General features: G+C 44.7%; 8 protein-coding genes across 9 annotated transcripts; 2 read left to right on the plus strand and 6 right to left on the minus strand.

Annotated features, from left to right (window-relative positions):
- Positions 1-27,156: 27,156 nt before the first annotated feature.
- asmt (acetylserotonin O-methyltransferase) lies at positions 27,157-40,316 on the minus strand. The gene is made up of 8 exons (XM_018743678.2): positions 40,242-40,316; positions 39,723-39,897; positions 39,176-39,305; positions 38,314-38,382; positions 37,009-37,127; positions 31,943-32,083; positions 30,111-30,233; positions 27,157-27,368 (listed from the first exon to the last, which is right to left on the minus strand). Exons 1-8 carry the CDS (start codon positions 40,311-40,313, stop codon positions 27,157-27,159), a joined length of 1,041 nt encoding a protein of 346 aa, XP_018599194.2. The 5' UTR covers positions 40,314-40,316.
- A 1,365-nt stretch (positions 40,317-41,681) lies between these two features.
- On the minus strand, positions 41,682-47,748 carry akap17a (A kinase (PRKA) anchor protein 17A). Its single transcript, XM_018743072.2, has 5 exons — positions 47,590-47,748; positions 46,359-47,139; positions 44,280-44,428; positions 43,826-44,066; positions 41,682-43,531 (listed from the first exon to the last, which is right to left on the minus strand). The coding sequence occupies exons 2-5, from the start codon at positions 47,115-47,117 to the stop codon at positions 42,608-42,610; spliced, it is 2,073 nt and encodes a 690-aa protein (XP_018598588.2). The 5' UTR covers positions 47,118-47,139; positions 47,590-47,748; the 3' UTR covers positions 41,682-42,607.
- A 5,040-nt stretch (positions 47,749-52,788) lies between these two features.
- On the minus strand, positions 52,789-55,443 carry sowahca (sosondowah ankyrin repeat domain family Ca). The gene has a single exon (XM_018746060.2). The coding sequence runs from the start codon at positions 55,217-55,219 to the stop codon at positions 53,195-53,197; it is 2,025 nt and encodes a 674-aa protein (XP_018601576.1). The 5' UTR covers positions 55,220-55,443; the 3' UTR covers positions 52,789-53,194.
- A 405-nt stretch (positions 55,444-55,848) lies between these two features.
- Positions 55,849-69,241, plus strand: septin10 (septin 10). 2 transcript variants are annotated; one of them, XM_029256906.1, is made up of 10 exons: positions 55,849-55,985; positions 58,845-58,959; positions 59,484-59,679; positions 60,047-60,233; positions 64,141-64,302; positions 64,458-64,554; positions 64,740-64,908; positions 67,308-67,440; positions 67,851-68,035; positions 68,325-69,241. In XM_029256906.1, exons 1-10 carry the CDS (start codon positions 55,956-55,958, stop codon positions 68,338-68,340), a joined length of 1,290 nt encoding a protein of 429 aa, XP_029112739.1. In that variant the 5' UTR covers positions 55,849-55,955; the 3' UTR covers positions 68,341-69,241. The 2 variants fall into 2 exon arrangements, with proteins under 2 accessions (XP_029112739.1, XP_018601563.2); XM_018746047.2 differs by having other exon boundaries at positions 55,850-55,985; positions 58,842-58,959.
- Positions 69,242-75,065: 5,824 nt separating this feature from the next.
- On the minus strand, positions 75,066-176,719 carry LOC108928485 (E3 ubiquitin-protein ligase SH3RF3-like). The gene is made up of 10 exons (XM_029257103.1): positions 175,749-176,719; positions 106,312-106,587; positions 103,604-103,699; positions 96,591-96,938; positions 93,607-93,713; positions 91,963-92,133; positions 88,391-88,680; positions 83,341-83,651; positions 79,267-79,631; positions 75,066-76,106 (listed from the first exon to the last, which is right to left on the minus strand). The coding sequence occupies exons 1-10, from the start codon at positions 176,124-176,126 to the stop codon at positions 75,938-75,940; spliced, it is 2,511 nt and encodes an 836-aa protein (XP_029112936.1). The 5' UTR covers positions 176,127-176,719; the 3' UTR covers positions 75,066-75,937.
- A 6,577-nt stretch (positions 176,720-183,296) lies between these two features.
- edar (ectodysplasin A receptor) lies at positions 183,297-216,173 on the plus strand. The gene is made up of 12 exons (XM_018743635.2): positions 183,297-183,529; positions 196,068-196,141; positions 198,125-198,247; positions 202,140-202,321; positions 206,592-206,677; positions 210,815-210,898; positions 211,453-211,578; positions 211,702-211,776; positions 213,172-213,238; positions 214,402-214,594; positions 214,730-214,790; positions 215,749-216,173. The coding sequence occupies exons 2-12, from the start codon at positions 196,091-196,093 to the stop codon at positions 216,081-216,083; spliced, it is 1,383 nt and encodes a 460-aa protein (XP_018599151.1). The 5' UTR covers positions 183,297-183,529; positions 196,068-196,090; the 3' UTR covers positions 216,084-216,173.
- A 4,738-nt stretch (positions 216,174-220,911) lies between these two features.
- ccdc138 (coiled-coil domain containing 138) lies at positions 220,912-236,658 on the minus strand. Its single transcript, XM_018743344.2, has 16 exons — positions 236,578-236,658; positions 236,057-236,126; positions 235,731-235,872; positions 235,550-235,656; positions 234,625-234,803; positions 234,239-234,397; positions 232,544-232,663; positions 232,172-232,249; positions 231,417-231,530; positions 231,132-231,305; positions 230,307-230,423; positions 229,086-229,269; positions 226,014-226,190; positions 223,731-223,869; positions 223,090-223,278; positions 220,912-221,100 (listed from the first exon to the last, which is right to left on the minus strand). Exons 1-15 carry the CDS (start codon positions 236,656-236,658, stop codon positions 223,116-223,118), a joined length of 2,004 nt encoding a protein of 667 aa, XP_018598860.2. The 3' UTR covers positions 220,912-221,100; positions 223,090-223,115.
- Positions 236,659-236,991: 333 nt separating this feature from the next.
- Positions 236,992-254,247, minus strand: LOC108930017 (ranBP2-like and GRIP domain-containing protein 4). Its single transcript, XM_018745005.2, has 28 exons — positions 254,048-254,247; positions 253,634-253,701; positions 253,423-253,534; positions 252,365-252,517; positions 251,993-252,223; positions 251,230-251,372; positions 250,455-250,650; positions 249,831-250,131; positions 249,519-249,700; positions 249,154-249,335; positions 248,679-248,802; positions 248,170-248,331; positions 247,887-248,024; positions 247,659-247,790; positions 247,163-247,348; positions 246,970-247,053; positions 246,654-246,795; positions 246,470-246,564; positions 242,024-246,323; positions 240,110-240,322; positions 239,892-239,978; positions 239,621-239,814; positions 239,265-239,460; positions 238,980-239,069; positions 238,710-238,870; positions 238,153-238,426; positions 237,587-237,921; positions 236,992-237,461 (listed from the first exon to the last, which is right to left on the minus strand). Exons 1-28 carry the CDS (start codon positions 254,117-254,119, stop codon positions 237,156-237,158), a joined length of 8,859 nt encoding a protein of 2,952 aa, XP_018600521.2. The 5' UTR covers positions 254,120-254,247; the 3' UTR covers positions 236,992-237,155.
- Between the last annotated feature and the right edge of the window lie 1,104 nt (positions 254,248-255,351).

The raw sequence follows: 255,351 nt of genomic DNA on the forward strand, positions 1-255,351 counted from the left end.
GGGGGGGATGCAGCACTCTCTCCAGCAGACCAGCAGAGTTTTCAATCTGAGACCTTCTGAAAATAAAAAAGAGCTTAATTTTAAGCGTATTCTCACTTCCACACTTTCTGACGTTCAGACTTTTTAAATTGGTTGTGAAGGATTTGGGGTTTGAAGGATTTCTAGCAACTGCAATAAGAAATTCTGTTAAATAATGTCAGGTTTGATGCATGTGCTGACTGTATCAGTACTGAAGAGAGAGGTTTCCAGCTCTCAGATGGACCTCCATAGCAAGTCCAAACTCCCATGCCTACTCAACATGACACAGAAAGGGGCTTCTGGCATTTTGGACTCACCAAGGGAGTGGTACAGTTTTGGATAAACAATTTCCCCTCATGCCATCTGACTGTAAAGAGGTAATGGAGAAGACCTTGGCCCTAATGGAATGGTGCAATAAAGATGGTTGACATGAATACAGGTTCGACCACTGTGAACGTGGTGTAATAGCTGTAAGACCTTCTCAGCATAAACAGCAGACTCCTCAAGGCTGTCTCTTTGGGTGATGCTATGCTTTGGGTGATACTCCGCTGAAATCCTAAATATTTCCATTATTTCGGTGTGATGCTGTGATTTTGAAGTCCATGTGCATCGTGTGACATAAGAGTTCTGATCCTAAAATTATGTCTATTCCTTGTGTCAAACTGCAAAAATCGTTGCAAAAACCTAATTTATTGTTAAATAGCTTTAAGGTTGCATTTTATTTCCTTTACAGTTGAGCTTTGATTTATATGATTTTTCATCCGTTGAGATTTGTGAGACAAAGCTGAATTTTCTGTCAGAGTGTGTATTACGATCGAATTCGTGACGTTAAATGACCACCTGTTTGGTCATCGAAAGAGGTGGTAAATTCATAGTTTACATTGTACAAGTTCTCCTTGGCAGGTGTTTCCCTGTGTTTTCGAATTTCAGTGTTGGAATTAATGTTTTATAGGCCCTGTTCTCTGTATGTGCAGTGCTACAATTGACAGTTTCTGCTCTGTGAAGACACTTTTGAGCGGTTTAAGCTAAATGCATGCACAGACATGTCATAGTAAACTGTGTGCATTCCTCTCTGTGTTTTTTCTTTTTTATTTATTCATTTTTATGTATTTATTCATTTTTTGCATTTTAGGGGTCACAGTGCCACATTTCGATTCCGGAAAATCGTCCGTACGATTGGAAGCCCGTGTTGATTTACATTAGTGTTTCCCAAAGGTGTGACACCAAGCGTTAAAAACAGGTCACATGTGTGCTGATCATTTTGAAGAGGAAAAAATGGAAGTGGTGAAAGCCCAGAAAAAGCAGGCTTATTTGAAGTATTTCCTTAAAAGCAAAGCTTCAAACCTCCGGTGTTCCTTGTGAAATGCAAAACCATAGTCACTGTGAATAAGAAATTCTGCTTCAGTGAAACCTCTCCTTGCATTAAGTGAATATTTGAATTTTGTTATTAAGTACTCTTCCAACATTAACATGCTTCAGGTAGCAGTAATGGCCACTCGATCAGCACGATGTGCTGTAAGGGGCATCGTTATGGAAAAAGGTGAAAATAAAGTACTCAGCTAGCCATTTCCTGGAGACTCTGGTGTCTGTAGCTACATTCTTCTGATTCCATTGTCACTCTAAAATCTAAAAACACCATTTGTGTGTCTGTCTCTCAAATACAAACGAATGGCAAGATGAATAAGCACGTCGAAAATTACCCATCAGCAATGTCGGAGGCAGTTTGAACATTCTTCCATGACTGCTAGCTGGGAGTTGATTGAATATGATAATACTTTCAGGTAAGATAAGTACATATGTTGAATGTTCGTTCTGCGTCCAAATTATATTTCATATTAGGGACCTGCAGTTGGTGGTAAATTCAAATATCTGTATGTCAAATACAACTGAATCACAAGATGAAAAAGGACATTGAAAAAGTGCCCATTAGTGATGCTGGGAGGGGGTTCCAAACCTTTTTCCATTACTGCTTGGAAGTTGAAAAAATATGATTCCTGGAAAATAAACTCACAACTGCACATTTAGTGCTCTATTCAAGTTATGTTTCATATTAACTATTTACACCTTGTGATAAATTCCACCAAAAGTCTATACTGTCGGCAAATGCTAAGGAAACAAAATTATGCATAAATAATGCGTCCCCTAGGGGGTGCGGTGGCGCAGTGGGTTGGACCACAGTCCTGCTCTCCGGTGGGTCTGGGGTTCGAGTCCCGCTTGGGGTGCCTTGCGGCGGACTGGCGTCCCGTCCTGGGTGTGTCCCCTCCCCCTCCAGCCTTACGCCCTGAGTTGCCGGGTTAGGCTCCGGTTCCCCGTGACCCCGTATGGGACAAGCGGTTCTGAAAATGTGTGTGTGTGTAATGCGTCCCCAAACAAAACTCTAGGCAAAGCTGGTTATATTCCCATTGGACACCTTCCTGCATCCATTTGCATGTATGAAGAAATAATAGGATTTAACAAAACTAGAAGCGCCCGTGTTATGTATCATTATGTGATTACCCTAAAGAGTTTGAAAGCTTTTTGTTAACTCTCATCCTTTGCAATTATATGAATAATGCAGTTATCCCCTGCAATTCCTTTAGACAAGATTTAAATTACCCCAAATAAAGTACTGAAATAAATATCCTAGTAGAACCACCAAAAATAAAACTGTGGGTAAAAGAAATGTATTTTGCTTAAATGATTTATAAATTAATTCCAAGGTAGGACATAAGAAGAGGAATTTTAAAGCTTGTGTTTTATTTTCTCTTTGAAGGAAATGACCTCTTTATGCAGGTTTGTTAAGAACTAATGATTGGTTTTATGCAGTCTCAAAAGTAAAAAATAAATAGAAATTGTTTGTGGAGCATTACAATTTATGCAGTCTTGTTTGGCCCAGAACTGAAACTGCTGCGCTATACTGAGTTCAGATTTACTTGTTCAGACTTGGTTGGTAATAATACCACATCACAGTTTATATTTCCAGCCCAAATACAGATGTATTCATACTGGTGGGAAATTACTGGTTGTTTTAATAATAATGTGCTACAGCACTGTCACATCTGTGGAACCCATTCCTATTTGCATCCGAATTATCTTTGTTGTGATATTTGTTTAAAGTGTCATAATATTTACTCAAATAAAATTATTTATTTATGAAAATCATATTTAAGAAGGGAGTTAGTGTGATAGCAATCTTTAATATCTGCTCTTCTTTTGTCACTTTTTTTCATGGCTTGTTTGGATCAGCACAATAAGACTCTATATTCTCTATGTGGAAAAGGAATAGAAAGAATGACCAAGAGTCCACGTGTCTTTACAAATGGTGGCGTTTAGACACATTTGAACAAATGTTATAATAGTGTGGTAAAAAGGCAAAGCGTCTGTCGTTGTCAAGTACCGTGCTGTGTGTGGCCTCCGACCTAGTGAACAAATATAAGGTTCTAAGAAAATCCACGATGAGGTAATTAAGGAGTAAGAGGTGAGCACTTAAACGGCGATGAAAAAGGTGTGAGAGATTTTTCTGCTTTTACCACAGCTGACTGCAGCTACCAAGAAGAAAGCTTCTGAGCTTTCTAGAATCTTCTGGCTGCAAATGGACGAAACAATGAGAAGGTCTGGGGGAGAATTAGGAAAACCAGTAATGTGATGAAGAGAATGTTGCAGTTATAATGTGCATGATGGATCAGAATGAGATTATATAGAGAAATGCCCAATGTTTACTTTGCTGTAGCTCTTGATCCTACATTTTTAAATGTATAATTGCAATACATTGAGTTATTATATTGGGTCCTCAACCTACAAACACAATAGGGACAGGAAGTCTGTCCATAACTCAATTTGTTCATAAATCCAACCACAACATCACGATCAGCAAAAGCTTAATAATGCAGACCTCCGTCGATTTACTGAATTTTTAGGTTCTGTAAAAACCTCAGAAAAAGCTACAGCAAATTAAACATTTTCTACAGAACTTTTTTTATTTATTCTATTTTCATTAACCATTCATCCTGTGCCAGTCGAGTTCCAGAATCTATCCTAGAAATTCAGTGAATGAAGCAGTGTACAGAATGGGATGGACTCCACTCCTCTGCAGGATGCTGTTTCATTGTTGTTTATTATGTTAATCTGAAAACTTCATTAGCGCTATTTTAAAATACATCTGATGATGATCATCATATCAGCATGAGAAACTTTGGTTAGCATCTGGAGACTTATATTTATTCATTTAGCAGACACTTTTTTCCAAAGCGACTTCCAATTAACTCTATCTAGTGTTATCAGCCCACACACCTTATTCACCAAGGTAACTTACACTGCAAGATGCACTACTTACACTGGATCACTCATCTATCAACCACTGAAACACACTTTCTGTTTTCACTCACACAACGGGTGATTTTGGAGTCACCAGTCCACCTGAACCACATGTCCTTAGCCAATGGGAGGAAACCCACAACCCACAGAGGAGGAGAACATGAAAAGTCCATACAGATTGAGCAGGGATCAAACCCTAACCCTCTCACATCACCCAGGCACTGTGAGACAGCAGCACTTCTCACTGAGTCACCTGCTCTTTCGATTCCCTTTGTTATCTATGCAATCACATAAAGTGTAATAACAGAGATGTACATTAATTAATTTGCTGGGTACATTCTGGAAACGTTACAGCTATGATAATTTTAAAATGTGCCACATTAAAATGAACGCTAAATTAAAATTAAAAACAATGCAAATAAAAATACTTTGTTTTCACAAGTACTATTCAGGGACAGTTGTACACTGATTTATCCTATAAAAATGTACAATATTTGTCATCTTGTTAATGGTGTGACCTTTGAACATTGTGGAAGCAAGATTAATTATTCCAATTCCACATTTTTTCTCTTTTTGAGTGCATTGTACTGCCAGCTAATGGGTGGGTGTTGAGACACAGGTTGTGTTCACTCCACAAGTGAAAAATATTTGAAAATAGATTAGCAAAAAATATGTTAATATTATTATTATTATTTGAATGGCATTGTGTTTCATCACATAATATTTTTGTGAAAATTGCAGCAGTGCAGGCTATAACTAGGTGCTGATTAGTGCTACAATTTTAAGCATCAATGCTCAGTTCTTGGACTGAATGGAACAAATGAAATGACAGTCAAACTGCTTTTATGATCATTCATTCATAAGTGCTTAATTATATAACAGACTGTATAGCTCAGTTCAGATGTAACTGACATTGGACTACTGAAGTATTACCTCTGATAGGCTTGTCAGTCTGACTTCCAAAATGAAAAAGGTCATTCTCATTCAACAAAAAAAAAAAAAAAAAGAATTCAACAATATTTTTGGAAAAAAAAAAACATCCTGGTGGATTCTGTGTCCTGCTAGAAAATCATAAAATATGTAATATTGCTTAAGAAGGTCTAGGCTTACTTTTCAAATTCACAAAACTGCAGGCATGGATGCATATTTCATTTTATGCTTGACATCTCCCTAATATGCAATCAACAGTCCGCTTGAAGTGAATAAAAGGCAACATTTGCTCCAAAGTTCATTCATGAATTCATAATTCCATGTTATATATTCTTTGGAGATCAAAGCAACCTCATTAAAAGCAATCATCACAAATGGATGGAAGATATTTTTTCAAAAGGGTGTCTTAATGGGGAATGACCGGGAAGAGACTTGTCAGGAAAACCTCCACAAAGGGGCCATAGGGATCATTGTCCAGGTCCCAGTGCCCACCCACTTGCCCCTCTCCCATAATCCTCAGGGTTTGTGTTGCTCAGACCTAGTGTGTAATTATTCATCAACATGAAGGTCTTCTGCACAACTGGGTTTTGACTGGATCAGGTTAACATTCCGCTTCAAGCGCATCACGGCCAAATCTCCAGCCACAGTAATTTTTCAAAACACCCATGAATTTAAAGTTCTGCCTCAAGCACAATGGGACCAGGTCTACAGTCAAACGTGGGTTCCAAGACCAACACGAGGTTAAATTTCTGCCTCAAGCACAATGGCTCCAGGTCTACAGTCAGAGTTGGGTTCTAAAACTACTGTGAGGTTAAAGTTCTCTAACAAGCACAATGGGACCAAATGTCCAGTGGACATCAGGTTCCAAAGTAACCATGAAACTGTAGGTCTGCCTCAAGCACTCTGTGACTAAGTCAAACTAGGGCAGGTCAGTATTCAGGTTCATTATATTTACATTACTGGCCTGTAATAATGTATTCAAAGGGAACAAATTAGTATTTTCCACTGTGTCCTGTGCATCGCAGGTGAAAGTGGCTGCGCTGTTTTTCATCATAATGATGCCCTGCAGGAGGAAGGTCCTCCCTGGCTGTGACGGATGGCGTGTCAGTTTGCTTATTTGGAGGCCTCCCTGCTTGCCATCCTGGCCAGCACATGGTTATTCACTTCGGCGAACACGTGCTGCACTTCCCAGCAGCTCCCTCTGTCCAGCTCTCTGATGAACACCAGAGAGAAATTATACTTCAGTTGCATCATATTCGGTGAACTGAGAAATCACAGGAATGCAATAAATATCCTAAACAGATATGTGGGCTTGGGAAAAGATAGTATTGTGCCTTATACATCCCGGCATTTCTCAGATTGCTGCTCAATACTGCTTTTTCTTACAAATACAAAATAACTGTGGAGCATCTGGTTCATTTCCTGGAGGTTTAGAACCTGCTGCCTTAAGCTACCAGTCCCGCATGTCATGGCATTAATTCCCTATTAGCTAAATGTGAAGAGCTGTGGCCTGCCCTGGTTTATCTGAATAACAAGCCCTCAGAGGGATCAGTCACTATTTTTCACAGCTGCCAAAAGGCTTAGGGAGACAAGACAGCTTCGGATAGGTCTACTGCTTTCATATGAAACCAAATACTAAGGAACAAGCTATTAAATTTCGAGCCAGCAGAAAAATAATTCTTCCAAAATACAGACTTCTTCCATGTATACAGTATATATGCGTGTGTGTGTGTGTGTGTGTGTGTGTGTATATACATACAAATATAAAATGTATAAAGGTATCAAATATGTTATATTATATATATATAATTTTATTAATTAATTATATATACAGCATATCAATAAATAATTATATTAACGCTAAATGGGTTAAATAAAACAAATTAATATGGAACAGATTATACAGACTATAAAAACAGAATAGCAGAGAGTCCTTCAATTTTTCCTCTGTTTGAAACTGGAAGAGTGCACTATACATGGCGTGGTACTTTTAACTGTGTAAGTAGCAATTACAGGGTGATTCTGTTTCAGAAACATCTCCAAAAGTGCATTTCTCTCAAGTACAAGGATCTACAATCCCTGCACATTTTCTTCTAGGCCTCAAACTGTCCCTTGTGTGCCAACACCACTGAGAGTAAAAGTGAACTGTTTTACCTCACCCACTTGGTCCTGGGGCTGTGAGTGATTCATAAATGGGAGCAATCCATACGTGTCATGTCGCATAAACGCACGGGTCGACGTGGCTTCCTCGAGCAAGTCATCAGCTCGATAATGGAAAACGTCCGCTATGAAAATGAAGTCTTAGAGGAAGAAATGTTTACAGGCTTGTCGCACAGAATATAAATGGAAAGATCCCTGTTAGCATTTTGACTGTTGGAGCAAAAGTTAACGTTACAACAAAAAGGGGGAACAGAATTTCTCAAGGGTACAACCACAGTTCCCCTCTTCCTCCCCTGAGCCAGCTTCACCCCTTTCTTAAACTGCTTTCCCTGCTTTAAACTGCTGCTTTCACCCTATGGCTTTGTAGTGAGATTTTCTACTGCCTTACTGTTTTAAGAATCCCATTCCACACATTTACATTTATTCATTTCGCAAACGCTTTTCTCAGAAGTGATGAACATCTCATACAAAATATTATCATATGAGCAAAACTGTGAAATACAGATGGATGGATGGATGGATGGATGGATGGATGCATGAAAGCTGGGGAAGCTTTGGAGCATCATGGAAAACCTCTTGAAGGTAGAATTTCATTTGCGATCTACAATATTGCAAATATCTGCAATGTTGACAGACCGAGTTACCGCAGAATAATTAATTTTCTCTGTAATTAAATTCTAGACTCTGGAATGAATCTGTAATACAACTTTGTTTCAAGAAGAGATGAAAGATGAAATTCAGCACATAGGGATATCTACTATAATATCAATAGACTTGGAAATCTACAACGTAAGTAAGTTATTATATAGTGGCAGGTACTAGCCTACACTGCACTTCATGTCCTGGGACTGAGGGCCATGTGAGGAAGGCCAATAGATGCTTATTGACACTCTTTAGAAGCAGAATCTTGTTTTGATGTCTTTTTTTTCTTTTTTTTTGGAGAAGAATGGGTAATGATTGGTTATTTTAAGAGCTGGGCTTTTTTAAGCATTTCTTTGTATGTAATCTAAGTTTGATTTTTCAGTAATTTTTTATTATCCAATAGGGCTTATGGTTTTATTGTCTTGGGCCAACTGGTAAATTTACGGTGCACATTTGATTTATTAATAGCCATAACCCTCACAACTTGTTTCTCCTTGGATAAGTAACACCCCCGAGTGTCACAAATATATTTTTATCCGTTACTTTTCAATAAATAGGTATTTAATTGTCAATTAAGAAATGGTTCTGGTAGCAAAGCTTATACCAAGATATTTTTTGAGGTTCATAAACTCCTTTGTGAAATCTCAAGGCTTTCAGTCTGGGCTATGGACCTTATCTATGTTATCAAAAAACTATGGGACTTTTCTGCTCTGTCTCCACTGGCACATTTTTAAAAATAAATATCCACAACGAATAAGTGGGAAAATGAGGGGAAAAATCTGTAGACTGAGAGCTAATAAGAGCAGAGCAGAAAAAGTAGACATAATTTCCTGTTCCTGCAGCATGGAAAGAAGATGAATGGATTGAATTACAAATAACGAACAGATTAATAACTCTCCTTTAGTTTGGTATAAAACCACTCCAAAAAGCCACACATTTAAATTATAAAATTTTCGTTATTTGGTCATAAAAACCTGAAACACTTCACAAAAAAAGTCATGATTCTGTTTCATGGCATGCAAAAAAAGAGTAAAGGCTAATGAGTAAATCCATGGTGCAGCCATAGATTTTGATAAATAGTATAAGTGTACATTATTACATACATACATTATATACTAAATTACATATTCCAGACTCGGCATGAAAGTGCACTTCAAGTAAAAAGCTTTTAGCTGACCATTTATCGACAGGGACAACCCAAGTGAACAGCTCTGAAAGTAGCCTCTACTTTTAAACCTTGAGAAGCACCCATCCATCGTCAACAACCGCTTGTCCCGAGTGGGGTCACAGTGAGCCGGAGCCTTACCCGGCAACACAGGACACAAGGCTGGAGGGGGAGGGGACACACCCAGGACGGGACGCCAGTCCCTCGCAGGGCATCCCAAGCAAGGCTCAAACACTAGACCTGCCGCACAGCAGGCACCAGCTGAACCCATCGTGCCATAACTTCCCCCGCCCCTATGCCCCCCCTCCCTGAGAAACAGAAAACTGTTTATTTAAAAAACAGCATAAAACATGTATATTTATAATGGACTGGATTTTTACTCACACTGAAAGCCCTGTCAAGGAATGTGACATTTTCCACCATAAATAAACTCAGTACAGCAGAAAAGAACCCACTAAGGCCAAAATGATTTATTACCAAGCATTAATACGTTTAAGCATCCCCTCAGGCCTTGTTTGGGGGATGTAATACGTATCCAATTATCAGACTGCAGTTAACCCCCATGACTGAAACGAAACCTGTGCGAGTGCACGGATCCAATACCTCGGCAATGTGAATCGATGCACCTTGACTGTTCCAAGAGTCGTGAAAGTGCTCCCACCAGCTCCCGATCCCACTTATCTGCAGAACCTGACACTAGAAGCACGAGTATTGGGGAGCTCGGTAAGTTAAGTTTAGTGCTATCGACCCCTCTCCCCCTCACATTGCCGCTAACCTGCTGTATGCTGCAGATAAGAGTTGATCCAACCGCAGCTCGACTCAGTAATCACAGCATGTCAAGCCTTGCTGGGGAACAGAACTAAAATCTCTGCCAGCCCCCGAGGAAGGCGGAATAAGAAACAAGACTATATAAGACGCTTATGAGCAGAATTGCATTTTTGCAGCGGAAGCAATTGTCTAGGGAGGGTTAGGGCGGGAGGGAGAAAGAGTTGCACGTGGGCCGCAGTTATCGCAACGTGCACATAATAATTCCGAACCAAACAAAATTCCATCCAGAGCAATTGTAGACTGTGAAAGGATAAACGTCCTGCACAAGGCTGCGTACAAAGACGGAACCGCACCTCTCCGCGACCGAAACTGCTGTCGCAAAATCCTGCTTCCCCGTTTCCAGTTTGATGATGTTAGAATTAGATCCACATCAATAACATCCAACCATCGTCAACAGCCGCTTGTCCCGAGCAGGGCTGCAGCAAGCCGGAGCCTAACCCGGCAACACAGGGCACAAGGCTGGAGGGGGAGATGACGCACCCAGGACTGGACCCCAGGCCATCGCAAGGCACCCCAAGCAGGGCTCGAACCCCAGACCCACCACAGAACAGGCACTGGTCAAACCCACCGCTCACATCAACAACAGAAAAGTCTAAACATACAATACTGACTGAAGGGGGGCCTTCTGAATTCTTTCAAGAAACTGAACGTTACACCAAGATACAATGGTATAAAATATTTCTTAAGTCAACTTTATTGTGTCTTCCACAATATGTTTAGAACAAACATCGGAGTGAAATCGCATTTCTCGTGGACCACAGTGTGACACAGAGGACAACAGGCACAACATATACTATTACTACTACAGTACAATTCACAATAACTAACTACTAAACTAAAAACACTATGGAATGAAGTGCAGTGGTGTGGGCGGTACAATAAATAGAGAAGTAAACATATTTCAAAGTGGTAATAAGTAAGTAAGGGATTGTAGGTAGCCTGGGTCATCAAAATCGCAATGATGCAAAATAATGGATATAAAGTAGAAAAAAATACACATTTGAGAAGGAAAAAAAGGCAGGAACAGTATTTCTTTTTTGGATATTCAAAAATAGGACTCTGTGACCATCGTCGCAAATTTATTTATCCCTTTTTCTTTAGAGTTGTCCTGTTTACCTGAATTTGCATTCTTTTAGTGTATTTAAAATCACTCTATATTGCCTTTCTGTTCTCCTGCAAATAAAAAAAGCGTAAGGGACAAATCCGCTCATTGTGTCTGTGAAAGTGTGTTGTCAAACGCACTGGTCCACGGTCCTAAGTGCAGGGACTGTACACTAGGAGCACTAATGGATTCGTTCTGCAGATTTGAGCGCGGTTTTGTGAACAAATGTAGCGTCTGCGGGAAAAAGATGGTGTGACACAAGTAAACACAACTTAATCTGTGACACTTAAGCTTTCTGCTAGTAAGCAGGCTGTGGAAAATGGAAATATTGCCCAGCTGCTGCAGGGCTTGCTACAGTTTATGTATACGTGTATGTGTGTGTGTGTGTGTGTGTGTGTGTGTGTGTGTGTGTGTGTGTATATATATATATATATATATGTATATATGTGTATATATACAGTATATATAGTGAGTGAAGCCTATATAGATGGTCATTATTCTTGCGTTGAACACCTAAAGAAAATACTAAAAAATATAGAAATAAACGTAATACTTGAACTTCTAAAATGAATAAATAATTATGATTTACACACCCATTTATGCTTACCTGCTTGGTTTAACCAAAGCAACTTGGGGCTTCGCTTATTTTTGCACCTGCACTATTTCCTTTTTTCTACGACACACATGATTTAAAGCAACAGTGGAATTAGTCATTATACTCCTGCTTTGTCATACGAAAAAGTCTGAATTTATACTGTATACACCAAATTTTGCATGCAACAAAGGTCTATTCTACAGCGTTCTTTCACACCAGGGTGAAAATGCACATTCCTCATTCCATTCCATATTTGAAATCCTTGCCAGTCTTATTTTTCAATGGGAGCACAACTGCAACTGTCACAAACAATAAGGTGTTTATGCCAAAGGTCTACTTGTTAATTTTAGCTCGGTGAGGATCCAGCTGCCAGCCTAGATGAGCAGCAGACCGGCGTGTCACAGAGGCCAGGCCGACCTGAGGGACGACATTAGCCACCCATTAGAAACTGACGCAAGTGCAGCCGTCAGCCTGATGAATATAGATCGGTGGCTCTGTGAAGAGCGTAGGTAACCCCGGCCTTGCACTGCGAGAGCTTATCTTCTCCCAGGGGACTCGCTGGAACGCTAAATTATTCAACTTTGCTCACTATCTAGACGGAGATCGCTATGCCTCCAGTGCATTTCGCCACGCATAAAGTTCACCTGTTATGTATAATGTGGTACTTGTGGAGGATAGATCGCAATCTGCCAGATGTTAAAGGTCAATGCAGGATGCATGGGTTTGCGTTGCGGGATTGCTGGCATTTCAGTAAATATTGTCCGAAATTTTAATTGGCCCAATTTGACTGCAGTATAATGGCAGCATATATCTGAAGACATTGCACAATGTTTGCAAATAAAGGGCAGGATTTTATGGCTCGTAGTGAATATAGACGGTACTGTCTGGAGGAGAGGAAAGGAAAGGTAGGACGGTGAGGTGTGCAGGATGCGCTGTCCTTAAATAAAAAGCATGAAGGCCATGTCAGTTAATGTAAACTGAAAGCAGCAGTGGTTTTGTTCATTGTGCAGCTTTTCTCCAAGTTTTTTTTTTTTTTTTCGGCACTTGAACTTGAAGAAGGTTTTGCTTGGTCACATACTGAATTGAAGAAACAGGGGGTTTGAACACATTATTTAATAAATAAGTTCTGCAGAAAACCGGTCTTCCAAGAAGAACAGATTACAAAAAAGGAAATGTTTGAACTTTACCAACAATGTGGTTTTGCATTAAGTCGTAACATTAGAGTTAGACTTACAGGAAGTAACAAGTTCACTTGATTTCATTAACAGGGCTACTTGTAAAAGTGTATTAGCAGGCAGTTTGAGTTACGCATTGCATTTTGAAGACACAGCCTTAACTAAAGGAAACAGTTCTTTGGTACCAATATTTGTCATTGGTACATTTTACATTTACATTTACATTTACATTTATTTATTTAGCAGACGTTTTTGTCCATAGCGACTTCCAATGAACTCTACGTAGCTATGTAGTAGTATGTATTTGCAAGGCAAATATTTCGCATCCAAGCCGTGTTCTCAGGAGAAGAGTTCTTTAGTCCACTATGCCCAATGTTATAAGCAAAAAACACTTACAAAAAAGCTTGATTAAGCATCATTAACTCACTTACGGTGGTTGAAAAGCTGTGAATTGCAGATGTTTTTTTTTTCTGTTTAAGAAAGGAAAACACTTAGGTTAATGTCCTTGATGTCAACTTTCAGTGGTTTGCTGGGAGTTATTGGGTTTGACTGAGAGCAAGAGTGGCTTTCTGTGCAATTGCTGGCAACTGAATTACAGTAGGAATTCTGAATTTAATCATCTGCATGGAATGAAATGTGAATTGCTTGGTCGGCTCCAATCAGTAGTTCTGACCTACAGCCGGCACCACTGTATTCGATAGGTCTCCATCCATATGCATGGAGCACAGTTCTGGATAACTTAATTAGTCGTCTCATAATTACTGACCAAAAATTTTCTTGTGCTCCTGCATTTTTTTGGGAAAAAAAAAAAACAAATACATGAAAAGGAACAACTGCCTTATTAAACAAATTATAGTGTGAATTTTGACAATGAATGCTCCGAAGAGTGTTTCACATCTTGAAGCATTATTTTCTCATTAGAGCTGATATTTCAAATGAGGTGAAACCTTACAGATGAGCATTGCACAGTCAGATCACAAAATCCCACTATTTGGTAATTAGGATTAAATGAACTCATCGAAATGCTCATCATTTCTTTTAAATACTAGACAAAAAATGCATGTGCTGTTCATAATTAAAAAACATATCAAGTGACCTTTGTAAATGACCCCACAGCCTTTTAGTGGTGTCACCAGAGGGACTTTGGGAGCTCATGAATATTAAGTGATGAATAACTTGTTTATTAGGCTCAATCCAGGTCTCGTAGTTACAACAATTGTATGACTCCTACCCAACACATATTAATATGACAACAGTATTTTTAGTCCTTGATCTGTCCCTTGGCAACAACGATAAAGAGCATGTGCAAGCCATCCAGCCTTTTTAAATATTCAGGCGGCGAAGAGTGAGTGACATTCCCACGTTTGCGGATACATAATACATTTCAGTGTTTTCTTAAGCGGGTCGTCTGTTTATACTGTAACGGCCCTTTCGAAGTCAAGGTCAGGTCTTCTACAGGTTGTGACTAGTATGACAATGAGATGAGATCAATGAACATCTTCCATCCTAATCTGAGCAGCAATGGCACAATCTAGAGGAACTGCTCAGGAAATAATCACTGCTTTGCTGCAGAATGCAACGAATACTGCAGAAAAAGACAAAAAGTATATGGCACACACTCTATCGAGTGAGTAGTTTTTCTTCGCCCCCGAGATCCCCAGGGGAACTAGAGTGCTTTTCAAAGAAAGGCAGGTAAAACAGTCATAAGGAACTGAGATGGGTGCCCTGTCAAAGCCGAATCCATTTGCCCTGCCGCGGGCTACCTCCAGTCACAAGCACCAGAATAATTCAGAGAGGGAAATGTTGAGCTGCAGATGTCATCTTTTATACTGCTCTCCAGCAAAGGAGACATGGAGATGGGAGGAGATCGGAGGAGATGGGAGGAGGAGGGGGAGAAGTATCATTGCACGATCTCTGTCGATAAAGGTTCTGGACAATCTAGTCATGACCCATAGAAAAAAAAGCCCTCCATCTGTTCTGTTACCTTCTGCATTGCCTGTTCCAAGTCTTCTGAGTCAGGCCTGAATAATAAAATAGCATTTCCAGTGGTTCACAGGGATCCAACGCAGCAGGTGGATGACTTCAGTTTCTGGAAATCTTTTCCAGCTTCAGTAAAGAGAGACAAGAAGGTAGAATAAACAAACTACTCTCTTCAATTCACGTGTATAAGAACAGACAACGTAGTCAGTATTTCACATTAAAAAGAATTTACCAAAATTTATGTTATATTTGTGCAGCAGCTTTTATACTCTTAATCTGAAAATAGGCTCTTAGTAATAATAAGAGAGAGAAACTAATTCACAATGACTGAAGGTGTCCAAGAAGTCAGGACAGTGTGCTTTGTACAGCCAAATTCTTTTGAGAAGACGGCCAAATTATTCTAATATTCCATCCTTTTATCATCAACAGCTGCTTGTTCCGAGCGGGGTCACGGCCTTACCCGGTAACACAGGGCGCAAGGCCAATGGGGGAGGGGACACACCCAGGACAGGATGCCAGTCCATTGCAGGGCACCCCAAGCAGGGGTGAGCCCCAGACCCGCCACACAGCGGGCACCAGCTGAACCTGCCACACCACGACACCCCCACACCCCCACGCCCCCCCATTCAAATATTATTTGAATGTATGTATTTCCATAATTCATGCAGTTAGCAGCATAGCTCATTTAGATAAGGAAAGCTGGTAATAAACACAAAATTAACAGATAAGGAAAATAATATTAAATATTTTTCCTCATTTTGTATTGCGAAAAAACACTGAGAACTTAGACATATTTCACATATTTGCCCCTTCACTGGTACAATGATTTTTACAAGTTAGAAATATATTAGAAATACATTTTTTAATGCAGTTTAATTAAGCCAGTTCTGGGTTCAAAGAGACTGTATTAAAAGTATTATGTACGCAAAATGCCTGAGCTGCAGTCTATTGTTTGGAAATTTACAAAATATACAAAAAAATTGTTATTCGGGAGTTTATATATTGCAGTCAGGCACATTGTGCAAATTTTATTTTACCAGCAGATGAGCTTTCAGAAAAAATACTTAAAGGTAATGAGAACAGACTTTACATTATTTCCCTGTTTTCAGTTACATGTTATGCACTGAGACTTTCTGAATATTATGACTCACTTAAAATTCGAGATTGATGCAGGGAAGCTTCCTGAAAGCTTTGATCTTACATTTATATGTCTTCCTCTGAGGCTTTGGGAAAATCAAAGTTTATTTTTATCTTTTTCCATTCTCACGTTTTCTTCTTTTCATTCACAATCATGTTTATACAAACAACAGGAATTCTTAGATGAACGTATTTCTGTCGCTGTAGCGCAGCGACTTGTGCGCAAACGGTCACAATAAGAGCACAGCACATCAAAGCAGTGCGGCGTACATAAATGGGCAAAAGTAATTACAGCATGTAAGGTTCATAAGGAAATAAATACACTGAGGAATGATCAGTGTCTATCACAGCGCTCCAAAATGCAATAACCCCCATAACACACACCTCAGCACCAGATGACTCAGGTTTCATATGTGCATGTTTACATCCCTAGTGTTGTCAGATAAGTCCACGAGAGCAAAAGTGCCATGGTTCTAAATAAACTACCCCTTGCAAATTTTCAACATTCTCAGTGCTTTTGTTATTTTATTCCAAACTGGCTGCAAAATAAGAAATATGCTGCATATCATGGCACACGCCACTTTTAACATTGCTTTAAAAGCAGGGGGTGGGTGCACATCTGACAGATCACAGCTCATGAAAGCTGCTCAGATACACATAAGGTTGAATCTTCCCCATCACCTCAACGCCTAGAAATATATTTTAAATTCTTTTCCCAAACAGATTTTCCACAAGGGAGGAAATTGGAGGCTGAAAATTGCAATCTTACACACAAAAGGGTAAACGCACTTTATTGTGTTGCGGTACCTTTTTTCATTCCATCTCCCTGGGACTTTTTTCTGAGATGTTATTTCGCTTCCGAAAAATCTGCCCGGCTGCTCTTTGCATAACTTTACACATGTGTGTTTAACCTTGAAAACCGCAGAAAGCGACAACAAATATTATTCACTCGTACAGTGCCCACGTATGCCGCTGTGGTCTGAATGTGAGGAATCCCACGCAGCTCTCTTCCAGTCTTCTGAATAATTAATGTTTCTGAAGTACAAATCATCGGAGTACCTATGAACTATTTCGTTGTTCATCAAATGCAGCATTAAAACATGAAGCGTTTGTACCATTTTTTACCTATTTATTCAGACATTTTTGTTGATACAGTGTCAGTGATGAGTAGGGGGTGTGGTGGCGCAGTGGGTTGGACCACAGTCCTGCTGTCCGGTGGGTCTGGGGTTCAAGTCCCGCTTGGGGTGCCTTGCGACGGCCTGGCATCCCGTCCTGGGTGTGTCCCCTAGCCCTACGCCCTGTGTTGCTGGGTAGGCTCCGGTTCCCCGCGACCCCGTCTGGGACAAGCGGTTCTGAAAGTGTGTGTGTCAGTAATGCAATATCCAATTTTTGTATTTGCATCGTTTCAATGGTGAGTCCAGTTCTCTGGCCACTACACCATCTGATAGCTCACGTCATTTCATTTTGCCTAAAGAGGTTAAATTTTCTGGGTTTTTTTTTTTTTAATTTTAAAATGTTTTTATATGTTTTGCACATAAACTCTCACTTCCAGTTCTTGGTTGCAATGTGGTGGAATTGCCTTCCTCCGTCACTCAGGACTCCTGAATCCTTCCTAACATTCAAGAAGAGTCTCAAAACACATCTCTTGCGGACCCACTGATCTCCTAACCGCTCCATAAACCTTCCCTGCATTATCTGTAAAAAATGTTCCCTAGAAATCCAATATATAGCTAATTCCATATATTCTATATTGTAAATATAATTCTGCATACAGCTATACAGCAAAAACAGTGGTATTACACTAACTGACTGTACAACATGAATTTTGTGTTTTGGTAAGGTAGTGGTTAGAGCTGCTGCCTTTGGACCCAAAATTTGCACATTCAAATCCAACCTCACACTGCGATACCCTTCAGCAAGGTACTTACCCTAAATTTCCCAGCTGTACAAGTGGGTAAATAACTATAAGTAGCTTAATGCTGTAAGTCACTTTGAAGAAAAGTGTATCTGCCTTTCCATCACTCCATCTGCTGGTGAAATTAACTTCTGATTTGGATGTAGCATCTGATAAATTAATAAATGTAAATAGACCCAAGTACGATATGTTATTCTCTTCATCATACAGCTGGCCCCAGTGGATGCATAAGCAGCACTTCAGCCTTGCAGGCAACGTAACCAGAATGCTAATATCAAAGGTGGTTTTTACATAAAAATGATTTACTTGCATTTTAGATGGATCCTGTGATGATGAAACCCCATACATTTCCAACGGGGCAGCTTGTGGTGCAGTGGTTAAGGAATTATGCTTATAACCTGATATTTACCATTTCAAGTGCAAAGACAGGCCCTGCTGTATAACCCTTGAACTGTTTCAGGAAATATTCAGCTGTACTAATGGGTAAAATAAGGACATTTGGATCAAATAAATAAGTAAACCAATAAGAAAATAAATAACAATATTCATTGAAAGCAAAAGTTTTCTATACCGTTGTATTTTTTTCCTCTTAGAAAAATATTAACATTAAAAAAATGTCAGGGGATGTAACATCAACAGACTCTCTGTAACTAAGAGTTTGGTAATAAAACCAAAATATAAGAAGTTCAGCTTCTAGGCATGGAATTGACATAATATTTAATGCAAACTCTGCTTTCCACATAGCCTCATTTATTTATGTCACAGAGGATTAATGTCAGAAAATTCAGCTTGGTTGCACACGAAAAACATACCATACGACTAGTAATATGTAAGAAATAAATAATCTGACCCTTAAAACATTGTCAGGTTTTTTTAAAAGAGACTAATATAACTTTACATCACGGATTTTTAATCTGTGGTCCAGATGTCCTCGGGGGGGGGGGTTCTGGGGATGTATTTCAGGGGGGCTTCAGCAGAGACTTGCGTTGAAAAATAACACTAGCTAAAGAAGTTTAAAATGAAATATTACCCATGCTACCTTGGATAGAATTCTGTATGAAGGTAATCTGTTTTCAGTGCAATATTTTCAAATTGCCCTATGCACACGTTCATATGAGGGGTCTTTAGCTTAAATCAGGTTCTTTTCCTTGAAAAGGTTATAAACCTATGATCTCTATTTTCACTCTTTGATGTAGCAACCGGTGTCACAACTAGACAGTTTCAATTGGGGTAAAAGGGTGTTTTACCTGCTGGTAGTGTAGTGGTTAGAGCTGCTGCCTTTGAACTCAAAGGACACAGGTTCAAATCCCCCCTCTGGCTGTGCTGTACTTGCCCTAAACTACTCCAGTGAAATTACCTAGCTGTATAAATGGGTAAGTAGCTGTAAATTTCTTAACATTTTAAGTCACTTTGGAGAAAAGCATGAGACAAACATAATGTTGACAAATCACTGTTCTAGAGCAGCTAAACTGCAGTCTGATAAGATCCAGAAGGGAACCCGTCATGCAAATTATTACCCATATAACTAAGAGCGATGCTATTGCTCTGGGCCGTGGACCAAGATGTCACATACGACTGCTTATCCCATTCCCTCTGAATAGTCCTCATGCTAAAAAATAAAAACAAAATCAACATTAATTTTAGCACTTTGAGGCAGTGCCAGCAGCCAGCCATTCTGCAATGCATTGTGCCAAGCACCCCACGGCGAACATGAAAAGGCGCGAGTCGCTCACGTGTGCCAGGAGGTGAGCCGGAGGCTGAAAGCTGGTCCGTCCCACCATCGTTGGTCAGGCCAGGGAGCACGATGCACGTGTTGAAAAGAAGAGCGGCAGTGACATTAAACGGAGGCAGTGAGCCAGGGGCATGGCTGGGAGCGCTCACTGTGGCTAGCGCTCAGGCTAGCGTGCATGCGTTTAATCTTTTGCACCAACGCTGAGTGAAGGCAGCCCCCTCTTTTACAAGATTTATTAGGTCAGGAGAAGAAACCAGGCTACAATTTCTATTTGTCAGTCCAAGTACTTCCAGTGCATGAAATTTCCCATCCAGAGAGTGGTCAGCAGTTAAGGATAGCAAGGCTGAGGGTCAACGAACGGCACAGTGGTGTTTAAATCAGGGGTCTTGGACCATGATCCACATTCCGCACATCCCGCGGTCAATCTGGCCTGTAAGAGGTACCGTGGCCAACTGACCTTCAGCCAACTGCACAAAGCCCACAATTAAAAGCACTGCTTCCCTGCAGGTAAATGTTCTGCTGTTGTCAAGCCCCATTGTGAAGTGTTATTCAGAGAGCGGGAGAAAGAGGGTAAAAACAATGTGCTTTGTGCTCTGCTGTGTTCTGTTCCCTTTTGTTCCGCTCCTTTTGCTGTGAGTGCATCAATTCTCAGCCGTTGGAGCCAGACAAATATTAAACCAACCAATTCTACCGTACCCTACAAATGCTGTTATTATGTAGGAATAGTTCTTTTTTCAGATTGTACTGTATTTTCTGAAATTTGCATTATTATTTTTAACTTAATGCTGTTTGGGGAAACCATTCAGCTGGACCAGACAGATTTCCTGTGGTAGCCTTGTGGAAAATATTGCGCAGAAGGACCCAATAAACTTTACGCAAAACTTGTGAATTTTTGAAAGGCTCCGAAGAATGTGAGGGTGTGCTAAATATATTAGGCCCAGGTATTATTTTACGTTTCCAATGAAACAGGAAGTTTACTGAGTCATGGTTGATTTAAAAAAAAAAAAAAGTTCACTTTAAGATTTTCTCTGCAAAATATGCAGCTTTTTGGCAATTTCTTCAATGAGTAATTAGCAAAAAAAAAACACATTGATCAATTTTTTTTATTAAACGTATACTGTACATCCTAAACAAAAAACAAATATATTGGAAATTTTACATTCCCTCTTTGTGGCACTACTCTGTGTTTATATTTTGATGTGTACACTTGAAGTGAGACATCTTAAACTGTGCATATTTAGGCATTTAAGTCATGTTTATAATAATGTCTATAAACATAAGAGTAGAACATCCCTCATTTAAATTAGTCATGAAAGAAATACTATTTAAAGAGCCGAGTTAAAGAGATTACAAGTTCATGCTTAATCTTAATCAACAAAGTTTGCCCTCTTTCTCATTAAAATCTAATGCTTCGTAATTAGGGCGATGACTAAATTGTGTTTTAGTGTAAGTGTAGAGAGTACAAAGATGAAGTGTGTGGTTCTCGTCTCTCTCCAGAGTCCTGCAGGACCAGCATTCACTGAGCAGATGTTTAGGAAATGAACATAGCAATTATTTTCTTCTTCAGCATCTTCCCAAAGTCTAGGAAGAAAAGTAGACGTCTGGGAGTCCCTGAGCCAAGGGTGATAAAAATATAAGAATGAAGCCATCAATTGCGAACAATGTTAAGAAAAGCATGGAACACATCTGGTCACACATGGATTTTAACAGCCCTCTGCTGAGAAACTGTTACAAAACCAAAGCAACAAGCCTACTGTCAATGAAGTGGCCGTAAAATAATAATAATAATAATAATAATAATAATAATAATAATAATAATAATAATAATAATAAGAATAATAATAATAATATCATCATCACCATCGTCGTTTTTGTTGTCTATTTGTGATACTTACAGTATTTCTTCCGTTTGTACTTTGAACTGCTAGATGTGTATATTGAAATAAGTTGGGGTCCATGCACTGCTCAGGAGCTCTACAGCAGCAACACGCCGTAGGACTTGAACCACCATGGTCCAGATTTTTACTGTTTATACAAATAGATAGAGACATTTGTCAAGCTTATTATATTATTTTTAGGTTTTGCTCCAAAGCTCTTGAGGAATCAGTTTGATAATGTAAAACTGCTTCTTGACAAGTCAAATTTGAAGTCAAATAGCTTGATGTAAGCTCAGTAGAATGAAAGCGATTGTCACGAAACACACTCAGAAGGCGAAAAAAGTGAACGGAGAAGTCTTTGTTCTGCAACCGGAATGGTGTGTAGGAAAGATATAAGCACACCGGTGCGGTACGATATGAATACCGTATAGGCCGAAGGCTTTCCGAAAGGTCAGTAACCACCAAGAGTCATTTCAAAAAGGCAAACACGTATTTGTTTGTTCTTGCAGGTGTAAACAGAAGCACCAATGAAAGCAACATTCCCGTCATACACATTATATAGCGAAGCACTAACAGGCAGTCCTCAAAATTTTTAAATTTAAAAAGGACCCTCTCTGCTTTGTGCAGGAAAATTGTGAACTTGCCTGTTTTTCAGACATGTCACATTCTGTGTTAGTATATTTTTTCTGCTCTAAGCATTTTTTACTACCTTTTGGCTCTATTTCATTCCACACAGGCCTGGGTAGTCATGTAAAGTACATTGCTATGAGGTACTGACCTGCTTATGAAAATGCAGAAGCAATGAGTCCAAGAACTTGTCACTGATGCCAGGAATGCCGAAAGCCACATTTCAACATCTAATGCAATAAATCCAACAGTTATGTGTTGAAAAAATTACGCAGACTGTTTGAAAATTATAGCAAGAAATAAAAACTGAAAAAGCCCGAAGATATTTCACATTATTCTTAAAGTTAAAAAACTGGACACACAGGTCAGAGTGTGTTGCCAAGTAGAATCGGTAGCACAGTATGACGTGTTGGAACCTATTAATTAAATGGGTTAATTGTTAGGTAATTAGATTGCGAACATGCAAGTTCAAGTTATTTTTATTGTCATTCCTCTATACAGCTTGAGTATCTATGGCTTTTTGAAACTTTGGCTAACAGCAGCTGCCAAAATACAACAAGAAACCCATTGAGGCTTTCAATGACCCTGCATTGTTTATTCATGAAATGTTCAACAGAGAACTAAACGCAGACACCACTGTTGATTGTATTCAGTCTCAGGCAATGTCTAGAGATTAAATCTACAGATCCACAGTGGGAGGTCTGATCCCATCGATAATTGATTTAAGTTTGAAGACTGTCTCACTGTCTGAATCCGATACCAGGCCCCCACCGGCCCTGGTTTTCTGTCACGTTAAGGAGTGCCGCAGGGGCTTCTGGGAAAGCATTTGTTTCGATGTTTCTCCGATCCAAGCTAGATCGTTGCAGATGGAACGTGTTTGGTTTGAACGGCTGAGTCAATAGAAAGGTAAGTGAGAGTGCGTTAAAAGTAATACCTACCCTACAATATGAATAACGATGAGGCATCCTGCAGGTCTCTGGAATGTCTTTACCATGGCAATGAACCTTTGCTCTGAGCAAATTTAAATAATTCCACCAAGATCACTTGGCAAAATAACTAAATGGCATGTAATTGTGTTTTTAATTGCCTGTTGGTCAAATGTAAATGATCTCAAGACATTTGCCCTGGGAGCTTTGAATCTGATTAGCTGCTCATTTCGTTTAGATTTCATTTGAATATTAAGGGGTGATGATCAGTAATGGTTAAGGATTTTACCTTGTTATGAAACCGAATAATTTTAAACGGTGGAAACGCACCAAGACAGGATGGATGTGAAGTCTCCGTGCCGAGCAATTTGCATATTATAAAAGATTGTTATCTGCAGAATTGCCTTAGGTAGCCGGCTTCTTTTCCTGGAGCTTTAAAGCTTATCGCTAAGCGTTCCCGACAAAAGACATGATAATGAAAAGAACAAAGAACATAACAACCACGTGAAGGATGGTATAGCTTACGGTGGTGAATTACAAAAAAACCAACACACATTTTCCCCTACAAGAGTTCCGATACAAACACAAAGAGCAAATATTATTACAGAGGCAAACAGGGTGTGTGTGTGTATGGGTGGGTGGGTTGTTCCACTTATTTCATATTTTAGGAAGAGATGTCATAAAAAGAAAAGAAAAAAAATGCTGTACAGGGCAAACTGGGCTAAGAAACTACTGGAACCTTTCCCTAGTGAAATGGTGCTGTATTGTTGTGCTCCCAAGCAAAGGAAAATTAAAGGACGTCAGACTGGGCCCTCTGAGGGTAATTTGGTGATAAATGACGCCGTCATATTGCCTTTAATTTAAGTGAGGAATCCGGGGGCTCTGGGGTAAAAGAGTTCCGGGCACCATATTTGCTGAGAAACATTCGCATCTTGACTCGAGCCAGGATCCCTGTGGGAAACAAGCACAAAAGCGTAGGCGGGTTTGAGGGCCATCAGAGGCGAGGAAAACAAGCCTGCATCTTTTGTAGCTGAAAGCGACGGCCATCACTCTCTGTAGGCACTCTGGGATATTCGTGCTTCCCCGTGAAAACCTCACGGCCGTCCATCGCAAAGCAACATTTACCCAACTTCCTTTTGCGCTCTACTCCCCCAGGCAGCCTGACAGACATGTCTCACCTGGCAGCCATTCTGGGAGAAGTCTGTTTTTAAAAGCAGTGGAATCAGATCCACTGAGAATAGCGAGTGAATCAGCGTTTATGGAGATGTGGAGAAGAAAGGACAGCTAACCCTCGTCTAGTCCTGACCAAGAGTAAAGCAACAGATAAATCAAACCCACACACACACACACACACACACACACACACACACACACACACACACACACACACACACACACAACAGATGTAACACAGTCGAAACACAGGTTTCAGGTGAATTTGTGTCTCCAAACTCTCCATTGCTTGTGTGTGTGTCTGCATGCATGTGTGCGATTGCTATGTGACGGACTGATGTCCCGTCCATTCCTCCCCTGTCTTATGCTTTCAGGATAGACTCAAGACTACTGCGAATTGAACGATCGTTTACTGACAATGGGCGGATGGTACTTCAGAGTGTGTTGTTCAACTGCTTAACTTCTTTATTGATAAATCTCAGCTTTTCACTGGGCAGCACATCTTTGTTTACTATTAAGTCTGAATTATAGAGTCCAACTCTCTAAAGCTTCAGATGAAGACATAACAGGGCTATCAGCATTTTTGATTAACAATTCTTACATTTTCAGCTTGCAAGTGAATATCGTTCAGTTAGCGATACTTAATTTTAAACTGCAAAAGTAGCAAATGCACAAACATGCACAACTAGTAACAATTATGAAACGAGATTGCACTTGGTTTTATTTTTATTTTCAGTATGTCGAATTCTAATTCTATTGTTCAGAGTCTAAGTGGAGAGAATGTGTTCCACTGATGTATGGATGAGTGACCCAGCGTAAGTAGTGTATCTAGCAGTGTAAATCACCGCGGTGAATAAGGTGTGTGGGCTCATAACCCTACATAGAGTTCATTGGAAGTTGCTTTGGAAAAAAGTGTCTGCTAGATAAATAAATGTAAATGTAACTGCATTGTGTGGTCCACCTTAACTTCTGCAAAATTCTAAAAGAGAGGAAACTTTTCATCAATACCATGAAATTTTGAGCATTCTGCTGTGATATTTAAGAATCACTTACACTGCTGCTACAAAACATAAAGTCTGTCTTCGTGCTATGAGTTGTCCAGTCCTGTTGTGAATCGAGCTGTGTGACAGACCACTTTGTGCTTTGCAGTTGTTTCCCAGCTGGAGTTATGAGTCACCTGCTGTGACAATCGCAAGTCCACTCAAGTCGTCAACATTGATGGATGCAGTGAACCTCAGACATGGCATTTTCATGGACAGTATGGAGGCTCCATCCTGGCATTGGCTGATCGGGGGCTCAAAATGAGAGGCAAGTGTACATGTGTATCCATAATCCGTCCCAGTCCTGTTTGCCTGTTTGTTCTTGTACAGCGTGGTAGCAGAGTTCCTGCACTAACATGACAGAATGCTAACCGAACATGTGTCCCAAGTGTGAATCACACCCCAGTGCTGCGGCACGGCTGACGCACAACCTAGGCTTCCTCTCAAGATGCTAAAACGGCTATAAGGAGCCAGTGTAAATCCCATCAGAGTTGACCGTTTCCACATGAAAGAGCAAAAGGTTAGATAAATCATGAGCGTTTACTGAATCCCCACATAACCTCACAACTGCCCCACAGCCAGAATCTAATATTTATGCTTTTTGATTTTTTTTTTTGTTCCTACCCCATGGTTTTCTCACATTGCATTATTTATTTGCTTAGCAAGCATTTTTATTCCAAGCCACTTACCTAATTAAAGATTTTGCTTCATTTCAGGTCAAGTACCTTTCTTAAAGGTAGCAAAAAATTAGTAAATAAATATTGGTCTTAAACCCACAATTTTCCATAACAAATCCATTTTCCTGACCACTCAACCACCTGCTACCCTTACTGTGTTACCTTAACAGAGTCACTCCCCGTTACTCGGCAATGACAATTGGAAGAACTTTGGCTCATATTTCATGAAAGGCTGTTCGTTAGAGGTAATGCCTTCCCATAAAGAGCATTTTCCCTAACAATGTCCTGATCGCTTGACCATCTGCAACATCCGACAGCTGCAGCTGTGGGCCTTAGAGATATCATCCAGCAGGGTCACATAGGGTACCTGGGGATGAATACCTGTGAGGTTACATTAAAACCATGCAGAATATACCAGGAGCCCATATGAGACAAAATTATAATGTCCAGACCTGCATCTTCTCACACACACACACACACACAAAAAAATTATATTGTGTCTAAGTCAGACGTATTGGAAAACAAGCAGGAATCACAAAACCTTTACATTATACAAAGAATCTGTAGATGTAAAGTGTAGGGATTTTGGAACAGATGTAGGAAATTAAATTATATTAGATGTTGAAGCCACATAAATTAGATGTGAGAACATGGTGAAAACAAGATCTAAGACTGGCCATAATGTGATGCTGCTGAGCTCTTTTCAGATTGATTGCAACCACAGTAGTGTCCTACATTGGCAAGTCTTACCACTTATTCACTGTACTACATGCACTTTTTTTTTTTTTTTTTTTTTTTTTTTTTTTTACATAAGCTACTTTATGATAGAGCAAGTGACTTCATTTAAAAAGAAACTGAGCTTATGCAAATTCTCAGAAATCTTCATATAAAGCCATTTGGGGGCAGATTTACTGGAGACATCGTATAGGTTCTTGTGCCACAGTCCACTTGCCCTGTCATAGGGGTCCCAGTGAGCTGCTGTGTGATCCCTGTTCTAGAAAGAGTAATAACCCCCACTACAGGAAAGGTAAGACTGTCCAAATTAGCCTCACACCACATCCAACAAATGCAGAGTATTTACTGAAAAGATCACATTACACATGACCTTGAAAGAAAGGCATTAAGATGTGTCACCAGAATTGGAACACATTCAACCGAGCCCGTCTACTTCCTGGCCAGAATTGCATCGTAGATCTTTCCGGTCCTCTGAACCTCAACGTTAGCAAACCCGGCGGTGGTGAGAAGGGCTGAGTACTCTGACGCCTTTCTCTCCCTGCCCTCTGTCTGCACCAGCATGTTGAGGGAGTAGAGCTGGGCTGTCAGGGGCCCGCTGTTGTCCTCATTCAGGAGAGCTTCCACAAGCAGCACTCCACCACCTGGGTCACAGAAACAAGCATGCAGACATAAGGAGCAGTTAGGCTGCGCGTGGACTCTCCAAGGGCTCCACACATCAGCCCCTGCCACAGCTCTTCCAGGGCTCTCAAAAGCCATTAGGAACAAACCATATACCCACCTGGGCAACTTCACCTTGAGGACTGAACCCCCAGGGTGGTCAAAGACTGAGTGAAGCCTCTCCAACCTTCAAGGAGTAGCTTGACCCAGCCAAGTGATCAATAGAACAGAAATTATTTCCTATTGATTTTCCTACTGATTCACAGCAAACTACATTTTTGTCATGGATATCACTGCATATTAAACCAAATCAACACACATGACTGTAAAGCACGGATGAACTTTTCATCAAGCAAAGCGCCAATAATCTGTCCTACAAGATCACTGGAGTGTGTGTGTGTGTGTATATATGTTTAGCTCAGCACTGACCACAGGCCTGGGGCTCTATTATTGTACATTCAGACAGAGCTGTGCAAGCCCCAGCTCACACAGCAGACAGTAGCCCAGGCAGCCAAGGTTTGTGGTACCCGTGTGTGATCTGACTTGCTAGTAGAACCTGTGAGAAGAAGACATTAATGGGTCCAGCTGCAGGAGAGGAGGTTTCCAATCTCAAGGCTGAATGACCCGACACTGCCTAGGAAAAAATAAATCACCACCACACGCCGCTGACACTCAACCCACCCCTCCATTTCTTAGACAGGGGTTGAGGGGTCAAGGACACCCCAGTCCCAGTAACTGGAACGGTATAATCAACTACGGTGACTTTGCCCATTGTAGAATCACAGTTCTGCCGCAGATTACATTCAAAGCTTAAACGCAACACCCAGACAGGACCATGTGTTTTGTCTTCTCTATGCAACATGACTTTCAGTCCCATTATTAGAGACATCCTGCCATTCAAGTGATTTGTGCATATTGGAAGTGAGTCAAAGCCACAAAACATGAGGGAAATGTAAAGCTCAGAATCCACACACCCATGGTTATGCCCGCTCAGTGCAATATTAACATGTATAGACAGAGGAATACGAAGGCAGAAGAAATTTAATTCCCTTATGTTGTCAAGGGACTCTGCAGGGCTAACAAGAAATCACAGCCTGGAAAGGGGGTGGGGGGGGTGGTGGCAGGAAAGAGATCAGTCTAATTTGTCCTGTTTGCATCTTCCTTTTAGAGTCTGATTAACAGCCCTTTCGTCCAATTTAAATTTGTAGCAGGCAGTGATTTACTGCAGACGGCACAGCCCTCGGTTGAATGATTTATCACAACTTTTAGGACACAAAGGTTGGAGAAGAGACCTACTCTGTGGGCAAGATAACTGCCCTACGTTGTACCATTTTTGTCTTTTAATGTCAACACTGCGAAAGTTGTCATAGCAGCTTCTGGGGGGGAACAAGGTTAAGGGGACATCAAAATTCTTACTGATCCAGGATGTTTGCATCACAGCACAGGTTACTTTGGGTGGATCTGGGATCTCTGCAGCTTAGGCTTTTTCAAACATTTAACAACATTTTCCAAAACAGAAGCTCTAAGGCATGTTTTTTTTTTTTCCTTCTTCTTCTGAGGGGTGGGGGGATAGGGTCACATTTTCATGTCCAGGACTGAAACGGCCCAGGCAGCTGCGATACCAGTGAGTGGAGGCAGACAGACAGCTTTCATCAGTGTTGGGTCATGAACGCACGGACAATCTTTCATGTATAACAGCAGCAGCCAGGAAGGAAGGATCATGACACCAGTGTGCAGTACCAGCAAAAAGTTTGAGTATGCCTGAAGGTTCAACGTTTTTACCTCCACCATCCTTCACATCCATAGTAGGTAACTCTTTCACAACTTTGCACCATTTGGGTTGTTATCTTGCCAAAGAATGAAGCTCAACCAGCCATAACCCTGATGAGAGTGCTTCTGAAGTGTGTCCCTGTAGTCATGCTGGTTGAGATGTCCATGGACCAAGAGCTCCAACTGTGTTACCAGCAAAGAAGCTCCAGACCATGATGTTCTCAAATTCTCACCAGCTGGACCCAAAATATTTCTTTTTTTTTTTTTTAAAAAAAAAAAAAAAAAAAATCTGTAGACCAACTTCTAGTCCTCCAGAGCCCAGCTTTTTTTTGGGGGGTCCACGCATATCTGGTTTAAGGCAAGTGCACTCCGCGTGAACTGGTACTGTGCACAAGCCAATGTTAACAGAAAAAGATGCAAATTCAGTACTTTAAAGGAATATGTTTAGCCTCGAGTCAGATATATTCGCTGAGAATTCTGTATCTCATCCACAAATTTCCAGTGGAATTGCTGCTGGCACCTTATTAGAACAGTGGGATGAGGACACACATCTGCCCAGGTCTCTGAGCTCACCACTGGCTGCCAAGTCAGACACCTGCAAGTTGTTCTTTGCCAGCAGAAAGCCGTTATTTGTGTATAAATGCCACCGGATCACTGCGCCGCACAGGGCTGCGGGTGGAGAGGGGCCAGCAACCCTCTGTTTGGAGCATGGTTACGTCACCCGATGAAGCCACTAGAGCGAGAACAAACAGTTGGCTCACACCACCCATGGTTGGTGCACGTGCCCATGACCACCTCTCCCAAATTGATATGACTGTCACGCATTGAAGGAAAGGCTTAAAAACAGGGTATTTGGCTACATGTACACCGTGTAAGAGGATAACATGCAAAAGAAGCCACTCGTGCTGCATGTGATCCATTTCTTGTTCAGCAGAGGATGTCCAAGCGGAGGGTACCTGGTTTGCAGGACTGGTGCACCCTGGACAGCAGCTCCACGCAGCATTCATCCGTCCAGTCGTGCAGGATTCGTGCCAGGATGTAGAGGTCGGCCTCAGGCAGCAAGTCTTTGAAGAAGTCCCCTGTGCAAACATGCCACAGGGAAGTCCACTGTTAATCCTGGAGATTTGGGTAACTCACCCACAGCTGTGCGGCGGAGCCTCTTGCTTCTCGTGGAGGAGCGCAGCATCTGTCTCACCACCTGAGTTCTTCTCAGCGGCGCACCCAGCAGCTCGAAGATGCTTCAGAATCTGGAGAGTTAAAAAGCTTGCGCATGTAACCAGAAACCCCAAGTTATACTCTCAACCAGAATTATAACCACATATCCATTAAGCCACTGCAATAATGTACAAGTTAGGGTTAGTCTGAAATGGTGCTTCATTTGCATTTATTTTTATTCCCCACCCTTATCCAAATCTTTTATTCCAAGCAATTTACAATTTTAATCTACTTACAATAATTTACCCAATTATACCACTGCATTTTTTTTTTAAATCAAGTATCTTTATAAGGCTTTGCACATAAAAACATGAGGGATCTGCTTAATTCATTCATAAGACTGATGCAAAAATGCCCATAAATGCAATCGCAGCTGCTTTGAGAAATGTTTGAGTTTCATTAACGCTGCCGGGGGGCGCAGTGGCACAGTGGGTTTGACTGGGTCCTGCTCTCCGATGGGTCCGGGATTTGAGTCCCACTTGGGGGTGCCTTGCGACGGACTGGCGTCCCGTCCTGGGTGTGTCCCCTCCCCCTCCAGCCTTACGCCCTGTGTTGCCGGGTTAGGCTCCGGCTCCCCGTGACCCCATATGGGACAATCGGTTTCAGACTATGTGTGTGTGTGTGTGTGTGTGTGTGTAATGCTGCTGGCCCCCACCCCAGGAAGACTTACGAAAAAGGGCCCAAGCAACCAGAGCCAAACCAATAATGCAACCAGAGACACCTCAACTTCGGTGACCCTAGATGAGTCCAAGACATAAAATGTTCTGGATCAAACCCACACTATGAACCACATGTCATTAGCTGGGTATGTTTGTTTCGTTTGCCTTTGATTTCAGTTTGTTGTTCCGTTGCATCTCTTCACAGAAGCAGAACCTTTGATTAGATTTGGGCTGCGTAACCAGAGGATGTCAGACAAGATGCAGTCGAAGCGCTGCTGGATGTCGGGGCTTAGATTAAGCGATAACTTGCGCGAGGACTGTTTGTCGAACGTGACAAGCGGCAGTCTTGCCGCATGATTCCCACCTCCTGGGGGTAGAACGAAGCAGAGCAGCAGGGTATTTGAATTAAGGCGACTGTTCGCAGCCCTGAAACCCTACAAAGCGAGACCTAGTCAATCACGAAACCCCGATCGCACGTTGTGTGTAAAGAACATGTCTCCAATCCACCAAACTGTCATGAGCATCACACCAGGGACATATCACATCTGCACAGAGTATGTCATCCTCCTACAAAAGAAGCGTTATAGCCTCCGAATACATTTTCCGCACAATTTTCTCAAAAGCAACTTAACGTTAAGCTACGTACAATTATTGTCCCTTTTATTAAAGTGAGTAATTTTTTAAATTTAATATACACTGGAGCAATTAAAGGTAAGTACCTTAACCAAGGGTGCTACAGTAGGAGGTGGGATTTGAACAAGCAACTGTCAATTACAAAGGTGACAGATCTAACTACTATGCCATCAGGCTGCCCCTACCAATAACAGCATTACTAGCAGCACCAGCACCACCTTTAGGACCATATGGAACCCAGTGATGTCCTAAATTCCCGTTGGGTGGAAAGGAGGTTATACCTTCGTGAAAGAAGATCCGCTCATCTGTCGGTGATACGAAGTGTTCCCGACACGTGCTCACCACTTTGGGGAGATCAAAAATGGTCACGCTGGACTGGGGGTAGGCACGTACACACTGCTTCGCCAGGGCACCGCTGCACCCTGCCGAGAGGAGAAACCAGATCCAAGGGATACGACATGGGCAGGAGGTGCAGCCAGATATCGAAGGGCAAGGCTTGATGGACTGCGGGAGGAAGCCGATGTTCATATGGGCTTCTTCCCACAGTCCAGACATTTTTCCAGGTAAACTGATGCCTCTGTGTGTGTGGTTGCCGTGCAATGGACTGGCATCCCAACCAGTGTATGGCCGGTCTAGTGGTCAACATTTTGGGAATGGACTCTGGACCACCTTGAGCGAGCTTTTAAGCAGCGGTTATTGCTATGGAGTGGATGAGTAAGTTGCGTGTGCAGATGAGCGGAGTATTTTACCATCTTTGGTCACGGATTCTGTTTCCACACTTACTGGCAACTAACCCTGAATTGGCTTTAGTATTTTTATTTGGCCACCCCTTTAAAGAAGGCAACAGTCTGTTTAGGCACAAAGCACTGTGAGAAGGTCCAAAGACTACCCACTGTGCACCTCACCATGCTTGGGGAACCTCTGACCCTGTGTTACACAAACTGAAGACATGACGGTCAAGGCGGGGGAAAAAAAAAGTCCAACTATACAAAATAAAAGCCACTATTACATACTGCCATTTCTTTTTGGTGTCCAAGATTTCAGTTCATTTGCAATTTTGGTATCTCTTCATCAAAACTGTCTGATTTTGTTGTTTCTACAGCATAACTAAGAATTGACAGGAAAGGAGCAGGTTACCTGGATGGTTCTTTAATTTGCTCCATTACAATGGCTTACATATTCAGACAGTATTCTTACAGTATCAGTTCAGGGTTAACACCCTGATCAAGGGTAAGACAGCAGGAGTGAGATTTGGGCTTGTAGCCATTACTTAAAATGACAGCCCTAACCACTATGCCACCTACTGGCTACACAATAACTGGCCATAACCAGCTGGAAGGTAAATCAAGCACACAGACTAGACATTTGAATTTTGGTTGTTATAGTCTACTAGTCCTAATAAATTTAAAATATATATATATATAGAGAGAGAGAGAGAGAGATGCAATGTCATTTCAGACTAGTGTCATTTCCAGAGATCTCTCTGTCCTTTAAAAGCTAGATTTTGCTAAACATCTCCTAGGAAATATTCCTTCCAGCCAACAGCCCATCCACGCACAATTCCTTTCTCTCATTTGATCGCTCGAAATACGGGGCTGCTCCCCGCTGAGGGAGAAAAAAGGCTGTACTGGCAAGATGCTGGAGCTCAACAGGGAAGATGATGTGGATGAAGGATGATCTCTGGAGCATGCTCAGCACATACACGAGAAGCCTGGAAAGCCGGCACGGCATCTACGCAACACCCATGACGAGCACCTGGAATCCTCAGACACCCGCCGCCAGCTAGTTGACACAATGAGGTCCATGTGGGCACAGCCCCCCCCACCCCAGGGTTGCCACCTCGAGTTTGGAAAATAAGGGGCACCCTAGTAAAGCAGCTGAGGGAGACAGAGCATCAGGAGAAAGGAGTTTTCCGAACATGCCCCAAGATTAACTCAACAGCCTTTTATTATTATCCATAAAATGTGATTTAAAAATAAAATTGAGTTTGCAGAAAAAAAGCGGGAAAGAGAAGTATAGTTTTAACATCAGTATAGTTTTTAGTTTCATGGGAGCTCTCAGGCTGGAGGGGCTCAGTCCTCCATCAATACGGTGAGATCTAAACGGCCACCTTCACTCTAAGCTTCTTCCTGACCTGGACTTCTGACTTCTGCTGCAGCATCAGCATGGTCTCCTCCTGTTAAGGGAGAGCTCTTTCCCTTTTTGGAGTAACAGAAAGGTAACTTGCCTCCTTGCCCAGCATGGTCCTCGCAAAACCATCCTACAGAAGGCTCGAGCTGCCAGCTCGTAATCCCCGTCGATGTCCCTGCTTGGCCTCTCAGCTTAGCAGCTGCTCCCTGCAGCGGGGGCAGCAGAGACAGAAGGGAAAGAGCTCGACACTCATCTCGGGTCCCAGGGCTGCCCTGTCTGTAGCTGCACTTGCTCTCCATTACCTCTCTCAGGAGAAGGGCCACGGCTCTATTAATATCATTCCACTGCTTAGCCAACCCGCTTTCTCAAAAGCAGCTTATATTCCTATCAAGTTATTCAGCTGGATGCTTTACTGGAGAAATGTGGCAGAGTTCCCCCCAGACTCGATCCTGCAACCTCCGAGCCTCCCACCTTATTAAATAGGGTGAAGCGTAAAAGCTCTCCAGTTGAGCTAAATTAACTATGATTGAACTGACACCTTTGTCCAGAGCAGTTTACAGGGTTAGATGTATACTAAGCTACAGTGATTTACTCACCTTTTACAGCTTTAGTTTTACCTTCATCAAGGGTATTACGGCAGGGACTGGGAAACATAACCAGGTTCTTCAATTGGAAAACCTGCCACTGCCTTTTGTGGCGAGATTAATTCCTAAACTGTGAATGAGTAATGGGTTTTTAGGTCACTAGGTGAGCAATCGACCTTTCAACTCCCGCTGTACGATTTCAGCTGCCACTCCAGTTTGACAGGGTGAGAAAATTCCCATCTTTAGGGAGTTTTAAAGGAAGAAAAATGGGCCAAAGTAACCGAACCGCAAAGGACTACTGAAGCTGCCAGTGAGCCATCCTTACTACGTCGGGGGGGGGGTCTCTTTCCAAAAATGTCACTGCAGAGCTGTTCAGCTCCTGGTACTACTCATCCCCATTTGCAGCGTCTAGAGTTCGCAATGCATCGGCCCAGCTCTCCATACTGCAGCATGGGGGAGTAGTCCAGCCTTGGCACCAGCCACAAAGACCCCCCACCAGCGCATCCAGCCAGGGGTCCACCTTGGCAGAACGAGCAACCGTCTGGTCCGAGACCGCATACTCGCATGGCGACGGAGATGGAGGCTCAGCGCGGAGGTCGGAGCATGATGGAACAGCTCCACCTAGTGCTCTCGGACCACTGGAGTTCTCATCCAGCAAGCAGGAGGTGGGAGATGTAAGAATAGCAGGTTGAGCCTGGTTCTAACACTCCTCAGGGAGCAGAGCAGAGTCAGAATAAGGCTGAGTTGGAAAGGCTACAGTTTAGGGACAGTTACTGGCAAGGTGATGCTCTTACAATGAGTATCTATAGTTGCTTACCCATTTATCAATCTGAGTAATTCTTACTGGAGCTATTTAGAGTAAGTACCTCGCTCAAGGGTACAACAGCTGGAGGTGAGAATCAAACCCATGACCTTTCAGTCCAAAGACAGCAGATCTAAGCACTACACTACCAGCTGTTCCATAGTAAAAATGTGAGTATATTACATGTTGAGCTCATGGGTTGAACTCAGCATATGAGTTGAAGAACAAAACTTCAGGCCAAGTTAAGATTTGTCTCCATTGCGTTAGATCATAATCTCAACCCTCCAGCTGAATTTTACATCATTTTCTGAGATGTAGGCATACAGAACACATGACCTTAAATGAAAATTATAAAATCTCCCACAAACGCATCTCTCTAAATGAAAACCAAAAACTGATTTCAGTGTATAGTAGCTCATCTGTAAATTTTAATAAATCCTGCAAATTTTTTTGAGACAATAGCCTTTTCCCACAGGTGCATCTACGCTCCTTGGTTGTAGAATTTTAGTTAGGTTCCATTACTGAAAGTCCATACAGCTGCTGCTCTGCCCACAAGACAGGGTAAAGGCATAGTGTGGACTACGGTTTTTGTTCATCTTTAATTCCTTCATGTTTTCCATTTAATCACATTTAAACACTGATTCTTACTCAAGAAGCACGTCTGCAACTGTGTCTCTTTCTCCTAATGTAATGTACACATTGTATTTTCTATGAGATGTTGCCTTGGAGAAAAGTGTCTGCCCAATGAATACATGTAAATGCAATTATATTTGGGGGGCGCGGTGGCGCAGCGGGTTCGGCCGGGTCCTGAGTCCCGCTTGGAGTGTCTTGCGATGGAGTGGCATGCCGTGCTGGGTGTGTCCCCTCCCCCTCCAGCTTTGTGCCCTGTGTTGCTGGGTTAGGCTCCGGTTCGCCGTGACCCCGCTTGGGATAAGTGGTTTCAGACTGTGTGCGTGCGTAAACACTGCAGTGTTCTGTCTGTTTTCATCATCCTGGTGAAGAGCCTACAGACAGATGGTCGCTACCGACACCCCGCCCAAAACAGCAAGACGCTTCACCTGCCCGATCACACTGTGACGCACAGGTTCCGCTCGTATGGTCCCCCGTCTGAAGGTCTGCCCACCGTGGCGTCACACCACTGCAGTCCCTCCCATCCTACAGCATGACAGTCTTCAAAAGTGACTCGATGTCAAAAGGTACAAACACTTACTCCACCGATCAATATACACTCAGGAAATTGAAAGGACAGCCAAGATCTGACAGCGTTCTGCTGATATCCAGCACCGTTATACATTGTGAACAAAGGTTCTGAATTTGGTGGTGTAATTAAACTGGGCCATTTTATCTGCCGTCTTGTTCTGGGATTTGTTTGATACCATTTGTGTGCACAGCTTCAAAAACGTCTCTTAGCAGAGCTGAACTTGTCAAGCCAGTACAGCTGGTTTAAGGTATTTCGTTCATGTGCTCTTTGGGAGCGACCACTTGTGCAGTACAGAGATACCGTGGTCCAGAGCCTATCCTGGAAGCATAGGATGTGAGGCAGGGGATACTGTGCACCAGTCCATCACAGGGCAATCATACACATTCTTTAACACACAAAGGCAGGTTGGAGTCACCAGTTCACTTGAAAAATGCCTTCCAATTGTGGGAGGAAACCAGAGCACCTAGAGAAAATCCACATAATGCAATGAAGGCAACACAGACTGAATTAGATAAACTGGTTTAAAATATGGCAATTCGGATTAATGCTGATTTTATCTTCATGAAGTTGTGTTAATTTGCTCTTAGGTGCATTGAACAAGGAGGAAGGATCACTGCAAGTGCTACTCACCACCAAGGTCATATATGGTTTTGAAGGGCGAAAGGTCAAAGGCAGTCATTACATCTCGGCCACAGACGTTCCAGGTTGAGTTCATCAGCTGCATGAATTTGATCATCTCATCGTCAGACCTAAGAGACAACCAACATTAAGCCCCAGAAAATTATAATTCCGTCAGTCCCCTATCGGGCAACTCCTACAAAACTACAAATCAAAGTGCTGAAGTTTGAAAGCAGAACCTCAAAACTCTCCAGCAAACAAAGTGTGACTATGCCTCTCTAGACTTTTGACTCTGCTGACATGTACAGGAGCTATGCCTTCACACCTGTAGTTGCTCCTGGAGAAATGAGTGAAGCATGCTGGGTAAATACAGTAAGCGATTTACAGAAGAGGGTAACGCATCCCCTCATCTCCCAAACACGTTGAACCCAGCTATACATCTTTACACACCCTGGAACCCACCATATGTCAAGCTTTGCTGTAAAGAAGTCTACAGTTTTTCAGGATACGTTGCCTTCTGGAGTCCATCATTAGTCCACGATGCCTGGCAGTAAGGCCGAGACCCCCCATGGAGTGACTGCGCTGCTCCAGCTAATTGAAAGCCCTGCCAAACTCCCCCCGGCAACAAAGACCTGCTCGGTGTCTTATTCTAGCCTTTCAAAGCTTTTATTAATCTATCTGTGGCTAAACGTCCAGCTAATGAGAAAGGCCGTCGACCGCTAAGCCCAGCTGAAGGACAGAGTAATCACCCCGAAAGACGACCTTGCGACCCACGCAGGAGTACTGAGGGTTTGATCGGTCCACCTGCACTTCCAAAGTCTGCCTTCAGTGCACAATTCCAAAACTTCCCCACTTACAGAGTTTAACATTTCACTCTATTTTTGATGAACTGTGGCATTATTAACTTATTATTTACTTTTGTTACATTCATTTATTACCCTCTTCAGAGCTCCACTGTTACAGGTCAAGTCTGTTTACTGGGACTGGATGCAGGAGGCCTTGGAGCTCCTTTGTGCAGGGCATGAAAACACATTTTACGAGGTATAAAGATGCGCAGGCAGATGTGTCTGATAGGTAACACCTGATGAGATTATGAATAACTCCCATAAGTCATTTCAAAACTTTATTGCACCTCACTGAGACTCTAAAGAACCACTGACTTGGAATATTTCTCAGAGTCAGAATAAAGATCTCCCAAAAGGAGGATGAAATAAATACACATCCAGAGTGGGCAACATACCAAAGCAGCAAATCGTTTCAGATGGTGACTGTGGTGGCCAGAGCTGTGTTGGTATTACCTTTCCAAAGGGTGCTGACCTGTAAAGAGCTTCAAAAAGGTCTTCGGAGGGAAGGCCAAAGGCTTTCTCATACTGGTTCTTGCCTTCTCTAGAAAGAAGGCGGGAGGGAAAAGAGGTAGGCACCATACTACGTGGACTGGGCTGTTATTCTTCTGTACGTTCATCTGAGAAAGTTACCGTTTGCTCATAAAGTTTACATTACATTTATTCATTTAGCTGACGCTTTCCTCCAAAGCAACTTACAATGTTAAGGTTACAGTTATTTACCCATTTATAGAGCTGGGTAATTTTACTGGAGCAATTTTAGGGTAAGTACCTTGTTCAAGGGTACTACAGCCAGAGGTGGGGATGGAACCTGCAACCTTTGGATCCAAAGGCAGTAGCGCTAACCACTAGGGTACCAGCCATCCCAATTTAAATGTACACTGTACACTCCAGGCCAAAACATGTTTTATAGCTCCAGCAAAGCAACCTTTCATATTTCATGTGAACCATGCAGCCAATACTGTAGCTGTAGCATGCATACCAAATATGGATAAAATTAAGCAGATCGTCATGAGTATTCAATACACACACTCTGTATTGCAGCATTAGCAGGTCGTACATTACATATTTAGCTAATGCCTTCATCCAAAGTGACTTTTTTATTAAGTGTTATTTATTACTGATTTGCCCAACTAAATGGTTGAATAATTTTTACTGCACTGATTCAGGGTAAAACACCTTCACCAGGAGTCCCACAACAGGTGCAGGATTCCATCCCAGAAGCCTTGATTGGAAGGAAGGTGCTCTAAGCACTGCTATATGTATCACCCTTTATGAATTATGAAATTAATTCCTTCGTATTAGCGAGTCACCATCGCTGTTCAGGTGTGACTCACCTGACAGCATCGGTGAGGTAATTCCAGCACAGGTACACAGTCTTGGAGTAGTACTCCACCGAGTGGAACAGGCTCCGCGGACTGGATCTGCTCAGGTACATCCTGGACATGTCCGTGTTGCTGTAAAGGACTACGGCGGAGAAGAAAATTCACATTTAAGTGGATGTTTTCGGCACCGAAGGCACTTTTGTATCTTTCACTGCGACACCCGCCGATCCGTCTTAATTCTGCAGACACCTTTAATCCAGTCACGCCTCACCGAGGACACACAATGAGGACTTGTTTTAAAAAAATGGACCCGGCGAGATAAGCTGGACAATTAAAAAGCAGGTTCTTACAGAACACGGCTTTCCGGGCCTGTTCTAGGCAGCGATCCACCGAGCACACGGCCTTTTAATTATTACTTATTTCTGCAAAGCTCACGTGGAGCCGGAAGAGAGGTCAATGGCACCAGGATTCGTCGCCATGGGCGCTGATGCAACACGTCAAGGTATCAGTCAGTCGGGTTCGGTTTTAATCGCCATGTGAACGCGGGGGGGATTCGCACCCTCTCCGCCAGCGGCCTGAGTCCCCAGCAGCTCCAGACCGGCACAGGCCGACAGCAGGCGCTCCATCCCATCCACATCGGTCCCCAGCCCTGCTGCGACCTGGGCAGCCGACATGGGGCGCTCTGATGCCAGGAGGAAGTCAAACACGCCCAGCTCGCAGGCGGCAAACAGGGTCTGCGGGAGAAAGGTCACCCAACGGGGAGCCGGACTGACATGCAACAGGATTTTAATATGCTTCGCTATTAAAGTCATCATGGGTTGTTTATTTTATTTCTTTAAACACATGGTGCACACGCACCCAGGAAATGACTTTTTGGCTACTGCTGGATAGTATTGCAGCACAAGTGATGATGTGTTTAGCATTAAGACTAGATTACTACAAGCAGTCATGTAAATTCAGTGTAACCCACACCTTCTTCTGGTCTCCAGTCAGTGTATAGTTAAATGAATTACATTTCAATGGCTGGGATGAAATGAAACACACAGCACAAAACTACATTAAAAGGTGTGTGTATTACCTTGGACACCAAGAAGCCTTCCATGTACTCCAGGATTTTTTTGGGGTATTCCACCTCCCCCGCAGAGCTCATCTTAGCGACTCCTATCTTGAGACGGGGCAACGCCGGGCGTAGCTGCAAAATGCGGCCACCCGCAAGGCCGTGTTTTAACAGACGCTCTGCAGGTCCAACAGCAAAAAGAGGCCCTAAGAAGATTACGGGGATTACAGTCGTGGAGGTGGGTCACACACACTGAGGGGTGTTTGTGCCTTTCCCAGTGTCCCCAACAAAATCAAGAGGGGTTTTCTGTACACAACACTAGGGAAAGTGCCCTCTCTTTAATCTCTTCACATATAACATTTAAAATATGTATTCAAACCTAGGGAAGTCACCCTAAAGTTTATCAGATACTACAGTTTTAATTCCCATGAAAGTGCTAAACCATTAAGGAGATGATAATAAAGGTGACTTTCAGTACCTTGTAGGCTCACATTCCTCACAGTGTTCTTTCACTGCCTTTTCTCCATTATTGACACAGTGCAGCAAACATATTGCCATGTGGTCACATCTCATCAGAATGACCTTGAAGATAATTCACTTTAGCCCTGATGAGGGGTTGTGGTGAAGAGATGGTCAAAAGGTAATAAATGGTACCTCCGATGAGAAGATGTAGCCAAACAACAATCCAATTTAGCTCTGATGGGGGTTGTGGTCAAGAGGTAATTAAGTTTACCTCTGATGAGAGGTTGTGTTCATTTGTTAAAAGTGGCACTGACACTAGGAAACAAGCTTATTTTCTCTGCATGGTACTGAAGGCCTCTTTCTGTTAACTTATCCATACATGTACCTTTGAAGTGCTGGAAGAAACATATTGTATTTAACCAAAATTACTTGTTCCAGGAGTTTAGAGCCATATTTTATATGCACTTAATTTACATGCCATGTGGAGATTACATTCTTACTACAGACCCCAAGGGACAGATACCAGAGCTTACTTTGGTGGAAACAGTGGTTGTATAAATGGACTTCAATGGCTTAATATTGAAAAACAAAACTGGTGTTTTATTAAAATATTAAATACTATAAGGTAATAAAAAAATGTATTCAGATAACTTGTCTTTTAGGTAACCTGCCAATTAGTCTTTATGACATCAAATTCTAACCAGTTTCTTTCATTCATTCATTCATGTTCTAAAAACTAGAATATTTTCAATATCCCAAAACACAGTGCTGTAATTTCAAAATAGCCCCTGTAAGCAACATTTATCTGGTGGGAAAAAGTAATTTTCCTGGGATTCAGTGAGAGAATAATTTATTTCACTAAGCAGACGGTCACTTTTTATTAATTTATATTCCAAAACCTGTATCTCACTTCACGAACACTGAGATTATTTTAATTAAAAATAAACCAAGGGTGACTTACAGACAACACCTGAAATGTCCTTAGACTGTGGGTGGAAACAGAAGCATCTGAAGGAGAACACTGTGAGAGCATGCAAGTCAAGCAGGATTTGAACCCTCAACCCAGAATCTGTCAGGCACCAGTGCAACCCGATAAATTAATGGACAGTTCTTGCTATGGTTAGTCAAATAGGAACCTAATTTTTATTATTAATCAGGAAAACAGAACATGCATTTAAGGCTCATACTTCAACACTGTGACAGAAAGATCCAAAATGAATTCAATAAACATTATGGGCGAAGCAAAAAAGATGTCGGATCAATTCCCTTAGGTCCTCCTGGAAGGGAATGCCCAGGGCAACACAACAGGCAGGTTCACACTGATGTAACACGGTTGGCTTCCTGTACAAAGCGGTCTGAGGTATGTTATTAATGACATCATGTTGACATGGAGACTTTGGCTTTGTTACAGGACAGTCCATCAAAGATTATATTCAAAACCAGGGAGGAGGGGTGCCCTGCATCCAAATCAGTGTCAACAGCTCTATTTGAATAGAAATCTAAACTTGTCTTCTACAAGGTATTTTCTGAAAATTAGAAATAATTGCAGATTCTACAAAGCAGAAAATAATTATGTCCTGAGCAAAGTGTCTGACCTACAACATGCCGTAGGAACACAGTCTGGAACATTACTTTTAAAAATAACTTTTTTCTGTAAATGGCAATATTTCCCTTTAAAGTTTCTTGAGAACAATAATTGGGGAGAAAAATTATTGCATTACTTAAATCAATATGTAGACCTAATGTTCTTAGAAAACTGAGGGGGGGGAAGAGTGAAAGCGTGTTGAACACGCTTGTGCGATGAAGCCACTTTCTTTGTTCACAGAGCCATAAGCCTTGTGTGTCCCAGCCGCCGCAGGAGGCAGAGACAGTGAGGCGCCGCATCGAAAGCAGCAGGTCTGTGAAGCTGAGTCCATGTTCTCCTGTTAGCTGCGGTGTCGGTGGCGGTCGCGTTTTCCCCGCCCCCGGCTCATGCTACGGCTGTTCCGGTATCTCCGTTCCCTCTCCTGGCTGTACCTTCTCCCGTCAGAGCTGGATGACCGACTCCGCCCCCTTCCCCTGTGGCTGCTGGACGATCTGCCTCGGCTGCGATAACGCTTACGTTCGTGGCTGTGCTGCCGCCTCCCACGGCTGCGGTCTCTTCTTCCCCAGCTGCGATCCCTTCTGCTTCGACTGCGGTCCTTTCTGTCCCGGCTGCGCTCCCTTCTTCTGCGACAGTCGTCATCACTGCGCTCCCGCCTCCGGTGGCGTTCATCTTCCCGACTCAGTTCGCGTTCACTCAGGCTGCGTTCTCTTCTGTCCTGGCTGCACTCTCTGTCATACGGACTAGAACCTCGTCGTCTCTGAGCGCTGCTGCCATGCCAGTGGCGACCATGCTGAGAAGGAGAGCGTCCCCTGGAAAGACTTCGCTCTGGCTCCTTCTCCAAGTGTCTGGAAGCAGAGCTGACATGCTTACCAGAGAGCGCAGAAGACTTGTTCTCTCCAGCTTTGCAAGTGAGACCATTCACTTGTACTTGAGTTTCACTGCTGTAGACCTCTAAAGGAAGAGAGGCCTTCACCAGGTCAGGGACCTCAGCAAGCCCTGGCTCCACGTCTTGGCTCCCCGGAGCAGTAGTCTTCTTGAGGAGGTTGCTGAGCAGCCTCTCACGCAGCTCCCTCTCCTTGCGCTGAAGTTCCAAGGCACGGGCCTTCTCCTCCTCTACGCGTCGCAGCTCAGCCTCTTGCAGCCGACGACGCTCTTCCAGCTGTTGGAGCCTCGCAATCTCTGCCTCCTTCTTGCGAGCAAGCTCTGCCTCCTTCTTGCGAGCAAGCTCCGCCTGCTCCTTCTCCTGCTGCTGCTGTTTAAGGGCCTGTCAAAAGGTAAACAAAGGTAGACACAATGGGAATCAACTCATGCTAATGCTGCAGACTGTTTATGGTTCAGAAATGTGAGAACTAGCACTGTGAATTGTATCAAAGACCAACAAGCACAATAACATCTCTATCTAGAAATTCTAGAATTAGCATGAACCTTTTTTTGCTGAATCTCAAGAGGTTAGGATCAGAACACCACCAACTATGCAAAAGGACTCATCAACTTTGAGTAACTCTTGTTCTCACACAGCTGGGTGCTCCACTGCTTAACTGAAAAGCAGTGCTCTCACCTTGGCCCTGCTCAGCAGCTCTGCGATGAGGCGGATAGACTCCAGGTTGCGCTGTGTCAGCAGCAGCTTCCGCTCCTCCATGGCAATCTTCAAATGCAGCTTCTTTTGCTCCTCCACCTGTTGCTTCTTGGCTTTTTTCTGTGTCCTCTTCTCCTCGCGCTCGCGGTTCCTTTGCTCTCGCTTGCGTTGCTTCTCCTCACGTTTGCGCTCTCTCTCCTCCTCTTCCTGCTCACGCTGCTTCCTGCAAATAAATACACGCTACTGGAAGAATGCCCATGACCTCATGAATCCTCACATGAAGACTGAGCAACTTCAGGATAACTGAATACAAGTGGCTGCTTTCAACAACCATCCACGCAGGACATTTCTGAAAGTGGCTTGAGTATCAGTTCAAGACATAGATGCTACAGTGTGCACAAGTAACAACCACTAAACTCCACATCACCATGGCTACCTCTCCTCCTCCTTGCGCCGCTCCTCCTCCAGCTTCTCCCTGCGCTTCTGCTCCTCTCTCTGCCTCTCCAGCTCCTGCAGCTTCTGCCTCTCCAGCTGCCTCTTCTTAAGGGAAGCATCGCTCAGGTGCTTGGTAGTGTCAAAGGTCACCTAGAGAGAAAGCAATGGACAGATTTTTTCTTTTCTTGGGTGGGGGTCAGTAAATTAGGAATACCAATATTGGAATCTTAAGTACTAATGACTATTTCACCCCACAAACAGAAAGGATACAGTGATACAGATAGAAAAAGCTGAACTACGGGGAACACAGGAAGCAATTCCAATATTCATCCATACATTGTTTCACCTGTCACCAGAAGAAAACTTTACACGCCCAGGTGGAGAAGGGGTTATTTAACATCTCAATTTTTATTTCATTATCGTGCATATCTGAAAAAGGACAAATCCCTCCTACTTGAGCCCATTCCAGCTAACTGCAAGAAGGTTATTAGCATTGTAAGAGCTCAGCGCTTGTCCTCATCCCCTCCACACCCTGGCTGAGACTCCACTCCCCCTGGATTACAAAACACGTGGAAGAATTACTGAAAGCTTCTTGAAATTCAATTTGCAATGTTGGCTTGTTTTATTAAAAGCCTATGAAGAAACTGAAATGCTGTCAGAAAGGCATCCATCTCATTAGCTCTTCGGAACCGAGAGGATCCCCGTGTGCTTCAGCAGTCTTAAGTTACAGGACTAATCAGCTATAAAACAGCAACCAGTGACATGTGCTTAGATGGTGAATGAAGATTTTTACTAGGCTTCCATTGCCATTCACCAGAAGACACCACCAGTGGCAACTATCTATAGAACTACTGGGACACATATTTTCCCCACATATACATACATTTTTTTTTTATTTTCATGTTAAATCTCTCTATATACGTAAATATATTTTAACATATACAATAACATGTAAGGTGCCCATGACAAGTACACTGCTATGTTAGAAATATGTTACAAATTGTGAACTAAGAAAATTTTCCCATTATTTAATTAGAAATAATTTCATTACATTTTCTTCACTTATTTTTGTTAAAAACATGTTTGTTGTGGAGCAAGAGCAACCTGCATTTCCACATCCAGCTGTTAATTTGCAGTAAAACACAACCAAAGATACTTGGGCTGTGGTTGCCTTACATGTCCGATGCTTATGAGTGTTGATCAATAAAAAGATGAGTGTTGCGTTGGTGGTTTGAATCTATTAACAAGTAGTGCTGAATTGAACTCTGCGAGAAAAGGTATTTTTATTTAGTAATTTCCAATTACTTATATATAAAATATATAATGTTTCAGCAATATTATAATATCCATCCAATGTCAACAACCACTTGTCCCGAGCGGGGTTGTGGAGAGCTGGAGCCTTACCCGTCAAGGGTACAAGGCCGAAGGGAGAAGGGACACACGACACCAGTCTATCGCAAGGCACCCCAAGCAGCGCTCGAACCCCAGGCCCACTAGACAGTGGACACTGGCTGAACCCGTCGCACCATCAAGCCCCCCCATTATAGTAAGAAGTCACTGTCACAATCATTAACTATCAAGTCAGGGTCTTGGTTGTCTGAAGCTCATGCCAGAAGCACAGGATAGTAGGCCAGCCAGGGTACAGCCAGGAGGAAGACACGCACACACTTACTCACACATTCATTAACACTGACTCATTTTAGCTGATACTTTTCTGCAGAACGACTTATGCTGTTAAGCTATCTACAATTATTTACCCATTTATACAGCTGGGAAATTTTTAGCAATTCAGGATAAATACCTTGCTCAAAGACACTGTGGGAGGAAACCAGAGAACACCTACGTGAACACAGAGAACATACAAACGCCATATGGACAGGGTTCAAAGCTACACCTATACAGCGGTGGCCCTGTGAAACACTACCCTCATGCCCACAGTCAGGAGCAACTGTATAACAAAAGGAGAGACTAACAGTTTAAATTCCTCTTGACTCACTTTGAAGCCTGTTGTGTGACTGGAAACAAGACAAACTAACACATGAGAGGCTTTCTCCCGACATCACACACAAAAACAACAAACCTTAATGTTACAGGCCAGGGCCTTCCCATCTTCCCCCTTGTACATCAGCTTCATGCCTCTCAGAGCATCCATGGCCTTGACAAACCCTGCATACTCCTCGTACTGCACATACGCCTCAAAGTTCAGGTGACCCCCAAACGTAAAAGTGTGGAAGTTCTTGTCCATCATCTCCTCACGGTAGGGATCCAGCATGGGTATATCCACATTGCGGATCTTGCCAAAACCCTCAAACACGGCTCGAAGGACATCTTCGGACGGCCTGTCTGCAGAGGACTCCTTCTTGGTGAACCACTTGCAGGGCAGCCCTTCCAGGTGGATGGTGTCTGGCCGCTCGCCGGGAAGCGTTTCATTCATGTCCTTCACATCTCGGAAGAAGGAGTCCCAGTCGTGACGGGTGGGGAAGTCCGTCTTGGTCTCGGCAGCACGGATCTTCAGGATGTCCGTGAAGCCGCTAAGCTTGATGCTCTTACCGTCCAGCTTGGCCAAAAAAGTTTTAACCATGCCCTTGTTCTCCACCTCACCCTCAAAGCGGATGAACTCCATGGTGCTCCTGGAAATGCGCAGGGCGGAGAACTGGTCCGGGTGCACCATGGCCTTCAAGCGCTCCATCACCTCCCAGTTGGAGATGGACTTGCCTGGCTGCTTCAGCTGCGGCAGGGCCACACTTACCATCATCTTGGCAATGGGTTTTAGGTGAAGGCCATGTACTGGACACAGTTTCACCGCCTCCGTTGTGTCGTGAACTATAGTCGTCGTCATGACAACAACACAAACGTGACCTCTAGGGGAAAGGGCAGGGGGGAAGGGAAATAAACCTGAAATAAGTATTAAATAGTAACAAACAGTAATTTATAATAAGCATATATGCAACGCAACAGCTTGAAAGCATTACTTTCACTTGAAAATATCGCAACGAATGACTGATTTTTTTACGACAAAACAAACAATCATGCACCACAAATTTATTTATAAAATTGGCATGATTAATCGTTTATTAGTTGCATAGGTAACTAACGTTAATCCTTTGTTGCTGAGAAAACAAATTATGCAATTACAAGTCAGCCACGAAACTGTTGTTACAGAGAAGTGGAAGAAGTGGGGGCAGTCACAGTCAGACTCACTCTGCACCAACCACGACGAGAGAGGGCCAAACTCACAGGAAAATTAGTTAATATTGCGAAATACACAGCTTTGCCCGCTACTGTAAAACACATACAGCGCACACACAAACCTTTATATTAAACTGTCCGGGGTTAAAACGTTCCCGTTCCTCGCATGACTTCTAACAGCTAATAGCTAACGCGTAGCCTGTCGTTACTATTGAATGAAACGGAGGAAGGAAGTTGTTACTGCTTACTTCCGGTTACACCGGAACATACCGTCGATATTATGGATTCACTTACTCCCTCGTTTTAGTTGTTTGCCACCTTCCGGTGGAAAGAAGTAATACGTTTTGTCGCGGAGGAGCAATTTCGGTGACGTGGTGATGTGATAATGTTCTTTATAGAAAATCCTCTAAAATTATTAATTGTATTGAGACAAAAAAAATGACGCACGGTTTTGCTTGCGTTTTGAATGGCAACCGAAAGTTTTGTAATCATCTGCGGGAAACGTTCTTTGTCCATGTTCCAGAGCGCGCGCGCGTGTGTGTGTGTGTGTGTGCGCGTGTGCGTGTGCGTGCGCGCGTGTAACGAAGTGCGGAGCCCTTGTCGGTTTTAGTCAACGGCCCGAAAGACACAGCTCACGAAATGCTATTTTTCATATAATTATGCTTTACCGAATTAGTCATCACAGCCACCAACACAGTTTAGCAGTTTTCGGTGGCTGTGAAGTACAACCTTCACCTTGTCTTTATTTTGTGTAACTTTGTGTCACTTGTTTTCATTTTCGTATATCTCCGCAATATGGGACTGCTCTTCTTTTCCTAATTTATGCTGTTTCATTTTGCATGCTGGGTATTTGCATCGCACGGTAAACTACTGAGCCCTCCGAAGTGTGACTCGTTTGCATATTAAACTGTCACTTTGTGTCCTTGTTCAAATTGCTGAAACTTTAATCATCTCCTAGTTTTGTTGCTTAGTCAACAGGAAGAATGTTCTAGATGAAATGAATAAAAACAACAACCATGAGGCTGAAGCTCAGCACCTTCTTCCCAATCCCTAAACAAGTAGGTGGCGTAGTGGTCGGAGGTTCAAATCCCACTTCCTGCTGCAGTGCCTGAAACTGATACAGTAAAGAATACCTAGCTGTAGAAATGGGTAAATCAGTGTAAGGTGCATTTAAGAAAAGCGTCAGGTCAACAAAATTTAAAAGTACAGTGTATAGTTCCTGCTGTACGCTTTCACTATACTTCAATCTTGGTTTATACTTCATTTAGTTAAGTGACCAATGATGTATTCTTCATTTAGTTTAAATGTCATTATGCTTTGTGTTCCCCAAAGTAGTGAAATTGTCACTTTTGGTTTGTTGAAAATATCTCCATAAATTCATTCTGGCTGCTCGTATACATCTCGCGGAGGAAGAAAAGAGGGAGGGACATGAACTTAAACATAATTTTTACATTTTTTGTTGCCTTTTATCAAACTATAATGTATATGGAAAAAAAACAAAGGGCTGCTACTGATACAAATAGCTAATGATGTTTGCAAATGTCAAAAGTGAATGGAAGACACAGCAAAATCGTATCCAATAGGAAACTGTATTTATTTGAATGAGATTAACAGGAGTAAGAATAATTATGCTGTTTCAGGCTTCCATAATAAAATTGGTGGTCTGGGTGAGTGTTCCTCCTTCCACTCAGGGGTCCATGGAGAGAATATGCTAGAGTCAGAACCAACCCCCACCACACACACACAAAAAAAAAAAAAAAAATCGCTCCGGCTCACTTGACAGGCCTCTCTGTTTCAATTTGACTTCCTTTCCCTGGGAGGAAGAAAAGTCAGTGGGACCCCTAGAAACACCCGTCAGGTCCTCATTGTGTCCTGGTAACGGCACTGTTTTCTGTTGATCTAATATGAATTGCAAATCACCGCTGGAAGGCTGATATGTAGTCTAATAAGATGGAAATTAATCATCAGACAGGAACTGGTCTCTGTACAAGATTTCAGACCTTTCAAAACCATGTAAGTGTATTTCTTTCAAAGAGCATTTGGTGTATTACATTTGTTCATTTAGCAGATGCTTTTCTGCCAAACAACTTAGAATGTCAAGCTATTTACCATGATTTACTCATTTATACAGCCAGGTAATATTTAGTGGTGTAATTTGGGGTAAGTACTTTCCTTAATGGAGTTCGAACCCGAGTCCTCACAGTCCAAGAGTGGTGACACTAACACTTTAAACCTCTCAAGTCCAGGTGTACTGTGATGTGTACCACATTTCTTCATGTATCTTTAGACCACTCTGCATTCTTATATGCTCTGTATTTCATAATACATAAGTCCTGATTTTTTAAAAATAACCTGACAGTCACTTGCAATATTTATATTTATTTATGTGATGCTTTTCTCCAAAGCAATTTAGAATGTAAAGCTACTTACAAAGATTTACTCACTTATACAGCTACATAATTTTACTGGGGCAAATCAGGGTTAGTACCTTAATCAAGGGTACTACATCAGAAGGTGGGATTCAAACCTACAATGTTGGGATTCAAAGGCATCAGCTGTAACCACTATGCTACCTGCTGCTCCCCGGTAGCCCCATTATGCATGCTAAATAATAACCATACAGTTCTTTACATTAAATATGTACATTTGGCACTGCCTGTGTTGAAGGTGGGGGGTGTGGTGGCACAGCAGGTTTAGCAAGGGCCTACTTTCCGGTGGGTCTGGTGCTCAAGTTGTGCTTGGGGTGCCTTGTGATGGACTGGTGTCCCGTCCTGGGTGTGTTCCCTCCCCCTCCAGCTTTGCGCCCTCTGTGTTGCCGGTTTAGGCTCCGGCTTGGTGCGACCCCTCTTGGGACAAGCGGCTTCAGAAAGTGTGCGTGTTTAAGTGAAGGACACTGATAATACTACCTAGTTGTTATGACAACCAAGAGAGGGTAAAAAAAACCTCTTCAATCCCTGAGACGAGAATAACAAGGAAACTGATAACAAAGGAGCTCAAAACACTGCGGGACATTTGTCGAGATTTATTCTTCCAGTGAAGGTCTGTTCATCTCTGGTATTCAACTGTCTGGAAATTTCCAGTGCATCACGATGAGCATGATTACGCAAGAGGCGTGGGGATCCAGTGCTGTCGGTGCACAGTAAGGTACTTCATGTACTTAGGAAATTCCTGCCCACATATGCAATTAATAGAAAAATGACAGTTGGTACGTTCAGCATAAATATACGTGATTATTACTATTACAGGTTCATTCGTTTGTGACGTCCTTCACGACTCCTTCTAACACAACAATGCATGAGTTCACGAGACCTACGAATTTAAACTTGGATTTTAGCTTAATCGTTATTGTAAGATAATAAAACCACCGTTGGCACACGTAACACATTTTAAACCAACAAAGTACTCCAATTAAAGGAACAAAATACAACCCAGCTGCTTACAAGCATCTGAGAAACCAGACTCCACAGATTTTCCACATTCTATAGTTTAGTTACAGTTTAGTGAACACTCTGTGTATTGAAAAACACGAACATGTCAAAAAAAAAACAATCTGACCCAGTACACAGTTAGCACATTAATTACATTAAACAGTACAGAGCAGGGTTGAAAAAAGTGTGAACCCTTTCATGAGGTAAAGTTCCCAGTGTAACAATTACAGTAAATATACAGCATGGTAACAAAAACAGTACAGTTACCACTATTACATAGAAGGCGATGCAGCTGAACATAGAAATATTCAAATTAAGTAGTTCAGAGTATATTATATGAAAAATGCTAACATTACGTAGTGTTTCGCTTATGTGAGTGAGAACATGCATCTTTGAGCACTTTTCTCCAAATGAACACGTTCCGGAAATTCTGTAAACCATAGTTCATACATTCATCAGATATTCAGTCTGCATACTTCCGGAATAAAAAATAACATAACTTTTCTGTAACAAATGAGCAAATATTACAGATTCGGGATGTAAATACATACAGTATATAAAAAAGGCATTAAGGGTCACGTTTAAAATATTTCATGTTAAAAAACAGAGATCGGTGAACCCCTTGAAGCCCTTGACTACTTAATAGTATCACATAATGGACAAATAAGTTAATATTAAAAGCTTCACTTCATGCAGGGGGGGCGCAGTGGTGCAGTGGGTTGGACCGGGTCCTGCTCTCTGGTGGGTCTGGGGTTCGAGTCCCACTTGGGGTGCCTTGCGATGGACTGGCGTCCCGTCCTGGGTGTGTCCCCTCCCCCTCCAACCTTATACCCTGAGTTGCTGGGTTAGGCTCTGGTTCCCCATGACCCCATATGGGACAAGTGGTTCAGAAAGTGTGTGTAAAAGCTTCATTCTGTTGGTGTGTATCTTCATACATGCACTGTTGACAATGATGTTACAGTATGAGGATCAGCAGCTGTGAAAAATCATATAAAAGGTAAATTAATCAATAGACTGAGCAAAAAAAAATCAAACAATGAGTAATAAAATTTAAAAAAAGAAACAGTCATGCTCCGGCAGTTTTATGGGTGGCTTTTTGCTTTCAACGTCCCCTCTTCAAGGTAGATTTAAATCTCGCCCCGTCAGGTATGTGAAGGCGTAGCCTCTAGGAAAGGTTTCTCTCTTTGGCTCGGTCTACGACGTACTCGTTCACACAGATCCCTGCATGGAATGTAAACATATCTCATGGATCCACGACTCACAAACACAGGTAAACACAGCTTTCATACCGGCCCAGCGCACTGGACTCCAGCTCACCGGATCATGAGGGTCCTTGTGCCATTTGAAAAGAAAAGTTAGCATTTCGCATTTTTCAAAAGCATTTTAAGTACATACTACATTCAAGCAGAGGGCATAGCTGCATTTCTCACTGAGCTTCGGCAGTTTATAAAAACAAGTGTATAGCCATATGCTATAATACTACTTTTTTTTTTTTTTTTTAAATCATGCACGTATACAATACTTTTAATTGCAAAAAAAAAAAAACGCATGGCAGATTTGGTTATACACCGTGATGCTGTAAAACGCCGTGAAAAGGTAAAGCTGTACAATAAAAAATACTGGCATACCAGCTGTTTCATTACACCGAAATATAAGAAGAGGATTAGATTTATATATAACATTCACATTTATTATTTAGCTGATGCTTCTCTCCAAAGCGACTACCAATGTTAATTTAGCTGAAATTATTTACCCATTTATACAGCTGGGTAACTTTACTGGAGCAATTTAGGGTTAAGTACCTTTGTCAAGGGTACTACAACCTAAGGTGAAATTCAAACCTGCAATCTTTGGGTCCAAAGGCAGCAGCTCTAACCACTACACTGCCAGCTGCCACATATTATAGATACATACATAGTCAATGTGCTACAGAATTGTGCCTCAAGGCAGCTCACATCGGTAACCACAGGACCAGCACAGTGAACGCGGTAGTAAAACTACCTGTACGGTACATTCTCATTCAAACGGACAGAAAACTTTTTATGCCCCCAGAACAAGAGCCGGACCAGCGTGGCTTCAAAGTATAAATTTGGACAGAAGTAAGCCGCAGGCTGTCCCAAATGGGTCGGTATACAGGCGGCGTTACGCACTTTTCCAAACAAATCTCAGCTGTCAGTGAATAAAACCCCACCATTCCCCTTAGACATGCACAGGGAAGACGGATCGACTTATGTTTTTGGAAAAACGCGCGAGTTACCGCCCAGCGGGTATTTTGAGGGACAAAGGAACGCTGTTGCGCTCAACCAAAAAGATTCGATTTCGGTCTTGATTTCACTGCATTCTGTGGCGCTCCATCTCCTCCCTCGGCCTCCCTGAACGAAGTGCTGTGGACAATTTTGGACCGGACTCGGATCTTGCGCAGCCTCGGTTTGATTATGTTCATGGCGGCTTTCCTGTTTCCCGGTTTTGGCTTCGTCATGCTCTCGCCGTCTGACACGTCCTCCTCAGGATGATTGAACAAATTGAGAGGCATCAGACCGGAGGCTCGATGTTTTGACGGTGTCCAGTGGCCGGCTCCGGCTTCGGCGCTTTCCAAGCAGGGGTCGCTCCGTCGCCTCATTAGGTCCCATAGGTCTCCAGGTACCCGACACGTTAGATAGTGACTGGCTGTCTTTCCACTGTAGTCCCTGGCTTCTACATCAGCATCATATTCTTCGATCAGCAGTCTGACCACCTCCAGGTGGTTGTGCATGGCAGCCAGGTGCAAAGGGGTGTAGCCGACACCGGATCGGACATTGATATTCACCGGCACGGAATTCTGTTTGGCAAAGTTCACCAAAGGAGCCAAGAGCTCATGTTTACCCAGCTTGGCAGCCCAGTGAAGGCAGGTGAAACCGGTCACAAAATCCTTCTTCGTGACCAAGTTAGGTTCACGCAAGAGCAGCCGATGGAGGTTCTCCCACTCTCCATCAGAGGAGCACATCATCCATTCGTGCTCCAGGGGGTCCAGTGCCACTGACCCGCCGTAGTCCTCAACAGGTGGCAGCGTCAGAGCGGCATCGCCCTCGCTCTTTGCGGCGCAACAGTTGTTCTTCAGCACCATGCTGCGCCTCACCTGGGGCGAGCTGTTCATCATGAGCTGAATGAAGTTCTTCCGGCTGCTTCTTGGCGTGTTGGTGTCGCTCCCGCACAGGCTGACCGAGTCGACCTGTCCTTCATCCGAACCGTCTGCCGACGCGTTGCTAGAGAACAAGCCGCGCTGCGACCCTTTGGAGGATCGCCGTTTGTGAATCACCTGCATCGGCGGTGCTCCTCGGTCGTCTTTGCCCGCTTTGGCCTTGGGTTCAGTCTCCTCAGGTGGTGCTCGACCGTGACCCTGGAGATCAACCTCTTCCTCCTTTTGATTTGGAGTTAAAGACATTTTATCCCGCCTTTGAAACCGTTCGCATTCCTGGTTTAACCGTCCACTTTCAGGTAGGTCGAAGACGGTCTCAGCAGCTTCCACGGGCAAAGGTGATGCCTCAATTACAGTGATCCTTGGAATGCGAAGCCCTTGAGAACTGTTGCTACTCAAGCAGATATTTTTATTTCCATCTGGGACGACTCCCTTCACCTTGCTGCTATGTATGTTACCCATTTCTAGGGAATTACTTTCGAGAGAGACACGAATCTGAAAAGCTGTCGCGGTGCCACCTTTCTCTGGAGCTTCCTTCCAGAGCTGCCTTTCCAAAACACCTCCAGTGGCGTGAGACGCGCCTCCCGCGCCTCCCACGCCTCCCCCCTCCTCAGTCCTGTAACCTGAGCCGGGGGAAGGCGGCATTTCTGGTTCTGCAGCACCTTCCGCAGCATTTTCCGGGCACCTGGCATCTCCAGCGGGGTTTGCGGAGACGGTGGTGGCCGAAGACAGGTTCCGATTCAAGGAATCTTCTTGGGTGAACTCGGCAGGCTGCAATGGGAGAATAAGGCTGGGTGCACGCGCCCCTCCATCTGCTGCGCGCACAGTTGGACCTTCGCTCAGATGTGGAGCAGGTAGGGCTCCCGAACCCAGCGCATTGCCATTGCAGTCTCCGTCGGCGTTCTCCTCGACGCGCCTCGCACATCCAACGTATCTCTTCCTCAAGCACAGCACCTTCGCCCCGTTTTCGCGATGCATCGCGGCCACGTTGTCCACATATGTCCTCAGCCTCTCCTTGGCAAAGGCTCTCTGGACGGGATCGCTCGGCAAGAGCGCCTTAAAATGGTCCATGAGCTCCACGTTCTTGGCGCGCCCGCCCCGCGCCCCGAGGAAGCGCAGCACCGCTTCTTGGCTGCATTCAGACGCCATTGGATCTCAATTTAGTGGCCGATCGAGAGGGAAAAAAAGGAACCAGGGAGCAAAAGATTTTAACATCGACACAGAAACGCGGAATTCGGCGAATTTTGACGGACAGCGGGAGACGGTGTTCCGAACGCTCTCATCCTTTCATCGCGTCCAGTCGGCGGTACCCAGTAAAAAGCACATGCGCAGTACCTACGTCTCACCGCTAGATGTCGGTGCAGCACAAGGAAAAAGGTCTCCGCCGAAACGTGTGTAAGTGTGCCTAAAGTCAACTAAAACAATAACAACACGCTGACTTCTGAAACGCCGCGTTGTCTGTGTGCAGGTTTCACGCTTTTGCGTAAATTCTAAGCCGTTTTAAAGTAACTTATAAAAGTCCAAACGCCCAGTTTGAGTTTCTCAGCGGGAGTAGAAAAACCCGATATGAAATGGATCATACCAATTTGAATGAGGGGGGACACACATAAATAAAATGTACAAAATTAAATATTCTATAAAACTGGTGGAGAAACGAGAATGATTTTAAATTAAAATAATCTTTAGTAAATCACATGGCACGCTGCTGCTTAACAGTTTCAGTGGGTTTTCGGTTATTTACCTAGCTTTGTGGACGTGCTCCCCCCACTACTATATGGCGCCCCGCTCGGATTCCTCAGCTGTAGATCCGCGGGACCGCCCGATCGCGTCTGTACCTCAGCTTCACTCCCAGATAACGGACTGCGCGTCTTTGCTCGTCTGTGTCATGGCCTCCTCCGACGTTGCTCGCCAGCTGGTACGTGTTTTTATTGTACACACTCGTTGCCTCATGCTTTGCCCGGGAGTTTCTCTTCACTCTTGTTCGGCGCCGCCGCGCTGTGACCCGTGTGTCAGACTGAGACTCGTTTTCCCAACACAGAACAGAAGTGGCACTCGAGAAGTGAAGTGTCGGTTAGGTCTTAGGACAGCAAACGATTTTGCTCTCCAAAATGTGGGGGAAGATGAGCATAATAATTGTAAACGTTCGTGTGGGCAGCCCCCAAGTTCACACTGTGTCAAATACTTTAAAGAAATGTAAGTGTTTAAGTACAGTATGTGCAGAGGGGTGTCGCCGCTAGGGGCGCTGCTGAGCGCTGTGCGCTCCGTGTTCCCATATAGGGCAGTCAGCTGTAGCTGGGGCTGCGCATCACTACAGTACAGTACGGTATAATACTCTGTATGCACAAACTCCTATGCATTAATAACCTCTGTGCATGCACCAATACTTTTCTACATAATACAAGAGTACTAGTGGGGCGTGGTGGAGCAGCGGGTTTGGCCTGTGCCTGCTCTCTGGTGGGTCTGGGGTTCGAGTCCCGCTTAGGGTGCCCTGCGACGGACTGGCACCCCGTCCTGGGTGTGTCCCGTCCCCTCCAGCCTTGCGCCCTCTGTTGCTGGGTTAGGCTCTGGCTTGCCGCGACCCAGTTGGGGACAAGCAGTTTCAGACTGCGTGTGTACGTATACAGGAGAACTGTTTGGGACAGCACGTGCCAGAGTGGTTAGAGCGGTGATCTTGCAGTCAGAAGGTTCCCAGTTCAAATCTCACCTTTGATGATTGATCAGGGTAGTTGCCCTGAACTGATACAGTAAGAGTACTCTGCTGTGTAAATAGGCAAATCACAGTGAAGGTGATTGTCAAATTTTGTAGGCAGCCTTAGACAGAGGTGGCACTTCAGTAGGAAAGACAGGACAACAACCTGTCCCTCAGTGTCAGCACAGCTAAGGAGCTGGTGATTGACTTCAGGAAACAGGATACGGTTCATGCACCCATCTACATCGGAGGGGACGTTGTAGAGAGGGTCAACAGCTTCGGATTCACGGGGGTTACCCCCACTGCCAAACTCGCGTGGACTGAGCACACAGCATCCATCGTCAAAAAGGCCCATCAACATCTTCGCTTCCTCGGGCGTCTGAAGAAAGCCAGGAGGTCCATTACAATCCTCACCACTTTCTACAGGTGTGCTGTGGAGTCTGTCCTCATGGGGCGTATCACATCCTGGTGTGGCAGCTTCTTCACACAGGACAAGAAAGCCCTACAGAGGGTGGTTAAAACAGCTCAGAAAATCATCGGCACACAGCTACCAGCAGTACAGGACATCTACACCACACGCTGCCTTAGAAAGACAACGCGAATCATGGAAGATCAGTCACCTGCATGGGCACTTTTCTCTTTTCTGCCCTCTGGAAAGCGGCATAGGACTACAGGTGGTCCCCGATTTCCGATGGTTCGACTTGCGATTCTTCTCGACTTTACGATGGTGAGCTGGCAACGGACATTCAGTAGAAACCGTGCTTCGAATTTTGAATTTTTCCTCGGCAAGCAATACGCGGAGCGATACTCTCTCGCGATGCTGGGCAACAACAGCAATCCGCATCTCCCAGTCTGTCGCGCAGAGGTGCGTATTAGGTGTATTAAGTGAATTTTCGACTTACATTTATTCATTTAGCAGACGCTTTTCTCCAAAGCGACGTACATCTCATAGAAAATACAATTTGTGCATGACTTACAATATTTTTGACTTATGATGGGTTTCGGGGAACGTAACCCCATCGTAAATCGGGGACCACTTGTATTCGAACCCGCGCTGCTAGGTTCAGGAACAGCTTTTACCCCGATGCTGTAAGAATGTTCAGCATCCACACACATTTTCTGAACCACTTGTCCCGTTCAGAGTCGCAGGGAGCCAGAGCCTAACCTGGCAACGCAGGGCGTAAGGCTGGAGGGGAGGGGACACACCCAGGATGGGACACCAGTCTGCCACAAGGCACCCCAAGCGGGACTTGAACCCCGGACCCACCGGAGAGCAGGACCCGGTCCAACCCACTGCGCCACCGCAACCCCCTCGTTCAGCACCCACTAATGTGCAATATCAACAACGATACTGGACTTTACACTCACTTTTTGCAACTAGAATTTGCACTGATTCCTCCAAGATCATCGCTTACATTGTCACTTTTAATTATTTTGCCTATTTATTGTTATTAGTATTATTTACGGTTTTTGTAGTACTATGTAGTATGTTTTGTTGTCTGTAGTCTGTGGAGAAGCACTCAAGAAAGAATTTCGTAGTACTTTGTACACAGTGCTTGTTCTTATGACGATAAATCTTGAACCTGAATGGTGCTGTAATTGTGTTTTTGCGCTGTTAAGCTGCTGTGTATCTGGGAAGTACTCTGCACATGTTGTAAACCTTTCTTCCATGCACTAGTACTCTGATACTCTTAATACTCAGTGGGCATCTTCATATGAAGGGATGGAAGGTGATTTATTATCAGTTAACTGTGTGTGTATATGTATATAAGATATATCACTTTCTTTTCCATTTTATTTTTGTTGCTTATTAATGTTCTGTTGGAGGTGATCATGTTGCAGCTTAGATTGTATGCTGTCTTATCTGTAATATTTGATTCTTTTGTATTTTACTCCCAAATTGTCCAAAATGAGAAATATGAATGTTTTTTTTTAAACAAGCTGCAGTGTAGAAATCTAAAGGGTATTGAGATATCAACAAGGATGGCACTGGTTCGATGAAGTGGCTTTGGTTTTTATCTGAATTAATGGAACAATTCAATAATATGTAAATGTAAATAAAGTTATGTCCTTCCCCCCCAGCAGGACAAAAATGTCCGTCCTCTGTCCCTATCCGGCCATGTTGGCTTTGACAGTTTGCCAGATCAGCTGGTCAACAAATCCACGTGTCAGGGCTTCTGTTTCAACATCCTCTGCATTGGTGAGTGTGATACTTTCGGTGCAGGAACAGGAATTTGAAGCATTTCAAAGTGGTTGGTTTTACTTTTCTGTGTCAGAAAACGAAACAGCATGGATTTTATAAAATATTGCCCCATTTTGTCCAACGTACTCCACCGTAGACCTTAATCTGTGTGTGAGACTCCACTGTAAACCATGTGTTTTATGGGAGTCAGATTGAGAATGTTGCCATCAGAGGATTTTAATCTTTACATTAATTCCTTTAGCTTTTCCTTAACGTGATGTATAAATTAGGCTTTTCACCAAACTTTTTACAGTTAATATTTATTCAGCTTGCTAATTTTTATTGGAACGTTTCCTAAGCACCGTCATGAAAGAGTTTAGAGCTGGTGCAGAGATTTGAACCCATGTCTTTGAGATGCAAGGTGATGGCTTTTACCAATGTATTACCTGCCAGTGAGCTACTCTTAAGAGGGGTGGTGTTTGCTTTTCTAAACGCAAGGATGGTGGTGACTATGAATGTGTGTATGTTGTTTTACTTCTTAGGCGAAACTGGCATTGGAAAGTCCACCCTGATGGACACGCTCTTCAACACAAACTTCGAGAACTTTGAGTCTTCCCACTTTGAGCCAAAAGTAAAGTTGAGGGCACAGACGTACGACCTGCAGGAGAGCAACGTCAGGTTGAAGCTGACCATCGTCAACACGGTCGGCTTTGGGGACCAGATGAATAAGCAGGAAAGGCAAGTTCCTCCAACGTGCCATTTTCTGTAACCTCCTGAGATCAAGCCATTATTTTTTGTGCACTCTAGAGGACAATTTTTTGTAAATTTATGTTCCAAACTGTGCATGCTAAAACACTGAGTCTTAATGTGCTATATAGAGGACGTTGAATGTTTTGAAATCCTACTACATGGGAGTGAAGCTTGGACCGTTTCTTAGAAATCCTGGAAATATACCCAAGAAGTTTTTTTTGTTTGTTTTTTCCTTCGGTACAGCCAGTTCTCATTTTTTCATTGTTTTATAAGTGAAAATACAATTCACCCCACAAGTTAAAATGCTCAGTTTCAAACTGTCATGTGACCAGAGTTCTGCTGCGTTCCTGTGCAGCTACCAGCACATAGTGGACTACATCGACACCCAGTTCGAGTCCTACCTGCAGGAGGAGCTCAAGATCAAGCGCTCCCTACATAACTACCACGACTCACGCATCCACGCCTGCCTCTACTTCATCGCCCCTTCGGGCCACTCGCTAAAATCTCTGGACCTGGTAACCATGAAGAAGCTGGACAGCAAGGTGAGGGTAGCCCTGTGCGCGAGAGCATTCATCATGCTTACTTTGTAGATGCAGCAGACCTTGTTGATCTTCATGGCCACTGGAACATTCGGTCAGCTTGTCCACAGGTTGCTGCAACGTTTCTGCTGAATAGTATTGAAAGGCAGTGGCTGGGTTCCAACAGTTGGCACGTCCGCTACGTTAATGAAGGCTCAGCACTCTGCTGCTTGGCGTTCCACTGGGTTTGCTTCCATGACGCCGTTCGGAATGTGCCTCAGCGTACTGTAACAGGAGACATGCATACTGTCTGTACGCAGCGTAGGAGCTGTTATTTAGAGCTTTTACAGCTACAGTAGTACAACTGGGCGCTGTGTTCAGCGCAGTCCTCATTAACACCTACTGCTTGCGGTTTGAGGTGAAGTTTTTTTTAGGGGCAGCATAATGACGCAGCTCCTGGGTTGTGTGTTCAAAACCAGCTAGATCTGTGCGGAGTTTGCACAGTCTCTGCTCACGTGAGTTTGCTCCTAGTGCTCAGGTTTCCTCCCACAGTCTCAAGACATGTGTTTCGGTTGAATTGGTGGCTCTAAATTTCCCTTACCGCGTGTATGTGAGAGTGAGTCAGTGTGCGTGATTGCTTTATGATGAATGTCTAGTTCACTGTGTACCCTGCCTCACACATGTGTTTTCTAAGGATAGGCTCTGGACCACCACAGCCCTGCATTGGACAAGCAGTTACTGACAGACGGATGAATAGAATGAACCAGAAGTGTAATACTTAAAGTCATGACCTGAATGGTTATGATAGTGTTCAAATTACTACAGGAAGTGGAGCCAACGCTGTCTCTACATGTGATATACAGCACATTTCTCTGGCAGCTTCAGGAAGCTGATAGAGTGAAAAGTGTCAAATGTGTTTGAAATTACATTAGTCATGTGCAGTTTGGTTTTTGTGATGGATGCAAATAGGTTTGGTAACGTTTCACTGCACATCAGTAAGAAAAGGGATGAAATGATGCGCTGAACTGCGCCACAGGAGCTCTCACACGAAAGACCAAGTGGTAGATACTAACTGGGGTTTTACCAGAGCAGAATAATCACGCAGTCATGTTAACGCAGCCCCCCTGCGTAGTGAAGAGCACCACACTCTTTCCGCTGACTCAGTCATCCGCAAGGGTTCATCACTGGAAAGACTCATCCAAGGCTCTGCTGTACTCTTTCGTTTCTGGATAGGATGAGAACAAAGACGCACATGCTCTGTCTCTGGTAGGTTTTGTCAAGTAGGCGTGTAGGGTCATACGTTTTAATTTCCCATTTACTTTTTGGCAGTTAAACTGGTGTTTTAGTTCAGTTGTTTTTATGTGTTCATTTACAGGGCGATTTTCTCCAAAGTGATTTATGTTGGTAGGTTTGTACACTAAGCTACTTGCATTTATTCATTTAGCTGACTTTTTTTTTTTTTTTTTTTCCCCCCCCCAAAGCAACTTACAGTGTTAAGGTTACAATTATTTACCCATTTATGCAGCTGTGTATTTTTCCTGAAGCAATTTAGGGCAAGTACCTTGCTCAATGGTACTGTAGTTGGAGATCAAACCTCTGACCATTTGATCCAAAGGCAGCAGCTCTAACCACTACAGTACTGGCTGACCCAAGCTACTTGATTTGGTTCACCCATGTATACAGCTGGTGAATTTCTTTTTAAACGACTGACCACCACGGGGTCGCAGCAGCACAAAGACCGAAAAACTGCACTGATGATTTGCGAAAACGTCCACATGTATATAACGAGGACAGAAGGTCACAGTATTTCACAAGTCGGATCACGTGGCACCTGGAAGTTCCAGAAGGGTGTCCAGACATTGCAGAACATTCATTTGCAAATTAAATGTTAATTTTCCTAGCGGGAGAAAGTTAAATGCTTCACTCATCCAGATATTTACAGAGGAAAATTCATATGTAGATCTCACACACACACACACACACACACACACACACACACACACACGTTGTCTGAAACCGCTTATCCCAAGCGGGGTCGCGGCGAGCCGGAGCCTAACCCGGCAACACAGGGCGCAAGGCTGGAGGGGGAGGGGACACACCCAGGGCGGGACGTCAGTCCATTGCAAGGCACCCCAAGCAGGACTTGAACCCCAGACCCAGCGGAGAGCAGGACCCAGTCAAACCCACTGCGTCCTTCCATGTGTAGATCGTAAAAATAAAATACATTTCCTTGCCAAGTATGTAAGAGTAATCAGCCTACATTCCATACATTCTTCAAAATAAAATTTGGGTAGTGGTTTTTCTAGAGAACAACTTACAGTGTTAGACTGTTAACCTATTTATACAGCGGGGTGGTTTTTACTGTATCACTTCAGGGTGTGTGCTTTTGTCAGGGTGCTGCAGAGAGCTGGGATTCGAACCTGGGTCCTGCCTTTGCAAGGCGAGAGCTGTAACCATTTGGGTGTGTGCTGCGGCTGTGCTTTGCAGGGCGTGTTGGTGGCCTCCGCTCGCTGCTCTGCCTTCGATGGCAGGGCAGGTCCGGGTGCGGCTGCAAGCCCAGCCTTCACCGCTCTAAAATAGTTGCGGGTTCCACAGCGCCAGTGTAACTTGCAGCTGTTTGATTTCCTGCGGTCAAGCTCTGGAGTGCGGACGCAGCCCGCGGGGAGCCTCAGTGAGAGAGAGAGAGAGAGAGAGAGAGAGGGGGGGGGGACATTTTATAGGCCTTTGTCTGCATTCCTGCTCATGTGATAGAAATTAGGAAGTGCACTCGAACCGTTGCCCTCTTCCACAAAGCAGCTCTGTGTTTGATGTTGATGTCCATACATGGAATTGCTCTCTAGATGGGTGATGAAGGTGCCGGTCACGTGCACTGCGTCCGCACTCTGGGACCAGGAGCCAGGAACACCAGTCAGTGACACCCAAAGCCTGTTTAATCCCATCACTGAAATCATCATTTGGTTGGAAAGAGACTTTTTCCGGGCTCAGAGGGGTAATCAGGCGCTAATGAAAGGCTGAAGGACTGTGGCTCTTGAGATTAAAGCCCCATGTCTAGAATACATTTTTAATGTAGTGTACCTGTATGCGTAAACATTTTACTAACCCATTCATGCGTCCAGATGGCTTCTAGACACGTACTTTGGGTCAAGAACTACCTCTGCTCCATCTCCATAGGGGCAGTAAGTGGCGTGGTGTTTGGGCTCTCAACTTACTAGGAGTAGTACAGCTGAAGAAGGTAGTGCTGGTAGCGTGATGGTTAGAGCCACTGCCTTTGGACCAAAAGGTCACAGGTTGCAATTCCAACTGTAGTCCCCTTGAGAAAAGTTCTTATCCTAAATTACTCCAGTAAAATTACCGAGCTTCATAACTGGGTAAATAGTTGTAAGGAGCTTAACACTGTACGTCTCTTTGGGGAAAAGCATGAGTTAAATAACTAAAATGGAAATGTATTGTAAATGAATTCATACATTAAAAATTACCATGCTATGGAAATGGGTAAATCACTGAAAAGTTACTTATATAACACTGTAAGTCTGCTTGCGTAAAGCGGTCCGCTTTATAAATAAATAGAAATAATAATCTCCAGTCGAGGGGAGACTAGAAGTGTCTGAGGCTGGGAGGAAGAGAATAGCATTTCTCTTAAAATCTCAGCATTTTTTTTTCCTCAGTAAATTTATTGTGCTGAAACAGTGTAGGTTTTTCTTTTTTATGGTGTGAATTCTGACCATAAGTGCATTTTTTGCATTATTAGTATATAAAATTGGTCAAAGAATGATCTTCAAGAGAAACATTGGCTCATGTAAGAAATTCTTAACTGAAATATTAGAGAAAGTTTAACACTTCTTCCAGTTTATGTTTCATATCATTTCTTCCCTCATTTGTTCCTCATCCTTACCGCTGATTGCATTTCACATGTCCATTTTGGTCCTTTAAGGTGAACATCATTCCAGTCATTGCCAAAGCAGACACAATCTCGAAGAGCGAACTCCACAAGTTCAAGATTAAGATCATGAGTGAGCTTGTCAGCAACGGTGTCCAGATCTACCAGTTCCCCACGGACGATGAGACTGTGGCAAAGATCAACACTGCCATGAACGTGAGTTTGTCTGCTCTTGGTCCTGAGTCTTCAGCGTGTTGAACATTGTTTTAATAAGGCTGTGAGTGTGTGCACTCCTCCTGGACAATTTGGGAAAGTTATGTTTCAGAGTCACACTGCAGTGAACTTACTCACTTTGGAGTGTGTGTTTCTAGGGACATTTGCCCTTTGCTGTGGTGGGCAGCACCGAGGAGGTGAAGATTGGGAACAAAATGGTGAAGGCCCGACAGTACCCCTGGGGGGTTGTTCAGGGTAAGACTGTCGGACGCGCCTGGGTTCGAAATCGCTACCTCGGCCATCGCCGTAGGAGAACAGCAGCGGAACTGAACCCATGTGCACCATTTGCCGTAAAGGGTGCGGCGGCAGGGGTGTTGTGTGACCTGTGTGTGGGGAATACCTGTAGTAACCGGAGGAGCTGCGTGTGCCCACCTTCACAGTGGAGAACGAGAACCACTGTGACTTTGTGAAGCTGCGCGAGATGCTGATCTGCGTGAACATGGAGGACCTGCGGGAGCAGACGCACACACGCCACTATGAGCTGTACCGCCGCTGCAAGCTCGAGGAGATGGGCTTCAAAGACACGGACCCCGAGAGCAAACCTGTCAGGTGGGGACAAGCAGTGCCGAGCTGCCAAACGCACACAGACTACATTTAGCTGACACTTTTCTCCAAAGCGACTTGCAGCTTTAATGTACAGCTGGGTAATTTTACTGGAGCCACTTACGGTAAGTACCTTGCTCAGGGGTACTATAGCTGGAGGTGGGATTTGAACCTTTTGGTCAAAAGGCAGTAGCTGCACTGTGCTACTAGCTGTCAGTATACACACACACACACACACACACACACACACACACACACACACACACACAATAACCTTTTTGAGCACAAGCAAACACTACAGTTCACTTCCAACGCTGACCATATTTACTGTACATAACACTATTTACTGTACACAAAATTGATTTTGAACATTCTAGTTAATCGCTATAACCTTGGTCACAGTGGATAATTAGTGTTAAGTATTATTAATATTCCTTGATAATTAATTGCTATTCTGTTGTAAAGAAGTGGTGTGTTGGTCTGCTACACATTAAAATGTATTTATTTATTTGTACTCCTGCTTAGAGTGGTTTGTGCACTGGCTCCTTAGCTTACCAGCACAATTGGGACCATAAGTCAGTAACTCATTTTGTTTCTAAATCCAAAATCACTTAATCCAAAAAATTTTATTGATTAAAATTATTTATGGGTTGGGTTCTGTAAAAGCCTTTGTATATATGATAATTATGAAAATACTTTTATGTTAACATTTTTCATCAACTGTTAAACCGTTCAAATGGAAAGAAATATATTTTAACAAACTCCTATTCAGTGCCACCTGTTGACTGATTCATCACAGGAATGAGCAACATTTCTGATGATGTTTCTATTCTGCTCTGGCGCTTTACTGCCATCTACAGGCTGGCAGCGTAAACACAGTTCACATTCACACTGCGCGCGCCGTGCGCACACACACACACTGTCTGAAACCACTTATCCCAAGTGGGGTCACGGCGAACCGGAGCCTAACCCAGCAACACAGGGTGCAAGGCTGAAGGGGGAGGGGACACACCCCGGACAAGACGTCAGTCCATCGCAAGGCACCCCAAGCGGGACTCGAGCCCCAGACCCACCAGAGAGTGGGACCCAGCCAAACCTACTGTGCCACCGCACCCCCCAGATATAATTACATTTACATATATTCATTGGGCAGACACTTTTTTTCCAAGGTGATGTACATCTCATAGAAAGTACAATGTGTACATTACATTAGGAGAAACAGAGACATAGTTGCAGACATGTGGTTTTTAAGTAAAGTCAGTTTGTTCCTTTCCGCCAAATGCACCAATGTTCATCACACAAGTAGCTGCACAAAACTTTATCAGAATATCTACGATTCCTGATCACCTTCCTACTAATTTTTTTTTTTTAATTAAGAAGACATACAAACATTGTCCAGTTTATGTGTTTATCCTGGAAAATGTGTTCCTTCGCCTTGTAACACAAGGAGCCAGTCTGCAGACTCTGAGTGCAGATAAATGTCATTCTGATAGAATTGATGAATTAATGCTCCATTTGTTTCTTGAATGGCTGGATTTAAACACAGCGGATGTGGTGTGTTAAAGGCCCTGTCTTCGAAGGCCGGGAATGTTACTGTGGTGTCATTTACATTCCACATCTTGCTTTTCCTGGCTCCCACTGCTTTGGATCCCCTCCCCCCTAAACTTCCCTCGGAAGAGACACAAACTCTGTGGGTTGTTGACTTAACCTCTGATGGCCAGACATTCCTGAGATGTTTTACAGTGTTCAAAACAACTCTGCAGAATCCCCCGGATTACATTTCATGGATCCCATTATGGAACGAAAACTTCAGTACACAGAAGTGGATAAAATTACTTCTTTCAGTCCATTCATGCTGTGTTGTGTTTTAAAAAGTATGTCTAATATGCAAACTAGGGTTAATAACTCAAGTGTTAAATAATCAGCTGTGGTACATTCCACCCCCTGAGCCCTTGGGTCTGGTTCCATCAAGTCAGATTCTCACGCCAGACAGGGAATAGCATAGAGAGCCTGGAGATGATTTTGTTATAGTTGTGAAAATATTTTCACTTAAGTAATTTATTTAAATTACAGGCATGTGAGCTAAAATGAAAGTATAAACAAAACAGCAAAAACTTGTTGGGATTTTTATTTCAGTGAAATCCAGTATCCCAGTGAACTTCTAGGAACAGACTACGTACATTCCTACCATCTTGTTAGAAGACGAAGTACTTGATAAAAGGGTCATCGTGGTGTTTTTGGGTGGTCAGAGCTGATAAAAGTTTTTAGACAAACTGCCATGTGGGGTAAACAACAAATTTAGACTAATTTCTGTACCATGTGGGGTCATGCACTGTGTGAGTGTTGTAGAGCAGCATGGTGAGACACAGGACCAGTGTGTATGTGACCATTCCATTGCTTTTCAGTCTACAGCAAACCTACGAGGCCAAGCGTCAGGAGTTTCTGGGGGAGCTTCAGAAGAGAGAGGAGGAGATGAGGCAGATGTTTGTCCAGAGGGTGAAGGAGAAAGAGGCAGAGCTGAAGGAGGCAGAAAGAGAGGTACAGCAATCTTGGACAAATGTAAATGAATCAAGTTGTGGTTTAATGCTGTGGAGCTTAAGCTTTTTTATTATTATTATTTTTTCAATTTTTTTAAACTAAAATAAATCGTTTTGAGCTGGTTGACTTGGGAGGGTGCGGTGGCACGGTGAGTTTGGCCGGGGCTCACCGTGTGGCAGGTCTAGGGTTCGAGTCCTGTTTGAGGTGGACTGGTGTCCCATCCTGGGTGTGTCCCCTCCAGCCTTGTGCCCTATGTTGCTGGGTTAGGCTCCAATTTACTGCAGCCCTGCTTGGGACAAGCAGTTTCAAACTGTGTGTGTGTGGTTGACTTAGTTTTTCCCTCCTGGGGTTTCGGCCTCCTTGTGGTCACTTTTGGAACTTGTCGCAACTCGCTTCTGTCGGAATCTCAGTTGCAGGGAAAGTTTGAACAACTAAAGCGACTGCGCCAGGAGGAGAAGAACAAGCTGGATGAAAAGGCCAAGATGCTGGAAGACGAGATGAACGCGTTCAGCAAGAGGAAAGCTGCCGCAGAGCTGCTCCAGGCCCAGTCCTTCAGCACCAACGTCAACATTAAGAAGGACAAGGACCGCAAAAAGTGAGTGATGTGCAGAGCCGCTGCTCAGCATTTTAACAAGACACTCTGCATTGAGGATGGAAAACAATGTACTGCCTAATACAAATGAAAACGCAGCAACGAAATTAGCCAAATACGTAAAGATGCTTATTTTCTGAACCTTTGTTGCTGCTGAGAAAAATATGTAAAAAGCACTTCTTGAAGCTCTCTGAATATTTAAATTTGCGCTGAGTCCAATGTGCAAATGATTGTGTTTGCGTGGAAAAAACATTGAAATCTGTGAGACAATAATCTTTTCCTTCTCTCGTAGCTCCGGCTTCATGTGAAGAAAGAGTTGGTCGCAACCCCTCATTATATACGGAACAGTAAATACTGAAAAGCATCCCTTTATTGCATTTACCCTTCTTAATGTCACACGGACATCGTCCGTCTCTGGATGTCTTCCCATTTCATATGTCTTCTGTACAGCGGTGTTTTTTGCGTGATACTTTTCGAAGGGCACTTTCATGAGTGAAGACCTCGCATGCTGTTGTGTTTAAACAAAGAACCCAGCTGAGGTTCATCGGGTACAAGGTGAGTCTCACAGTGCACCTGGTGTTACAATTTGTGCTACATGTCCATTTCCTCATTTTAACTATTTTCATAAATTTTTGCTTCCATCATGGAGTAAGTGAGGTGGAATTGAGAAAATATTAACTTGATGAACCGTACAAATACAAATGATTTTTTTAAAAAAATGTATTTTTGTATTCCAAGCATATGTTGACCAAAGAATTTTGGATATGAAAACTGAGCAGTTGAAATGCCCTGTTTGGGAAGTGACTTCTGAGCTTACAGCACATCAGTCATGGTGCTAGGCAGCTACTGCTAGAAGGGAAGATCTGTCTTCGAACTGTTGAGATATTAATGTTATATCTGACATATTTATAAGGAATACTGCCTTGAAATCCCTTTGTGCCTTTATTTCTCTATAAAAGTATTTGCAAATGTTGGATTCATAATTAAGAAATACAGCTGCTCCAGTGGACTGTGTTATACTATGTACTGGTCACAAGTGGCCAAGCCTAAAACTATAGTAATATACACTTTGAATCCCTGTGTTTGAAGGATGCTGTTCATAAATACTTAATTTGAGTCTCATAATCATGAATGTGTTTTTGTACTTAAATATATACAGAATCATGTATTTAATCATAGTGTTTTGACCAACCAGCAAAAATAAATGTCTACCTGTATGAGGTGGTTTATACAGTACGTGTCATTCCTGATTCTTTAGAACTGAGTATGTATGAAAGTATGAGAGAAGAAACTTTAATAATTAGTTGCAGCATTTTGGTGCAGTAATGGAGGAAAAACACTAGATGGCGCCATTTGTCAACGGGACATTTTTAAAAGTTTAATATGTCACAAATTTTATATACAGTATATAAAATACTCTAACAAGAAGCACCCAGTAAAAGGTGATGATTTTTTTTTTTTTTTTTTTTTTTTTTTCTTCCTTCCTAGAGCCTAGGTCTTTCTGAATTGCAACTTAAAAGAGTTTCATGTGTTATTCAGCATTTGGTCTAGGTAAATTTTTAAAACAGATTATTATGGTTCATTGTTTCAGAAAAAAAAAAACAGTCACAGGAGCATGGGGCCACATGCAGTGAGTGACAATGGTTTGTAAAATGAGAGTTGCAGGGTTTAAACCCATTCTCACTGCTGTTGTATTTCCCTTTCTTATTCTGAATGACACTAATAAAACATTCCTAAAAATGGTTAAAAACTAAGTTACTTGGGAGGAAAAGGGAGCAGCTAAATGCATGAATGTAAGAGGAGGCGTAAAGCATTTTGTCTGAAAAGAATCGCCAAAAAGAGAAGAGGAGCCTTTGTTACAAACGGATGCTCAGCTGGTCCATAAAGCAGGGAGATATTGTCCCAAATTGGTCATAAAGAAAACACATGGAGCTCACTGACCAGTTGCAGGAAAACCTCAAGAAAATGTGCTGTTAGGGTGCAGTCGTTTCCCCCTGAATTTCCACAGCTATTCCACATGGAGGACCATGGAAATTCTTAACTACAGCATCTGACGCTGAGAAGACAACAAAGGTATTTAAACTGTACGGAAATTGCCTGTCCCCTCATGCACCATGACTCATTTAAGGAAATGAAAAATTAATTTCTACATAGCCAACATTTTTTTTTTTTTTTTTTTTTTTTTAAAGTTTTAATTTTTGTAAGTGGTAATTCTGCATTTAAGGCTCATTATTTAAAATCCCTGCGTTCTGTCAACAGAATCAGGGACACACAACAGGCAGCAGATGTAACTTCTCACCACACCTGGGGAGATGTGATTTAAAGCAGGTGAGATGTTGACTGTTTGCCCAACCATCATGCCTTATCTGCTTCCTGCAGCAGAATCAGGAAAACCTGCCAGCTTTAAAGTCTTGACGGAAAGATCAGGAAGCCTGTCAGTATGATCCGGATTGGCAGTCTGGTTCAAAGTCTCCCTTTTTAATGTTTCAGCAGATACCTGCGCCCTGTGTAAAAGCTCAGTTGACATGACAGCATCTCCGTTTATCATCTTTTCCCAATTCCTAAAAAATCGGTTCCAGTTTTCCAAAAAATGCTATGCGTTTCTGACACCACATGAAACAGCCTTGATGAAAAGTGTAGATTCACACCAATATTCCTCAGTGCTCGCCTTTCCGATGCGGAGACACTTTTTTTAATTCGGTATTTAAAATGTTGCCTCAGGTTCTAGTAAGTAATTTGTTCCACTGTTCCTAAAATAAGTTCCTGAACTCAGCTGAACTTGCACAACTTGCACACTTTCTTAGTCATTTCCTTCGGGCATAACTCAAATCTTGAGGTGATTTTGACGGCGATGAGCAGAAAGACAACAAAGAGCCTCAGCACCAAATGCAAGAAGGAAAAAACCGGGAATTCATACTTTTTAATTTCATAACTCCTAATTCTAGAAGACTTTGCCAATGAGTTATGGACTGAAAATGAATTTTCTCAATTAGAGACATAATTAAAATAATGGAGGGAATATCATAAACACTTGAGCGACCGTGGGGAAAAACGTGACAACGTTATCAGCGCAATTCATGTTTAAAATAGCTTAGTCAAGCTATTGAACTAAGTTTAATAGCCGATATAACCCCTAATAAGAAATGTAAATTACTTTTGCATTACTCTGCAATTAACTCACTCTGAACAGTTCCCACACAGCATCATGGACATGGACTTTGCAGACATGTTGGGTTAGAGGTTTTTGAACAGTGCTTCAAGTGATTTATTAACTGCCACCGGCGGCCCGCATTGTCCTTCACCCAGCAGCCTGGCCTCTCCGTGGTGGACGGACACCCAGCAGGAAGACGCGGAAATCTCAATCGATATACACTCAGGTAAACGTTGCTTATTTACGACGGTGGGGAATCGAGCTTCAGGGTGTGGCGGTTTACAAGTGAGGCCAAACATTTCCCCAGCGATGGGGAATAGATCATTACAGGGGTGACTTTCACTTGTACGACCTCATGAGTGAGAAATGAACCAAAGGCAATGGGCCAATCGCTGAAAGGAACCGTGGCAGTTTAAATATTGTCTTAGCTAAATACGTACATTGAAAAGGCATGCGCTCCATAATGTGATTGCCTCGGTCCTGAGATAGCCGGTGCTCATTACTGTTCGGATTATCTCCAGGGCTCTTGTCAGGAGCAATTCCACTCCGTGCCGCAGGGGTATCTAACAGTAGCAAAACGGGCAAGGAGCTGCACACCTGCATTCAAAACCAAACAACCTTATTGGCTGTCAAGGCTGCAGAAGTAATCACCACCATTTGCATTTAGATTGTTCGCAGCTGACAGCTTTCTCGAGTGATACTTCGCCCTCGGAGTGCAGCAAGGAAATTGGTTTGTCACATAAGGTCATGACAGAAGATTTGAAATTTCCAATTATGCTCCTAGTTCTTTTGGACAGTGGGCTGCTGTTATACAAACAGCACAGCAGGAGGGAGAGACAGAGCGAGAACAGGCTAGAGCGTTAACTCATCCACACGTCTTTTCGGGGGGGGGTTTCAAAGCTAACCATACCATGGTAAAGTAGACATCAGTTACCACCCCCGGAACTGCACCCCCATTACCACAATGATATTAGTTACACCAAGTAATGGTTTTGTAGCAAAATAAGACTGGCAAAACTTTTCGAGGCCAATACCAGCACCTATTAGAGCAAGGAGAGCAATGTGACAACTGTGGTCAACATTAACTCGAGCTGAAACACAAACCTCAGTAATATAAGCTAATGAGAATGGTATCGCATGGATGAAAAGATCAGAGGTCAAAATGAACAGCACAGGCAGAGCAGTTCAACAGACAAGTGGATTAAGTCCTACATTAATAAGATTGAGATCTACATTCTTTTGAAAGCACGTTATATGGTACCTGGAAGCACCCCCACACAAGAAGGATAGGTAACAAGACCACGAACCAGATACCTGTGGGTGCCATGTGTTATTCCGAAGCTTTTCTCTCTGTTCTTCTTGCAAAGCCAAGGAGTAGCATGTGTAGAATTATAGCAGATGTGAACATGTTGTAGTGTTTTGACTGTGAGGCAACTTACTGTGTGTAGGAGTTTGTGTGAAAGCACTTTCCAGGATGAGCTGGTGGGAACCTTAAGTTCGATTCAACATACAAGTGTTTCTATGTGTGTGTTTGGTCCTTTGGTGGAAAACTTGTGGCAATGCTGCATTCTAAATTTATTTTTTGTAAGGGAACACCATTAAAGCCAAAGGGGAATAATACAAACTTACAGTGTCCTCACCTTGTCATGTAAGAAACAAGATTTCTGCTAGCTGGCTTAACAGCATGGACCCCGAAAGGATTGATTCCATAGAGAAAGAGGGGAGTCAGTGAGACAGAGGGAAAGAGTTTTGTGTGGATTGCAAGCTCAGTCTTTGTTGTAGTGCATTTTTTTCTTTCGGCAATAACACATGGATTAAGCTGTCAAGTGGCTGTCATGACCCAGGCCTCCACTCACACACTCTCAGACCCACAGACATGGAAAGTGACAGAACCCAGCACTTTAAAACAAAGGCATTTATTGCTCAAATGCACTTGACTGAAAAACTTTGATCAATACATCACAGGTCAGTAACACAAGACAGTGTGTAAATGAATACAAGGCCAAACACCAGATCACCACCATGGACAGCAGATTCCCAAACACAGGGGCTTTGGCATCCCAGATCAAAAATGTCCCTTTTTTTTCCCCTTTCGTTGCAACGATGCAAATGCTCTATTAACAATCAAGCATGAGTTCTCATGTTGAACATACAGGTACAACCTTTATACAAAGATTTCAGAAACTCTAAACTCTCATGAACAGTTTCGAGTCTCCTGAATGCCAGAATGGTAACGTTGGAGTAACAATATTAACACAGCTGCAGGAATCCCTTGATACTGCCATCAACAAAGCGGTGACTTTGTGCTTCAATTTCTCCAGCAGACACCTCACTCGAAGTCTTGAAACCTGCTCTCGACGCCAAACCGGTAAAGAACATGTTTCTGTAACGTCTTACAGCTGATATCGGTGTTTTACCTGGTAGGAGACTGCATTGTGCAAAGAGAACAGCATCACCCAAAATCTGTGACGGTAGTATTAACTCTGGCAGAACCCGATGTACTCGGCTTTGTGACGCTGAGAATAACCCCCAGAGAAGAGCAAAGAAAAAAGCCCCAGTGCTCAGGCAAGCACCGGTAAATCTGCCCCAACCGTTCACCAGCTGCAAAGTCTTTCTGCTCTGGGTAGTGGGTGGGCCAGGGTCAGCCCCATATCCACTGATAAGACTAATGGAGAAAAATTAACAGGGTGTCTGCTAAATAAGCTCCGTACAGACAAGGCCATCGATCACAGCTGATGGTTAGTGCTTCAGGAGGGAGATTACTCCGATACGTCCATTACTCACTCAACCAAGGACGGACCACAAGAGAGCGATCTGACCTTGGACACCATCAATCAACCCTATTAGCTGTGATTCTCCAGCCTGATGCATGACAGTCTAAATCCAATCCTACATCAGTAAATATGTAGTTTTTGCAGTACTCCTCTGTCTATTTTTTTCTGACTTACTGCCTAACGCACAGGGATGTCTTGAATTGAATGACTTGTTGTAACACTTATTATGTGAAAACACTAAGAAATCCCCTGTTCTGGTGGCCACTGCGCTTTCTTAATTTCACAATGAGCAGTGCGCTGAGAGACATCAGAGTCATGTGATTGTTGGAGGGGGAGTGGGTGAAGCCATTAGACCATCTGACCCGAGGGTGAGTGCAGCTCCATGTGCTATTCTGTGGCAAGGTGACGACTGCCAGCCTTGGGCTCAGTGTTGCCTATAAAATGTGCCATATATTGAATAGCACCCTGAGTGGGTGGGTGGCTGGTTGTCGTAGAAAAGTAATTATATGCTTTTAGCACCAGCTGGTTACACGGAAAAAGGGGAAAAAACGGTTAAGATGCCACTCGCCATACCTTCCAACAATGGCTGCAATCTCTGGGAGGAACAACCGTTAAAGGAACCATCTAGAACTGAACCTGAAAAGGTGTCAAGGAATCCCACAGTGGTTTCGATTAAAACCTTAAACACATTGAAACCTGCTTTTACAACAAGCATGACGAACAAAGAGTATTCAAAAAAAACATTTTGTACAGGGACAATCACGTATAGAAAAAAACCCAGAAAGGAGTCCTACAAACAGCTCTGTTGAATAAAAATGCATCTTAATAGCAGCAACCAAAACTGATATGTACAATCAATAACAACTTTGCTCTTTTAGCTTTCTTTAGAACGAATCCGATGATGACGTGCACGTTGTCACTGTGGATGTCCAGGTCCAGAAAAGTCGTGACATTACCATCAACCAAGGATTTGACGTACAGTAAATTGTGCTTTATGGGTTACAACAGCGACTGTGTGTCAGACCGAGCTCTTGAAGGACCCCCAATCACGTCCGGACGCTCTTCGTAAACTCAAGATGCTCTTATATGCAAAGTTTAATCAGTGCTGCTGTGCTCTTCCTCCTTAGTGTCTTCTCTTACTGACACCTCCTTTTTCTGTGAATGTTTCAAAAAGATGGATGACAAGACACCGTGGACCTTCTTGTGCAAACCTGTGCTATACAACCAATGCTGATACACCCTAAGCCCATGTATTTCTGAGGTATCATGAAGTGTAGCAACATGAGCCTGTTGCCCCTAACAAGCAGGATGTCAACCGTGTCTGCCCGAGGCCTCCCATGCGGAACCCTCTATCAGTACTTGGACTGTGGGTGGTGTTGATCCCACAGGTGACCCTGCAACCCAAGCCTTGTGCCGGGAATTCATGGAGTTCACTGCAGCTGCTTCACAATAACTCAGTAGTTTTAAAAGTAAGTGACGTCTGAAGAAACTGAAGGTTTGAGGGCAGGGGTTTGCATCGCCTGGATCTGGTGTTGGCGGGTCTGAGGCTGGAAGGCACTGCTTGAGCTTGGCCGCTGCGTGAGCAGACGAGGTTCTAGTTTGGTTCTGATCAGATTCTGAAGGTGCTACCGAATCATCCCCCATCTACACTCCCAGTTCGAGCTGGATGAAGCTGGTCTTTGAGGAGATAGACAATTGTACTATCACTCTGCTGTTGTGCCATCAAGTTCCTGATGAAGATCTCTGCCAGAAGCTTCAGTAGGGGCTTACAAAATAAAAAAAACCTAAATAAGACATGAAGGGACTATGACAATACAACTGGACCTTCTCCAGTGATCTTCTCCAGTGACCTCCCAATGGACTGCTGTGTCACCTGTTTCAGAATCCTTAGTGGGTCTCATCTGGAGAGCAAAAAAAAAAAAACAAGAAAACTGCTCCGATTGCATCCTGTCCTGTGACCACAATGGAGAATGTAGCTCCTCAGAAGATCTCCACAAAGCTGCCAGGGAACAGCCCGGTGCGCCCTGTACGCTGCAACGTGCCCTTGTACCAGCCATCTTCCCGCTTTTTGTGCACAAAGACGATGTCGCCCTCCTTCAGCTCGATCTCGGCCTCGCTCTGCGGGGGGTAGGGCACTACTACGCGGTACCTGTGGAGGATATAAGACAGAGAAGACAAGCCGTGAGAGAATTCCTGGCGTCTGGAGAGAAACCCAGAGAGATAACCCCTCCTGGATACGGGGTGTCGTAAACAAGCACGGAGCTCCTGATTTAGAGCTTTCTAGAACTCTGTGGAGCTGCTCTGCGCTAGTGAAGAAAACCTGGGGTCTTTGAGTCTCACGATTTACGATCAACGTCTGCCGGGGCAGGACTCGAGAATCCCTCATTCGGCCGTTTTGGGGTCAACGCTAATATGCGTCTAAGTGAGACAGATTCCACAATCAAGCTCACCTTGAGTTAACCGCTAGTCCTGCCTCCCGACGCAGCACGTTTTTTTTTTTTTTTTTTTAGGAAAGATCCGATTGCGCAACCGACATGGATCCGATTCCTTCCAGTAAATGAGTCCCATGTGGGTCTTTTTTTTTTTTTTTGCAGTGTAGTGTTGTATATTACAAAGTCTGGTATTTCAGACCAAGGAAGTGTTGCTGTCTGCTCTGCACAGCCTCCATCGCCCCCTCACCGCTGCTCCACCCCCATCTGTTGTAGGGAGCAAGGGAATGATTCATGAATCCCAAACCACTCGGTACCTGTGTAAAATATGGTGTCCACAGCACCACTGACAGACTTGAGTACCAACACTGGCCAGATATGTGCTGCAAACATACAGTATACACGAGCCGTGGTCTTGGGGCACAAACTCTTTGCGGAATAAAGAAAAAAAACAAGGCTATATCCATGAAGTCATTTCTTTGTTGATGACCTATCCATCATTGGTTTCAACAACACTGATCAACAAACAAGTATTGCACAGTGGCTCCAGGGGTCAAAAATAAGCAAGTTACACATTTTCAAAGAAATTAAAATTGACCTGTTTAACTGCATCTTCTTTGCCGATCTTTCCGCTCATAGCAAAGTGAATGTAGGCTGTATTTACGCTCCCAGGTGACAAATTTCAGAAAAGTGCACCCAGAATTGCACTGAGGGACTGCTTTTCATCAACTCACTTCCACAGTCTTCACAAGCCATATGTGTTGTTAATTAAGATGAGGAATGCTGCACGTTTATGGAGCGAGAGTATTTTAATTTTCAGCCATTTTAAATTATTTATTTATTATAAATATATTAGACTCACACATACACACACACACACAGGGACACAGCTTGTCCCAAGCACGGGTCGCACTGAATCGGAGCCCAACCCAGCAAGGCTGGAGGAGACACACTGCAGGTGGGGCGCAAGTCCATTGCAAGGGACCCCAAGCAGGACTCAAACCCCAGACCCACCACAGAGCAGGCCCTGGCCAAAACTGCTGCACCGCTGCACCACCGCACCCCCTACAAATAAGAAAAATAAATAATTTAAATGACTGAAATATTTTTTATTTGTCATAGGGGACATGGTGGTGCAACACGTCTGGCCAGTACGTCTGGGGTTCGAGTCCTGCTTGGGGTGCCCTGCAACAGACTGGCGTCCCGCCCTGGGTGCGTCCCCTCCCCCTCCGGCCTTGCGCCCTGTGTTGCAGGGTTAGGCTCCGGTTCACCGCGACCCCGCTCGGTACAAGCGGTTGTAGACGTTGGTTGGTTATTTGTCATATAGCTATAGCCAAGATTTATACAGAACCTAACCTGTAAACAAATCGAGAGAGGCCAGCAGTTTTAGACTTTCCAGAGACTTTAGAGTTACAAACAAAACTAACTACGAACCTAACATTTGTCCTCGGATAACTGATTCATATTCACGTGCTGAGATCCAGATACAGGCATAGGTCCTCAAAGAGAACTGTGTAAAAAATGAGTGTGTATGCCCAGTAGCAGCAAGGGAATGAAGTTTAAAAGAGAAAAGCACCTGCTGATAACCAAAGAGCATACGTGGAACTGATACTAAGTCCATGTCCCTACGTGAAGAATACCTTGAGCGTGTAAGGCCGCGTTTTGTGCGGCACTCTTTCTCCAATGGATCGTTGTCCTGTTACATTTGGCACAGGGAGTCAGATCTGTGCCAAAGGAGAGAGCAGCATGTTCACCGATCTTCCCTTGAAAGGGATGTTCATTTTACCCTAGTAATTACAAACAAATGGGACCCCACCGCCGCTCTCTCGCAGCCGCCGCTACATCACCGTCGCAGCGACCGGCTGCGTTCGACCTGCTGCTCTCGCAAAGAAAAGAAAATCAATTGATGATTTTTCATCGCTGCCATAAATCATCGGGGCCTCTGCGCTGAATGAAATGAATGATTGTATCAGGATCTATAGCGGCACGGCAGGTGATGAAGGACACATAATGTACGGTCGTTTGAACGCCTTGCTCTCTTTTTGCCTGCATCAGAGAGCACATGAGTGCCGATAGAAAAAAAGCTAAAATGAAGACTTTCCCTGGTCTTGCTGTTAAAAGGCCATTAGAGAATTTAGAGCAAATGCACATCTATGGATTTTTACTGCTGTGAGTGTTCTCGTGTATTGCCATGCATTGGCTGTTCCATCGGGTTGCTATGGCGACCTGTTAAGCATTACAGCCTGCAAAGAACGCTTGGATTCCTCGCTGATGGATGCTGCTGTGTGGAAGAAAGCCCGACCTTTCCCTCAGAAAGGTCACGTGTGCGCCTTGCCTGCTGGAATGGCATGGGTGAAGCCTCTCGTCTTAAACCCGCCTCCCCCACCCCCCCACCCCCCACACACCCCATACAGGCTTGGATGAAAATATGGTAGCGCTCCGTTGGAGCGTGGCCCATTAAATCCACAGTGGACCGCACCGTGGCCACCACTAGACGCAGGGATGTGGAGTGTAAAATGTGAAGGAATACCTCGTTTTCTCAAGGGGTGCGGTGGCGCAGTGGGTTGGACCACAGTCCTGCTCTCCAGTGGGTCTGGGGTTTGCGTCCCGCTTGGGGTGCCTTGCGATGGACTGGCGTCCCGTCCTGGGTATGTCCCCTCCCCCTCCGGCCTTACGCCCTGTGTTACCGGGTTAGGCTCCGGTTCCCCGCAACCCCGTATGGGACAAGCGGTTCTGAAAATGTGTGTGTGTATCTCGTTTTCTCCTGCAGGAGTCATTCTCATGCTTTTGACACACGAAGAACACAGCTGATTTTAAGTGTCATTTTGAGGTTTGGCTGATGAAGTGTGTGTGGGACAGGGTGCAGGGAGGGGACTCTACCTCTCTCGGGAAAGGGGCTTGGGTTCTGGGCGGACAGCGAGCAGGGCAGAGGAGGGCTGCCGGGCAGGTGGCGACACCGAAAAGTTCAGGTCCAAGGAGCCGGACTTCCTATGCAGCGGCTCCAGGCCCATGGCGCCCTGCATCTCGCTCTCGATGGGGCAGGACCCGGCACGCCCGTGACCCGACGCCGGGTGAAGCTGGGCGGGACCGGCGGCACCCTGCGGCGGCGGTTCGGCGGCGGGGCAGGGGGCGACAGCCTGGGGATGCGCCTCGTGCGTCGGGGACATGGAGGGCGGCGAACGCGACTTCTTTTTGGCTGCCGCACCGGAGAGGAGTTTCAGGAGACCGCCGGCCTTCTTCTCCTTCTGCGGGCGGAGGATACAAATTAACACTTTGCGTGTCATGTCAATGCTTACAAACTCTACAAGCAGAAATACTTTTCATAAGTTTATTCCCCTCTTTTCATTACCTTCCTCCTAAATCTCACCTCTATGAGTCATCACAGAAGTTTATTCAGTGTATATAATATATATATATATATAGTTACATTTTGCTGAACTGACAAAAAAGCAGAGCCCCGAGTGAAGGTGGTTTAAACTTAAAGATTTCAGCTTTGGCTGTGGGTTTAATTGCCTTTCGAAATTAATTTCTGTTCTCGTAATTAGGAGACAGATATTCGGTGACGCTGCGGAAATTCTACAGATCGGTCAGACTGAATTGGCCACAGAGACACGCGGATCGCCATGGCAACAGAAACTGCAAAAAAAAAAAAAAAAAAAAAACCCCAAAGTGAGACGCACTCGGCCCGTGTCTCTTGGACATTCGCTATAATATTCACTTTATACCGAATATTACGAAGAACATCCATTACCCTGCAGCCAGTGATCATGCAAACGTTAATCTTATTACACTCCAGCTGCTGTTAAAACAAGCCTCAAGCTGCAAAACAAAATAAATTATTTAAACTCCCCCTGCACTATTATCTGAAATATTGCTATGTAAACTGGCAATACAAACAACAGCGATAATAGTTTCGTCGCTGTTGCATCATGTTTAGCTCTGTGGCATAAACACTTTTATTAGGTGTGCACACATGCTCTCTCGCACACACAGCTGTCATGCGATTCCCCTGTTCCTAATGGTGCGTGAGCTTGGTTTACAGCTGATGTCTCATTAACCTCCCGACCCGGGTCAATGAGAGGGGTCTCGATCAGAAGGCGGGGGTCAAGCCCCCGCGTCGGGGATTATTATTGACGGGCGGGGGGTCCTGCCGTGAGCTAATCACCGCAGAGCCTGGGAGAGCCTAGGAAGGTCTTCGGAAGGAGCGGTATCAAAGCTGGGGGACCTTCGAACCGGACCGTCGCGTCAATTCGTCTTACTCATCCTCGGTAATCGATGAAGCAGCTGGCGCTTCTCATTATTGAGTTTGAGTCGTCGAAAAGCGCCTCGCTTACACACCGGACCCATTGCGACATAACGTCCCCTGGCCAAATACTCAAAATACACAGCTGAGGTGTTGCGCTGCAGTCAGTGGGCGATACGGGAAAAGCACCGTCTGCCTTCGGTTACGTCTCCTTTTTATTCGATTTCCACTCACTATGTATGTCAAAGCTGTGGCTGCCAAATGTAATGCGTGATTTTTTTCGACAACAGCAGATGTAGAGCCCAGTAAAGCCGTAAGTATACCTGTAATTCAGTTCGGGTGGGGTGGGGTAGGGTCAGTCCTAGAGCCCAGCCATTGGAGTTTAGGCTGCTCGAAACGCCATCTCAAATTCAGGGAATGCGATGCATGTTTATGAGGCTATTAATGCAGAAATAAAACCAGCTTCTCAGGCCGTTCCAGTGTCAGGTTTGAGGGAGTCACCGGGAGAGTAGCTGCCATCCACCTCGCATCCGTTTCCTGCAGGACGGCCGGTGTTCGTGCTTGTCGGCGAGCGCCACCGGCTTTTCCCGCCGACTGGGCGTTGAGCTCCGTCCAGCTGAACCCGGTCGGGTGAAGCTGATGACGACGCGCAACACGCTCCGATATCATGTCTAACCGAACCGGAAATCGACGGCTAAACCAGATTTGGAGGAGGGAGTTTGGATCCGAAGAAAAACAATGGTTTAATTTGTTCGGGAAAATACCCTTGACCTGAAGCACCTAAAGGGGTTCGGCTGCCAGTCGTTATTTTATTTTATTTTATTTTATGTAGCAACTCAAGTGATGTAAATGTTTATTACAATTTTGTCATTACTAATTGTCGATTAATGGATAAACCTTTACGCAGCTTCTGGTGTGATGTGCATTGGTTCATATTGTGGAACGTAACAAACTAACCGTACTTTAGAATGACGCGTCTGTATCCAGGTCTCTCTTTCTGTTGATGTAATGCGCTCATTGTATTTTTCGGAGAAATCTGCGTTGCGTTGGAGAAAAACGTCTGCTAAATGAATAAATGTAAATGTATTTTATTTTATTAGTAATGGCAGCAACACTGGGTCACAGCAACCTAGCAAGATTGTGAATATATCCAACATTTGTATGGCAAAAAAATTTTTGAAGTGCAATTCAAGTTTTTTTTTCCAACAGTGGTTCTAAATTTTACATTTATTCACTTAGCAGATACTTTTCTGTAAAGTGACTTACAATGGATACTATGTAGTGTTATCAGCCCACACACCTTGTTCACCAAGGTGACTTACACTGCTACATACAAGGGGTCACTTATCCATACATCAGTGGAACACACTCTCTCTGTATGAACCTGAACAGCATGTCTTTGGAGTGTGGGAGGAAACCAGAGCAAACCCACACAGACACAGGAAGAACACGCAAACTCCATACAGACTGAGTGGGGATCAAACCCACACCCTCTTGCACCACCCAGGCACTGTGAGACAGCAGCATTACTCACTGTGCCACCACACCGCCTGTCAAACATTTCACTCCCGATATTCTCCGTTTCCCAAATAATCAGCCAACTTCTCGCCTGCTTTTGTTCCACGCACCGCAGCACACTTCTCCTCATCTGTTCTGAGCAAGCGTTGCTGTGCACTCGCGTGCTGTGAAACAGCGAAGATGATCATCAGGTATCTCTTCCAGATGAAGCTTTATACCGCAAAGAGATGCCGAACCTGAAAGTGTCGCATGTGAACAAAGAGAAGAGGCGGGAAGGATGCTGGTGCTATAGGGGCATCTCAAACTAAGCGGATGTATATGAGAAAGAGCGCGGGCGGTTACCTACTGTGGTTGAGTGTAGACAAAATAGCCACGGTCAAACCTCATGTGACGTCTTACGATGAGGGTGTTGTGCTGGGAACTCGGGCTCTTTCAATCAAATGTGTCAAACAGACAGGAGTGCAGGACCCCGCCCCCCCGAGAACAAGTTAGGCAACAACTTCACGTGGAGAAGCACCATAAACGCAACGGTGGAATGTTGTATTAGCAAACGGTGGGATGCCAGCACCAGCTCCATTGTCAGAAAGTAGAAAAATCGTATGTTAAAAAAGCTACTGACTATTCAAATTTCCCTGACAGCACCGCTTGAAATAGGAAAATGCGTGGTCCATCTAGAGGTGCATGAGCAATTACAAACATTTTTTTTTTTTTAAATTAATTACTTATTTTAAAAATTCCTCAGCCACAGCTTCTGACTGAGGGTTAACACTTCTACCTACAGCTCCTGCCTTTGGATGCAAGGGACGCAGGTTCAAATCCCACCTCCTGCTCTAGTGCCCTTGATCAAGATACTTACCTGGCTGTAAAAATAGGGGCAAACAACTGTAACATTGTTGAGCTCCTTAGGCGCAGCTAGCAATGTAGTGGATACAGCCGATGCATTTGGACCCAAAAGTCATAGGTTTGAATCCCACCTGTGAGCAAGGTGTTTACCTTAAACTGCTCCAGTAAAGCTACCCAGCTATATAAATGGTTCAACAATTGTAAGTATCTTAACAGTTTAAGCTGCTTTGGAGAAAAGCATCAGCTAAGTGAATAAATGTAAATGTGGTGCCTTTACAGAAGTGTCACACAGATGAGTAAGTGTAATCGGACTAAAGGTGCCAAGACGGAGAGAAAATCACGAGACGAACCTTTTCCGCCTTCTTCTCCTCCAGCTTGGGCAGGCTGGCGACGGCGCTCTGGGCGTGGGCCGGGGAGGGGAGCTGCAGGGGGCCACCTGAAGCCTCCCCGCCGAGTTGGGCGGCGCTGACGTTGGGTGGGGTGACCGCGGCCGCCGCGGAGGTGAGCGGGAAGGCCGGCCGGGTCACGGGTACGTGCTGGGGGGACAGCACGTAAAACGGGCCCCCGGCCGGCCCCGGACAACGCGATGGGGAGCCCTGGGGGCGCAGCGGCGAGACAACGGCGGCAGGCCTCTCCGGACTGCCCGCCGGGGGGCTGTGAGCTGTAGGGAGGGGGCGAGAACAGAGATGAGACACACACCTGTCAATCGCGGCGCCTCATCAGCCATGTATGCCGATCGCTCGGCGAGGCTTCGCTCGGCTAAATCGGCAGAAAAACGGAGAGGAACCCAGAGCCACGACAATCATCCATCCAAGCTGACAGCTCTATCAGCCTGTGCCACTCAGCGCCGGCTTGAAGCACATCGGAGGCATCGGCCGCCGTGCTGGACCCGCAGATTAGCTTAGACGGGAAACAGGAAGCGAGAGCTCAGCAGCTAAGCGGAGGCAGCCCATTTCTTCAGCATTGTTTGTTCATGAAAAGAGGTCCAGAGCGTAGCCGTAACACTCCGACTTCCGACCGACACGCGGTTCTCCTTGCTTAGCCGCACCATTAAACATCCCGACGCTAAAAAATGTAGCTGTGATCTCCAGGTACGAGTCCTCCGCGGGTCATCCGAGTGCCACGCATGACGGCGAGTCGGGGAATGTTCTGGAGAATGAGATCATGTAGACCGCAGGGTCCGTGCCGTCCAAATGGAGGCTAAATGTCAACATGCGGGATGAACCCGACCGAAGAGGGGATGAACCGCCGAGTGCCCTTGTTGAGCAGTTAGGGAAACATCGTCGGGGAACCGCTGTTCGCACCCGGCCCGGCGAACGCACATAGCCGCCGCTTCAAAGGGAGGCAAACGGCGTTGTGTGGCTGAGCCGGTCAAACACGGTCAGCTGGGTGATCGCAGCTCCGTACACAGCTTCTCCAAACAAATCCCCAAATGTGACCGTGTGTGTTCCTGTGCTGTATTCACAACGCGGTTTTTCACAGCGCTGGGGGGGGGTTCGTAACATCAGCAATTCTGTTTGTCTTGCTTTTTTTCATGCGGGCTGTCTGAGCACGGGCTGAAAAGCGTGCCCGTCCTCTCAACATCACGTCCCACGCTCTCCCGGGGAGCCGTACTTCTGCAGCCCCCACGTACACTTCTCCTCTCTATTTAGCTGTCAAACAATACGGTACTATTCCTTATTACAACACTACTTTTCTTGAATCATCCACGTAGGACCGGCATCCCAGGGTCCTGTGTGGGATCGCTGTCCAGGCTCAGGGATACAGTGTTTAACAACCCATCTGAGTTCTTCACTTTTACCCTTATTCCTATAAACCACTTCCTTCTCCAAAGTGGCTTAGTGCTTGATATCACACTGATACGGTTAATGATTTAGAATAAAATAACAAGAAATTACGAAGACGCAGCGAGGGAGCGCAAGTACGACCAGGGGTCAGTCAACCTAAACAAAGGCGTCGCTTAGCAACACTCGGGGTAACGTGGGTGTTCCATACTCAGTTCTTGACAAACACTCCAGGCCACAGCTACGTTAATTTATATTGAATTTATAGTGGCTCTGAGGAATAACAGTTATTACTCCACTGATAATGACACAGATTTTCTTGTGAGTATCCCAAAATCATACATAATCGTGCAGGTGAACTCAATGGGAAAGGCTGACAAGCTGTAACTGCATTTTGACCTTTTTCTGCCTTCATCAGTTTTTCCTCTCCTCCTTTGACTTTTTGATCAGTGAACCTATGTGTGGTATTTAAATACTGAAAAAGAGTTTTTTTTAAGCATTTTGTTTTCAAGTGTGGATCTATATATCTACTGTACATAGCTGCATAACTTTCTATAGATCTATATAGAGGTATACATTTTATACTTGCACGACTTATAGCCCACCAACACACACATACTGTCCAAAACCACATGTCCCAAGGGGGTAGGGTCATGGCTCAGCAACTCAGGGCGTAAGGCTGGAGGGGGAGAGGACACACCCAGGATGGGACGCCAGTCCATCGCAAGGCACCCCAAGCGGGACTTGAACCCCAGACCCACCAGAGAGCAGGACCCTGCCAAACCCACAGCGCCACCGCACCCCCCTAACTTATAGCCTTTATTATTGATTATTAAAAGAACTAATATTGGCATAGCTCTGAGTAAAACGAGCTGTTCCTCTTAACTTTCAGCTGCAGATGCTGGAGAAGCTGTACTGGGACACAGTGCACTAGCAACCCCTGTAACAGTTACCTCTGTATTAGTCACCTTTGCACTACAGTGACACTTAGGGGGCCTCCATGGTCTGAAACAAAGGAGACCACAGCTCTGAGGCTTACGAAAGATCCGTGAAGGCCTTACACAAGCTCTGTGAAGCCATCATAGATGGAGAAGAATGCAAGCGGCAATTACTGCCCCTGGGCGCTGACAGACCTCTCATTATTGCATTAGAGCTCATCTGAGCTGTAAAACGTTTTAAAAAAGACCCTCCAGATTGTAACTCGGACTCATTGGCAGCCATCTGCTGTTAATATATCACCCTGTATTAACTCGTCGCGCAGTGCCAGACACCGGTACGAGCACGTCGGTGTGCTGCATTGACACGGCTGGGGTGGGTCTGGGTTTCCTTCGCTCTCGAACAAAGAGGGGCCGTTTCAGCGCACGACAAACTGTGCAAGTGCACCGATGCTCTGAGCAAAAAGTACCTGTTTATTTGAAATCTGAACTTTAGGAACCACACAAAATATTCGCATGACCGCCGGTAGCGTAGTGGTTAGAGCTGCTGCCTTTGGACCCATTGGTTTGATTCCCACCTCCAGCTGTAGTACCTTTGAGCAAGGTGCTTACCATCAATTGCTCTAGAAAAGTTACCCAGCTGTATAAATAGGTAAATAATTGTGCGTAGCTTCATATTATCAACTGCTTTGGAGAAATGCATCAGTTAAATCAATGAACGTAAAGGTATGTGAGAAATGCTGCAGTAAATCGGTAGAGGAATGAGAATGAAACACATCTGCATCTTTAATCCATATACTGCACGTCTCTTTAATTATAAATGTGTCTGCAGGTGATGATTCTAGGCACCCACAAAAACTCAAGTATAATTTTATACTTAGCTATACCCTGTAAATCTGTAAATATGCGCATCTGTGTATATCTGTAAATCTGTACATATATATTTGATGTTTGATGTGTATATTCCAGAGGGGGTGCGGTGGCGCAGTGGGTTGGACCGCAGTCCTGCTGTCCGGTGGGTCTGGGGTTCAAGTCCCGCTTGGGGTGCCTTGCGACGGACTGGCGTCCCGTCCTGGGTGTGTTCCCTCCCCCTCTGGCCTTACGCCCCTGTGTTCCCGGGTAGGCTCCGGTTCCCCGTGACCCCGTATGGGACAAGCGGTTCTGAAAATGTGTGTGTGTGTGTGTGTGTATATTCCATATGCAGGTACTCATATAAAGTGCAAAAACAGCGATACTAGAGTAACCGCAGTCCGAGACTCGCGTGTCAGCAGCAGTGCCTTTCTGTTTTTCCTTTACTCCGAGTCGTACGTCACTTTTGAGAGAAGCGTCTGCCAAATAAATGACATTGTAATGTTTTCTGTGTGTAGCGATAGGATGTCATAGCATTTTTGGAGATGACAGGAGTTTTCAGTGCTCTTCGGGAGGTGATGGCAGTGTTTTTGCCATGTTCAGAGGTAACAGTTTTTTTCCCCCTCCAAGGGTAATGCCTGCGTGTTTGTTGGGGGTTTAAAGGATAACAGTGTTGTTTGGTTTTTTCAATACGGCTCTTTGAGCAGCGTGTACCCGCACCGTCTTGCCTGGGCACCGGCTGGCCCCTGTGACCCAGGTGGAAATGAAAGGCTCCAGGTGTGTTTGAGCCGCTTTGTCTCCAAGGCTGCAGCTGCAAACCCCCGCCACCCCCCTCCAGGCAGGGTTTGCCTCAAGGGCGGTCCTTCGGTTCCTGTTTACAGCCATGATCCACTCAAGGAGGGCACTGTAAGACCAACAGCTGCCCTCTTACCTCATCCAGACGACTGACTGAGATCCACGACTCTAATGGAGGCCAGGTGTGTACGGCTGGAGCAGAGGGATGGAAGGGTAGGGGCTTGAACACTAGCTGTCCAACGTGAAGTCTACGTTTAAACAGCCAGACGGCCGCTTTGTAATGTCAAAGCCACGAAAGCAGTAAGAAGGAGCAGTTATCCCTGGCCGAGCTCCAACCAGCACACCCAAACACAGGCCTGGGACAGTGCCAGGAGGCGTCAGATGTTTGCAATGCTGGTTTCACCACGCTGACATCCAGCAGCACGCCTGACCTTCAAACAGGCCCACCTGGTCTCAATGCAGCTCAACCAGGAGGCTTTCGTGCGTGTTTATCGATAGTGGCGAAAATGTGTAGCGTTTGCATGTTCTCCCCGTGTCTGCGTGGGTTTCTTTATGCTCTGGTTTCCTCCCACAGTCCAAAGACATGCTGTTCAGGTTTTCCAGTAGTGTGTGTGTGTGTGTGTGTGTGTGTGTGTGTGTGTGTGTGTGTGTGTGTGAGTGATCGAGAGAGTGTGTTCCACTGATGCATGGATGAGTGACCCAGTGTAAGTAGTGTATCTAGCAGTGTAAGTCACCGCAGTGAATAAGGTGTGTGGGCTCATAACGCTACATAGAGTTCATTGGAAGTCGCTTTGGAGAAAAGCGTCTGCTAAATAAATAAATGTAATTGTAAATGTTCATTCAAGGCTACATAGCTGTGCTTCACCAGTTTGTTACTACATGACCGATGCTTTTTGTTGGTCTGAATAGGAAGCTGTTCTTCCCAAGTCCTCCATCGTGAGTGACGGGACAGGTGGAGGGAAACAGAGACTGGAACTGAGATTGAAATCTCAGCGAGTGACATTCTCAGGTGCTCCTTCAGCATGTCGGGGACTCACCCAGCTGCAGGGCAGTGCGAGCCTGGCTCACGGTCTGCTGGCCGGCCGCACGCAGGCAGTTCTTCAGGTGCACGGCCGCTGTCGGATGCTGGGGTGGGGGAGAGGAGGAAGAGGAGGAGGGGGATGAAGAGGTAGGGGGGCTGGCCAGCGGTGCAGCGGTGGAGCGTGAGGAAGGCCCCAGAAGCGAGGGGCTGGACGGCCCCGAGGAACCCGGGGAGCCGGGCGCAGCTTTGGCGGCCTGGGCGGAGCTGGGAAGGCAAGCGCGAGGTTGTCCCACAGCAAAGGGTGCCCTGAGGATGGAATACATGGGACAGGTTAATGGAAAACTCAGACCCAACAGCGGTGGTGCAGCGAGTAGCACTGGGGTCCCACAGCACCTGGATGGTGCGATTGGACAAGGGTTTGATTTCTGCCTATGCTGTGTTGAGTTTGCATGCTCTCCCCGGGTCAGTCTGGGTTTCCTCTGGGTGCTCTGGTTTCTTCCCACAGTCCATAGACATGCATTTCAGGTTCACTGGTGACTCTGAAGTGCATGTGTGTGTGTGTGATGTTGCTCTGGTGAACATGTGTGAATGATTGTCGGAAGTTAAGAGCAGTGCATCTACTGCTGTGAGTCGCTTTGGATGAAGGTGGCAGCTAAATAATACACAGAAATCATTGTACATCACTTTGGAAAAAAGCATCTGCTAAATAAATAAGTAAAGATAAATAAGGCCGGGGGGTGCAGTGGTGGAGTGGGTTGGACCGGGTCCTGCCTGGGGTTCGAGTCCTGCTCGGGGTGCCTTGTGGCGGACTGGTGTCCCGTCCAGGGTGTGTCCCCTCCCCCTCCAGCCTTACGCCCTGTGTTGCTGGGTTAGGCTCCGGTTCTCCGCGACCCCCATATGGGACAAGCGGTTTAGACGATGTGTAGATAAGGCAGTAGAAGTTGCAATATATTTAAAGCATAGAAATTCTGCAAAAGCATGAATGTCACAGTATTTGCCCTCAGGGCTCACAGTACTTAAGGCTACATATTGACTTCTTGTCACTGCACAAAGAACCCCAGTATGCAGGTGGACTGGGTGGAGATGTAAAATATGTCTTAAAGAGACTTCAGGTTAACAGTCCCCATTGGCTAGAGCGGCGGCTTTAAAAATCCTTATCCAATTATGAGATGACAGTAATGGCTCTAATTGATAATTCAATTAAAACGGTTTTAAGGCGGTTCACACCTGAGGTGTCTCATGATGAAAAGTTCAGCGGTCCCCAATTAAACCGAGTGGAGTGGACGTCAGACCCATTGCCTCAGGAGTCCATCAGCTTTAATGTCTGGACCGGCGTCCGTAATCCAATCCGAGCCAAATGAATGGAGCAGCCCATCGATTCGTGCCCCCGCCCTAATCTAGCTCCATTTATCTCATAAAGCGTCCCCTGAAAGTGTGCTGCTACTGGGAACCGCGGCCTCTCGGTCAGCGATTGGTGCCGAAAATCTGCGGCAAGTAAAATGAAGCCCCAACAAAAAAAAAAAAAGAAAAAAAGACCAAATAAAGTAAATAAATAAAATTAAAAATAAATCACATACTTTACTGTGGTACAAAATGTCAGTTATAACTGATGTAATGAGGTCGCTGCATTGTAGGGAAGCGTTTTTACTTCGCTTGGCAGTGCCCCTTCTGAAGAGAATGAAGATGCAGGACTCCCGCCAATTAATTACTTCCTAAAAAACACACGCCTTTTCCCAGACAGCATCCAATTATTCGCGCTTCTCCGGGGTGCCCCCCCCACCACCCCGCCACCCAGCTTTCCACAGTTATGTAAGGCCCACCCTGGGGGACAGCAGCTCCCCAAAGTGAGAGGAGCTAATGTGTTTACTCACAGCTTTCCCACTCCATCTGTCCGCGCTGGTCCATGCAGGGAAATGCGTGGGGGGCACGCCATGGGTGGGGCTCTACCCGGACTCTTATTATCATATTAGAGTTTTTTTCAGCGCAGTCCCCCGTGCAAACTGGAGCGCTCGTCCTTCCCCCCAAGTGCGCTAATCCAGAAGGCGCTGTGGAATATCTAATTAATGCTCGGGGCTGTCTGGAGGGGGTCCCTTTGTCTAGGCCCTCCCTGTATAAAAAGAGCTATAACCAGGTCCGTCGAGCGCATTCAGCTTGGAGAATGGAACTGGACAGAGTGTAGGAAAAGCTGCTGTTTCACATATGCGTCTCAACATTTCCCGGACAACAACACTGAAACACTTCACAGAGATTTATATATATATATACACACACACGAGGGGGTGCAGTGGTGCAGTGGGTTAGACCGCAGTCCTGCTCTCCGGTAGGTCTGGGGTTCGAGTCCCGCTTGCGGTGCCTTGTGATGGACTGGCGTCCCGTCCTGGGTGTGTCCCCTTCCCCCTCCGGCCTTATGCCCTGTGTTGCCGGGTAGGCTCCGGTTCCCCGTGACCCCGTATGGGACAAGCGGTTCTGAAGATGTGTGTGTGTGTGTGTGTGTATACACACACACAGTATATATGTATAAATATATATACTGTATACACACCCTATATATATGTACACTCTCTATATATATATACAGTATGTATAATTTTTATAAATATACACACACATTTATATATATAAAATGGATTGCAAGCAAACAAATTAATAAATTAATAATTAAATTTATGGTTAACTATATGTATATGTATTTGCTGCCAATTAATTTTTACATTTATAAAATTGATAACCATAAATTTATATATATCTATGCATCTACAAATATATAGTAAATAACATACACGTCTGTACAGGTGTGTATGTGTGTGTGTGGATAAATAATAAAATGCCTGCAATTAAATGAACGAACAAACTACATATATATATGAATATAATGTTCATCCACTTACTGTAACGTCCATAAATCCAGTACAGGTTAGGAAGGCTTATTATACGCGATTCTCCCCAGCGAGGAAATTGCAGTTTAGAGCAATCGTTGGATTTTTAAAGTATAGCGCGAGTATTTCATTCGAATTACCGATCTGCTCGCGAGTCCCAACAAGGACCGGAGCCTCAGAGATGTGAAGGAACAAAGACTTGAGGTTTTTCCTTTCGCTACTTTGTAATCCCATTAATTCCGTATTTAGCGTTTAAGCACCTAGTGACCCGAGATCCCATCACGAGCAACCTCTGAGAACGCCTAAAAGTCATCTTTTTTCCCTTCCCTCCGACCCCCTGCTGCTGGAGGCGCGCTCCCGTATAGCTCATTGACTCGTTCTCCTTTGATGCACAGAGGTGTCCTGTCCAGATCCGTACATCGCCATTATGTTAATTACCAGCGGAGGGGCTATTATTGCAGTGCCATATATTGTAATCACCGAGTGCCGGTACAATTTCAGCCACTCTGCTCCCGCTGTTAAAGGAGGGCTTAAAAATGTTCCACCCCCGTCTTGGTGGATTTACGGCACCGCTTCGGTCCCTGCGGCGATCCAGCTTGGGGCTCATTTAAGAGTTGGTCACCCACACTCCTTCCCCTGGTTCTGAAAGGCCCTTTAATTCGACTTTGATTCCTTGTTCTCGCCGAACCCTACCTGTCCGCCCCACACGTACCTGGACACGGGGGTGACGTAGTTCCCGGGGAAGACTCCGGAGGCGCCGCTGCGCAGGGAGGTGCCCTTGAACCAGCCATCCTGGCACTTCTCAGTCACCCGGTACATCTCGCCCTTCCGCAGCTCCAGCTCGTCCGCCTTCTGGGGCTTGTAAGCGTACATGGCCAAGTATCTACGGGAAGAGACATGCTGCGGGTAGAAATCAATGGGAAGAGAGGACAGGGGGCTCGGGTTCAAGCGGTGAGGAGCGCGGGGAAGGAAGGTGCGCCAGCAAAACGAGCAGACGTGCATAGCTGAGGATGTCAGGGACTCGTGCACAGAATGTACCCTCTGACCCTAACCGGGCACTTGGATGGGCACACACGCAGTTTTACCATGGACATGAAAAACACTAAAAATACGAACTGACTGCAGGTAGTTAAAGTTCTGTTAGGCAGTATCCAAACAAAGGCAGCGGTTTTCCTTTGAAGCAACTCTACTTGCCATCTATCAATATTTATAATGTCTGGCTTTGTCTCTTCAAGTATAAATGGTCCACATTTTGTGTGAAGCAAAACACAGGGGACCACGGGAAAACTTCAGACGACATATTTCAATTGGAGAAAAATGATCGCGGATGCTCGGCGGAGGCAGATGTAAATGGCACGACGCAACGAACCCGCAGAAGGGACTGCCGAGTCATCGTAAGAGCGAGGCCGCCGCTCTGCGAGCTGCCAAAGTCAGACACGCGGCTCGTAATGACACTAGACAAATAAAATAACCCCCTTTCCTTGGCGTTTTTTTCCCCACCGAGGAACGCCCAACCCGTCTTAAAGGAGGGCAGAAAGGAATGAAGGAGACTCTCCCTGTGGCTTCTAAGGTCTTTCGGTAGCTATGGCAACGGGGAGGCATGCCGCAGCAGAGGCAGCTGCCGGGGGTCAAAGGTGGGTGTTGGTGGGGGATGTGCCCAGGCGCATTCGCAGGACAGCCCCTTAGGGAAGGCACGTTGCGGGGTGGTGGGGTGGTGGGGTGGGGATAAGGAGTGATGTTCATGCCTTCTGGCGGGGCTCTTGCACGGGGACGAGTAATGTGTGATTAAACAAGACAGGCGGTTTATTAGAAGAAGCTCAGGCCTCCCTCGCTCCATCTCTGTCTCAGATGGAACTGCTCCTTGGGGTCAGGTCCTCCATTTGTTACTGGAGTGCCGGCATATCAACAGAATAAAGCTTTAAATATTATAGCGGCATCAGGCGCAGCAGCACAGGCAACATAATAAGCTTGAGCATCATGGGAATTGGGAGAAATATAAGGCAAGATATTTATATATGTATTCACACAGTACTCTATTGATAATCTGCTGATATTTTATTGAAAGCTGTTGGAAAAAGTTAAGGGGCTCGTTATGACTGAGTGGATGTCTAATACTTCTCCTGGTATTTGCTCTAGTTTGGTCTGTGGAAGCTGCTATTAGGCCTTTGCAAAGGCTCTTGTTATAGGAGTCCTCAACACAAGCTAGATGGTAAAAAGCGCAGCGCAATGTGGTTTTTTTCTGTCCCGCCTCGCAGTGCTACAGCGCCTCCTGGACGCCGGCGCGGTGACTCGAAGAGTTTGTAGCGAGCCGCTCCACTGCGACGGCGGCATTCGCACGCCACGAGGATGCACTCACATGTTGAGAGGCAGCTGCACCTTGGCGGCAACCAGCAGCTCCCCGGTCCCCCTTGGAGGCACCACGGTCGCTATGGACGGCGTCCCAGCGACAAAGGATGAGGAGTCCTGTGGGGGGAAGGAGGGGACACGTGAGTGGGAGACCGCCGGGTCATCACGTCACAGGAACTTCACGAAAAGAGAGACTGAATTTATTCATCCATCTGTTGCGCCAAAGCAACTAACAATATTAGACTACTTAATTTTTTTACCCATTTGTACATCTGGGCTGAATGGAGCAGTTTAGGCAAAATACTTTGCTCAAGGCTAATGGGCGTGGATTCAAACCCACGTCGTCCAAGTCCAAAGGCAGTGAATTTAACCATTGTCCCTTTAGGAGTCTTGCAGAAAAACATGATGGAGAAAAAGCGAAGGAACAGAATTAATCAAAAACTCGAGTCGGGTTCGTGGAAACGTTTTCTTTTTTTCCCCGCGAGGCATCAAGTTAATAAGTTTGATGAGGAAATGAGGCGCCGCATCTTCCCAGCTCTTCTGCAGCAGTTCCCAGAGATGTAGGACATTCGTGTTTTGATTTACTTTAACTCTTCTCTCCGGTTCGTCCCGCACAGGTGCTGCCCAGGTGGACTCGTACTTTTCCCTGGTCCTGCAGTTTTTGAATTTAGCTATCTTGGATAACGACTGTTGGAAAACCCATGCGCTGAGCCAGCTGGCGACATTGATAAATATATACCGGGCATTTGCGTGAATCCTGGGGGGGGTCAGAGAAAGGAGATTGCGAAATGTAAGTTTTTTCTGCTTTCTTCGTCTGTTGCGTGCTCTGCAGTCCGGTGCAGAGACGGCGAGGCGAACGGCCCCCTTGCAGGGTCATGGGCGATGACTCTGTCCGAATGGGGAGGAGATGGTGAAACGGATCACTTGTCCCAGCAGCTTCACGAAAGCCTGCTGAGTGCGCGTGCCGCACGGATGAGAGGCTCCCGGAGAGCGGCCCTAGCAGAAAAGAGGTGCAAATCCTCATATCTCTGCAGAAACACAGAACTGTAGGAAGCTGGGACATTTCTCGGGCATAGGGCTGGAGATTACTCCTCCATTCCTAGGCTGCCCAAGAGATGGTCCCACGTGTGCTTTTAGATTACCTCCAGTTCAAAATGACCTTTCCAACTTCATTGCAAGTCTTACATTAAACTGCTGTTATGCAAATCCTTCCATAATGACCAACTCCTTCGAATTCCATTTCTTGCCAATTAAAAATGAGATCTGCCCTCATTAAAATTACTCGCTGTACATGACATTGGTAGACACTTGGCACAAACATATGAAACAGCAAGTTTTTCTACGGGAAGCATCTTCATTTGCAAGCTTTTGCGCCGGGGGCCGGCCCAGCCGCACCTAATTATTCCCGCTTTCCGCAGCGAGGGCGCTGGGGTTTTCTTCCAGACGCAGCGCAAATGCCAGGGGAATGACAGCCTTACAGTCGCACGTCTCATTACTGTGATGCTTATTCATTTAGGTCCCTGCAGAGAAACCAAGACGGAGAGAGAGAGCAAGCGAGATGGGCTTGGACACCCAGGCGGGCGTTAATGGAATCGCCGTCAATCAATAACCCGTCCGTATACAGGCAGACCACAAAGCCACGTATTCCGCTCAAGGCACGTCTGAAAGTTTAAGGTTTGGATCATAGAGAAACGGTAGCAAGGAGTTCTATATATAGATTTATTGCGGTGACACGTGCTCGTTTTCAGACTACGTGGAATGCAAATAAGTGTCTTTGCCGTTGAGCAGCTAGAAAGACTTCACGAGGAACGGAGATGATTTCATGTGATATCTGTTGCTGCGGCTAATGAAATTCCACAGTTAGCTCAGGGCAGCACTGCATCCATGATCCCTGGCTTTTAATGAAAGGCATCAGGACAATGATCCGTAGTGTGTAAAATGGCGATGAGACTGATGCATGAGGCTTTTGTAAAGGAAGGGGTGAAGATGGATTTATTTCTCATTTCTCAGATCGCCAGTCATTACATTTGACAGCTGAAGATGGACACATTTCAACACCAGCAAGAAATTAGTTGAAAGGTTACGTGGTTAGTAATGAAGATGGGACTCTGCTCACAGCCTGTCGGACCTGGTCCACATGCACTTGTTAGAGGGGCATGTGGCTCATTACAGGGGTTCAGTGAGAGTAAAAACGGCGTGTGCCACAATGTCAGCCGAAGGGTGAATCTCTTGTTCCTCCTTTCTAATCTGATCCTGGACTGCTGAAGGCCAACGTGAACAACTACGCAGAAGCTTAGAGGCTCACTGAAGTCATTCCTAACGCCACAGATGCATTACAGAAGCAGGAGCCGACCACTCTTTCTCCTACGGTACTCAAGTCTACGGACACGTCACGCTGCACTTGAGTCCTTAAGTACGCTCGGTCTGTTCAGAGCTCTTTCTTGTCGTTGAGGTCAAGGTCTTGCCGGATAGAGTCCATTCTCCAGATGAGGGGGCAAAAACACAATACATCGACCACAGGTAGTGGGAACTGGAGCACGGGAGACTTGTGGGTTCTTGCAGACACCTGTTGTCTTGTCTCCACTTGGACCTCAACTGCAGACTAATTCAACAGGTTTTCCGCGGTGCAAAGAATGTAGCGCACAGCCCTGGGCAATGCCGGTCGGCCAGTGGACAAACAAGCTGGTGCAGAACAAACAGAGTCGCTGCCCTCACAGCAAAGACTTCAATATTTAATGTGGAGAGCAGGGCAGCCAAGCAGTGAAGGCGACAGGCTTATCACACAGCTCCGGGTACTCAGATTTGCCATCAGATGTTCGCATGCGGGTGATCGGCAAGACCGGTCGGGTCTCCGCATTTACCTCTATCTAGGTTCTGCTACACCCTGCATGCGGCATGTTGTCACGGTGGGTACTTGGCTATGTCTGTCCATTCGATCACGGTTGATAACATCTACGGCTTCTAAGGACGTCTAAAAGTCAGATAAGGACCCACCTGCAAGGGGGCGCTGGAGGACAGGTGGGGGCAGTCGCCTCCAATGCGAGCAGCGGCCCGCGGGTCCGAAGAGCTGATGAGAACCGGTGCGCTGATCTCCATAGAATGGCGGTTGCTGAGCGCCTGGGCGGTGCGCTGGGTGATGCTCAGCGCTGTGAACGAGTGCCTCTTCTTGGCGTTCTTCTTGCCATCGGCACGCCGGCTGAGACCTGCACCGGGACCGTCGCTGCCATTTAGGGTGGTGCTGGGGCCCGAGGAAGGCCCGGGGGTGGACCCTGGCTCACTGCTGGGCCCAGGGGCGAGGATCGACTTGTCCATCTCCATTAGCTGCTTGGCCGTCTCATTTAACTGTGTGGGTGAGAGGTGGGGCGAGGTTCACAGTAACATGGTATATGCATTGTATTTATGCAAGTGCAATTCATTCGTAGGTTCCTAAGTGGATGCACAATTAACAGTAAAGAGGAAAACACTATTATGTGTGAGCCCCTGCCTTTAGAGGAATTGACCAGTTCCCACAATTCTGTAGGTGTAACCTGAAAATTACGTGTCACCGCTGTAATATGTCATGGAACAACTGAATAAAATATTTTCTGTAAAAAATACAGGCATTCGTGACCAAATTAATTAACTACTCCATTATTATACAAGGATACATGATTTGATGAGTAAAAGTTGATATGTGAAATAATTGCTCTGCTAACGGGGTAACTATTTAAACAGACAGCAGCTTGGCCTTGATTGTAGTAAAACACCATTATCTTAACTCACACATAGAAGTGGGAAGATAGGAATTGCTGCCCAAGACATGAACCCAAAAAAAGTGAAAATTTGTAAGCTATGCATGTAGCTTTGGTGTGCAAATAAATGTAGAGGTAAATAATGTAAATTTTTGATGCGTGTGCTATTACTGAGAATTATTCTCTCTGAAGAGCCCCCGTGAGCTTGCGCACTTGAGCTGAAAGCTGATTCCTGCTTGAAATTTGCACATGTGCCTATATAGGGGTATGCTGATGGTAGGCACCCGCACCCCCACGGTGTACGCTGCTGTCCGAGGCCCTCTCGTTGTGTTGAAGATGTAAGCGAAGAGGTGGAGGAAACGCATCCTGCAGTCAAACCCACATTCCTGTAACTGTGCCATCGATGAAGACCACCATGGTAAAGAGTGTGGAGAGAGATCTCTGAGGCAGGGTGCCATTAGTCAGCTATCACTGCATCTTCCAGCACTGGGAGAGACGTGGTTAAGAAGTGGCCCCTTGCAGATCTGAATGTGCGGCAGTGTATCATCATCATCATCATCATCATCATCATTCAAAGTTGGGTTTACTGGGAGGTTATAGAATACTGTCTCCCCACAACCATATTCCCTTCCAAAATTAAGCTGCACAAAAGCCATCCCAGGTACATTTTAATACAGTAGGAACCTTTACATTGTGGATAGTGCTGCTTCAGGTACTACACTGTAGCACTGTTAGGGTCCCTGCTCTGCCCAAGTTGGCCCACTTGTGCTTTAATGCTCCCTATGGCTCCCTGTTGGCCACCAGCTAATTGGAAATGGTTATCTTGAGACACAATGTGAAACCTACCAATTTATGGAATTCTGTCCCAAGCAGCATTCGCTATTCTGATGAGAATCTGTCACAAAAGTTGCAGAATCGCAGAACAAATTTCGGTGGGATCTCGGTGCACGTTGCTTTGCCGTGTCCTTGGGGGGCGTCTCTCCTATGCCACCTGACAGCTCATCACCTCCCACCTTAGTCAATCTTCCAGCCCCTGCTGCTGTCACCGGTGCAGCGGACAAGGTATCAGAATGTGACAGCGCATCCTGGCAAGCACGGGCGCTTGCGAGCGTCAAAGATCCATCACTGTCGATATCCTCGATGACATCGATCTCTGAAAGCGCTTGTCTCGCGGTCCGTACAAAGCCTGTCCTCCCACCGTCTCAGCATCTTCTAATCAAAGTCAACGCATGGCTTTCCTTTCCTTTCACAGGGATTTGGTGTTTGCAACAATAAAAAGTGCCAGTGAAATGCAAATAAACTGCGCTGCTGAATGATGACTCTCACATTTACGTCCGTTATCGTTTTGTATGGAAATGACGCCCAAGGGAATTGCAAATAGACCATACAGACTGAGAAGATGTCCAGACCTCTGACACAATGAATGCCTGTCCTGCAAAATTTCCATATTAATCAATGTTTTAATATTATTCAATGTATGTAAATAAGAAGTGATTGATCAATCCCTATACCCGTAGCTGTGCTCTTCCCAGTGGGGGGCATAGATGGTCGGCATCTTTTCTGAAGGTCAGAATTAGCATTAATGATACATATTTATGTTCCCAGCTCTCCTATGTTAGGACCAGATTATAACATAGAATAAACAGGGAAATAGGATATGTTAAACGGCTCCGTGTTTTTAAGCATAAAAAAATGCAAAAACTAGATAAAGGCATGGAGATTTTCTCACCGAAATAATACACGGGCTTAAATGACGTAACGGATTTAAACTAAATATTATCTACTGTATGTACATACACACACTGACTCTGCTAAGAGCTCTATATGCACATGTTCATGTGTTTTGTTTAGAAGAGTTCATATTTCACTTTTCACTTTTGATCAGATTGCAACTTTATTTTTTTAACGTAGCTATACACTGCTGCTGCCCTACTCAGGGATACTGGGACCGGGACTTGAGTACCTCATAGTTTTGTCTGATCTGACGGCTCATCTCTGGTGGCTGGACTTAAAAGGAGTACAAAGTCACTGGACTTCAGCAGTGAGAGCAATGGCCAAAAAGCCATTGTACCTTTCTGAAACTGGAATTACAGATTGCCATTGAATCACAAAAAATACAAGTCCCAAAAATAGATTTCCAAAATGTGTAAATGTACTTGATCTGATGTTTATTATGCAGTGACCATCTGTATGGTAAGCACCACGATGCAGCCTAGAGTATTTCTAAGTTGGGGGAGTGTGACATGGCAAGTACAAAAATACAAATACATTATACTTTCTCATAATAGCTGAAAAATACCTAATTCTGGCACATTCTATTGAGGACTTAGAAGAACCAAATGAGAAATGTTCATAATTCTAATCGTTATTTAATTCAGCCTGTACACCTGAACATTTTAATGTATCCCATGTGTTAAACCTCCATTGCTTTTTCATCTTGGCCAGATCTGTTGCTTGTGGGCTTGTGTTGAGGACAAATTTCCTTAGAAGGTTTTGTTTGCCTCCACTAGAACCCGTCTCCGAGCCTTTTTCAAACACAACAGCAGTTTGGGTCCAACCAACCAGAGGTACAATATCATATCCACGAAACCACCAGATGTTCAGCACTGTCGCTTTCAATAGAGTCAATAAGCCACACATTCTTCATCCATCCAGTTCTTCATCTCATTGCGTCACATCTGAGAAAACAACTCAATCATGTTCCCATTGTTTTGCATTTCTCCAGTCATTTTCCCTGCTGCATCGCCCTTCCAATACAAACAATATTTCTTGGCAACGTAACTGGAGAACAAATTAAAACAATATCAAATCTATTGCACTTTTTCGGAATGACATACTAGTTTTGTTACAACTGGCGCAATCAGTGATGTTTCAATCAAGCGAGCAAATTGAGAAATTGTGCACAAACAATACAAGGATGGCAAGATGTTCGGCAGAGCAGTCTCCAAACGCTCTCTCTCTTTTTGGAAACCGCAAGACATTAAGGTTGCTCCTGACTTCATGCTTTGAAGAAAGTGCAGTCCAATATTCTCTGCATTCCCAGAGAATTTACCCACTGGCTCAAGGTAGAGATCCACCATCATCTGGTGCCATCAAAGGACCAGACAATAAGAGGCAGCCTTAGTGGGGTAGGTTCTGGAAGAGCTTTAACTGTCCTGAAGACCAATTATAGGACCACCAAACCTACCTGAGGGCTCCACGCTCCAGTCCACAGCGCCTGACTGATTAAACCCGAATGGAAAGTTAACACTCTTTGCTGTGCAGGGAGACTCTCAATGATTTCACCCAATCACATCTAAAAATCTGTGTAATTTACCTTTATGGCACATTAACACACTACAATGAATAGATCTGGTGGAATAAAAAGAAAAAAAAAAACTTTTTTTCTGAGAATATACAGTATGTATATAAGTGATCAATTTAATGAAGGAATTAAAGTGTGTTAAACAGACTTTCAGCCCATAGGGGGCTTTTAGAAGACATTTTTAGTGCTTGTGTTGTTGGTATTTCATCAGGTTGATTGCAGCCCAGATTGGGCAGATGTGTCTTTATGGCTTTGCATTGTGCTGTATCGAGCATTTATATTCTGACAGAGGGGGGGCCTCTGCTAAACAAATAAACAAAGAGGGTAAAAACACAGTGTGGAAAACAAGGTGAGGAGGAAAAAAATATAAATCGCTTTTCCACATTGAAGAGGATGCAGAAAGTCGCACTGTGCATGACAAAGACACCGTGGTACGCTGGACTACCACTAAAACCCCCTAAAACCGTCTTCCTCTGAGCTCGCATCAGCCCAATAACTCACCTTTCATGCCCCAGGGTGATAATTACCCACCCTAGTCAGACAATGATGCTAAAGGACTAGGCCCTATAATTAACTTAGAATTATTAAACTGACATCAGTGGGGAGCAGGAGACCATGCTAAGTGTCTTTGCTCCACCTGTCTCAAGCTGGGACAAGCCGATCCCCTGACCCGCACCCATCAGAAGCCAGACACTACCCCCTCCATTACTCCCAACCCCGCTGGGAGTGATCCATTACAGCATTTCACATGGCCTACAGCCGTAGACTTCCCCGCACCAGCCGGGCTGGATGTGCTCCAGACCCCTACAAATCACTTGGTGGATGTCACAAAGTGTCCAGCAATAATGGACGAGCCTTAATTATTCATGCTTCTAGGGTTAATAAACCCCATCATCCTTCCCAGACTATCAAACACCATTTGCCCCACTTCCCCCAACATACAAGATTTCTTATTCTCTCAAAAGTGGCGACAACAGAATGTCTTTTTAGCCGGTCAATTGAAGCTATCTGTCAGTCCATTGACTCAAATATGCGATAAAATCTAAGCTTAATTGGCTTTGAACTGGTGTCGAACGCCTGGCACAATCAATTGTAATATGGCTGCATAATCCAAATTAATTGCGTGCCACTTGGTCAATCGACCGTCTTTTTAATCTTCCCATTTCGGAGACATATTAACAATGCTGTCAACTGTAGCGAAGATACATCAGTCCATTTACCGTAGACGCCGCGACCTTCGGTGCAGTCACCGCTCACGATCAAAAGGCAGTAAATTTCTGTCTCGCTTCTAATGCCGTCTTCAAATAACTTTCTTGCCTACTAGGTTTACAACATTTGTTACAAACACATGAAACATCACATTAATTCATTTAGCGAACAGTTTTCTCCAAAGCAACTTACAATATTAAGCTACTAAGAACTGTTTACCCATTTACACAGCTGGGTACTTTTACTGGAGCAGTTTCAGGTAAGTACCTTGTTCAAGGGTGTTACAACTAGAGAGGGAGTTTGAACCTGTAACCTCTGGGTCTAAAGGCAGCAGTCCTAACCACTACATTAGCAGGTGCCCTTAAAAATATGAAATTAAACATTCATATGTTTTGTTTCATTCAAGTTGTGCCAAAACGAGCTCAGTAAAACACGAGGACCGTGACAGCTCATATACCTAATTTACCATCATTACTTCAACACGCATGTTTCGTAGCTGCATGATGTCATTCCCCATTCACTTTAGGTGTGTATATATGGTAATCCCTTTGTAACATATGGGTTAGCTGAAGAAGGTTTCCCACCAAAACCCATCCATTCCAAAAAATAATACGTATTTCGGTAAGATAAGTGTGTTCTGCCATCATTACTCAAAAAACCTACACAACAAGGGGTTTTTCCAGCACCCAAACCCTTTATTCCTTAGGTTACTATGAGTTGAGGTCGTCTTTCATCTTTTTGTAGTTTAAACTGAAGCAAAGGGTAAGTACCTTGATCAAAGGTACTATAGCAAGAGATGGGAATCAAACCAGGGTGCTTTAAGTGGAGGCTAGAACAACTATGCCACCTGCCACCAGTCTACAAGCCTATTCATTAAAAAACATATTTAGCACCAACATGTGATCGATGTCCTTGACATGATACAGAGCAGAGTGACCAGCCTCGTCATCACAAATTTTCTACATAGGAGACATATTTATACAAAGCAACTAGCAAAACTTTACAAATCTATATTGCACCTTACCCAAGGTTATTGCAGAAGTAGCAGGAGTTGAGTGTGAACCAGCACCCTTCAGGGTACAACTTTGTGTCATTAACAACTCGACCACCTGCTGAGTTCTTCAGTGAGCACTGCCCACCGGAGTGGCAATCCATTGCAAACTCCAGCAGCCTCTACGTAGAGACCCATTTCTGCAAGCAGTTATTGGCAGAGTCCATTGGAGCGTGCCCTTCCCTTCACCTCCCTCCACCCCAAGCCACCTTTCATCCACAAGTGCATCCCACTGAATCAACAAATAAAATGCCTAATGCATCGCTTCACGGGCCTTGTGACAGGTTTATTGTCCATCACGGGGCACTCCAGCTGAGGCCTGCATCATTTTCTATTATGTGACGCCACTGAGTGTCCAATAAGGCCCTTGACATTCATGAACCCTCCACGCAGTACCTTTCTTCCCATTTCTCTATTACATCAAAATCAGCCCAAGTTCAGGGGATCCAATTCTGAAGTGAAAGCGGTACATATCCATCTCTGTAGATTTCACAGCACAAGCTAGGTTAGGGACTCGTGATGACATTATTCTTCCAGCTGGCTGAGCTGGATGACTGTAATAAGGTCAAGAAAAAGTTAATAGACTCTTGGGAAGAGGTACCGAAAATGAGGTAGCCAGGGATGCTCTGCTAGAGTGGATTGCCCTACAATGAAGGAGGCTAAGGGTGCTAGGTCGGTCAACTTTCCACCGAGAAGAGCGGGGAAGTCTTACCTCGACATATAGAATTGGGAAAATCCCGATCTTATCTCCCAGCATGCCCTCGGCCCAGTTCTCGTCTACTCTTCGGATCACAGTCAGAATTTCATCCTGCGGAAAACAAAAAGCCAAGAAAAAAGGTTAGCTTGGAACAGAAGCTTAGGTGAAAAAAAGTGTCTTTGTGCTGAAAAAAGTCAAATGAAATTTTATTTGGGCAGGGAGTTCAGTGTTTATAGTATTTGCGGTGGGGTGCTGTCAAATGTAGATATTCAGATGTTTCCCTTCCGAGAAGAAATCTGGGACTATGAACCAATCCACTGTTTCACGGAGCTCTGTGACACCATCCTTTGGTACAGCTGTGTGGTAAACCTTAGAATTATTTAATTAATTTACAAAGGGATATATGTAAAGGCGGCACTTGGAAATGTGCAGAAAGAGCCCAAACCACATTTGCATAAGAGAAGCCTGTTTATCGGGTACCTTAAAATGGTAATAAGCATATCACGTTTAATAACATGTCGCCTATTAATTAAATACACAAGCGCAAATAAAGGTTAATTACGATTATGCAAATGATGCTTTAATAATAACCACGCAACAGAAGACTTGTGAGCAGCTGTTGTGATATGGCGGAACAATACCATTAGATAATGGTCTGATTTGTCCTTTTTTACCCTTCATTAAGCGTTTCATTTTGTTTGGGTTATTGGCAACAGCAGTTTTGCATTCTCTTACAGAGCTGTATGCTGATGTTCTTTCAAATAATTTCCCTGGTGAAACAACTGATACTGCGCAGTGCTGTTATCTGGAGTCGCGGCACTTTAGCCTCGATCGCGCTGTAAATCACTGCGCATAATATTATCGTCCAAAATACACAGTAGATGAGAAGGATTCACAGAAGAGAAAAACATTCAGACTCCAGAAATTAATTTCAAATCTGGAGGAAAGACACATATGGACAAACCACACTGTCTTGAGCATATCATGGTTTACAAACATGACTCAGTATGAGATTACATGCAATCTGCCACTCATCTCTCTTTGGATGAAGCTACATTGTGGGCCAGCAGGTGGCAAAGTGATTCAGGTTTCGTCTTCATCCCAACCACCCCTCTCGCAGCAGAGAGCAAAGGCACCGAGGAGCACGGCAAAAACATCAGCGATAAGGACACTTTGCTGATGACGGTATTAAACTGGCCGAAGTGAGCGGGTTTTTGAGTGTCAGCTGAGGTCAGCGAGAACCTTGGGTCACTTCACTGCGTATTTAATCGGGCAAAACTGGCAGTCGGGACAACGTGACGCATTAGCAGGGAAGGCCTGTGCTCCGAAACCTTCCCTGAAGTCAGACCGAGGGCATTGGTTAACGAGGTGCCTGGGGAAAAGCGGCGCCTCTGTAAATAACACCAGCACTCCTCGCAAAATCCATCACAGGGGCGCCGTATCCACTGGGAGCCAATCACGAATCCCCGTGCTGGACCTCCTCCAGGAGGTAGGAAAAAACTAAAGCCGCACCTTTCACCAGATGATAGAGGTCCCGCCCTTTTCCCTACCAAATGGAAGACGTCTTGACAGCCAAGGGTGCGGGAATGGGGACATGGAGATGATGGTGACCTCTTTGGTGTGAGCTCAAGGAGTGTGTTGACCTGTTGGGTGAATGACTGATGTGCCCCACAAAACACACACACAAACATCCCCTGGAGCCGGTACCACCGCTACCTTTCAGAAGGGTTCAAAGGATGATGATTAGTAGCTCTTTGAAGACTTTGTGCGCTGGACTGCGGTGGCCGAGGCACCCAACATGGCAGACCCATTTAACGCTATTTGTTGTGAGTTGCAAGGTGTCATTTTCAGCCATCTGGTATAACACAAGGATCTCCATCTGATGAATTGCCTATCGAGGCCCATGAGGGTTTCCAAGGTACAAAACTACTTGCCAGCCCGAGCCCAATTACGACCTCCATGCAGAATCCTTTAAAAGCCAAAAAACAAGTCTGGACACGAATGCATCTCGAGTAGGACCAAAAGAACCGAGGACGAAAGATCGAGTGGCATTTGAAAGCTGCACGCAGTTTCTAACTGTGTAAATCTGAAATATGTTAATATGCTAAAATTTTGTTTTTTCAAACGTACAATCGAGGCAATCTCGGCCCATTGCCCTCCGATGGTGTCACATAAAACACCTCCACCCCAGTGCCAGACACATTCGTAAAAATGCATGACGATGATTCCACGTTGTTGGATAATTCCAGATGGCTGCTACATTTTTTTTTTTTGAATTAGAAAAAAAAAGTATTGGCAGGGTTTTATAGTGGCAATCTGCATTTCTTCAGCGCAGTGATTGCGATTATAAGGCTTTACAAGTTAAAGCATCATATTTAATATGGGATAAGAGATTTAAAAAATCCTAGTCATGGTCTGAATTTTTTTTTTTAAAACTGATTAGAGGCGGCGAGGGCGGAGGGGCTCTTCCAGCAGAGAAAGTGTTTCTGTGTGTAAGATGATGGGTCAAAGCTGTGTACAATAATGCCTACACGCAATTATCAAGGGATGACAGCGAGGGTGACAAAGACTGTGCCACGACGTGCGAGTTTTGCTGATTAATCGTCTCCAGCCATCAGCATGCCTGCTGTGGCCCTCTCAGCTCTCACGACGTCCACAGTGGCAGAGTTTGAAAGCGCCATTAAAACCTTGAGGCAAACAGAGCGGCAAGGCGGGTGGACCACCTTGGTGAAGGTCAAGCAGTCCTTGTCCTGATCCTTGTCCTTGACCTCGAAGTCGTAGAGGGCCTTGCCCTGGGGCGGCGGCTGCGCCAGGGGCTTGATGCACTGGATGTAGCTCGCCGGAAGGAAGCCGTGGCTGCCGTTGAGCTCCCCGTGGTACCAGTTCTCGTCCACCTTCCGCCGCAGGATGATGATGTCCCCCTTGGTGAACTTGAGGTCACCCGGCTCCTTGCCCTCATAGCTGTACAGAGCCTTCCCGCAAGGCAGCTGGGGAACATTCTAGAAACAAATGGAGCGAGAAACAGGCCATCAGTGATTTACAGATGAGGTTAGAGCACGAAAATCCACAGACAGCGCTAAAGTCAGTTCAACGACTATGGGTCTTCATACAGCGTTCTCGATTAAAAAATAAAAAAATCTCATCCTCTTGGGTTACAATGCGTTATACAACTGGATAAATTTTGGAGTTCATCTCTGGCTAGGACTCCGCACCCGTTGAAGGACAATGTAAAAGACACTATTCTCGAGGGAAGTCAATACTCTGTTAAACACTTTGCAAAGCTGTTAATTAAAGCCTCTGAAACAATGTTCTCTTCAGTGATCAGTGGCCCAGGAGCATAAAACAGCCAACTGTCCTTGTTCTTAGCTGAACTACATATGTAACACTGGGCAATACCGAATCTTCGGACCTGAGACTTGTACCTTAACTACATCAGGCTCTAGGGTAGTAGCTCGTCGACTCACTCTTACACGTCTCGCAAACCTTATGAAGATCTTTTTATTTAAAAGGTGTCCACAAAAGGACTGTAAGCCCTGAAAAATAAGCCTTGAGGGCATTTCCTCAGCGAGCAAAATGCCTTTTTGGTCGGCTTTGTGAAAGAAAATTACATCGAGGATGAAGGAATCGACGCTGACGTTTTTAAGTCCATCTCTGCTGATACTGGGAATAATTTGCTGCATGAAAGCAGCCTGTGTATTTCACAATTCACTATTATATGTAAACAAATACACACACATGCAAAGCGTTGCCTCCACACACCTCATCTGAGAACATCCAGCCTAGTTTATGATTTTCATAACTCAATTTATTTTTTTATACTTACATTGAGTCTTTGCTTTTGCAAAAAACGGTAGAAATGTGACAGCTACGTCTCAGCCTCGAAGTGGAGTTACTCTAATTTCACCCGACAAACACCTGATTGTGGATGTTCAAACTGTCCTACGGCGCAGCTCATGACCGCAATGCCGTGCAAAGCATGATTAGACCTCGACTTTGACAGCTGGATGAAGGTTCACGGTGAAGAGGATCGCCTCGCTCAGCTCTCCAGAGTGCAACATCCCTTTCATGTTGGTCATTAAGGGACCCGTCTTATGTACCTCTGTCCATCTGGCATCTGACTCCAGGTAGCAGAGCACACCTGGAGACCAACGTCTTCACAGGGTGTGGAGGGTGTGCAGGGTGTGCGGTATATGTGCATGCGTGCAATACCGCTCACCAGTATCAATGCTCGTAATGATGACCGATGACAAACAGTCATCATTACTGTTGACGGATACAACCCGAATCCCACTGCAGCAGTAATGGTCACCCAACTGCAACAGTTTGGCCTGGATTTCAGCACAAGATCATTAAGTCTGTGGAGAGACTAATCAGGCTTTATTTTTTCCCTCCCCCTCTTCACCCCTTCTTATGGGGGTAGAAAAACACACCCAGGCCAGAGGCTGTTTGTAGGGCATTAAAAATGAAAAGCTGCCTTTGGCAGAGAAAGTGGGAAAGTACCAGAGTATATGATACTTCATTACCTATTTATGACAGTCGGGAGGGAAAGGCCGAGGGAAGGGAGTGATAGAGGGGCTGTTGTGGAGGGAGATGTAGATGTTGCTGTGGTTGAAAGAGAGTAGAAAGTTTCAGAAAGGGAGGGGGGAGGGGGGAGAAGGAGAGCGGCGGCAGCATAAGGGATGACGGATTAGCAGCGGGGGAGAGCAGCACGCTCCCATCCAGCAGCTCATTACACACACATCATGGCGCTCTAATGTGGGATCCATTTGTTCAGATTACATTAGCGGCTCCAAATAGGAAGGCTGGGGATGGGGGGGGGGGTCGAGGGGACTTCCCTGTGGGCAGATGTATAGGAGTATCATGGGGGATTCCTTCAAATTGGGAAGGACGAGCGCTGGACTTCAATCTGGTCCATCTGGTAAAGTTGACTCTTGGTGGACACGGACTGGCCAAACACACCCACAGCTCTCTGAAGTTGCAGCTCTACAAAATTCATATTAACAGCTGTTTCCTAAAACACTTTCCTCAGGTCCGACAATCTGTGACTTTTGGACGCTCCAGTGCTATGGGGGTGGGATTGGCGTGTTTTATCTCAGATGCTCAGAGGATGGAATACCACTTAAAGTTCCCCTACAGCACATCTGTGCATTCAACATACAATGACAGACTTCAAAGACCAAACCCACGTGTCAACATCTGCAAGAAGTACATGGTGTACACCACTTCAAGAAGAAAGCATGCAATTTCCCCTTATTTAACCTTTCAAACAGGGTCCATCACACACAGAATGCCAACAACTGCTCATCCTCAGCAGAGTTATGGCAAACCAGAGCCTAACCCAGTAATGCAGGGCACAAACCTGAAGGGAGAGTGTACACACCCCAGGTGGGACACCAGTCTGTTGCAAGGCACCCCAAGCAGGACTTGAACCCTAGGCTTACCACCACCACCACACCAGGTCCATCATGACTTAGTCTACTGTATCACTCAGTGACCCATATGTTTGCTCATTGATGGCCACTGTTGAGAAGAACCCACCCATTCACCCATCCATCCTACATGGACAATATGACAGTTCTTTTAGCAGACAGGGCTGCGGTAACAGCATCTGATGAACTGAGGGGAGTGACAATGGGACAATGAGTTTTTAAAAATTTGGTTTGTTGATCACGTCATCCACATTTCCAGTCAAACCCTCAGCAGCAACCGTGGTACACCGAAGGTCCAGTTGGGTCATACTCATGAACTTTAAAGCCAAACTACATAAGAATATTGTTTGCTACGGTAATGAGAATCCTTAGAATTTTTGCTGATAATGGTGACAGCCATGATGATTTTGCGAAAATTTTGCTAACTTTATCTTTAAGCCCCTTAAAGACTTTCAAAATGATTAATCATTTAGCTAATAGCTCCAGTAAAATTACCCAGTTATGTAAATGGGTAAATAATTGCAAGTCTACTTGGAGTGAAGTGTCACATAAATGTAAAAAACAACTTTAAAACAATTATATATTTATAAAAATTTATTTTCATCTGTAAAAATACAAAGCTTCATGATGAAAATACTTTCGAAATGGTGCTGAGGACTAGTAGCTCGTTTGAGGCCGAGAAAAAAATCACTGCAGGTGTCATGTATCACGAGAGTGACCGAGGTGCACAAGGGTTGTCCTTCAGTACCGATGGGTCTCCTTCTGGATGTTTCTGCTCTGCTGCTGCTCTCAGATCTTCTCTAAAGATTTTAAGTATTCATTAAGGAGGCGCTACTGGGCACAGCACCGACGGCCTGGAGCGAAACCTAACCCAAGGACCATCGCCTCAAAAGAGCTGGGAGCACAGGGTCCATGAGCCCCAGGGTACGGGACATGAGCTGGATATGATCAGGGCAACAACGTGCAGAACTCAAAGTGGTCCATAGAAAGTGTGTAAGAATAAACTGAAATTAGTTGAGACCGAGAGTGGTCAACGTACTGGTCCAGGTCAGGCCGGTTGGACCAAAATGGGCTAAAGAAGGGTTACAGCCACAGAGCGCCGCACATTTACATTTACATTCATTCATTTAGCAGATGCTTTTCTCCAAAGTGACATACATCTCATAGGAGATACAATTTGTACATTACATTATGAGAAAGACACAGCTGCAGATGTGTGATTCTTAAGTACAGTTACTTTGTTTCCTTCACCATATGCAACCGGCGTTCATCGCACAAGCACAGAACGCAAACAGCAGAACACACTCCCTCTGCTACTGACACACACACTTATCTCTGCGCATCGCATTTGCATTTCACTTCAAACGCCTTCGCTTTATATTTAGAGTTATTGCTGGCTTTCATGCTCCGTGACAGAACATATCTTCAGACCCTCCGGAGACGGATTATCGGAACTTCCCCTACAACGTCCTTGACAAACAGAAATGGATTGACCTTCCACCCCCCTACCCCCTCCCCCGTTGTGATTTTATTACCATGGCCGCAAAGCCGATGACACGTGAGGCAGAGTCACGGAGGGACGGAGACACCGAGATGCTATCGCGTGTCTGCTGGGGTGTGCATTCATCACCATGTGACAAACTGCTTCCACTGAACTCTGTTTTTGGCCTCTGCTAACATTAACTGAGCAAAAGAACAACTATTTCCGACCTTAAGAAAATTCACACACACACGCGCGCACACACGCACAGAATTAAACACACTCTCAAGGCTGGTATCGACTTCTCCCGACGGCCCTGAAGGGACACTAAAAACAATCCCATTAATTCAGTATCACCAGGTTCATTAACTGTTAATACCTCTTCTGGTCCCAGGCAGGGATGCAAACCAGAAGTGTTAATTAATATTTATAATGAAAACAGGTATTATGACAAGAGCTGCGAATCAGAGGCTATCTGTTGGCGACGGTGAGAACACACACATTTGAAGGTCTGTGAAACGACTGTGGATTCAGGGTGGAGCTGAAATTCCGCACAGCACAGGTTCAAACCTCAGCAGGAGAATGCAGTTGTTGGGAATTGAGCCTACCCCCCCCCGATGTGTGTTCAGTAGCATACAGCAATAGGGGAATTATTACATCAGTTACCCACCTGGAACTGGCAATAAATTACATCATTAATTTAAATGATCAATTAATTTGTCATTGATGTCCCGACTATAGTGAACGACATGGGTAATACAGATATGAATAATATGACAATCTAGAATGAAGCTGCTTAACTACAGCAATGTCAGACAGGTATTATGTACATTATATTTATTTATGTGTCTCCTTTCCCCAAAAGTGACTTCAAATTTTAGCTTTGTACAATAAGCGGGTTTCACCGGGTCCTGCTCCCTGGTGGGTCTGGGGTTCGAGTCCCGCTTGGGGTGCCATATGACGGCCTGGCGGCCCATCCTGGGTGTGTCCCCTCCCCTTCTGGCCTTGTGCCCTGTGTTGCCAGGTTAGGCTCTGGCTTGCTGTGACCCTGCTTGGGACAAGTCATTTCAGACAGTGTGTGTGTGTGTGTGTGTGTGTGTGTGTGTGTGTGTGTGTGTGTGTGTGCGCGCGCACGCGCGCGCATTAAAACCACTGACAGGTAAAGTGAATAACATTGATTATCTCATTAGCGTGGCACCTGTCAAGGATTAGGATATAGTAGGCAGCAAGTGAACAGGCAGTTCATGAATTTCATGTGTTGGAAGCAGGAAAAATGGGTAAGCGACTTCGAAAAGGGTCAAATTGTGATGGCTAGACGACTAGGTCAGAGCATCTCCAAAACGGCAGGTCTTGTGGGGTGTTCCCAGTATGCAGTGGTTAGTATCTACCAAAAGTGGTCCAAGGAAGGACAACCGGTGAACAGGCAACAGGATCATGGGTGCCCAAGACTCATTGATGCACATGGTCCATCTGGTCTGATCCCACAGAAGAGTTACTGTAGCACAAATTGCTGAAAACCTTAATGCTGACCATGATAGAAAGGTGTCAGAACACGCAGTGCATCACAGCTTGCTGCATATGAGGCTGCGTAGCCGCAGACTGGTCAGAATGCCCATGCTGACCCCTGTCCACCGCCAAAAGCACCTACAATGGGCACGTGATCATCAGAACTGGACCATGGAGCAATGAAGGGAGGTAACCTGGTCTGATGAATCATGTTTTCCTTTAGATCATGTGGACAGCCGGGTGCGTGTATGTCATTTACCTGGGGAAGAGATGGCAGCAGGATGCACTATGGGAAGGAGGCAAGTTGGCGGCGGCAGTGTGATGCTCGGGGCCATGTTCTGCTGGGAAACCTTGGGTCCTAGCATTCATGTGGATGTTACTTTGATACGTACCACCTACCTAAAGATTGTTGCAGAGCACGTACATCTGTTCATGGCAATGGAATTCCCTGATGGCAGTGACTTCTTTCAGCAGGATAATGCGCCCTGCCACACTGCAAAAATTGTTCAGAAATGGTTTGAGGAACGTGACAAAAATTTCGAGGTGTTGACTTGACCTCCAAATTCCCCAGATCTCAATCCGATCGAGCATCTGTGGGATGTGCTGGAAAAACAAGTCCGATCCATGGAGGCCCCATCTCGCAACTTACAGGACTTAAAGGATCTGCTGCTAACGTCTTGGTGCCAGATACCACAGGACACCTTCAGAGGTCTTGTGGAGTCCATGCCTCGATGGGTCAGAGCTATTTTGGCGGCATGAGGGGGACCTACACAATATTAGGCAGGTGGTTTTAATGTTTTGACCTGATCAGCGTGTGGACACATATTCATATACATGAACATGTACAGGTGTGTGTGTGAGATTTAGGGAAGGATTGTTAAGCAGAGGCGCAGCATTAAAGTGTGTTTGTTTATACCATGAGACAAAAATCTGCACAGGCCATAACCCAGCTACAGCCCTCCAGCCGCAGCAGAGCCAGGGTGGCGGGTGCAGCTGAGCCTACTTCTGCTTTGCTGCAAATGCATCCGTAACACCCCGAGCTTAGCACGCCCCTTTGATTCCCCACTAATCTTAAAAAAGTTGACATATTAATTACCGGGCCGATTTCAATTTGCGTCGTCTGTGTAACCGTATCCGTGGAAACCTCATGCAAAGGAAAGCCTTTAATCGCAACGAAGCAGGACGTGTCACGCATTTCTTCACGGACACACGGGCAGTTCCCGGAATTTCGCATTACCGCGTTTCACGAGCATTACCAGGTCTGTCAGCTCATTATGAACGGGCATGCAGAGACAATCACATTAGCTTCAATAAACCATGCGTTTCATTTCTATGCAATTACAATTCGGCATAACAAGCCTAAATGTCTGCAAGGCAGGACAACACGACACTCAAGTTATGCCATGTTTGCATCTCTAAGGCGAAGGACTTTTGGGTCCGGCTTTGGAAATACGTAAAGTTTCCCGACCCATTGGTGACCCGTATCGAGATTCTACCTATGAATGGTTAAATCAGTTCAAGGAAATGTTCTAATACGTTAACGGTCCATATTTTTCACAGCGATCTGGAATGACAAGGACTTACAATATTAAAAAGTCATAACTGATAACTCCTTCAGAGCCTGAGGCACGAGAGGTCGACGAGACTCAAGGAGAGACGGCCATATATCTATTTCACTGATACTTCTCTCCAGAGCAACTGAAATTGTGAGGATTGCATACTAGGGTACTTACAATTATTTATACATTTATACAGCTGGGTCATCTTTTACTGCAACAGTTCAGTGTAAATCCCTACAGTGGGAGCAGGGATTCGAACCCAGGTCAAACCCTTTTACTAACACCACCCATATGGACAGGCCACAACAGTAAGGGTGTCATTGAAAACACACTTCGCTACCGCCGCCACTGCCGTAGTGGTCACCTCATGCTGGTTCTGACGACCACATTCATGGTCTCGTCTCCACCGGCGCTGGTAGCCACGTCTCACCGTAGGATGACCCCCAGGATAACCCATCCTCTCAACATGTGGTTTGAAGCTCCACTTCAGGAAGGGGCAGGGTGGAGGTGTCTATACACCTCTTCTTGCCGCACCTTTTTGGATGTGACGGGATTTATTGAGCGCAAGTGTCCCTAACGAATAGCGTCCATCATGACAAGGTTCTTCAGCTCCTCGGGGCTGGTGGAACTCAGCCAGGTAGAAGAGCACTCAGCCCAGCTCAGGAGAAGTTGCTTTTATAAGCAATGGAAATTTATACCTTAAATTCAATTTACCAGCTGTACTTCCTCAAATTAAAAAAAAAAAAAGGAAACTTTTTAGGGTTCGAAACTACGTTGTAATTTTGTCCATCTAACTTGACGGTGGTAGAGGATCCCATCTGACAACACTGTCACTTTACTAGCAGCCATCGGGAACGCATCAAGCCTATAAACCGGGGGCGGGTGTAAACGCAAAACCGTACTGAAAGCAGAGTTTATGGTAACGGAGTTTGTGGACTGAGCGAGTCGAGGATCTCCTGCGGGGAGCTGCAACGTGCCGTTCGACCCGACGGAGCGGGACAGCTGGAGAAAGACATCACACGTCATTGCACCAGCTATCAGTGGTTTTCAGGTCCACCACAAGCCTGGTTTACACCGAGGTGCAGCGGGACGTGTGTGTATTCAGGCCTCGGCGGGCTTGCAGATGGGCTGTTTTCCCATCTTAATTAAAACCATCCTACTCCAACGGTACCCATCCTCTTACATCATCTGTGTGCTCACGCGTGCAAACACACGCAAAAGGACTCTCACCCTCACACACACACACATAAACATGCTTCCCACAGACAGATTAGACTGTTAATCCTGTTTTCATAGCCTGCGATGAGGTTGTCAGTCTAAAAAGCAAAAATGTGGCTCTCGGCCACTGTCAGCAGGAGGGGTTGGGTGTTGATGGGGGTTTGGGTGGGGCTGCAACCCCCTGTATGCTTCTATGCCTCTCGTAGAATACTTTGACCCCAGCGACCTCGACCCCCCTAGTGCACATAAACGTGAACATCGGTGTTAGACGGGATCAGTTTTCAGGGAGGCATCAGCCACAAATTTCCCATAACGAACATTATTAAATCAGTATAAGTTTTACATTAATAACTGATGAAGGTACGATTTAAAAAGATTTATACTCAGGTTCGGTGAGTCCTCAGTCTCATCACACGTGGTCTTTTCGCACCGTGACACAGCCGCGATATAAACCGCACGTGCAAATGCTGGCACGTCGAAATCGTGCGATTAACAAGGCGATGAAAAAACACCACGGGACTATTACTTCTAGCGCGACGGGGTCATGCGCGTGCGTGCGTGTGGTACATATTACGTACTGTAGCTATAGCAGGAAAGGCATTTTTCATAAATAACCTGGACATGCGCAATATGTCCAGATGGCACATGTTCAGCAGCAAATACTCCTCAGGATCGCTCTGCTTCCTGAGATGCTCGGAGGAAGAGGCCCGGCGAGAGAGAGGAGGGCGGCGCTCGTTCCGCCGAGGTCCTGGCACGTCGCGAGCCGAGGGGCGGCGAGGGCCGGAGCAGCAGCAGCTGCTGGGGCTCATCTCACGGGGGGTCATTAGGTAACGGAGCAGAGTGTCGGTCGGTAGCGGCGGGACACTAAGAGTGGCGCCACGCGAAGCCGGAGAAGCAGGGTCATCAGCCGGGCCGCTCCTCGAGGCCTCGGGGTTCAGGGTTTGACCGCAGCCAGGCTGCGGCGATGTCCCACAGGCAACGACCCGTGGCCACCGCACATCTCACCCCAACTGTATAATAAAGGAGCATGGCAACTTTATTCCATTACTTCGCATTTCTTTAAACACAAGACTTTGCTCAAGGTCACAGCAGCAGGGCCTCTGCTGGTTTATGAGGCTGGTTCTGGAAGCTAGCGGCGTAATAAAACGTAGATGTTCACAACAAACACTGAGAACTTACATTTATGTATTTAGCCATTGCTTTTCTCCAAAGTCTTAGGTTTAGTTACCCATCCATTCATAGAGCTGGGTAATTTTAACTCCATCAGTTCCCTGCTCAAGGGTACTACATTTATTCACTTAGCTGATGCTCTTCTCCAAAGCGACTTACACTTTCTAACCCATTTATACAGCACGGTAATTTTACCGGAGCAATTCAGGAGACATACCTTGCTCAAGGGTACTACAGGTAGAAGTGGAAAGTGAACTTGCAACCTTCGGGTCCAAAGGTAGCAGCTCCAACCGCTATACAACCCACAGTGGGAGGCGGGACTTGAACCTGTGTCCTTCGACACCAAAGGCGGCGGTCCTAGCCATTATTGCGCTCGCCGCCGCTTTTTATATGTTACGAATGGCTTCTCAGAAGGGCCCTGGTGTTCCTGCGGGGTTCGAAGACGTTGACGTGTCTGTGTGCAAATGACCAAACCACGGAAACCCGACAACAGCCTGGTAACTCCCCTGCGTCGAGCACTTTGGGATTGTTGACACACTTTTTCAGCACCCAGGCCGTGAGGGGGGGGGGTGCGGGGGATAAATTCACACCTCTCTCCGGTTTCAATGCGGCTAGCGCCATGTGCAGGAAGGGGCCCTTCGGCGAAACATAAACAAACTTAACAGACCCTCGAAGGAACTGCAGGGCCCTCGACCCAACATGCGAGTGCATCAACACCCCATTAGCAGTGTATCGTGTGACTGCGTCAGACAGCCCGCTCAGATCGGTATCAGCAACCGCGTTAACGAAGAGTGTCGAAGCCCACCCCCACCTCCGGCAAGCCGAGCACCTGGCCAGCCAAGAAGCCCATTCGCTAAGCCTGGGAGTCGTTTACTCAAGTGTTTTACAAGAGTTCAGGCAGCACAAAAGCTCCAGTGACGCGAGGGCGGTTGGGGTAACGACAGCTCCCGATAGGGGACCACCGCTCTCAAACGTGGAAGCACAGGAATGTTGTCGGTTCGCTGCTTTTACGGACAGACCTAACAAAAGCCGCTCCTGAGGTCTGCTAAGAACACCGTTCAATACACCCAGCAGATGGCGTAGCGGTTGGCGGCTCCAACCTTATAATAAAACGACGCAGGTTCAAACGCCGACCTCTCGATTATGGTACTCACACCGAGTTGCTCTTCCAAAAGTTACCCTGCTATGTAAATGGATAAATAAATATAACTAATATAGCCACTTTGGAGAAAAGCATCAGCTACATGAGGTAATAATACAATTCGGAACACGGACACCTTTAGCGTAAAGAGAAGTGTTCGAACTTTGTCGCACGACCCGTCGAGGTGATGTTGACCGCTCTCTTGGGCACAACTGGAACGGGCACGATGTGTTAAAATATGGAGTTACAACGCAGGAGGGCAGAAAACTCGCGGCTATCCATGGTGTGCTGTTGGATCCTCTATTCTATTATTGACTCTGTGTGTGCGTGCGTGCGTGCGTGCGTGCGTGCGTGCGTGCGTGCGTGCGTGTGTGTGTGTGTGTGTGTGTGTGTGTGGTGAGCTATTGATCCAAAATGATGCAGTAACAAAACTGAACCTCTGTTCCACTTATTTCTCCTGCATCACCAAGTTTAGTGAGTGAGTGTGTTAGTTAGTTAGTTATGCAGTCTGCTTATCTATTTATACTGGAGTAATTCAGGGTAAGTACCTTGCTCAAGGGTACTACAGCAAATGGTGGGATTCAAACCTGGGTCCTTTGAGAGCGAGGCAGCAGCTCTGACCACCAAGCCACCTGCTGCCCCAGCAGCCCCTCAAAGCCAAATAGCAAACGGCACCTTAACGGCCGAAGCAGGAGGACAGAAATAAGAGGAACGTTGAGCAAAGTCTTTAGACCATCAGACCATTGAGCGGCGGGTAGAAGCTCGAGGTCACGGTCAGTAAAAATAATGTAATGTGGAGGAGAATATGAGGTCAGTTTGCTGTGGCCATTCACAAATCACAGCATCTTGTGGGTTGGTCAGTGGAGAAGTTCACTGTAAGGTCCATCGCTAAATTGCTCCAACGAAAAATTAGACAGCTGTATAAATGGGTAAATAATTGTAAGCAGCTCAACAGCGGAAGTCACTTTGGAGAAAAGCATCAACAAAAAGAATGAATGGAAATACCTGCAATGCAGGTGTACCCTGCTCTTTGTTCCCGAAAACAGGGCCGGTAACAAAAAGGCCAATAGCAGTAGCTCATTTCCCTTTACTCCTTATTATAACCGGTTCCCAGCCCATCCCAAAAACCCCAACTTAGCCACATGCAGTAAATGCAGTAAAATGCCTACATAATGGTAAAAATTACATAAAATACTTTAAATAACAATAAACTGAAATAACAACAACAACAATAATAATAATAATAATAAAAATAATAATAAAGCACTACAGTACACTGTACAATATTTAAGCTGCTGAGAAATATCATAACAACCTGGCTGGACTGTGCTGTTGGCAGCATCACAGGAAGACGTTTCGGGAGACAGAAGTGCTGAAACACGAGTTTTATTGCACCAGCGCCTCGTTACATGGCAGCACTCGCAGTGCGCGCACACACGCTCGGTCGAAAGCTCTCGAGCCGCAGAGCAACACGGGAGACATTACATTTACATTTATTCACTTGGCCGACACTTTTCTCCAAAGCAACTTACAATGAACTCTATGTAGTGTTATCAGCCCACACACCTTATTCACCAAGGTGATTTACACTGCTAGATAGACTACTTGCCACGGGTCACTCATTCATACATCAGTGGAACGCACACACACACACACTCACTCTCTCTCTCTCTCTCTTATACACTATGGGGGAATCTGAACAGCATGCACTGTGGGAGGAAACCAGAGCACCCGGAGGAAACCCACACAGACATGGGGAGAACACGTAAACTCCACACAGACTGAGCGGGGATCGAACCCACGTTCTCTCGCACCACCCAGGTGCTGTGAGGCAGCAGCGCTACTTGCTGTAGCGCATTAATCCCCCCCAACTCCTCCCAGTGGTTGCCCACCAACTGTTTACATCCACAGTGGCAGTGTTGCATTATGGGAGAGCTACCGCTCCTGTCGCCACCACTACAATATATTTAATATATTTTATGTAATTTTGAGTACGAAAATATTAGCAAACATGTTTGCATAGGCTAATTTATACGTTTTTTCAGAGACACTTTGACTAAAAGGCCTTACAGTGGGAGGAATCGGGGCGGATAGCGAAGAAGGGTATGAATGTTCAGGAGGTGTTATAGCGAAAGCGCAGTTACCTGGGGGTGGATAGCGAGGTACTGTAACATCTATGCCCTCTGTATATTATGCAATGTGCTTTGGACAGTGAGTGTCAAGTGCATAAATGCATATAGGTATATGTACATTCATAGTGCAGCAGGTAGCGTAGTGTTGAGAGCCGCTGATCTCCAATCAGACCCGGGTTCGAATACTTACTTCTTCCACAGTACTCTTGATCAAGGTACTTACCGTGATTATTTTAAGCTGTTTTAGAAAAAAAGGCATCGGCTAAATAAAGTCAATGTACTTTTGCAATCGGAGTCATAAATGAGGATAAAAACTACTAATGCCCTAAATTTACACTATCTAGCTCACGAAGAGTACTTGGCAACAATTACGAGAGCAACACACACCACCACCATCAAGAACGCCCAAAACGATTAACAGAGCTTTAATTTCCATTTTCTGCTCATAATCTCTTTGGTATGATGGATTCATTGCTAAAGCAGAGCCCAGATCTTCTGCCCAGTCTACATTTATTTATTTGGCAGATGTTTGCTCAAAAGTAACATACAGCTCAGAGTAAAGAAAAGTCCATTTCACCAAGAGACGCAGAGATGGGTGAAGACACCATTCTCAACGTACAGTAAATCGGTCCAATAGCAGTTTTCGCCAGGGTACATTACACCAGCAACTGCATAGAGAATTGATGGGGATTATTTATTTATTATAATAGATAATGTAGTGAAAGTTTATGTTGCAGCTAGGAGACCAGCTCCAAAAGACCTTTTTTTCAAATGTTGAGAGGGATACAGCAGTTCTGAGGGACAGAGAGAGCTCATTCTGAGATCCGCCGGAAAGAAGACTGTTCCGGCTTTACATTTTGCACCTCCTGTGCGTGGGACCAAGACGCAGCGGCCCGCTTGGGGTGTACGAAGCCAAAAGTCTGCATCTCGCAGCGCTTCCTTCGCGGACCCCCGTCCCTCTCACGGCCGCTCTGCGGTCAGGCCCCACTTGGGGAGAAAACGACAGTGAGAATAAGAGCCAAATAAAGCTGAATTAGAAAGCCAAATTAGAGTAATTTAGGTGAAAGGATCTAAATGAAACAAGCAGAAGGCAGCAGCCAAGTGGATTCCAGAGGCGGCCTTAATTAAAGCAGACCCTCAAAGGCCTGTTCTTCCCCTTGGCTGCAGGGCCAAACAGGATTAAACCCAGACATGGTTACAGCAGGGCCTAACTTAATCCCAAGGACTAATTAACAAGCACAATGCACATCCTCCTGTTTACACAGTCTCTTCTACCAGTCTTGAACACTTTGTACCACACATGAAACCACCTTCTCTTTGCTCTGTCATCCATTCTTATTTCGGCAGGGGCGTTCGGGAGATTACCAGTTTGCCGATTTGCAGCTGTAAAGCACACATAAATAGTAATGTATATTAAATCCGAGTAAAGTTTATTTACAAAACAAGTAAAGTTTACTTGGAAAAACTTACGCTATATGCGAATGGCACCAGGGAAGCAAACAGGCATGATGGGAAATGAAGTCTTTTGTGCTGTTGCTGGGTTATACGGGCCACGCTGCTATTTGGTGGAGTTTGATGAAATAATAAGCCGTGCCGTCATAAGTGTTTAACAGTAATTCGTTTTGATGCACACAGGTATTGGAAATGTTAACAGTGCATTATGAAATGTATTGTAGCGCACAGTGCTCTGGGTTCGGATGAGGCGAAGGAGGACTCTCGGACACCGATCATTAATTGGAACCTCGGCACACAGCGAGAGGTATAGGCGTGAACGCAAGGGGATAACGCTCTCGGTCCGAGGACCCCTTTTCCTCGAGGACCTGCACCTCAAGCCACCTTCCCAGCCTGCTTAGTTTGGTTGACCTTAGCAAGGTTAACTGATAGCGTACTGGGTACTGCTTGCTGGTTTGGATCTCACCTGCCGCTATATCACCTTTGAGTGAGGTATCCACCTGTATAAATGAGTAAATCAGTGCAAATAGCTTAACACTGCAAGTTGCTTTGGAGAAAAGCATCAGGTAAATGTAAGTAATGAGGATATTTGGTGAGTTGGGTTATTGGCTTAGCAGCTGTTATACGTTAGCCTGTGTCCTTTAGTCTTGAATTTTGCCATTTTACTTTTCTCTTACTATTATGCGTATCTACACTCGCACCGGAAATTGATCACCTTTGTAAATTATACAATAAAGCCGACCTCCCTGTTCAACCCAAACTTCCTGTTCAAGTCCTCCGCTGGCCTGAGGGATCGCTCCCCCTAAACTGTGAATTCACAGGCCCGTACCGTATCGGGAGAGGACCGTGCGCACACGGCGGGTCCGGTGATTTTTATAAGTCATACAAGCAATTTTTTAGAGGACGAAATGGCACTGCCGAGCGACTCCTCGCACCATACGTCTGTCTGAAGGAAACAGGAGAGGGGAGTGAAAAGAGTGATGGAGGAAGGGTGAGACAGTGGCTCGCGGCATGTAGCGGAGGCGCAGCCCCAGGATAAATTTACAGTCCATAATTCACTTGGTGACACAGAAGGGAACGGCGGAGCTAATTTACGTCACGGACAGGGTGGAGGGGGGATTAATCAATAGCTGAATTAATTATTTCTGAATTATAACAAAATGAATCTGCTTTTTGACTGCTGATGCTCTCCAACGTGGAGTCACCTCTTAGGGACGGGTTATTCCACCAAGGGATGCTTCTGGAGGTTTGTCGCTCATCTGGGCAGTCCAACCAGTTAGCTTGACACCCCCCCACATTTCACGCTGTGGCAACACGTAAACATATCCCGTCTCCCGCACTCCAAGCAGTTTACTGTGTCTGTGCGAGACAGGATCCCACTGCCACAAGGAACTCTGGGGAAATGACGTCTCCCTCTAGCTAGTGATTTAAAAAGGGCCTTCAGTCAAGGAGAGGCTTGGCAAGCTCAGCATAGTGCTCGGAGAACCCTGAGAACTGAACGCCCTCCAGCTTCTCCTGAATGACACCGGGTGAGGGATTTTTACTGAAATGAACGTGGCCACCAGCTGCTCCCTCCCCCCCCCCACCACCATCTCCTACAATGCACCCTAATTAGTGGTGTTTGTTTGGGTGCCGTTCCCGCGAAGCAGCCCAGGTCCACAGGAATGCAACGGCGTCGGTCCAAACGGCTGCGCCCTCTGTGGTTCTGGGACACAGCTCCCTGGGTTTTCATTATGGGTCGAAATGCTCGCCTGGCTTCCAAGGCGAAGTCCAAGCACATGAAGTAGAGAGAGAGGTTTGGGAACGGCCTGCCAGAATGGGCTGTGGGTACGGCTCAATAAATCCTCAGCAGTCTTCAGGTCTTCGCCATCCCCCTATACTTCAGCAAGCCCTTCGGTGGCGTTGGCTGTCTAAACAATGATGATGAAGATCATGAGGTGATGATGTTGTGGGACACCCCAGCGCTACCATACGGTGACGGTAGACACACTGGAAATATAGTCTCCCATGCTCCCTAGACGTGGTGACTTTCAGCCTTTGACCTCCATCCTTCTCCTCTTCCTGTCTCATCGCAACATCTTTAAAGACCCTTGGAAAACGAGTCTCTGGCCACATTTTCGGTATTAACTGAACTGGTTCTGTGTCAAGCCACATCCTGGGGAATTACAAATGTGAAACATGTGGGCTTAAGTTACGACGTCACTCCACCACCTCGTCCAGTCATCCCCCGCCTCCTCCCGCTGCACTGCTGGAATGTCAGCAGCGGCCCAGCTCCTCGCGGCCGTCTCCAAGGCGATCGCTCTCCCCCGCCATCTCCCGACTCACATGCACATCATATGCACATTATGCAAGTTAGCTCACTATTTTGTTTCGCGGGGATATCCCGGTACAAGGTCACATGCCCCAGGGTCACATCCTTGTGGGGACCTTTCCCTTAAAAAGTGTCCAAAAGGTCAACAAAACATGGTGTGTGCGCACAGAATTGTCACATAAACTTCACTGAGCCTCATTTTTTTCCCAGGTTTTCTCGGAAACTGTAGCGCACCAACTTGTTTAGCAGCTGCGAGACAATTAGATCTTGCTGTAATTACATAACACAGCACATTCTGCCCATTAAGCCTTGTATACTGTTATTATTCCAAGGACACTTCCCTGTGAAGCGGTATATTTAGCCAGAGATAAAACTGTACTCAGTTACCTTTTGATGGTGCTTTAAAATTCAGCAGCAGGTGTTACCATAGAAAAGTCGATACAAACACCAGCGAACTAGACACACATGTATTTTCCATACTATACTTTTCTATGCAACACATATTACTTGGAATAATATTATAATATTATAGAATATATTACTTGGAATCTGCCGCCAAAAGGTTAAATGAAGTCAGAACCGATTCCAAATAACAAGGACCATGTTTTGAAAAACACCTTAATTAAACCAGAGGGGGAAAAGCCCATTATTTCTTCAGTAATCAAGATTTAATAACCGTAATATCAGAGTACTGCCCTGCGCAACACTGATGAAGACATCCGACTGAAGAGTGTCACTCATCCATACATCAGTGGAACACACGCTCTCTGTCACTCACACACTATGGGTGAACCTGAACAGCATGCCTTTGGAGTGTGGGAGGAAACCAGAGCACCCAGAGGAACTCCACGAAGACAGAGGGAGAACATGCAAACTCCACACAGACTGAGCAGGGGATCAAGCCCATGTTCTCTCACACCACCCAGACACTGTGAGACAGCAGCGTTACTCGCTGTGCCACCATGCCACCCACTTTAACTTTTATATATACCAGAGGGTTCTGAGCTGCCGAGCCCTTAACTGGATTCTTGCACTAAGCTCAGTGCATCTTCAGTTTTTTCAATGCAAAAAATATCTGCCAACAATAAAGTGCTCCATTAAATTTATATGAGCAAAAAAAATTATCTGAATACCTGCCAAGTCAGGGATATGCATGCACGTACTCCTGACACGCAATGACAGGTACGGAGGATGCTCCTGCTCCAAATCTCAGAGGGGAACCATCATACTGGACACAGCCTTAGAGGAACTCAACACTCCTCTGTTCCTTCTCTCGCTGTCTTCATGTGACGCCACTCAGACTGCCTCGTCGCGACTAAATACAATCAAGAAGATTAATACTGACACTCCTGCCTCCCTCTCATCCCTCTTGAACATCTCGGAGGCCACCTTTATGAAACAAGAGTCCCGCCGCTGTGTCTGGCAGAATGGGAGCGGCCCATTTTCCCAGCATCCTCTCTTCCGCGCACCTGTCTGACGACCGCGCAAGACGCGGCTTTCAGAAATACCTGCAGCCTATCAACCCGCAAAGAAACGTACGAATTAAGGAATGAATAAACATTAAAAAAACGTTACAATCCACCGAAAGGCAGACGGAATCGCTTTCATCCCGTCGGCACACGGAGCATCGCAATGACAGCGATTAAGTTTTCTTTTTTATGAAATAGTCATGACGCTGCTGTAGACAAGTCGGCGAGCTCCTCCAGCTGCGTTCCTGATGGGTACGGAAAACAAGCATCACAGGGAATCGTGACAAGACCCCCCTCCCACCTGGTGTACTTCTGAATCCCTGGAAATCACACAGTATCCGTGGGCCTTGGACTTACACCCTTACGAGGCAGCGAGGGGGACTGTGGCGCAGGAATAAACCCATCAAACACAGCGGGAACGATTTGATGAGCCAGATGAGGTTTCGGCTTCTCCGTGCTGAATGGAGCAAACGGGTGCAGGGGGGCATTGATCGCCTCTTCTGAGCACAGTACAAGCTTGTATTTACTTTGAATCTGACATCCAGGCAAAGATGTAAAAAGATAAGAAAAAGAAAACACACATGTAACTCAACTCGCGCCCAAGAAAGAACATGTGGTTCTGCTCTGACGGATCTGCTCTCTTGGTTTCACTAAAACTGTTCCGGGTGTTAGAAGCTTAACGGCCTCCTCTCAATGCCAGGTCTGTTTCATTCCCCAACAGTTTTTGTACGGATGAGTGGGTTGTGGAAGATGGCCCTTGAGAACATGGTAAACAATGTAACAACATGCATTTTACACATTTTCATCCATCCATCCATCCATCCATCCATCCATCCATCATTAACCCCTGTTGCAGGATTGAGGTGATCCAGAGCCTATTCTGGAAGCACAGAGCATGAGGTGGAGTACACCATGGATGGGACGTCAGTCCATCACAGAGCAATCGCACACATTCACTCACACCACACACACACGAACAAAGTCTGCACAGCTGAGCTAGGTTTGAACCCACATTTCAGGCGCAGTGAAGCATCGGTGCTCATTTTACATGCTTGTATTCGAAAATATCTAGAATAGGAAAATGCGTGCCAGCAAGAACCATAGTAGTTAGGGTCGTTGCCTTGGGCTCGAAAGACCCAGATTCGAATCCCTGGTCTCAGTGCAGCAGTCTTTAACGGTCAATGTGCTTACCTTCAACAGACAGTAAAAATTATCCAGCTGTATGAATGGATAAACATTAGTCAGCTGCTTAGTATACAAACTTAATATTGTAAATCACTTTGGAGGAAAGCCCCAGCTAAATGAATAAACAATAATAAATATTCCAAAATTCCGTAGCATGTGTTTGTTCATGAAGACAAGCTGGGACAGTAATTTTTCTCATGATAAGGATTATAAAAGTGGCTCACGTTACACTTTCTCCAGGAAACGTCACAGAGATTGGCGCCATTCCTGTTAAGGACACAACGAACGCTGCGGGTGCCATTCTGATCCCAGCGCTGTTATCAAAACACTGAGATCACCAAATAAAATAAACGCTGGCTGCGGGTCGACGGAAAGCGAGGGGTGTTAATCACAGAGCCTGAAGGCAAGCCCTACAGTGTTGCCCTGACTGACATATGTGGTTTAAAAAAAAAAAAAGAAAGAAAGAAAACAATACTAGCACAATTTCTGGATGAACTTGCATTAACAGAGCGCCAGTCACATGACACTCCATCTGCCAGACGGCTTCTCTCACCGTCACCTTGGCATCTATTGATTCACACGTTTATTGATCCGTTGCGCATGAATAATGTATGCAGATGAATGAGTTCCAGGGAATCCATGGAAACACTGAAAGGTGGGCTGCGGTCCTAGCTGAGCATCAGAGGATCACCTGCCATTCGGAACCGCGCCATCAAGGATGAGCATCAGTATGTGAACCAGCTCCTCTGCTTTTTGTGGGACTCCATAGCCTTCAGTGATCGATGCGCTTTTCCATTTATTAATTGAGCTGATCTTTTCTTCAAGCAACTTTCAATGTTAAATGAGTTACAATGATTTACCCATCTATACAGCTGATTAATATACGTATTTCTTTGGTGCTTGAGCATCTTGGCCACTACAGCAGGAGGTATGAATCAAACCTGGGTCCTTTGAGAGGAAGGCAGCAGATCTGAACACCACACAACCTGCTGCCCCAAGCTGCCCCTGCCTTTCCTTCTGCACCCACAGGAATGAATGTGAACTTCTTTATCTGGACTGGAAGAAATATGGGAATAAAACTCATTTATGAATAATTTTGCAGCGAGAGCCAAACAACAAGAATTATGAAGATGCAAGGACAAGCCCAACCACAGCAAGAGTTGAGTGTGCATCAGGGGGTGGTCGGATGACCCAAAGGGCCCTAGACCTCTACGTTGGTTCATCTTGGTCCCCCTACCACCACAACCCCAGTGCAAAAGAAATATCCTCACATTTCCTGCTGCTCTCCCCGAAAAGGTGGTCCAATCCCTCGCCGACTCAGCGCACACTGGAAACACAACTGATCACATCACGTGCCCATAACCCCTCCCTCTACCTCAAGCCTCAATGTTCTTCTCATTTGGAGTCACTTTGCATTTGCTCTCCTACTTATCTCTCATCTTTGGCACGACTTGGGGCCCATTCTAAAACAGTAGAGCATAAATAAATACCAACGTGGAAATGGGTATAACAGCCTTCTGCTGTTTGAATGGGTTCCCAATAAAGCATTGTACAGTATACTTAATAATCCAACAAGAAACCCAACAAACCCTTCGATCTTACAAAGCTAGGTTCCTCTGAAGCGCTATCCACAAACAAGCACCCCTCATGCACTCCCATTCAGTACTTTGCAGATGATTTGCAATCATTCAATTTGCTTCAAGTCTCTAAGCCAAAAACCAGAAGGACGAAGCATTTCGTGTTTGTTTTTAGGTTAAATTACTGGGTCAATGTAGACATTCTAACTGGGGCTCAGTCGATAGTGTAATGTTAGCTTCTCCCCTGGCGCGCCTCCATCACTGGGCTGCTTATGTTCCCTTATGTGTACCGAAAGGCTTCTGAACACAAACACCATCAGGCAATACCAAACAGATCGTTTGGTACCCAGAGAGACATTTTTAGATGTGTTGAGCGATTGCGAAGTCTACCAGTGTCTATTTTGAGTTGTACAATATTGAGAGTACAGATGCTTCTAAACTGGGGCACTGGTCTTGCATTAAACTTGTGGTCAACATTACTGCCATCAAACTCAAACAAGACCTAAAACTCTCTTCATTCAATTTGTCCTTCTCCTCACCACAGTGGACCAGCAGACGCTAATGCATGACAGGGTGAAATGTTTAAATTATGGACTTTCTAAGAAATTCTAACGGTTATTATTTTTAATTGCATTCTCTTCACTTGGCTATTTTTGTTTGCTGCAGAGCGAATGTGACCTGCACTTCCACTTCCTACCATTAGTTGGCAGCAAGGAGCACCAAAGCGTAAGAGTCTGAAGTCTTCTTTCATTTACATTTATTCATTTAGCTGATACTTTTTTCCAAAGCAACTTACAATGTTAAGGTTACAATTATTATTAGTTACAAATTTACAACTATTTACCCATATATACAGCAGGGTAATTTCTTACTGGAGTAATTTAGGATAAGTACCTTGCTCAAGGGTACTACAGCCAGAGGTGGGGATCAAACCCGCAACTTTTGGATCCAGTAGCACTAGCATTAACCACTACACAACCAAACTATACCCCTTCATCTAATTTCCTGTGTTTAGTGCACATTTGTACATTATGATTAATAACAAGATGAATTCTGCAAACATTAAAGGAATAAACCAATTAAGAAGTAGGATTACATTTTAATTTTTGAAAACTATACATTTCTGTTTACAATGTTTTTAATAGTTTTAATTTTAATGTAGAGCTAAGTTGACAAAAATGTTGATCTAAATGTCTTAAAACTATTTTTTTTACTTATTATGGCTATATCCAAGGCATTTACAGAACTTACCCAGTGAATAAACAGAAGCAAGTCTCTATTAATATGCTTGTATTGATTGTATAGATAATAAGGCAAACTGAAACCAGCAAGATGCTGATGAATATTACAACTGTTGCTTCAAGTTAAGAAAAGAATAAAATAAACTCCCTGCAACAGACTGACCTCCATAGTAAAGTCATATCCCCTGTGTTTACTGGAAAGAGTCCCCTCTATAGAGTAGGAGGTTGATGAAAACTTAATAGTCTTCCAGCAAAATTCTAATTCATTGTGTATATCTGATTTCATTTTTTTTTTAACAGAACCTAAACTGTAAATCAAAGGTGGAAAGGATTATTGAAGCTTTATGTGTTGTCATATAGTCATAACACACAGACTTCTGGTCCAAGCTGTGTTCATAAGTCTAGGACCTGATGTCTGTATCCTAAAAGCATGAGTGCAGCTCCAATCAAGCAAAAAAGGTGATGGATTTAGTGAAGGACCAGAAGCGATACATGAATTCCACGGTATTAAGTGTCAGCAGCCGAACGAGAGCTTCAAGTTCCACAGTCATCTGTGAAGAAATGAAAAAGTTCAAACTACCCACTACATCTTCTAGAGTATAATTAAAGTACTGTCGAGGACTTTCTGGGCTGCAGTCCTTATAGTTAGTTTTGTACATTTCCCCACTCAGATACCATGTCTCCTCTGAGTGAGGGATTCTCCTATTCTTTGGGACTCTAGATGTATTCTGCAAGGGCTGCTGGAAGAAAGATTAATACATCACAGACCTTTGCAGTTCCTTTAGTTACTGCACACGCTTACATTTATTTATTTAGCAGACGTTTTTTCTCCAAAGTGACTTCCAGTGAACTCTGTGTAGTGTTATCAGTCCACACACCTTATTCACCACGGTGACTTACACTGCTAGATACACCACTTACAATGGGTCACTCGTCCATACATCACTGGAACACACTCTCTCTGTCATTCACACACTACGGGTGAACCTGAACAGGATGTCTTTGGAGTGTGGGAGGAAACCAGAGCACCCAGAGGAAACCCACACAGACACAGGGAGAACATGTAAACTCCACACAGACTGAGCAGGGGATCAAACCCATGTTCTCTCATACCACCCAGACGCTGTGAGACAGCAGCATTACTTGCTGGGCCACACTTCTGACACACTGAGGATTCAATTTAAGGATTAAGTGGGAGGTAAAGTTATGTGATTTGCTTTTAAAGACCCTTCTGATGCGTGTTTCCCGCTCACGCTCTCTTGCACAGTAATCCTCTCGTGCCACTTCATGTCACTGTGCTAAGAACAGACCGGGCCCTTGAGACCACCTCGGGTTGGGGGGTCTCCCCACCCGGTGTCTCCCTATGTCCTGGCCACAATGGGAGCCCTACCGTGGAGGTGTGCAATGGCGAAAACAGTGAGAAAAAAGTGAGATGTTGTGGGTTCGAATCCCATATCCTGTTGCTATACCCTCGAGAAAGATTGCTACCTGAACTGCTGATTAGAAAATTATTCAGCTGTACAAATGAGTAAACAATTTCAAGGATCTTAACACTGTTGCTTTGGAGAAAAAAGCCACCGACTGCCCCACTTTACATTTGTGAACAACATGTTGTATGTTGGGGGTGCGGTGGCGCAGTGGGTTGGACCGCAGTCCTGCTCTCCGGTGGGTCTGGGGTTCGAGTCCCGCTTGGGGTGCCTTGCGGCGGACTGGCGTCCCGTCCTGGGTGTGTCCCCTTCCCCCTCCGGCCTTACGCCCTGTGTTGCCGGGTAGGCTCCGGTTCCCCGTGACCCCGTAAGGGACAAGCGGTTCTGAAAATGTGTGTGTGTGTGTGTGTTGTATGTTTAAACCCCAGGGAAGGAAAACAGTTTCCTGCCATCAGACATGTCAACCATAACTGCCTCCATGCTGTTGACATCCAGTTGTTTAAATGCACAGAAGCGCAAAGAAATGATGTGATCTGGCTGGAAGTGTCTGCTGAAGAAATACTGTGTCATTAGAGGAGACTGCCTCAGGTCAAAGGCGAGAAAGCCTCCAGTGAACCTTCTCATTATGTTCCCTCACAGCCTCGCACAACACAATTTGCTCTCTTTCTCCAGCCCCAACGCGTCTCTCATCAGCCCCTGGTAAGAGTGAGAACAGCGTTACGCATGTCAACAGAGAGAGGCGTCTTTCAGCAGCGCATAGATCACATGCATACTGCCATGTGAGAAGAGGCACAGCTCCAGCGTTTTACTCACGCCACCATTCTTAACGGAACCTGGCCGAGTCGGTCCTGCTCTCTCGACAGATGTGGATTGCATATGCACATTCTTCTTGTATTTTTGGAGGAACGTTCAGCTTATCACAGAATGGATTATGTGTCTCTCCCAAGGACGGGCAAAAAAGAAAAACAGTGATATCAAAATGAATGTGTCAACTGCAATGTCCATCCATCCATTATCAGTACTCCTCTTGTCCAATGCAGGGCCATAGTGGTGCAGAACCTATCCTGGAATCTAAGGGTGTTTGGAATGGTACACCATGGATAGGATGCCAGTCCATTACAGGGCAATCACACATACAAAGGACAATTTAGAGTCGCCAATCCACCTCAAGGGCATTGTTCTGGACTGTGGGAGGAAACCAGAGCAGCCAGAGGAAACTCAAACAAAACCCAAGACGAACATTCAAACTCCACACAAACTGAGTTGGATTTCAAGCTATCCAAATGTACAGCCGAGGAGTTGTGAGGCCCTGGTGCTGGCCACCATACCACCAATGTATGAATAAGTGTATATTTACTCTATTAAGGTTACAATTACTTACCCATTTACATAGCTGGGTAATTTTTTACTAGAGCAATACAGGGTAAGTACCTTGCTAAAGAGTACTGCAGTTACAGATGAGATTTGAACCTGTGCTCTTTAGGTCAACTAGCAGCTGCACTAACCACTATACTGCCAGCTGCTCCTACTCATGAAGTTGATCCTTATCTGCAGTACAATAAAATAAAATCCAAAGGATTCCAATAAGCAAACGAATAATGCAATGCATTTACTTTACAGCTGTGTCAAACTCAGGGTATACGACAACTGTGTTAAACTGTGAAATCCATTATTGATTTCCCTTCCCAACAGACGTCCCATTAAAATTTTACATACAAACAAATCTGTCAAGTAGATATTATTTATGTAAATGGAGAGAGGACTTCAGGAAAGGTGCTCAGATGGGTGATGGAACTGGGCCTGTGAATGTTCTGCTGAGCCACACCCATACAGCTGTCAGCTGCCCGCCAAGAACCACCTATGGCAAACTCTTCTGGGGAACATCATCAAAAAAGTAACTCCGCCCTCTGATCAAAGCCTACACCTGATTGGACTAGCTTGTCTACAACAAATGACGGACATGCTAATTAGGTCTGGTGTTCGAAGATCCCTTTCACTGTGTGTAAATCAGCAAAATTCATTTCTACCCCTTTGGGGGCCTTATAGCAGTGGAGGCCGGTCAAGCGTAGAGGCCCCACCCAACCACAGAACATATCCAAACCCCAGGGACACACGGGAAATTGCCTTGGACTGAATAAGATTGGGTCCTGAATTCTTTTATAGGACCGCAATTCACCGGGCGTTGAAAGAGTCCCAAGACAGCTCGATAGACATGATAAAGCAAAGGTCAGAGGTCAACCCCTCCCAGCTGACCTCTGCACAGTGCCGGCTGGGCCTCTTAATTCAGTCTATTGTGATCGGTGGAACCGAATCCAGGACACTTCCTATCCACAAATATTCTTCTATATTCAATGAACGTGTAATCTTACCCTGATATTGCGTGAACATCACAGTTCTCAGTATTTCTATGCTTCGTTCTAACAAAAACAAGACAAACCAGAGCATACCAGCTGGTAAGCATAGTCTGTGATTTTGAATCCATTAGATATTCATGCCATCCAACCAGAATAAAAGTTTCTTTCACACATTTATACAACTTATTATGATGAAGATAGAAACAATGCCGTCTGTATGTATGTATGTAAATATTCATTGAATTTCATTAACATCTCAATTCAGTGAAGCTGTTTTGGAAAGGTAGCTCATCACAGGAACAGCGTGTCCTTCTGGGAAAAAAAGACATTTGCTTTAAAAATCTTTTACCTGACAGTGGGATCAAAGCCACCAGGAAGCCACACAGAGTGAGCAGAGACCAAAAAAAAAAAAAAAAAAAAAAAAAGCATCATTACCATGACCAGTGAACAGATCCTACTGTTTATGGACTGAAGATTATTAGGACAGTGAAAAGCAGACAAAAGAAAAGATTCTTTGAGAAATTTTATCCGTTCACATTAAATAATAACAACAATAATAATAATAATAATAATAATAATAACAGTAATAATAAAGTTAGACTCCATTTTTCGTGTATGAAGAAAGAGACCACTGTTGTTGGGGAATGTCTTTGAAGTAAATGACAATCAATTTAAAAGAGCAAAATCAGACACAACAAGTGATATTAATGACCTCTTTGTAGCCTCCATGAGACTGTAAAAGTAACAGTAAACTGTCAGTAGTACTGTCACTACCTGGTTATCAAGCAGATCCCCTCGACAAAGCGTTGCATCTTTGGGTTTGGGCTGATGGCTCTCCATACAACTCTCCTTCCTGCCCCTACTGTCAGACAACAAAGGCTACTTCTGTGTCATGAAAAGATGTGTATATGTGAAAAATGTGATTTCAGATGCATGAAAAATCAAAGATGACACAAGTTCCACTCAGAAATCTGTGAAATAAAGCATTTCTTGGAGATGTACAGAATTCTACATTTCCTGAACCTTGTAAAAATATCCAAATCAGTCTCTCTTATGAAAGTTTTGGTATTTTTTTTTTGTTCAAAAGCTTTAAGGCTGATTGTAGCCACAAACCACCCTATGGAAATGTTCTATGGAACATATTGTGCATAGAACTAGGCCCACCCTTTCCCAGAGAGGATGCCAAGCACAACGAAGGGGCCCCTTCCGACCACTTTGTGTACTGTTGGTTGGTCTCTTCCTGCGAACACATGGCCTCGTCTCACCTCGCTCCTCTGAGACGTCTGTCATCGTGCTGGATTCCTCGGCGTCGAGCTCACGCCTGACCGCACCTGGCCCGCATTCCCCTGGCTTGCCGGTGCACTACAATGTGCCAGCTGTAGTCATTCTAGAATAGATTGGTTGACGCCACAAAGGCGTCGTTGAACCCTGTCAACACAAAGCCCCTCTCGACCAGCGCCGGACCAGAACAGAAGCAGCAGAAGCTGAGGTTAAAATGATCATTGAACGGATGAGAGGAAGTCGTAGGCTTGCCAAGAAGTCCAAGACTGTTATTGTGTGTATTACCCAAAAATGCCAGAGATGTTTCCTCCCTCACAGTATTCTGGTAAAAGAGCTCTCGAGTATTTCTTCATTTAGCTGAGACTTTTCTCCAGAGCAACCTACAATGCTAAGTTCAGTTCAGTTATTTATCCATATAAACAGCTGTGAATTATTACAATTCAAGGTAAGTACCTCAATCAAGGGTACCACAACAGGAGGTGGCATTTGAATGGAGCTCCTTCAACTCCCCAGGTAGCAACTCCAACCACTACATCACCTGCTACCTCTAACATTAATGCTTTTGTAGCAGGTGTTCATCAGACACACATGTCCAGAGAAGTAGAGTTATCTGAGTAAGCAGAGTAGTTTCACTCATCCTACAATGGACAGCCAAGAGTTCCTGTGTGTGCGTTTTGCATCTGATAAGAGTGTAACGTATACACTTGCATGCTGAAATCATATATGTTGGGCTTCCAGGGCCATCAGTGTCCTCATCAGTACTGTGCTTCCACAAGTATAGAAGGGGAGGCGAGCGCTCTAGATCACAACAGCAACTGAGAAGCAAGGTAAGTCCTCTGTGAATGGCTGCCCTGAAGGTCCTGTCCTTGACAAGCTTCAGTTACCCCTATGTAGTGGGACGGGGCAGGTGTTCCATTCTTATTGGCCCTTGGGATGAAGGTGAGTGCTTCAGCGCCACAGGAGATGGCACAGCAGGCAGGTTCTGGTCGGGAGCCCCTGTCCCACTCCAACTCCCATTAGTAGCTCTCCAAACAACAGTTGGAAAACATCAACATGCAAATTCTCTGAGAGGACAAATCCACTCTTTCAGAGATCTGGGTGTTGCTGTGAGCAGGTGGTTTTGAAAAGATCTAGAAGGCAAATCACTGCCCTCTGGGATATACCAGAGTGAAAAAAACACGATCACAGAGATAAGCCAAGACCTTTCCCCTTGTTCCATGATCAATAGATCCTACGCCACTTAATCAGCCTTTCTTAACTGCAGCTGTAGTGATACTACATATGTAGCAGCTGATCTCTGAGTGGAAGAACAGTCGCGTCACCATTGAGAAAATACACCCTCCACTTAACCTCCTCATGCAGCTGAAGTTCCCGCTGATCTAGGTACATGGACTTCATCAGACTGGGCAACGTGGGATGGTGAGAACTTGACACGGGGTAATTTTCTCAGAGTTTTGTTCTCAGAATGAGACCCACTTTAACAACGAGCCTCCCAATACAGGGAATTACAGCCATTCACACAGCCATTGAGTTCAGTGGCATCTTACTGCACAGCATGATGCAATCAATCTCTGCAGGAGATGAAGGCCTGGTATCACAATGAAACAAACCTAATGGCAAATCACGCTGAGAGGCATGGAATGGCACGTTCCGAGACAATTGTACCAACAGCAGAAACAACACCAGCAGGTGACAAAGACAAGTGAGCTGTTGGGAAAGCAGTTATGGAAATTGTGAAATTGTGACCCAAAGGTTGTGGTTCAAGTTTCACGCTAAGTCAGGATGTTACCCTCAGGATCTTCCAGGGGACCGGTAACAGTTGACCTAAAATGCTTTGAAAGTCAGAAATCCAGCTTTATAAATGGGCAAAATATAAAAACCCTGCTATTCATTTAAATAATATTAATTATGCATGGCCAAGTTAAGTGCTAATTTCTCTCCAGTATTTCTGCTGGAAATCACAGTACTGTACTTCAAGCATCTGTCTTATAGAAAGACGTTGGCCCGTTTACCTCTTAGCAAACGGATGGGCCGAATGGTTCTTTCATTATGAACGGAGCCAGTCAAGGGCCATGTGACCAGCTGTTTTTCAGACAATTTATACATGCACGGCTGGCATTTATCTGCTTTAGAGCACCACATGAACATGGCGGAGTGATTAAGTCCAGCTGGAGTAGACACATTTGGTGCAGGGTTCGAGGTGCAGCTCCCCTATAACTTTTGCTTGGCAGAACACTGAGCTTAAGTGAATGTAAATTCCTCCACGATTGGGTCACAGAATGGGCGGGGAGACAGGAATAAGCACCTCCCAGAACATATATCTGTTACTGCTCTGCCTTAGGCTTCACCACTCCCGCAAGATTTGCAGCGTTTAAAACGTGTGCCATGGCTAATCAGGATAATGTAATGAATTATGCCAGCTATCACCACTGGCACGCTGCAGGGCGAGCAATTATCAGAGGGTGGTAAGCGGGTAAAGGCTGCAGGAGGTGATGAAATCTTCACAAATCAGCAAGGTGTCTCCAGAAGTGGATGCTCTGAAATCCATTTTAACTGCAGGGTAGAGTAGAAAAGAAGAAAAGTGATGGGTTTTTTGAGTCTGGGACAGACTTTAACTTTCAAGAAAGGGGGCATGAGCGCTTGATTAACTACTGTGGGGATTTGCTAAGGAATATTAAAGATAACCGGGAATGGAGAGGATTCATTTCTAATGTCCGTTTCCTGCCCGTAGGATTCGGTGGCCTTTGACTTGTCTCAGCGCTCCTCTACTGTGTTTGTTTTGAGTAAAACAGTCAAAGCCACAGCGGATGTGCATGAGAAAGAGGCAGCACTCAACTGGTGTGCTTTCCAAAAAGAGAAAAAACTTTGAATATTTTCCAGAAAAAGCAACACACTGCAACAAAATCTGGTGTTGCTACAGCCCGCAATTTGACTCCAGACAGAAAATCACACTTGGATGTTACCTGCACTACTGAAGTAATGGAAAATACTTCACGGGCAATGAAGATTCGCAGATACTGAAAATGTGTTTCATCGTGCTCTTAGACACGATGCTGGAGACGTGCTGGATCCCACAAAGGCTGCTAATTACGTGAAAATATATGCATGGACACAAAGGGGACAACCTTCTTGTACTTAAGCTGTTACTGTGACAACCACATTGATGTAGTGATACCTTCGGAGGCAGAACCTAGATTCTGAAAGCGTTGCGTACAAGGAACGTAAAAGAAAAATCAACATTTATTAATTATCTTTCCAAATACCGGAACTTTCAGAGCAGAACAGTACAGCAATAGAGTCCCATGTAGTCTTGTGACAGAAATGCATCGTCGTCACGGGAACGCACAGTAATGAGGCAGCTGCCGGGTACCACTTAGAATGAGCTGAGACTCCTCAAGTAAATGGGGCACATCATTTCTGTAGTCATCAATACCTCTTTTGATGCCAGTGCTAGTAGAGCTTTTAATGGATACGTGGGAAGGTTTACCAGGACCATGGGCTGGTCAGGAGCCAGTGTCCTTCAAAGCCTTGCATAGAGGCTCCAATTAGCTCTTTCAATCTGTCAGCACGCAATTTGGCCTAAACGCTGCTCCTGTGACAGTCCCCAAGGATTAAGGCGAGAAAAGACACGGCTGCCAAGTGGGCTTCGAAGGGTAGTTCTTCTGCAAGCACTCAGCATGCCTCCAGAGTAGAGGTTTCCGTGTAGTTTACAACTCAACGGAAGGCTTATAGGTTCCACCATCCTTGAACTGCTGTTTTAAACAGCCTACGGCTTACCTTTCTCATCTATTTAGCAGGACATTTTACCGAATCAATTTAAATGCACTTCTACAAGATACAACATCAGTGCCTTGCCTTGCTTGGAACTGGACTTATTTATTTAAATATTCAGTTTTTCAACTGCCATCACATTCCTTGTTTCAGATTTAACTAAAATCCCTATTGTTATTTACAGAAGGGGTTCACTTGCAGAAGCCAGCATCTGACTATTGTATTTCTATTTGTGGTACAGCTCTGGCAAGCAACTCAATCTCAGGTTTAATCAATGGACATTGTCCATGAAGCCTTGAATTGTGTTGATTAAACATTTAATTATTTCTTGTTAGGATGTTTAGCTCCCAGGTTGTTACGAGGAAGCCGTGATGTCATGGGACTATTCAAGGCCTGTCATCCTGAGGCCTGAGACATTCCCTGCTAAGGGAGCATGTTGGCAAGATAAAAAGCATCTTAGTCCTGTAGATAAAACATAATACAGAGAACCGCTTGGAGTGAAAATAAACCATAACCCTGCAACACTATAACTCCAAACACATCTTCATTCAAACGAGGCTTGTTTTTTTTCATGACATTTATCCATTGGAAATGAATTTATTGTGGAGTGATTTAGATTTTCATCTTTCAAGACCACAGCACTACGGTAATCCGCTGAGACACACAGGACTGAATTTATGGACCTGGCATTGTGCCAGTCAGTGTTCCGCTTCAAAGAGCAAACTCACAAATCTGCACACACATGCCTAACTCTTACAATAGGTAAATAAAAATAGATCTTTTCGAATCACATTTTGGCTGAAACTCTATAAGAATGCTTAATAGCAAACACATAATGGAAGCAGTGTGAAGCATACGAGAAGATGAAGCTAGTAATGAGTCACTCTGTATGTTGTGTGTGTGTGTGTGTGTGTGTGTAAAGCATTCAGCAGACCCCAGCACCTGCCACAGGCAAACTGCTTAAAGCTATTATTCATGCATTTCACACTCATTTCTATTAGTTCTCTCATGTCTCCAAAAACCATTCAACAATCTCAGCACACCTCAGAGTACACAAGGCGTCAATGGCAAAGACGGTAAAGATGTTATTACTCACATGTAAAATACTATTATGAACACATACTTAGTGTACGCCTTTGTCCAAGGTGGCTTGCAATGTTAAAACTTGCAAATTAAGAGACTTACAACAATTTACCCATTTATACAACAGGATGATTTATACTACAGCGATCCAGGTTAAATACTAGTCTTCCACTCGAAAGGTGACATCTCTTAACCACCATGCTACCTGTTTTCGCCTGAATATTGCATGTGTCACCATATTTTAAAGGTCCACATTTAACTCAGTCATGTTATATGACCCTTGATTCCTGGATCCCTCTCCAGATCAGGCGAACCTTGGTGACGGTAAAGAATCATCAAATTGCAGAAATGTGGCTAACGATTCACAACAAAGCATAAATGTAAAATTCAAGTCTATTAATACCTTCTAAATTGATCATTGTTAATACCATCTTAAGGCTGACACGGTGAAGTACGACAGCAGACGTGCCCTCCCGAGCTACAAAGGAGCTCCAGCACTAGAACACGATTAGTCAGTGCTTGGCTTCAATACGACCCGTCGCTCTTCGTTAGCGTGCGCGGCTTAGCAGGAACAAGAAGCTTCCCAAAAAAAAAACCCAGCAACAGGCGCTGCACTAAGGAACATCTGGAAACATTCATTTTCACCGCTCCCCGACCGCATGTTCACAGGCAGGGCTCTTGATCCCTGAGAAGAAGTCAGGAGTTCCTTTTTCTGACTCGGCATCTCCACTATCTACAGCTCGCAGACGTCTCACTAGTCCTGGGTGCACCAGAGCAAACTTGCAGTATAATGTATTTTTGTATATTTTCTCAGCCACATTGTGCATATTTTCTGGAACATTCCATGCATTCTCTTTACCATGATGAACATTGTCGATTCACTCGAAAATACAGGAAGAATGACTCAGAACCGTATATGCACTTAGCAGATGTTTTATGGAAATCTGCTTTGAGGCAAGGGAAGCATGGTAGTGCAGTGGCACGTTTGGCTGGGGCCTGCTGTGTGGTGGGTCTGGGGTTCGAGTCCTGCTTGGGGTGCCTTATGGTGGGCTGGCGTCCTGGCGTCCTGTCCGGGGTGTGTCCCCTAAAACCCTGCGTTAGGCTCCGGTTTACTGTGACCCTGTTTGGGACAAGCGGTGGTAGACATGTGTGAGCTTTGTGGCAAGTTAGGCAGTGTATGTATTACTCAAAGTAAATCATTTACTTCCCATTTCTAGGACACAACAGCAGTTTCAATAGTGGAGATCTGCCCCCAGACTTTTCAAAGACAAGCCCAGCGCCTGCTTGTAAGGACGGATATGTCAGTCCAAAACGCAGGTGGTACGTTGACGTCAAATTTATGGGTGTCTCCACTGCAGGTTTGGTATTGTACGTCCTGATCCATCATCCCGAAGAATCCCCTGGGTCAGGTGGGATCATGCATCGTAGTTGCTCCGTTTGTCATTAGGAGCAGCACGACTGGTGCACAAGTCATAGAATCTGGGTCTGCAAGATAAATGTAGGAAAGCCACGTGCGAACCCACAAACGCTGCCACAAATACGCCCGCCGATGTCCTATTTTTGAAAGCGGCCCTCGCATTCAATCACGAGCACTTCCTACACTTCGGCAGGGCTGCCACCTACACAAGCACGCATACACACACCGTACGCACAAACACACAACAAAGAAGCGTGCCATTTTGCCCTCTTCTCTAGGTAATTCGTCAGCCCGCGACTCCAGATCCGTCCTGAATGAATGCGGCTCTGAGCGTTTCGCTTCCGTGAGCTCGGCCCATGGCTTCCAGATCAGTTATCAGCGCTGACAGACCTGTGTCCTTCAGCAAGGATGAGAAACTACAACGAGGGCTTGGCTGCACCTGCAGTCTGCTGGCTGTGTCCAGTTTCAAATTAACCAACTAAATTCTGACCAACAGAAAACACAAGTCAATGCATTTCTAATTTTCAGTTAACTGTCCCAACAATTGTTGGTCTTCCTTTCTTCAGAAATGTAATATACTGCTGAGATAAAGCTATGTAGAGGCATAATAACCAAAGGTCAGAGTCAGAGTCATTTGTCATTTGCACAGTTATACTGGGTACACTGGGCACTGAAATGCGTGTGACGAAGCTCATATAGACCTGAACAGACATGAAGAAATATGTATTTAGACAAGGATGTGCTGGGATTAGAAAAGGTTTTGGAAAAACATCTCACCATTAGGCTGAAGTTGTTAACGCAGCATCTGAACATGAAGAGAATAAAGAGAAATAGGGTGAAAATGCGGTGGAAAAAAATGAAAAAAGATTTTTTTAATGGATATAGGTCAAATGTTTTATCCTAGGGGGGCGCGGTGGCGCAGTGGGTTGGACCGGGTCCTGCTCTCCAGTGGGTCTGGGGTTCGAGTCTCGCTTGGGGTGCCTTGCGACGGATTGGCGTCCCGTCCTGGGTGTGTCCCCTCCCCCTCCGGCCTTACGCCCCGTGTTGCCGGGTAGGCTCCGGTTCCCCGTGACCCCGTATGGGACAAGCGGTTCAGAAAGTGTGTGTGTGTGTGTGTGTGTTTTATCCTACTTGGGTTAACTGTGCACTATCTGTCTGCAAATTCTATTCTGAAGTCTTTTTTCAAACCTCCACGGAGAAACAGATTTGTACTTTTTATGTCATAGGCACTAAACAGTTTGGGATTTGCAAGAGGAAAGACAAGAAAAAGCAAGAAATGTGAAGGAAAGTGTTCGTTCGCTGTTAGGTCTTCCTTAGGTTTGTCTTTCTGAAAAATGCTGAAGTTTGTATGAAGCCTAGAGACTAAACAAGCTTCTGTTCTGCTGTTCCACTTGAGAGGAATAGAGATGCAGAGGCATAATCTTCCCTAATCTACTGACAGCCTGACATGAGAATATAGACTTGCACATTTAGATGGCATCTTTGTCCAAGGCTGCATACAACGTTAGATTTTAAGTACTTTAAGTATTTACCAATTTTTAAGTATCTACCTATTTGTACAGCAGGGTAAATTTTACCAGAGTGATTCCATAAGCGCCTCCATCAAGTGTACAATAGTAAGAGCTAGGGTCTGAATGCAGGTTACTTGCTTGCAGGGTGACGGCATGAACTTCTGATATCTGCTGCCCAATACGCCTAAACCTACAGAGACTAAAAAAAGAATCAAAATTATTTCAGTGCGTCTTTCTCTTTCTCAGTCGACTGGCATCCCATCAAGAGTAGGCCCTACCAGGGACAGGCTCCAGCCCACCACAACCCTACACAAGTAGGATGTCGCTTACGTTCTGCAGACTATTTAAAATGAAGGTTGAAGATTTCAGTGGTAAGACTGTGCAATCTTTCCAAATCCAACTAAGGGGCCGCGTTCGCCTATCAGGACGATGTTGGGTCTTCTTACACGTTTTGCCCCTGGGCAAACAGTTCAGTAAATGTTGTCCTTCTACTCAGACACCGCACGGTGCAAACGCATCTTACGGCTTGTGCCGCGTTGGGAGGTGATGCTCAGAACTGTTTTAAATGGTACATTTCTGAGAGACAATGGAGCCACATGCTGATTCTTTAAAACCGTATAATGAAAGACAGTCTTGTCTAATCTGCTAAATCCCCTTCCTTGGGCGAAGCAGAGGTGTGTGCATATGCCAGCATGCATGATAACCCTGGGATTACCGGGAGATGGGGAGCTGGCTTCTGCACGGGCGTGTAAAGGAGACAGTTTTTGGGTTTAACTCTGAGCTCTGTGTATCTTTGGAGAACACGCACATTTCCGAGGCAAGTGTCCATATCGTGAAGCCGCTCTGAAAAGACACGGCATCTGCACACGACATCGACTCCTGCTCGGTCTTTGTGAGCCTGCCCTGCTTCCCGCCAACAAGTGTCATCTTTCATTTCAACTCTATTTTTCACAATAAAAGCTCAACTTCTCAACGATCCAAACAGTGCGCTTTTCCAGCGTGCGTTTAGTATTTGGCAGAAGCCCTGAGCAGCTGTTCTTTTTAAGGGATGCACTTCAGGTTACAAATGTCCCTCGTGGAATGAAGAACCAACCTCAAGTTTCAAGCTTTCTTCATATCTTCATCCAGACAGAAATTTATAACCCCATTTAGGGAACAATTTTCTTCTAAATGTACATGGTGTATTTTGAGCATCCATTATATTGCAAAGCAATAACCAACAGCCTTTGGTTGTGTATAGGAGCTGACATTTACCAGCTGGCAGTAACTAAAAATGTCTGAAGTGCACATAAATCTTCTCGTCAAAACATTATATGATTTCTTAGCAAATGCCCTTGGCCAGAATTTTAACTTCAACAAAGGGGCAGCAGATGGGATAGCGTTTAGTGTTTAAGGACCAGGGTTTGAATCATCAAGCTGTATTACCCTCTATCAAGGTGTTTGTCCTGAATTGGTACAGTCAAAATTACCCGTCTATATAAATGGTTAAATCATTGTAAGTAGCTCAGCATATATTGTCACGACCCCAAGGTTGTCTAAGGATGTAGAGGAGCGTAACATAAAGGTTTTGTACCTAGTTGTGAGTTATGAATTGACAAGCCATAAGCAGCTTTGAAGAAAAGCATCGGCAAAATGAATAATTACTAATCACAGAAATTTCAGATGACTAATGTTTGAAGTAGCTGTCATGGGGCGAGGGCGGGAAACCGAGGAGTTGGTGGTGGACCCAATCGCAGTTTCTTTAGATGCGGTAACAAGCAAGGGGCAAGCGAGGATGCAAGTCGGGGACAGGCGTGGGTCATTTGAGGCACAGACATTGGTCTAGGGACGAGACAGGAATCCAAGTCGATCAGACGGAGCAGAAGATTGGGAACCAGGAAAGCAGAGAACAAGGAACGAAGGGCAAAGAACGAGGGACTGGAGGGATGCAGGAGTAGAGAGAAGCGACTCAACGAGGTTCCGCAACCAGGCACGGCTTCTTTAATGTCCTGCCGCTCTGATCGGGGCAGGTATGGTCGTTTGGCTCGAGGGCATGATGGTAACCGGACTGTTGGTCCTACTGAACATGTATGGTATTTCTCCAGGATGAAAGGAAAAAAATAAAAACGAGAAGTCCTTGAGAATAAAGTCCTGACCTCAAACTGACAGGTAACAGCCATAAAGGGTTACAACTACTCCAAGTCCTAAATGTTGGACAAGATATTTTGCAAACTGAAATATGAACATTTCTTCACTTCTTCCTGCCATTAAAATTACATGTTGCTCTCTGTTTTTATGCTAATTTGCCTTCCAAAGTACAGATGCTCACATTCGTGCGAACCAAATTCACTTTGAAATGGTAATGGTCTTGGCGAGAGTTGCCGAATGCTATTGTCATACTTAATTTGTGTTGCTACACCTCGTGTCAAACAAAGACTCTGCATACACACATTGGGGACATGTTCTCAGTGTGAAAATAATACGTGCAAAAGGTACTTCTCTCTAAGCAGTTTTTCTGTGCGTTTGTGGGGAAAAATAATTGTGCGTGTTTAGGAAAAAAGAGGAATACACTTGGGGATTCTAGAATAGAATGCAGCCCTACATAAACAAACAAGCCCTGCAGATGTACCAAAAACAAGGATTGGTTCCACATGGCAAAAACACCGGGCGTTCCATGGTAACATTACAGTTGCACGACTCCTTAGGCTGTAGATTCTATTCTCAGGGAATAAACTGCAGAAATTAAAGAACTGTGATTTATAGGTATTCCTTCTGTTGCTAAATTCGTTTCTTTGCACTGTAGACGAATTCATAGTTACGACACGTTGAACCCATAATTTGGTAATGGTAGCTGTAGCGGCCCCAACCCACGTACACAGAGATCACCGGTGTGATATATGGGTAAAATCGTACATAGGAATGCAGTAACCCTCCCACAGGACCTGTGACAGCTGCAGTTCCTTAGGCAATACATCATCTGCTGCCTATAGACAAAACATGCAACTCTTTGCTGGACTGAGAAGCAAGAGTCTGTAGCCACCTTCACCTTGTTTCACAAGCCTGGATGAAAAGTGTGGTTCGGCAATGCGGCATTGTTCAGTCTGAGCTAATCCACCCCGAACTCTACCATCCTCCGGCACTCACAGCATTCTCCATGCCGGCAATCTCCAATCAATATGGTTTTAATTAGCTTGTGCAAACATTTTATCTGCAGGCCAGGCTGCCTTGTTATCAGTAGCTAAATCAAGAAACAAAAACTGCAGCGAGACTCCAGTAGCACCGAAGTGTCCCTTAGGGTGCAGGTCTGCCCAAGTGATGTTGCACAGACCCTTATTATCCTCGGTCTAAAAGACCGAATCAAACCTGCGGATGTCAATATATGGAGCCTGGAAACTCTACGGGCACCGAGAGAAATAATGGAATTTTTTTTCTCTTGGAGTCACTTATGGAATTTAACCTAAATGCTGGTATAATTCATTATATCTAAACTGCTCATGTTGTGGTTACTTAGTTGCTACAGACCATTTGGAGACTGAAAAATAGATCGATTCCAGATGTTTCTTTTTGTTAATCAACCAACCAAACAATCATCTAGATGTCAGTCAGTGGTGTACTTTTCTTGAATTCCAACAGGGGGGTATGTTGAAAAACCACTTTTTTAAAATCAGAAGAGTGAAGAAGGACCAGGTGGGGTCACCGAGCGGCGGAAGAGACACGTGAGATGACTCTGGTTACTTCTTCACTCATCTTTGAAGTTTTCCCTCAAGTTCCGTCAGACTGCACCTCACAGGAGCTTCCTAAAGCAGTGGTTCTGATCACTTAATAAATAAAAGGGCAACAGTTGTCAGAAGCGGAGATTGTCATTTACATAATTCTGCTGTTGTCCCTCCGAAAAGCGATCGAGTGAAAACCAGGGGAAGTTTGTTCCATCTCGAATGACTTTGCACTCGAACATGGTATCTTGAGGGATTCGCGTGGCAGGGGGTTTGTCCTTACTATAGGTGTTACATTTATAAAAGTACTTTTGCATGAGCACAAGCGTTTGTTTATGCGACATGTGCTGTGGGAAAACAGAGGATCTGGCCTGTGCACAAACCCCATGCAGCCCCCATTGCAGGAGCTCCTGCCAACTGAAACCCAGTGCATTCTTTCTGAAATGAATATATTCTCTGTGAATGTTTTATTAGTCTTCTCCCCCCAAAAAATGACAACTGGGCAAACACTTCTAGAGCCAAGCTGTCGAGTTGTTTATAATGAACCTCAAATGCACAGAATAAATTTACGGAGAACTTGGTCATGGGAATAATGACTGAAATGAGCGCGGGAGGAAAAAAAGGGAGGGCAGGAGAAATTAGCATTATGTTTAAATACCAAACCACTTTGATATGTCTGCATCTGAACCCCAATTATTTTCAACTCAGACTCAATCCAAAACAAATTTTCATCAAAGGAGGCAGGAAAAAAAACAGTGAGCATATGGTGTAAAGGCTAAAGACACAGACTTGTAACCTTATGGCTCGGTTCATGGTTTCGGTCTCACTCCCACCTCTGCTGTATACGTAACTCAAAGTGTTCCAGTATATTTGTGGTCAGAAATTTGTTTGGGTCGAAGGGACAAACAGTAACATCAGCAACTTCTCTGCCATTTGTCAGGCCACCCATGCAGAGAGCTATGAAATCCATTTAGGAGACCTTGAGGGTTCTTCCCCCATGGACACGGACACCCCAGGACAAATGCATGGGCGCAAGCCGATGAAATGGTTTTGAGTCATGCCAAGCGGCCCAAGATAAAGAGGCGCGTAAAAAAGTCCTGATTATTCACTAATCTCCATATCGCAGTTGGCAACGGCGAGCTGAGTGCACATGCTAATGCGGAGGCGGATCTGCATCATTGCCATCGGCAGCCATGGGCACGTGGAGGACTGTTCCGGATACCCCGTGGATGTGAATTATTGCATCTCCAGGATGAATCCCTGAAGATGCCCACTGCGCTTGTTATCTCCTATCCGCAGGCCTGCCGTAGCACGACGCGCCAACGAGTGAGCGTGTGTGCGCGTGTTCCGGGCAGCACGGTCCATGTTGTGATCTTGCATTCGTTTCGCCTCCCATTCAGACTGCATGCAGCCCCTGAAAAGGATATGGGGGTGATTAATGGTGGGAGTTCCCGGCCGAGTCGCCGGGTCTCCTGACAGCGGGAGCTCAAAATCCCACGTCTTTGCGAAATGGGTGAATGGCTTTCTCTAAAGCGGCGTGTCCTGCCGTGCGCACAGCCGCGTAGACTCATGCACCCTCCCGCCGTCTCTGCTGCGGACAAACCCTTTAGCCTCATGGCTTAGATGCTGGCTCTAGGAAGCTTGTTCGGCTGAGCCTTGTGCTGCTGGAGAACATCTGAGCGAGCATCACTAGCAGAAGCGATGGCTCCCTGCAGCTCGCACGCACACTTGGCACGCACACGCGCGCTCACGGACAAGAACATCAGAGGTGTCGTGGACGGGAAGCTCTTGCAACGGCAGAAAGCAACTTCATGGATCATCCTCCGGCCTCAGTCCAGCTGTCAGCTGCAGTGGATAGTTTTGGCCTACATGAGGGTGGGTGGTGCCAAATCATGTTAGTGGTAAACCGCCTGGTAGATTCTGGATCTTTTGCATCACGTTGAACAGAAAAATCTCTTTGGAACCTGATCACGGATTCATTGCGGGGTTTTGTTCTCTTTCGGCACAACAACCCTTCGTTTGCAGTCGGGGAGACAATACACATGCAGGGCGAGTAATAGAGAGAGACAGAGAAAGGTGTCACTGACAAGATCGGCACAAGAAAGGATTCAGGCCCATTACATTACATCCCAGATATCGATCCTATCTCCATCCTGCTTTTGGAGCTCCGCAGGTTAGATTGCACGAGATAGACTGCTCTCCTCAGATCAAAATCACACCGTGTAAACAATCTCCATCCATTTGAACCCTGGGACACAGGCAGTTTGGCATGATTGGGCTGCCTGCAGGTGACAGGCTGTCGAAGGGGAGTAGGGTGACTCTGAGGATTGCCCCGTCACCCTGACCCTCACCCTGACTCTTCATTATGTGGATGAGCTGTTCCATCTTCACCGCTCTCATAAATCCACTCTTCCATTCTTTGTGTTCTATCCAGGCCTGATGACTGATGATAAACAATCTCAATGTCTATTCAGAAGGAAAATCGCTTGACTCGCCACAATAACAGCCCCTCCCAACAATGAGACTGTCACACACTGAACAAGTACAATTCCTCCCAACCCCCACCTATCTATGCTGATCAGAGAAAGTAGCTCAGGTCACAAAGTGGGAGCCTCTCTCTTGCCAGTTATATCCGATCACGAATCCCGCAGTGTTGGGAACCCAGAAGCAACGGAAAGGGCTGCATTTTGGTAACACATGGTAAATATTACCCTTTTCTCATAAAAGGCCTCCCTGAGCGCCAGGCATACGAAGATACTGCATGCACCTTTACGTCTTCTACATTTACATTCATTCATTTAGCAGATACTTTTCTCCAAAGTGAACTTAGAGAAAACAGAGTATTTTACCAACAGATGGAGAGATACAGCTGCAGACACGTGATTCTCCAACTACGGTCAGTTACTATAATACTTCCATTTAACCAGCATAAATTACACAGGAGGCTGCATATAGTATAGATAATGTAATATAAGTTAATGGAACAGCAAGGAGATCAAGTATAGAAGTGGGTCTGAAAGACATGTGTTTCGAGACCCTTTTTGGCTATTCAGAAGAGTTCACCTGTTCTGAGGAACAGGAGGAGATTGTTCCACCACAAGAACGTTAGAACTGAGAACCTTCAGGCTTTTCATTTTGGACAACTTTTATGGGGGACCAACAAGAGGACAGAGATGGAGGAGCGAGGCAGTCCAGCAGGCAAGTCCTATATCATTCTACTCAATTGCACTACCAATTTCACAAAATGTATGTATGAAACACCTTTACAAAACAAGACCACAAATGGTTTTAGCTCCTCATTTCGATAATCAACCGTAAGTAATGATATTTACTGGCGCAGAAGCAACAGGCCTGTTAGTTGGTATTATTTTATAATAATACCACTTTTATCTGATGCTTTTCTCCAAAGTGACAATGTTAAGTTACTTTTATTTTAGTTATTTACCAATTTATAGAGGTCAGTAATTTTTATTACGGTAAGTACCTTACTCAAGGGTACTGCAGCTGGAGGTGAGACTCAAACCTGCAACTGTTGGGTCTAAAAGCAGCAGCCCTAACCACTATGCTACCAACCACCCCAGTTAATAACATGAATGTTGCCTATTCATATATTTCTCAACTGTACTAAATCACAGCACAACCTTGCCAGGGCCAATGCGTTGTATTTCCTCAGTTCCATTCAGCCAAATGCTACTCTGGCGCGAGTACAGCAGGTAAACGCCATAAAAGTGCCGCCATCGGATGTTTGCCGGTCGCAGTGCCAGCCGGTCCCCTCATTAATTCCCCTCCGCAGCGCGGTACACCGAGCCTGACCTCTCTCGTCAATAAACGCGCATTCTGAGCGAATAATTGATTTGTTCTGGGGGGGGAATGAAAGTTAGTGATTAGAAATGGATTACCGCATAAAACGCCCTTGACGAAATCGGCTTCGGCGCAGACTGAACAAATTCTGTCGGTTCCTTTGCAAAAGGATTCTCCCTGGGAAGGTAATAATTCCATTTAAGGAGATTAATCCCTTTCCCGTCCAATAGCCCAATAAAATTATTCTGTCTCTGCGTGGCTCAAGCTATCCTTTCTACAGCAGCTGGAAGAAAAAAAGAAGAAAAAAAAAAAAAAAACACATGCATAAGCACGCCTTAAAGGTGACTGACAAAACTTTTTTGGAAGCAAAAAAAAAAAAAAATTAAATAAGAGGAAGATAATTCTGTTATGAAGAAAGGAGGGGTGGGAGGGGGAACATTTAACAATAGCCCTTTTTTTTTGCTTGAAAAACGACTAAGCCTCGTGCATTCCATCTCCGGGAGGACAAAATATGCTGAGGCTTTTTCCTGTTGGCCAGAGTGTAAAAGTGACTGCAGGCTATTTATTTTAGGATCAGGGATATGTTGGTGTGAGGTCTCCGAAACGTACAGGGCCTATTTTCGGATAGTCTGCGGTCGCGAGTCGGCCCCTGGGGCCATCCAAGCCACGGTGCCCAAGACGGAGGCGTCTCCATAGCCACCCACGTTGCCTGTCCACACACCCTGGACCCACAAAGGTGGCTGTTACTTCAGCTCTCTCTCGCAACACTGGGCTTTTCTTGGAAATCCCTCAACAGGTCGCTTGTCTCTTGAGGTACAAATTCAGAGCAGCTGTCTTTCTACTGACAACTGCAGCACTGTGGGAGGAGAGAGGGTCAGAACTCCAAAGCTGTTCTCACTAAGAAAAAGGGCAACAGGTAGTATAATGGTTAGAGGACTGCCTTAAATTCCAAGGACCTCGGTTTCAATCCCCTCCCCTGCCTTGCTACCCCTGAGCAACCTATGTACTTTAAATTACTCCATTAAAAAACTTAGCTGCATAAACAGGCAAATCTACTTATTTTGCAAACCTAACAAGGTAAGTTTCTTTGGAGAAAAGTGTAAGCTAAGTAAATTAAGAAGTAAACAAAAATTGCTGAAAAAAGAAGATAAGTGACAGACGGATAAGGGATTCGTACCCAGGTCTTTTGATTTTAAGGTGAGCCCCTAATCATTACACTACCTGTTGTCCTCCCTCTTACTGAGGACAGCTTTGAGGTTTTGACTCGGTTGCCATAAATGGGTCGCGCTGTTAATCAGCTGGTTGTATCAAGGGTGCGGGAGATTCTGAAAAACATTTCCCAGACATAGAAATCTGATGAACCTTGATTTTCAGAGACAGGTCCCACCTCTGCAGGACAAGAGCCATATCTAACACTGTGCCCCACCGCAGTGAATCAACCACACCTGAGTTTTATTGACTGAGGCGTCACGTACAACAGGGTTTCGGTCTTTACCAAACTGATTTCAGCACATTGAAGGGGACAGGGTGAGTGAAACTGTTCCTTTTTTTACCCAGACAGCCATTTCAAATGCAAAGGAGCTTGAAAAAGTCACTTCTCATTGAAGGATCTCAGCGACTTCATGAATTCCCCAGATTCCAAGAAAGGGGCTGTTTACTTTTTCACGCGTATGAGAACGTTGTGCAAAGTGCCCAGTCTTTGGAATATGGGAGAGACGTATCTACATTTCAAGGGTTGCTTCTTACTTGGAATGTGGCAAGTTTCATGAAAAGATTCAACAACTTTTAGATGAGAAACACAAACTGCAATGGCATACGCAACAAGAAGCGATTAAGAATTAAAGTGATGTCATGATGCCCAACCCAGTGATATTGATGAAAGTTGCCCTGTACCTTCTTGAACAAAATGAATGAAAATGGTGAGTAGTTTGCCTTCCGTTCTTAAAAAAACCCCATAAAATACATTAGAAACGTAGGATGTTTGAACTATAAGCTCTATACCACGTATTCGCTTGGCAAATAGACTCATTTTTCAGAAAAAAACAGGTCTGCAAATCATATTCTATGAATCGGCAAATTGCATTCTTGTTTTTGTTGATTTCCTACTCGAAAATGAACTTCAAGAACATTTGACACCAGTCAAAGAAATATATGCAACAAAATTTGACAGATTGACCGATTGTTTAACTGATCCAAATGACACATGGTCAATAACGATTAGTGGCTGGAAATATAGTGGTTAGATTGGCTACCTTTGGACCCACAGGTCTCAGGTTTGAGCCTCACCTTCAGCTGTTGTACCCTTGAACAAAGTACTTACCCTAAACTGCTCCAGTAAAATTACCCACCTGTATAAAAGGGTAAATAGTTCACCATAGGTTGCTTTGGAGAAAAGTGTCAACTAAATGACTGAACACAAATGTAACGTGGATAAATGATTACAACAATGCAATGATTTCAGTCCCGTTCTTGAAGACAAGAGCTTGCTCCAAATGAACGTGAAGAGGAAAACCTGTAGAGTGAAGGTCAAAAACAGTGTGGGGCTGGATGAGAGGGACACCGACATCCTGCTGAGCCTTAGGGACGAGCGTGTGCCTAGTGTTCCTAAACTCACTCACCGACGTTCAAGTGCACCGAACCGACCGGCTTGTGGAAATCCCTGAGCCAAAGTCAACTGCGAACCTCGCTCACTCGCGCTCCTGTTTTCACAGTCGAAAAAGGAATGTCCTGAATCGCGGGCCGTATCCGATTACAGCGTCGGAACATACGAGAGCTCCTTTCGTGAGGTCGAGGTCGAAAAACGGAGTGTATTTCTGGCGGGTTTTTGCAGGCAGAAAGGCAGCAAGAGGCCGAAAAGGGGAAAAAGAAACCTGTGATTCTTCCAGATGAGATTACAGATCTTTTTTGTTGCCCAGCTGTGCCAAAAAGACAACTGTGCTGTGTTTACAAAAATAAGGAAAAAAGTATCCCAACTACTATTTACATAAATTTCACCAGCACTGGTGCAAACAGGGGGGTGCGGTGGCGCAGTGGGTTGGACCGCAGTCCTACTCTCCGGTGGGTCTGGGGTTCAGGTCCCGCTTGGGGTGCCTTGTGACGGACTGGCGTCCCGTCCTGGGTGTGTCCCCTTCCCTCTCCGGCCTTACGCCCTGTGTTGCCGGGTAGGCTCCGGTTCCCCGTGACCCCGTAAGGGACAAGCGGTTCTGAAAATGTGTGTGTGTGGTGCAAACAGCTTTTTTTCAAAATTCTTCATTGCCAAGTACGGCGAAAGTTTGGCTCCAGCAGTTGATACCTCAAGGAGAAATTAAGAAATTTAAGAATTACTGTTACCCTTTCCCCATTTGTCTCACTGACAAAATATCTGCAAGCAGCATTTTCCAGGACATTACTAATTTGTCATTTTGCCTGATACATTTGTACCGATGGGTATTTCTGCAAGCAGCGTTTCAGGCTAAGTACCTTGTTAAAGGATAGGGAGCCAATGAGAACTGAACCAACAATGATGAGGGTACACATCCATGACCTTAACCACTGATATTCTGACATCTCAAAATTCCTTAAAATGGTGCGTGTGTGGTATTAAATATAGAGAAAATACTCGTTTTGACTCAACGAAAATGTCCTTATGTTATTAACCCTCATTTCCATTGTTGGCAGTGGGTTTCACACCCTAAATATGGCCAGGTGGCACAGAGAGAAGCTGTGCTGCTCTGATCACGGTGTCCAAAATGTGCATTGCAAACCCAGAGCTGAGAAGAACCGTCCCTGCAGACCGTCAGCTGCTGTGGATCACAAGGGACGGTCTGCGAGCGTGATCTAATTAAGTCAGCAGACGGATGGGAGAGCGAGGGCCCACTCTGGGGATGGAGGGAGTTGCAGGAAACCATTCTGACCCAACGCATGGGCACGGTGGAACAAACACGCAGCATAACACAGCACATAAATTAAAAAAGCTGTTCTATTTAATGAGAACCAATCCAATAAATTCATCCAGCCCCGGCACACGGCGCACACAGCTGGGAGAGTCCAGGTCCTCCGCAGAAGCCGCAATGAATGCTGAACAAACTCCAACTCCTCCCGCCCACCGCAGACAGTCTCAGATTGGCACGTTAAAACATAGCAAGAGCGTTGCGTTAATTAAGAAGACTGCGGGCTTCAGGCTCGCTGTGCCGGAGCTGTGGGAGCACAGCGGTGCACCGGCTTCATGCGGTGTGAAATTCTGAGAGGTGAGTATCAAGGTCCATTATTAACTTCATAGAAAAGTTGTTTGCAATGAAGATGTGACACATGTCAGGGAGATGGCACTGGGCCACCTTCAGCTGGGACAATGTGAAGGTTCTGGGCTGATCTGGCTCTTAAACAAGATGGGGGTATGGTTCTCTGGCAGGATTCACTCAACCGCCACATGGATACTGCCTACGAGTCATTGAGAGGTAAGGAGCGCGCACAGCAGAGTCTCAGCCAGGGCAGATGGGCTCAACTCAACCAGAACCCTGACAAGATCAGCAGCCAAGGGTCAAAATCAGGAGCACTGTGATCAACCAATCACAACCATCCACCAATCAGGGTCATTAAGTTAAGTCCCTCTTCCCCACTTTTACATTCATTTGTGTGAAGCTTTTCTCCAAAGCGACTTAGAATGTTAGGCTAAATACACCTACCAATTCACACAGCTGGTAAGTTTCAATGGAGCAGCTCTGGGTAAGGACCTCTATCAAGGGTACTACAGCAGGAGGTCGGATTTGATCCTACGCCATTTGGAGCCAGAAGCCACGGATCTGACCATTACGGTCCTTGCTGCCCCATATGGTTCTGTTTTACCTTCATTAGAAACAAAACACTGAAGAAGAGAGAAGCTCTTCAACCAACCAGTAAACATTTGCATCACTGTACTTAATTGTGGGAAAAAGTCATAGGGAAAAACTAAACCAAGTCCCTCCCCATGGATTTGACATTTTTGTTCTTACCATCACAGAGCACTTTAGAGAAGAGAGCCATTGTTTCTGGTTGCAGGAGTAACTACTGCATCAATTTAATCATTTAAGTACATTCTGAGTAACTGGTACCCCTGCGCTCGATTAGTGATGCTCAACGCCGCCAACTGCATCCCAAATTCACCAAGCGATCACCGCTCCCATTTCAAAGCCGTCAATATGATAACAGACTTAAATCGCTGTCATCCTGAATTTGTCCTTCCGTCTTTTGATAGAGCCATACGGCGCCTTCAAAACAAAAGTATGTTTGTCCTGCGACTCTCACATTACGACCTGCGCCGTAGCCGCAGCACAAACACCCTAAACGAACGTCCATTGCTTTCGCTGCCTCCGCAAACTGCCCTCAGAGGTGAATGCAGAGTGATAATAAATGGCGTGATGCTCCCTTTCCGTTGCTCAGGAGCAAAAGCAATATTGGAATATGAAAACAGATGCTTCCTCGAGCATCTGGAGGCAGATTTTTTTTTTTTTAAAATTGTAAAAATATTTAAAGGAGGCGTGCTGTCTTTTCAGCGAGACAGCCTGACCGCACCTCCGCTTCGCTCTTCATTCGCACTCAGCGTTATTCCTGCTTCAGCAACCAAATCATCGGTTCAGATTTAGAAGAGAGAAATGCCTTAATTGAGACTGACAGGCAAGGCTCTTCATCTGCTAAGGTCATACGTCAGGGGGGCGGCAGTTTGCCGAGAGGGTACCTTTTCATCTTGCTTTCCCTTCTCCCCAAAACACAACGCCTGTGCACCCCTCCCTCTTCCTGGGCTCTAGCGGTGAGCTGATGGAAATATCAAATCTGGGAGCCCAGGGGCGACAGCTCTACAGGAGCAGCTTCACACTCCGAAAACTAAAACGAAAAATATTTCAAACAGATACACGCACCCCTACAGTGGGCTTACATTAGGACTTCAGAGCCCACCAGGAGTGGTCTTGATGTAACTCGAGCTCTTTGGTGAGAATGAGGTGGCTTTCAGAGGATTGTAACGCACTGGCCTCCTGGCATATTGCTGGGGATGAGGACAGAAGGGGGTTCGAATGGAGTGATGGACCATCCAGCCCCCCCCCCGCCACAAGACCTCCACCTCCCCCCGACTCCCCCAGTTTGTCTGGAGGGACCGACACAGATGGGATCAGCAGATGGACCCAAGCATATTGCAACGTGCATCACCCTCTCTTCAGTCAACGTGATCATCCTGTCCCCCCGAGAACACTTTAAGAACCCATTTACAGTCACCCAGATCAAAGAAACCGTTGTGTCGATGCTCTTCCCGGCGTTATTCAAAGAATTACCCCATCAGCTTTGCGACGACCGTTGGGAAAGGTTCCCTTGGGCTTCAAAGTGGCTCCATCTTCCTTCATTACGCATTCAGCTCCACTCCTTAATGGTTCTCGGCCGCTGGTCCCAGAGCCACTCTGATCGTCTATCTAATCACCCCATTCAGGGAATCAATCAGGTGATCTTGACGTACACCCCCCGAACACACGTAGGCAAAGCAAATTTAAAGCTCTGCTATTTACTCCGTTATTTACCGCATATTTTTTACCACAAAGAATATACATATACATTGTAATAAAGGCTATGATGTTGCAGATAATATTACGACTAGTGTGTAACAAACTGCAAGTCCTGCTGCCGACTCGTGGTATGTTGTAAATAAGAGGTCCCTCCCACCTAACAGATAGCGAGACCATCTTTTACTGCTTACGGATTTAAAACCGCATGAAAAATTCAACATTTTTCATCCGAGCTGTGTTTCGCCTGACGTGATGGCACCGGCTGCGGCAGATCACGCTGCATGTTTATTATGATCTCTATGCAACTCTCAAGGCAGAGACACATGTATATAAGAAAAACAGGGAGCATAACGGTTAAAGTTGCTGCTTTTGGACTCAATAGGCTCCAGTCTGAACACCACAGCTGGTTGTAGTACCCTTCAGTATGGTACTTATACTGAATTGCCCCCAACAGTGTAACTGGGTAAATCACTGTAAGCTGATTTGGAGAACATCATCAGCTAAATGAATAAATGTACGGGACCTTAAGGATTCAGAGATACGGTGACAGGTGACAGGTGACTGGCCGAATGCTCAGGTGTTTGAGGGTACGACGACAGTTCTTTTTCCTAAATAACTGCACAGCCTCAAAGCAGCAAACGTGTTACAATTACTATCTGGACCAGCCACGTGTCTCAACTACACACGAGGAAAAAGGAATATGTGAGCGGGACCGCTGAATTCAGCAGCTACAAGCATCCCTCTGGTATCCCGGTCGATTGTATTTTTTAGCAAGCTCGGCAACAATAAATATCACATAAATCTTAAGAAAGGAAAACAAAAAAAACAATAAAAGTGAAAACGTGGTGAGTCTAAAAGAACTGTAAGCTCGTTCCGAATTAAGATGCTTGCATTTTTTTGTCTTGTCCAGATTTTCTTTGTCTTGTCCAGACACTTGTCCCTTTCTGTACAGATCTTACATACCACCCTGAGAATACAGGTTGCAGTAAAATATGGTCAAGTGCTGTCCTGAGTGGGATGGATCCAGCCCCTGGGTGAGGGCCAGGATGGGTCAAAATGGATAGCGTTCGGAATTGTCCCAGTCGGAGCAGGAATTATCCATCCATCCGTCACCAACCGCTTGTCCCGAGCGGGGTCGCGGAGAGTCGGAGCCTTACCTTACAGGGCGCAAGGCCGAAGGGGGAGCGGGCACAGCCGGAGCGGGACGCCAGTCCGTCGCTAGGCACCCCCAGGGAGGGTTCGAGCCCCAGACCTGCCACACGGCGGGCACCAGCTGAACCCGCCGTGCCACCACACCCCCAAGCAGAGATTAGGTGGGGTTAATTTCCCTTTTCATCTATGCCAACCAATACAGCCTATCAACACTATCTCTTTGGCCAAAATCATAAAGATATCATATACATATTTAGCAGGAAGATTTCCAGTGGACCTAAGAAAAGAGAACCTTGCTTTTTTAAACCTACAGGTATTTATTCTTGGACATTCACAGGAAGACATTAGACAACCCCGGGAATGAAGACTTTCTGCAGGATTGGCTCCTCCACAGTCACCCAGCTGTGACTGAACTCATGAGGCCATATGTAGCACTTGAAGATAAAGACACTCCACTCGAGTCTCGAGGACAGAACGGCAAAAATGTGACTCAGGGTTAATTGGCAAGATATTACCTGCAAATCAAACTCAAAGTTCTTCGTAGCTGTGCAAAGGTTATAATTAATATGTTTTGATAAGTGCTAGAAGTCATCTTCACATAATGAAGATGACTTCTAGATGACTTGACCTCTTCTGGCCATTCAAAACATCCTGCCTTCATCCTTGTGTAGGTTTTGCTGCAAGCAGGATGGTTCAATCACCTTTTCCTAAGCATTTGTCTCCGGGGATCTGACCTTAGAGCCTTCTCTCTGCTGTGCGGCTTGTCACACACTGAAACGGTGCACGGCGGGTCAAAGGCCAGAGTAAAACAAGAATGCACAATCAGTATGAAGACTGAAGTATTGTGCTGCAAGACTAAACTTAATTAAATCAAGTACCATTTCGCCAAAACTGCTTTTACACACCTTCACATCAAAAAAGATGACATGAGCAGAAGGGGAAATAGCTTAAATTCCCACCTGTCACTTTCTTCATATTACTTCTTATACGCCTTCTCCATTTCCTCTGACAGCATCTATTAGTCTCACCTTAGCTCAGCGCCTCCTCCGCTCCCCCAGGACTCGTCTGTGGGCTCTGGAAATGTCCGCAGCCTCAGCTACGGGAGCAAAATTGGCCGTCGCTCTGCCCTTGGTCTCATTACTTAAATAAAGGTTGCTGGGTGATTTATGGTCAGAGTAAATATGGTAGGAGCGGGGCAGGAGAGGACCTTCAGAAGCTGCTATGGGATTAGACCCCAACTTGGTGGCTATGTACAGTATTTACGACCACCAGCTGCTTGAAGACCTCGAGTCCACACCTCCTATCAGTGACTTAGACGAGTTCAGCGTAGAAGAGCTTGTAGTGTAGACGGAAGATTCCTGATCTGAATGCTACTCCTGCTCCAGCACCATTGATCAAGATGTTCATCTATAATTTTGACATCAAGAACGCTGTGCTCTGTAAAATGGGTAAATAACTGTAGCTTGCTTTGCAAAGAGGCATCAGCTAGAGAATGTAATTATGGCCCAGCCAGAATAATGATGCAAACCAGAAGCATGAGAGCACAGAGACCAACTTCGGACCCTTCAAGTAGAGATTGTGAGCAAGATCTACCAGGAAAATAGGTAAAGTGTACCGACAAGCAAACTACATAGCTAATGACCGGATGACTTTGACAACCAACGATTGCTGTTTGGCCAAAAGGATACACACAAACCAAGATCACAACACAATCTTGCGGCAAAATAAACTAATTCAACTCAACTGATACCATCAGCCATCCGCGAGTGGAAGCTTTGATGTCTCGCCCTCGGTCGTATACTAATACGTTTAATCCAAAACACGAAAGAAAGATAAATGTCGTATCAAAATGCTTTTAAGTAACACCCTTAGTAATGAGCCGCTCATTTTGAGCGGTGATAGCGTTTTCCAACCTGAGAAACTCTTGCAAAAAACAAGCAACGTTTACAGATGGGAATGAAACGTATGCATAACAGCATTTTTTTTGCGCATGCACTCAGCAGGTTGGGTTAATAAGAGCATTAAGCTTTTCGCCAATTCGGCAACTAAACCCTCCCTATAAATCTCAATTTCTCCCTTGCGCTCTGTAGACACGGTGCAGCTGACGCAGCCAACAACGTCAATGCTGTAACATCAGGGACTGAATGTTGGCCTGTGTTGCTGTTGTGTGTGATGATGCCATAATGACTCCCACCAAGCCACACCCTCGTTCTGCTGAACTTGACATCGCATGGCCGGGGTCGCAGAAGAGCAAGCTCAGGGGTCGGGCAGCAGAGTGGGGAGTCCAAGTCTAACTTCTACACATCAGTCAAAAGCACACGCTCCACCCGCTCCTACTCCATACCTCCTGCTCCGTATCTTCAGCTCCTACTCATTCTCCATACCTCGCGATTCAGCTCCATATCTCCCGCTCCTGCTCATAATCTTCCTCCTCATCCTTCTCCTACTCTGCACCTCCTGCACCCATCAGGAGAGAACCGCACCAGGTCATTCCATGCCTGAGTGAACCAAAATCATTTAATTCCACAACGTGAGCCTCAACACTGACAAGGTCTCGAGGTCACCAAGAAAACAAGGAGACCTCCAGCAGATTAATATCTCAGTGGAAAATGTGTTTTGAAAGATGTTAAATGTGTCCCCCCTTGAGGGTTTAGACATAATGAAATACACCATGAACTGAAATTTACAAAGACTTTTATTTTTATTTGAGCTTTGGGTCATTCTTCACAGATACGCCACATCAGTTTGCGTTAATTTCCTAAGAGGAAATAAGAGCAATAAATGATCAAATGCAAAAATAGTGTTTCTAAATTGGAAAAGTAAACAAATGTAAGGAGGTGAAGATGATTAGGAAATCATATCCGCCGTTATTAAAGTTTTAACCCTCTCTGTCCAGCTCATGCAGTGGACAATAAGAGGAGGTTGATGAGAAGATTAATGGACAAGAAGCCCCAAAGAAGTTAGGAGGATCTGACCCCAAGTAAGACAGGTTTTTCTTGAGGATCAGAGGATATGAGAAGCTGGAGAGAAACAATGAGACGTGTTGTTAGGAGAGAAAGTATTCTGGGCGTAATGGAATATAATCTACTCTTGAGGGGGTACATGTGGACACGTCCCATTTTATGGGTAAACTGACAAAAAAAAACATTTTGATGGGAAGCAGGACTGTGCAGCTACTTCCTGCAAGACCACAAAAGCGTGGGAGCGTGTCGCATATTTACAGAGTCGGGTTACGTAGCCCGTGACATAAACACAGACTGTTTTTGCCAACAAGCTGGGGCGAAAAGCGGAAGAAACCTACAATTTCAGTCCATTCTGTCTTGTCAGACATGCGGTAATAAAAAAGGGGAAAAAAAGGGTCAGCAACAAAAGTGTTTTTGTGAATTAGAGGCGAGAGGAATGCACAAGTAGAGTCTTTCATCTTCACGCAGGTCTGTAATCTTCTCCCGAGATGTGGCTGACTCCAGCCTCTAAATGAACCACACAGACTAAACACTTATTTATAGCGGAGGACGCTAAGCATGGGAAGGACAAGCGCACCACCGAGACCGTGGGTCATCGGGTCCTTTATGTCACAGCACAAAAAAAAGGAGAAAAGGAAAAAGTAGACAAACACCGAGAAGCGGGAGTGGAAAAGCAGAGCTGATGAAAACAAGGCATGTGGTGATGCTGCGCCATGTGACTAACAGCAGACAGCTGCGAAGTGTCAAATGTAAAACAATCAGATGTTCAAACAGGAGGCAGGTCTAATCGTTCCATCGTGTTTTTTGTTACACTGGTCCGGGCGTATAATTGCAGACAGGGTTCGTAGCCTGGGGCACAACTGCGGTGGAGGATTACGCCCAGTGGTCGATGGGGGGGCTGTTTCGCTGTTGGCATGTCCACTAAATGGTAAACTTTTCAGTTTGTATTCACAGTTTGCCATGAGGTGCCATTGGCAACAAGAGTACTAAGAGGAGACACGGAGACTCATGCTAGGACCGGTAACGGGTGCGAGGCCCGACATGCCGGATTAATTGTTGGGGCTCCTGTACACAGTAGGTATTCGTAACAAATTTTACTGGAAACATGGCATGGTGCGTCAACGGGAGTTATTTGAAATAGCCCATAAAGAGGTGTGATTAGCTAACTGGGATAAAGACCAAATTACTAGGCTGACCTGCCTCTGTTGATACTGTGATGTTACCATCCACCGGACTCATACGAACTCAGTGGGTTCCACTCACACTTACCATGTTCTGGCAGTTTCCAGGCGCAGCTCACAGAGCCAGATCAACAGCTGGGCTTTGCATTTGCTGAGTCAAATGATCGTGACTGGAAAGGACCAGGATAAAAGCAGGGTAAACTGGGCCTGTAGCTGTGTACGTGTTTGAGTGTGTGCGTGTGCGAAACGGCTCTCTCCACGTAACACCAGATCCACATACAGCAGACGTATCGTAACGCCAGGCCATTAACATCTATTGACCCTGGAGTATTGGGGAACGATCAAGAACTCCTTCTTGTATTTATAACCACAGGGCGTAGAAGATGAGACTCATCATCCTCTTCATTATTATACTGAGTATTTTTTAATTGGGTCTTCCCCATATTCACATTCAACTGATAGAGCCGACCATCCCCTGTAATGGAGCTGGAATCATTTCAATCAAACTAATCAAGTGATGGCATCTGTCCTCATCTGTTACCTTGTCTTTCATTTTCCTCCAAAATATAACTGAAATTTAACATGAATACTGCACGTGAGCTTCACGTCCACCGACTCACCAATGATTTTGAAAGCTTCCATGAAAAATAAACCTAAAGCTCTACAAATAAGGTTTTAAAAATACATAAAGAATAAATGAAGACCAATAAAGCTCAGTTGGGCTTGATATTTTTTCTAATTGAAATGAGCCCACCATAGGTGGTACCACTAAAAATAGCAGGTTCCCACCCCTCAGATGTCATGGATTTCAGTCTCACTTTAGAGCCGGTTTTATATATTCAGCTGGTTTGCCGAGAGGAGCAGTTTTTCCAGCCACGTCTGTCCCTCGCACCCTCCCCCCGCTATCTTCTCACCGGACCTCAGCAGATGTGAGAGCCTTCTTTCACCACACGGAAGAACAACAGCCATCAAATCAGAAAGACTCTTGATTATTTTCAATGGCACACTGACCTTCCTAGAACCAGAACCAGAACCTGCTGCTCCCAGTCTGAGCACCATTTCCATATGCGCCGAACCACCAACCCCAACCCTGAAAAGTCATGCTGAGACTCAAAGTTTGTGACCTTAAAACAAAACATCAGGAGCAGAACCATGAGCTTAAGTACATGAAAAATTCTGAAGGTGACAGAATGGGCTGCAGTGAAATTTCACACATCAGTTCCAATAAACCTTCTTCACGTCTGAAGAGTTCTCCTCCCCGAGGAGCTGCGCCCTCATTCCAACGGCTGGTGCAGCTAAGGTGACAACCAACACGATTCCCGCTCCCTGGGTACGACACGTTGACGCCCAGCCGCAGATAACCAGCTTGTTCTTCCCTGGCAGAGCAGCTGAAAAGACAGCAACTACATAACCTCCTACATGGTGCTGAGAGCTGCGCAACTTGTTCAACTGCAGACAAAACAACCAAACAAAATAAATAAATATTAGGAGGCACAGGAAGAAGGAGCTCACAATTAGAGCTGTAGACTAAACAGAAAGCTGATCAAAGGCGAGCCAGATGGCCAACTGTTATCAACGAAAACGGCATGCAAGTGAGCAAACAAGCGGGCAAATGGTGGGAGTGCCCAACAGGTGCACGTGGACGGCATCGCATCTCGAAGCTCTCGTTTAAATCAGCGCTCATGAGAACTGTAATGATCTCACAGGAGCAGGAAGTAGGGGAACGTCAACAAATCACGCTTGGCAATGAGCACGAGAAAAGCAGCATCCAGGATTGCTGCTCCACGTTTCTTTGCTGTTTACATGTTGACCAGATGTGAGCAGAGTTAACAAGAGTCAAGCTGCGCTGCCCTTCGAACACGAAGCAACTGCCTGGATCCACCTCCAGGAGTCTCAGGGCTCATCTCCACTCGTGGGATGATTAAAGCACCATAATTCTCAAGTCCTGGCAGCACAGGCACATAAACATGTCCCCGCTGATGGATTTTTGCTCTCGTAACAAGACATCCAAAAAATTTATCACAAAGTCCTCTTCCTTGTCTGCACTGTAAACACGGCCATAAACGTCTTTTTCAAACTGGCGATCAGCATCCGAAAGAAAGTAAACAGATAAACAGAGAGCAGCTTGTTTTCATTTTCTGTACCTCCAAGATTACTTCATCCTTCACCGCGAACATGTCCGGAACAGACACAAAAACCGGGGACGGTACAGCGTGTTACGGGATTGCAGATGGAGCCCCGAACCATCCAGAGCTTCCAAGGCTTCGCATCAGAAGACCAGAGAAAGATGGAGAAACACAGGAAACTTCTGTGCAGTCAGAAATGCCAGCGGAAAGCTGTGGGGTATAAAATTGGGAGAAAGGGTCAAGACCGATAAAAAAATAACATCCTGCCTTTCATCTCTCATTTTATAGCCCTTTTACCCTTCCTTTACAGTCATGCACTCTATTCTCTGCAGCACATCAGAAACTTCGTTCCAAAGGATGATGATCAATTTCCACCCTGTCAAGCTGCACCTGCAACATTCTGGCCGTGAATCCAAGACCTGATGCAAAGCTCATGGATAACCATGATGTGCCTATTTCCACACCATCTGCACGGAAGAAAAGCAGTGTACAGAAAGTGTGAGCAAGCTCTATGAAAGCATCCTAGCAGGCTTGCACTGAGCAGTGTGTAGCACCTACGCCATAGACCTCCTCAGGCCAATACAAGATTATCAGTTACGTGCGACCGCAAATACAGCATTTTTAAAGGATGAGTTGACTTGAGAGTCTGCAGCTCAGAAGAATTCCTTAGAGGGATTTAATAAAGAAGGTCAGATACAGAGCATCCAGCGACAAGTCCTGTCATCTCAACAAGTGCCACTATCATCATAGGGCAAGAAGCAGCTGGAGCTCGGAAAGGAGAATAAAACTACTTTTGCTTAATATATCCCGTAAAGGACACGGAGAATACCCAAAGGTCAGAATGACAGCAAGATCGCTCACATTTCAGTTTCCTGTAAAGCTCAGCAGACAATAGCAGGCATGACGGCACTTCAGAAGGTGATAGAACAGTAAGAGCAAACACTGAAAAAGAGAATCCTTCCCCCTACAATCACAAACTTCAAAAACTGAAGATTGAATTCTAGTTCTTCTACTTTAATGACACAATGGCCATGATAAACACGTAAGTGTGTGTGTTTAATAATTTTGGGATTAGAAATTGTTGAACTATGGATAAAACCTTTGTGCGGCAACCTGTGTGATGTAAATATATAACAAATCTGCATTTGCGATTGTAGAAATATGGATAAACCTTCATGCAGCAACTCATGTGATGTGTACTGGTTCATATAGTGACAAATTAACTGCAATTTAGAATCATGTGTCTGCATCCAAGTGTCTTCTTCTGTTGATGTAGTGTGCTCATCGAATTGTTCTCTGAGATGTATGTCACTTTGGAGAAAAGCGTCTGATATATGAATAAGCACACACACATTGACTGAAACCGTTCGTCCCAAGGGGGGTCGCGGCGAGCTGGAGCCGGAGACTAACCTGGCAACACAGGGCACAAGGTTGGAGGGGGAGGAGACGCACCCAGGACGGGATGCCAGTCCGTTGCAGAGCAGGCCCCGGCCAAACCCGCTGCTTCGCCGCAACCGCCAATATGAATAAATGCAAAAAGTAAATGTAAATGCAATAGCACGGCAGGTGGCATTCTGGGTTGCGGGTCCAGATCCGACCCTGTGTGGAGATGAGCGCGTCTGCACGTTTCCTCCCACAGTACAAAAATGTGTTTCAAGGGAATTGGTGACTTTTAATGGTCTAGTGCGTGTGGGGGTAAGTGAATGAGCGTGTTGCATTGACCGGCTGTATAAATGGGAGGCTGATCGCAGGGAGTAAAACAACGTACACGTAAAACCTCAGCGAAGCTACAAAGGCAAGGAAGCAGAGCGCTGGAGAGGGAGAACATTAGCAGGTGTCACGGCGACAGACATTTCCCAGTTAGTGGCGCGGCGCAGCAGGGAGCCGCTGTTCTGCGGCGGCAAGACCTCAATACCACGTTCCCCCGAGAAGATCTACTCGACTCGAAGCGGACGCTTCGTACGTAGACGAGCGCTCTTCTCTCCTGGCGGCAACTCAGACTAAACAGCGCGTGGATACTGGAGGAGGGGAGTCGGGCGGCCGAGGAGAATCCGATCTCTGCGCACCGGAGGAAATTACACACGTCCACTTTCCGCAGAGATTTCCAAGAAGAATACCAATATCCCGCGGTACATCTTCATGTTAAATGAAAGGCGAGTGGAGGCACAGGCCTTCATTGCTGCATGGACAAAAAAAAAAAAAAAAAAAAGAAAAAGATTCTCCTAGAAGCTTCGTGGATTTATTTTCCCTTTAATGGTCACAAAATCCTCATAGTTGTTTGGGAAATTTGTCCATGTCATCAACTCGATTACGACGGGTGTTTTTGTACTCGCTGCGAAGCGCAAGGACCTCCCGAACCCTAAGCCGGCAGCTCCGGGCGGAAGCCGGCAGATCGCAGGGGGCGACTCCTCGCCCCTCTGCGGGGATAATCTGTATTCTCAGTCCGCACTGTGGAAGGGCCCCGAGGGATTGCGTTTTTTCACTAAGTTCTCCATTAGTTGAGAAATGCTACAAATGAACCCTAGAAACTATGTTTTTGTTTTGTGGAAACTTTGCATGCCCTGGGAGAAGCTCAGCAATCCTTTCTTGACATCAAAGACTTATTTTAAATGCCATCTATAGACAAAAAATGGTAAAATAACAACGCAGCCCATAGGCGACCGAATGGGAATAGGAAAAAAAAAATCAATATGACATGTCGAGTTAGCTACTCTCAAACTGTTCTCTCTATAAACCCAAAATGGTACTAAAGGCTCCGTAGAAGCAGACAACCATACTCTGCTACATGCTTTTTAAAGGTAAATTCACTATTTTAGCAATGGGCAGATTTTTATTAAAATTAAAATTCCGAAGTTCGTAGAGGACAGCAGTGGAAGACGGGGCCGGTGACGACCATGGGGAACTTTGCACATTTTTTTTCTGCAAAAGCAATCAGGTTTGTTGTCTGAGCCACATAATTCTCATCAGGCTGCTCCCACTGAAGCTCTGGCACATCAAGATTGGGGGGGAATGAGCTACGGTGGAACGAAAAAAAGTGCAGCTCCAGCGATTTCTGCCCGCAGTCCCCATTAATGGCAGACTGCAGCTCTCCCAGGAGGCCACTGTCATTGTCCTGCTGTGCCCTCGTACCCTTTTCCCAGCTTCCTGTCTGGGCTGAGGTCACCAGCAGTCCTGTGACTTATATCCCTCAACAAGGATGCAGTAAGGCAGAACCAGGACTGCTCCTTCCAGCGACTTCCGTAGCTCGAGGGTCATGGCGACGACATCATCTCCACATGCCTCAGCGATCCTCCAAGCGCTTCCTTCTCACCTCACCATGGCAGCCGCCTGGCTGGGCTATCCTACCCCCTCTGGAGAAGCCATTAGTGTCCTGTTGAACCACAGGTCCATCAGTTTTTCCATCCCGACCATGGCCGTCTCTCTCCTCTGCAAAAACATCAGCGTGTCCATCGCCTTCACAGCTCCAAAGCCACGAGGGGACAGAACTCCCAACAGTTGCAACAAAAAAATCTGGAGCAATCGCCGAACACAAACTCGAGTGAACAAAATCGCGCAGGTTCACAACCGGCCTGCATTTTGATGTTTTTTGGACCCAGACACTAAGGTAGGTGAAAAACGTATCTTTTGCTAATTACAAAAAAATCCTGATTTCTGATAAATGATGGTGTCACGTCCACCAGCACGACTCAGAATTTTCCAGACTTCCCTGGCAGAACCTCATTAGCATTACAATGACAAAATGGATATTCTCAACGGAAGGACCAACCTGGACACTCGTGCAAACAGAAGGGGAGAGTAGAAACATCAGTATTATTGCGCCTCTTCATTTCTTACAAAGAAACAGAATAAGCCATTACTAAAATAGCAGGCTAGAAAAAGAAGTGGTGACTGCGCTCAAACCCTGTTAAAAGGTTTACCTTTCGATCCCGCTCCGCCAAGTATGGCCCCCCTATTTTCTTCAATATCCTTTTAAAAATCGCTTTGACTCGTCCGTTGGCCGTCTAATTGTCATTCAAAGTGAGCGCCTTTGCTCGTTCATTTCACCGCTGTGGCAAACAATGTCTTCCCCCTACATTTAAATGGCGACAATGGGGGTCAGGTGGGGGGGTTGACCTCTTAACCTCCTGGGAACAGGAGCCATGCTCAACACTGAGGCTGTTTGCTAAACAGACCTGACTCCTGGCCTGCCCTGCCCCCCAATCTCCATGGTGACAGAAACTGGGATTGAGAGCATCGCATACCCACAGCATGTACATCACATCATCAGATGGTCTCAGCACGGCCCAGAACATCTCGGAGTACTAGTGCTTTGGAGGTTCATCCTGTAGACAGTTGTCCCATTGAGGAGCCATTTAGCAGAAAGTACATCTCTTTGCTTAAAAACAAAATATAGCTTTAATCACCTGTCTTGGAAATCACAGTTTGCCCAAAAAGTACATCCAGTAACCCGGACTACTAGACGCTAAATGGAACACAGGAGGCGAGCGACATTCCCACAGTCCCATTAAGACAGACGTCGAGGCCGCAGCAAAGGAATAATGAACCGCTGCGGGCTTCCTGCTCAAATCCCGCTGGCCGTTCCAGGGGCTTATTCGTAGGACGTGCTCGCATCGTCGGCGCCGTGGCGGCCTGCGGGAAACTGACCGATGCCTGCGAGCGATCCCGTTGCCAAAGAATTCATTAGACACCTCTTCCATATTCTGATTATGAATACGATATAACACTCCCCTTCACACGATATCAAAAGATCCTTTAAAGTTCCCTCTTCGGTTGGCTGTGTGTCACGAGAGACAAAGCGCCCTTTGAACAAGACGTACTCTTTATGCTCTGCCTCAAATCAGGTCAAGCAATGGGGGCAAAGGGACCCTCAAAATTAGGCTTCGCCGCTCTAAATAAATAATGAGACGGGGTCTCTAAACCTGAAGAACAAAGCACACCAAAGACCCTGCTCCACATGCCGCAGAGGAAAAGCATCGAACCGACGTCTCTCCTGCGCTGCTGTGTTCGCCATCAAATTAACTGCAAGGGCAATAAAGTGAGCCATGGTCATGAAAAGCTTTAAAGGCATTGCATATGACATAAAGTGTGCCTTCAAACTGCTGATCTGAGCTTCATCCTAATAAACTCTTAAAGAAAAACAATCAACGGTGTCAAAACTTATTAAAAACTGGTATTGAGTGCACGCCCTCTTAATGGGTTTCGCCAACGGCGTGGATGTACGCCACATTCATTAGCTCGATAAAAAGAGATGTGAGAAACAAAGTCAACATAGTTGAATTATTTATTTTTAAACGGGCAAAAGAAAGGAACGGAACTCAGCCAAAGAACACAGACAATTACAATTGAGAGAAAATGCAAAAAAAAAAAATAAATTCGGGAAACTTCATAACCTTTTTCGCATCTCCTTAGACAATGCTACATGATTGCCCATGCTGAATACTGTAACCATTTGTTCTTGTGCTGCATTTACTTGAATCTGTGAGAATTTATCTAAATTAAACAAAAAAGGGAGATTAGCTCCATAATCCAGTCATCGCAAAGGGCTGTCGGTGTAGAAGAGGTGCCTCGCTGTCCACCGACTCTTCGCCGCTGTAAACTGACCAATAAAACGATGCCAGCAGACGGCGGAGATAATCTCCACTAAGTTTTCTGCAGGGCCACGGGAGCACTTAATAACTAATAAATCTCTAATCCTCCCTAATACCAAACAACAATGCAGTCTCTCGAGCTCCCAGTCATTGAGTTCTTCCTCTAAAAGCCTTAATGCCACGGTTCTAATTATATATCTTTGCAACGTGAATAAAAAATCTATATGCTAAGGAAACAGTTTAATCCATTTTACAAAATTAACTCTGATTTAATTAATCTAACAGTTTGAGACATGTTAATGCCGTGGTGAAAAGAAGAAGAAAAATCACATCTTATTGCATAACACCAAACATCATTCTGTTTACTTTGTTTATAGTGACCGCATCGTGATTCCTTTGTATCTTCAGCCTTCGTATTTTCTTAAACACCTTTTCTTCCTCCCTTCTAACATGAGTTACAATCTGCTGGAATAACACTGCTGACACCATTAATTTTGAGTTTGTCATTGTATCGTTTTAAACAAGCGTGTTATAGCTATTACATCACTATGACAACAGTGTCGAGGCTTATTCACTACTAAAAATACCACCCTTTTTCCTTATTCTTTTTATTTAAGTTTTTTTTTCCTTTTTTTTCCAAAGCTGCACAAATCAGACGAGACTATCAATAACACACAAGGTCTCAGAGCAGCTATTCTTCACAGAGCGCAAAGTCAACGACGCCGATGAAGGTCACTGGCAAATCCGCTGTGGCTCCTACTCCCTTTCAATCCCTCAGCGACCCTGGCAAGCGAAATAGAATAAACGTTATTGTCCCTGTTGGAGTGAGACGAACGCTCTGCAGGGAGTCTTTTGGTTCCGATTTTGGACACAATGCCAGAGCTTTCGTGGAGTGGATGAGGGTGTGTGGAAGAGCCCACCGGTCGGCTTCTCCAGGTGCGACCGAGAGTCACGCATGCTCCAAGGCGAAGGGCCAGGCCACCAAGCGATGCCGGCGGCCCTTTCTTGGCATCGAGAGGGTCCTACAAAAGTATAATGGATTTCATCGATTAGGTCTCAGGGGTGATGCATCGCCCGATGACAGGTTCCGCAGGCCACCATTCTCCAGCCGCCATCAAGCGTTCAGCACAACCTGTTTGCATTCGGGTCCTTCTGCCCTTATGCGAGGGAAACAATCGCCAGGGAAAACGTGGAAATTGGAAAAGACGTGTCGTGATGCACTAAGGGATTCATGCGAACAAGACTTGTCTTTCAGTGACTATGAATGGTGGTTATGAATCAGTGATCGGTGATGATCAACGTACATCTACATGAGCCAAAGTCTTTCTTGTCCGCACCTCCGTCGAAATCCAGAAGCAAAACTTTAGGCTCATTCACAGAATCTACCTCATTCCATTGCGCCTTTGCAGGATGTTGCCGAGGACATCGCAGCTGTGTTTCAAATGTAAAGCCTCTCTTTGCACTTCCACAGATTTATTCTAGGAAGGTGATAAGAGACAAGTCTACTGGAATGGAGTTCAAAAAGCAAAACGTCTGACTTTTTCCCCCATCTATTGTCTTCAGAAACCTCAACTCAAATTCCCTTTTTCATGAAGTTATGGAACACAGGCTGCCAACTTTTACACACTTGGCAAGGAAATGAGCTTTAATACTGTGTTGTACACCTGATGTTCTGCTCTGTATACAGTATATGTGCATGACTGAAGTGTTTAAATTTGATCTGCACGAAATTCAAAGGAATTCTGGAACGTCCCGACGCCTTTCTGGAACATATCAGACAGTGCTCTGTCATCACGCCTGTGATATATCGCAACCTCTTGACCTGGAGTCCTCACCCTATGTACGTGATGTATCCGAAATTTCCCAGTATACTGTCTACACCTGCATGTTGTTACGACCCGATGCTGTTCATAAACCAAGAAAAAAAAGGAAACGGGAATTGACTGCGGCTGTTAGTCATTCAGACCATATTTACACTGCTAACAAAAGCTCAGTAGACAAAGGCAGAAGAGTTTGTCTAAAGGCACTAGGGTGAGGACAGGTGTGTACAAACGGTTTCACTCTTCGTCATAATGGCCTTTTAGTGTAATGCTCTTTAAGTACGACAAATTTGTCCTTATTCTCCGCTTCCGCTGCCATGTGTCCTCTTAAGGCTGCATTATTGCCCGGCCCCTTGCTGTACTCGGCGTCTGCGCTATTGAATTAAACGACTACTCTTCACAGAAGACTTCACAAACCAAAGCTCTCCCAGAGTGACTATTGCAAGGCCGGAGAGGAAAAATATAAATCACTTTCCTCGCAAGACCAGGCTCATAGTTTCTCCCTTCTGTTTCCCTCCATTTAGCTACCGTTTAAAACATTATCTGCCGAAGAAACCCGTGGATGGGATCCAACAGTTGGAGAAGGTTGAGTTATAGCTTTGCCAGTTTGCACAGCGTGCTCCTCAGCGCACCGTGACTGGAACTCCTCCGGAGTGCGTGAGAAGTCCTTCACGTCTGAAAATACGAGACCTGCAGGACACAGCACCGAGGCAAGGGTGCGAGGATAGTAGATCGCGAGTTATACAGATGGGAGAAACGGTGTGATTACGGTTAATGGGGATTCTCTCCTGGCTCCAGCTCATAGCCATGTCCATCCATACATCCTTCAAAGGCAGCAAACATGCTTCACAAATACATACATTTGAGACATCTTCCCAAAAATGTTGTCCAAGCTGGAGCAGTAATAAAATGACATGCTTTGATTTGGCTTACAAAAAAAAAAAAGTTTTTTTTTTTTTTTTTTTTTTTTAGGAATTACATGTTGAAAAAAGACTGCACTTATCCCTCCCAAAACTGTGACACATAAATCCCCATGAAATGACTCGTGTGCCACTTCATTCCACGCGCCCACTTTGACCGAACTCTACCCGACTGATAGATTCTGGGGAAGTCCGGAGAATCCCTCCATTAGGGCACATCTCAAATCCAGCACCGGAATTCCTCCACCACGGTCTGCTGGCAGGGTAGTAAATGTGGTATTCAATAATCCCCTGCCCACAGAGGCCTGTCTGTGACAGAGCCCCACCGCTATCTGCTCGCTGCCCACCGATCGTGTCAAATAATCCGCTGCCAGCGTGGGATGCAACCCAGGTCCCTCTCATCTCGCACTGCTGATGGGAAAGCCGTGCAAGCAACGGCAATCCAGATCGCGGTGGAAGAAACAACCTCGGCCTTACATGTTTTACTCTGTTTTTTTACATGTGCTATTTTGCAAAGGAGCAAACCGTTCCGAAGAGACCCTTTTCCAGTCTCTCTCACCTCTGGCACACTCACTGCACCCCTGATCTTCTTTTGGATTCTGCGAAAGGAGAACCAGCAGGCTCTCTGTGGATGTCTCACATGGGGTTTCTCAGCTTGTCTGGCTACCGTGACAAACACTGCGGGACAAGTTGGCAGCGGTGGGTGCTGGGTGTGATCTCGTCTCCATTACAGGACAAGACACACGCTGTCATGGGAGAAAAAGGGAGATTACGACCGTCAAAGACTGTCTCCCTCCCGGTCTGCTGCACAGCTACGGTAAAATAATTACCTCCTAAAAATTCGAAAACAGCAGCGAGTACAAAGGTGTGTGTGCCGGACTGTCAGGGGACTGTACTGCATTTGCTGAGGACGACCTTGTGAACTTTGGGATTTTTGTACCGTCGGGGAGCAGACACTAAGGGCTACTTCTGGAAATTTCAGTCTTAGAGAGGAGGGTCTAGAACAGTGTCTTAAGGGGTCTTGTGACACTCAAAGAGAGGCGTCAGGAGTGTGTCATGCGAGCAAGCTCAGGAACAGCTGGTAGTGTAGTAGTTAGAGCTATTGCCTTTGCATCCAAAGGTCATAGGTTCAATCCCCACCTCTGGCTCCAGTACCCTTGAGCAAGGTACTTACCCTAAATTGCTCTAGTAAATTACCAAGCTAGGGGGGTGTGGTGGCGCAGTGGGTTGGACCGCAGTCCTGCTCTCCGGTGGGTCTGGGGTTCAAGTCCTGCTTGGGGTGCCTTGCGGCGGACTGGCGTCCCGTCCTGGGTGTGTCCCCTTCCCCCTCCGGCCTTACGCCCTGTGTTGCCGGGTAGGCTCCGGTTCCCCGTGACCCCGTAAGGGACAAGCGGTTCTGAAATTACCAAGCTATTCAAATGGGTAAATCATTGTAACCTTAATGTTGTAAGCTGCTTTAGAGAAAAGCATCAGTTAAATGAATAAATGTGAGGAGGGCTGAGTGGAATTTTAAGAAATGCCATGCTGCCTATAAAGGCCCAACTGTTAACAGGAAAGATGCTTCTGTCCAAGTAAAGCTGTGTGCTGAGTCCTGGTTTGGCCAATGTTCAAAATAAGGTTTATAAAGTTAAGAACTGAAAAAGAGAGACATCTTCTAACCTCAGTGTGTAGCCATACTGACTGACTTTATCAGTTTTCTTTCACTTCATAAATATTTACATTAATTTTCTATATATATTTTTACTATATACATTAATTACTATATATTTACTTTGTTATTTCACTTCAAATATATTTACTTCACTACTTCATTACATTTAAATATAATTACACTAAAATGAGACTTTCCTCTAAACAAGCCGCCTAAGTTTCATCATAGTTTCACATATTAAGTACCCATAAACTCATCAATCTCAAAACTCAAAGTTCCAAAGTTTTGCCACTGAACTTTATGTATTAGTTTAATGTATTAGTTTATAGTTATAATGCTCTTATTTTGAGTCTCACACATTTGTGACATTAACACTTTTTAATTTAAGTGTGATAACTTCATTCCAGATAAATTCCTATTTTGGATGGAGGTAATATTTTAATTTGGAGTCAGATAACATACTAAAGCGGGGTGAGATAAGTTTCAAATTTTGGAGTTCAACCAAATTGCCTCCATATCATATTTTGTTCAAAGAGAGAAGTTCTTACTGAAACCTTCCCAGCTCTCACCTTAAGTGCTGTTTCGGAGAGTCCAGGTTACAGGAACATGCTATCGCCATGCGTTCCTGTCATTCCTGAGAACATTTCATACTGTAAATATTAACGATATGATGATAATGATATACTTATTTCAAAAATATAATTTTTTTGCCAAAGAACAGCTGACTGAGCTATACCTTTTTTTAAATAAAATACTGACTTCCTGCCCTTTTAAGACTAAGGCCCATGGTCCATCCGACCATTAGGTCCTGTCATCAGCTCTAAGGCCCATCCAGGTGTGATGGAACAATTTACATTATATTATAAAACACACACACCGACTGAAACTGCTTATCCCAAGCAGGGTCATGGCAAACAAGAGCCTGGTCCTGCAACACAGGGCACAAGGCTGGAGAAGGAGGGGACACACCCAGGATGGGATGCCAGTCTGTCACAAGGCACCCCAAGCAGCGAACAGACACAGCTCAAACCTGCTGTGCCACCACACCCCCGTTATTATAAAATAATATTATTTAAACCATTTAGCTGGTCCCTTTCTCAGAGACATCATAGTGGAAAGCTATTGTTTGATAAGCTACTTATAATTAAGTATCAATTCATAAAGCTGTGTATTTTTACTTGGATAGGTACCTAGCTCAGGGGAACACCAGGAGAGCAGAGGGTCAAACCCACCTCGTTCGAGTACAAGGTGACACCTCTAACCACCACGCCCCCTTCTGTCAAAATAGGGACAGCTGGCAGCACAGTGGTTAAAGCTATTGGCTTTGGATCCAAAGATGGCAGGTTTGATCCCCACCTCTTAAGCATGGTACTTCCCCTAAAATTGCTTCAGTAAAATTACCCAGCTGTGTAAATAATTGTAACTTTAACACTGCATGTTGCTTTAGAGAAAAAAGTGTCAGCTAAATGAATAAATGTAATGTGAAATAACATTAATGACAACACAAAAAGCCCTCTACATTGCCTGAACTGGCGCTGTGCACGGTCTGCCTCTCCCAGCCTCAGCCCTGGTGGATTCGTTCACAGCCTCAGCGGCGATCTGCTACCTGGGGGGTGAGCTAGTCGCTGACCGGGTGACAAAAACAAACAGGGTCTCACAAAAGGTTAAAGCAAACAGCGAGACGGCAGCTCTCAGCCTGCTGGTAGGCAGACTCTCCAACTGCTCAGATGGCATCCCGGGAAGAATGCAGCCCAGACAGCATAGAGAACAAATTGTCCAAATGGGAAAAGAATCACCCCACCCACAATGGAAGGTAAATTAATAAAAGAGACGCTGCAGGCTGTGTGTAGCTATTACACAGTGGATATGATTCATTTCGGCATTCCCACAGGCCAAGGGGATACATTTCAGCGGCGGGGGGGACAAGTCTCGCAGTGACAACCAGGTTCCTCTTTAAAAAGTGGGTCAGCTGCTCCAGTTACACACTGGCAGGATCCCTTCACATGATGTATGGGATATGAGATAGCTGGCATGTGCGTCGCTGGTGCGTTTCATTTACACGACACACTGAACAGAAAGAGGCGACTCGGTGCCTCCTGTCGCCACCAAGCCCAAAAAGTAACTGCAGGATGTTTGAGACAATACGTTCCATCTTTAAAGAACCACAAGCCCACGATGTACGGGAATAAACCCGGCACGAGCGCAGCACGAGGAGCACGAGTACACCGTTGTGTGTCTTCACCGGCCCTCACGCAACGCACGCCGACACTCCTCTGCGTTTCAAGAAGGAACATATCGAGATGAAGAGCAAAAAGCGGGACCGAGCCCAGGTGTCTGGGTGTCACTCAAGTTAGACAGCTGGAAAAGTGTAGAAATGCAAGTCTGGCCTCTTGCATAATGTGGGAGACTTATTCTACAAGTTCATTAAGTGCACTTCAGGGGACAATGAGTGAATCGCTGGGGGGGAGGGATGGAAAGTGTCCTTCAAAAACACTTGATGAAAAATATTTGAAAGACATATTTCATGCCTGACATATTTCACTGTTCAAACCCAAGTACATCAACTTAACCGAAATCACTCTTGCCTGGGTGGCTACAGTATATACAGTACACTGCCTGGTGCTACAGTGTATCAACTCTATCAATCACCGAATATATCAATTGTATCAACTGCGTATCAGTTAGTATCAGTTCAACTACGACGTGTCCTTCTTCTGTAATGTTTATCAGTTGTTTAAAACTGTGCATCAGCTGTGTATCAATTATTAGTAAGCCGGGTATCGATTCAGCATCAGCTGTTCATCGGCTCCGTATTAACTATTAATTTTCTTTTATTTTGTGTCAGCTATTTATCAGCTGTCAATTCAGTAGCAGCTCAGCTGTTTCTGATCCGGATCGATTCTGTGCGAACTCTGTAAACACGGACAAACTGAAACTGTCACTGTGTTACACCAGCAGTGACGACTGCGCAAGAGGACACACACATCACATGACGTGTCCAGCACGAAACTGCCCGTCCACCCGTCCTGGACTGGAGACAGACACCCACCTTGACCGGAGAGCTCCGCGTCGCAGCGGGCAGCTCCCGGATCGCGGTGCCCGGGGGAGAAGCGCCGACGCCGGCTGCGCATCCCAAGGAGACCCCGGCCAGGGAGACCCCGGTGAGGGACGCTCTCCCTCCGTTCCTGGGTCTCTGCTTAATCCCGTCCAGCAAGCGGACCAGCAGGATGTTGGCGGGCAGCTCGTCCACCCCGCAGTCCACGAGGATGCGGCACTCGGGGCAGCGCAGCTCGTTCCGCGAGCTCACGATGTTCTCGAGGCAGCGGCGGCAGAAGGTGTGTTGGCAGGGCAGCACCTTGGCCGTGGTGTCCAGGCGCTCGAGGCACACGGAGCACTCGAGCAGGTCCAGCAGCGACGACTCGTCCATCGTCGCTCAGGGGCGGTGGGCGCGGGAGCGCGGGAGAGCTCGGGGCTGCGCACGGCGCGCGGCGCGACGCGGGGCATCGGAGGGAGCGCGGGGACGGGACGCGCGAGACGCGCTTCTTCGCGCCGAGCGAGCGAGCGGGCTGCCGGAGAGCTGCGCGCGCGTAGGGAGCTCACTTGAGTGAGTGAGAGAGAGAGAGAGAGAGAGAGAGAGAGAGAGAAGGGGGGGGACCCGCAGCGCCGAGAGCGTCGCGAGCGTCGCAACCCCCTCCCCTTCTCCCCCTTCAAGACGCTTCGGTTACCTGCGAAATCAGAGCGAGCGAAAGGCGTCGAGCTCCTTCCCCACGTTCTACTTCCCATTGGATTGGCCGGAATCGATGCGGCCTCGCAGAGCGCGCTCGCGCTTGGGACAATCCCGGACGACGAGACCTCTTACATAAAAACTAAGCCGTCTTCTCCCGGTCAGCGTCCGCCGTGAAGTCAAGCGCCCAACGGTGTTTGTGAAGGAGACTCGTTCGTTTGCAAGGTGCGCTGCGAAGTACGAGTCGGAAAAGTGTCTCTGAGACGTTTCGCCGTGACCACCATTCATTCCGTGGGTCCGGTAGTACAATTAGAACTTCACACTCGGGCCAGCGGGTGGCGCAGTGCTTAAGTTAAGGACAGCGAGCTGTAACTTCGTATGGCGACACTCGAATGTGGTGTCGCCACATACATAGTCACAACTTCGCTATTTATACTTATATCAAGGTGATTTACAGCGTTAACCTAATTACAATGAGTCACCCATTTATACAACTACTTCGCTCAGGTACGACTGCTAGAGATGGGACGCGAACCTGCATCCTTCGGATCCAAAAGACAGCAGTGCAAACTCCTACACCGCCAGCTGCCCCGATAATGTACCATTTTCAAACAATACATCAACAGTTAGTGATATTATAGCGCAGATGCACGCGTTTTTGGTTTAGCACCGTTCACTGCGTGGGAGTGGGTCATAAAGGAAGATCAGGGGCCGAGTGCGAGTGCGTGTGCGCGCTAGTCCGTGAACGCGCTGGAAGCGACGCCTTAGAGCACACCTCCCCCTGGCGACACCTCGCAGAAGTGGCGTGTGTTTCGAGAACGTACACGGAAACAAACACACACACACACACACGCACACAAAGAGTCTGAAGCCGCTTGTCCCAGGCGGGGGTCGCGGCGAGCCAGAATCTAACCCGGCAACCTAGGGCGCAAGGCTGGAGGGGACACACCAAGGATGGGATGCCAGTCCATCGCAAGGCACCCCAAGCAAGACTCGAACCCCAAACCCACTGTGTCACCACACCCCCCCGTTGCCCGGAACCTGATGCTTTTAATGTGTTAGGAAAAAAAAACACACTACTGTACTATACTGTGCTGTAATCAGAAGGTTTCTCAGCTGTGAACTTAGTTAAAGGAAAGGTCTCCCTAGGGGAGTGGATTTTTTATTTTTTTTTTTTAAATTTGGATTATAACAACCTGTTGTATGGAAGATTGCAGGTTTTTAAGAAGAACGCAAGAGGAGCTAACACTTGTAATGGAAAGTGGTGTGTATTTGCATTTAGAGTATATATGAATAATTAACGCGCGAGAAGTCACAATCCCTGGCACTTTAACTGTAGCTCAGCTATTCATCAATGCAATTACTCTCAATACCCCACATGTAAGGATGCTTAGAACACGCATGTGTGGCATTCTGTAGCCATCTATGTTCAGCATCTGTTCTTAGTGATCTGCAGTTTGTGGAACATGGAATGAAATGGTTCCCACTGTTCAAAAAAATTATCTCTCACACACACACACACATACATACATACAAGGGGACTGCAGCAGGAGGGGAATTTGAATCAGAGACCCTCATATCACGAGGCAACAGTCCTAACCACTGTACCATCTGCTGGCCCTTATGGCATAATGCATAATAAAATTACTATAATAAACTCAGCTTTCTTTTGCACTAATATAACCTGTTCTCTTTCCTTTTACACTGTTTATTGTGTGTAAACTCAAACCCACAGGATACTGTGCTACTTGAAAGTATGTGAACCCCCTGCGTCCCTTACTTTTACCACAAAATGGTTATTTAATAAGAAACAGTGTTTCTCACCTGACACAATAGGTGTGTAATAACCAGATCCATATGTTGCTTTGAAGGAAATCATATGTGTAGTAGAAACATGCAAGTAGTGCAGGTATAAAAATAAGTGAACCCCAAGTTGCATTGGTTAAGCCAAGTAGGTAAGAAGAATCAGGGGTGTAAATCAGAATCATTTATTCATACATTTAAGATTTAGATTTTATACATGAATAATGACCATCCCTATAGGGTTCACATACTTTCAAACCATACTGTACAGTATGTACTACCACTAGGATCTCCTGAAGGGCATTATGGTCATTAATCTGTTTTCTTTAGGTGAGCTGCATAGAGCCCTACAGTATCCAGAACAGCAGCATTTTGTTAACAACTGGATGATTATTCACATAATAGCGCTGTGGTCTTTTTTAAGGCTTAAATCTTTTCTAATGTGATGGCAAATCTATGTGGTCCTAGCATCCTCTGGAAGTCTATCCATTGTCAACAAATGCTTTTCCCAAGCAGGGTCGCAGGGAGCCAGATCCTTACCCAGCAACACAAGGCACATGGTCGAAGTGGGAGGGGACACACCCTGGACAGGATGCCAGTCCATCGCAGGGCACCCCAAGCAGGGCTCGAACCCCAGACCCACCATAGAGCAGGCACTGGCTGAACCCACCGCACCACCACACTCCCTCATCCTCTGGAAATCAAGCTATAGAATAAATGCAGTATATGTTATACTGCCATATTTAGATGTCAGTGATCAATTTCTGTTCCCATAGTGCAGTTTGGTGCAAATAGTATATAATGAGCAAGTACATAAATACATAATGAGCAGAAAAAAAAGATGCAAGTGATTTCCAAATGTTATCCATAACCCAGGAAAGACAATGCAAAGAATCTGGCCAAATGCTCACACAATAACAAAGCATTTGTTTCTAATTATTGCCTATTTGTACGATTTTTTTAACAGAGACAGTCTAAAACTAACAAACACTGAAAATATGCTGAGAGAATAAAGATGCACATCTCCTCCAGCGTCCCATGTGAGCGCAGCATGAGGACTGGATGAGCGCGAATCTGCACAGGACAGGCATCATGCATGTTTTAATGAAACTGTAGAAACCTAGAAGCATATTTTTTGGTGCTGTCCCAGAAAAAAAGGACCGTACAGAAACAAAGACAGATCTTCACACCGCAGCCGAGCTGCACGGCAAACCGTTGGAGAGCAACTGTAAGCATTATTTCAGTGTCCTTTGACAAGCCGTGCAAACAAATGTAGTGTGGGCTGGAAATGGCGTTTGATAAGGAGAGCAGAAACCCTCGAAATGTTCACTGAAACTGTCGTGCACTGACATGTATCCATCTAAAAGTTTCCATCCTCCATGCCAACTTAAAATAAACACCAGCACACATGTTGTGGCATAACAGCCGGCAACAACAGCTCCGGTGTGTCAAGGTGCCAAGATAGATTTCAGTCTGCTGGCGTCACCGGCTCAGTTCCATTCTTTTTGTTTGCGTGTTTGAGTATTTGTTTCAAAAGATAAAAGAAATATAAAAATGGCCACTTACCACTGGAACACAAATATATATAGTCGCCAATATTTAGGCATAATCGCTTGTGTTTTCGTACAGCACTCACTTGGTGCTGTTGAAAAAAAGATCCAGAATAAGGATGTGTACACACACATACACACACTTGGTGAGAACCTGTCAGAAATTACATCTGCTTTTGAAAATTTACTTGATCATAGATCTATAAATGTTTTGCATGTAATATTTATAGACAGGGCTGCAATATTCAAGGCTAAGTCATAAAGCAGCCCTACTGACACACATCTTTCTTCGGACTATTGAAACTACGAAGTCAATGTTAAAGATTAAAAAATCTATTGTTTCATATTTGTACCATTAAAGCTGTCTTTTATGGAATTTAAAAGAACTCCACCTTTCCTAAACTTAAAAAAGTTTTAAGAGAGCCTAAAAGATGCTCCTCCCAGTTTGAAAGTAATAAGAAATATGAAAGTGCCCAACAAAGCATCACACATTTCTCAAATTAAATGATGCTTTCATTAGAGTTGGATGGCTGACTTGCAGTTTCCATGGCAACCACCTCCTAGCCTCCTGCGGAGAAGAAGGCAGCAGAGGAGTGAGTAAGGCCACCCCCTGCTGAGCTCGCGTGTCATGCCCTACAGTAACTACCCAGGCTTTAATGAATCACTGCGGTGATGTCACTTGCTCCAATCAGCTGGCAAAAAATTAATTCAGCATTGTTTCCTGGCACTGCAATACAACCTGAGATGTTTGACACAAGAATCAAAGTCAGGATGCTGCCAAAGATCTCAGCTCATGTGAGACTGGAAAAGTGTTGGGCCATCATAACTAAAAGAGGGCAGTTCAAATAAATAAATGAATAGATAGATAGATAGATAGATAGATAGATAGATAGATAGATAGTTTGTAAAAAGTTACAAAGGTGAGCAGCTCCTTTTTTACAAGTAAAAATGAAAAGAGTATGTGTCCTTGTCACTGTACAAATGATATAAAATATTATTTCCAAAGCCCCTTTCATCTGGTCTCGCATGTGGATGAGAAGGAAAGAGCAGCGCAACTACCATCCACCCCAAGCCCTGAAAATCAAACATTTCTGTACGTCATAAACTGATGGGTATAAAAATTCATAGTCACCATCACGTATGTGGAAAGAATCAACGAGGGAAAACGTTTTTGGTCCACACAACACCACAGACCATGAGTTCCACTGATTTTTTTTTCTACCCCGTTAATGTGTACAACCATTTAAAGAAAAAAAAAAAAAAACTGTCTAAACTTCAAATATTATTTGGATCTGTAGACTTTCAGCTCTGTTCTAGGCCTTTTCCGAAAATACTAAAAAAGATTTTTTTTTTTTACATAATAGCAATGTTGTTCTTTCAGATCTCGGCTTCTGTGAAATGCCTATATTCTTTTATTACTTGTTTTTTTTATTACACAGGGAAAAAAAAATGTAACTTAATGATGAAAGAAGGCTGAAAAAGCTCCAAAATCCAGACGTCTAGTCAGGATGTTTTCTCCCCTCATGTACTTCAAAGAGTTCTGAAATCTGTGATCTATTATATATACTAGATATATAATATCAGATACAGATAACTATATATACCACATCCTGTTGCCATGCTGTTATTTCTGTGTTTTTACAATGAAATATGTTTCATTCCATTTAGTCATTTTGTTTATCTGAGATATTTGTCCAACGTGACTGAAAATTGTTGCATTACTACAAAGCAGAACTGCTTACAAGGTGTCAAGATGATGCCACCATCCAGGATGAAATGTTGTGTTTCTGCAACACAAGGTCAGCCAACAACTAGGCTGCACACAATCATTTAATACAGTTAAAAAAGGCCGGGACAAATGTGCCTTTTTATACTTCTGCTTTATTAATTAATCTCAGTTATATAACTATGATTAAAATTTATTCATTCTCTTTTACCAATTATGAATTATTGCCTGTTTTCTTAGGGACTTTATGGTGCATAATCAGCGTTAGAAGAGATACAACCAAAATGTTCCTTAGAGGCGAAGATGATGAGACTTAGACTCATATTTTGGGCAAATTGTCAGGAAAGAGCAATAACTTGAAAAGGACATCGTGTTTGGTAAAGTCGAGGGCCAACGGAAAAGAGGTAAACCTTCAATGCGATGGTTTAATACAATTGTCGCAGCAATGAATGCAAACGATCAGGCGGCGCAAGGTCAGAGAACATTTTGCTCTGTTACACACAGGGTCACCACAAGTCGTAAACAACTTGACGGCAACTAACTAACTAACTAATTGGTCCATGTCCTCCACTCTGAACTGTTCATAACTGCATGTATTTTGCGTACTGGTAGCTGCAAAATACTTTCAGTATTAAAGCTTTTTGTGTGCTGATTTTATTGTGGTGATCTTAGTGTGGTGTTTCTTGTGCAGTGATGTTAGTGTGTTGATTTCAGTGCAGTGATTTTACTGCAGTGATTTTAGAGTGGTGTTCTTAGTGCAGTGTTTTTAGTGTGTTGATTTCAGTACGGTGATTTTGGTGTGGTTTTTTTGTACAGTGATTTTAGTGTGTTGATTTCAGTGCAGTGATTTTAGTGTGTTGATTTCAGTATTCTGATTTTAGTGTGGTGTTCTTAGTGCAGTGTTTTTAGTGTGTTGATTTCAGTACGGTGATTTTGGTGTGGTTTTTTTGTACAGTGATTTTAGTGTGTTGATTTCAGTGCAGTGATTTCAGTGCAGTGTTTTTTTGTGCAGTGATTTTAGTATTCTGTTTTTAGTGTGGTGTTCTTAGTGCAGTGATTTTAGTGTGGTGTTTTTAGTGTATTGATTTCAGTACGGTGATTTTGGTGTGGTTTTTTTGTACAGTGATTTTAGTGTGTTGATTTCAGTGCAGTGATTTCAGTGCAGTGTTTTTTTGTGCAGTGATTTTAGTATTCTGTTTTTAGTGTGGTGTTCTTAGTGCAGTGATTTTAGTGTGTTGATTTCAGTACGGTGATTTTGGTGTGGTTTTTTTTTTTACAGTGATTTTAGTGTGTTGATTTCAGTGCAGTGATTTCAGTGCAGTGTTTTTTGTGCAGTGATTTTAGTGTGTTGATTTCAGTATTCTGATTTTAGTGTGGTGTTCTTAGTGCAGTGATTTTAGTGTGGTGTTTTTAATGTGTTGATTTCAGTGCAGTGATTTTAATGTGGGTTTTTTGTACAGTGATTTTAGTGTGTTGGTTTCAGTGCAGTGATTTTAGTGTGCTGATTTTACTGCAGTGATTTTAGTGTGTTGATTTCAGTGCAGTGATTTTAATGCGGTGATTTCAGTGTGTTGTTTTCAGTATGCTGATTAGTGCGGTGTTTTTATTGTGGTGATTTTAGCGTGCGCTTCGTGGTGCACCAGTAGATGGTGGTCTCCGCTCACAGGACTGCAGCATCTCCGCACGCGCCCACCTGAATCAGGTTCATACTTTAACGCGCATCTGGGCGGAGACGCGGGGAGGGTGACTCCGTGCCCCTGTGGCTCTGCTCTCGAGGAGGAGCCACGGCTCGCAGAGACACCATGCGCGCAGCTCCGCGGACCTCACATGTCCCGGATCGGTCTGTCCAGGGACACCAGGTTCGGGGATCCACAGCAGCACCTCCCACACGGCCGGACAGGAGCGCGAGCGCTCCGACTTCACACCGATTGTAACTGTTTCGGGAGTGTGTGGACACGTTTCTGTACCAGATTCCTTCACCGGGGGGAAGGAAAGAAAGGAAGTTCCCGGAATCGCACCCTCTCCAGGTAAGGCGTTCCTCACCTTTTTATTTATTTATCATAATTCTGGAATGTGGAAGACGTGCATGGGGCAAATTCAGATAAACCTCAACGCACCGCATGGCCAGTTGGAAACTGAAAGTACACATGAATATCCTAGAAGGTGTGTGTTTTTCCACACATTTCAGCGTTTGAAGTCATGCGAATTGATACGCGCATCTTCTTATAGCGGAGGAAGCGCGACTTGGACTCTCTCCTTACGTTCTTCAGTGCACTTACCCGTCTGTCTGTACTTTTACACCCCTCCTTCAGACCCGCATCTACCACTTACCTGGCTTTATTCATTTAACAAAGCAACTTACAATGATTTACCCATTTATACAGCTGACTGGAGTAATTTAGAGTACGTGCTTTCCTCAAGGACACGACAGCTGGCATTCGAACCTACAACTTTGAAGCCACACGCAGCAGCTCTAATCACCCCCCCTTGTGCTGCATCTGAAGGTTGTCGGTTCGCATCCCATCCTGCGGGAGTACCCCTTTATCAAGCTATTAATCCCGTGCTGAGAAACCTTGCTATATATCAGTTATTTTAAATTTGGTTAATGTTGTAGGTTGAACTGGTCAAAGTGTCTACTACTACTACTAAAAATAAATAATAATAATCTGGATCCGGTACATCCTGTGTGAGTTATATCTGATGGGATTCAGTGTCTAAGAATCCGGCTCTTATTGCGAAGTGAGCTTCTCCATGTGCTCATCATGAGGCCAGTTGTTGGTTGCTCAGCTCCAGTGGAAATCACTCATCCTGAGTGTTTTAACGCGGCGCCTCCTGGGGCTGCTCTGCTGGGGGTGGCGGAACCGCGGCGTGCACTTTCTTGCACTTTGAACTCCCTCTCGGGGGTGGGAGGGGATGAGTCCCCACTTCCACCCGTGTCCCATCCTTGGTTGGTGCGAGAGGCTCTCGGCCCCGGATCTGTGCTGGCTTTCGTTGGCGCCTATTAATTAATTGGTTAATTAACGGGTTTCTCATTGTGACGTCGCAATATTGAGACGATATCAAGTGGAACAGAGGACGCGGGACAGTTTTAATTTCTCTTCTTGTTAAACTGGATTTATGTCATGTTGGACAACATCACTTTTGAGTTTTTCCCGTCTTTAAACGAATAGTGTCACTATTTAAATTAGTTGTGGCAGAGATTAAATTCTTAATTGTTTCAGTGTTTGAATAATTAACATAGGAGCTCCATTAATCCCGAAGTGATTCAGTACCGACGGCTCGTTTTCACTTTATTGTCGGGAAAGATGAGAAGAATGAAATATTGTAAGGAGACACCTCCCACACTGCTGATTGATACATACAGTTTATATATAATTATAGTAGTTAGGGTTTATTCCCATATTCAAAAGCTTGTTATAATAAGCGCGTCAGTGAGCGGTCAGTTTGCGCAGCGGTCAAAGCCGTTACTTTGCAGAGGGGTGGTTCTAGGTTCAAATCCCACTCCTAGTGCAGTACCCTTGATCAACGGACTCACCCTGATCCCCTGGGAAAAAAAAATACTGTTTAAATGGGTGAAATATCGCGGTTTAATATACAAACCCAAGGCTCTAAGTTAAAGTTGTCTGATAAAGGAAAATGCATTTATTCTTGGGCAAACAACAAAAGTTTTTTTTTTTTTCTTTTTTGGAACTTTTATTGTAACAGCTGGTAAACTGACAAAAATTGCATGACACTCCTTTGGCTGCCTGATTTTTTTTTTTTTTTTTTTTTTTTAGAACTTTTTAATTGAGTAAGTTTTAGTTTTTACAGGCACACATCATTAGTATAAACAATTTAAACTTTTCTGTTTTAATGCTGGAATGATGGTTTGTAGTTTATGGCTTTTTTACCCAGATGTCTAGACATCTTATTTTAATCTTTATTTTAGTTGTAGCTGGAAGACATAACGGGGTTGAAGATGCTGTGAAATCCTCCCCAAAATTGTGAAAAGCTGACACTTAAAAATTAGGAAACATACTTATAAAAACACTTGGTAAGGAAAGTGTGTTGGATTTACTACCAACTTTAAACCTGTTTTTAACACAGTGTCACGGTCAGTCCTTGTGTAACGGTGTCGCACTATTAGAATATTACTTTATCCCTTTATAAAATAACATGCTGTGAATTCAGGCTAATGTAGCTCAGCTTTGACAATAATTCTGAACAAATAACAAAATTATACTACTGCTGATGCCATCCAAAGGTGTTCAATGGTAATAAAACATAAAATCACATCAACTGTCAGTTCTTCAGACAGGAAAGTTAGTTAATCTAACCATTCTTCATCGCATTCACTTTTTGAGAGGGAAAGGGAATTTTTCTCCTGTTTTCTACTGAAGCGGTACCTTCTCTTGAACTGGTTAGATAAAACACTGAAGTTTAATTTGAGCTGACAAGTGGCCCTAAGGGAATGTACCTCTCTAAGTCATTTAGCCATTGGAATTAGATTTACCCCCCTGGGTGAGGCTGCTAAATTACACACAGGCTGATGGACAGTGAGGGTCACATGGTTCCATTTTCCACCTGTCAGGATGTGTGTTGTCAAGAGTTCATGATCTCAAACCCACAATCATTCGGTGGGGGGAAAAAACAGGAGTGCTGTGCTTCTCTGAAGAAAGGGGATTCCAAGAGTCTTTTGACGGAGAATCTCTTTTCTTACATCTGAAACATTTACAAGCTGTTTCTACAGCAAAGGTTGGACTGTCGTGTGTTGGATGGAGACTGGTTAAAAAAAAAAAAAAAAACGGTTTTATGGAACTGTTCTTAAGCGGTGCTGGGGGATGGTCATGTGCTACAGCTGATTGTAAGAAACCGCTGGCTGTCAGTGGCCACACGCATAATTATAAGGGAGAAATGAGCAACAGTCCCATAAGGCGACACCGCCGCCTTCAGCGTATCACCAAGGCCGGCAGAACCGGCGATGCCATTAAAAAGCAGTTACTGTAGCGAGTCTCCGCTATTAACTCTGTCGGAGACGAAAAGGTAAAGAAAGAAGGCCGAAAGTAAACTTTGCTGGAAGCTGGAGCCACGCAGACTAACTGCGGGCTCTCGTGGGGATCAGCGCAGAGGGGCTGATGAAAGGCAGGGCCTCCGTCTAATGCGCCGCTCTTAGTCACAGAGGCAGAGAGATTAGCGACGCAGGGTGCAGTCTGAGGTGGGAGAGCCACCGCGTCTCCTTCCTTGTGGGCACCCCCGCTCTTTGTTCTCACCGTCCTTGCAGCGGAAAGCTGACGGAGACCCTGCAATTAGAGCAATCGAAACATGGGCAGGGTGCGAGCTTCTCAGCCAACTGCAGAGAGACGTACCGGACGGCCATGCAGATGCCAACACCTCTTTTCCTTCTCCACACGCTCCGCCAAAACTGCCTATGTGTTTTAGAATTTGAATATCCCAATCCTCTCATTCTCACTCTTCCCCCACAATAACAGCCTGGAACGAGAGTTTTGAAGGGACTTAAAGCACCGAGCGCTTTAAAGTTTACGGGATATCGATCCACTTGGACAATCTGCACGTGGGATAAAAGTGAACTCTCAGGGATAACTTACCTTTCGCCACATATATAATATTTTCTTTTACTCTGCAGAAAATTACATGAACATTTAGCTGTGTCACACGTGCTTTTCTACAAGGGAACACACAGCGCAGAGTAGCGTACAGACACACGATTACTGTAGCACAGTTTGTCCAAGACCACCCTTTTTTAGTTCACATTACTGGAGTAGCTGCCTATAGAACTGAGAGCCAGAGAGGAAATACAGAAGTGATGGTGACAGACATTATGAAAATTTTAGTACACATTTAACTGATGCTTTTCTCCAGCGTCACTTACAATTATTTACCCAGCTGGGGAATTTTTTTTAACTGAAGCAATTTAGGGTAAGTACATTGCTCAAGGGCACTACAGCTGAAGGGGGATTCAAACCTGCAATGTTGGGGTCCAAAGGCAGCAGCTCGAACCAGCACACTACCAGCTGCCCCTACTACATTGAAAGAGCTGTTAGGAGATCGGGAGCGAAATGGAGCGCAAAGAGCTGTGCTTCGAGAGCTTTCTCGAATGCCGGAAGGGATTCGGCAGCACAGGAGATCCTTGTTCACGTGGATTTCCTGTGTGTTGTGGTTTGAAGACAGTAGCTCACAATCAGGCTGCCGAGAAGAAGTTTTCGAAGGCGACGTGTTTACCCTCGTGATTCCTACATTCGATCCCGGCGCGGGTAGCGTCTTTCCCCGGTGCCCCCCGCAATCAGAGCGACTGACCTCGCTCATTGACCCCGTAGAAAACACAAAGATGACCCCGCCTCCGCTTCACCGTTACCACACCTCTAATCCGAAAATTCCAGCACAAATCTGGAACTCGGCGTGGCTGCATTAGAAGAGCAATTTAGCAATTTGCCTGCCAGGAGTATGACTGCACTCATGTGCCATTTTGCAGGATGGCACGTTTACCTGTATCCATCACCCAGCGGCGAGATCAACTCCCTGCTCCCAGCAGAGTGCGTCTAGCAATGTTCCACGCAGGGCTACGCTGTACGTGGCTTATGGCTGACTTTCAGGCTGTAGTTGGGACTGCTTTTGTGCCCTCGGGCGATGACACTTTGGCTCAGTCTGACACACAGCACCGCCGTTCCATTTCCCTGACCTTGTACCCTAAAGGAGGGATTAAGCAACTTTTCAGAACAGACTTCCTTTAAAAGAGTGCATTCCTTATCTGAACTCCTTACTTCTGTCGAAACAGGCAGAATTATGGATCAGACTAGAACATCTGAAAAGACGTTTTTAAAAAATTAATTGTCGTACATTTTTCTTGTTGATTAACTGCAGGAAAATTTGTCATCAAATGTATCTGCTCAAGCTAAAATCCATGATGTAATAAAAGTGACAGTAGTTGTGTGCTGCATCCAAATGATTTGGTGTGCTCGCTTATGACGGGGTGACTACATGGGCATCATAACTCATAACTCTTTGTTACTTACTCACATCTGGCCTGGGAAACACAAAGAGGGAGAGAAAGGGAAACTGGAAGACACCAGACAGCTGACGTTACCAGGATCACACTAAATTATGTTTGTTTACTTGTTTACGAAATGAAAAAAAAAATAATATAAATGGTTACAAAAGGATTTTTTTTTTGCAAAGTTTATGTTTGTAGTTATTGGGTAAAATAACCATGTTTTCTAATCTGGTTAGAGCTTATTAACAGTCAGGAGAAAGTTGGAAAGAGGTCAATAAAGCTGTATTTTAAATCTGTACGTGAAAAGGCAGAGCTGTTAGGAATACTGTATGTAGAAGATGAGAAATGTACATTTTCAATAAACTACTGAGACAGCACTTGAAGCTGTATTCCATCAGAAGGGCTGAGATCAGAGAAGACACTTTCCTAATTTCCTGCTCCGGGTGGAATAGATAACATTAAACTCTGTATGTACAGTAGTACATTAACGCTCCCACAAGTTTCTCCCGAAAGTGCACTCTGCCGTGTTTTACAGTTGTCTTCTTTTTCTCAAAAAAGACTTGAAAGAGTAAGTGTCTTCGCCAGCTTTCAAGGGGACTTTCGGAAAAAAGAAAAAGAATTTTAAACGAGGATTACGGTGACTTTGTGACTTAAAGTTGTTCTATCGTTACGAATCACCAGGGTGGAGGAGCCAGTCAAAACCGGCCAGGTTCCGTTCTGCTCAAATGTGTAAATTAGCTCTGAATCACCATTAGTGTTATATTTCAATACATTAGGGGTTAAAGTTATGGTTAGGATAGGGTTACAGTCAGGATTAGGGTTAGGGGTTAGGGTTAGGTTAGGATTAGGGTTAGGGGTTAGGTTAGGGATAGGGATAGGGTTTGGTTTAGGGTTAGGGTTAGGTTATGATTAGGATGGGGTTAGAATCAAGATTAGGGTTAGGGTTTGGGTTTAGGGTTAGGATTAGATTAGGGTTAGCGTTATGGGTTAGGGTTAATCCGAACACAACCCTAACCACCGAATAATGGTACGATAAGGGAAACTTTGAAAATATGACATGGCATCACCTCTCCTCAAATTAAATCTAGATTAAAAAACCAACTGCTTCCATTTCTCAGGCTGGTACTGAACTAGCTACACCTGGCATTCATATCTCGCGTTCAGAAATTTTGAATGAAACAAACCCGTAGTGAGGAAACTCAAATGGACAGATTTAAAGAGCCCCATTTAAAGAATAAATGATGTCTATTCATTAATCCCTCTCCAGGGAAGAGATATTTCAGGCTTGTTAATGATAAGGATAATGATACTCTGTGTATTTATCTTAGATTATGCGGTTGTTAGAAGATTAATAACCTGAGGCCGAATTTCAAACGAGGCAAGCCCCGACAGAGACCACTTAGATGGAGGTGTCAGAAGCAGACCTGCTCTTCAAACATACCGAGGTGCATTCCAGGCCCTAGAAGAGCTGGGTTCGCAGCCCAGAGAGCCACCGCTGGAAAACGATGAAAGCGGACTGGGTGTGTGTGTTCCTTTAGTCTCGTAATGAGATAGAAGCTTTGGGGCACACTCGTTTGGCTGCTTCTTTACTTCCTGTAAAACAAAAAAAAAAAAGTTTGTTTTTTTTCCTCTTCTGAAACGTAGTGCCGAGGGGTCTCCAGCAGACAGACAGTCTGCGCCGAACCGGTTGTGGTTGTTCTCCGCAATAATTCACACAATTAAATCTTATTAGACTTAAAAAGGCAGCTTTTGATGAGCAGTAACAGCTGTATTGAACAAACGCGGAGAGACGCCGCCTCTGTTCCCTTTGATTAGCTTTTACATAAGACTGCACAGTTTTGCCAAAAAGGTGTCACCGTCATCATCGCGACGGTCTCGGCCAACGCGAGTACTCGTGAGTGACCTCGTACGGTCATCACCGCACACTTATGGCTGAAACCTTCAACTTGTAAGCTCACCGGTCCGCTCAATGTGTCACCGTGATGGTTGTTAATACCTGACTGCTAACTGGTCAGTCACGCTTCAACTATCCAACCATCTGTCTATTATCAACCTCTTGTCTAATGCAGGGTCGTGGTGGTCCTGAGCCTATCTTGGAATCACTTGGCGTGAACCAGGGAGCATCATGGATGGGACACCGGCCCATCTCAGGGAAATTGAGCACACTTATTCGCTCATGTACACACACTGAGGACAATTTAGAGTTACAGGTTCACCTAAGATGCATGTCTTGGGACTGTGGGAGGAAACCAGAGCACCTGGAGAAAACCCATGCGAACACAGGGAGAGCATGCAAACGTGCGGAGGTTTGAACTGTTAATGCAAAAGCCTCGGTGTGAGCAAAACATGGAATGCTGGGTCAGCACCATCTCACTAAAGCCACTTTGTTCTCACTTTGTAGAGTAGAGGAACAGAAAGGGGTAGAGTGATTTCAGTGCAGCCCTGGTCGATGTGCAGCCCTGAGGGAACAGGCTGGAGGATCCGGAGCATAAGCATCATCGATGCTGGCGAGGTGTAGCCCACCACTGTCCTTTGTACCTGCAGCCAGGCTTTGGCGATTCTCCCACACAGAACTGGAAGAATGACAGATTTTTTTCCTATACGTCACTTCCCATGACGAAATCTTCAAACGCACGGGCAGAATTTAGAGTCGGCCTCTTTGCAGAGCGGGGTGCACTTTGTGTGGGGATTTTGAAGAGCTGAGGAAGGTTCAAACAATACGGGAAACAATGAGGCGAATGAGCCGGTGGCTCTCCGAAACCCGTCTGTTCCCGCACCCCAGGCAGTTATCCATCCGTGAGAATAGGAGGGCACGGTTTGCACAAGTTCACAATTCATTCGCACATTATTGTGCATATTGATGCCTTGTTTGTCCGAAAACGTATACATCCCCACACACACACAGTCTCAAGCCACTTGTCCTGGCAAATCAGAGCCTAAGCCAGCAACAAAGGGCATAGGGCTTGAGACACACACACACACAGGACAGGACACCAGTCCCTCACAAGGCACCCCAAGCAAGACTCGAACCCCAGACCCACCAGAGAGTGGGACCTGGCCAAACCCGCTGTGCCACCACACCTCCTTCTCCCAAAACCATATGTTCATTTTTCCTGGACATTGTTTACCGATAAAAATCAACAGCACTCAGTTTAACAAAAATGGCATTTCTCAAATTCCCAAATTCGTGACTTGGTTACAGAATTAAAAATGTTAAAAAAATCTGGATTAATCAGCTCGTGTCAAAACCAGCGTATTAAAACTGAAGCGCTGATGCCTTAGTAGCTTTACTGGGTTTTTTTCCTGAAAAGTGAACACAGTTAAAGATTATATTCCCTTAACCGCTTTCCCTCCTGTTATCCTACCTCACTTCAATAAATCCTGTGATGCAAATGCTCCCAGTCATTTGCCAGGAGGTTATCTAATTTATTCCAGTGTACATCTAGAAGGAAAGCGGTCTGACACTTCCCCTGTCAAAGGAAAGTGAATTATAAGAGCACGACTCGGAGCTATGTAGCGTACTGTCATTATCCCAAAGCGTATCATTTTTTTCATTCTGATCTTTGTGATCACGCCTCCCTTCTTCAAAACGTCAATGCAGTGACATTAAAGTAGCGTGCAGTTTGTCATATGTGGGCATTTCATTTTTAAGTCGGGACAATTTAAGATTCCGTTGATTCGGCTTTTCCTCGGGCACCTTCATAATGAACATTCGTCAGATTCATAATTTAAGATTTTTTTTCGATTTATGCAGTAATTCCAAAGAATCTCACCCCACCCCCCACACACACACACACACACACACACACAGTGTGGTGGAACACACATTTCTCCGAATAGAGAGGAAAGTAGCACACCTATTAGGAACGAGTGTGAAGCTCAGGCCCGTGGCCAGATGGCGCCTTCATGTATGACAGACTGTCTTTTTGATGTCAACAAGCATTCGGCTTCTGCTCGTCTCACTCCCTCCCCTCAGCTGAGTCAGTGCGGTTGCCACCCATGAAGCCATACCCCCCCCAAAAGAAAAAAAAAAACACCAAAACAGTCAGAGACTCCCCCTAGAGAGCCAGTCGAACCCTCATCTAGTTTGCTGTTCAACCACCAACAAGGCGTCTAATTAGACATTTGCTTGCATGAACTTGTGTTGATCCAAGGTCAATACCGTACAATTTTTTTATTATTTCCAAATTTTCCCCACTTTGATTTTTGGAACGTGGATATAGACATCGCAGAAGGCCGTCCACGGTGTATATTTATGCAATTAAATATGTATTTACAAACTTTAATGTGTGCGCACGTATGCATTTTTAAAGCTGGAATCCTGGCGCTCGCATCTTCCTTAACATGTTGGCCGTGGCAATGTTTGCTTAAAAGCCTTGAAGTGCTCTCAGTTTTTTAAGTTTTATTTGAGTGCGAAAGCGCTGGAAATCATTTTAAATATCGCCGCACCGTGGAATATTTGCCATTATTTGTGTTCTCGGAATATCGAGTTTCCAAACAAACGGCAAAATTCATCGTGCTTCCAAGTGAGCGTTAAAGAGGCCAGATGCTTCGTGCTGTTTGCTTCGGCTATTCTGGCACGTCAAGGCTGCGGACGTTGTTCTCCTCGAACCGGTTGCCTTATCCTTCATTTCAGGAGCCGTGAAATCCATCTGTTCTTATTCCACCTGAGCCCACAATGCACCTTGACACCTGCAAGGATTCACAGTGCGTCAGTCTGCAAAACGTAGACGGGCAGCCGTGCCATGTGATCGCACTGCTTCTGTGGATCATACTGATATCTCGCATCTTCTACATCTCTACATTATTTTTGTAGGAAGGGCAAAGAGTGTTTACGAACTCGTCTAAGGTATTTTCGCACTACCTGGCTACCCTAGATCGTTCCTCATGATTTGACTCATCTTAGAGTGAACCTGGATCTTAAATTAAAACTGTTGTCCTGTGGTATGTGGAGAGGAATAAAATGAACTGGGGAGCAGTCGAGGAGAAGCAGAGATTATACACCTTGATGGAGGTTGCCAGCGGTCAAAGAGAACTGGAGGCTCTCGATCTCCCATCGTTCAGCAGCACGAGTAACCGCACGCTATTGCAAAATAAGGCGGTGGGGGGGGCAATCAGGGTTGTGGAGCCTCTTTGGGACTGCGGTGTTTACTGCCTTGATGACCATTACAGTGCTGCTCCACCTCCAGGGATGGCATAGACGGGCATGCGGGTCCACGCCCAGCACCACAGAGCTCCAGACACCCAATGTTCTCTTGCTCATATTGTTGTGAAACTCAGAGTATATTAATGTGGGGGGGAAAAAAAAAAAAAAAAAACAACAGTGCCAAAAACGAACTGCAGAATTAAGACGAAATGCAGAGACCAGCTACTTCGCATCAAAGCACGACAAAATACCCCTTTTTACTTCGTTACGCACCTAACACGGGCGAGTGCGAACGGAATGCTCTAAGCGTTCATGCCGGGCTCGTCCTCAAAACATCTACTACAAAGAGGTTGAGCACAACATTTCTTGATGATGGTTTGTGAAGCGCAGCCTGTTGGGGCGCTTGCGTGAGACTCAAAAGCACGTGCCGCTACTAAACGTACGTGAAAGTATTAGCAATTAGTCTTAGTCCAAGTTGTCTTGACACCTCATCATCTCCTTTCAATTAGAGCGCTATTATTTATGCGCTAATGAAAGAAATGTGAGCACGCTGTTATTATATTTCTGGGCTCGGTCCAGCATAGGGCTGCTCTCCTGTAGGTAAAGACAGCTGCCGGGGGGGGGGGGGGGGTCGGGCGGAGCTTTAAGCCTCTCTTAGGGCCCGCGCTGCCGTAAACATCCCTAAATCTGTTGGCTTCTCTATGAGCGCATTACTTTGCCTAAACAAATAAATGTATCGAATAAATCAAAACGTCTGAACTGTTTCTGCAAACTTCATATTTTTCTTTAATTTATGCGCCCTTTTAAACATACCTGCAGTTGCTTGTGTAACAATACGGAGGTCTTTGCCAAAGAAACTGGAAGGGATGCCAAAAGTGACAAAAGTTCACGGATGTGAAACAAAAGCGATAACTGAAGTCGATCTGGAATAAACACCGCTTTTATTGTATGTAGGAGGAAAAAAAGTTGTGCTCCGTCACGTGCTTGTAATGGTGTAAAAGAAAATGTGTGTGTGTGTGTGCGGTGTGAACGTTCTTACTGGCCACTGAAGATGAAGTATACATGGTGTAATGTCTGCTAATGATGACAAACGACCTGAAGGAAGAGCTGTTGGTCTCGAACCACTTACCTCACTACATTAACATTGCACTACCCATTAACTACGTTAGGACGGTTTGTGCATTTTGGGCGATTTGACTCACAACATAATTACAGCTGGCATCACTCAAATCCTACCCCTTCCAAAGAATATGATTTTCAATTGCAAACATGTCCAGCGAGCCTCGTTTGCGTTCGTCTTGGTTTTCGGTTATTTATTTGTGAAACGGGGTGCACGGTGGCACTGCGGGTAGTGCTGGTGCCTCATCGGTGCCTCCTGGGCCTCAGCTGGTTCCTCCAGGGCTGTGGGTTCAAACATGGATTCAAATCTGGCTCAGCTGATGTGTTCTCCCCGTGTTCGCTCGGGTTTCATCCAGGTGCTCTGGTTTCCTCCCACAGTCCAAAGATATGTGGTTCAGGTGACAGACTGACATGCAGTACAACCCTAAAATGGACAAGCGGTTACTGATGACGGATGTACAGTATTTGTTTGAAAAGTGAGAGAGCTGTGATTTGTGTCTACCTTGAGGTCACATGAATATGAATATATTTTGTTGTTCAGCTGACAAGCAAAATTTTTAGCTCCTTCATTTAACCGGATCTTTTAACAAAACGGCTCAGGCGATACGTTCCTACTCGCTGTTGAAAGGTCACAGCCCTCCATGCTTCAAGCCCGTGCCCTTAGTCACTGTACTGTACCACTGTGTTTTAACAAGACAGTTTCAAGCAAGACCATCTAGCTGTGCCGGTGTAAAGTGTTCCAAGCATGCTAAATTAAATTTCCCATGAGCACCCACAGCTCAGGTGGCGTTCATAGGAAAGCTGCCATTTCTCTCTCAGCATCAGCAGAAACAGCTGTACGCCGTATTCTTTACATCGACATCAAAAGCAGATCCCGACTCCCCGTCCAAAAGCCTCTGTGGTGGCGGGCTGATGGATTGGGCCTGGAGCTGCCTAATGAACCACACTTAATTAGCACAGGAGGCTCCCCCCAGGTGAGGCATGGGGGCTCAACTGGAAACATTACATGTAAAATCGGGGTGCTGATGGGCTCTGTCATATTCTAATCTTCCCAGCCGACTCCCAGCGTGCCACGTCTGGCTGCTGCAGCAGCCACGCTCGAGCGAGACGGAGCCGCCGAACGCTGAGACGACGTGTTTATTAAAGGTGGAGAATGACAGCAATGCTCCGAGTGCCGAAGGCTGCAGGCGGGCAGCGTGTCGGGATACCGCCGCTCCTCGCCGGCGGGAAGCGGCTGGGGTGCGAGCCTCGACAAGAGAGGGGTATCCGCCTTCAGCTCAACGGTTCACTCTTCCTCTCCTCCCTTTCCCAGTGCACCCGGGGCAAGGCAAGAAGATGGCCCGGAGCGGGGACCGAAAACGCACCTGCTTCTTGTCCTGCTTGCTGGTGAGCGCAGCGCCGAATTTTACCCGCGCAGGATCGAGGGTGGATCCGCTCGCGATCTGGCAGAGTTCGAGCTAGACTTTTGGAGGGCCTTGCCAAATATTGCAAAAGAAGCATTGTTGACTACGCTTTAGTAAGAAAGTACTTTTAAATCTGTCTTCAGCCTGGCCTGTTTTTCCCTTTTTGATGACTTTACTTGGCAAAGCTCCCATTTCAATTTGGGGTCCTATAATTACACCCCTTACATTCTCTCAAGCCGTTAGATTAAGGTAAGTTCACATCATTTGTTCTACAGTTTCAGCTGGAGGACTCACTCACACATATACACACACACACAGGCTGAAGCCGCTGCTCCCAAGAGCCTAACCCAGCAACGCAGGGCATAAGGCTGGAGGGTGAGGGAACACACCGAGTACGGGACACCAGTCCGCTGCGAGGCACCCCAAGTGGGACTCGAACCCAGCCAAACCCTCTGCGCCACCGCACTCCTCCTCACACATATAGGTTACATTTATTCATTTAGCAGACGCTTTTCTCCAAAGTGACTTCCAATGAACTCTATGGAGTGTTATGAGCCCGCATACCTTATTCACCGTGGTGACTTACACTGCTAGATACACTACTTACACTGGGTCGCTCATCCGTACATCAGTGGAACACACTCTCTCTGTCACTCACACACTATGGGGGAACCTGAACAAGGAGTGTTTGGACTGTGGGAGGAAACCAGAGCAAACCCACACAGACTGAGCAGGGATTGAACTCATGCCCTCTCACATTACCCAGGCACTGTGAGACAGCAGCGCTACTCGCTGTGCCGCCATGCCGCCCTGGTTGACGTCATACGATCTAAGATGTGATATGTAGCATTTTCTTTGCAAAGACACACAATGCAGTGGTTTAAAACGAGCGAGTGTCACTTCCAGTGATGTTGAGAACATCCATTCATGCTTCTCAGTTTTTCCAGCTCTTCGGTGGGTGGCTCATCGACCCCAGATTTGGGTTCAGTTCTGATGCCTTTAGCATGTGTTGTTGTTCTTCCATAAAATTTCAAGCTGGCATAACGTCGCCATTTGTTCTCCCCGCGCTGTGCGTATCGCAGCCTTCTCAGTACGGTCAACTTCACACCAGGAAGCCCCGTTCTGGGAATTGACGTGAATCCAGTTTGTTGTTTGCGGGTTTGGCTTTTGCGACGACCCAGAGCAAAAACACACAATTTCAATTTTCAACTTCGTTCCCGATGATTCTGGTCTGAGAAGCGGCACGCGAGGGGGAAACGAGACAGGGGTCGGAACATTCTGGGTGCGGCAAGAAAGTCAAACTGATTAGTTTAGAAAGAAGGTCCCCAAATGAAAGCAAATGAGTGGGGGAGGCTGTCACGAACAATAGCCGTGAGGGCCAAGGGGCATGTGTTAGACGCCAGAGGCATCTTCTTCGCTTCCAAGGGGACTGTTGTCGAGCTTTCGGTGGAGTCTCTTCCGAAGCTCTGGGCTGTACGGCCGCTCCTCGGCCCGCACGCGGGAATGACGTCCTCGTCCCCTGCCTGTCAACGCTCCAGGCGGGGCGAAGGGGCACTGGTGCAGCCAGCTGGTCTCGCTTAAGAGAAACCTCACTGACGCACCCCACCATAAAACCAACAGTTACTAAATAAATCAATTACAGGCTCTTTAAAAGGGAGATCTACTGTCTGTTAAAATGTAGACAACTCCATAGCGCGCGCGCGCACACACGGAGCAGCGGAAGCAGCTTCCAAGACAGAATTTTTCTAGCTTAATGCTTATTTGCAAACTGCCGTTGTCGTCGCTTTTCGCCGCATTGCTGAAAAATTTGAAGGTGCGGAAGGAACGGAACGTGAAGAGATCAGAGACAAAGACTTGTAAAGCGTGCAGTGGGTTCCATCATCGTGGTTAGAGACGGCATCTTTAGAATTAGCCATCCATTAGCGTTAGCATTAGCAACCGGTCCAACTTCTTTCCTCTCAACTAGGTGTCTGCTTTGCCTCTGCTGGGGGCCGAGTACTCCAGCTGCGGAGAAAACAAGTTCTACAATCAGACCACTGGTACCTGCCAAGCCTGTCCTCAATGCCAGCCGGGCCAAGAGCCCTATATGGTAAGTTCTCGAGCGGAGGATGAAACCTGCCTGTCTTTTGTCCAGCATGGCTCTTCATGCAGACCGCCTTCTGAGATGTTTGATATGGTTTTCCTTGCTAGCAGTTAACTGTTATGACTGAAGGTTAGTTTTAATTTTTCTGATTAAATCAGATGCCCCTGACATTTGCAGCCGGATGGCATCTGTAGAGGGAAGATCTTCCGTGAGAAAACGCTAGGCAGACAATTATCTGCACGACTGGCCTCCATCCTACTGCAGCCTTTCTTCCTGTTTTCACAGACCACCCAGGTAGCACTTGCCTGGTTCACGTTGATACTTTTCAACACAAAACAGTTTGTCTGAATTTCAAGTACCAATAAGCTTAAGAGTTTTAAGCGCCGCATTCACAGGGACGGAAAAGTACAGCGTCGAAACGCTTCTGCTTTGGCACCGGCCATATGGTTCGCTGCCGCGCTTGAATAATTACACATTCTTGAGCTGGTCAAAAAATGTTTGGCTAAAATTAGTGTTAAGCGGAGATTATGAAGTAACAAACACCGACAAATCGATATGCTCAGGGCATCAGGCTGGACAGTGTGCAGGTGGAGCAGGTACATTCGCGGCTCACCGAACGAGACTCCTCGCGGGAGCTGGCTTCCCGGGCCAAGAAAAACACCCCAGCACTTTGGCGTGCTGCTGGTTCCGCAGGTGCCCACACCTGTCTGTCTCTGAGGCATCCCTGACATGCTCCAAGTGCGCTCACATTGTGAAAAGCTTGCAATACAGTGTACTACCACCCAGAGGGTCCATCTGAACCATTTGTGAACTGCACTAAAAGGTGGCTCCGTTACTAGAAATAAGTCATTTGGCTCCACTTGCTGATGACTCCTGGGTTTTTTTAAAAAAAATGTTTTAATCTGTCTGGATGCTTTTCTCCGACGTGACTTACACCGGTGCTTGAAATTACGTGAACCCAGTAGGTGGTCATTATTCTTGTATAAAATATTAAAATAAATTTATGAAAACTAGATCTTACATTTTTGAAGAAACTTATGAAATGAATAATTGATTATGATTTACACACGCGATTCTACTTACCTACATGGTTTACCCAATGCAACTTTGGCATCGCTTATTTTTGCACCTACACCATTTCCTTGTTTCTACCACTCACATGATTTCCTCTAAAGCAACATATGGAACTGGTCATTACACACCTTTTATGTGAGATGAAGAAGAGTGCTTCTCAGTAAATTGCCATTTTTTTGGTAAAACTGAGGGACACAAGAGACAAGAGATTCACATACTTTTATGCAGCACTCAATCAATGGTTAGGCTACTTACCAATATTTCCCAATATTTATACGGCTGGGTAATTTTTACTGTACCAATTCAGGGTAAGTATCTTGATCAAGGGTACTACAGCAGGAGGTGGAATCCAATCGTGGATCCATTCAGTGCAAGGTCACCCCTCTAACTACAATGCTCGCTACTGCCCGTGGTTGCACCTCCCAGTATTGTGGCTTCTGTGAATTATGACCATCACACTTTACAGGCATGTGCTTAAGGGTGTTGTTTCAATCCTCCAGGGTCATCAATATCGGTCGCAAACTGAAACCAAGCATGATCTGTGATACCCCTGTGCTCCTCAGATAACACTCACTACTATGACCAACCTCTACACAATATCCATAAACTAGAAAGCCACCTTTGAGTCTGATCTGTGTTTTACTGGATGATGCCAGAACATCAAATGCTTCCTCCAGATGAAAGCGGCAAGAAATTAGAAAGTGAGGTGTCCTCCTCAGAGCCTCTGATCCTGGGCAGGAGAGCGACTGGGACCAGCCGCAGTCCTGTGCCTCAGGCGGCCTGTGTGGCGGTGGGGTGGAAGTTCTTCACAAAGCCATAGATTCCACTTGGGTGTGAGAACATCTGTCTTTTTGGATTAGCGACTTAGCTCGACAATGACCTTCCCATGATATCCAGACTGAAGGAGCATCGTCAAGCTTTATTTTAACCAATGTAGAAGATATTCTTAAAAGGAATTCTGCTTTGTACATCTTAGAAGATACTTTTCATAACATCTGCAACCCGTAGTATCATTGCAGGCCCTGTTATCTGAAATTGTGGTAGAGACTATCCAACTTTCAAAGGATCATAGATCATAAAGCCTTAAGTAGGAGGAAAAATGAAACAATTTAATATTCTTGGAATATTTTTTATAAAATCAGAAAACACATGGTAAATAAGCCTTAGTTTTGATTTTGTTACAGATTAAAAGCCACGGCTTCAGTAGTTTGCCCATAAGGTCTTCTTGTTTTTATTGAAGTGTGTGTGTGTGTGTGTGTGTGTGTGTGTGTGTGTGTGTGTGTGTGTGTGTCAAAGGGCAGCTGCTGTATAAAGGAAACTGAGCAAACTCATATCGGAGCAAAGACTTTCAGACAAAATCGAAGACGAGGACACCTTAAGCAGCTCCAGATGTGGAGTAGTGCCATATCACCGCTCGGTTGCGTTTGAAACGGCCACTGTGACCAATCGCAGCTAATGCGATTCACCCTCTAAAGACGCACCTCACATTGACCGCCACCCAGGCTGATATTTCATGACACACCACAGAGACCCCTTTAATGCAGAGCAGAGTTCCATTTTTAGCAGCACTGTGAATTAGTATCTGTGGTAAACCTGGTAATCGTGAAGAACCACAGCAATCGAAAAGAATGCACGAAGAGAATGTTATGCGGAACGTCACTGCAAATATTTAACGGCGTGCGGAGGTTTCCTCCCATAGTCAAAAGACATCTGTTTCGGGTGAATTTGTGACTCTAAATTGCCTGAGGTGTGTGAATGTGTGAGTGGAGGGGTGTGTGTGATGGCCCTGCGGAGGACTGGTCTCCTGCCTGGAGTGTACGCTGCCTCATGCCTTGCGCCTTACGCTTCCGGAATAGGCTCTGGATCAACACTGCGCTGCACTGGATGAGTGGTTAGGGAAAAACAAAACACACACACACTATACAGTACAAGAAAATGATGAAGATTAAGAGATTAAGACAATTGCAAATACAGTTCTTATAGCAGAGCCCAACACCACTTGTTTTATAAGTTACATTTGTATCTGCTGGGACATGCTTGTCTCTTTCCCTCTGATTTAGATTTTAAAGTCTGAAAGGAAATGAATAAGAACTGATTAACTAAGTTAGTTAAAAGCCAAATTTTAATTTCTGGAAAGAATAGGGAGTTATTTTACTGCAGTTTTGCAATTTTTGCTCAGTCACTCCATTAACAACTCTACAAGTTTTCAAAATAATTATGCGGTTTAGAAATCTGGATTTAATCTGGATTGCTTTCCGGTGAATGATGAAGGCACAAATCTTGGAGGCAAAGTTGCCTTCGCAGGCCAAAACTCATTTCCCCCAGCTGTCCTCCTCCCCCCCCCCCCCCCCCCCCCATCAGCTACCATTTACAGCTGTCTCAGCATCTGGATTATCAGAACAGGTAGATAATTTTGATTGAAAGGTGTCACACTCAGTCAGGACCAACCGGGCGGGTCAGGGGAGTGATCATATTACAGTCGCGATGTAACCAGTGCGACGGGCTAAAATTCATAACAGGGGCACCCCCCAAATTATCCTTCGCTGATGATCAGGGCTCGAATATGGCCTTTGCCGGCCCAAGGCACACACTCCGACATATGCAAAAGGAGAGGCAAACGCCAATTTAATTATGTCAGTTGACATGACAAACTTTAAATGATTCTAATACTAAGCCACGTGATTAATGGCGAAGCCAAAGAACGAAACAATCATAGGAAATTCCTGGAAATTCTAAATTATGCTTTTGTAGGCTTTGTTTATAGAGCGCCTAATGGGAAATCCAGCACTGCCCATGACAACAATAGTTGCTGTCCTTTTTCCAGAACTGTGGCTACGGCATCAAAGACGGGGACTACGACTGCGTACCCTGTCCGCCCGGGAAGTTCTCCAAGGGCAAGTACGAAATCTGCCGCCGACACAAGGACTGCGACGCCCTGTACCGCGCCACCGTCCTGACGCCTGGGACTGCCGAGAGTGACGCCGAGTGTGGACCCTGCCTCCCGGGGTAAGCGACCACCTTCGGGATTACCTGCGACTATGTGCTTAGTGTCCTGGCCGCATTCCAAACGGCACAAAAACACGTCACGCATGACCGTAATACCTTAATAGCTCGTTAGGACCACATCACTCATGTAATTGAAAGTGCAACGCACACGGCATACCAAACCAGCATGGCACATGAATCTCTCAAACTATGCACACTGTTGCACTTGGAAAAACTACCCAGACCCCTCAAGGCCTTGTATGTTTATTATATATACAGTATATAAACATACAAGTAACATGCACCAACATGGGAGTACACGAATACCACCTCCGTGGAAGACTCATCAAACAATCAAACACATCCATTTGTACAAAAAGACCAAATGATGACTGAGAAAACACTCGATGTTGCGGCAGCTGGTACTTTAGCGGTTAGAGCCGCTGCCTTCGGACCCAAAGGTCGCGGCGTAAAGTGTCACCTCCAACTTCAGTACCCATGTGCAGGGTTCTTACCCTAAAAAAATTACCCAGCTGTATAAACAGGTAAATAATTTTAAGTAGCTTAACATTATAAGTCGCTTTGGAGAAAAGTGTCAGCAGGAAATGAATAAACGATAAATGAATAATCGATAAAATAATGTCAAATAACAGCCTTGGTTTTCCATTTCCGGTAACCTGTGGGAACACGGTAACTATTGTTTTGGGACACCGAGAACAGAAATACTATACAGAGGAGGTGAGCACACGTATTGCGGGAGGAGAATTAAGCATCCTTGAGCAACCTGGAAATAAAAACCCTCCCTTTTTATACCTACCAAAATTATTTACGTGAAATCCAGTAACACTGTATTTGCTTCAGCTGATATACTGGCGGTGGCACTTGTTATACTTCCACACACTTTCCAGAATAAAAGGTGCGATTACTGTTCTGTTTGTAACACCACACACACACACACACACACACACATTGGTTGAAGCTGCTGCTCCCAAGCGGGGTCGCGGTGAGCCGGAGCCTAACCCGGCAACGCAGGGCGTAGGGCTGGAGGGGGAGAGGACACACCCAGGACGGGACGCCGGTCCGTCACAAGGAACCCCAAGCGGGACTCGAACCCCAGACCCGGCCAAACCCGTTGCGCCACCACGCCCCCCGTTTGTAACGCCACTCAGTAAACAATTACCAAACCATCAGATGCTACTCGTAAAGCACACTGATCTTAACACGACTGCTCAGGGGGCTTTTTCCCAGCACCAGTGTACCCTTTAGTACCACTCTGTCACTCATTTCCCCAGAGCTTTACAGCATCATGATTGTTTTAATATGGTAATAATACTGCAAATGCTTTTGGGAAATCGGCCCCAGTGTTGCGCTCTTAAAATAAACCGGACCACTAGGACGCGATTCCTTAAGGCCGTGCCCATATTCATTCATAGTCTTTCTCTTTCGGCTCTACGGGTATGTGTTAAACGGCAGGTGGGGTGGAGTAACGCGGTACGAATGGCACGCTACCTATTGCAAGGGGTGGGTCCTGATGTTTTTATTATGTGGGAGAAAACCGTTGAAATTATCATAGATAATATAGCTACTGTAGATATAAACAGTATTAGGACTATAATAATCTCAGGCTCCATCCTAACAAATACTTGGGCCTGGGTTCCTCATGACCTCGCCTGTCAGGAATATTTACCGTGATGGAACGCAGCGCTAATATGCAGAGACTAATCAAGGCGCACGAGCGAGCGGTTGGGTTTCGAGCGATCGCTGCGATTAAACGAATCCGAATAAACTGTGGCACGGGACGGCTGCTAGATCCTCAGGGAACACCAGACAGAAAAATAAACAAAGCGGAGGCAGAGACGGTTCCGACCGCGAACGGCGCCGGGCTTGAATCGTGGCACGAGGCGTCGGGGTGGGAGCTAGAGACGAAGCGCTGATGTAACGGACCACCCTGTCAGGACCCCCGTAAGGGCCCGCGCGCCCGGCGTTTCGATCAGCGTCACAGTCTAACCCACCCAGTTTGGGCTTGAATTACCCACCAACGGTATTTTAAAGGATGGCTAAATGGCTGCAGGAGTGTATCGGGTCTCACGAGGGCTCTATAGCCCCGAAAACCTATATTAGCGGATCTGGTCTGAATTCTGCTCAACTGAAAATACACCAGCTGGCAGAAGCTTTTAAACAGAATGTGAGTGGATGTACTCGATAGTGACTCGAACCTCCCCGGAGACTCCGAGATCCCTTTGAAAGCAATACTGTTCACCACATGTAACACTGTTTTCCAGCAGTCTAATTACTTGCCTGTTTTATATATATATATATATATATATAAATGATGTATTTCTGAAACAAATTTAAGAATTAGGATGATTTGATTATTTTTTGTAAATCTAGAAATGTCTGAAACTGCAATACATGTTCAAAGTTCAAATTACAGGTAATGAAATTAGCCGCCGATAGTTTGCGCAGACGAGCCCAAACGGGAATGCTTACCGAGGGATGAAAAGCTCTCGGGCCCTTTTGAAAAGTTTATGCTCACGAAATGCGGAAACGGACACGCCGACACGCACCCGAGACCCCCGCCGTGTGTGTCGTTAGCGCTCGGTTTGCGTCGTCGGCTCTCGCCGCCCCGCGACCGAGAGCCGTCGCGCTGCCCCGGACGGCACGGTCGAGCCGGTTACCGCTCCGCGGTCCCGCGGGTATAATTTGAACTCGGTGACGAAAAGCGAGCGAAACTGAACGCCGAAGACCTCCGTGTCATCCTGCTATTTGCCGTCATCCGTCAATGCAGCGTAAATTGTTTTTATAAACGATACACCAAGACAGGCCTACAAGCTACAATCTGTGATTAAGTGGTTTTTTTGGCAACGGCAACCATGAGTGCTGAGGCGTAAAACATGCCCTTCGCGATTTCCAAGACAGCGGCTTGTCCTTCGTGTCGATGTGCCGCTTTCTGATGCCGCTGGCGGACCTGGAATGGTCACGAGGCGCGTGCGTCACGCCTTGTGGTTCAGTGTACGGCTCAGCGAGGTACAAAAAAACTGTACTCGTGTCCCATAATGTGGTCCCGACCACATCGTGAATAAAAGCAAGCAGATGGTTAGGCTGGCAGGGACTGCGGGCTCCTATGACCCTGGAACTGTGTGTTCTTCACCTGGAGGGCCCCGCTCTGGTCTGGCGGGGGGGGGCACACAGTGGGACCTCTTGTTGGATGAGCCCAGGAAGACCGGGACATTTCACCTAGCTCCCTCTCCAGACCCTGGGTGCCGTGTGGAGGGTTTTGCAAACGTATTCCTTCCTGTTCTCCTTGGCTTTCTATTTGTAGTGCAATAACTGGTGGAAAAGAGGCCCCAGGGGAGCAGGCGGAGGGGGGTTCTGCTTTGGCCTCCTCTCACCGCTCCCTACCTGCTTTGATCCGATCGTCACATCTTCACGACAGCTTGGATAGATGGCTCCTCGCTGCAGGAAGTCCTAGAAGGACGCATTGCACTGGAGGCTGGGAAGGAGCCGGCAAAGCGATCCGGCGACGTGATTAATTGCTTCGGTTTCACAGCTCAGCCTGGAGGCCTAAAAACAAAACTATGCCACGATTTTTTACAGTTTTTTTATATATCTAAAATGTCAAGCTCGAAGGCAATAACCTCTCTGCCTTGGCTGAGGCTCAACTTTTTCCTCGGCAAATGAACGCATAAAAAAATTTATTGCTGCGAATTTAGTACGTGTCACTGTATTTCTGCTGGGGTTTGCCACGGAAGTGGGGGTCAGCGTGCCGTTCGGTCAGCGCTCATTCTGAGCGGCTCATGGGCAGCTCTGCCGTCTGGGCTTTGCCGTTTTTCACCATGTAAATGTAGCCTCCTGCATCTGCACCTGGAGTTTTATTGGCCTTGGTGGTACTGGAAAAATCCCTTTCACACTATTAACACATTGAGAGGGTGAATGGTGGGTCTGAACAACTCAGCACTCAGGAAGGGCCACGAAGCAAAAAAAGGATGTAAAATCTGCGGACAAAGAGGGTTCTGTTCTGACCTGTCATTCCCATGAAGACTTACAGGTCCCAGCAACCTGGTTTAGGATGGACCCTTAGGAACCCAGGTGGTCCTAGAAGGCCAGCTGTGTATTTTCTAACAAAGCCTAACTGAATCAAAGACAGATAGATAGATAGATAGATAGATAGATAGATAGATAGATTACAAGCCAAAATTTCCAAGTAGCCAACATTAAAATGAATGCCATACTGCAGTTCTTTCATTGCATCTCTAAGATTAACCTTTGACCCCACTTTCCCTACCTACAGGTACTACATTCTGGAGAACCGACCACGGAACATCTATGGGATGGTGTGCCACTCGTGTCAGAATGCTCCAAAGAGCATCAAAGAGTGTAAGTGTCCCCACTTCCTATTCCTCTGTTTCCCGTTTTACTGCAGCCAGCTGCATTTCGCCATAATGCGTGAGAACGGCAACGGATCAGGCTGTCAGGGCAGCTCTGTATGGTCTCTCTTAGCTGACAGCCACCATCCAGCATCCCACTACGTTGGTCTCATGGCAGCGGGCCCAGGCTCCAGTCTGTTGTGCCACCCGCACTCTGCCACTAAACTGTTATATTTGCCTGAGCCAGGAAAGCGAGCGCTTGGACCTGTGCCTCCCGGAGTGGAGGGGACACAGGGAGGCTCACCCCACCCAAAATGTGAACCAGAGCCAGCCCAGTGTTGGCAGCAGGAAATGTTACCAATTGCCCAGAAGTGTCATAATTGCACCAATATCAGGTCATCAATAACCCGTAGGAGTTGTGCTGGAGGCTTCTGGAACTTGTCATCTGCAGGGCTGAGCGTGTGATGGATATTTAGGCATTCGTTTGCAGCCTTTGGCTCCAGCCCTTCGTATGACAGGTCGTCCATAACATCATTGACTTACTGATTTCACCACATACCTGAGGACGTGAGTGCATGGAACAGACCGCAGGCAAGCTGACGCAGAGCAGAGCCCAGGCTCCAGAGAGGGACGCGCCAAACTGCGACGTGACCACCCCCTCGGGATCCCTAGCCCAGCTGGCTGATTCGGGAATGGCTCCGAACAGCACTGTTGCATGAGGATGCTAACATGTCTCTGTGCATTTTCGCTAACTCATACAATGAACACAGAGTTCCTATAAAGTACACGCCATAAAGGATAGTAGCTTTGCAAAGGATGCTGGCTGATTACAGCCTAGTTTGTAGCACAGGTTAAAGTGAAAATTTGTACAGGTTAACTTGTGATCCCCATGATAACATAGCAAGAGCTTTACACTGAAAAATAAAGTTACTCAATTCAGAAACTGACATACATTTAGACACTTGTATCTAATAACTGTGCAGTCATTCATTGTTAACCCAAAGGCTCTTTGTATTGCGCCGCATCATATTACAATTCAAAACCACACGTAAACTTGATATCATTACTGTATTTGCTTTGTAGCTTTAACTTAGCAATTCATTTTGCAGTCATTCAATAGTTATTTATTCAATCCATCACTTTACCGACCGTGCATGAGAGGTGATCACACTAAGGGATACCACACACACACACACACACACACACACACTGTCTGAAACTGCTCATCCCAAGAGGGGTCGCGGTGAGCCGGAGCCTAACCCGGCAACAAAGGGCGCAAGGCTGGAAGGGGAGGGGACACACCCAGGACGGGATGCCAGTCCGTCGGAAATGGAATATAAGTGACAAAAAAAAAAAAAACCACGTACCATTTCAGAACACAGCAGAGCCAAGAGAATATTGTTTGGGAAAAGAGGTGAAAGTCTCATTGACTTGCTCATTTCATTTGTCCAGAAGAGCTAGAACTTAAGCCAGAGCCAAAGACTGACAGGTTTGAACCCAAGCCAGAACTTGAGTGAGATCTCAGGTCAGAACATAAGCAAGAACCAGAATAGAAGTGAGCGCCTCAGATAGAACCTGAGCCAGAACCAAATCTGGAACCTAATGCAGGGGCCACTTTTGTGCCACTGACCATGCATTGTGCTTAAAGATGGACAGGCTGGTTCAGAGAGAGGTTTGGGGGGTAAATTGGGTATACACAGAGAGAGACTCAGAGGGACAAAGAGAGAAACTTCTCAGGCTTAACCTGCAACTTAAGGCATGTAAATCTCAGCAAGCTCACTTCAGGAGCTGCATGGGCCATCCCTTTGCTTCTTACAAGGACTCAGATGTGTGTGTTAGATTAATCAAAGGTGTCACATGGAATAGGATCACTTTCACACACTTTGTAGAGAGAACTTACCATACAGGCCCCCAGGACCCCCTGGGCCTCCGAGGTCTCTCTACAACTAGCACTCCACCCTCTCAATGCCCCCTCAATGTCACGAAAATTAATTTGGGAAAAACAACACTCAAAACCAGCACTTATTCGCAACTTCTGTAGTATGGAAATTAATATAATAGATATTTGCTTGCCTGGTGATAATTGAATGATTAAAATAAAACCACTAAAGCTGGAAGTCTGTAAATACATGCATGCAAACACGCAGTAAACTTATATAACCTTTTCTTCAGAAAAGCTGAATTAAATCATATGAATATGGGATATTTTTAGAAAATCTTTCTTTTAAAACATTTCATAATGCAAAATACTGTAATATTAGTATTGCTTACATCACATACAGGCACTTTAATACCCAGGTAAACAGAAAATGGCACCAGCCTTGTATTTCCTTATAATAAAATTGTAGTTTAACTGAATAGATCTCGTTTTTCCCAAAGTCCTTTCATGATCTATGAATGAATGAAAACATTATTAATTGGGTGTGTAAAAATAATCCATGGTTATATAAAAACATGTTTCAGATCTCTACTATTTTTGAAGTCTGTAATGATTTAGGTGAAACTGAACAATAAAACATTGTAAGCCTTTCCCTGGACTTTTTCAGTGGCTAAATCATCATACAGCTAATTTCTGCCAAGTTGTTTCACATTTATTCAAAGAAATGCAATAAATGCAAGAAATGGAATAAAGACAGAATGGTTGATACTTGGTTTGCTATAGTGTATATAAATTACAAGGGCATTGTTACTGATGGTGAAAGTGATTAAACCAAAGGAACGATATACATTTGCATTAAAAACTCTGCAGTTGTTTAGATTTCGGGTCTTGAATGGACTTGTCTTCCCACTACCTCCCTTGCTCAAGTTGCATACTTCATCTCTCCAGCTCAGACTCATGGCACATTTGGCCATATTCACAACATCGGTGACTTATCAGTGGTAAAACCACAGGGAAACACAGCGATTTTTGTCTGGGCCATCCTCTGAAGAACTGATTTTCGGTTCAGAGCACAGAACACAACCCTAAGGATGTGTGTTCCAAAATCTTTGGGTAGTCTTACTGACAGGTAGAGGGGACTCTACAATGATGGATGGCTGCATCAATAATTGGTATTAATTGTGGGCCATGGAGATGTCAAAGCCCATAAAGAGGGCTTATAATGAGTTTTAATGCTCACCTGCTAAGCCAAACACTTAAGCATTTAAACAGAGAGGCTGTGACTCTAGTTTTAAAAAAAAAAAAAAAAAAAAAAAATGGAGTTTTCACAGTCTATCAATGACCTTGCTGGGGACTGAACACTTGGATGCTTTTTACTCCTCCAGATATAATCATTTTTCGGTATCGGTCAAGATCGTGATCCACAAGACACATTTTTCACAGTTGCAAAAACAAAGCAAGAACCTGGCATAGGAAACCCATTCGATTTGTTAGTCATTCATCTTGTTTTTACCAGTGAATGGAAACTCTCTTTTGACGTTGACGTCTAATGTACCAAAACATCACAAAAACCATCCCCTCACTTGAGTTACTGCAATTCATAACTCATGAGCATTTTGCAAAGAACAAAAATCAATTTATCTTCTCTTCACTAAAAAAAAAACTGTTATTTTATAGGGTTGTTTAGACCCAGCGTGAGGCTACTATGGGGACCTGTTTCTCAAGTGTCAACACTTCACAAACAACAAATACAGTTTCTTCCACTTAAATGTCTTTTCTTAATTCTTAGCTATTTCAAAAATGTTTCATAATGAACTTGTTTTACAAGTGAACGTGATTAATAGCGCCTGAGTGTTGTTCATTGTATGGTGTTTACACTTCCTAGTAGGAAGATGAAGAGTAAACCAAGTATGTGTTGCCTATTATTTAACGTAAGTGACCCATTCATCAGTAATGGAACTGCGCTCTGTTATAATATGACAGGCAGTAAATGAAATTATCAAAACCAACTGGCTCAGTGGTCTTGAAATGAATAGAAATCCTAAGAAAGTGGCTAAAGTTGTGCTGTAAAATATGTGTCTTAGTTTCATATTTATTATCACATTTGGATTTGGAGTTAACATCTGCATCTGGACTTTGGGAATGCCAAATGTCCACCAAATTATGCCTGAGTGTCATTACATTGGCACCGTATGGGACCCGGGGCCCTCCTCGGCGACTAGGTGCCACCGTTCTTATCGACATGTCATTCAGTGGCTTGTCTTGCAGGTGCACGCAGCTCAGCCGCATCATCAGGGCGAGCCTCCAGCATCTCCTCGACCAGCACCACCATCTTCCCCCACCTACACAAAGGTGAGCGGTCAGGAGTCTTTGGGCTTTCAGCACTGGATTGGACTCCACTTACAGTCCAGCTGAACTAACAGCACCCTTGTTTCGTGAACTCTTCATTTTCAAATGTTAATATACCGTACCAGTCAAAGTTCAAGTTAACTTGATGGAAAGAAGCTTGTCTCCTACAAGACAACTGGTAAACAGGTTTGATCAGGAGATGAGGTGCCATGTGTTCTCAGATCTTCTGCAGGAGTTCCCAGAGATGTAGGACAGCTGTAGGACAGCTGTATGTTGCTTTGCGTTTGCTTTTCTGTGCAGTTCATCCCATACAAGTATTGTCCAAGTTGCCTACATGAACTCAGACCTTTGACTGGTACTGTATGTATTAATGCCTTTGCATTTTAAAAGCTGTTACTGATAAAGCCAATTGTTACAAAACACACCCGCTCATATAAATGTCACACTTCAAAACAAACTACATACGTTCCAGTTGTTCACATCTCTGTTGAGGTTTACTGAGGTCCCTCTCAGTGCAAGAGGTATTTCAGTGATGCGTGTTTTCGTGTGTTTAAAAGATCTGAGCGGACAGGGCCACCTGGCGACGGCTCTCATCATCGCCATGTCCACCATCTTCATCATGGCTATTGCCATAGTGCTCATCATCATGTTCTACATTTTGAAAGCCAAGACTAGTGGCCAGGGTGAGACTGCTGGTTTCTGACTTATGGTCTCATATACACACACACACACACACACACTCACTGGGATTCCACAGGCTGGTGCTGTCTGACAGATGAGGGACTCACACTGTGTCTGGTCTTCAGCTTGCTGCACAGGTCAGGTGGTGAAGACCGTGGAAGCACAGGCAAACAAACCGGAAGAAAAGAAAGAAGTACAAGGTAAGACATTGCAGCACTGTCAACATCCTTCTGCAAATGCACAACACGTTTACTAGGGAAAGGTTTAAGCAAAGTAACCAAAGTGAAATGTGGTACGGCATTTATTAGACAGGTCTAGCTATAAAAATCAAGACAATATGAAAAATGTACATTAGTAGCATTTAGAAAGGATCGTTAAAAAGTCTTGACCACACTTATTTGCATGGCATTGCTGCAAAATGAGAGGTTTACACATTAACTACAGTTACCTCGACATTTCAAGGAAAATGAAACGACTTTCATTGAGAAGAAGCTAAGATGTTACATTTCTACTAAAATTAATTTGTTTGCCAACTGGTAATTTTTCCCATCTGACAGCGATGTTTGGCCAGGCCTCTAAAACTCAATTTCTGCCGTTGTGCTCCAATTGTCGTTGATATTATTGTTTATTTAGCTGATACCTTTGTCCAAGGTGACATATACATGGACAGATGATATCAGGTAAAAAAATGCTTAAAAGCTGTGTATGCATTTACATTTACATTTACATTTATTCATTTAGCAGACGCTTTTGTGCAAAGCGACGTACATCTCAGCAAAAGTACAATTTATGCATTACACTGAGAGGAGACATAGCTGCAGAGGTTTATACACCTATACAGTAAAGGTGCTCTTGCTTTGTGTTTGGAGTTCCTGGATGGTCTAAGCCTGTTTAAGCATCATTTACTGTCAACATCACCTCCCACATTTCACTGGACAGTGAAGGAGTTTACAGGGTAATTTCAGGATATTTTGGGGTATTGAAGACAGTAGCAATTATGCACCGGTGTAAATGACTGGGTAGGTAAAGGGGAATCTTAAATTGTTTTCTTCAGCATTTCCCACATTCCATGCTTTTGGCTCAGGCTGAATTATGTGGGTAAAGTACCACACTGCTGCACTCTGGGTTTACATTTGTGTGCTGCCCTGTCACAAACAGCGATGGTAAAATCTGATCAGAGGAAATCACGTTTATTCAATGGGCAGCTTATTCTATAATACGGGTATTTGAACGTCCCACAGCTGACACCGTTGGCACCTCACTGAGCACATTCACTAACAGCTGCCCGGATAAATACCGCTGTCATTCAAAGGCGTCTCCAATACAAGCGTCCGAGGGAAAAGTTGGACGCGCGTTTGTTTCCCCTTTTCAAAAGCAATAAACGTTTCTTGTTGACTGGCAAAAGACGTGTGCTCTTATCAGAGGACTTCTCCACCGTGTATCAGAGCAAAGTAACGTCTGACAAGATTCCAGGCACTGGCTGATCATGTGTTCCTGGCCTTATGTAAAGATTTCAATGTAAGCCATATTACATTCCATGTTCGTCGTTAGAGGTTACGTGCATTCTTATGCGTGACGGACTGTTTCCTCTACAGAAAATGTCGTGATCTTCACGGAAACGAATGAGTTTGACAAGCTGAAACCCACTCCGCCAAAGAAAAGGTGAGCGTGGAACGGCTTCTCACGACACGCCAGACCCAGAAATTTCCACCCTTAAGAACCTCGCAATATTTTTGTTAAAACAGTTATCCCGTCTAAGAATAAACATGTTTATAATAATTTCTTTAAAACCTGGCAAGGATACGAAAAAAATCTACCATCAGTATCTTCCAGACAAGCAGAGCTCTGTTCCTTTGAACTTAGGGGTACAAACAAGTGAGAAATATCGCTGGTGGGACCGAGCCGGCAGTCTGTTGCAACTTGAACGGAGGCCGCAAAGAGAGCGATTTCTCATCCGGATTTCTGCCGAGGATCTGCCGGCAATTAAGTCACCACAGGACAAGTCGGAGCAGTGGAAGTCTCTTGCTGCTGGCCTTCTAAGCGGAGGCAGGGTTTCGGGAAGGGTTTTGTTATTTGTGCCCCCTTTTTGGACCGGCACTGCAGCGGGAATGCCGAGTTCACCCGAGGATTTGCCCTGGGAACAATGCGCGACTCGGGGAGCGATGAGATAGTTCCACGCAGATGCCTTGGGGCTTTGGAAGGGATGTGCGCTTATGCGGACGTGATAAAGCGGCTGATAATTGCGCGCGCTGGCAGCCAAACCACCTGGTGAAAACTGTACCACTTTAAAGGGTGGCAGCTTTTCCCCTTAAACCTTTTTCGCATGTCTGTGGAGAGGCAAAAACCCACAACGCATAGATTGAGAAGAGCCATTGTTCCGTACTGTCTTCGCGTGGTTTCGATCGACACACAGGTATATGTATATATGTAAGGAAAGCAGCGGTGCATACTGTATGTTAAAGCCCATGTGTCATACGATCAATACTAGGCACACTCATCGACGAGGTAACACAATGCTTGTCACCGTAACTTCTTCTCCAACATCTCCTGACCTCAGCAGCTTGGCTCTTCGTGCTAGAAGATGTGTTGATTTGTTGAGATGGCTGTCAGGCTAGCATGGGTGTCAGGTGACACAGAAACAATGACGTTCTATGGCATCGCCAGGCACGTCGCTTCAACAAAGAGCTTTTGCTGTAAATGCCAGGAGAAAAGGCATATAGTTTGAATTCATTCTATCTGGCACAGCAGCCCGAGCCAATGACACATCTCTGTAATGCTGACTAAAGAGGCAATCATGCCCCCCTCCCCCTGTATCATCGCTGCAGCGAGAACGACGCCTCCTCCGAGAACGAGCAGCTGCTGAGCCGCAGCATCGACAGCGACGAGGAGGCGGCGCTGGAGCGCCAAGGGCCAGCGGACCTGTGCCTCCTCTCCCTGGTCCACCTCACCCGGGACAAAAACGGTTCCTCCATCAACAGCAACACCAGCAGTAACGGCAACGGCAGCAAGACCACCGGGGTAAGACCCCCTGCTAACGGACTGATCAATTCAGTACTGTTTTACTGAGCGACCTGCAACACCTCACACATGCATGCAGGGAACTCAACACACCACGCAGAGTAACACTCATTCTCCTTCCTTTTGCCGATGCAGATCCAGAGTCGACGGAGGAAAATCCTGGAGCTCTACGCGAAGGCGTGCAGTGATGCAGAGGGTACGTTTCTCGCAGTTCCTCTACCCCGTTGATGGTGGACAGGAGGAATCATCTGAAATCGCTCGGACCCCCCTTGTCCTCAGTACTGGTCTTCATGTGCATTTAAAGTTGGACAAGCCATGTCCCATACCAGAACACCCGGTAGCATGGTGGTTAAGGATGCGGATTTTTTAGCCGAAGATTCCTGGTTTAGCGAAAAAAAGAGGTCCTGCAGGTTCACTTTTTATCAAGGTACTTAACATCAAGTGCTCTGGAAACCCCAGCTGTGTAAATAGATGAAAAAAACAGAGAAATAGCTATAACGACAGGCCATGTGTCATGAGCAGGGCCATGTCCTGGGCCAACAAGTGATCTCATTCTGGGCCACTGAGTGAGTCCGTGCATCTGGAAAAGGCTCTGTTCTCTGTAAAAGCATCTAAGTGGACCTGTCACATGCCTTGTATCTCCCTTGAATACATTAGCTGTGAACAAGTGAGGAGAGCCATTTGCAGAAAGCCCTTTGGAGCAAAGGACTTCCCGCTCCTTGTTCTGGTGGCAGAATTAGAACCATCTGCAGTGGGATGCTTGCAAAAAATAGCAGTTACCTTCAAAAAAATCTTGCAGTAGTAATGCCCAGTGCAGTAAAACAATGTTTGTGCAACTGTTTGAAATGTATTCCTTATTCAGCTACCAACCAGACAGCAGTTAAATCTCAGTTGTTAACATGTCGCTTGATGAATCTGTTTGAGTCAAGTGCGGATTTTCTTCATTATGCGGTACGTTAAAAGTTAACGACGGGGCATTTTGGGAGTAGCTGTGTTTGTTGAGAGCAAAAAAAGTCAGATTTCCGTTGTTCTATCTATTTCAGAAGGTTTAAATGTGATTTTAAGCAAAAATATTCATCGTATGGAGTGACACAGAAAAACAAAACCACAGGGGGTTTCTGTGCCTTTACTTTCCTGTGCCCTTTGACCCCTAGGCCTGAGTCCCACAGAGCTGCCCTTCGACTGCCTGGAGAAGACCAGCCGGATGCTGAGCTCCACATACAGCACGGACAAGGCGGTGGTCAAGACGTGGCGCCACCTGGCGGAGAGCTTTGGCCTGAAGCGGGATGAGATCGGTGGCATGACGGACGGCATGCAGCTGTTTGACCGCATCAGCACAGCGGGCTACAGCATCCCTGACCTGCTCACCCGCCTGGTTCAGATCGAGCGCCTGGATGCAGTGGAGTCACTGTGTGTTGACATCCTGGGGAAGATGGAAGGGCCTCCGCCAACTGGTCACGCCGTCTCCTTTCGTTGTGCCAGTGTCTAAGCCCCGCCCAAACCCCACCCCATGGCTCCGTTCCACATGAAGAATAACTATAGACCTCTACGTAGAGGCCCCACGATGCTCAGTCCTTCTCCTTCTTCACTAAGTCATATAGTACAAATGCCAGTCAGTGCCTTACAGAAAAATGGAAAAACTCCATTTCAGATGTATATGGAAGTCTGAACCATTTTATATTCATTTTCAGAAAGTTGCGCTGGACGCCGATTTAAAAAAATAACAAAAAAAGGCTTTTCTGGCGAAAACATGATAAAGGCGATTACTGAAATTTATCATATATTCCCACATTTTCACAGCCATATCCAAGACCTATTTTCTTCCATTTGGTATTTTGTGCAATTTTGTAAAGTTTATTAATAGCCTTTACATTTGAAAGTGCATTTAGATCTCTGGGATGCTTTTGTTTGTGTGTCTGGAAATTTTGATCCCTGTATATTTCAGAAGTTCTCCAAGTATGAAATGGACACCATTAATACATGTCTGTGGGCACCTGCATGTTATAAACCCTTGTAGGCCACATCACAACGGTTTCTTTTTCTTTTATTTAAAGAGGAACAGTGTCAGAAAACCCCACGTGTCCAACTCAAGCGATTTTGTTACTTCTGCCTACTTTAATGGACTAATGTGCCACAGTTTACAACACAGTTTACAAAAGTTCCCCTATTTTCCAGCTCCCTGTTCACTAATAAAGCTGAATGGAAAAGCTGTTAAAAGTATCCCGTGCTACAGAACAGAAATGCAGTTGCCTCAGCGCTTAATGGCACTCGCAATGCACGAGCGCAGCCGACTCGTTCCAAAGGAGGCGATCATGATATTGCTAACTATTGTTGTATGGCTAAATACTGTCATATTGTGAATGCTTCATCAGCAGCATGCTCTCGCTGTCTACAATGCATGGCTGTGTGTAAGACATCTAATAAGCTTTCACTGACAAGTATTCCTACTTTAATGTACTGTAGGATTATGATTGTTAGGTCCTTGTGTAGCCAATTAATAATAATGTTTCTAAAGCTAGTAGTTATAGAAGAGTGTAGATCTTCATGTAGTCATGATAATCTTCCTGTCACTAGCTCTGGTACAAGGTGGTTGTCACACCCAGGAGAACAAAAAGCTAATTCCATCATCAGGATGCAATTCAGTATTGTAATGACAATTGATTATTTTCTCAGACACTTTTGTTTTTTCTCAACGGGCAAAGGCAACAGCGCAGGAGTGCCAAAGGAGCTGGTCTCCGGTGATGGAACTGAATATAAATGCATGTGTGGTGACTATCGTTTAGCATGTGTGCATTAGGTCTGAAATGTTGGTGTATCTGCTACCAAAAAACAAAACGGAACAAAAAAATATGTATGGAAGGTTTTTATAAAATAAGAAAATAAAGTGATTATGGGACTGTCATTGACAACTCCACAATCAATCCACTTACCTCATTCACAAACTGTATGATAGAATGAACACAAAGGAAGCAAGTAGACAATGGAAACAAAATGTGTATATATAACTTATTAATGTACATATACTTCAATAAAAATCATTAATAAAAATGTCAGAGTATACACAGCTCAAACTGTTCTTGCATTTGTTTTTGTCAGCATGTGATGGAAATTACTGTTCTTTGCACATCCTTGTGTTTTTCTTTACAACGCTAGAAATGACCAGATAAAAATTAAGACAGCTATGAAAGTCTGAGAAGACTAGAAACAATACATAAAAACATACATTAAATTCTTTTAGAAGAAAACTGAACATTTAAGTCATTTAGTAGTCAAACAGAAAATCATTCTCAGAAATCAAACGTTTTAAAAGAATAACACGGGTGCATTCCTACACATTACTGTAACTGACATCAGCATGACGGGGCATTTCTGAATCAACCACTTGCACCTCCCGATCCCAGTGACATGGCCCATGACAAGGGATGTCAGGGCAAAGGTTGATTTCACCCCTGGGGCAACAGACGTCTGTCTCTTGTCTTACCCCGGCTGAGAAAAGCCGCCCCAAATCATTGAGGCAATTACTAGTTGGCGCTGTGATTAATGACACGCTGGAGGGGTGATCACTGTTCATTCATTGTTCCGGCACAGTCAGCAGGGGGGGTTTTGGGCAGGTATGCAAGAAGTGGCAGGGATGTGCCCAAAACCACCCCAATGTGAATCGACACAGCCAGGTCGTGGCAGGTACGCAAATTCACCTGATTGCTTGACAAACGTGGGCACAACAAGAGCAGACACATCAAACACTTAATGTAAAATGAGAGCAGAACAATAATTACATTTACATATTTGCAAATAATCTAAAAATATAAGGACAGCACATAGTTTAGTGGTTACATTCACTGGTTTGAGGATGAAGATTTAAATCCCTTCTCCTGCTGTACTGCCCTCAAGCAAGTTACTCACCCGCAATTGATACTGTAAAAATTACCCAGCTATATAAATGGGGGAATCACTGTAAGTAGCTTAACACTGTAAGCTGCTTAGGAGAACAGCATCAGCTTTAAGGCATTTATGAATGAATGAATAAAATAAAGTAAATGTATGAGTCAAGGCTTTCCATCTGAGAACGCAGTTGGAATTCATTCAGACAAATACATGTTCATACTGCGAGGTGTGCACCTGGGTTAAAAGTTTGGTTTTTCATCTACTGTAGGAACGCAGCCATAAGGTTGGACTGCAGAGCAATTACCGTTTGATCTGTCCAGCAGAACGCTCAGAAAGGTGTACTGGGATTGGGTCCTTAGGAAGTACTACTGTGCTCTTCCATTGAATCCTCAAAAGCATGGCAAGGAGGACCTTGCAGAAACACCCAGGAAACTCACCAAACCTGCCAGCTCCTTCACATCCGTAGACACTGGAATCAGTGGCCAAGTTCCCCGCTTTCCTACACCTTCTTCCTCTCCCTGGAACTAGCTGTTTCGCACATTCAGCTCCACATAACCGCTATAAAGAGGCAAATCAGGACTGACATCAGTTTTGTGCAGGCACCAAATCAACAAGAAGGGATCTTCAAAATCCAGAAATTACCCTTGCGATTTTCAGATTATTTATTTCTTGCTTAACAGACACTTGTGTTCAGAACAAAGTTGCAGTTTTACTCATTTACAATTTTTAGTGGAGCAATTAAGGGTAAGCACCTTGCTCAAGAGCACTGCAGTTGTACTGGAGAGTGGAGCGAACTGCCTAACTTCACGTTACAGATCCTTAACCACTTTCTCATCTCCTGACCCTCTCGCTGCCAGTTAAAGTATCTATAGCATTTCTGCATTGTGTAACTATGCTGAAAAAAGAACCAGAGCATCGTAAGGGCTTTTATACTTATCCGATCACTGTTTTTATACAATAGCTCTTTTCTCACCTTGTATCATTTACAAAAACACTATAAACACTGTTTCAGCAGTTACCGCATTACACTTGATATTTGCTTTGGGTTTTGGTTTAACCTGGATTAGATATATATATAAATGATAAACTACATCACACCATTCCTCTCTGTGATCTTTGGTGGTGTGATAACAGCCGGTGTCAAACACAATAGCATTGGGCAGTGCCGACATTGCTCAGGTTTCAAACAAGTTCCGCCTGGAAACAAAACACAACCTTAGAAGGCGCACGTGGATGACAACCAGTCATTGTGCGAGCGACTCGGTTCCCTTTAGATTGTATGGCACCCAGAGGTGGACTCCTCTAAGCAGACAGGCACAAAGCCTTTAAGTGCATCCTTCCTGGTACCACATAAAGTACAGCTTGACCTCCAACCCTCAGCCGACTCCGGGGATGAACCGCACCATTGCCCTAGTTGGGCTGGTGGCTCTAGGATTTCCAGCGTGGGCTGAGCTAATCGCTTTGTCGAAGGACGTCATCTAAGTTTGAAGGTTGTATTTCCTATACCTAAGCCAAGGTTTGATGGTGTAATCTGAAAGAATGGTGAAAACTGGAGGGCTAAGATCCCGACAGAGAGGTTGGGCTCCCAAAAGATAGGTTACAACTTGAGAACTTAATGCCTCATCTGACTAGCTCATCTCCTACAATGTCTAGTACTCATTCTGTACAAATGCACAGGTCTAAAGGATATTACTCTGTGTATAAAATCTCATCTATTTCCCCATTTTATGCATAAAGAATTGAATTGCCTATTCACCTTACGAACACAACTGGGACAGAAGTCTGACTGCAATCTGCTTGTAAACACAATTCTCAGATATACCTATACAAATAAAAACACTTTGTACATTTTCTTTAATTTCCTTCGAGGTACATTTAAATTGAAAGTGAAAACAGCAAAAATACAGAAGATTAAAATAATTTCTCTCCACAAATTCCTGTTCAATGGCAACTATTGACTGTTCATCCTATAAACATGTGCAATGTTCATTACATGTTTATCAGGTACCAAATGCGAGCTCTAAATGCTGGCAAAACGAGTTAAGTTTAAAATCCCAAACTCAGAAACACAAGTTGTGTTCAACAACAGACAGAAAAGATAGAAAATAGTTCACTGAGGAAAATGCAGTTAGAAATAAAGAGATATACTTGAAAAATGTGTCAAAAATGCGCAACTTCACCGTTCGCAATTTGAAGAGCAAATATAGTTTTGTAGTATTTTGTCTGTTATATTCAGCATAACCTAAAGTGACATTTTCAGTTTGTAACCAAGCATAACCAAAGTAACAATGTAGCAAAAACAAAATAAAGCTTTAATGACAGTTTTGAACGAGAAATGACAGTATTTCCACAGATGTTCACATGTACAGAAAAAAACGGGACATAAATTGCTAAAACCGCAGTTTCATCATATTAAAAAAAATGGACTACAATGTATTTTCAACTCAAAACAATTAAAGTAATGAAAATAAATAAATCAAGCAGTGGCAGTTCTGTAGAGTTACGGGAGGTACTTAGGAGGCTTATAAAACATAGTGTTTAGACAGAGGGTGCTTACTTCCTAGGGGCATGGGGGAGGTGGAAGAAGAGGACAGAGGGAACCATGGTATGAATCATTCCTCCTGGAGGACAAGAGAAAAGCCATGTACACATCAGTCTGTAAAACAACAGCACACTACTGTCATGAGCTACGTACAGCAATGGGGCCTGCGGGAAAAAAATTGTGAAAAGCAGTAGATTTCAGGTAAGAACATAATTTAAGTCAGTTATAAAAAGTTTGAAAAAATTTAATTTCTTGCTTTTCTTAAACAGGACATGCTGTATACTCGAAACTTCTACAAGCAGCTTCATGTTATTCTTCTGCTACCACGAACTACACAGATATGCCCACTTTTGTGTCAATACGGATGAGCATAAACATCACAAACAGGCTTTATTAATGTCCCATGATGCCCATTTCTCCCCCAGAAAAGAAGATAAATCAACAAACATCAATGGCGTTGAAAAACATTTCAAAAAGACTAAACAGGAAAGTTGTTTTTCATTATTTGTCCTAACACTCAACTATGAATAGTCGGTTTGTGCCAGGACCTTAAAGGACGACATAGGGACAAGTCTGCGGTGGAAAAATAAATTTCGCTGCGGCATAGCATATGAAAGAGGATACAATCTCCGCTACTTATTCAACAATCAATCTTGTAAAGAACTGTGGAAAAATGTCGTTCATTTTCATCACAGGAAGAAAATTGCTGATCGGTGTGGGCTCACAAGTGAATTATTATTAAACTATTATTGGCCTCAACAACCTTGAATGAGCGAGTGCGATACAGAAAGGGACGAAACGCAGAAGCAATCTCGAGCTCCCTGGCGGTCCGCCTCTCGGCAAAAAAGCGGCACGGACAATTGGGATTGTGTGAAAGGCGCTGTCCTTGACAAATCCCATCTGGCGAGACCGCAGGGAGCTGTACTGGCACATTTGGGAGAAATGCAGTTTGACATGACATCCTTCGCATGAAATAAATGTGCTGAAGCAAAGCGGCACAGTTCAGCAAGCGTGAATCCAGTTGTTCGCAAACAGCTGCACTTCTTTTGTGTCTTATGTTCTTTCAAGTGCGTAAATACATAAATGTTTAAAGAGAAAAACAAACAGAAAATGTTTTGCATTGCAAATGGTTGCGTTGCAGCACTTGTGACTCAATAACATGCAAAATGTATGTGTTGGGAATGACATTCTTTAAAGAACAAAACAAGAAATTAAATTGTAACATGCAGGCCCTATAATGGCAGCATGTGTTAGATCGTCAGATGCTAGCTGTGCAAGTGTTACTTTTTCATTTAAACTGAACTGTTTAAACCGAAGCAAACATGACGTAACTGCCCCCCAGAGCCCTTTGAGAACAATATTTTGGAAAGCAGACAAACGAGAATAATTATAATGGTTTTGGAATAAACCGCAATGTTTATTTTTTCTAACATATGAATGGGTCAAACCTAAATAAACGCATGATCGTTATTTGACAGATACAAAGCAGAGCAGAAAATTACAAACACATTCTGATACTGGACTTGGTGACATTACTACATAAGGGAGTCATAAAAAGGATGAATGAACCGACGACATTCAAAAGAATCTAGGAAAGAATAAAATATTGATGCAGGAAAATTCATTTCACCCGCCTGCTAAAACCATCAACACAGTGCAACTCACCAAAGTTTACCCATTACAGGATGTGTTAATATGTACTGTAGGCAATTCTTTTTGGCCCCGGGTAATTTACTGGCTCTGAATTCACTTTAGTTCTTTAATTTCACAACAATGACCCACAGTTGCCCCAAAGAATGAAGGATTACTTCCTTAGTATGTGTGAAACTAATTAAAAATGCCATGAATAAAATGTATGATTTCAAGGCACTTATGGGTCCCGTATATCATAAAAGCAGTTATTTTTCCTAAAATACAAAGTGGTGCATAATATGTATAAATAATTAACATAATGACACAGATACAACATAAAAACACACAACACATTAGAAAAACAGGAAATTAAAGATAAATATTGATCATGGCACACAACAACTGTGCCTTTAATATGAAAGTGCAAACAGGATACCTTGAAGTTGGTAGGTTTATGGGCTGTCAGGGGGGTATAGGAGACACGGGGGTCTTCTTCATCATGCCCAGGTTGAAAAGGATAGAACTGAGGTTGATGGCGAGGAAGGCATGTGCCGGGTCAGCCGTCCTGTGCATCTCCTGGACTCTCAGATGGATGCCGTGAATCTCAAACAGCCGCTTGTTCTTCCTGAGAAAGCCAGAGGACATAAGACCATTTCCTCTCCATAAATACCGATCGCTTAGCGTTAAACCTTCAGCCGGCGGATCCTAAAGCCAAGTGCTGATTAAACCATCCGGTTGAGTGCCACATCAATGAGTCCAACCCCACAATCCCCTGCGCACAGCAAACATCCCAAATAGATTTACAAGGAATAAAGTGTGTTGTTCATTTGTTTTTAATCCACTGACTCGACTGTAAGCTTTTTTGCTGCCAAATTGTCGGTTTTTTGAAAGAGCATAGTTAATAGGACTACACTCTTCCAGTCTGGGGCCAAAAAAAGACAAATTATTATCCGGCACACTCTACTCCACTGACTCCTCAATGGGCCTAAAAGTGTACGTGAAAGAACCGTCTGCAGTGAGAACGTGAGTCTACATTTCAGCATTTCAGTTCAGCTTTGGAGAATTAGCATCACTCACCTGATCTTGGAGAGCTTCTGCAGCAGGATGCTCACCTTCTCCACCACAGGGACCTCTAGGCGGGGGTTCCGCAGAAGCAGAGAGACACAACGGAAGAAGTCCTCTGTGCTACAGGCTTCCATGAAGGAACTCAGCTGCCCTGGAATTAAAGTATGATTAGCTCATTTTTCAGCTGTACAAGTCAAGAAAAGTCACTGGTGTCCTTTTTTAACTGTCATTCAAGCAAGGAAAGCACCTTTGCCAATAGGGCGAAAGAGAGAAAGGTTGTTGGACAAGCCTATTCACAAGTGAGGAGATTATTACAGCAAACAGACTCACATCAGCAACAAGACAGTCTAAATAAACATTATACAATGTGCTTTTTTATTGATCTTTTAAATTGTTTCAGAACTAAAATTATGTATTTATAAGAGGTTTCATAGCTCATAGTTCAAATAAATAGGTTTTCGTAAATGTGATTTTGTATGTCCGGCAAATGTCATTTAGTCTTATTCACTGAATTTTCCTGCAATACTGGATCCTGTCTCTAATTTGGTTGGGGGTGGTTTAAATTTTTTCTGAGTAGCTGACTGAAATGAGGAAAAAAAAAGATGAGCATCTGATCTGATAAGTTGACATGAATAAAAACAATTTAACTGAAGCTTTGGTTTAGGCTGTCACTGCTTCAGCTCGAATTCTCGTTTTTTACACTTTCTCACTGAACATCACTGTTCGGAGGGAGGAGATCAAAACCTAGTGGGAAGCAGGCAAGAGATTCAGTTTCTGCTCCAACATAACAGCCTGTGTTTCAGTTCGCACAGTGCAGAAGAACAACTAAGCCAGTGCTCTGGGCCCTGTAGTGGTTAGAGCTGTCGTTTTGAAATCCAAGGTCTCAAGTTTGAATCTTACCTGTAGTACCTTTGATCGCGGTACTTACGCTGAACTGAAACGGGAAAGCTACCCAGCTATATAAATGTGTAAATCACTGAAAGTAGCTTAGCATACAAACTTAACATAGTATGTGACCTTGGAGTCAGCCAAATTAAATAAATGTAAGATGTAAATCTGTAGCATACACCCATGTCTACTGCAAGTAAAGTGCATATCAACAATCACAAAGAAGCCTCTCCACAGCTGTCAAAAGAGAGGAAACAACGATCACTGGAGACGGGCAACAAGAGGCAGGACGGAGCAACGTGACTTTCAGGTGTGAACTGCTTTCCCCTCTCCTCCAGAGACCTAATAATTGCTTCCTGATTTAGGAGTTTTAATTGGTGGCCTCTGTACGGCACGGTGCCCCGTCCATTAATCACTCGGCATTTCCCCTAGTTGTCCCTGCAACTGATTCTGCTCAGCCTCAGAAATAACTCGCCACGGTACCCCGTCCGACACACACCCACACTGGAGGCCAGTAACAACCACGAAAACCAATCGTGTTTCCAATTAATTACTGCATGGAACAACATTCATGCTGCACTTTATTTCTGTCCTTTGAGCGATTTGATTCAACCTGAAAACCGGGGATGACATAAAGCAGTGCTAAGCACTACGGCAAACACTTTCTTGGACCATCTATAGTTAAGGAAGCCCGTAAGAACAGGAAATGAGTAAGACTGAGCTTTTACTGGATTATCCATCAAGTTAATGCACTAGCACACTCAAAGAGAAATGTGCTGATCTGGACCTGACTAGAATTGTGCTGTATTCAGCCAACATCTGAGAGCAATTCTTCCTAAGATAATTCCCTCAGAGCAACGTTTGGAATATATGAGATTAGAGCTGTTGATATCTTTAATTTGCTTGAGAAGCAGCCTTTTAGAGCATGTTTGAGCTGAATTATTAAAGGATTAATGTGGAAGTATGTGTCTTTCGCAGACTTACACTTGGTCAAAGCATTACAATGAGCCACTTTCAGGACAGTTTCCTCCAGTGGGAAATCACACCAAATTCCCTGACAAACACACATAAAGACGAAGGCTCATTGCTCAAAGTGAACGAGGGAAGTGATGGCTGGCCCAGCTCTCAGCCAGGTACCATTTTCAGAACTCATACTGCACAACCAGTCAGTTAAATCTAGTCCTTTTTGGTTGTCTTAAATGCAGTGGACACCATGGGCATAGAAGAAAAAAGGGAATTCAGAAAACATTTAACTTACATCCCCCTCCCCACATGCGCGCCCACGCACACGCGCACACACACACACAACTCTGACGCATCCTCCTCTGCCCTTAAAAATGAAAACCACAATCCATTTGGACAACAAATGGCAGCAATGATGGTGTCATGCTTGGTGGGATCACTCACATGACTCTCCGTTCATCTGCATCAGGATGTCCACAGCCAAGGACAGCAGTCCCCGGTTACTGGACTGCAGGTAGGCCAGGACCACCGGTAGTGCTTGGTACTGCAGGAAGTGGACCCGCCCTTCTTCGCACTGCACATCACTGTGTAGGCAGTCTAAGGCCTGGGCTAAGATGTCCGCTACAACACAGAAAGGGGATAGAAAAAGAAGTAGTAAGGACATCTGTGGACCTTCCCTTTTTGGAAAATATCAAACAGGACACGTATTCAATTTGGAGCTACGATGAAACTGCAGTGGCATGTAATTGTGTCTTTACATGCATCTCCAAAGCGAAAAGTAAAAGACAAACAACTTGTGACCATAAAATGGAGTGGAAACTGAAAAGCAGGCAGGGAAGCCTTGGTGTTGAGGCTGTTCATAGGACTTCTGGACAGCCTGTATGGCACTTGCTCCAGACATAAAGCAGAATGTGTTTCAAACAGAGGAATGGAGGTTCCTTGTGGCCAGGAATAGCTGAGATGTGGCTCTCTCAAGACAAATCCTTCTCACCCTCCACCAGACACCTCAGAAAAGAAACAGAGTTTCTGATGCCCTGGCAATGTCGCCTTTTTATTAGCGCTGTCATTCTTCAACATCACGTTAAGGGATTTTGGATTCGGCCGATTCCCATTAAACCGGGAACAATTATATCTCATTTTCAAGACAAAAACCTGAATTCCTCCATCCGTCAACAATTTTCTATACATCCAGAGGGGGAAATGAGCCAGAAAAATGAGTGAGTTCAATAAGGTGCACTGGAAACCGCACCTGGAGATCATGGGTTTAATACCCAGGGAGGCCACTGCTGCTGAACTTCTGTGAGAGAAGGATTAGCACAAGGCACCAGTACAAATCAAGCTCTATAAATGGGTTACAGATTGTGCAAGTAAAAACACTACAAACTTTCAGTTACCAAACATCTGCTGAGCTTATATATGCTAACAATAGAGTAACAAACTCAGGTTCTCACAGTGGTCATGATGCAGCCTGTTTACAACATTGCCCTCTGCTGCAGGCTTTACCAACAGCACCGCAATCAGACAATACAAACCAAAGTCCATGATCTCACAGTGAAGCACAGGGTAGCAAAAGTGGCTCACAACTGCTAAGCTGCGGGTTTGGACATGGTTAGAATTTGTCTCACTCTGTGTGAGGTTTGCTTGTTCTCCCCGTGTTCTCTTCATGTGGGTTTCCTCCAGGTACTCCGGTTTCCCCCCACAGTCCAAAGACAAGTTTCAGTTCAATTGGTGACTCTAAGCTGCCTGTAGCGTGCATGCATGAGTGAATGTATGTGTGTATTATGTGATGTCCCGTCCAAAGTGTACCCTGCTTCTTACCCTATGACAGGCTCTAGCCCATTGCATTTTACATTAACATTTATTCATTTAGCTGATGCTTTTTTCTCAGAGTGACATACAATGATTACTATGTAGGAATTAGTTGACACCTTTTACCGAAAGTAACTTAAGATACTAGAGGCACTACAGTACTTCCTACAATGTTTAATCAATCTATACAGCAGATCAGTGAAACACACACACATACTACAGGCAGTTTAGAGTCATGAAACCACCTGAAATAGATGTCTTATGCACTGTGTGAGGAAACCAAAGCACCCAGAGGAAACCCACAGCAGCATGGGGAGAACATGTAAATTCTCCATAGACTGAGCTGGATTCAAACCCATGTTTGAACACAGCCCAGGAATTGTGAGGCACCAGTTGTACCTGCTGTGCCACCGTGCTGCCCATCAATCCTGCAAGCAGTTATTAATACGAGATGGAGGGATGTATGACTGAATGAGAAACTACAGTCAAAGACACTGAGGTTTAGTACCAATCACACATAGTAAAAATTTCTCAGCCTAATGCATCCAGTTTTGTGAGTCCAATCAAGTCTAGCAGGAAACATAATTACATTCAGTCAAGCTTTAACAGATTAGACCAATAAGAATCACTGCCCACAATATCTAGACAGGATGTTTATGGTTAAGTCAAATTAAGGTGAAATTATGCCACATTATGCTACACATATATGCACAGAGAGAGAATGACATACACATGGCTGCACACACAGGTTTACTTTAACAGAGACATGTACAATACCAGTAGAGTGTGAGTATACCTAGACAACCTGGGCAAGACCTGTATGGGAGAAAGTGGACAGAGGAATGAAAGCAAAAGAAGCAGAAGAGCTGGGAAGACATGTTGACTTATTTCCTTATTAAATGTGTTAAGTGAATGCATCACGAACAAAGCTAATTTCCAGCAAGCGTACGCAAACTCTACACTGGCCCTACACAGACATAAACACACACAGCCAGACAGACACAAAAACACTGAGTCTGACACACACAGTACTCAAGAGCAACTCCCTCATGTGTAGCCCAGTGGCTACGCTTGGCTGAGTAGGCCGCTTCCCACCACTGATTAAAGGACCGCCAGCGGCGTTTACTCCAAAACATGACCGGTCTCACACAGACGCCGTCACCCAACCACAAAACAAAGGCGTTGCCCTTGGGCGATCCCTCAGAACGTCTCCCACTAGGGTGCTCAGTTTCCTCCCCACCAGCGAGAAGCTGAGTCGGGTCTCACACCTTGTATCAGTGGTGCCTCACATGGGAAATGTGTGGTTGACGGGAAGTGGGCTGAATGGACTGCTGCATGTCTCTTGTTTAACTAAATAAGATGAAAAACGTGAGCGACTGGTTGTACTTTTGGGCGATGACAAAACACAAAGTACAAAGTGTTCCATGATCTCTTAAATTAACTCAAAACATCTCGGAGTTCATCCTAAGCGCGGTTTAACTTCCACTGACTATGGGGAGAACAATTAGTGTGGCAAATTACCTCCAAAGCTATTTCGAATGTCATGGAAACATACATGGCGCTTAATGAGCCCTTAATGAATGCTCTTCAGCTGAACAGTATGTACCCTAAAACATAAACTTTGAGATGCGTGACAAGACAAACCGTCAAGATAAAAACAGAAGAGCATCTGCAGATGTGAAGGTTCCTTGGCAGCTCCTGCTATACCTTGGCTGGTGGTCTGCAAGAGGATCAGTGTGGAGAGGAACCTGGTGTGGAGGCTGGAGCTTTTGAAGAATGGGGGTGGCCGGGTCCTGTGAGGGCCGTCTGGATCAGAGGAAGGTCCCCGCAGTGCTGTCCCGCGGCAAACCTCCTCCCCCAGCCTCCGAAGGGTCGAGGTCAGGGTGCCGCGCTAAACACAGTGGTCGCCGTTAGAGAGTTGCGGGTGAAGACAGTGAGGATGGCTGCATCATGACCATCAACAATATTCATTTCACACTTTAAATAAGTATAAAAGAACCTCACACTTCCCTTCAACACTTCTAAAGACGACACAAGACTTTGATGTAACAACGGAAAGGCTTGTGTACTGACCCGATGCCGCATTGCGGTTTAAACCAAACACATGTGGCCATCAGCGTATACATGTGATTTGAGTTTAACGTAAGTGTAAGCTCTCCTGACATACGCCACAAAAAACACACCGTCATGAGAGGAGCTCTTGAAAAACTGGCAGGGTGCTGAAAGCCTTACCTATGCAGCCGCAGTGGTTTTGTTGTTGGAAAAAGGAACGTAATGGAAGTTGAAAACAAAGGGGGGGGGGGGGGGGGGGGGGTCACAGAGGCCATTAGACCTATCAGTCTGATTTCAGCATCAAGCGAAAGAAAGACCTTAAACAGCTCAACATGTTCCTGGGTATGATTCATATTTATTTGGTATTCACTTGCTTGGATGGAGTTTTAATCCGAAACAAGCAGCAAATTTTGGAGCCTGCTGGTACATCTGGTTAGTGCTGGAGGGTGGGGCCCTTTGGCTGAGGTTGCCACTGCAGGGTTTTCGTGGAGTGTGTGGCCGAGGCTAGTGCACACGGTGCTTTTAGCAAGTCCACATGCAAGCAGAACATCGGACAAAGGGATATACCGGTGACAATTTAAGATGGAAAACTGGTCCTAAGGTGAGGTAGTTGTGTGTGATCCAAAGGAAGGAGCACCAGCTAGACTGTGGCTGGATCACATTTGCATGGGACTCCAAGATCTCTTCTAGTCAGAGTCCACCTTGAACAAAGTGAGGACAAGGGGAGTCTCTGGGAAGGCTAGACATATGGTCAAACAGGGCATCTGCTGAAGTGTATCAAGATGCAGAAGAATCTGAGGGTTAGCTTGGGTGTTTCAGGTGGTCTGTGTGGACAAAGAGATGGTCAGGCATGCTGGGCTGTGCAGCCAGGTGTACCTGGGGGCTGCTGTCCAACTGCCTCAAGGACCAGTAGACGAACCTCAGCAGGGGCACGTGGAATGAGCGGTCCAACATCTGCACCACCTGCAGCTGCTCAGTCAGAAGAGGCAGCACCTGAATGAGAGACAGCAGGGGTGTTACTATGAGGCTTGCTTTATCATAAAGGTTGCTGGTATGTCTGCTATTGAAACTTTTAACTAACACGACTGGATCCAAAAACAAAATCAGCAGCAAAGATAACATAAACAACAGTAACACCAGCAACAGCAGCAACAACAACAGATCTTTTTTCAGTGCCTGTTTGCAGTTGAAAAGTTAGGGCCATACATGGGATAAAATATCAGAAGTTAAAATCTTACAGCACAGGACTTCTAGGGTGGGACACAGATTCTTCATCATTTGTACTCATGCTGTTACATTCACCAGTGCCGCAATCTCTTAGTTCAATCTAGCAGGGCAAAGTTACTACTATGAAGTTAGGGATGAACACAGCATGGCTCTGGGGCTGCACTTATCTGTCCTTTCCCAACCTCTCGCCATGCTAGATAGAGGTAGCTCTTGGCTGGTCCACAAAGAACACAACATGGATAAACAGAGTGGAGAGGCACTGAAGTTCTCCCCAGGCATTGCCGTTAATATTCATTGACTGCCTGCGCTCTGGGAGCCGCTATTCTGGCGTCGCAAGGCGAACAAAGGCAGCCGTTGACTCCTGCAGGTCGGAACATGACAGGACTCTGCGTTTGGCAGAGTGCTGTGCTGGCAGTGGTGCACGGGGGGGAAGGGTGGAAGGGGTTGGAAAGAAATGGGATAGGTGCCTCAAACCTTTGAGCATCTCTCCTGGATGGAGGTGGGCCGCTCACAGTCCCAGGCCGATGAAATTTTTGGCTCAGGGTCCTCCGCTGGAGTCAGGTAGCTGTCTGACACCCAGTCCAGAATCTGCACCAGGAGTTTGCAAGTGCTGGGGCCTGGTAAACCATGGAGTGGGAGTTCCTGAGCCTGAGCAAGGGGACATCGGATCCAAATAACCATCACCAAACATCTCACCATGACTACTGGTCAACACAGAGTGCTCACACTGCTAATACATATTTTGAAAACCAGAGAAACCTTGACTGGTCTGGCAGGCATCAAAGGCTTGTCCTCTTTGGGCCATTTCGAACCCTGGGCTTTCGGAGCAATGTTTTCACGACCTTTTCGGGCCACTGAATACTCATATTTCCTCTGAAACAAAGCATGACGTCAATACAGATATCAAGATCTGCAGGAAAATAACCAAATATAATAATAGAAAATATATGGCATGTCAGTTACTGCTATTGACTATTGCTATATTGACTATGTATCCTCTAATTTTCAAGTTCAAGTTGTTTTTATTGTCATTCCTCTATACAGCTTGTATACAGTGGAACGAAATGTCGTTTCTTCAGAGACCATGGTGCAACACAGAACGTAGCACATTTTAAGTCGTAATATAACATCGTAAGAAAATGAGTACTTACAATGACTGAGAACCTACATCTGTATATCTCTGGCTTTTGGGTGAAATGTACTTTTGTTTATTCTCTTTTACATCACTTTGGAGAAAAGCGTCTGCTAAATGAATAAATGTAAATGTAAACACTATGAAATGGTTTTCGCTGATTCAAGTGTTAGATTATATTGTTGCCAGGCACCTAAATTTACAGCCAGAACTTAAAACATTTTCCAAATGTGATGAGTTAATTAAATTCTGAATGAAATGTGTTGCTGAGAGAAAGGGGATATATGCGGTTATCTTCCTGAATTAAACATGGTGCCCAGAGACAGGGAATATATGGTGTTTTCTGACTGGGGGGGAACAGGAGATTGCTGGTCTTCCTCACCTGCAAGTTTTCCAAACGAGCTTGTTCCTTCCTCCACTGGACCTCCAACCTTTTGCTCTGTTCATTAAGGTCACTGAGCTGCATAAACACAACACTTTGTTACACAACTAAAGGTAGCATAGTTGACACCAGATCGATGAAAGAAGCCAGGAAAACGCCCCCTTGTGTTGTAAAATGACATTTACCCTTCTTAGGTTACTTTTCAACAGCTAAAGTCAGTATGCTTTATGCTAAACTTAAAAGGTTTTACTTATTGCCATTACACTTGTATCTTTAAGTTCATGGAAATATTTAATGCAACACGTTTAATTTGAAACATATTTTATCAGAATCAAAAGTCGGTCAATGTTAAGCAAATCGAAAAACACCCACTTGTTTTCTCATGGTATCGTTCGACTCCTTGATGGTATCAAAGCTTGATTTCAGCCTCTTGTTTTCTTTGACCTTCTCTTTGAGTGTCTCCTTCAACTGTCTAACCTCCTGCTGATGTTGCTGTCAACAGAAAACTTAATTACACTAAATGTGCCCTTCATACTTTAATACCAACAGGTGAAAATGTGGGATGTGGCAGGGTCAAAAAAAATTATGTAGAAAATCACCTGTATTATTGTAATAAGCTACAATGCATAGTACCTGTCAAAAGTTAGAGCACACCTGCTGGAAACTAGCGGTTGTTTCCAAGGTATATGGTTAACAAGCGTGAGGAGGAAGTGAGACACCACGTCTTCCCAGCTCTTCTGTAGCAGTTCCCACATATGTAGGACACTTGTGTGTTTCTTTGATTTCACTCGTCTGTCCAATTTCTCCCATACAGGTACTGTGCAGGCAGCCCAGGTTTACTCACACTTTTCACTGTTACCATACTGTAACTCCACAGTTAGCCTCCACAAATATTTCTGACATTAACTGTGCTTAAACTGAGATCCAAAACCCCTATAGTGTACTGTTATATTGCATTACAAAAAAAGTAATTCATGAAACCGAAGAATGGGATGTTGGTTTTCAGGCTCTTTTTACAGTACACTTGGCCTTCTTTCACACAGTGCTAGACAAGCCGATGCGGGGTTTACAATGCCCTGGGCAAGAAGTTGCACAGATCAAGGAATGCACAGGAGTGAGGTAATGACAGATGGAGATTACAGCAGAGCATACACTTGTTCCACACATTGCAGCAAAGGTGGCGGAAACAACGTGGGACCTTGTTGAGCTCAATCAGTGACCCTGTGGTGACACCCACTGTGTGAGACAGTGCCACTGTATCCTCACCCGGTTCTGATCCAATCATTAGGTCATTTAAAAACAAGGCCAAATGACTAAGAGTAGAGAAGATCCAAAAGTGTAATTAAAATCTCAAACATGAGCAAGTGAAGAGGCATCACACACAGTTCCTAGACAGGTATGGCTGAGACTGCATCACGCACAGCATCATCCATGCCAACTAACAGAAAATATTAATTCTGGTGGCAAATGGAAGGCTTTGTGCTATTGGTTCTAAGGGTCATCCCATCCTGCTCAACGGAAAAGGCACAAGAATGTGTTATAGTAATAATGTCTGCATTTATATTACATTCAAATTCTTTAATTTATCTGAAATTCTTTACCTAGTTTGCAATTATTTATTCATTTATGTAACTGGGTCTTTTTTAATGGCACAGTTTTAGGGTTTGTACCTTGGTCAAACGTACTAGACCAGCGGATGGGATTTGAACCTGGGTCCTTCAAGCCCAAAGGCGACAGCTCTAACTACCATGAAATCTGCTGTACTGGTCGAAGAAAGTGTTGTTTTGTCCCTGTTGCACACTGTGATGCAGCAGCACCCCGCAGTGCAGCATGTCTGCTTTTCTGAGATTTTATATACGTGGTTTGAGTTCATTTTTCTTGATATGATGTCCACTGCCTGAGAAGAGCTCAGAATGTTCACTAACAAATAAGGTCTTCAGTATGGCATCACCATGGAAACCAGGCTTCAGTGATACTATAACAGCACAAGGCACAGGCACAAAAAACAATCTACAAGCTCAAGGCAAGCTCAACTATCAAGGAGGAGTTGGGTCTTCCTGTCCTCACCTCCTGCAGCTCGCACACACGGCGCCGCACCTCATCCTCCACCTCACGAATCTTGCACAGTGTGTCTTGGCGCCGAAGTAGGAGTGACTCTCTCTGGTTCAGCTGACGCTCCTGCTCCTGCAGTTGTGCTGCCCAGTGCTGCTGGTACATCCTTTCCTTCTGTACAGGGAAAATTTCAGGAACAGTAATATAAAGGAGATAACTGTACCTCTATGACAAGAACCACTCCCATTTTCCAGTCATTTTGCTCTAAACGTGTGTATGCATGGACACGGAATTTAAAATATGCAACCAGAGAAAAGATCAAATGTATTTTGAACTCATGTATAATTCTCAGGAAACGGAGGCATCTATGACACTGCGTTTATGACTTATGTACCACATACCTGCAATTTATCATAAATCTCAAGCATCTCGTGGTACACCTGTCCTATCACTGGGGATGAGGACCAGGTGTGTGGGAAGATTTGGGTTTTCTTTTTTCGTCTTTTTCCACCAGAGTGCGCCACTGCCCTAGTGATGCGACAACCTAAAGTCCTTGCTGGACTGGAGGGCAGGGTCACATCTGAGTAACAACAATAAAGACAATTGAGTTTTTCCCCCATTTTCACTAAACACTTGTCCACTGCAGGATAAATGGTGGTCCAAAGGCTATCCTAGAAGTATAGGGCATGAGGCAGGTACACCCTGGATGAGACGCCAGCCCATAACAGGGAAATCACACTCAAATATACATAGTTAGTCCCACAGAAACACACACACACGCACACACTGACTGAAACCGCTTCTCCCAAGCGGGGTGGTGGTGAACCGGAGCCTAACCTGGCAACACAGGGCGCAAGGCTGGAGGAGGAGGGGACACACCCAGGATGGGGACGCCAGTCCATTGCAAGGCACCCCAAGCAGGACTTGAACCCCAGACCCGCTGCACCGCTGCACCCCCCTCCCACATAAACACACACACACAGTCTGAAGCCGCTTGTCTCAAGCGGGGTCGCGGCGAGCTGGAGCCTAACCCAGCAACACAGGGCGCAAGGCTGGAGGGGACACACCCAGGATGGGACACCAGTCCATCGCAAGACACCCCAAGCGGGACTCGAACCCCAGACCCACCAGAGAACAGGCACAGGCCAAACCCACTGCGCCACCACACCCCCCTCCCACAGAAACACATTAAGGGATATTTTGACTCACCAGTTCACCTTAAACACACGTCTTTGGAATATTTTGTGACCCTCTGATCAATCAAGGACATTCCACTAACCACACTGAAGGCTGCTACTGACACAGGCAGAACAAAAACACACACACCTGTTTCAGTGCAGAAGAAAGACCGACTATCGGCCATGGGCTCCTGCACACTTCGCCCAGTTTCACTGTCTGCCAGGCTGCTCACAGAGTCACTCTTCTCATTGAGCCTGGATGAATCGAGGAAAAATTCAGCAACCGGCCCTCAAACGTATGCAGATAAACACGGTGAACTGTAACACACCCGTCACACTGATCTGCTGCCACATTGCACATCTCTTGCAAGATCCCGCTGGAACTGGCGCTCCCGCTGTGGGCTGAGCAGACAGGGTGAGGGCACTTCTCCGCATCACGGGACGTCTGGTTCCAAGAAACCTGTACAGGACCTGAATATAATATACAGACGCTGTTTCTCACAACTACAAGCACCACCTAATCCAGCTTGACTACAGGTACATGATCAGTTCCTCCACTAGTATGATATATGATTTGAACTCATGGTTGGGGTTGCAACATGGCCTAAATACCCTCTTTGATATATTTAAATGCATATATTTCCACTTATCTGACCGCAACACTGCAAGTCTTCTGAACCAGGAGGACCATCATGTGTTGGAGGAGGGCTGTCACAAGATGATGCCTAGAAAAAAAGAAATTGGTTTTCTTAGCCAGACACATCCTCAGGATGATCCTACTTACTAGTAAAACAAGAAAATTAAAATATAAGACGAGGCGAGACAAAACGTTAACCAAGCTGAGCAGGATTAGTTAGTTCAGCACCGCATCATTTCATGACAGTCACAGTGACAGTCAGTGTGAGTGAGTCAGAAGCCTGAGAAGACAGAAGTCTACAAGCCGTATTTCTGTTAAAAAACGAACGAGAAAACTAAACTAAAAGCTGTCGGCCAACTTTTAAAAAATTATTATATGCGGAACAACATAAAACAACTGACTGTCATGCTGTTCATTCGACTGCGTGTTAGCCAAGCCTGTTGTGTTGCCATGATGATGAAGAAGTTGTGGTAGCAAACTGCTAACAAACTGTGGAACTTCACTGAATTTTAATACTCAGAGTGACTTGTCATGTTTACCAAATTTCTCCTGGCCAGGTACTTTTTCGTAAGCTCTTCTATAGCGGCGTCAAAATCGAATTCCGACGACTGGCTGCTCATTTTTTTTTTTTAAATACGACTGGCAAGAATTAATTCCTTCGTTGACTACACCGCTGATAAACATCCGGAAATTTAAATTTCGCACGTCTCAAGATACCCGGAAGTAAACGTAGTTGGCAGTAAAACTACTGCCGTAACCATAGGAAAATATGCGCACGCAGAATGGTTAAGCGCTGCTTTACACCTCCATCTGTTGTACAGACTGGAGTCTGTGACTCTTTAGGTAAAGGAAAGCGCTATACATGAATTGACCATAAGTTCGTTAAACTCAATAGCTCCAGCAGAACTGCAATAACTTAAGTTTTTCAAGGAGTGTAGGCATTAGACTCAAAATAGAAACATTGCGCTTTATTGAGTGAACAATGTTACAAAAAAGTTCAGCCTTTTGAAAACATGCAAACATCTAATTAAAAACAATTCATTTTACAGAGAAGTGAATATTAACAGAAAATTAACTCAAATGCACAATTAAGCAGAGGGGAACAATGAAGATGTAGCTAAAGCTGTCCACAGTCAGCAATAACAATCTTTTTAGCTGGCTTTCCACCCTCTGAACCAAGCACTCCCATCTGTTTCACAACATCCATGCCATCTTTCACAAAGCCAAAGGCAACATGTTTGAAGTCGAGATGCTCGGTTTTCTTCAGCGTGATGAAGAACTGCGAGCTGTTGGTGTCCCGGCCACGGTTCGCCATGGACAGGATACCTGGCCCCGTGTGCCTCACGTCAAAGTTCTCGTCCTCAAACTTGTCCCCGTAGATGGACTTTCCTCCAGTACCATCTTGGTTTGTGATATCTCCACCCTAACCAAAATAAGCCATATTTTTATTATAGGGAGAGATGACCCAGTCCAAAACAGAGTTTCCCTGATACAATGCAAGCTGAAACATTCAGACATCAGAACTCCAAAACATTACATGCTGCTCACCTGGCACATGAAACCTGGAATGATCCTATGGAATACAGATCCCAAGAACCCAAAGCCCTGCTCTCCCGTGCACAAAGCCCTGAAGTTTTCTGCTGTCTTGGGCACAATGTTAGCGAAGAGCTCCATGGTGACCTTTCCCAGGGGCTGGTTGTCAGCAGTGATGATGAAGTACACCACAGGATTACTCTCCCTGGAGAGCTCCAGGACACGGGACACCTGGGAACTGCTTGCCTGAGATATGAGACACTGGCATTCCTCAAACTTTCTTTTAAAGGCATTTGCCACCTCCAGTGTCTTGAACTTGGCTGCCAGCTGCTCAATTTTTGCCTCTCCCTCTGTGGAAACAATCCAATAAAGATATTGTATTTTATATACTCAGTCCATTTGTTTTCGATCTAGCTACTGCAGTCATTCTGAGAAAGAGCTGAACCCTTTGTGGAAATCACATGGAAAAAAGCCTTTCACCTCTATTGCTGCAGGCTAGATACTATTAAAATAAGTCTTTTTGACTGGGCTGTTAAGTTTAAGATGCTAAGAGCAGTATTTATTTGTCCATTTATTTTTACCTGAGTAGTCCGTAGCAGTCCACACCAGAGCATTGGCTGAAATGTTCATCGGTTTGAGCTCCATGGCCTTGGTGATGGTGTGGTTGGCACAGACCTTGAGGACTTGCTCCCGCCGCATCAACACACGGTAGTACTTCTTGAGGGGATGATAGAGGATCTTGATGTCACCTACACCTCGCTCCTTCCACTGGCCCAGGTCACGGTCCCAGCGATACAACTTGGTTCTTTCTTTGAACAGGATCTCTTCGTCCTCTTCTCCAGACTTGGTCTCAACCTTATCAAGAAGTTCATTCACAGCTTATCACATTTTACTACTGAGAACATTACATGTGTATCCATTTGTGGTGGGGTGCATTTTACATACAATATAAAACTTACAAATGTAACAGAACACAAAGAACAAAGCAGCATCATATAATGGTTGAGGAACTGACAGAAGTACTGGCTTACAGATTCCCAGTCACCTCCCTCTCTCACTGGTATGACACATTACATTATGAATCCTCCAGATAAAAACATAAGTAAAAGGACAATGTTTCATGCTACTGAACTCATACCTCTGGCAGTGACACTATAGGCTCAAAATGTACATCAACATTGGTGGTTTCTTCATCATCGTCGTCATCATCATCACTGCCCCTTTCCACTCCTTCATTCTGGGACACAGTGGCAGTGCTGAACACAGCAGCTCCTGCATTTGCCCAGGTGAAGTTTGAATCTAGATGGGAGACATGTGCGATGTCAGCCATGCAATGCAACTGTCCATGTGAAACATTTACATGTTAAATTTAATACAAAAGTACACCTGATGGATGGTGCATACCAACCTTTGTTTCCAAATGCAAAGTCTCCTGCACTCTTAGCCAAATCTGCAAATGAAAATCCGCCGGTTGCTTGAAAGCCAAATGAAAAAGTATCTGTGGAAAAGAAAGACCTATTTGTAAATACTTTGATACACCTACTTCAATAAACAGAAATGCCTCCAAATAGCCTCAGGTAAAGGGGGGAGGAAGAGGATTCTAAATCAGTTTTCTGTTATTTTGATGTATTTGTTCCAAGTCTAGTCCCAAAGATCACTACATTTACCATTTCCTAATGTTATTTACATCTACCTTGAGTGGTGGAGTCAGCCTCTGAACTTTTCTTAGTGGAGAGGTCGATGGGGTGACTGTCCTGCGAGCCAAAGACTGGGGGAGTTTCACTGGAGGAATCTGGCTCCATTACAGGTACTATTGTGGAGGCGGCAGCTGCATCTCCTGTCACATTGGTATCAGTGCTGCTGGATACAGTAGGTGTTTCATCATCCTTCTGTTTCATGTAAGGAAAAAAAGTATGAGGTTATTACATCAATAATAAATGTACTTTTAAAAAAAAAATCAAATATAAAAGGAATATGCATTATGGATACTGCACTACTATAAACCAGGTCTGACACCAAGAGATTAACGGTGCAAGAAAAATTTCTCACCAAGGACTCTTGCACCTTTTGGACCTCAGTGTCACAGCCCTTTGTCTGGTCTTTCTTCAAGTCTGTGCCCCCAGCCATGCCCTTTGAGGTGCTGAGGGGATATTGACTGGCACCAGCTTTCTCCTCCTCTTCTGGTGTTTGTACCTTCCCCCTGGCAACTGCACTCGTCTCTTCTGACCCATGTGATACAGTAACTGCAAATGAATAGATCAATTAAATCAATAAAAAGCAGTGATTCATCTGAAGGTAGTAATTTTTAGGTAATTCTTACTGATTTGGTGAGCTGCAGCACCCCTCTGAGGTTGATCTTGATACAGCTTGCCATTTAGTTTTCTGACAGCAGTCTGAAAGTCTTCGTCTGAAAAAGACACTGCCAGTTTATTTTACAATGATTTTATGAAAACTGCATAAATTCAAGCAGAAACCAATTTAATGACCAAGTTCCACAATGCCTGGTACGGAAACTGAATTGCTGCAGAGGATCTTTACCATCCTCACTGTCACTGCTGTAGCCCGGCTCATTCTGGTAGCAGAAGAAGGTGAGTGGTAGCTTTAACTTCCGGGCCAGTTCAGCTTGCTGTGGTGTGGGCTTTTTCTCAAATGTGACCTGAACATCCTCTGTGTCAGACTGCTCTCGAGCCTCTTCTACCGAGAGCACAGAGGCTCCCTTCTCCATGATCACAGAGCTGGCAGCTTCAGGTGCTGGAATGTACAATACTAACGTTAGGTAGTTTATAACAACAACAGGTCAGAATTCCCCACAAGGCTGACTGACCTGCTGTGCAAATCCAAGAATTTTGTGTCATTACTTGTAAGGAAAAAAATGTCAGCACCAATATTCTGCTGAGCTCACTGGCTGAAAACTAAATACATCATGTTATATTGTAATTAAATGTACAAAAACAGATTAGATCAGATTTGTGTAATAGGACAAACATTAAGGAACAAGTTTCTCAGGAAAGAAAAAGACTGAAAGCAATACATTGGGAAAAATGCAAACCCCTAATAAATATCAACACAGTATCAAGATAGCTAGCTTGTAGATGTAAGTCTTGGGTTAGTTCCACATGACATTCCTTGCATTCAAGACATGCTTTGCCAAAAGGAATAATACACTTTCTTTTCAAGGACTGGGGTGAGGGCTTAGTGATGTGTGAATATTCCCTTAAAAAGTGCATTATCACCAGCTGTAATATTAAAAAAATCCCTAGGTTATTAAAAGTTATTCCACCCCCATGTAAATAGGTTTCTTAATGCTGAAAAAGCAAACCACTCTGACTCCGGAGTATAAGAAGTTTAGCAATAGGTTTCCACAGAAATAAACAGGCTGATAGAATTTGAAGTTGCAATATCTTGTGACAAACGAATCCCACATGTACCATTTCAGTCCACTGAAAAATCTTCAAGATACTCTTCTCTCTACAAATTGGGGCAGCAGGTGGTTAGAGCCTTCACCTTGCAATTCACAGCAGGTTTGAATCCCACTGTTGTACCTTGACCAAGTTACTTACCCTGAATTGACACAGTAAAAATTACCCAGCTGTATAAATAGGTAAATGATTTGTTTAGTATAGAAACCATACATTTTAGTTAGTTTAGAAAAAAAAATTAAGGTGATGATTACCATCAACACAACAACTACTACTACTACTACTACTACTACTACTAATATATAGTTGCATGCAGGTATGGGCATTTTTCTCCCCACCACACTGTACCTACATTATCCCCACCTCAGAATAGTTTAGTTTACAGCAGACAAAGTCGGTACTGCTTAGAAACAGCCTACATACTCCTTGCCAGACCATCACATCTCCAGAAATGAAGCATGTGACATGTTAGCATCTCGCACAAACTTTATTTCACACCATACAAACATGTTAAACCTGGCAGCAATGCCACCAGGGGATAAGTCTCAAGTGAGATGGCATAGTGCATACACAGTGCAGTGACAAGATACCTCGGGGTTCAAACTGGGTGAATGACGTGCTTGTCCAAAAAGCCATAGGGTTATCTTTGAAAAGCCTAAAATCCAAGCCTAAAAAGTTGGTGAATAATAGTCTATATTATTTAGGGAGCATTATGAAATACCTGCACCTGTCACAACTTTGGATAAAGAGTAAAATAAATGGAAAATACAGAAAAGTACACTGCATTAGGTTGGTAAGAAATTTATCTAGTTATACTTTTACAGAATGGATTAAAATTCAAGTTAATATTTTCACAAAGCACAGTCCCATATGAAATATATACACAGAAAAACCCTCAGTTTTCAGCATGTTGTGTCAACCAAGAACAAACAAGGCCTTTTCAGAACACCCAAGCAATTCTACACCTTTTTTCTAAACATTATGCCAAAGGTTAAGTAAATAGACTAACTGATATCCTCAAAAAATGTCTTACCTCTCTCTGGAACTTTGAACACAGGCATGGTTGAAGTTGATGTCACGGTAGAATGGTGACTCCCTGACTTACTAACAGAAGCCTTGAAACTTGAGATAATGGAGGTATTGTCTTTTTGGTTTGTCCTGCTAGAAATGTTCTCTGTAGAAGATTCTGGACTTTCAAAGATTTTTTGCACCAAGCCAGAGCCAAAGACAAATTTTGGTGACAAAAATACAGGTTTTGAAGGGCTTGAACTGTGTGCTGGGCCAGAAACTGTCATGCTGTCTGGGGTGCAGGAACCCTGCAGGCTCACCTCAGGGATTTCTTTGGGAGTCTCCTTCAATGTCACCGTGATGGACTTCTCAGCAAGTGTCTCGTGTGGCGAGGTCTCTTTAGATGAAATTGGAGTGCTGAGAATCTTGTTATTTTGTGCATTCTTAGCCTCATCAAAGGCATCTTTAAACGAATTGGCAACCTCTTGTGCTTTGAAGCGGATTGCTAAGTGCTCAACTCTCCCCTCGCCTTCTGCAAAGTCAAAGGCACTCCAGACCCATGCCTTCTCAGCACCTTTCATGGGTTCTAACTTCATACTGGAGATAACCCAGTGATTTGCACAGAGTTTAAGCACTTGGTCTCGTCTCATTACAAGTCTTACACGCTTGGTGTCATAGTGCTGGAGGATTTTTACGTCCCCAATACCTCTTTCCTTCCACTGATTGGTATCTTTATCATAGCGGTACAGTTTTGCTCTGTGGCAGAACACAACCTGCTCATTTTCCTCACCAGTTGATATCTCCACTAGATCAGGTAAGGGCACAACAGGTTCAAAGTACTGGCCATCTCTTTCTTCTTCTTGAGTTGTTTCTGACTCTTCATCTGTGCCAACAGATACTCTGCTCTGGTTAAGTTTTGATGGGGATTTAGATGGGCTGAGAACAGGCTGAAAACTAAAACTGAATCCAGAAGTTGACTCTCCAAAACGGAACAAATTTCTCTGAACAGGTTTACTAGCTGGAGAAGAAGCAAATACAGATGTGTCTGAAGTGTCATAAAGGGGTTGTTTTTGCAAATCATAGTTATCCCACTCCAGTGTGGGTACAGTGCTTTCTGCATGGGAATAACTTGTCACATTTGATATGCTAACAGTTGTACTACTAACTTGACTTTCATCTTCAACCATCTTTGTTTTCTCATCAGTCAAGAATGACTTTAAATCTTTTAAGCCAGACTTCATCTCCTCTGCTTTCTGAATGAGACGAGCAGTTCTTCCACTGTCAACTAATTTGTGAGGCGTCTGCAAGGGTATGTCCAAAAGAAGCCTTTGACACTCTTCAAATTTCCGCTTGAACTCTTCCGCCAACTCTGGCGTTTTAAATTTTGCAGCAAGCTGCTCTAACTTGGCTTCTCCATCTGAAAAGTCACTGGCAAGCCACATCCAAGCCTTATCAGATCCAGAGAGGGGCTTCAGATTCATGGTGGTGGTAATCCAGTGGTTGGCACAAACCTTCAGAACCTGTTCTCTCCTCATAAGCACTCTAAGTCTTCCATTTTCTTTGTTTTTCAGGAATTTCAGATTTCCAACACCTCTCTCTTTCCACTGACTCGTATCAGCATCAAATCTGAAGAGCTTAACTCGCTGACAGTACAGAACCTCCTCGTCCTCCTCACCTGTGACAAGATCTACTTTCTCAGGCATTTGGACCACAGGTTCAAATTGAATGTCATCAATCTCATCAGTTCTGTACAAATCTTCCTCATCCAGATCACCGGAGGCATTTCCCTTTTCCGTTGGCTGACTCAAAGCAAAGACTTGCTCTCCTGCTCGGGAGAAACCTTTAAAATCAGGGTCTTTTTGTCCAAACTGGAACTCCCCAGAGGATTTGGCCAAATCAGCAAAACTAAACATGTTAGGTTTGCTGAGAAAACCTGGAGTTTCATCTTGCTCAGTCTTATCCCCACATGGCACAGATGGTGTAATGGTACCAGTATCTGCTTTTGTCTCCTTTTCTTTGTCTTCAGGTTTCTGACTCTTAATTGGAAGATTTTCTTCTGCAGGTGTAGGAATCCCGAATTTAAACCCACCTGCAGGTATTGGAATTGAAAAAGAAAAGCTACTGCTGGAGGAGGGCTGAGATAAAGGAGCTTCAAATTTAAAGGCTGTCGAGGAACCCTTTTCATCACTTTGGCCAAATTTAAACATACTGTTAGTGGTCACGCTAGGTGGCTGCTTTGATGTGCTTTTACCATTAAGGCCAAAGGTAAAGAGAGAGCTTACTGGCGCAGCTTTGCTTTTCCCTTTTATATTAGGATTTCGACATGAAACGCAGTGGCTTGATGTGGATTCATTTCTAACAAGGCAGGAATCACAATCCCATTGTCCATCTTTCTTTCCAAACTTAGCTTCCAATTCACTTTGTGAGGGCATTTGGATTTTACGAGGAGACTGGCACGAGACGCACTGTACAGCTGATGCATCGTTCCTAACTAAGCACACATCGCAGTCCCACTGCCCTTCCTTCTTAGCAAACTGAGCACCAAAGCTACCATTAGATGAACTAGTTGCTGATTTTGCTTTATCCACAGCACTGGTTGAAGGTTTACATGAAGGATTAGGATTCTGACAGGAGGCACAGTGGGTTGCAGTGGCCTCATTTCTTACTTCACACACAGTACAATCCCACTGACCGGGCTTCTTAGCAAACTGAGTGCCAAAGCCTGAGGGTTTTGGAGTGCTGTCGGTTCCAAATTTGAAAGGCGTAGGTATTTGTCCGAATGATGCAAATGCCTGTGAACTGGGAGCTGAGCTTGGGGATTTCTGAACATCCTTACCAAACTGAAATGTAAAATCACCCATTGCAGGTGCTGGAACTACAAATCCTTTGGATTCAACTGATTTACTTTCTGACTTTGTTTTTGCATTTGGGTTGGCATTCTGACAGGCAAGACACAACACAGCTGTAGGAGGATTTCTTACGGAGCACACACTGCAGTCCCATTCGCCATCTTTTTTTGCAAATTGGGCCCCAAATGTTATGTCCTTCTTGTTCACAGTCTGAGAGACTGTACTTTTTGGAGAAGCAACTTCCTCTTTTTGTTGGTCTTGCCTGTGGGGAGATTTAGACACTTCTTTCTTGGCCTGATCAAACTTGGTCTTGAAAAGGGCTGCTTCATCAGCCGTTTTAAAACGAATGGCCAGCTGTTCCGACTTTGGCATTTCATCTGCATAATCAATAGCATGCCAAACCCAAGATTTATCAGAGCCAGCATTAGGTCTGAGCTCCATATCTGCAGTAATATAATGATTGGCACAGATTTTCAATACTTGGTCCCTCCTCATCAACAAGCGAACTTTGCCTGACATCTTGTGTCTCAGAATTTTAACACTCCCGATGCCTCGTTCTTTCCACTCCTTGCTTTCACCTTCAAACCGGAAAAGCTTGGCCCTGCTACAGAATATTTCCTCCTCCTCCTCTTCTCCAGTTCTCACATCCACTTTGTCAGGCAGTGGAACAATTGGCTCAAAGTGAGGGCCATCTTCATCTTCCTCAACACGAGTGCTGTCATCACTTTCCACACCTTTATCAGCACTTCCTGTGTCCACAGTCTGAAAAACTGGCTTGCTGATGTTTGAAAAAGTAAACGGCTGTTCGTTACTGCCAGTCATGTTCGGTTTGTATTCACTCTGTGAGATGTCGGACAACATAAACCCAGATGAACTTTGGCCACCAAAATTAAAGATTCCACCTTGACCAGGTGTCTTATCTTGAGCTGGAGGCTTTTCTCCCAGAAATCCTTCAGCTCTCACTGGAATATCAGATGTCAGAAGGCCTAGCAAGGTCTCACTATTTTTCACCTGAGCAGAAGAGAAAGTGAAATCCCCATCATTGCATTTGAAATTTGAATTAAACTTGAAACCAGCCGCTGGTGTGGACTGGGCAAGCGCTCCAGTTCCAAAGCTAGGAACCTTGGGATGCTCAACCGGGCTTTGGTGGCCAAAACTAATCTTTCCAAAGTCAACAGGCTTCCCCTCACCAGATTTTGGTGGCTGCACAGAAACAGAGGAAGGTTTGGTAAAGTAACCAGGCTCAGGCAGATGAGGGGCAGCAGGGGGCTGAGGAACAGGATGTGTGTAATAATCCTCACTATATGGTGAGAGCATGTTGGCTGCAGGAGGGTCAAAACGCAGTGGAGCACCATACACCTGATCTTGGGGATACATGACTGCCGGTGTGGTCTGGAGGGGTGGTGTATGCACTGGCTGCTGGTAAGTGTAGATGTGCTGTGGTGGGGGAAGACGACTGATCCCATAAACTGAGGCCTGAGAAAAGAAAAACATTTTTCAACAATACAGGTACACCAACACCACAATCTAAACTTGGTGTCTCAAGCTCAATCAGCTAAAGATTTCTAACATGCAATACTTTTACTATTAGAAATAAGAGGATGGTTCTACTAAATGTATACCTTTGTTGGGGTTACATTTGCAGTTGTGCGAGGAAGATACTGTGAGTTGTAAGTAGGAGATTGACTGTAATACACAGAGGGACCAGTTGTAGCCACTAGAAGTAGAAAAAATATTAAGATTAAACTTAAACGTGCAGTAAGAGACATTTTTAAATTTCAATCCTGAATGATCAATTCAAGTCACCTGTAAGCGGAGCACCATGAAAGCTCTGAGCTGGTGGAAACGGCTCCTGATGTGCTTCCGCGGCATATCCTTCACCATATACATTGTGGTGAGCTGGTGCCAAGGACCCAGATGAATTATGCCTTAAGTGGTGAACCTCATCCTGTAGAAAAACATCCACAAAGCATGTTATGAACATGGAGTAGAACCATGTCGACAACAGCAAATAAATTTCTTAAAACAACTGCATTTTCCCAAATATATCAAGTGTACACTGTCAATTTTGAAAAATCTGAAACAATGACTTTCATTAGTGACTTTAAGCTATTATCCTTACTTTAAGGGCCTCAATTTTTTGGCATAACATCTGTAGTACAGACTTCTGGTCCTCAGCCCAGTATGGGGGTGTTCTAGGTGAGAACTATAAAAAGAACAGAGTAATATTATACTTGTGAATATTTCAAGCACTAGCAATCAAGGCAGGTAGAGCAAATTACTGACTGTAAACCATTCTGAGTCATTTAGCATACCATGGGTTTTTTGGAAGGTGAAAGAACACCTTTGACTGGCGATGAGGTGGAAAATTTGATGTGTGAACCAGGGCCGAAGGCTGCAGGCTGACCATCATTAGCCTCTTCCAAGCTTTCTCCTCTGTCCCCAAGCAGCTGGTTGACCTCATTCAGCAGATCGATAACCTCTTCCATCGATACCGGCAGCTTAACACAAATTATACAATATATATTTAAAAACTACATCTATCACAGTGCTTTCCGATATGAACCATTCATTGATACCCTTTTGCCAAACAACATTCTGTAGTGCATTTTATATATGTACTTATGGCTACATTTGTTTTGATGTATCCCAGTATTCAAAATGAACACCTACTTAGATTTCATAAACACTTTCCTCTTATAAGTATGACTATGCCAAATTAAATGCAGCATCCTTAAGACTATTGTATCTGTGCTGTGAGCTACAGTGAAAGTACCAAAAAAAAAAAAAAAAAAAAAGGCATATTCTGACCTTCTCGATGTCAGCAGCATTGGCCCTATAGACCTTGGTTAAGTGTTTCCGTAACCTCTGACGAAATGTGAAACACCGATCTTCAGTTTCTTCCAAGCCGCTGCTAACTTCTTCAGAAAGCCTGTGAAATATCTGAAATGGAAGCAGCTTCTGTCAGTACCCCAAAAAGCACCGCAATATCACAGTTTGAAAGGTAACGATACATCGAAACAGATGCATCCAATGGACCTGTGCAAGATGCCAGTTAGATGAAACACTGTCAAGGGTCTCAAGTATAGCAATTGCCTCTTCTGTGCTGCCTTCAATATCCTTCAGTGTTGCAAAAGTTATTTTTGCCTCTTCTTCCAAGGCTCCAACAGCTGGTATCTGAGGGGAAAAGATGCATACTGTAGATCTCAAAAATTGACAAAAATTCCCTATATTCACTTCTCCAAGATTCAACATTCATAAAAGCTACTCAAAATCCAAGGGTAGTAAAAGTGGCAGAATTAAAACAAATTCAGTATTTTACCTCTAGTTCTTTCGTACGAAAGTGCATGAATAAGGGGTCAAGGGGTGCAGGAATACTCCGACTTTTCTTAATTTTCTCAAGGAGGGGCAGAGCAACGTTCCAGTAGTGCGCGCTGCGACTGATGTAGTCTTTCTTTTCAGAATAGGAGCTCAGCCTATCACTCTGAGAAAACAGGTGAGAGTAGCCGTATCAGCAGATTCAATGTTTAGCAATACCTTTCACGGAATAACGCTGCCTGAAATCAAGAAATTTAATACTCCACTGGCTGTTGGCCAGAGGAAAGGCCAGTCTACGATTGGTCTGTAATATCATTATCTGAATTTATATTTAGCCCTGTCTACAGGCAAAAAACCTAGAGCCTTACAAGTCATAAAACCAAGGAGGTACTGTTGGAATGTTCCACTATTACTGTATTCGATATGTATAAATTATTCTACATTGTGAAATCCAATAAAAACTGCTTCTAACATCCAATGGAGATTGTGGCATAAACGTAGTGGCAGGTATACCATTTCGGTGAGGTGTTGTGCCCAGTGTACGATCAATGCTGCCTGCAGACCATGCTTCTCTCCTCCTCTGAGGGTGCCCAAGCTATGCTGGACTGTCATCCGCAATTTTGCGGATGTCCCTGGCCTGCAAAAAACAACACACCGTTTCTGCAAAATTTCAGGCATAGTTATGGCATGCCGAACTTCAGCATTATTATTTCTTCAACAGAACTACCTACAACTATAACTTGCCATGTGCTATGTATGAAAATAATATGTAATAAAATTGTATTACCAACTGAAGGCCAAATCTAAATTCTGAAGTTTACTGGTTATTCATAATGAACAGAAACCAAGAAACCACGATTCTGAAGTACATAAATATGGTATTGCAGAGATTCCACTGTATACTATGCAATAACATACAATAGGAAATATTTTCAGTGTCTTCCATCACGAAATTAAAAGTTTAGACCACAGTTGCAAAGGGACTCACGCTGCTTTTTTGTAGATCAGGCTGTAGATTGCATCCCACCACTCCCTCTGTCTCTCTGTGGACAGCAGCTTAATGATTTGTAAGGGCAAACACCTGGGCTCTTGCAGTCTGGAGCTGCCTGCAATACTGGATGCTTCCTGCAGCTGAGTTTGACTGGTAAATGCAACACCACACAAGAATACCTGTACAACAGAGCACAGAAAGATACAAATGGTTTTGTATAGTCTTAACTGCTATTAATAATCATTTAAAGTCTCGATCAGAAATTAAGCACATTATAGTCAGATACTTGAACCATTAAAAGCAAGAATAGCAGCATAAGTGACAGACTGGACTGTAACAACATGTAAGATGTGAAGTTTCACCTCAAGATCAAGAAGGCAGATTGACTCGGGAGCACTCGTGTCCAGCTTTGTGGTCTCCAGGGGGAGTCGGGGGAACAGCTTCTTCAGCCAGTCCTTAAAGGCAGGTCTGTTGCCCAAGAGTGTCCACTGCAGGCTGAGCCAGACCAGGTGCTGCAAGTTCCCCGCATATAGCATGATTGCACCTGAAGAACCAGGATGAGTTTAACAGGGAACATAAAAAGCTAGGGATTTGTTATGTGCTCTACTCAAAATTTAGGTAGAGGCATGTAGCAAGATGCAACACGAAGTGTTGAACTTTCTTTCCCAGCTTACCGCTGTCCCACTTTGCTAGATCATCCAGCTCTGGAGCCTGGGTGCCCAAGCTCCGGATGTCATCACTGCTGATGAAGGAAGGGCTAGTGGTCAACTGGGGTCCAAAGAGTTCCTCCACCAGGGTCTCCTGCCCAACTGGGTTGCCAAGTTTCTCCACAATATCCTTCAGAAAGTGTTCACTGTCCCAGCTCAGGTTGAGCAGCATGTGGCCTGACTGGCTCTTGCGATCGTATGCCAGGAGATCCAACAGCTGGTGTGCAGCCTTATCTCCTTTGAAGGGTTTAGCCTTCGGCTTTGGAACCTGGGCAATGAGGTCAGAATGTGCTCTTCTTCATTGCAAATGAAATCTCAGATTTAAATAATTTAACTTACAAAAACCATAAAAACTTGAGAATAACCTTGCGAAATAGAATGAACTGCAATGCCTTGTGACAAATGTATTAAACTGTTAAACTACACAATTAAACTTGACCCTCTTTACATTGCAAACTGTTTTGCAATTTCATTGAATTACATTGAGCTAATAAGGTAACCAAGATTTGCAGGTGTGATATGTATTAATATACCATTACATTAGAAGGGGAAGTAATAAATCCACATTGTAAGGGCAGCTGGAGGCCTCACCTGGTAGGCTATCAAGTAGCAGAGGGCAGCCAGATCCATCACATCCCTCCACTGTACTACTTTTTCAAGCGCCATCTTCAGCAGCAGCGTTCCAGCGTGCAGGTACAGGTGACCCCGCAGCTCTGAAATGGCCTCCAGCAGCTCATCTGTAGTGCATCCCAATTCCCTCTTCATTGACTGGAGGGCACCGTCAAATCTAAATGACACAGCAGTGACTGACAGACTAAGTGAAGGCTGTTCTCTCTCATACACAGCAAAAATCAAAGGGATCTACTTGTGAATGCTGGAAAGTAAGCAAACAAACCTGTGCATTCACACTAGCACAGCAGATTCTCTACAAAAGTTCCTTAAGATTTTTATACACTTCTAACATTTTAAATAACATGATCTACATATTTTATAAGGTAATTGGCATGAAGAAATACTCATGCATTCAGTACTGCAATCACTGTCAGTAATCAGTAATTCAGTTTAGCGGTGGTCCGGACCATGTTCTGGAAGCATGTGGTGTGAAGTAGGGTGTGTCCCAGATGAGACAACAGTCCATCTCAGGGCAATTAAACTCATTACACACTCATCTTTGGGCTGTATAACAAAATCAGAATACCGGAAAGAAAGCATGTAAACTCCACACACACTCCAGCTGATTTGAAACCATGTCCAAATCCACAGAGATGCGAGTCAATGTCACTGTCAGCTGTCACCATGCTGCTATGATGATACAATTCAGCATATCTTAAACTGCTCTGTCAGCTGAAATCAGTAGATGTCCTACCTCCGTAGAGCCTCTACACTTTGCTGCACTCCTCCGTTAGACAGCGTGAGCCTCAGTACACTGCACTGGGCCAGAAGCAGCTCTCGCTTCAGCTTGGGGGACAACTTGTCATTGGACAGCACACTGGGCTGGGCCAAGTATTCCTACAAATAAGAACGTAAAATCACATTGCTAAATGTACATGCCTCTCCATCGTTTGCTATCATGGGAATAATGATGGATTAAATATTAGCATCTTTAATCACAACAGTGATTGAACATTCTCCACTTGCTTCACCTTAATGAAAAAAAGATGCTGATTTTTTTTCCCCCCAAAAACAGCACAACCTTTTCTGGGCATATTCCACATTCTGCCAATTCACAAATGCCCACCATTTATGTGTATCTTTAACTCTGCTAAAATAATCACGTGAAGCATTTACAAAATTTATTTTAGCTGATGGTTTTCTCCAAAGCGACTTCCAAAGGATACTCTGTAGTGTTATCAACCCACACACCTTATTCACCAAGAGACATTTAGCAGATGTTTTTCTCCAGAAGGACTTACAGTTTCACTACCTACAATTATTTAACAATTTATACAGCTGAGTAATTTTAATTTGAACAATTTAGGGTAAGTGCATTGCAGTAGGTAGGATTCAAACACGCAATCTTCAGATCTAAAGGCAGTGGCTCTAACTATGCTATTAGCTGCCCCTGTAAAATATTACTTTCTAGCAATGAGACTGTTTTTAGACTGAGAAGGACAAAGAATTTGTCAGACCTGGAAGGTTTGGACCACAGTGGAGTACCATTCCATACTGCAGCGAAGGAGTCCTTTCTTCTCCATAGCTAGGCAATGGTCCACCGCCTCTTCCAAACGCCCAGCATCGCGATACAGCTGCACCAACTTCACGTTGACATGAGCATTGTCAGGACGCATCTGCAGCTCTGACTGCAGCAGGTCAAAAAGCTGGTTCCATCCTTGCTGCCCTTGAGAACTGAACAGTTTCTCCTGAAGGGTGGGAAGGGAGAGAAGCAAAACCAAATAAGAGAAACAGGAAGGTCAAAATCTATTATTTTAATTAAATACCCTTAGTCATCACAAGCACACTTAAAAACCTATATCATTCACACATTATGGAGATGACCTGACCTTCAGATTGTAGATGGCAGGGCTGCCCGGATGCAGTTTTGCTGCCTTCTCCACCCAGAACTCTGCCCTGCCATCCCTTTCCAGCAAGCCACACAGCAGTTCAGCCACCTTCAGAACCAGGTCTCTTTGGGCAGGATTCAGGTCCACAGAGCGCTTCAGGGTACAAGCGGAGAGAAACAGAGGTAAACAGACTATGACCTAACATACCTCAACAAAGCAAAACTCTGAACAAAATGGAACAGTTGTGAACTGGCCACTAACATCAACATTTGTCTGATTCACAATCTTAAAGGTTGTAACCACTATTACACTACATTTACACATTTAATTAAGTAAACACTTTTGTACAATATAACATACAATGACTATGTACTATTTAGCTGACACTTTTGTCCAATCACATCCTTTTACACACCAGAGAAATGTTAACACACACAATATTTCCTTTCAATTTTACATGCTCTCTTAGATGTTGCGCTATAACTCAATCCATAAAATACAAAAGAATTAATACAAAAAACAAACATTTTAAATGGCAATAACTTGCCGTATAATTCAAACGTCAGCACTGCTTTCCACTGGTATCAAAACACACATGCAGAAATATGTATAACATTACCATTAATAATTTAAGATTTAGTGTCTATTATAAACAGGACCTCAACTTTAAAATGTTAAAAGACACTGATGATACATACCAGAATATGAAAAAATAAAGACTACATACAGTCAATTATTTAAAAAAAAAAAAAAAAAAAATTTTAGCCAATTCCACTGTCCAAGGGGACAGAACTTTGGATAAATGAACCATCAATGATTTGCATCATATATAGGGTTGGATAATTTTTAACTATTATCAATTCTAGGTGAGTACCTCAATCATGGTGGGGGTTTCAAACCAGTATCCTTTAGTTTACAAGATGACAACAACCATAAGACTATACTACCTGCCGTCCTCACTAGAAAATGAGGACTTTTAGCAAAAGGTCCCTCTGTTTTCAGCCACTGCGTCTGTGTGGTATAAAGTAAAGCATTGATCGAAACAAGGCCTCTCGCACCTTATAGCAGCCCACCGCCTTGTTGATGTCCCCCTCTCTCTCATAGAGCTGTCCAAGGAACTTGTGTGCTTTCGGGTCCCTCTCATGCACTGTCAAATACGCTGACACGTGTCTGAAGAGACATAACAAATAATAATGCAGATTGCACGGCAACAGCAGCAGCAAAATTAATTTAATGAGCATAAAAACAGATCCTGGTCACACGACTTACTTCTTTGCAAGCTCATATTCACCGGCTTCATAGTAAAGTTTTGCAAACAGGAAGCCTTTGACTGGTTTCTGTAAGTGTAAGCAGAGACAACAACGTAATAAACACGTTAAAAATGCATTTACACCTTCTTTCATCTTTGTATTAAACTTTCAATCAAGAAGCCAGGGTCGGCTGTGAAGTTGTTGTGTTTTCACACAGCAACTTTTTCCATTCTGTGAATTTTTTGTGTAGCACACCGCAGCATACTCTGTCTGTACTGTACGAACGCTGTCGCTGACTAAAGTAAAATTCGGAATTTTCAAAATGATAGAAATCAATGCGTTTTTCCCCTCTGGCCAAAGCAGTGTGGCAGCGAGCGCCGAACCCAGCCAGGCCTCGTCCAGAGACGCCCACCGCCAACGGCTCTCCACGCACCTCCTTCAGGGAAGGAGAGCCACTGTATACCGCGGCGATGTAGCGCTCAACCTCGGCCTTCGTCCGCGGCATGGCTCTGAACTCCCGGCTCCCGCCTTAACTTCTGTGTTTCTGGAGGTTTTCGACAAAGCACCGGCAGCACGAGAAAAAGTAACGAAACAAACCCAGCGACTTATCCTGCCATTTTGGAAAGAACAGGATCCAAGCTGCACTGCGCAGACTCGAAATGCTCAAACTCCATCCGCGCAGACTCGAAATGCTCAAACTCCACCCGCGCAGACTTGACCACCAATGGGTGTCAGAGGGATAATTACGTAGGCATTGAGTTAGCTGCTATTGGCTCCGACAGGATTCCGAAGACGCCTATCATCCGGCTAGTGCCGGCTCAATTGAATGCGCCGCAGTGACTCGGTAAAGTAACGGCAGTTTTAAGTTGTCTCCCGTGGAAACCTTACTTAATATATCTCTACAAAATGTTTTCATGAGTTTATTAACATATCCCTGTTACCTAATAATTTGACCAATTAAGGATGGTAGCGAAGCAAACAAGTCGGAGAAAAAAACCACCAGTACGAACTTTCTCTTGTGGGCTAATTGACGCTTTTTCAATTGGTTCCTGAAGTGAAAAAATTTTTAAATTTTTGGCAACTTACTGATGCATCACCCCAAGGTGCTTTAAAGACAATTTCTCGGGGCTGTTTAAGTGTTTTAGTGCTTCATCTGATGCCGGTACCTGTACTACAGAAGGAGAAGACCTGCACGCGCACGACACCAGCTGGCAGCTGACAGAACACGTCGCAAAATGGCACCTTTTTGGACAGTAACACAACCTGTACCTCTATAGTTCTAGTCGTGACCCTGTATGAAAAAGCAGACTCTGAGCTAGATTGTATAAACCGGAAAAGTATTTGGAAGAAAGTGCTGTTTGGAAGATCGACGCTGTGCAATAGGGCAGCATGGTGGTGCTGGTGCCTCAGCTGTACTGTAGTGTAGGCTTTTCTCACACTGTCCAAACAAGTGTGTCAGTGGATTAGTGACTAAACTTCCCATAGTGTGTGTGTGCGCCATAGACTGTTTTGTCATGGTATCCTGGCAACTAGTATCCTCTGCATCCATGATGTACATTTAAGTTTATTTATTTAGGGGATGCTTTTCTCCAAAGCAACTTCAAATTAACTATGTAAATTTATTCACATAGCAGACACTTTTGTCCAAAGCAACTTACAATGGATACTATGTAGTGTTACTATCCCACACACCTTATTCATAAAGGTGACTACTCTGCTAGATACACTGGGTCACTC

The sequence above is a fragment of the Scleropages formosus genome, chromosome 12 (genome assembly GCF_900964775.1).
Source record: "Scleropages formosus chromosome 12, fSclFor1.1, whole genome shotgun sequence".
NCBI lineage: Eukaryota > Metazoa > Chordata > Actinopteri > Osteoglossiformes > Osteoglossidae > Scleropages > Scleropages formosus.

Bases quoted from the DNA above. Each gene is read 5' to 3' on its own strand.
- LOC108930017 (XM_018745005.2), bottom strand. From the start codon at position 254,119: ATGCCGCGGACGAAGGCCGAGGTTGAGCGCTACATCGCCGCGGTATAC. The intron at 246,565-246,653 runs GTGACTTGAATT...TTCTACTTCTAG, and splicing joins TCATGGTGCTCCGCTTACAG to TGGCTACAACTGGTCCCTCT. The intron at 239,979-240,109 runs GTAAAGATCCTC...TGTCTTTTTCAG, and splicing joins CAGCAGTGACAGTGAGGATG to ACGAAGACTTTCAGACTGCT.
- akap17a (XM_018743072.2), bottom strand. From the start codon at position 47,117: ATGACGACGACTATAGTTCACGACACAACGGAGGCGGTGAAACTGTGT. The intron at 44,067-44,279 runs GTAGCCATGGTG...ATTTATTTGCAG, and splicing joins CGGCGCAAGGAGGAGGAGAG to GAAGCAGCGTGAGCAGGAAG. The intron at 43,532-43,825 runs GTGAGAGCACTG...ACCTTTTGACAG, and splicing joins AGCTGCTGAGCAGGGCCAAG to GCCCTTAAACAGCAGCAGCA.
- ccdc138 (XM_018743344.2), bottom strand. From the start codon at position 236,658: ATGAGCAGCCAGTCGTCGGAATTCGATTTTGACGCCGCTATAGAAGAG. The intron at 234,804-235,549 runs GTGTGTGTGTTT...GTTGTTACTCAG, and splicing joins TTTCTTCTGCACTGAAACAG to ATGTGACCCTGCCCTCCAGT. The intron at 234,398-234,624 runs GTATGTGGTACA...TTCCCTGTACAG, and splicing joins AGATTTATGATAAATTGCAG to AAGGAAAGGATGTACCAGCA.
- asmt (XM_018743678.2), bottom strand. From the start codon at position 40,313: ATGAGCTCTGCGGGGGAGGTGGAATACCCCAAAAAAATCCTGGAGTAC. The intron at 39,306-39,722 runs GTGCGAATCCCC...TCTCCGCCGTAG, and splicing joins TCAGGCCGCTGGCGGAGAGG to TCCTTTACAGCAACACGGAC. The intron at 30,234-31,942 runs GTATAACCTCCT...ATGTTTGCACAG, and splicing joins GCGGATCTTCTTTCACGAAG to GGGACTTCTTCAAAGACTTG.
- LOC108928485 (XM_029257103.1), bottom strand. From the start codon at position 176,126: ATGGACGAGTCGTCGCTGCTGGACCTGCTCGAGTGCTCCGTGTGCCTC. The intron at 106,588-175,748 runs GTGGGTGTCTGT...ATTTGTTTCTAG, and splicing joins CGCGGAGCTCTCCGGTCAAG to AATGTTCCCCAGCTGCCTTG. The intron at 79,632-83,340 runs GTTCGTCTCGTG...CTCCGCCCGCAG, and splicing joins AGGAGAAGAAGGCGGAAAAG to AAGGAGAAGAAGGCCGGCGG.
- sowahca (XM_018746060.2), bottom strand. From the start codon at position 55,219: ATGGCGTCTGAATGCAGCCAAGAAGCGGTGCTGCGCTTCCTCGGGGCG.
- septin10 (XM_018746047.2), top strand. From the start codon at position 55,956: ATGGCCTCCTCCGACGTTGCTCGCCAGCTG. The intron at 55,986-58,841 runs GTACGTGTTTTT...CTTCCCCCCCAG, and splicing joins CCGACGTTGCTCGCCAGCTG to CAGGACAAAAATGTCCGTCC. The intron at 67,441-67,850 runs GTACAGCAATCT...TCGGAATCTCAG, and splicing joins TGAAGGAGGCAGAAAGAGAG to TTGCAGGGAAAGTTTGAACA.
- edar (XM_018743635.2), top strand. From the start codon at position 196,091: ATGGCCCGGAGCGGGGACCGAAAACGCACCTGCTTCTTGTCCTGCTTG. The intron at 202,322-206,591 runs GTAAGCGACCAC...CCCTACCTACAG, and splicing joins TGTGGACCCTGCCTCCCGGG to GTACTACATTCTGGAGAACC. The intron at 213,239-214,401 runs GTGAGCGTGGAA...TCATCGCTGCAG, and splicing joins CCCACTCCGCCAAAGAAAAG to CGAGAACGACGCCTCCTCCG.